This window comes from Sciurus carolinensis, chromosome 5 (assembly GCF_902686445.1).
Source record: "Sciurus carolinensis chromosome 5, mSciCar1.2, whole genome shotgun sequence".
Taxonomy (NCBI): Eukaryota; Metazoa; Chordata; class Mammalia; order Rodentia; family Sciuridae; genus Sciurus; species Sciurus carolinensis.
In genome coordinates this window covers 128,538,634-128,824,691 of record NC_062217.1, presented here as the reverse complement: position 1 = coordinate 128,824,691, position 286,058 = coordinate 128,538,634, and the positions used below count along the sequence as shown (strand labels likewise).

At 47.8% G+C, this 286,058-nt stretch overlaps 3 protein-coding genes and 1 pseudogene across 9 annotated transcripts; 3 read left to right on the top strand and 1 right to left on the bottom strand.

The window, feature by feature from the left end:
• Positions 1-65,314: 65,314 nt before the first annotated feature.
• Positions 65,315-71,421, bottom strand: Rps24 (ribosomal protein S24). Of its 5 annotated transcripts, XM_047554487.1 has the most exons (8): positions 71,343-71,421; positions 69,789-69,854; positions 69,503-69,712; positions 68,342-68,452; positions 68,221-68,223; positions 67,704-67,721; positions 65,761-65,782; positions 65,315-65,398 (listed from the first exon to the last, which is right to left on the bottom strand). In XM_047554487.1, exons 1-6 carry the CDS (start codon positions 71,343-71,345, stop codon positions 67,716-67,718), a joined length of 399 nt encoding a protein of 132 aa, XP_047410443.1. In that variant the 5' UTR covers positions 71,346-71,421; the 3' UTR covers positions 65,315-65,398; positions 65,761-65,782; positions 67,704-67,715. The 5 variants fall into 5 exon arrangements, with proteins under 5 accessions (XP_047410443.1, XP_047410445.1, XP_047410444.1 ...); XM_047554489.1 differs by lacking the exon at positions 67,704-67,721; XM_047554488.1 differs by lacking the exon at positions 68,221-68,223.
• A 2,269-nt stretch (positions 71,422-73,690) lies between these two features.
• Polr3a (RNA polymerase III subunit A) lies at positions 73,691-117,070 on the top strand. The gene is made up of 32 exons (XM_047554368.1): positions 73,691-73,840; positions 76,835-76,970; positions 77,243-77,380; positions 77,826-77,997; positions 78,232-78,386; positions 79,149-79,152; positions 80,845-81,083; positions 81,204-81,366; positions 81,543-81,679; positions 82,708-82,811; positions 83,482-83,623; positions 85,974-86,114; positions 87,761-87,830; positions 88,247-88,374; positions 88,765-88,903; positions 90,307-90,471; positions 92,653-92,825; positions 94,580-94,691; positions 95,553-95,671; positions 96,320-96,457; positions 98,759-98,929; positions 100,293-100,406; positions 104,980-105,066; positions 105,144-105,226; positions 106,023-106,193; positions 107,698-107,791; positions 107,953-108,045; positions 109,427-109,591; positions 109,982-110,146; positions 110,361-110,492; positions 113,748-113,880; positions 116,466-117,070. The coding sequence occupies exons 1-32, from the start codon at positions 73,797-73,799 to the stop codon at positions 116,612-116,614; spliced, it is 4,176 nt and encodes a 1,391-aa protein (XP_047410324.1). The 5' UTR covers positions 73,691-73,796; the 3' UTR covers positions 116,615-117,070.
• Positions 117,071-135,794: 18,724 nt separating this feature from the next.
• LOC124985738 (mitochondrial pyruvate carrier 2-like) lies at positions 135,795-136,371 on the top strand (annotated as a pseudogene).
• Positions 136,372-153,580: 17,209 nt separating this feature from the next.
• Dlg5 (discs large MAGUK scaffold protein 5) lies at positions 153,581-255,305 on the top strand. Of its 3 annotated transcripts, none has more exons than XM_047553017.1 (32): positions 153,581-154,370; positions 195,046-195,114; positions 198,340-198,502; positions 200,250-200,393; positions 201,057-201,240; positions 213,980-214,239; positions 215,365-215,677; positions 220,257-220,441; positions 221,840-221,965; positions 223,633-223,765; positions 224,129-224,256; positions 224,880-225,055; positions 225,372-225,475; positions 226,964-227,056; positions 228,729-229,715; positions 230,429-230,552; positions 230,951-231,095; positions 232,743-232,855; positions 233,421-233,510; positions 233,752-233,902; positions 236,332-236,497; positions 236,603-236,736; positions 237,387-237,533; positions 238,877-239,060; positions 239,630-239,778; positions 240,512-240,682; positions 242,603-242,799; positions 249,981-250,124; positions 250,347-250,474; positions 251,311-251,420; positions 251,842-251,951; positions 253,284-255,305. In XM_047553017.1, exons 1-32 carry the CDS (start codon positions 154,067-154,069, stop codon positions 253,385-253,387), a joined length of 5,736 nt encoding a protein of 1,911 aa, XP_047408973.1. In that variant the 5' UTR covers positions 153,581-154,066; the 3' UTR covers positions 253,388-255,305. The 3 variants fall into 3 exon arrangements, with proteins under 3 accessions (XP_047408973.1, XP_047408971.1, XP_047408974.1); XM_047553015.1 differs by having other exon boundaries at positions 153,582-154,370; positions 228,729-229,742; positions 253,284-255,303; XM_047553018.1 differs by lacking the exons at positions 153,581-154,370; positions 195,046-195,114 and adding an exon at positions 197,116-197,430 and having other exon boundaries at positions 228,729-229,742; positions 253,284-255,298.
• Positions 255,306-286,058: the final 30,753 nt, after the last annotated feature.

Sequence of the window (286,058 nt, the reverse complement as noted above, 5' to 3'; positions counted from 1 at the left end):
ATACTGTGATACTGCCACATCTAATACCTCCGCCACTCTCCAAAGTTACACTTGAATCCACTAGTAAATTCTAATCTCCCAGAGAAAAATATTTCCCCCTCTCTGTCGGAAAAGCAGCACTATAAATCCACGTACAGTGGTTCATTTTCAAATGCGAACCTCCTTTCCCAGGTCCCCAAAGAGCCCTTACTGGGCTAATGTTAGTGCCTGCCTGAGAGCAGTAGATATTCTCTGTTTACTTGACAGAAGCATAGATGTGGCGTGGCAAGCCTGAGATGGGGTCTTTTGCAGAGAAATGCACAAGGTTCCTTTGGGCCAACTTACCCTCTTCCCCCCTCTCATGTCCCCATACTCTGCTTTGGTGATGTTTTGTCCCAGTAATGGGAAGAGACCCAGCACTGTCTGCTGAGGTAGGAAGGTAAGAGGAGCCCCAGCCTCCCCTCCCTGTTTCTCTGTTTTCACTCTCTTGATGAAAAGGTTTGAGGATAGATCGATCCAGATCAATTTGAAGCTGTAAATAAAAAACGAGCTTTCAGTGGAATGAAGCAGTGCAAGGGTTGGTTCGTGTGGACTGAAAAATGCAACCTGTCACCTCAAACCTCAAACCTACTAAAAGCAGTAATAGCCATCCTTCCCGAGTCAGAGCCTTGCCCAGTTTACAAAGAAATAGTTAAAGAGGGCAGAATCTCTGCCAAGCTATCTTTGCTGCAGCAGAGATAGCAAACACAGTCCTCGCCTAAATCACCTTTATGGTAGCCCTGGATGCTAATGTATTATTTTTCCATTTTACAGATAGCAAACTGAGGCTCAGAGAGGGTAATTCTTTCTTCAGGATTCACTGTGATATACAGATATCAGATTTGAACTTGGCTTATGGGATTTACCTGCAGGTCCAGTTCTTTTGTTACAAGGATTATGATATGACTATGGGAGTTTTGTGAATTTCTGTCCCCTCCCTCACTCCCTCCCCAGTGCCCTCCTGCTGTCTCTGGTCCCAGCTCTCCCACTCAGTACCACAACTTCCCAACCTCCCACACAAGAGGCCTTGAAATACTTGAATAAGGTTATCATAGCTTCCTGGAGGCTTTCCTTGTTCATGCAAAATATAATCATTTTCTTCAGACATTCCCCAAAGGCATGACCTGAATTCCAGACCAGGGTTTCTCAAGTAAGAACAGGGATCATCTGAGGAACTTGCTGAAATACAAATTCTGACTCAGGGAGCCTGAGTGGAGCCTGAGACTCTGCTTCCCTAATCAGCATCCCTAATACAGACGTTGCTGGTCCATGGACCACACTTTGAGTAGCAAGGGCGTAGACCCAAACCATTCAACATTGGTAGCCACTTGTTATATGTGCCTACTGAGCACTTGAAGTGGTGTTAGTCTCGCCAAGACATCAATTTCTTATTGGATGAATTTCAATTATTTTAAAATTTAAATTAAAAAAAGAGCAGTATGAAATATTTTCCCACTAAAAACAATTTAAACAACTTATTGTTTTGGTAGAGCTATATTTCATTTTAACCATTGAAAATTTAACATCTGAATCAAGAGAGGTTGCTAGAAGAATAGAATATGCACTAGACTCCAAACACTTAGTAAAATACTGATCACAGAGGGAGGCTGGATAATGAAAACCAAAATACAGTTACATAGGGAGTATAAGGTCCAGTGTTTACACAGTAGAAACTATCAATCTCAGGAATTTATTATATATTTTATAAAGATCTGAAAAAGAGGAGTTAGAAGTTTCCCAGCACAAAGAAATGGTAAATGTTTAAGGAGATGAAAATGCTAATTACCCCAATTTGATCATTGCACATTGAGAACATGTCTCAAATTATCACTGCACCACGTAACTACATACAATTATGACATATCAATTTAAAAATACTTAGAGAAAAATGAATATCTTGATAATAATGTGTTTATATGGATTACATGCAGAAATTATAATGTTTTGGATGTGTTGACTTGTCTAAAGTATATCGTTGGCAGCTTGAACCTTTTACATTATGTATCATTGTGATGTTGTGAAGTATGTGACTGTTTGGTCTTGGCCTACCACTCCTAAAATCCCTGTAATCTTGAAGTGGTAAGTGTCCTTTTGTAGACTACAAAGTCGACTACTGGCTGGCCACCTGTACATGGCATCAGGATTGGGCTGGTCCCCTGAAAGAGAAAGTTGGATTAAAGGGTTGGGACTTTCAACTCTACTCCCCAACCTCCAGGGAAGTTTAAGTTGACTGCCAGTGGCCGATGATTTAATCAATCATGCCTACATAGTGAAGCCTCCATGAAAACCCAAAGGACAGCATTCAGAGAGCTCTGACAGCCAAACACAGGAAGGTTCCTGGAAGGTGGAGGAACATGGAAGCTGCATGCTCCTTCCCCTATACCCTGCCCTCTCCACCTATCTCAGTCCATTTTATGTTACTATACAAAATACTTGAGAAAAGATACTTATTTAGCTTACAGTTTTGGAGACTGAGTTCAAACAGCATGCCACAGGGTCTGGGAATGGCCCCTCTGGCTCTATTGCATTATGGTAGATAACATCATGATGGGAGTATGTGGGAGGCGAGATCACATGGAGAGAGATCACATGGCAGGAGATGAGAAGCATGCACACGCACACACACACACACACACACACACTTGCACATGCTGGTCTCTCTCCATCTTCTAATAAAGCCACCAGGATTCCATCATGGGGAGTTCACCCTGCTCCCTTACCTAACCCTAGTCACCTCCCAAGTGCCCCACCTCTAAGCCCTATAGTCAGATTGTTTCCACCCTTCTGATATTCCACAACAGGGATTAAGTTCGAACATGAGTTTTCAAAAGGATCTATCCATATTTGAACCACAGTATCATCCCCTTTATAATAAACAAGTAAAATAAGTAAGTATTCCCCTGAGTTCAGTGAGCCACTCCAGCAAATTAGTGGGCTCTGAGGAGGAGGTATGAGAATTCTGATTGATAGCCTATGGGTCAGAAGCAAGGGTAAAACCACCTGGGGCTTGCAACTGCCATCTGAAGGGGTAGTCTTGGGGACTGAACCCTTGGCCACTGAGATCTGACGCTGTCTCCAGGCAGATGATGTCAGAATTGCATTGAATTAGATGGCACCCAGCTGGTATCCCCTGCAGAACTGATTGCTTGCTCGGTGTGTAGAAAACACACACATGCACACACACACACATACACACACACACACACACACACACACACACACACACATATCCAGGCACAGAAATCTTTGGTAATGACTGTTGAGTGCGCATATAGGAAAAACTGAGTTTGGTTTTCCCACGTTCTCAGACGTATGTATGTATCTGGCTTGTTGTTGAATTTAACTCAAGCAGTAAGGGTTTAGATCCCACAAGAGTCTGATCACCAGCTTCACTTTATCAACACTTTACAGACACGTGGTCTCAACTACACTCAGATTGACACAACCGGAAGTTGTATCACCTTGCACCAAACCCTGTATCTTTCCGGATGACCTGGTGTCCATCCAGGTCTCCCCTAGATGGCTTAGATTTCAGAAACATTTTCACTGTGAGCACATTACAGTTTCCCTTTTCAATTTATCCTGTCTGTTCTCGCCCTTTCTCCCTGCCAGTGAGGGTCTTCTGGCATCTTGATCATGTCGTTCAACATGTCCCTCTCAACCTCAAGGCTCCCTCATGTTTGACAAGCTTGTCTTCATGTGTTCGACCAGGGTAGCAATTAAATTATTGGAGGCGATAGACGCATCTAGATTATCTCTTGCCCCCAGAGTCCTGCATCCGGGAAAACAGCAACCCGTGTACCAGCAGCCTTTTTGTACCTTTGCCTCTGTTCACTTGCCTCTCTGCCATTGCCCCAAATCCACCCCTTCTTGTCTCTGAGGCAGTGAAAGAGCTTATCCACATCTCAGCTGAAATGTCATTGCTACAAATGGAATTTTCCAAGGGAAATAGCCATGGATGTACATAAAAATATAGCCAGAAAGAAGTTCATAAGAGTGCTATTTATAGTAGAAAATAGTAAGCAACAACTTACACAATGTCTAAAATAGGAATTGGCTAAAACGGACGACAAGTCCACCTACTGGAATGATCTGCATACATCTTTTTTTAAATGATGTTATAGAAAGACGTATAATGCCATGGAAATTTGTCCTTAATATATTTTAAGTGCTAAAAGCATGTTATGGAACTATACATGAAGGACACTATTTTTAAGTATTTATTTCTATATTGGGGGAAAAGACTGGCACAAAAAGCACATGGAAATGGTAACCATGGTTGTCTCCGTAGTGAAATCACTTTCATTTTCCGTGCCCAGGGTTCTGCCTGAATTCTCTCATTGAACATTTGCTGTGACTGGGCAGAAGAGAAGGTGTCATCTGGATTTTATCGGAGATCAAAACTGAAGCCCAAAGAGGTCACTCAGCCCATCTCAGGTCCCTCATTGGGAAGCACAGGGCCACCAGAGATCCAGTCTTCCTGTGGAGAAGGATAGAGGGCCCCTCCCGGAGGTTGCTGCCTCCCTCGTAGCAGGTGGAACCTGGAGGGTCCCATAAGTTCAAGATAGTCAGATTCCCACAAAACGTCTAATTACAGCCACCTTCCACCTGTGCATTAGACCCCTCTTACCTACTCAAGGACGTGGCTGAAGCCACATCTCCTGTCTTCTCCCTCTCCCACATCATTACATGCCCCCTCTCTACAGGATCATTCCTTTCAGCATACATACAAGCTTTTATTAATTTTTTTAGTTAAAGAAAACAACTGCAGGCAGGGGATGTAGCTCAGTGGTAGAGTGCTTGCCTAGCATGCACTAGGCCCTGGGTTCGATTCCCAGCATTGAAAAAAAAAACACCTGCCTCTCCTAACCCCAACTTTCCCCCCAGCTGCCACTCCATTTCTCTCCTTCCCCTTTCAGCAAACCTCCTTGAAAGAAGAGCACAGAGGTGTATCCAACAAATGGTGGCAATTACTAGGAACCCATCGAACAAGGAAATGAGATGATAAGGTAACCAACTTTGCAGGACACTTCCTGACAATTCTCCCAGTGGTGCTCAGAGCCAATGTAGCAGGACACAGAACACTCCACCATTTTACAGCCTACCCTCTTGGAGGGTGGGAGGTGAACTTGGAAGTAGCAAGAGCACCCTCAGAGCCAGTGTCCGCTGATCCCAGCGGTATCTACAGAAGGAATATGATGGACCTCCTGGGAGCCAAGCCCAGACCATAGCCAGCTACCAGCATCAGCAATGGCTCCTCCCAAGGATGAGTAGTAACCCTATGCTAGCCAGCCTTCTGTGTAGATCATAAGGTCATCAACACCATTTTCTGTGTTCCAAGCACTTGTCATCTTGACTAGTGGAAAGTGCATGGCCTCTGAGGTCAGACAGAACTGTTTTTGAACCCTAGCTCTGCTGCTTACTGGCTGTGTGACCTTGGGAAAGTTATCAAACCTCACTGAACCTCCATTCCCTTCATGGTAAGTGAATTTCCATAAAGACCAAGTGTATTGTTAGAAAATGTGACGCCTAGCACACAGATGCTAGAACGGGGATCAATTAACAGTAGCCGCTGACCTTCACAACAGCACTGAGAGGTAGCATGGTGGTAGGGGGCCCTTTTTAGGAGGACTGGCCCTCCAAACAAATGTCACCTTATGAGATGTTTCTCTTGTGGTCACCAGCCTGTCCCCTGCACCAGCCTCTTGTCTCAAGGCATAGGAGGAGCCTACAACTCAGCTTGCAGTGGGTTTTACTCATGTAAAAACTGCTGGCGACTGATTATAAGAGCTACTAGCAGGGTGATGACATAGTTCATAGTAATGTAGGGGTTTACGCCTGGGTGCGCTAGCTCATGAAGACCTGGCCTCCATAACAGCACTGTCACTCCCAGGTGGCCCCACACAAAAGAACAGCCTCACCACCCCACCAAGTTTCCTCTGCAGGGCAGCCTGGGCTGCTGCTGTGACAGCTTGGGTGGAATGTCCCTTCTTCCCCTGCTACTCACGGAGGACGTAGCACTTCCTCTGCAGACACCTTCCTGATTCCCAGACGACAGGCCCCAGGTGGTCACCACCAGTAAGCACCACACCATCCGTGTGCACCACAGGCCTGACAACCCTCTACTGTCCCCAGTGATGGGGTTCCCCATTCCCTCCTCAGCTGCCCCTCAGAAGCAGGAGGCAGAATCACTCCCTGTGTTGCTTTACTGTCCCCCGGGGAGGGTGTGTTCTCTGGGTGAGAGTCAAGTTGGTTCAAAAGGGGAAAAGTCAGCCCTCACTCTTTGGAACTAAGGAGGGGTTCCCTAATTCAGCTCTGACAGTGAGTAAAGCAGATGTCTGTAACTTTAGATCCTCAATACAATTTACGTACTGTCACCTAGTAATAATAATGGTGCCTCAGTGCTATGGACTAAATTATGTCCCCCAAAACTTATATGTTGAAGCCTTAACCCTTAATTTGATGCTATTTGGAGATGAGGCCTTTGGGAGGTAATTGGGCTTCCATGAGGTCATGAGGGTGGGGCTCTCATAATGGGATTAGTGCTCATCTAAGAAAAGACTCCAGAGAGCTTTTGAACCAAGGAAAGGCCATGTGAGGAAACAGCAAGAAGACAGCCATCCGCAACCCAGTGAAAGCCCGCTCCAGACACCAAGCCCACTTCCAGTCTCCAGAACTATGAGAAGTAAGCCTCTGTTGTTTAAGCCACTTTGTCAATGGAATATTGTTATGGCAATCCAAGTTAAGACAGTCATTGATCTGATATTTTTTAATGATATTTTTGGAATACTTATCAAAACGAGAATCATTACTTAAACAGTTACCCTTATAAGTCAACCAAACTTTGGGTTCAAAAATGATGTTTATAAATACTTTGTAAAGAAAATGATTCTGATTCTGAGATAATTCAGTGCTACTTTCATGCATCCTGGATCTTTGCATTATCCCCACCTCTGATCTTGGGTGGAAGGCAAGAATTTTCTTTTTTTTTTTTGGTACCAGGGATTGAACCCAGGGGCACTTAACCACTGAACCACATCCCCAGCCCTTTATATTTTTTATTTAGAGACAGGGTATCACTAAGTTGCTAAGACTGACTCTGAACTTGCAATCCTCCTGAATAGGCAAGAGTTTTTCTTAAAGATTTCCAAAGAAATCAAAATGAACATGAACTCTCTGAAAAGACCAATGCAGAGCTAAAGTGAACAACCAAAAATCAAGAGTGCAGGAGAGAAATAGAAAAAACAAGAAAAATAAATACAGAAATACAAACTGCTTAGAAGGAACCCAAAAAAGTAGGAACAGGAAAGATACTGTTAGAAAGATATATAGAACAAACAAGCCAAGAGATAATCTCAGATACTGAGGATAGATACATGACACCAGTAAGCACTTACTAGGACTTCCTGAAGAAGAGAACAGAATGGGTAAAGCAGAAAAGTAGTCAAAGATATAACAGAAGACATTCTAAAATAAAGGAAGACCTGAAACTTCAGGCCAAATTTGCAAATCTGAGATTTGTGATCTCAGACCAATTTACTGAAAAAGTAAAATCATCAATGGTCATTCCAGCCAAAAGGACAACTCAGCGATGCAGGTCACAATGAGATTTCCTCAGTGTTCCTTTCTGCAAGAGTCACTGTGCAAAATAAAAAAGCAACTCCTGCAGAAATCACAGGTTGGGGTGTGCAGGATGTGACTCAAAACTTTTATAAACACAGCCAAAGTGTCAACAAGTACAAAGACAACTAGGAAATTCTCTAGAAATACAATACCAGTCAAATGCTTCCTCATGAAAAAGATCTAGCCAACCAATACATGAATGCAAAAGCAGTCTGACCAGGATCATTGGATCACTGATGGGCTGGGGACACCAGCCAGATCAATAAGAAGCAACTCCCAGACCTCTGCTGGAGCATCCAGGAAGAAGGTGCTCTGCCTTCGGCTAGCATTGCTCAGCTGGTAGGACGGAAGCTTAGAGCTCCTGGTGGCTATTTTTTGGAAACTTTGTCTGAGAAGTAGGCCAACAAGGAAAACAAAATCTCAAGACATCCAGGATATTAATGGACTCAGCCATGGCTGGATTCACATACTTTTCACTGATGAATCAATGAATCCCTCCTTTTTCCTTATAATTGTGCTGGGGTTTTCTTTGGCTTCCTCTACAATGCTGAACAACAGTGGAAAGAGCAGACATCCTTGTCTTGCTCCTGATCTAGAAGAGAAACAGTCTTTCATATCACGTGTGATGTTAACTGTGGGTTTTCCTTGGGTGACTCTTATTAGGTTGAGGAAGTCACCCCTCTGCCTCAGTTTCTTAGGGTTGCTGCAGCAGATTGCTGTAAAACAACAGAAATGCTTTCCCACACAATTCCAGAGAAAGGGTTTTAAAATCAAGGCAGTGATGTCCCTCCAATAGCTCTAGAGAATCCGTTCCTGCCTCTTCTGGCTGCTGATGACTCTAGGTATTTCTCAGCTTCTGGGGGCATTACTCCAACTTCTGCCTCCATCTTCACATAGTCTCCTTCCCAGCTTCTCTGTACCTCTTCTGTCTCTTATAAAGATTCTTGTCATTAGATTTAGGGCACAAATAATCCAGGTCTGATCTCATCTCTAGACAATTATGTCTGAAAGACCCCTTTTCCACAAAAGGTCAGAATCACAGGTTCGGGGATATGGACAAATTTGGGGGAACCACCATTCAATCTACCTCATCTTCTATCCCTAGTCTGTTCACTGGTTTTCATTTGAAAGAGTGTTGGTGTTTTGTCAAATATATTTTCTGTGTCAATGATATGTTACCTTGATAGTCATATGATATGTTACATTGATGGATTTTCAGATGTAAAACCAACCTTGCATTTCTGGGATAAAGGCCACTTGATCTTGATATATAGTCAATCCTCATTATGTGTTGCTGGATTCTATTTACTAGGATTTTGCTCCCGATTTTGATATCTAGAGCCAGGTGTGATGGTGCACACCTCTAAGCCCAAATACTTGGGAGGCTGAGGCAGGAAGTTCACAGGCCAGCCTGGGTAACTTTGCCAAACACTCTCAAAATTGAAAAAATTGGAAAAAAAAAAAAAAGGCTGGTAATATAGCTCAGTGGTAGTGCACCCCTAGATTCAATCCCTAGTACCAAAAGTTTTTTTTATCTATATTTATAAAGAATATTGACCTGCAGATTTATTTTCATGTGATGTCTTTGTATGATTCTGGTGTTTGGGTAATATGGTAATTGACTTCATAAAATGTGTTAGAAAGCATTCCTTCCTCTTCTTTTATTTGCAAGAGTTTGTGATCATTTTTTATTTTTCTCTAAATCTTTGAGGGAACTCAGCAGTGAATTCTAGATGTCATCTCTACCTGGTATTTGCATTTGTGTGTGAGCACACAGGAAATTTAATAGCTAACTTATTCTCTTTACTTGTCATAGGTCTATTCAGATTTTCTATTACTCTTGAGTCACTTTATATCTTTCTAGAAATTTGTCCATTTCATCAAAGTTATCTGATTTGTCATCATACAGTTAATCCAAGTATCCCCTCTAATCTGTTCTGTAACATCAGTTCAGTAGTGACATCCTCTTTTTAACTCCTGATTTCAGTTACTTGATTTTTCTCTTTTTCTCTTGATCAGTCTAGCTAAAGATTTGTCAAGTTTGTTGATCTTCTAGGAATGGAACCACCATTTGACCCAGCTATCCCACTCCTCAGTTTATACCCAAAGGACTTAAAATCAGCATACTCAGTAATGCAGCCACATCAATGTTTATAGCAGCTCACAATAGCTAAACTATGGAACCAACCTAGATGCCCTTCAGCAAATGAGTGGATAAATAGTCGTATATATACAGAATGAAATATTACTCAGCCTTAAAGAAGAATGAAATTATGGCATTTGCTGGTAAATAGATAGAGCTGGAGAATATCATGCTAAGTAGAATAAGCCAATCCCAAAACATGTTTTCTCTGATATACAGATGCTAATTCACAATGGGGGAGGATAAGGAAGAATAGAGGTACTTTGGGTTAAGCAGAGGGGAGTGAAGGGAAGGAAGTGGGTGAGGGTAGGAAGGATAGTAGAGTAAATCAGACATTACTACCCTATGTGCATGTATGACTACACGGCTGTGATGCTACATCATATACAACCAGAAGAATGAGAAGCAATACTCCATTTATCTATAATGTATCAGAATGCATTCTACTGTCATGTGTAAGTAATTAGAACAAATAAAAACTTTTGGCATTCATCAGCCTTCTCTGTCATTTTCTATCTTCTATTTTAAGTTTATTGAAACTTGCTTTATGACCTAGTTTAGGGTCTAACCTGAGGAATGTTCCATGTGTCCTTAAGAAGAATGTGCTTTTTGACTTTTTGGAGTAAAGTGTTCTTTAGATATTCTAAAGATATTCTAGGTCTGTTTGGTTTAGAGCATTGTTCACACCTTATTTTTATTTGTTGATCTTCTACTTTGCTGTTCCATAGATTATTGAAAGTGAGGTATTGAAGTCTCCAGTGATTATTGTTGAATTGTTTATTTCTCCCCTCAGTTATGTCAGATTTTTCTTCATGTATGCAGGCTCTCTTGGTAGGTCCGCATATTTTTATAATTGTTATGTCTTCCTGATGTACTGGTCCTTTATTGTTATAAATGTCTTCCTTTGCCTCTAGTAACAAGTTGTCTCTTTATTACACACATGGTGTATCTCTTTTCATCCTTTTGTTTAACATCTGTATCCTTTAATCGAATCGACACTACGCCTATGTCCTCAGAGCCCTCAAGCCCCTCTCTCGTACACAAATGGACAGCTAAGGATCTGCAGACATTTGAAGCAAGCTCCCACCATGAAAGCAAGAGAACAAGAGATAGAGAAAAGTAGACCCATGAAGAAGTGTGTTAAAAAAAAAAAAATGAAGAGAGCCAGACAGCAGCTAAGTGGGTGAATGAAAGCAAATTTTATTTGGAACTAATTCAATGGGGCAAAGAGACCCCGGCATGGAATTGTGCTCCACTCTGAATAGAGCAGGGCTAAGAGGGTATTTATAGCCAGGAAGCAGGAGGGAAGAAGATGGAATACTACTAAGATGAGATATCAAGTCTGGGAGGAACTCTGGCTACATCAACCTAACAGGATATTTGCTGAAGGTAAGCAGATACCAAGAGGGTGGAATGAGGAATTTCGGTCGGATTTAAAGGTGATCAAGTATCAAGAGAGAGGGATTCTTCCTAAACTGACTGAAGGGGTTTCTTTTAAAACTGGATTTTACAAGGAAATACACAGATGGGTCGAGGACAAAGTCCAGAAACGTGACTAAAGTTTGGTCAAGCAAAGAATCTTTGTCAGAACCAATGATTGTTCAGCAAACAGAAAAGCAGAGAGATTCAAGAAGGTATTTCACTCATGAAACAAGAACTACAGGACATGAAGCAAGTTCAATGTTTGACAAAAAGCAGAACCAAAAAAAAAGTTGCTGGGAATGTGAAACAAGATGATCAAAATAAAGTTTTCCACACAGTGGCCAAACTCTGGAGCCAGCCTAGGTGTCCATTGGCAGATAAATGGATAAAGAAAATGTGGCATATGTACACAATGGAGTTTTAAACAACCATAAAGAAAAATGCAATTGTGTCCTTTGCAGAAAAATGGATGGAACTTGAGACCTTATATTAATGAAATAAGCCAGATTCAGAAAGTCAAGGGTAGTATGTTTTCTCTCATATGCAGAAGCTAGGGAGGAACAAGGAAAAGAAAGATGGCGGTGATCGCATGAAAAGCAAAGGGAGATCAGTAGAAAAGAGGAACGGGTCTAGGGGAACAGAGGAGGGAGGGACGGTGAAGAGCTGGGGAGGGATATTGGCCAAATTACATTGTTACATCATGTGCAGATACTAATGCATAACGACAAATCCCATCAATATGTACAACTTTAATGCACCAATAAAAAGTGTGAAGGAAAACATATAATAAAGTTTTCCATGAGCTCAAAAGATAAAATCAAGAAAAATCCTCCACAAAATGAAACAAAGAAAATATATAAAAATAGCCAAAAGGGAGAATACTGTAATTGATCTAAGAGATCTAAAATTTGACAGCTAGGAGTTCGAGAAACAGAAAAAAGAGAGCTGTGGCTTCACCACAGAGGGGTCACCTGAAGGGAAAGGACAGGCAGTCTAGACAAAGGGGACAGCATGCGTGAACACAGAGGCCTGAAGAGCACCTGCTGCCTGAAGAGTCGTAGGCAGGACAGGGTTCCTGGGAGGAATGACCAGGAGATAGCAGGGGTAGAACCAGAACCTTCTTGAATACCGCATGAAGTCGTTGGTTTCTTACCTGCAGTCTTTTTTTCTTTTTTAAAAGCAGGTAATTGTTTTTTGGTGGGTTTTTTTTTTTTTTCAAGACTGCATTTTGATCCATTGTACACAAGTGGGGTTTCTATGGTTGTGCACGATGTAGATTCACACCATTCATGTAATCATATATGTACGTAGGATAATGATGTCTGTCTCATTCCACCATCTTTCTTCCCCCACCCCCTCCCTTTCTCATTTCCCTCTACATAATCCAAAGTTCCTCCATTCTTCTCTTACCCCCACCCCCATTATGTATCATCATCCACTTATCAGGGAAAACATTCAACCTTTGGTTTTCCTGGGATTGACTTATTTCACTTAGCATAATATTCTCCAATTTCATCCATTTACCAGCAAATTCCAGAATTTTATTCTTCCTTAAGGCTGAATAATATTCCATTGTGTGTGTGTATATATATATATATATATATATATATATATATATACAGTTTATATATATATATATATATCAGTTTCTTTATCCATGTATCTATTGAAGGGCATCTACATTGGTTCCACAACCTAGCTATTGTGAATTGAGCAACTATGAACATTGATGTGGCTGTGTCTCTGTAGTATGCTGATTTTAAGTCCTTTGGGTATAAATCGAGAAGTGGGATAGCTGGGTCAAAATGTGGGTCCATTCCAAGTTTTCTGAGGAATCTCCATACTGCTTTCCAGAGTGGCTGCACCCAATCAATAAATGGGTTAAGGACCTGGACAGATGCTTTACAGAAGAAAATATACAGGTGATTAACAAATATATGAAAAAGTGCTCATCATTCCTAGTAATTAGAGAAACACAAATTAAAACCATTCTAAGATTTCAACTTACTCTAGTTAGAATGGCTATTATCAAGAACACAACACAATAAGTGTTGGCAGGGATGTGGGGGGAAAAGGCACACTTGCACATTGCTGATGGAGTTACCTGCAGTCTTATGAGGACTTTTTTACATTTTTTTTTTTTTAAGAGAGAGAGAGTGTTTCACCACATTGCCCAGGCTGGCCTTGGACTTCTGGGCTCAAACCATCCTGTCTCAGCCTCCTGAGTAGCTAAGACAACAGACCTGCACCACCATGTTCAGCTTGTGAGAATTAAGATGATGAACAATGAAGAAAGATTAGTCTAGACTCTAAACTGTGGGAATTAAACCGTCCCAGTTACCAGTTGCTGTGTAACAAATCACCACAGATGTGATGCCTTTAAACAATAGTCTTATTTTACCTACAAATCTACAATTTTGACAGGTCTCACTGGGGACAGTTGTCTGTGTTCCACGGGGTACCAGTTGGGGAGGTTCAAAGACTAGGATTCACTCCATTGATGGCTTAGGAACTGGATTGACAAAATGCAGCCGGGGACAGTTGCCCACAACTGCATTCCCAGCTACTCAGAAAGCTGATGCAGGAAGATCCCTTGAGTCCACAAGTTTGAGACCTGCCTGGACAATGCCTGGGCAACACAGCAGAGACCCCCACCCCCACCTCAAAACCAACAAAACCAAAAAGGCCGCAGTAGCTTCTGCCTCACATTCTCTTCAGGAAAAGTGAAAGAATGGCTTTCCCTAAACTCCCAGCAAATGTCTCAATGAACCTCAAGGTGAACCACTGGGCCACACATCCACATTCCTGAACCCACCGCTGGCCCAGGCAATGCAGTGTCCTGATTGGCCCAGCCGTGGTCACATGGTCTTCCACCACACTGGAGCTGGAGAGGAGCTCCAGTCTAGCAAGGACTGGCAAATGCAAAGGGGCATCCCCAGATGTTAAGCAGAAGAGGAAGTGGGTGGATGCTGGGAAAGCAAGGACCTACGCCTCTGTCGCCTCTGTCCTCTCTCCCCACTGCCTGCTCTTCCATGGAAGGAAGCTCCCTGCCCTTGCGTCTTGCTAATTCCTCTGACTGGAGAGCTGTGTACTCAGAAGAGCCATTTACACTCTGCTCAATACGACTGACGGAGCATAAACTAATTAATTCTCAGAGTGAGAGCATCCCTATCAGGTTTTTCCCAAATAGTAATGAATCATTACCAGCCAAAACCTTAACATCTGCTTACTCAATCAATCCACTGCTGGTCACATGTTATTAATGTCATCTGCACTGTTTCCCTAGCACCAGGCAGCCTGCATCCCCAGGCCCCAGAGTCTCATTATTCTGAGCAGCCAGTGGACCTCAGGCCGATGAGAGGAGGAGGATTTTCTTGTGAGCACAAGGATGCAGCTTGTTGAGGGACGGCTGTGGGCACAATGAGAAAAATGACCTAGTTCCAACGTACATTATCAGAACATCTGAGAGCCAAAAAGATCTTAAAGACAAATGGTCCTTCAACCTCTTCTTACACACCTCTGGTGACAGGGAGCTCATGACTTCACATGGCAACACATTGTGCTGTTTTGTTTTGATCTGACTCTTAGAATTTTTTAGTCTGTGCCCAATTATATTCAAATGTGAAGGCAACCCGAATGAATCTGTCTAACAGAAAGGGATAAAATGAACAGGAAAGGGATAAGAGGGAAGGAAAAAAAATAAAACAAGAGGTATGATTAGCATGCAGAAAGCCACCTATCTGTTCTACAGAGCTACAGATTCAGCTTCCTTCTGGGCAAAAGGAAGAGGAAACCATGATCGATTATAAATTCATGGCATCAACAAGAAATAAGCAGAATCTAGATGACTAGAGAGTTAGATACATACATGCAGGCAGGCACAGGCAAATAGACCACAGTTCTATAATTTGGATATGGTTTGAGTGTGTCCCTCAAAGGTTCATATGCTGGGAGCTTCGTTCCTAGTGTGATGGGACTGAGAGGTGGGAGGTCCTTAGGTCTTTGGGGACACACCCTCAAAAAGAGAATGCTGGTTTCCTGGAGTGAGTTCTTGTGAGAGCAAGCTGCAATAAAAATGAGCCTGACCCTTGAGTTACTCACTGGCTTTTTGTTCTGAATGTTCTCCTAGTCATATTTCCACTGTTCCACCATTAGACCTCACCTGAGGCTGAATCAATGGAGCTGTCCCATCTTGTACTTTGAACCTCTAGAAATGTAAGCTAAACAAACCTCTTTTGTCAATAAGTTATCCTGCCTCAGGTACTTCATTATAGTAATGAAAAATGTACTAATACACATAGACTCATAGATGTATACCTGCATAGATACAAAGACAGATGCATAACAAAAAAAAGTCAACAAAATAATTGGCCTTGGTTTTGCATATGCTGAGCTAAAAATCCATCTCCCTCTAATTTATATACATCTATTCAACTCAATAGACATTCAAGAATGCCCCTGGACTCTATTCCACAGACTTCAAGTGATCTCCTGTGATGGGCAAGGCCTCTTATGTGCTCTTTGTGGTTCATGTTTCTCAACTTCTCCCACTTCATCCCCATGTGACCTTAAGCAAACCCCTCAAGTTGTGAACCTCAGTTTCCTCTTCATAACATGGCAACACATGCCCCTGAAGCCCCACTTTACATCATGGGGCGGGACAAATAGCATGGGGTCCTACTTCACTCCCCAAGGGTTCTGTTTCCCTCCACCCTTCCATCAGCCGCTCCTTTCACACACTCTCTGTCTCCCTCCAGAGGACTGTAGCTTCCTGGTGCAACCCAGATTTCCCCTTCTCAGTCTTTCTTCATTCAAACTGTGCCTTCTGCTTGGAATTCCCTCTCCCTATTCTCATCCCCACCTACAGTCCATAAATCCTACTTGCCCTTCACAGCCCAGCTCAAATGCCAGCCGCTGCAGGAAGCTTACCATGATTTCCACAACCACCACTTGCATTTATCCTCCCCAAATCCTCCAACTTACATCGAGACCTCCCTTCATACTAGTAAGCCCACTCAGAAATTCCTAAATTTCAATTTCCTTTCTAAACTTAAATTTCTCAGGAAGTTCTAAACATTTTTCCAAATTACAATTCCTAAGAGGGGAAAAAAAAAAAACAATCAAGAAAGAGCATCTTAATTTTCCTGTGGGAATTCCAGCTTATCAATAGAGGGACTTTGCTGGTTCAGGGACTCCCCTGTGTCAAGTCAAAACCAAGAGCAGGAAGTGCTGACATCTAGAGTTGAAGGTCAGGCTGACATCAGTGTGTCTTGTGGTTTTGTCATGTTATTTGTGTGTTTGTTGCCCTTTTGACTGTGAACGGTGAGTTATTCTTGCAAATAAAATAAATATTGATGGGTTCATATGCATAGTATACTTTGCACAAATTCTGTGAGTGGTGTTCCTGAAAATAACAAGTTTTGAAAATCAAAAGAAGTCCTTAAATTGGCAATTTTGACATGTGATTCTGAAAGGGGCTGTTAACCTTGCTAGGAAATCTCAAGGTTATATGATTCAAACACTGCTCCAGTGATGTTCACTGGCATTATCCCATGTTTTAATATCCACTATAGTACAATTCTGCTCTACTAACTTAATATTTCTTACTTCCTAAACACAACAAAAAAATAAGGGTACAGAATAATGAGTAGAGAAAGGAGAACATGGGAATCGTAACAATAAGTTAGGACTCAGAATTCTCAAGACTCCCATGGAATTCTGATTTTTTTGTTCCAGAATCCAAAGACTAGTATCATTGCATTAAGATACTCCTGCTTTCTACCTTGTGTTACAGTCATTCACTCACTGTCTCATCTCCTCTAATAGACTGCGAGGGCTCGATGACAAGATTCACAGTTGGTCCCTTCAAGTTCTCTCACCTCTCCTCTGCACTGCTTAGCATGGACTTGGCACACGGGAAACCAAGACCATCTCAAAATAGAAAGCGTGAACACTGGGGTCCAGACGTCTCAGGTCTGGACTTATAAATGGCTTAAACTCTCTCAGTTTCTGCTTCCTCATCTGTAAAATAGGGTAATCACATTGTCCATCTCAAAGGAATGCAAATGGGAATCATGAGATGATACATATAAAATTCACCTAATATTTCTTCCCAATAAAATCTCAGCACTAATAAGATGAAAGGTTGAACAAATGGATGGCTAAATGGTATTGGAGAAAATGGCATATGTTTTCCATACACACATTCCCCACTCCTACCCCTCATCCTTCCCCACATCAGAAGGAAAGTCTCAACTAAAAGAATTTAACAAGAGGCAGTGATCTACCCTAGGTTGTAGAGCAAGTGTACGTTTTGTGATGTCATAGACCCCAAGAGAAGTGACAGTGTTTCTTACATTCCTCAAAAAATTGCAGAGAGCTGTTGTGTACCAGGGGACCAAAACCACCGTCCATCTAATAGAGATAGTTTTTTTCTTCAGTTTAAGTTCAGACTGTGCGTCTTTTTAAAAAAAGAAGGAAGAAAGGCTGCTTTTGAGTAATGGATTCACTGAACAGGTTATATATTATTAGTCTGCCATAAAAATATTTATTACATAGTTTTGCTGTAACAACGTAATACAGATTGGGTGACTTAACAGAATTTCTTTTCTCATGGTTCTGGAAGTTGAAAGTCTGAGATGAGGGCACTGGCAAGGTCAGTTTCTGGTCAGGACTCTCTTCCTGGCTTGCAGACAGCCACTTTCTTCCTGCAAGTTCACATGGCCTTTCCTCAGTGCTTGGCCATGGAGAGAGGGAAGGAGCAATTTCTCTGGTATGTCTTCTTATAAGAGCACTAATCCCATCATGAGGGCCCCATTCTCTTGACCTCCTCTGACCCTAAGACCCTGTCTCCAAATATCATCACATTGAGGGTTAAGTCTCCAAAATATGAATTTTGAAGAGATACAAACTGTCAGTCCATAGCAATCACCTGGATTAGGAATCAGCAGACCCACAACTCTCATTCATGGAAAAACAGAGTAGGAATTGGTGAGCTATTTTCTCCTTCCTCATTGCCATAAAACCCATCTACACACTAGTTTTCAAAGCAGAGCCAAGTCAGATGTGGGCTTAGTCGTGACTCTCAGCTGCAAGCCACAGGAATCCAGCTCAAAACAAGCTTCAGCAGACCAAGTGAATTTACTGTCTTCAGCTCAGTGTAGACCTGTCTCTACTCAAAATTCATTAAAGAAGCTCAAATGCTTTCTTCAAGTCTCTCTCTCTCTCTCGCCCCCCATCTCTCTATCTCTTTCTCTCCATCTTTTAGCTCTGCTCTCTTCTTTCATTCTAGGCAGACAGTCTCCCCATGGTGGCCCTTGCTCATTTTCCTCCCACCAGTTTAGCAAATCCATCAAGAGAACTTCCACACTAGCTATAAAACAATTGGAAAACTAAATTTCTTTAAAAGCCTTTTTACCATAGCATCAAAAAATATAAAATATTTGGGAATAAACATAATGAAAGACCTCTACACTGAAAACAATGAATCATTGCTGAGAGAACTAAATAAATAAAGAACTAATGAAGATATAGCTAAATAAATGAAGATATTTATTAACTAAATAAATGAAGAACTAAATAAATGAAGATATATATACCATATTCATGGACTGGAGGATTTAATAGAGATATCAATTTTATCCAATGGATCTATATATTCAGTGATATCCCAATCAATATTTCAGCATGTTTTTTAAAGAATCAAAAGGGTGATTCTAAAATGTATATGAAAATCCAAAGGACCTACATAACAAAAATAATCTTTTTTAAAAAAAATTAGGCTGGGGATGTAGCTCAGTTGGTAGAGTGCTTGCCTGGAATGCATAAGGCCCTGGGTTCAATCCCCAGCACCGCGAAAAATTAATTAATTAATTAATTAATTAATTAAATTAGGAAATGCATAATGCCTGGATTCAAAATATACTATAAGTAATGGGAAAGTAGCGAACTTGCCTAGCATGCACTAATCCCTAGATACAATATCCATCATTGAAGAAAAAAAATAAAACTATTATTACAAAATTACAGTGCTCAAGCCAATATGATACTAGGTTAAGAACAGACAAATAGATAATGGAGCAGAGTAAAATGTGAATGAAAATCCTACAACAGGAAAATAATCTGCAGAGATAAATGTCAGCATAGCAACTGCCTCTGGTGTTTGTGTTAGGGAAATGGTAGCATCAACTGGGCAGCCACAAGAAGGAGCTTTCTGGAATTGGCTAGGGAAAAAGGCTTTGGGGCTGATGGATGGTGAAAATGATCTCTATCTTGATTTGGGTGTTAGTTACACAACTATGTATACATTTGTCAAAACCCTTCAAAATCAACACTAAAGATCTATACATTTGCACTTTATGTCAATTACATTGCAATTCATAATGAGAGAGCTCCTCTGTCATAAAGCTACAATAAGTTCTCAGAGCTCTCTCACTACACAGATATGGGTCACATGTCCATCTCTGAACCAATGATTGGCCAGTCCTAACTTAGTTATTTATCCCTAAAACTGATACAGGGAATCAGCTCCACTGAACGTGGTCTGGGGTAGGGTTTTCTCCAAAGTAAAGCCAGGGCAATCTTCTCTTCATGGTCAAAGGATTTTATGAAAGAAAAAATGGAGGGAGGGAGGGAAAGCTTATTGGTGAGGCTAATGTGTTCTACCTTTCCTCTCACCTCAAAGAGATACATCAGCTAGGCACAGTGGCCCAAACCTGTAATTCCAGCAACTTGGGAGACTGAGGCAGGAGGATAGCAAGTTCAAAGCCAGCCTTAGCAACTTAGTGAGGCCTTAAGAAACTTAGTGAGACCCTGTCTCTAAATAAAATAGTAAAAGTTCTGGATGTGTAGTTCAGTGGTTAAGAGTCCTGGGTTCAATCCCCAGTACTGGGGGGGGAAAAAAAAGAAGGAAAAAGAGAGAGAGAAGCGGGGGGGAAAGGAAGGGGAAAAGAAAGGAGAGAGAGATACAGTAGACAAGTTGAAGGGGAAACCAAGGCCAAGCAAAGAACTAAAAGTTCACTTCCCATGTCTACTAGCAGGAATCCCAAGCCTCTAGTAAAAGCCACTCACCCAGGCATTTCAACATGGCAGAGGGTGAGGGCACAGCAGGGAGTGCAGGAAATGACCTGTGAGCCCCCATCTCTCCTCAAGAAGGGAACCCAAAGGGGTCACTCACAGGGAGTGAGAAGCAGAAGCCTCAGAGCAAGAGACAAGAAGGTGTGACCTGAGGTCAAATGGCCAACACCACGACTCCAGCAGCTTATCTCCTGGAAGGCTAGAATTGGCCTACTGTACCTCAGTGGACACTAGTAAGGGATCAGACCAGATTAGCCCCTCAATATGGAGGATGCCATGCATATCTGAGGTCCCCTCTCTCTGCTGCTTTGAGAATGAAGTTAACTCCTCAGATGCCCAGGCGCCATCTTGGAGAGGGGAAGAGGAAGGAGGGCAATTCCCAAGACTGAACTTTACTTAAAGAGTCATAGGAGAATCCCAAAAGGACTCTTTAAACCAGTCTTCATGAGAAGGTAAACGTGAAGAGCAGGAACATTATAACTGAAAGTACAATGAATAGACTGGTGGATACCATCAGTTAGTATGTCAAGTTTTCCGGTTCCTATAGGAAAGGTCTTAGAATGAAGGTCAGACGAACCAAAAGGGCTACATGTTGGAACATTGGAACATGCTAAAGTATGGCATGTGGAAATTTGCAGGTTTTAGAGCTCAATCTCATAGGTTTTTTTTTTTTTTTTTTTTTTTGGGGGTTGGTTGGTTTGGTTTTGGTTTGTCAGAAAAGCAAAATTATGTGTCTAGAGTCACACAGATGGTGAAAGAGTAGTCTGAGATCTGAACAAGGTCCACCACGTATAAAAGACACATTCTCCCTCCTGCCCTGTGCCACTTCCCTACCTCGGGGCAGTGGTGTGATCCCTACAACTCCTGAAACCTTTCCGCGTTGTCTCCCTCAACCCTGATCACGCATTTCTTTTGAGGGATATTTCTGCCTAAACTAGGCCTTTCCTGTTTTCCACCTGCTAAGGGGGATAATAACTCTCTGGGAAGAAACCCCCAGCTAGTGTTCGGAGGTATCCCAAGTAACCCCAGACTCCCGGGCTTCCTGCGGCTCCTCCTTCAGCATGCCAGAGCTCACTCCAAATGGTCTCCCAGGCCCGAGGGAACAAAGCCAAACTTCTCAGCCTGGCATTCCAAACGACTCCCCATCTGGCTCCAACCTGCCTTCCTCTCACCCGCCCCCCACTCTTACACACTCTCAGTGCCAATCAGACCTGCCTATCTTTGTCCCCAGACTCCTGTGTGCTCTCTCACCTTCACCTGTCACCCTCCTGGCTTCCATCTCCTCACCCTGAGGGCCCTCAAGATGATTCCACACAACAATGGTCTCTCCTTTCTCCAATATTCATTCACTGGGAAATTGTTGTTGGTTGGAGTTTAGAAAAACTCTCGAATTAAGGTTAAAATCTTGTTTACTGGTTGTTTTATATTGGGCACATCACTTTATCTCCTGCTGCCTTCATTTGGGTTATTTGCAAAACTGGCACGTAATTGCTTGCTTTGTAGAGTTGCCCTTGGAGTTCAATGAGATGATGTATATCAAGTCTTTAGTAGATCCCAGCTCTTAGTGGGTAGCCCAGAAACATAGGTCCCCTTTTGCTACATCCTGAGGATTTTTCTAATGTCACCCTGTTACCCACTCTAGACATGTCTCTCCTTGTCTACTCCAAAAGGTCACTTATCTCAGTAAAGCAAGCATGGCTTTTTAAAGTGCACACTTGGAGTCGGACACCCAAGTCCTAGCTAGCTGTTTGATCTGTCTGCCATTGAACATATTGCTTAACCTCTCTGAGCCTCAGCTTTTTCATATGTTCAATGAAGGTAATAGTAGTGATGACTTCAAAGGATCATTTTGAGGATTAAGTGCATGGGTAGTTAGTTTGATAGAGTCCAAAATTAGTGGACCACACATTAAAAAAAAAAAAAAACAGCTTTATGTCCTTCTAAGTACTGCTTTCATCCACGCCCTGATGAATCTCCACTTTTGTAATCACATTGCAGGAAGAGTCCCCAGCCTCCTTTCATTTTCAATATTTAAATCATAATTGGCTGAAAATCATAATTGCATATCTAATTTGGTACTCACATCCTCCCCTTCCTCCCTTGCTAACTAGTCACCAATCTTACTATGAGAGCCAAGCACGATGATACACACCTGTAATCCCAGCTACTTGGGAGGCCAAGGCAGGAGGATCACCAGTTAGAGGCCAGCCTGGGAAACTCACCAAGACCCTGTCTCAAAATAAATATGGGTGGGGATGTAGCTCAGCACTACAGTGCTGCCTAGCATGTGCAAGGTGCTGGGTTCAATCCTCCACACTACCCAGAAAAAGAAACAGAATCTTGCCATGTGGCTGTGTTAGTCAGCTTTTTGTCACTATGACTAAAATATCTGACAAAAAAATGACTTGGGGGAGTAAGTTTATTTTGGGCTCACAGTTTCAGAGGTTCTGTTCGTGGTCAGCCAGTTCCTTTGCTCTGGGCCCCGGGTGAGACAGAACATCATGGTGGAAGGGCATGGCACAGGAAAACTACTCAACTCATGACAGCCAGAAAATAAAGAGCAATACAAGGAGCCAGGGAAAAAATGTATAATCCCCAAGGCCCCAGTGACACTTCCTCCAGCCATGCCACAGCTGCCTGCAGTTTCCACCCCCCAGTAATCCACTCAAACTCTTAACCCATCAAACGAATTAATCCACTGATTAGGTTATTGCTCTCATAATCTAATCAGCACCTCCAGCATTAACACAGGACCTTTGGAGGGACGCCTCATATCCAAACCATAACACCACAAGAGAAGGGGATGTGGCCTCCTCTTTTGCCCTCCTTTTCTTCCTTTTCTGGGGCCCTTTCTCCTCAAGTGCTTTTGGGCCTGGAAACAAGATAGAAAATAGAGATAGAAAGGGGGATTGATAGACATTGGTGCTGGTGGATAATTATACTCAGTACTAGCCTCTTTCAGGCATGTGGTGGGACTATATTCTTCTGTCCCCCTGAAGTTATTGCAGAGCCATAACTTAGTAAATGCCACTGGAATATGGATTCCACCAGGAGGAATAGCGACAGACATGGAGAATGAATAGTGACTCTATCTGCATTGTCATAGGCGCTGCGATTAGGAACTGTTACTTCACATAACCTAGCCTTTCTGATTGCTACTGGTGGCCAAGGACTCTTACATGGCCCTCTCCTCACCATCACTGGTAATAATCTCTAGGTGGTAGCTCTCAGACTCATCTTGGAACACGCTTGGAGCTTCTCAGAAGACCCCACAGGAAGGGGGCTCTGAACTACACATCCCCAGGAACTGCCCAACCAGCCCTCCTCTGATCCCCCTCCACTCTCACAGGTGGTGGGCCATCCCAAAGCCTCTTCCTGTTAAGCTTCCTTCTCCTGCAGCCAGCGGCTTGGATGGGTCTTGGCAGATTGACTCAAGTCTGGTTACTTTCCAAAATGTCCTCTCAACTCATAAGCAACTCATGCAGTTTTACTGGACCAGACTGCATGCTCTCTCCCCAACCCAATGTCTCTGAATATATTAGTTTCCTATTGCTTCTATGACAAATTACCACAAATACTGTGGCTTAAAACAACACAAATGTATTACGTTGCAGTTTTATAGGTCAGAAGTCCAGCATGTCCTGTGAGGAGGCTGCAGGAAACAACCTATTTCTTTGCTGTTCTCAGCCTCCAGAGGCCATCTGCATTCCTTGGCTCATGGCCCCTTCCCTCTATCTTCAAAGTCCACGATGACAAGTCAACTCTCTTTAATGCTTCTAATTCCTCCTGCCTCTTCTTCATCCCCAGTCATCCCATTTCCAACGGCAGCCACGAAAGGGTCTCAGATTTTAAGGACTTCTGATTAGATTAGACCCACTTAGAAAATCCAAGATAATCTCCCTATATCAAGGCCCTTAACTTAATCAGATCTGCAAAGTCTCTTTTGATGCTTAAGGTAACAGGCCAGAATGAGCAGATAGACATCTTCGAGGGAACATTATTCTACTTTACCAACTCTCCAATTATTTTTCAGCTCTGTTCAAATAAGTACAAAAAGCAGATCAGCAATGTCCCTGCCTGAGAAATTAAATAAGAAATAAGATACCAATCTTCCTTCATCCAAAATCTATTCCCCATCTTTCTAAATCTCTTAGAATCCTCTTCATATGGGGTCAGGGCGGTGGCTCAGTGGTAGAGCTCTCAACTAGCATGTGTGAGGCCCTGGGCTCAATCCTCAGCACCATGGAAATATAAAATAAAGGTATTTTATTTTACAATCAAAAACAAAAATAATCTTAAAAAAAATTTTTTTAAGGGCTGGGGAGATAGCTCAGTCGGTAGAGTTCTTGCCTTGCAAGCACAAGGCCCTGGGTTTGATCCCCAGCACCGCAAAAAAAAAAAAAAAAAAGTCCTCTAGCCTCCCCCATGAGAAGAGGGAGGAGAAAGTCACACGATACCCTCCCAAGGCTCCCAACTCCCATGAGGTAAATTCCTTGAATATCTAAACCAGCACTGTCCAATAGAAATGCAATGCAAGACACATATATATAATTTTAAATTTTCTAGTAGTCACAGAAACAGGAAAAAAGAAACAGCTAAAATTAATTTTAGTACAGTATTTTAGTTAACTCAATAAGCCCCAAATTTTATTTTAACACAATCAATATAAAATATTATAAATGCAACACTTGTCATTCTTTTGTGGTACTAAATCTTTGCAATCCAGCGTGTGATTTATATTTACAGCACATCTCAATCTGGGGTAGCCACATTTCAAATGGTCGATAGCCACCTTGAACTAGTGGCTACCATAGGGGGCAGTACCAGATCTAGAGTTTCATCTGTTAGTCTGGGATTGTGTGTGGCCACAGCCCAGCCTGCAATGATGGCTGGAAGTGGAAGAGCCCATTCAGTAGCTTTTGAAGGGGTGTCAGTACCTCGTTTTGGATGTTCTTTAAGACTCAGGTGATCTTTCCTCATTCTCTACCTTTAACTTATGATGGTTCATTCCCAGGGAATAGGAGAGCTTCCTTCACCATGCTTTTAGACACATGGAGTGCTTAGCTCAGTGCACAGTATGTAGTCCCTATTCAATAAATGTTACTATGACCCCACCTAATGCCAAGTATAAGAAAAGACACACAGAGGGTACCCAAATGAATCTGCTAAATGAATTGGTGCTCACTTAGTCCCCAAGTAGAACTTTCCAGGTTCCATCAAATTGGCCAACACCAGGCCAAGATCAAACACAAAGCAGAACTCAGTAAACATGTCCTTCCTCCAGGGCCCAGTCCTAGGGAATGACCACAGCAGCTGCTCAACAGTATATGTTTCCATTTCACCAGGAAGTAGAAGGGAGGGTTACAGTCTGGAAACAGACACGAGACTATTCCTCAAAACCCAAAGTGATAGCCAATTGAACTTCTAGATGACAGCATGGGATTGTGAAAGCTAGGCTAAGAAGCCTCTGAAAGGCCAAGTCCTCCAACCTCTTTGTCATACTGATAGGGAAATTGAGACTGGGAAATGAAAAGGATGCGCAGGTCCGGGAAGAACAACCCCAGCCCCTGACACCAACTCAAGGGCTCAGTTTGAAACAGACTCATAAATGCTTCCTGTGACTTTCTGTGCAGAGGAAAGCAATGCCCTGCCCCAGGGCAGAGGCTCTGGGAGAAGGGGATCCAGAAGTGTTCATCTTGAGTCTGCCTCCTATTTCCCTTGAAGTCCTGAGAGATCCCTTCCCTCTGGGGTCCATGCTGCCAACCTTCCACCAAGATGTCATAAAACCACCCACTCTAAGGCCCAGGTGGCAAAACTAAGACCCCGGAATGGAAAGGGTGAGCTCACCCTGTAAAACTGGGTCAAAGCCTCACTTAGAACTAAGTTCCGGGGCCCCTTCCTCTCCACCAGGAGGCATCTCCCCAGGTATCAGCACTTGCTTCCCATCCACCCTACCTCTTTGCTACTGCTGAGCTACTGGGCAAGGTTGGCATCACCCCTTCTTCAGAAGGCAGAAGAGGAGGAAGAGGCATCCAGAGGAATGATGGGCAATCCACTACTTTTTAAGGGAGGGCTCTAACCCTGGGGGGAAGTGAGAGTTCAGGGAGAGGCTTAGGTAAGAGCTGGCAGCCAACAAACAGGCCAGAGAGAAAAATGCAAATGAAATGCTGCTAAGGAGAAATGCAGAGACCTGAAGCTGATTCCATCAAGCCGGAGCCAACGCATACTCAGACACACACACACACACACACACACACACACACACACACACACAGGTAGCCGCAGCCTCGCATCCCACGTCATTCAATTCCCCTGCGTGTTCTAAACCCAGATGATCAGATAATAAGAGGTTGAGTGGTATGCATAACATCAAGTTGATTAAATTTGTTTACTGATAATTCTTTCAGGTTCCCATGAAGATGGTGTAATTTCCTTGCCGTATTTCAAACAGATTTGGGCTAATGCATTATTGACGGCACCCTCGCAGACCATCCCGCAATGTCATTCAGGATAATTATTTCACAACAGATTTCCAGGGCCTCTGGTTCCTGTTGGGATTCACTTGGGCATAAATTACAGAGCCGAATATTTAATCAGTGTCCCCATTAGAACCCTGTGGCTTATTTTTAGGAGTTGAGGAGGGAGAGCGGGTGGGGAAGAGGGTATTTGTATTATTACGGCATGAATACATTTCTCTGGAGCTGGGTGGGTTGTTGTTTTTTTCTGAGGTTTTTTTTTTTTTTTTTCCCAAAGCTCAACCAAGCTGAAAAAGCAGCCTGAAGCATCCTTGCCTTTTTTAGAAATAAACACAAGCATTAATCTTTTGACTGCATTAAATTAAATATTAATGTTAACGGATCACATAATGCGAAGTTAAAAAAACGATTAACATTTACACCACATTCTCTCTCCGTGACTTTTCCATTACACAAATTAGTCCCTTTCTTAACTAATAAGACCTGAGCATCCTCACATTGGAAAGGTGGGACCAGGGGGTAGGGGCGGGGTGATTGTTTGGGGCATTTCTGCAGAAGAACTAGGGGAAAGGTATCCATGGACAGCCACTGACCAGGCCACCTCCCCATGCAGGTCGACCAGCAGTCGCACAGGTGACTCCCTTGCAAGTTGCTCCCTTGCAAGGAATGATCGCAGGGCTAATTAGTAATGCCATTGGGTGCCGCGCTTGGATGCCGTGGTGTTTGCATTTCCGGCTATTTGTGTCATGCAAGCAGCAGAATCAAAGAAGCAGCAGGCCTGCGTCTGGCGCCCTCTTTGCGGTCCACAATGCCCGCGCTGCCTGTCTCCCTCTGCGGTCCAGCTGTGCTACCATCACGCCCCAGAAAACCATCACCCTGAGACGCCAGGGAGCTCCTCACTGCTGCACCAACTTCCTCCTCTGTAGCCTGTGAAGTGGGCTGTTGTCCCCACCACCACCTTTTTAAACAACAGTGTGTCCCTTCAGCTTCTGAGGCTTTTTTTTTCCTGGAGCCATAATTTATTTCTCCTGTTTTACTGAGACAGATCAACCGTCAGTGTCACTTGGTATAATTTCAAGTTCGATGAGCTTGGATCTTACCCCACTTCTACAACCTCATGAATTCCAAACAGCACACAGCATTAACTGACTTTCATTGTCATTTGTGAGGCTTCCTCCGACCCTTCCTTTCACTCGAGGTCCTGTATTACTTTCAATTCAACCCATCAGAGGCCATCAGGAAACATCAGTGAACTCTTTCTGACTCCTCCTCCTCCTCTTCTCTGACTGTTAATTACATTTCTGTTCTCCCCTGCTCTAGGTTTCTGGATGCCTCATCCAGACTCAGCAAGCATCCCTAAGACTGCCAGTTCCTCTGGTTGTCCCCATCTAGGTTTTACCTGCAGTCCAATCTTCCTACCTTACCACTGCCAGAGAGCCCACTTCACAAAACAGGGTTCTCAAGCCTCCAGGAGAGTCTTTTTTAACCAGTCCCAACTCTGAGCCCTGCGTCCCATCTCTGGCCACACACTGCCCTAGACTCCCTGTTCTAAACATAGGAGGTACCTCACCATAAAGTATTTCCAGTTACAGTAAGAAATGAGATCAGGAGACCTTTCAGCCTTCAAAAACCATTTTGTTGCTGCGCACCTGTAATTTGCTATGGGATGAAGAATGTTAAAGAATGCTAATCTTGGCCCTGTTCTCCAGGAGGGAGTTAATCTCTCTCTCTCTCTCTCTCTCTCTCTCTCTCTCTCTCTCTCTCTCTCTCTCTCTCTTTCTCTCTCTCTCTCTCTCTCTCTGCCTGGGGTTCTAGTTGTGTAAGAACAAAGAGATCAGGCAACTGGGCCTGACCAGGGAATCTGCTTGGGGAAGGGGGCATTTGAACTAAGCCTAAAGGAATACCGGGCTCTCAAGAGGCAGAAAATGTTCATTTTAGTCCTCTGTCTGACCTGATTGGCACTTGGTAATGAGAAGAGGGAAATGGGACCAGGCTGTGGGAGATGGTCTCCCAGCATTCCAGAGCATCTTTCTTAAGTTTCTGAGAATTATCTGCTCTTACAAATCCGTATCTTTGACCCTGAACTCTTTCAGCCTGAGCAAGGAAAGGAAAGCTCTCTGGGCCATAGAGGGTAACACCCCTTCCCTTTCCAGGTAATTAGCAACCAACGAACTCATTCCACCACTCATGTCCCACAGAAAGGGAATCAGCAAACCCAGTTCTATAATCATAGCGTAGACACTTTGCAGAGATGAGATTTTGGGCAGGTCTTGGAGGAAACAAGCCCTCATCTCTTCATGTGCAGAAAAGGGGTTAACATATCCCCCCTCACGGGCACGCAACAGATCATGAAGGGAGAAGGGGCCATGATGGGAAGCCCTGTCAGTGAGGTTGACACTCAGCACAGCCCCTCCCACCCAGGCACCTCATGGCAATGCCCAGCTGGAGCCCACCTGCCGCCAATGCCCCACTGCCAGGCAAGCACAGCTGAACCCTCCAGGGTACCAGCAGAATCCATGGTCTCAGAGCTGGAGCCCTCTACACCTCCAAGGTTCCCCTTCCTTTGCAAGGTGCAGAGAGAGGTGAGGAAAGCTGGACCGGCTGTGAGGGTGTCATGGGGAACTGCCAAGAGTAGATGCCACTCCTTTCTTCTATCTCACAGCATGCATACCTGGCTCATCCTTGACTTGCAGCTTGGCCACCAGGACTCCAAGGATCAGCAGGTGAGAGTATCAGACTGGACTTTGGTTCTCTCTGGTGGGTTTTTTGTTTTGTTTTGTTTTCAGTACCAGGCACTTAACCACTGAGCCCCATCCCCAGCCCTTCTTTGTATTTTATTTGGAGACAGGGTCTTGCTAAGTTGCTTAGGGCCTCACTAAGTTGCTAAGGCTGGCTTTGAACTCACAAGCCTCCTGCCTCAGCCTCCTGAGCCACTGGGATTACAGGTGTGCACCACCACACTCAGAATATTTTGGTGTTTTTTGAACAATACATGTGTATCCTTTAAAAACTCAAATCATACATGCATAGCCATGTTTCCTTGTTTATAGGAGAACAATTAACAATAGCCAAATATGGAACCAGCCTAGGTGTTCACCAACAGATGAATGAATAAAGAAAATGTGAGATAGATATATAGATACACAGACACACACACACACACACACACACACACACACACAATGGAGTTTTATTCAGCCATAAGGAAAAAATGAAATTATGTCACTTGCAGAAAAATGGATGGAAATCAAAGGGAGATCAGTAGAGGAAAAGGACCAGGAGGTGGAAAGCAAAGAGGGAGCAGGGAAGTGCTGGAGATTGACATTGGCCAGATCATATTGTTATGTTGTGTATTCTGTGCATGTACAACATGTAACAACAAATCCCATCAGTATGTGCAACTATAATGCACCAATAAAAAATGGGGAAAAAAAATAAAAATAAGAACCCAAATCATGCCCAAGGGGAGACAGAAAAATAGGGCTCACTCCCACCAACATCCATCCTTGTCTAAGGAACGCGTCCGTGGAGGCGTCAGTATACTGAGATCCCTTACACACAAACAGATTTAGGTATACATCTTGTTTAACACAAAAGCTCGTCTAGTGAACATACTGGTCTCTACCTTGATATTTTTCCCCTTGATGCATCTGAGAGATTGGCCCAAATCTGTACATACAGATTCTCCTCATTCTTTTTGATGGTGCGGAATACTTTGTTGTTTAGATGTAACCACAATTTATTTAGCCAGTGTCCTATTTGCAGATGCGGAGCTGTGATCCAATGTGGTGCTGTAACAGCCGGTGCTGCAGCAAGCCACCTTGCAAACCCGACAGGGCACACACAGGGTTCACTGAGGCCACCAAGGTGGGCATGTGCCAAGAAGTTATTTGAACACCTCTACTTTGAGGAATAAGGGAACTATGCTGGGAAGGGATGGGCAACATATCCAGTGATGCTGAGGTAATCAAGAACAGGGCAGAAAAAGAAACTCAGGTTTTCCCGCCCCTGAATTTTTTTAATTTAGTTAAAAAATAATTCCAATGCTCCATTTTACAGATAGAAAAACCGAGGTCCTTGGAGAAAGAGCATAGCCCCTCGGACCCTGCAGGTAGTGGTTCTCAGGCCTGAGCAGGCTTCAATATCGCCTGGAGGGCTTGCTCAAACACAGTGCTGGACCCACCCGGAGCTCCGGGCTCCATGCATCTGGGCTGGGACCTGAGAATTTTAACACATACCCGATGATACTGTGACTGCTGGTACATTTTAAGGACCACTGTCCTAAAATGGTCCTAAATTGTTGTTTCAGGTGATACGAGGGAGGCCACCTCCCCTCCCCTCCACCCACCCAAGATTATGACGGAGTGGCTCTAGTGTTTTCTGTCACATGGACAAGATTAGCTTTCATTTTTGTATTGGTGTTGAACTGCTTAAGTGTTGTTTGCTGGAGTCAGGCACGTGCCTGTAGTCCCAGCTACCCAGAAGGCTGAGGTAGAAGGACCCCCTAAACCCAGAAGTTCAAGATCAGCCTCCACAACATAGCAAGGTCCTTCTCAAAAAAAAAAAAAAAAAAAAAAAAAGATAGATGATAGACTAAAAAGAAAGATATAAATAAATAAATAGTGGGGACAGAGGATGGAGGGTCAACCTGTCTCCTCACCACTAGACACACACATCATACAGAGTGAGGCCCAGTGAGGAGGGCTGTCACTCGACCCAGCGTGTCACCGGACAGGCGGCATGGCAGTTCTCCAACAGGACCTGACTGCCAGCTCCCCCGTCTCCCCTAGACCTTAGCTGACTCCCAGGCTCCTCGATAGCTGGACTCCACCTTTGTTGCCTTCAAAGGGAGGGCTGGGTCCAGCCATCTCTATTCCCTTGCCTCCCTCCCCTCACCCCAGAGCTCCAGGGAAGCCCATCGTCACCCATCCCAAGATCTGGGCCTCAGTCCTCAGGAGTCCAGGTCCCTTTTTCAGTGCAACAGGAGTCACAGAAGCACCGGGCAGCTCAGAAATATGCCCGGTGAGGTTTCAACATCATCAGGACGCAAGGGGGTTGCAGGGCGTTGCTCGGTGTTCTCGCTCTCCCCCTCTCCCTGTCTTTTGTCCTTGCCTCACATCCCTCTCCGACTGCCCCACATCTGAGTCCTCACCAGGGACGACAGTACGGCTTGAGTCCTCAGGGGACAGAGCCCTCCCCGCTTTGGAAAAGCAACAAAGGCCTGACACTTTTTAAATTTTCCTTACTCCTCTTTGCAGCTAGAGCCGAGCACATCACCAAGGAAGAGCCAGTCAGAGATCCAGGACTTCTTGGTGACAGAGAGTCAGGGTGAGGAGAGAACACATCCCAGAGGAAGAGGCGGGGCGCATGTTCCCAGGGCTTGCAGGTGGGGTCCCAGGCACACAGCCAGCCAGGATGGAGGTGACATGAGCTACACCGAGCCCTGCTGTGGCACAGCCCAGGCTCTGGTCCTGCTGCCCAGCCACCCTCTTCCTGGTTCCTGGTTCCTCCTTCCTGCTCTAAGGACCGCTGCTGCTCTCAGCCGTCATCTTTTCCTTCAACGAATTCCTTTGCTATTTAAGTCAGCCGGAGTCCATGTCTGTACTTTCTCCCCTGTGCCATCAGAGAAATGGAGCCATCCGCTATGATTTGAATAGGGCTTGTCCCCACCCAGACTCATGTTAAGGCTAGGTCCCCACTGGAAGTGTCAAGAGTGGGTGGAGTCTTTAAGAGGTGGTTGGGTCTGGAGGCTCCGCCCTCATGAAGGGAAGAGTTAGTTCCTGAGAAAAAGATGTTATAGAGTCATCTCGTTTGTCCCCTCCCTCTCTTCCCCTTCCACTTTTCCACCATGTGTGGAGCAGCATGTGGCCCTCAACAGAAGCCAAGCAAATGTCTGTACCAGCTTCCAGAACCATAGTCAAAATAAACCTCTTTTCTTTATAAATTACCCAGTCTAAAGTACTCTGTTACAGCAATAGCACTAAACACTTAATATATATCATGCAAATGTAGATATTCTGATCTCAATGATAATAATTAGAAAGCAAGTTAGGAAAGGTTATCAAATGTGCCCAAGGGCATCAATCTGCCAAGTACAGAGAAAGGATTTCAATCCAGGTTTGTCTGACTTCAAAGCCTGAATTCTTATTTATATTAAATAGGCTCCTACTCTTGTCCCTTGCCTCACTCTAGACAAGCCCTGTAAGCCCCTTGAGGCTCCAGGGTGATGGTTCTAACTGCAACACTACCCTTGAGATCCTCCAGGTTCTGGATACTGAGTTCCTTGGACACAGGTCCTCTTGGGCCATGTTCTCTCATGGGTAAAGGAATTTGACTAGAAGGTCTCCAGCACCCAGGCCAACTGAGCAGACAGAGCCCTGATCTGCATCCTCATTTCTAGTCACTCCTCTCTCCTGTTCTCTGGGCTGGGTACCTTGGAGGCAGAGTGGGTGCCTGGACAGGTGGATATTGCCATATTAATAACGTGGATGCAGATTCACTTCACATCCTGACTGGGAAGGATTCTAATCACAGAGCCCCATTATGGTGCCTTCCCTTGCCTTGCCCTGGGGGCTGCGCTAAGCAAAGGTGTGGCTGGCCAGAGAAAGGGAGTACTTCAGCCAGCCAGGAGAGGCTGGCAGCCCTGAGAGGCAGCAAGGGGGTGGGGCTGGATTCTGGGTGGCTCGGTCAGGGGACCAAATTGCTGACTCTGCCCTTCCGCGGTGCTCTAAGGAGGCGGAGCCACACCCACCCCCAGCCCAGTGGGACCAATTAGAGCATTTACAACCCAACATAGGAGGGGCTGTGCCTGCCGGACTCCATCTTGCCGTTTGCTAAAGGAGCGCCTTTGACATTACACAGATTAATACTCCGCTGAGCAAATTAATCCTTGGGATTTCACTCACTACCTGTGGCTTATAAATTTTAATTGGCTCTAAACTGCCACCTGAATTGATGGGAGAATGTGTCCATTCAAGGGAAAACATCAGAGAGGACGCCAGCCGCACACACGTGTAGCTTCTAAAGGGAGGCGGGGTGTAGTCCAGGTGTCAGAGGAAAAAGAGGACATCCTTTGGGTGACCATCCCCAGTATGTCATGTGTATTCAAGGGGATGAGAGAAGAATGAAAAGGCAGCCTTTGGCCGCCTGGTCCCTCTACTTGCCCCTCTACTTGTCCATCATCCCAGTCCCACCTTCATTGGACTAGCTGATTGGGCATGTGCTAGATTCCCTGTTCTGTGCTGGGTGATGAGAGTCCATGTGTTTAGAGATCACTGTGCAAGAGACAGAAACCCTCCGAAACTAACTTGTGTAAGAGGCAGCACCTTTGGGGCATCACCCAGGCGTCCTGGAGAGAGGACTTCATGGGGATGGGAAGGAGATCAGGGCCTGAATCCTTTGGCCACTGGCACTTTCAGGGACAGAACTCACAGTCAGGCTTACGCAGTCACTGTGGTCACACAAATATGGCAGCCTGTGCTCCATCCTGGGAGTTTCTTAACTTGGCTCAGCCTGTGCACTGTCCTTGAACTTGGAATGCTCCTCCCTGGTCCTCCTCTGGGCATACCCTCTCTCCCTGAGGTGAGGCATCCATGCGTGGGATGTGCCCACGTAGACAGCATGGTTTCCTTGTAGATCTGCGCTACCCAGAACTTTCTACACTGACGGAAAAGCCTGAAATTTGCACCCAATACCAGTGATTTCCTACAAGTGGCAACACAATCCTTGAAATGTTACCACTACTTCTGAAAAACTAAATTGTTTTATTTTCATTCATGTCACCTTCAGCTGGTCTCCTACCCCGCCACACTTCCCCTGAAACCTCATCCCCACCCATCAGCAGTCTTGAGTCCTCTCTCCCCACGATGCAGTATCAAGTGATAGAGTCTGGGGATGTAGCTCAGTGGTAGAGTGCTTACCTAGCATGCGCCAGGCCCTGAGTTTGATCCTTGGCACTAGAAGAAAAAAAAATTCAGTGATCCTCTCTCGCCTATGTTTCAGAATGAAGTCTGACTGTTCAGCTGGTGGTCAGGGTTCCTGTCACACAGCTACATCTTCGCCATTCCTCCTTCCTGTGCCTGCACACAGTCACACTGCAACATCCACAGTCACCGTGCACCTTGTGAAGCCTGTCCCCTCTGCCCAAAATGTTCTCCACCCCACCAACACCCTGCGCTTGAAACCTATTATCCTTCAAGTCCAAGACAAGTTTCAGAACCCACCCCATGACTTTGTGACCCCTTTCTTCTCTCTTCCAATTGGCCACACTTTCATCATTGTCCAGACACCAAACCCAGACTTGGCCATGTGCAGAATTATCACCGAGCTGACTGCTCTTCCACATGGTAATCCCACCAGTGTCCCATGCACGTGAGCATCCCTGGAGGCCTCTGAAAAGGACGCGTCTGTCATTTTGCAGAGGTGTGGGTTTGACTTTGATTCTGGAAGACTGGTACGCAGAGGGAGCAGCGACTCCTGATTCCTGAGCCCAGCCACCTGCACAGCACCACGTCTCAACACCGATGCATTGTTCTCTAGTCATTTGTGAAATAAAGTGATCTTTTTCCAGTGGGAAAACAACTTTCGGGAAGGTGGGCTTCCATCATATGCCAGCCAAGAAGAGCTCTATGGCAGAAGCATATGTGAATTTAGGTACAAATTAAGATGCAACACAACCTCCAAAATTCCAGGAACCTGGTACAGTGGTTCTCAGACTGTGGTCCCTAGATTGGAGCAGTGGTTATCCCCTGGAGATCTGTCACATGGACCAATTGTCAACCCTTCCCAGACCTGCTGAGTTAGAAACTGTGGGAGCAGCCAAGACACAGTGGCATGCTCCTGTAATCCCAGTGATATGGGAGACAGAGGCAGGAGGATGAAAAGTTTGAGTCCAGTCTCAGCAACTTAGCAAGACCCTCAGAAACTTAGTGAGATCTTGTCTCAAAATAAATAAATATATATATAGGGATATAGGTCAGTGGTAAAGCAGCCCTGGGTTCAATCCCCAGGAAAGAACGAAAGAGCAAGAAAAGGAGGGGGAGGGAGGGAGGAACGGTGGAGAGGGGAGAGGAAGGGAAGAGAGGGGAGGGAAAGAAACTGGGGCAGCACCCTGTGTTCTAACAACCCCCTCAGGTGGTTCTGATGCGCTGGTGCACATTCTGTATCCAAGGATTCAACCAACCCTGAATAGAAAATATGTTTTTTTTAAGTGTCCTGACCACGGGCTGACGTCTTTTTCTTCTTATTCCATACATAATACAGCATAACAGCTATTTATACAGCATCTACACAGTATTTGGTATCATAAGTAATCTAGGAATTATTTCAAGTCTATGGGAGGATATGTGCAGGTTATAGGCTAATTGTACACCATTTTATACGAGGGACGTGAGCATTTTGGTATCCAAGGAACAACAGTGGTCAAGCACTGTGAGAGCCCTCATCAGCAGGGACCCTTCCCCACCCCTAGCTTCCATGGCCAGGCCCTGGCCCAGTGCACTGAGCCTTCCAAAGTTCCATACGTGCGCACTGAGTGAGCAAAGAAACACTCGTGTGAATGAGTGAACAGAAAGGTCAAACCAGAGAGGACTTGAGCATCAGATCCAAAAGGGGCTCAGAGGGCTCCCAAGGTTCATTCAGATCCCTGATTCAATGGGGAAGAAGAATGTGAAAGGACAGTGCAGGTGATGTACATGCCCCTCCCCCACTCAGACCTCCACTCCCACCCCCGCAATCCCCCTACCCTGAGACCCTGGTGGCAACCTTTTGCCACTTAGTCACTCTGACCTGAGTCCCAGGTGAAAACTCCTGTCCAAATGACCCCAGAAGCCAGGGAGTACTTGGTCCTAAATGGTCTGTGAAGGACCCATAAATTAATTACTTAATATCATTTATAGAAGGCCAGTTGGTCTCGAGTTGAATAGGGCTAATGCTGTTCTTGGCATCCAACTTAAAGATTCAAGGCGCCAGAAATACAAAGGAAGGCTTCTTTCAACTTCCAGACTAGGCGGCTGAATAAAACTGGAAGGATGGGGGATGGGGGGGCTATTCAAAGAAAGAATAAAGGTTTCTTCGGTGAAGAAATATTAATCTCAATATTCACATGGCGTTAAAATATATGTTTGAGATCTCGAGAATGAGATGTTCATAAATAGATAAGCTCTAAGTGGATGATTTTTTAGCCTTGATTTTCCTTTACTGAAATATAATTAACACTTCCTGAAACCAGCTAGCTTGGGATAATTTAGTTCAATTGTAAGTATGCAAAACACTTAACAATTAGCTCCATGAAATGAGACCAGCAAGCACTGAGCTGACTTCATTAATGCCCTAAGTGCATATGCCCTATTATAAGAGCTTTCAGAAATATTGTATAAATCTGAAATGCCCCCATAGAATGGAACGGGGAGGGAGTTTCCGATTATTTCCATTCATTTGAAAGCTACATCTCATAAACGCAGCAGTCTGAAAGATGACGGCAATTGGTTTTAATATTTTTACAGCCACTTCAGAGGTGGTAAAGAGAAAAGAAACCGAGGTATTGTGATGGGGTCTTTTAGGCCAACGTGATTTAATTTGCCATAAAGAAGGGCAGCCTGGACAGAGAAAAAGCTCATGGGTTTTCAGAGTCCGGGGCCCAGGGTTCGGCTGGACGGTTTGCACATGGGTTTGAGTTTCCTTCATCTATAGAATGGGGATAAGCGGGAGTACTGTTCGAACAAGTACCCATCCGTGCAGCAAGGGCCCTGACCAATCCCAAAGGATACTGGCAATAAATGACCCTCCTTGCATCCCGGTTGAACATTCTAGAGCCACAAACGACGATACCTCCCTGAGAGTCCCTGTTGAGAGTATTACCTGGAATGAGACAGAGCCTCAAAAGGGGGGTGCCTGTAATCCGATGCAAGAGATTTGGTTCAAAGTGAAGTCAGGGGGCAAGGCCCTCATGAGATTAAGGTTAATTCTGACTGCTTCCATTTCTCGAAACTCTGAACAAAGTGGAAAATGAAGAATTGTCAAAGCCAGGATGCACGTGACATTATGTACATTTACCAAAATGTTGTTTCAATCCACCTACCCCAAATCAAAGTGCCCATCTGGAGCCCTTTACAGTGCAAGGCCTGAGCCAAATGCGAAACCTATGCCACAGGGGGACAGGCCTGGATGAGCAGTCATAACACCAGAGTCCACCCCAAACAAGGTTCAAATTCTGGTACCGCCTCTGGAAATCCCATGCCAAAAGAAATTTCTTTCACACTATCTGCCTCTAATTCTGTCCTTGAGACTGTAAAATAAGCTGGCTGCACCCAGGAGAGCCTCAGGAACAGGAAGCCCTGAGAATGACCCTGAACATCTGTTCCCACCAGACAAAAGAGTTCTCCTAAGATAGAGAGGTGTGGCATCTATGGCAAGAAGGAGGTGGCAACATCAACTGGGTTGGAACCCACTGAGTGCCAAACCGATGTCAAGTACTTTTCACATGTTGAACTGTCCACTTTAGAGATCAGGAAACTAAATCTCAAAGAGATCCAATGACTAGGCCAAGATCACACTGCCAATAAGCAGCAGAGCTGGGATTCCTGCTCAGGTTTTCTAGAACAAAACCCACCTTGTCTGCATCCACTTACTGAATTGCTTATAGAAGCACACTTAGGGCATGCACGATGGCCTAACCTCAGGAGGCTGAGGCAGGAGGATCACAAGTTCCAGGCACGTGCCTTGGGGTTCAATCCCCACTACCAAAAAAAAGAGAAAGGAAGAAAAAGAAAAGGAAGAAAGAAACACATTCAGGAGGAAATACCTATCACAGGGACTGTCTGGGCAGAGGTGCATATAAATGCCTGTGAAATATGAATAGAAAATGTTCATAAGGATCTTGTATTAATGCCCCATGCTGCTATAATGAATTACCACAAACTCAGTGTCTTAGAACATCACACATTTATTACCTTACAGCTCTGGAAGAGAGACATCAGAATGGGTTGAAAGGCTGCATTCATTCCTTGGAAACTTCAGGAAGGAATCTGTACCCTTCCTTCTGTCTTCTAGAGGCTGCCCACAGTTGCTGGCCTGGACCCTTCCTCCATCTTCAAAGTCAACAGTAAATGACCTTCAAGTGCCTTTCTCTCTCTCTCTCTCTCTCTCTCTCTCTCTCTCTCTCTCTTTCTCTCTCTCTGACCTTTGTTCTATATCTCCTTCACCATCACAAACTCTCTTTCTCTTTCTTTCTTTCTTTTTTTTTTTTTTCATGGAAACAGGGGTGCTCTAACCCTGAGTTAGGTCCCCAGCTCTCACTAAGTTGCTGACCTTGAACTGAGGTTGACCCTCCTGCCTGTCTCCCAAGTAGCTGGGATCACAGACGTGCACCATGGCGCCTGACTCACATCTCCTTCTCCAAATCTCCTTCTCCAGCTTCCCTCTTGCCAGGACCCTTGTGAGTACCTGGGACCCACTCAGACATCCTGCAATTTCTCATCACAGGATCCTCCATTGTAGGATCCTCCTCACAGTGCAAGGCCTGAGCCAAATGTGAAACCTACACCTGCAAAGTTCCTCTTGCTAGGTAACAGAGGGTTCAGAATTAGGACTGCAACATTCCAGGTGGGGGGGTGGTCAACCACAGACCTTAATAAATCTTCAACCTTAATAAATGAGATCTTAATGCCTTGCCATCTTTATAAATTAGCCAAAACCTATAGCATATAGTTAGAATAAACACAATTTAAGATTTTTAGAATTAGACTCACTATCAAATAGAGGCACTTCTTATCAATAATAATTATTTAGGGGCTACCATTTACCCATTTGGTATCATTACAATTGTCTTTCAAGGACTGTGTCATTTTGTCCTTAAAATTGCCCTGCAATTCTGACATTATTATCTTCGATTTACAAAGTAGAAACTGAGGTTTCCAAAACTGAGTGACCTGCATGACCTGCTCAAGGTGACACTCAGTAAAGAGGGGTGGTCTCAAATTGAACCTGCGCTGCCCGAGGTTGAACTGGCCATCTAGCGAGGAACTGTAGGTTCAGGAACTAATGTCACCAGACAGAAAACCTTAGGCATGAAGGAAAAGTGCTCTGGATCAGACACAAATGATCCTCATATTAAAAGGAAGAGCAAAGAAGCATCTGGAACCAAATCCCAGCTCTGCCACTTGGGCCTCACTTCCGTCTTCTGTAAAATGGATTTAATATCAGTCACCTCCCTGGGTTAGTGTGGAGATTAAAAGGAAACAATGCATGTGATACACTGTAAGTAACCATGTGCCAAGAATCCCAGCCCTGGCTGACCTTTAACTACCCACTTCTTTTGTGCTGAACCAAGTCTCCTCCCGTGTAGCGAAAAAAGATGAACTCTGGACATTTTCCAAAGCCTCCGCTTGTGACTTCCAGCATCCCCTGACTCCAGACCAGACGCTTCCAGAGCATGGCTTCCTGGCGCTGCCAGCCTTTTCTTTCCTCAGGTCCGGGCTGTCCCAGGGCAGCGGAGGATGGATGGGAGGTGTGAAAAGGTCTTCCAGGATCTTGCTCAAAACCACTTTCCACAGATGCCCTTCAAGCCTCTGCAGCAGAATCGTTTATCAGGCACATGAAAACATGGCAGTGATTACAGGGCCTGGAGCCCGGTCCCAAACTGTGCTCACGTGTGGATTAATGACTGGTGTGATCAAGCTGGAAAGGCTGGCTGGGGCAACGTGGTGCGGGAGTCATCTGGACCGCTCCTTTGTCCCTGGGAAGAGAAATTCCACCCATCGCTGCCTCACACCCTTCAGAGAGGCTTACAGCCTGACTGCAGACCCCAAACAGGGCAGGACAGGCAGGCAGGCACGGAGAGAGCAGCTACTGTGGCCTGGGTCACACTGCAGGGCAGCCTGCAGGTGCAGCATGTAACTGTCTGCCCTGACACTGCCTCTGTGACCTTAGGCAAGTCACTACCTTCTCTGGGCCTCAACTGTATTGACTCTAAGATGGAGGAAATCATGCATCTCTTTCACAGGGTTGTTGTGAACATGAGATGAATTAAAATACGCAAAGTACTTAGGAGAACGTCTAGCCCATTCTAAGAGCTGCATATGTCTAGCTAATATCTTACTAGAACTTGACCCCACATTCTTCATTATTTGAGTCCACTGGCATGGAGCTCAGTAGCACACTGTCATTCCATCAACTCAGGAGGCCAAGGCAGGAGGATTGCAACTTTGAGTCCAGCTTCACCACCTTGGTCTAAGCTACTCAACAAGACCCTGTCTTAAAATAAAAAATAAAAATGACAGGGATGTGGCTCAGTGGTTAAGCACCCCTGGGTTCAATCCCCAGTACCAAGAAAAAAAGAGTCTGCTAACTCCTATATTAGTGCTCTTCCCACAACATCAGACCCACTTCCTGCTGCCAGGTTAGTGATCTGACTTTGATGTCTTCCCTCCTCAGCTAAAATGGGAGTCCCCAGCAAATTGCTCATGGTGGGGAGGGAGTTCAGGATGGGTTCTGATCCTTAGGGAAGCAATATAGGAATCACTGTCACAGAGCTAGCCAAGCCAGTGGTGGCTGCCAGCGTGCAGACTCCTGGGTTTGAAGGGTCAGGGGAAAGGCTGTCCTTTGCCCTCCAGCTGCCTGATGTCTCTGAGTGCTAAGAAGTGACCCACATGTTCCCCAAAATATGCCTTCTGAAGAAGCAGGAGACTTGTATGGACACAGCGGAACTCAGTTGGCCGTTGTGAGTCAGTTAGGGACAGTCACCTTGGCCCTTTTGCTATGAAAAGCGCTAAAGATAAGCATCCTGCTCGCTCTCTCTCTCTCTCTCTCTCTCTCTCACACACACACACACACACACACACACACACTCACACACTCAGAGCTTTTTTTTAGTGAAGACAACCCCACCATCTAGAGAGCCCACGGGAGCACGGGGGAGTGGCAGGGGCAGCCACACACCATCATGGCTCTGCTCCAGCTGGGCCAGCAGAGCAGACACTGCATCCATGTGGAGGACATGGGGAGCACCGTGCCAAGAGGAGAGGAGACCAGAAAGCAAAAGAGAAGCCCTGGATGTGAAGGAGGAGCCCACCCCAGAGCCCACTCCCCACCCCCTGCAGGTCCATAAGCAACCAACTGAGGCAGAAGCCAGGAGAATGTTACTTCCCAGGCCACCTTTCAGCCATTAAAGATGCATCTTTAGCTCCATGCAGTGGCAGATGCCTGTAATTCCAGTTGCCCAAGAGGTTGAGCCGAGAGAGTTTGAGTCCAAGAGTTCAAGGCCAGCCTTGAACAAAGCAAACTCTGTCTCAAAAAAAAATAAATAAATAAATAAAATAAAATAGATGCATCTTTACCCAGAATTTTCATATTGCATAAGGAGCCATTAGACCTGAGCTCGGATTCAGATTGTGCCACTTACCAGCTGTGTTACCTTCTACAAGAACTTATCCTCTCTGACATCAGTTTCCTTATCTATGAAATGGGTTTAAAGTGCAAATTCCTTCACAGAGTTGTTCTGAAGATTAAAAGGGGTAACCCACGTATACCCCTATATCCAGGACAGCTGTGGTACCAGTAAGCACTCAATAAAGATGGCACTTTGTGAATGGATGGATACTTCCTCCTTTGTGTGATGGCAGTAATCAGCCCCATTTTTCCTGGCAGTTTTCTGAGAATTAAATGAGATTCCATGTGTCAAATGTTGGGCACAGAGCCTGGCATGCAGAGATGCTTCGGAGACAGTGTGATGAGATTCTCGATCCCACAGTGCTTTCCTGCCCTTGTGGGCTCACCATGACTCTAAGGTAGATGGAACCCCTCCAGGTAAGGCTGGTCTGCAGTCCTCCATTCCTACACTCAGACCCTCAGAGGCATCTGCCAATATGAGAAAATCAAAATACAGGGAACTGAATCTGGGAAGCTTTGCAGGGGGTCTGCAAATAGCCTTGGCCCATCCTGGGTCTGCAGTAGACCAGGTAAGGCATCCTCGCCTGCCCACAGCCCCAGCTGAGGGCAGCCCTCAGCAGCCACGATTGTGTCGCATGCTCTCTCCTGATTGGACCAAAGAGGAGAACCTACCTAAGGCATCAGAGCAGGTTAAGAACATCCAAGAGGACGAAGGGTCCTCTATAGCAATGCCACCCAGTCTGTCATGGCCAATAGCAAGGCCAAGGGCAACCTGCAAACTGATTCTGCTGACCCTCCACCACCACAGGGACCGCCAGGCAGCTGTTTGCTCTATCCTGCACCAAGAGCCAGGTGTGCTCCTGAGGGCCCACCTGACACCACCAGAGGCTCTGGGATGACCAGAGTTTCCTGACAACTCAGTCTCCCGAGAGCATGACCTGGAGCACATGGCACGGAGTGATCACACCCTCCTGAGCTGGTCAGGCTGTCAGCACAGGAAGGCCACGGGCATTGTGCAGGCACCTTCGCCTCCGGGACCCACACTTCCAGATGTTTGAGTGAGTGGTCAGCGGAGCAAGGAGAAGTGGACCCATTGCTTTGAGGGCACCATATCATCTCCTGCCCAGCCTTGAGGGGCCCCGTGCTGGCCAAGGAGGAGATGAACCACGTGCCTGAGAGCATGGAGCTTTCTGACGGCATTTACGTCAAGAGGTCACACACATGTCATCCTCCTCAGCAAGGAGGACCTGTTTAGGAGAAGATGGCACACAGCACCTGACCATCTGCTTCCCCAAGTGAACAGGAACCAACAAGCCCTATGAGGCCACCGGCTCCATCCAGAGGAAGCTTGAGAATTTGAATTCACTCCAAGACACCAAGGATAGGGCACTCACCCGCATTGCCGCCACACTAAGAACAGAATGGGCAGCTCGTGGTTAACAATGCCATCATCAAGAACAACAGGAAGAAGCCAGGCATGGTGGTGCACACCTGTAATCCCAGCAGCTCTGAAGGCTGAGGCAGGAGGATTGCAAGTTCAAAGCCAGCCTCAGCAAAAGTGGGGCACTAAGCAACTCAGTGAGACCCTGTCTATAAATTAAAAATATACAAAATATGGCTGTGGATGTGACTCAGTAGCCAAGTGCCCCTGAGTTCAATCCATGGAACCCAGAAAACAAAACAAAACAAAAGAACAGGAAGGACTGCAGCCTCTCGGACAGGCAGGAGTCCTGGTGAGATGGGGCAAGAGGATCACATCCTGCCCTGACCACTTTTCCCCTTTCCTCTCCCTGTTTGTGGCTCCTCTGTCCCCTCCCTCAGCTCCAGAGACTTGGGGAAGCAATGGCCACAGGCCTCACTTGTCCAAGCCATCTTTGTTAGTCAGTTTTTTCACCACTGTGACCAAAAGTCCTGACAAGAACGATCTGAAGAAGAAAAATTTATTTTGGGACTCGCAGTTTCAGAGGGCTTAGTCCTTAGAGGGCCAGCTCCATTCTTCAGGGCTCCAGGTGAGGCAGAAGAGTATGGCAAAGGAAAGTGACTCAGGACATGGTACCAGGAAGCAGAGAGAGAGAGAGAGAGAGAGGGGTGGGGGGAGAGACAGAAAGCGATTTCCACTTTTCAGGACAAAATATAAACCCCAAAGGCATGCCTCCATTGACCTACGCCCTCCAGCCACACCCTACCTGCCTACAGTTACCACCCAGTGAATCACCATCAAGCGATTAATGCACTGATAGGTCAAGGTTCTCACTTCCCTCTGAACCTTCTTGCATTGTCTCACACATGAGCTTCTGGGGGACACCTCATATCTAAACCACAACCCCAGCCCTTGTCTGAGGAGCCAGGAATGGCCCAGTACCCCCTTCCCGGGCATCTCTTCTGGTTTTCAATCATTGTCCTGTGGCAGGAGAGGGGAGCACATGCCAAGTCTCCCAAGGCCTGTGTATGGAGGGAAACCCACTTCCTTCCTCAGCCCAGGACTTCAGGCTTTGTCCAGGGTAGCCGCTGAACCAGTCCAAGTCCAAATATTTGTAGGGAGCTTCCTGCCTTCCCCACTGCTTAGGAGGCCCCATAGTTAAAGAGCCCTGAGATGCCATCATTCCGGGAGACCACAGTTTACCTAATGAGTCCTATAGATTTTTTTTCAAAAATAAAAGGTAATGGTCTTAGGGAAGTAGCTCAGTGGTAGAGCACTTGCCTAGCATGTTGAGGCCCTGGGTTCAACCCCAGAACTGCAAAAAAAGAAAAAAGTTAGGCAATTGCAAACCTAGAAAACTTACTCAAGAAAAAAAATATTTAAAACTTCCAGATCCACTGGAGACTCTCATTCTAAGTAAAATAAACCAACTCCAAAAAAACAAAGACCAATGTTCTCTCTGATACACAGAAGCTAACACACAATGGTGGTGCTGGGGAGAGAAGTTCACTGGGTTAGATGAAGGAGAATGAAAGGAAGTGGGGGATGGGATGGGAAAGACAGTGGAATGAATCGGACATCACTTTCCCATGTTCATGCCACATCATGTCCAACCACAAGAATGGGAAGTTATACTCCACATATGTATGGTACGTCAAAATGTACTCTACTGTCGTGTATATCTAAAAAGAACAACAACAAAAAAAAAAACTAAAAAATTAAAAATAAATTAAAACAAAGCTGCCAGATCCTGACAACCACTCACCCTCCAGAAACTGAGTATGTATACGCGTTTACCCCCTCTCTCTGCTGGCCAAGCCCTGTTGGATGGGACCCCTGCACTCTCCTCCACAGAACTGAGAATTCCCAGGGCCATTCAGATGGTGGCAATGTCGCTGAGTCCCCATTCCCGCAGCCCTGGGTGCAGACTCCAGTAGCCTACGTGTGGGTTCATAGTGCTCCCATGTTTTATGGAATCGTTCACCTGCTTTGGAATTGTAAAATATAGAAAGAGAAAAAGAATTTGAACCAAGTAAGATGACGGCAGACCTTTGGGGTTGTATGGAATCATGACCACAGCAAACCAAGCCAGACTGAAGCTGGAGCCGGGGGTGCAAGCAGAGCACACCTGCCTGCAGACAGGAAGACAGACAGAGGCAACGAAAGAAGGCCACCCAGCCCAAGAAAGATGAGAGACTGAGTCAGACCCAGAGTAAAGCTGTCTTGCTATCTGGTGACCTCTAAGGGCTGGTGGCCTGACTCCCAGGCCCCAGTGGGTTGTGTTTCCATGAAACCGATGATCTCTGCCAACAACAAAGGGCCTGGTTCTTTCCATGGAGCATCTGCCTGGAGCAGGGATGTATCTTCCAAAGCCTCCTGGCCATGGTGTAAGGGGGATGACCCCATGCTCTCCAAATATCTTTCCCAAGAGTCCAAGCCCCACATGCCTGTAAAGTTCTCTCCAAATCCCAAGGATAAATCCACATATTATGCTGCCACAGAGCTCAGGGCATTGTGGTGCAGCTGTCTTGGAGAGGAGAGAAAGGAGCTGTACTATATTCCTGCAGTTACTGACCTTCACTAGGGACGCTTCCGCCAGTCATGACCTAAAGACTTGTTTGTTTTGATTGCCTAGAACTGAAAGTCTCCTTCACCAAATAAAAATACAACCCTTCAAGGCCACTGCACCCTTAACCAGCAGGCTATTTGGAGTCAAAAGACTTGGGTTAAAGTTATGGCTCTGCTCCTGACTGGTTCTGTGGCTTCGGGAAAATTACTTAACCTCTCTGTTGCTCAAATCTTAGGCTGGGGATGTAGCTCAGTGATAGAGCATGTACATAGCATGAACAAAGTCCTGGACTTGATTCCCAGCCACACACACACACAGACCTCTCCTGTGGAGATGAGATAGGACCTGACTAGTATGGTTTAGAAAATATAGAGCAAAATATTGCACCTAAAGTTCATCTGCCTGTCTTTCATTATAAATGGCCAGGAAGAAGTAGGTACTGAGTATAAAGCACCGTGATGGGGTAAGGAGTAGATGGAGCTGCTAGACTCGTTGGTTGGTTGGTTGGTTTTAAGAATCTCATTCATGATTGGGGGAAATCCACTGAAACAAGAGAAATTGAGGTAGCCTGTAAGTCAGGTGTTACTTCATCACAGGAATCCATCTTTTCCCACTGCTGTAACACGTAACATCACCTGGGTTCACCACAGCCACGGTGGGGGAGCAGAACTGTTCTCCCATCTCGTAGATAAAGCATCTGACTCTCAGTCGCCTTTTCCACCCCTCACCTGTGTGATCCAATTCTCCTTGGCAGGAGGTACGGGAGGAGCCCCTAGCACTCTTTAAAGGTTTCAGGGCCAGGGGAGGTCTCAGGCCTCAGAACTACCTCCTTTTGCCCCTGGGTAATAAGAAGGGCTCCAGGATACGTCCAGGGTCAGGCAGATTCTGTAGATCTCAGGAGGTCAGCCTTAGGTTATTCTACCCAGTGAAATAACAGGCCACATCTACCAACCCAGAACCACTCTGTAGTGGACAGAATACAGAGACTTCCCCACACTGTCTGCATCACACAATATGAAATTACGCCCCAAAGTCTAATGTACTCTAATTATGTCTGGAGCTCAGACTTCCCTACACAGAGCCTATAGGCACCCAGGAATTGAGGGGATCCCCAGAGTTTTTCCACATTCAAAGCCTGTCCCTGTTGCCCTATGCTGTGTCACAGGGAACACTTTGCTTACCTTCCTGAGCAGGCTTCCTCTGCTGGAACAGTACTGATCCCATCAGACAGTTGTAAGAATGACGCCAAATAATTCAGGAGGCACGTTCAACCCCAAGGTGGGCGCACAGCAGAGGATCCACAAGCACTAGCCCTCCTCACCCCAGGCTGGCTATTACACCAACGCCATTAAAGGCTCACATCACAGAACACGCTCTCAGCTTCCACTAGCCACAGACCCCTTGAGAACAGCAGCCAAATCTTATTCATTCTGTTGTCCCCCAATTCCCAGTGCAGAGTCAGTGCAGATTGGAAGAATGAAGAAACAAATGAATGGCTTCCTTACATCGTGTTCAGCTCCAGAATTGTCTGACTCTGGTTAGTGTGAAAATGCATTCTGCAAGCCAGGTACAGTGGCACATGCCTGAAATCCCAGCAGCTTGAGAGACTGAGGCAGGAGGTTTGAGAGTTCAAAGCCAGCCTCAGCAACAATGAGGCCCTAAGCAACTTAGTGAGACCCTGTCTCAAAATAAAAAATAAAAAAGGGCTGAAGGTGTAGCTCAGTAATTTAGCACCCCTCACGCACACTCGTACAAAAGCATTCTGTGAATCCCACCAGTTACCCGGGAGAGTCAGAGGCCTAGGCACATACTTGCAACTGGGCCTTCTATCAAGCTGGGCTCTAGAGTATTCACTGTGGATAATGCATGTGCAGATAGATGACCAGGAGCCAAGGTCAGTGGGGAGGGATGCCCAGCTTCCTCTAATCCCTTAGAACAGATTCTCAGCTAGGACACTGCCACACACATACACACACATGCACACCCACCCAAGTCAGGAAAAAAGTCACCAAGTTGACCAAACCTCTTGGTCAGTTGGGTAGAAGCCAGGAGCTGAGCAGTAGAACCAGGCAGAACCTACCAGGATACTTTAACATCCTTTTTCCCCAAGGGTGTGTCCTGCCACATGCAAAATGTCATTGCCGAAAGAGAGGGAGCCAGCTGGGCTGCCTATTCAAGGGACCAGATGGAATCTGGGAGCCAGATTATGGAGCAAATGCAGAAAGCAATGAGAAGTCGAGGATCAAGGAGATTCAGAATTCGAATCAATCAAGAGCTAAGCTTTCTGGGTCAGGGTCAGGGTCAGGGATCAGCCTTGGGGTAGCTGCCTTACCTCAACTAGGCTCCCTTCAAATGTCTCCTGCAGGCCACCTCCTAGGACAGAGACATCTCCTACCCACCTACTGATAAGACAAGGTAAAGGGGGAAGACACGCCCTGGGGCAGAAGAGCTGGCAGGTACAAAGATCGGCTGAACAGGAGTCAGCCCCATCTGCACATAGAGGAACAAAAGACAGTACAGGAACAGGGACAGGAAAGCAGACTATCACTGACCACTGCCTACTCTGCACTTGAGACCCAGGAACATGGGACAGCCCCAGCTCTGAGCACACCCGTGCCATCCCACGTCTCCACATCTCTGTTCTTGGTGGCTCCCTTTCCCCAGATGCCCCTCCTACATATCATACCTTGCAAATTATTACGATTCAATTGTAATTCAATTATTGAGCTCAGAAGAAAGGCTGAATGTTCACCCCCTGTGCTTACCACTGTGTACAAAGAGCCTCTCCTTGGGTTCCTGGCTCCACTGGGATAAGAGCTCATTAAAAGAAGGAACCATTCTTGGCTGTCCTGAGATCCCCAGCACCTATCACAGGACTTAGTGTGTGGTTGCTCAACCAACGCTTGTGGGCATGTTCTTTCTGTAGAGAAAAACACCTGCTCGTACTGGAGGAGAGGGACAGTCAGGAGAAATGTGGTTGGATGCGAACAGACTAAAATTGGAAATCTGGTAGGACGTTCAAGAGGAGAAAGAGTCACAGAGAGCTCAAGCTTGTAACAGAGGCTTGGGGTCCCCTGTGGAGCTGATAATCAGAGGCATGGGAGCCCCTTGAGTTCTTTGGGTTAGGAGGTAACCAGCGATAGGAAAGATGGGGAAGAGAGCGACTTCCTTGGTGAAGTTCCTGAAATTGTTCCAAGCATAGGAAAACCCTCCCTCTAAATGTCTGCAAGAAGATGCCAGCTGGAATCTTTACTTTTGTCCCAGAATTGGACACTGGGGTACAAGCTAAGGACAAAGAGGTGCTCACTATCACACATCCAAAGAGAGCTACCAGCAACAGACATCTCCCCAAGGATTTCCTCAAGAAACTAAACCACACACACAAACACACACACACACACACACACACACACACACACACAGAGCATTATGTAAAGGACTGGAGAGAAAAGAGGAAGACAGACAGGAGAAATAGCCTTAGAGGGAACACACTTTCAGTGAGAGTGCCTCTAGGAGAACCATTCACTGAAGTGGGGGGTACCCCAGAGATGGGCAGGCTGCCATTTCTCTCCCCAGCTGAACTGCAGAATCTGCAGCCCCACTCTGATACTGCAGAGAAAGAGGAACGAGTCCAGGGAGGGAGAACCGGGGTGAGGTTGATGGTGGAGTAGAGCCCCCACTTTCCCCAGGGATCTCTGATGGTGGAAGGTATGTTGGAGGGGATACCAGGTACAGAGGGCCCAGGAAGAACGGGTGGGACCTCTATGCCTCTGATCCCACGGCCCTGCCTGTGTAGGCACCTGGAGGTACAGAGGCCCAGCAGAACCCAAAAGAAACAATACCCCACCCAGAAAGATTGTGGGCACCATTCATGAAGCCCAAAGGAGACCCATTGCTTTTGAGGGAAGAGACAGCACGGGAATGAGCTGGACCCTGCCCCAAGGACACCAGTCCCAGCATCTACAGGAAGACCAACGTGTCAGCCATTGAGGAGATGGGACCAGAGCAAAGACGCCTTTGACCTCCCAGGACAAACACTTTTCCCACTCACAGGAACCCTGCCTCCACCCCAGAGGAGATCCAAGGCTCTGGAGAGCGGGAGGAGTGACAGAACAACATCATCCCCTCCACACTTCCATCCTTTGAGTCCAAGTCTGACCTCCAATAGGGAAAGAGGACATTTCAATCCAAGATGAGCCTGTCGTTTTAAACCACACTGGACTCTAAAAGGCCATACCACCAGGGGCTCCACTCCAGCTGGTGTTAAGGGTAATTTGACAGAGTTCAGCAGAGAGAAGTGGCTGGAGGAAAATGAAACATTCCACTTCTCTACACCACCCAGTTGACACTCGACGGTAAACCAGTTGTGCGGAGGCCAGTGGAGACTCCTCTCTGGGCTGATGGGCAAAGAGCAAAGAGGTAGCCCGGTCTCCACTGCCCACCTCTGTTTCCCAATAAAAGAGAACTTAAGTCAAAACCTCCTCAGTCTTAATTACCAAACAAAAAAATAACCAGACAAGCCTCTCACTATATGTCTTTATTTATACTGTCATCTGCTCCGGCATTTTAATATCCAACTTTCGGTTGGAAGACAGATGCCTGGATGTTCACACCCCGTTCTAATGGCTTAATACCCTGGGTACTGGAGCGGGGAGGGGGCTCCGAGGAAGGGGGGCATGAAAGCCGCCGCCACATTGAGCACAACTTTGGAGCAAATGGGTTTGAATATTCATTAAACAACATTTAATTTAAACACCCAAACTCTGAAAGCAGCAGCATATGGCCTGTTTTATTTTACATAAACTGAATAGGAGGTTGGGCCATTAGTTTCTGCAGACATAATGTTCATTACCAATGAAGAATGCTTTCCTCTGAGGACACCCCAACACTGTACTGGGCCCACAGGCCCTCTGCCCCCACAGAGTCAGACAGGCCCAAGTGGAGAGTTCCCTGGAAGCCTATTCACTGTGACACAGAAATGTCAGCCATCAGGTGGCAAATTAGGACTTTGCTGGCTCCTTGGTGTGTGCCTCAGGAGAACAGATTGGATAGCATTCATACCCCCCAGGACTGAGCCTTCTTGGTGTTTGGGGTCATCGTCCCAGGGGCATGACTCTGATCTCTTCTGTCCATAGTAGCTACTGCATAGCAGCAATGATGAGCCCAAGGGCTCTGTCCACCTTGCCTGTGACCTAGGATCACACGCACATGTGTACAGGAAGCTCTGGGTACAGGGCCAGGCGTGCACGTCCACACTTGGTTGTGAGAGCACACAACCCTGCAGCTCTGTGGGTAAAGTATTGGCTGTGTGTATACTTCTATGGGGGATGTGTACATTTGGCCTCAGGTCTGGATTTCTGTGTGTGTGTGTGTGTGTGTACACATGCAATATCCCTTGGGGCATACCCATGGAGTATATGCATGCGCATGCACACACAGCAGGTCACCAAGGGAGGTAAGAGGTGTCCTCTGCAGATCTGTGTGGGGGTGGGTAGGAGGATCTTGATATGGAGGTGCATACATCTACCTAAGTTCACACATATAATATGTGGACGTATTTAACTACCTGTCACTCAGGGACCCACCAACACCCCCCATGTCATCCATGGATAGAATACAAGGAACCCAGGAACATGGATGGGAAAAAAAATTCCATCCCTATTTTCATCACCCTCGAATATTTTTTAGTTGAAAACATAGACAACAAATCCCTTATAGTCTGAGCAGTTCCAATAACTCTGGCCAATAGCAATCGCAAATATTTTCATAAACCACAGCTGCTACAGATGTCTCAAAATGTTGCTCTGCTCTCCCTCATGACTTGGAGTTATCCTAGTGATCAGACCTGCCACAAGCTGTGGCCATTGTTGCATTAATAAAGAAGTGTTTGTGTCATTCCATGACAAGTGCTTAGATAGTTTGCTAAGTATACTTAAGCAGACTTGATTTTCTTTATAAGTTCATGTTTTCTTTACATTTATAAATATTCCAGGAAGTACCCATTGGTCACCCCCCACCAAGGGACAAAGAGAAATAAAGGAACCCACATGTGGGATGGCACAAAGCCACCGATGGCTCCAGGAAGTGCTCACCACCCATAAGTACCCACGTGGATGTGTGCAGGGACCTCTGGCAGAAGTGTGGCAGGTGCTATTCTCTTTGAGTGGGATCCTTCCAAGAGAGCATGTGCTCACATAGAGAAGGGGAAGGGAGATTTTAAAAACTCAGCTCAGTGGTAGGGTGCTTGCCTAGCATGTATAAGGCCCTGGGTTCTATTCCCAGCACAGAGGGGAAAAAAAAAAACCTTTCTCCATTCCAAAATGTCAACTTTGTCCTCAGGAGGCAGGCTTCTGTAAAGTACCGACTACTATGTCTCTGCAGGAAGACGGATTCCTCCCCTGTCCCGAGAGTGCTAGGAACCATGCTGGCGGCTCAAGCTGGCCTACTTTCAGGAATGAACCATTCAGAGCATTTCTTGGCACTAACCCTGAGGCCTGGTGGGAGACAAGGCTGCTCTGAGGAGCAAGGGCTTGGGTGGGGCTTTCGAGCACTTTCCAAGCAAAAGTCACATCTGGCTCTGGCCAACCTCCTCATCACTGACGACCACCCCAAAACCAGTTAGCATTTCTTCATTGGCAATGCTCAGATCACACAGGGGCTGCCCAGGGACTAGTCACTAGTCACTCCCCTTGACAGAGATGGGCACCATCCCTGCCCTCTGCGGCACCATCTCTTTGTCACAGAAAGGTGAGAATCTTCCAGAAGCCCTGGGATGCATGAGTAGCATGGAAAAAAATGACATGAATGCAGATCTTTGGGGCAGAGTCTAGGCAAATGATCTTTATCTGATCTGTGATCCACCCGAGAGACTGTTTTGCTTTGTTTTTACTGAACTTGGCTGTGTGTCTATAATTACACGTGGAATCTGTTTCTCCTTCCATAGCCTCTAAACTATATGTACTCAGAAGATAAGGATAACATAGGTCTTATTCCCATTGTTACAGAAATCTGCACATCAAAAGTCTTTTTACTTATTTTTATAACTGTCAATGGACCTTTATTTTATTTATTTATATGCAGTGCTGAGAATTAAACCCAGTCCCCTCACGCATGCTAGGCTACTACTACTACTGAGCTACAACCCCAGTCCCATAAGTCTTTAATACAAATGCTACTAATTTTTTTTTAATAACAAGTAACAGATAACCAACTCAAACTACCTTAAACAATGTACTTGACAATTATTTACCTTAAACATTTACTAGCCCCCAGAACTAGAACCCATGGCACATTTGATCCAGGCTCTGGCTGCTTCCCTGCTATCCTCTCAGCCCTGCCCTGCTCAGGCAGGCTTCCCTCACGATAGCAAATGTCTGGGGTGGTTCCAGATCTCAGATCTGCACATCACACCAAGAAAAATCACTTACCAGCCATCAAATGGAGCCTTCTCACCAACTCTGATTGGGCCAACCTCAATCAGTCACTTTGGCCCAGGGCAATTCCATGCTCTGGTTGGTTTAAGGCTGGATCACTCCTCTTTCCTAAGGTATGGATGGCTTAGGCCAATCAAGACACACCCCTAGCAAGATATGCAAATAGTGAGGAACAGTAGGGCCAGAGAACAGAGTCCTGGAAACACATCCAGAAGATCCTGCAAGATCTGTCTTTCATGAAATGCTATGATAGCATCTCAGCTTCCGACCTAATTTGCAGTGCCCTGGGACAGGAACCACCCTATGACCCCTATTCACCAACCCTAAGGTGACCACCAAGAAAGCAATATTTTTTAAAATTTATTTTTATTGTAAACAAATGGGATGCTTGTTTCTGTTTGTACATGAAGTAAAGGCATACCATTTGTGTAATCATAGAGTAATGGTGTTTGATTCATTGTTGTTTTTTCCTCCCTCCCACCCCTCCCACCCCTCTTTTCCCTCTATACAGTCCCTCCTTCCTCCATTCTTGCCCCCCTCCCATCCCCCATTATGTGTCATCATCCGCTTATCAGCGAGATCATTTGTCCTTTGGTTATTTGAGATTGGCTTATCTCACTTAGCATGATATTCTCCAATTTCATCCATTTGCCTGCAAATGCCATAATTTTATTATTCTGTATGGCTAATATTCCATTTTGTATATATATATATATATATATATATATATATATATATATATATATATACCACAGTTTCTTTATCCATTCGTCAATTGAAGGACATCTAGTTTGGTTCCACAATCTGGCTATTGTTAATTAAGTAGCTATGAACATTGACATGGCTGCATCTCTGTAGTATGCTGATTTTAAGTCCTTTGGGTATAGGCCAAGGAGTGGGATAGCTGGGTCAAATGGTGCTTCCATTCCAAGCTTCAAGAAAACAATATTTATATGTCCCAGATGCCATGACATAACTTCAACCTGCCTGTCAACTTGACTGTTTGTCTGTCTCTAATTACATGTGGCATTTGTTTCTCCTTTCTAGACTGAGTGTTCTCAGAGGGTAAGGATAACAACGACCTAAGGAAAACACAGGTCTTATTCCCTACTCTTAAAGACTGGTAGGGAGTACTGTGAATAGGGAGCCATGGGGCTATGCTTCTGACACCCTGCTAATGGCACCACACCTCTGATTTATTTCTTCCCTCCTGTAAAAACCCGCAACAGCCCAGGCCCCGCACAGTGGGCCCTGACCCTGCCTCCAGTTCCATTTCCATACGCTCCCGAGTCCTGGCACATCTCCTCCATAAACCCACCAGTCTTCTCTTGCCTCCAGGTCTAGGCACCAGCACGTCTTTTCCTGGAAAATTTTTTCCCATGCTTGCAACTCCAAACCCCAATTCCCTCGTTGGCAAACAGGAGAAGGGAATGTAGTACCAGGTGATTTTCAAGGTACTTTTCTGCTGCCACATGCCACAGTTTGTGATCCTGGCTTTCTGCGCCCTTCTTGCCTGATGCCAGGGAAGATGAGTAGCAGACAGAGCCCCGCTAAGAGGTTCCCCGCTGTAGGCTGGAGAACCTTCCCCACCCAAGGCCAGATGCCAAATCCAGATGCCAAAGCTTGAAGAGAAGGAGCCTGGGATGGATGTAAAGGTCAGATATATCTGAGAGCATCAGTAGAGGTAAAAGTGACGACAGCGTGACCTCGAATAAACATGTGCCCCAAAGTCCTCCACCAGGTTCCCTTTCTTTGCGGTCTTGCTCTAGCCAGTTCCAGTAGCCCCTTCCCCCAGCGAGTCCACGGTGCCTCCTGCGCAAGCTCGGGCTCTCCATCCACCAGTCCGACAGCTTCTAACCAGGGGCTCAGCATTGTGAATGCCCTAGGTAACCCTTGCCTGGAGAAAGTGGGCCACTGCACGGACGTCGCCCACATCATGTGACTAGGAGATGGGAAACTAGTCTGGAACTGAGCACCAGATTGCCAATCCAGAGTTCACTCCAATGTGCTTTCCGAACTGGATTCAAATCCTTCCTCCCCACAGGAAGTCATCCTGCTGCCTCTAGACCCTCCCCTCTGCCAGCTGATATGGTAGGAACCGGGGTCCTTCCCCTGGACCGAAAGACTCAGGCTTCATCTCGCTCACCTTCACATCCACCCACCACAGCTCTACCTGAAGACTTATGAACAATGGGTGTGTCACACCTTTGCTGGTGTGACAAGGTACGAGCACCCAGTGGGGAGGTGTACCCTTTATCCAGCGGGCAGCCTGCTCTTCATGAGGGACAGGTGGTGGGGGGGGCTGTGGTGCCCCCAGGGTGCCCCTATGCCAGCCATCTCTCACCTTCAGGATGTGAAGAAGCCAGGAAGCTTTCTTCTCCTCTCTCACCCTCCCTCACCTTCCGCCCAGGGACGTTATGAGAATTAATGGGATAACAGATGAAGTGCCTCCAAGGAAACAGGCTACATAAATCCAAAGTGTTGTTATTAAATTCCAAATTTAGCCCTCGGGATCGGTGAGACATGACAGATCTGGGCTGGGAGCAATCCCAGCTGCATGGACAGGAAGTTCCTATAAAACTAGAAGCCACGATGTGTAGGCTTTGGGGACTAAAGGAGACTCTTTAAAACACCCCCAGGCCTCTGCCTTACCAAATACCCAAGAGGCTCAATGGCTATCCCACCCAGGAAGCAGACTGTCCACCAGCAGCAACAGGAAGCTCGCTGCCCCCAAGGTAGCCTCTGCCTTCTTCCATTAGCTGAGTTTTAAAAAAGTCCTCTTGTCCAGCCAAAGCCATTCCCCAATGTCTCCTGCACTCCAGGACAAATCTCAACTCTCCCCGACAGGACAGCCTTGAGAGAACCACTAAATGCCCCCAGCCCCTGAAGGCAGGTCACACACGCCACCATCAGAAGGTAGGCCCCACCTACCCTTTTCTAAATGGCTCCTGTTCATGGCTTCCAGAAGTCACATAACTCCTAATAGGTCCCAAAGACAGGCACCCTTCACTCCAGGTGTCCACCTCCTAGAGGCCAATGTGGCGATGCAATTTCAAAGCTACCACATCACACTGTGATGGTTTTGTGAATGACATGATCAACATTTAAGTTTTAGACCATAATCCTGCAACTGATACAGCTGGCTGGTTCTTTGTCATGGGACCAAAGAACCCCAGGAAGAAGATCAAGCAAGGCCAGAGGAGAACCACCGCACAGGGAGGGGCCCAGTCAGTGAAGCAACACAACCTATGTTTAAGGCCCAGCTCTGCTGATTATTGAGGGACTCTGCCAACAGCTTAAATTCAGTTTGCTTATCTCTGAAATGGGGACAATTATCCCCACCTTGCAGAACTGTTGTAGAGACAAGATATAATATATACAATGAGAGTAGCACATTGAACAGTAGGTGCTCAATAAAAGGAAGGCATTATTGTTACATTGTGGGAACCCTGGTAATGGTTTCCAAGAACAGGTAACCCAGGAGGTAGCAACAGAGTCCATTGATTTTTTTCAACAAGGTGCCAGTCAGTATAAGAACAGACTAATCCCTTCAACAAACAGTGGTAGGAAAAGTGGGTATACACACACAGAAAAATAGTCAGACCCTTCTTCAGACCACCTACTATAATTAACACAAAATGAGTCAGACTTAAAAGTAAAAGCAAAAAGTATAAAATTCACTAAGGAAAACAAGGGTAAAACTTTATGACCCTGGATTATGCAATGGTTTCTTTGATATAATAGGGAAAAAATAAGAAAAATAGTTTGAATCCATCAAAATTTTAAATATAACTGAGGGCAGTGGTGTACACCTGTAATACCAGTGACAGGGGAGGCTGAAGTTGGAGGATCACAGGTTCCAGGCCAATCTCAGCAACCCAGCAAGACTGTTTTAAAATAAAAAACGAAGGGCTGGGATGTAGCGCAATGGTAAAGTGCCCTCGAGTTCAATCCCCAGTACCAAAAAAATGATTTTTTTTAATGTTTGCCTTTGAAAGGATGCCATCAGGAAAGTAAACAACCCACAGAATGGGAGGAAATATTTGCAGGCCATATATCTGATAAGAGATTTGTATCCAGGATATATAAACAACACTCACAACTCAACAATAAAAAGACAAAAAAAAAAAAAAAAGTTTTAAAATGGGCAAAGGAATCAAATAGACATTTTTCTAAAGACTTGTGACCAGTCCAATAGCACATGAAAATATGCTCAAAACCATTAATTATTATGAAATGCAAATCAAAACCATAAGGAGGACTGCGGTATAGCCCAAGGGTGTCCACTTCACAAGCACAAGGTCCTGGGTTTCATCTCCAGCACCAAAAAAAGGAAAAATGAAGCTCAGTGGCAGAGCACCAGCCCCGAGTGTGATCCCCAGCACACACACAGATCACAGATGCTGACAGGTGTTGGAGAGGACAGAAAGAAAGGAATCTTGCTGGTAGGAATATAAAGCTCATTTGTTCTGGAATGATTTTCCACACCAATCCTAGCAAGGCAACTCCCCACGGCCCACCTTGTGTTTGTTAGACATTCCAGCTTTCCATGAAGTCCTCCCTTATGATAATGGAGCTTCTGTTCAAAGGGTCCCTGGGAAGCATCCATTCTCTTCCTCCTGCCATGGAGAAGACTGGTAGTTGTCCCCACATTTGCCTGGGCTAGAGCCAACCTACCCTGCCCCGCCTCCCTCGAGTAGTGAGGTACACCAAGAGGCCAAGTCTGGGCCAATGGCATGGGGGCAGAGATCAGAGAATGGGTGGCCTCTTCCAGGCTGCAGGACTAAGGTGGGGCCCTCTTGGGGCCAAGAAAGTGTTGACCCTGTGCATGTGCCTCCTTAGATTTTACATACTGAACACTTGCTTGCCTCACCCAGTCCGAACACCATTGGCCCAACTCTGATTGGCACATCCTGCAGAACGGCACCCACACTGGACAACAAAGCCAGGAGAGAGAATGGTTAGGTTTGCTGACACTAGTGAACAGCTGCATCCACCAGCCCTGAAGACCCTGGACAGCAAAGGAGCTTCCTTTGTGAGCTGGGAGGCAGAGGGCCTTCAATTGCAAGGCAGTTTATGCTGAGGTCTCTGCTCCCTGCAGTTGAAGACCTCCTACCCAACACCACTGAAGCTAAGGACAAAGCCAGCTCAGGGAGCATCTAGGTAGATGTAAACTCTTGGCCTCCCAGGGAACACCTCTATATTGGTGGCAGACTGCAGGATGGCACAGTGAGCCGGGTGAAAAGGAAGAGGTCCCCCAGACAACACCGCAGGGCCTTGTAATCTTAAAACATAAAGTAGTAGTCTTGAGGGTGTAGCTCAGGGGTAGAGCACTTGCCCAGCACGCACACAGCCTGAGGCTCCATCCCTAACACTGCAAATGTGGGGGGCACACGGGGAAGGGGGAGGTGGTAGCTGAGCAGCAAATGGCTCACCTGCTGTCAGAAGGGAAGTGTGCTCCAGGTGAAGCGGCCTGAAACCCAGTTCTCTTTCTGCCGTTAATGAGCTCCTGGACTTGGGCAAGCCACCTATCCTCTCTCTGTGACCTCATCTGTAAACAAAAAATGCAGCCACACCAGCAGGCTACACGGAGCTGCCTGAGCAGCCGAAGGGCTTTCCTTTGCCTCTCCAAGACGGCCTGATGGAAAGAGGCATCTTGTTTAACACGTTTCCTCCAACGAGGAGAGCAGCGGCTCAATGGCATTGCCTTTGGGTTAAGCAATTTCCATCCAAACTCTAAAGATCACCGGAGGCAGTGGGAGTCAGCCGAGGGCAGGACGGGCACTCTCTTGAATCCCCTGGTGGCTCTGGACACACACATCTACGGCGCTGAGAAAAGTCAATGAAAACCAGAGACCTACTGCCCAGACAGGGTGGGGTGCCAATCCCTGTACTGAAAAGGTAAATACGGAAGCCCTCTGAGGAAAACATTTTAGGATGAAGTACACATTGCAGCTGAGAGGAGAGCGTGGGATCAATCTTTCCTTCTTCCAAACAACGCAGGACTCAGATCTATAGAGGCAAATCCTGTATGTCTAAAGATCTGGACTTTTTAAGAAATCCAATTTGATAGGTTCCACCTTACTGCCTTGCAGCAAGTCCCTGGAAACGCTTACTTAAATGAATACAGGAGATGGATGTCATACAGCAGGGCTTACAGCTCCCCTGCCATCCCAGGCCTGAACGTAGCACCAGCCCCTCTCCCTCCACTCCCCAGGGCAGGACTGTAGACTTGGGAAAGCGCCTCGCCCCAGATCACAAAGTGGTGGAGCAGAGCAAGGCCTGAAGACAGGTCTTGGACAGCACTTGGCCCCACCCCCGCCTGTGGAAGAACAGGACGGAGGCACAGTCCTGCAGAGAGCCGAACACTAAACCGTAATCAGCTGCTGGGTTCTGGCATTCTACCCGCCCCCCAACCCCAAAGAAAACGCAAGCTGCCTGGCCAGGCAGCTATCAAAGGGGAACGCTGTTTGTACAGGATCTGTGGAGACCTTGCCACACGGACGGGTAGACACGGTCGTGCACGTGAGAACAGCAGAAAGCCCTCCAGGTTCAGCTTCCCTACGAGGGCTGAATCCTATAAACAAGATTACCACCCCCATTAGACCTTCTTGGAGAAGAAAGAGTGACCTCTCCAGTTGATCTGGCATCAGGCTTTCTTCACGCTTGCACAAGGGTAGTGGCCTTGACAACAAAGCGGGCAGCTTCCAAGCCTGTGCCCACAGTGCCCCCTTGTGGGAGTCTGCAGAGAGACCTCTTCATTCCACCAAAGGCAAGGCCAGTGACGGGGTGTCAGTAGTGTAGGCCTTCCTGGTCTCCACGGCTGCCCGCCTCTACAGTGTCCTCCCCTCCCCTTAGATCAGTGGTTCGAACTTTTAGCTGCATCAGAATCACATGCAAGGGCCTGTTAAAGCAGGTTGCTGGGCCTCCCGCTCCATTTCTGATTAAGTCACTCTGGGGTGGTGCCTGAGAATGTGCATTTCTAACAAGTTCCCAGGTGGTGCTTGCTGCACATGTGGAAAACCAAGGCTCAGCACAAATTCTGGCTCCTTGTGAGATGTCAGTCCCCCAGCTTTCTCAGGGAACATCAGAGCTATAAAACTTTGACCAGGTTCCTTAACCTCTTTGAAACTCGATTTTCTCCTGTTAGACAGGGATAAGCCAGGGGTAGTGGTGCACGTCTGTAATCCCATCTCAGGAGGCTGAGGCAGGAGAATCACAAGTTCACGGACAACCTAGGTAACCTAGCAAGACCCTACCTCAAAATAAAAAATAAAAGGATTAGGGATATAGCTCAGAGGTAAAGTGCCCCTGGGCTCAATCCCCAATAACACAAAAGGGGGGGATGGGAATAGCTTCCTCAGTTTGTAGAAGGCTAATTCATGCAACAAATTTATTTAGCTCAGTACTTGGCACAGAGTATACACTAGTAAATGTTCTCATTTCTATCAGTAGTGTTACCATTCATTCACCAGCTTTTTGAGGACAGGGACACTGATCTACTGGAGACAGAATTCTGAGAGGAAGAATGGAACCAGAAGAAACTTTAATCCAAACGTTAGTAATTTTTTATAGTCCAAAATTTCCCAAACTTGTCTGCTCAGAAGCATCACCTGGGAAGTTGTTAAATCTCAGTTACTAGGTTACTAGACCTATTAACCCCAAAGTGGGGCAAGATACTGGGCATTTGTATTTTTAACAAGCCCCCAGGTGCCAAGCTTGGGAGCTACTCATGTAGCCCTTGCCCTGATGCAGAGACAGTGAAATGGAAGACCAAGTCCCCTGTCTATTCATGGCCCCTTCTGGCTAGAGGCTTAGTGAAGATCAGGAGCTGTTTCCTGATTCCTAGTCTGGTCCCTTTTCCAAGCTATACTGGATACCTTTTCCTCAACTCCTATCCTGCACAAATCTCTCAGACACGCATGATGAGCAAACAATTAGTTTTCAGTATTTCCTGTGTGAAGAAACTTGGCATGTTACAAGGACACTCACTCAATCTACTGCTGAACGTCTAACTCGACCAAAATATTTAACAAAAGAAGTCCTTAGACTGGCACACAAGGTCCTCCTTGATCTGTTTCCCAGCTTTCTCACCAGGACCTCATTTGTACCCTCCTACCCAGCCTATGGCTACTGGGATGCAGGTCTCACATCTGGCATACAGAAGTTCGAGGGCAAACAGATAGGGAAGGACCGGCAAGTTTGTTCATTCCCCAGACCCTACTAGAGAGCTCTGGAACTCTGCTTTGCCAGCGCCGATGAATCAAGTGTCATACTTTACTCTTGCAGTCAACCTGAAGTCTATTTCTGAAATGGAATTTCTCTACCCGAAATTGTGCAAAACTCTGCTGGAAGCCACCAAAGTCCCACAGGACCTTCCATCTCCATTCAGGAAGAAAATACCCACAGGCACTCTGCTCCCGCCCTGTCTCCCCATCTCCTCTACCTGCAGAATGGCTGTCTCACAGCTGCCTGCTTTTTCCCATCTTTCATGGCCTCATAAGACTCCTGCTTCTGTCTAAATGAGATTGTCTCATACTGTTGGTTATTACTTCTCCCAGAAGCCTCCAGGACCCAGCATCCCTACACTAGGCTCTGGATTCCTCTCATGTCACCATCTTGCACTGTCTGCTACTCCAGGGTAAGAAACAGAAGCCAAGCCACGAGATCATTGAGTTGTTTAACCTCTAAGCTTTGAGAGCAAGGACAGTTTATCTCCCCAGAACAGGGACTGGCACGCACAACTCAGTAAATAGGGAATTTGGACAGTCATCTAATCTTGTTCAGTATCCCCATGACAATGGTACCTTACTGAGTATACAGTATTTAATGAGTCTTATACGCCATAATATGCTCAACAGAAAGCAGCAGCTCAATATTTGGGTACCTGAACAAATAACACAGAGCCAGGATTTGGCGTCACACAACTGCACTTGAACCCTAGCCCCACCACTTTGTGGCTGAGACTTTGGTAACTGTCCAGTCTAACATGTGTCCAGTGAGACCTATGGTGCAAGATGCTGTCTTTTAAGTGAAGACATGTCTTTTAAGTGCAGCGTTAAGTAATCAACTTGCCAGGAAAGAAAGAGGGCAGAGGATAGTTGAAAACTGTATGATCACTTGTGCACACCCAACTACACACAGATCTCAAGGGGGCCAAAGCTAGGGCAAACCAACAGCAGCACCCAAATATCCAGATACTGCAACTTCCAGAACCACCTATAGTTTCTCTTCTTGCCACTCTTCAAAGACGACAGGACTGAGGCCACAGCTCAGTGGTAGAACACTACACTGCTCCCACAGATTAAGCCACAGGTTCCCTCCAGTGCCAAGTGTTTATTCTGCTTAGTAAAGTCAAATTTGCATGCTTAGTCTCTTCCAAAGTGTTGACAGCAGACCAGTCAGTGACTGTCAGGGCCAACAAAGTGCTAAATCTCCAAGAATCTTCAAGTTCAATAGCACAACTGTCCACAATTTAAAGCAAGTTCCCACAAAATCTTGCTTTCTGTCACACAGTTGCTTAGCACTTTAATTCCAAAACTATTCTCAGATACATTCTTTAAGCCTCATGACAGTCTAAGTCAGAGCTACCAAGCAGATACCCCAGCTTAAAAGTTAATTCAAGCCCAGCTCAGCTGCACACACCTGTAAACCCAGGCTGAGATGGCAGTATCTCCAGTTCAACGGCAGCCTCAGCAACCTAGAGAGGCCCTAACCAACCTAGTGAGATCCTGTCTCTAAATAAAATATTAAAAGGTATAGGGGTGTAGCTCAGGGGTTAAGAACCCCCGGGTTCAATTTCCAGTTTAAAAAAAAAAGTTAAAACCCAACAAGGTACCTTGCGATTTCCTGAAAAATACCAAGATGAACAAAATGGAAGAATTTGTGCAGAGGGGAGTCCAGAGGGGGACACAGGCTACAGTGGCCTGGAGAACAAATATCCATCCCAAGAGATGCAGGCAAACCTGACTACACCATCATGACCCAGGCAATGGGTCATACTGGCTTATGTATTTCAGAAAGCTGAAAATTTGGATCTCTATGTAAATCGTTTCAAATGCTAAGAAAGTTCACAGGTACAACAGTCTGACTTCAATATTGCTGGAATCCCAGTTCCAGAAATTTCCCTGAAAAAGACCTAGCCCAAATAAAACTCAATTCCCTTTCTCCAGAAACTGGCCCGTATGACTGCACGTGTTCCTCCCTGAGCAGTCCCAAAAGAAAAGCCTTTGATGCCCCGAGCCTGATACCCAACTCACCCATTGCTTCCACTACCCTTGCTCCTGAACTTGCTCCTTAACCATGGTCACCTACCAGCCAACCCCAAGGTAATCGCTCCCTGCAACATCCCCAAGGACCTCATCCCATCACGCACCCACAGGCTACCCGGCACTTCCCTTCTCCACTCCTGCTCTCAGCCTAACAGGAAACTGCATCTCCCACTGCAACCTTTGCTTCATCCAGGCATGATTTGGCCTCCATGAACTGCTCATTTAAAAATGCCAGTCATCTCAAGTCCTACTCAGTACCCCTTAGCTGTGGGAGAACTGAAGCCCACAGACCTAAATGCCCCACTCTTCCACACCTGTTCTATCAGCAGGGTCTCTGATCTCATTTCCTGGTCCTAGCAAGGAGACAGATTCCCTAAGAGAACCCACAGGTTCCACAAATCCCCCAAGTCAGCAGCCTCAGAGCCATAAATGGTACAACCCCAAGCACACTGAAGATAGCAGGTTCAGCCCAATTCACCATAGTGTCCAGGCCGTCAACATGCTCTCTCCAAAACACTCCTCCCTTCCAGTGACCCTTATAAGCCTTTCAGCTTCCATGAATAATGCTTCTTCCTGCCTAACCAACTAGGTCTTGCCCACTGGTTCCTGAAGCATTTATACACAACTTCCAGGCAGGCCCACCTAAGGTACAAAATCAACAAACATGACCTCCAGGAAAAATAAGCACCAAAACCTCATAAGTCACAAATGAACTTGTCCCTTGCCCAAACATACAAGCTCTGACTCATCCCTACCCTCCAAAAAGGCACCTCTCCCCACTGGGGTAACCCTAGAAACGCCATCTCACCTCGCCAAATCTCCCAACCACATGCTGCTGACCTATAACCCATGTTTCAGGCCTTGTCTACCAAGCAAAGTACACACCATGCCCAATATTCATTAGCTACAGCTGCCCTCAAATTCTCCACTCAGATCACTCATCCCATAAGCAACAAAGACATGATCTAGTTTAACTTCTACTGAGGAAAGGAAATATTTAGTAAGAATTAAGTTGGGGTCAAGGAATACTTAAACGATTCAGATTTCAAGCATTGTTATTTATTTTGGTACCAGGGATTGAACCCAGGGGTGCTTAACCACTGAGCTACACCCCCAGCCTTTTCTTTTCTAAATTTGAAGACAGAGTCTCACTATGTTGCTGAGGCTCCCTTCATCTGTGATCCTCCTCCCCCCACCCAGTCGCCGTGATTACAAGCATGCTGCACCACATCTAGCATCAACGCACCACAATAAAGACAAACTCTGACAGGAGAGCAGACAGGTCCCACATGTGCCCAGGGTACGCATGCTGCACTTGTCATCCTGCTGCTGCAGGGAAAGGAAGGACAAGCACTGCCCCCACAGCACCCTGTTTTCACCAGATGCTTAATGAAACGTGAACACAGGCAGAAATTCAAACCTGCCTTATAAAAACCACCACCATTAAGCTTCAAATATATTTCAAATAATCAGACACATGAAAGTTTTTACAATTTATTAATCCTCATGAAAAAGTCTCATAATCACCGCAGATAACGTCATTGCAGAATCTTTACTCCTTCGGCTGTGAATCAAGAGAAAGAAATTTAGTCAGCAACTGCCCCAAAAGTACTTAAAAACTAAAAATCCAAAGTCTTTAAATTAACAACACTCATGCAGAACAAGTATTAGTAACCTAGAATGGTTGGTTGTGATGTAACACAAGGTTAAGTACCAAAAAAAAAAAAACAACATTCAAGTTAGGAATCAAACAAAAATGAATTAATTACTGTTTTAAAAACAAACCATTTCAGTTAGTATTTTAAGAGATTACAACTCTTCAGAGAGCATTCACAAATCTACTCAAACATATTTCGTGTGATCCTTTAAACTACTCATCAGTAAACTAAGGAGTCTAGTGAACTACATTAAGAGTTTGAATTATACCTGTTATCCAATCTCCAGCTCACTGAATCAGTGGCAGGAAAGGGGGAAAGGAAGAGGAAAGAGGGAAAAGAAACAATTCATTAATGGTCCCTTTTTAAACTAAAATAATCTGCATTTAAGTACATGCAATCAGATACTTAAATATAACCATTTTCTTCTTTGTAACAGAATCCTCCTCCTTAGACACAACCACTAATTTCATTCCTCCCAATTCTGATTACTGTAGTTCTAACATTTACAAGGTAACATAACTTCATAATGAAGAGATCATTATTCCAACACAGTACCAAGTCCAGGCTGCCACTGCCAGTATGTGGATGAAGTAAGCATACCTGAGCCTTGATCCCTCTGCTCTGCCGAAGATCATGCTGGGCACACCAACATCATCCACAAACCTGGGACTCAATAGACTTAAATCTAATTTAACTCCAATGGGGCTCTCCATGATCAGGCAAGGGGTTTTTCTTCTCTCTTGGTACTCCTGGTACTGGAAACTGAACCCTGGGGTACTCTGTATCACTCAGTTACATCCCAAACCCTTTTTATTTCTGACACAGGATCCCACAAAGTTGCCAAGGCTGGCCTCCCATGTGATTCTTCTACCTCAATTTCCTACGTAGCTGGGATTACAGGTGTGCATTATCACACCCAGTCAGGCAAGTCATACTAAAGCTGTCTCATTTCAATACTCTAAAAGGCACCATTCACAGTCATAAAATACAAAGTAATACTGAAAAAGAGGCAGAGTTTAGCTGAAGTAAAAATGCCAGCATTGCTCTTCAAGTAAGACAACTCATGCTTCAGTTTAAAACAACTCTATTGCACCCAAAAGGTTAAGAGTAAACACCAATTCTAACACTGAACAAAAATGAATTAAAAGGAACTTTACGTCTGACTTCTTTTTTAAGCAAGAGTATAAGTGTTCATTTATGCATTCATCTTCCAGCTGGCTTTTCAGAGCAGTGCCACTAGCAGGGCAATCTGAAGCAGGAAGTGGCGGATCAAGTCCCCACAGAAAACCCCCTCCACACTCGAGGGACCCAAAGACTGAGCACTAACTACAAGGCTGAATGTAGAGGGGGAAAAAAGGTCAAGGACAAATTTTGACTACCTTTTTGCAGCTTCTATGAACAGATATGATCAACAGGGAAAGGCCAAGTAGTGAGCTGTGCAATTCCTGGGCAAGTGCTATTCGTCACTAAGTCCACAGTGCTGGGAAGTCAACGACTACAATACGAGGATTCCAGCCTTGCCTGGCAGGGAGTTGTAAAAAGCCACACAGGCAGTGGCCACCACCATTTCAAAGTCATACTGCCCCTCACCCCATGCTTAGACTGCTTCATGTTATAAAATTTAGGTTATTCAAATGTGTCTGAAATGGAGTAGTGTACCATTCTGACCAATGTTTATGGGAAGTGTTATCAGACTTTGATGTCAATATAATAATCTCATAAAGTTCTATATTTAAAAGGGAACAACAGACAGAAAGTTGGAGATTAAGTAGTAAGCAATGGAAATGGTAAACAGTGGCTTTGAGTGACTGCTACCAGGCTTTCTCAGATTCTACAGACCAGCCAAAGAATCCACTGGTCTCGGCTCCAGAAGGGAAGACCCCAGATGAGGGCCTTTCCCAGGCCATGTTAACAAAGCCAGTTCCTGACTATGTGAGTCTCTGTGACAGAGCATTTCTCAAGCACAATTTAAAAGGACCTCGCCGGGCAAGGCACCTACCTTCCACCAGTGAGTCACTTTAACTTGTAACATGCATATTTTAGTGTCTAAAATAAACATAATTAGTTTTTCCCCCTTACTACCTCAAAACATAGCACTGGCATTATCATAGACCATACTATAAAACTGTCACCCAAAAGCCAACATGCAAAGCATCAAAGCAAACTCAGTGAAGGTGATGCATCCCCACACCGTGCTCACAATCTCAGTACCTGCTAGACACTTCATTTCTGATGAACAAGAAATCCAAGAAAGTAGAGGGAAAAGGCGAAAAAAAAAAAAAAGTTCACAGAACACTGATTATTTAACAACCCAACACCTTAATTCCAATCGACTATTTACAACTAGCTAGCAAAGCTGGTAAAAAAGCTGCTACCATTAATCACTTAGATCTTGGCTAACTGGAGAGGAAAACATTCCTGAGATCCAGGATCCCTTTCCAGCATGCCAGGAAAATATGGGCCACATTGTTCCAACTATTCTTAAACCAGTGTCCTTGTTGAGAAATTAAGTTAAATTCCACAGAATAAGATCTGCTTCCTAATGATTCAAATCAATCAGCAATAAAAGGAAAACTCCATGATAGGGCTTGGAAGGTGCCCATCAGGATCACTGGACCAATGTGGCCCTCATATTGTACTAATCTATGAGCTGACAAGGGGTGGGCCAAGCTATTCTAACAAAGGATTAAGACACTACTATTCTAGGTAGGTTCTCAAAACACATTACCTTCTGTAATCCAGAAGAAGAGGAAAAAAGAAGAACATTAAAAAAGATTATTAAGAAAACAAAACCCTCCTTTCTAGAAACTAAAAACCTACAGCTGACATTTGTTTTCCTTGAACTATACCTTTTTGCCAGCACCAACATTGGCCTTTGCAGTCCCCCTGACTTTCTTCATTCTGTTCTTCCGTTCCTTTCGCTGTTTTCTTGAGGTCTTCTTCTTTTCATACAGGCCGTGCTAAAGGAGAAAGGAGCACATCTAGGTAATTCATAAACATTAACTAACTAATTATCTACTAGTCTTGCATGGAAACCAACTAGGTCAGAGGTTATGAAATGCATCTTTCCAAATCAATTTTCTTTATTCTTTTTGCACTACCAAGACACCTCCCAACTGGCTTCCCTTTCAGGGTCTCTTGAGCCATTTCAACCTCTATTTCTGAGGACCACAAAGCTTTTTACCAAGAGCTCTATCCTCACTACCATGGAGATTGCAACCTTCTCATCTTCACTCGACATCTTTTACTTGCTGTTTCTGCTGCCTAAAAAATGTTTCCAAATTTTCATAAAGCTTTTAGCTTCAATTCACCTCAATAAGGCCTTCCCAGAACACCCAAGTAAATACAGTGCAGCATCTATATACCACACATCACAATTTCCCTTAGATGTATGAGAGGATTTATCTAGTAGCAGGGAGTATAAGGCCTAAAAACAAACAGACAAAAAAAAGAAATGAGGGACTGGGGAGATAGCTCAGTTGGTAGAGTGCTCGCCTCGCAAGCACAAGGCCCTGGGTTCAATCCCCAGCACCGCAAAAAAAAAAAAAAAAAAAAAAAAAAAAAAAGAAAAAAAGAAATGAGGTAATGCCTGTTTACCAGACTGTAAACTAGGTAGTTCATCCAGTTCATTGTTGTAGTGCTTGGTGTTCAGTAAATAATCAAAAGCTTTTGGAGATTCCTGGCTACCCATGAGATTAAGTCCAAACTCAACATCGGTATTAAAAGATCCCACAGAATTTGGTTCCAGGATACCACTCCAAAACCATCCCTTCTTACCATTTGCCCATCTCATGAGCAGTATTTTACCTGCCCTTTTTCTCAAGTGCCAGACTCCAAATCTGAACCCCTACACTCTGCCCATTAACCAGAACCTTTTCTCTTAACCCTTTTAGAGCTTTTAAGACAGATGTTCCTTCCCAGACTTTGGTCTTGCTCATTCTACTAAACCCATAACACAATGCTATTGAAAACCTAGTCTTCAATAGCTATCAAACAAACAAGACACCTACTCTTGCCAGTCTATGTTTGGGTTCATTTTTCTTTGCATAATCCAATGAATCATAGATCATGCCAAAGCCAGTTGTCTTGCCACCTCCAAAATGGGTTCTGAATCCAAACACAAAGATGACATCTGGTGTGGTCTTGTACATTTTGGCTAATTTTTCTCGAATTTCTGTCTTAGGTACTGTTGCTTTCCCAGGGTGAAGAACATCAATGACCTAAAAGAAGATACTGAGTTTAGCATTCACCGTAATTAATGAACAATTAGCCAAAATTCAATGTGCCCTTCCTTACCATTTGTTTCCTCTGAAGTAGTCGGTTGGTCATGAACTTCCTGGTCCGGATAGTTACTGTGTCATTCTGAAAATATAACACACAAGTCAACAGAACTACAACTTTTTCTTGACATTGCTATAACTTTCCAGTACCTAGAACTATATTAATTTGGTAGCGACAAGACCTGTAGTTAAGTATTTACAATCAATTAATATTTAAGACAATTTCTTAGTTGCAATACTGCAAATGTTCCAGAGCCACATGGACAGTGGCAGGAAAAGTACAATTGAAAAAAAAAAAAAAAAAAAAGCAAATTACCATCTGTACTGTGTCAAACTCACAGGGCACATATAACCTATGGAAAAAAGTACCAACAAAAGGCATTCCACAGATTTCTGTCAATCTGTAAATTTTATACCATTTTCAAAGTTAAGGATATCACTCTGGAGCCGTTTCTCAACCTCAGCACTATCAATTTTTTGGTATGGATAAGTCTTTGTGAACTGCCCTATATATTAGGTTAAGAATCTAATCATTAGCAATCCCTTTGAGCCACCTCCCCCCATTGTGACAATCAAAAATGTTCTACCCAGATTTTGTCAGCTGTTTCCTCTATTAGTGGAAAAAAAAAAATCACCCTCAGATGAAAAATCACTTCACAGTGCTTCAAAGAACCCTGTTTACATCATCCTGAACAAATGTGAGATACAAAATGTTCCATGCACTAGCTGACGGAATCTTCCCTTCTAGAGAGGAAACAGAGCTCATAAGGAAACCATATTCCTTTCTGAACGACAGTTCTTATATTTAGCAAATAACTGCCAAGGAACGTGGACATTCAGCAAGATTAAACATTCAGCTGACTGAAGAGTAACAATTCTACCAAAAAGAGGAGAGCACTTTCCGGTCAGCAACTGACTTTATAGACTTTTCACTTCAGTTTGAGAAAAGACACTAAATTCATCTCAATGGTATTTGAGAATTGGGGGATGGGGGAAAGAGTTTCCAGGTGGAGCTAAAATCAGGTTCTGAGCCTTTAATGATGGAGATAACTAGTGAAGAATTTGGGCAAGCCCAAAGCCCACCTTTTTTGGTGGCATCGCTTTCCAATGCCTGTTTCCCTATCAAAAAGCAGGAGGATCCCTTCGACCGAAAAAGTTTTGTATACGCGTATAAACGATTTCAACTCGCCCAGGCGCCGGCAGTACCTTATTCACCTTGCAAGCAGATCCCACCTGTAAGCTGCCTACCCGGATTCAAAACGGCGAGATGTGCCTCCCGAGTCTACTTCCCACCCATCCATTGTACTCAAGGTCGACAAGCGCAGCAGTGGCTTCGGCAGTCCCCAGGCCGCGCAGCTCTAAACCCGGCATGTCCTGGACAGCAGCGCAATCCACCAGCCAGCCCCAACTCCGCGCCACAGCTCCGAGGCCCTAGGCAGCCAGTCTCCAAAAGACACCACCAGAGAAGAGCAACAGGACTTCGGGGTGCTGTAGCTCCGACCGCAGGACTCGGGGACGAAGGATGGCTCAGATTTGGTGTGGATGACAGTACAAGTCTGGGGAGACTCACCATGATGGCGGTAGATCCTCAGACACCCAGGGAGGAAAAGAGGACCACTTTCTGCCGGCCAATCATATCTAGCGCATGGAAGGACCCGGGACGGGACCGACGTGGGGGCGTGGCCAGAGCTACGGGGCCGACTGCTTCAATGCCTGTTTGAAATTGCCTAAAGCTCCGCCTTGCTGACCTTTGGCCACACCTCTAGGCTTCTGAACTGGCCAATCCGAAGGCGGAACAGCTCAACCCGATAGGTTCACGCAAGCGTGTGTTCCGTTTCGGTTCAATTGGTTTTGTTGAATTGTCAGTGATGAGCCTCTCCAAACCCAATTAATGAAGTTTTAAATTGCTTCCGTACGAATTGGAGGAGGGTAAACCTGGAAGGCATCTGAGGAGACCCTCCGGGAAGCTCTTCATTTTAGAGCCAGGGAAACAGCAGAAACCTTGACTCAAAAGTCTTTGTTAGAACGCAATACAGCGTTTTGGTATAACTCAGAATTATTTTTTGAGAATTTCATGGAGATTCTCTGATTAAAAAAAAAAATTTTTAACTTTATCCTTTTCCTTCAACCTTAGTCCTTGCACGGAATGAACTTTTAATAAGTATTTGCTTGATCCAGAAATTTGTTCTGCTTAAAGTGTAACAGATGGGTAAAGAGGAAGAATATAAGTGTGCATGTTCCGAGGAAGCATTACGAAGAATTTCCCAAAGCTTAGTTTGGACGAGAGTTTAAGATTTCGAAGGCAGCCTGTGTTCTTAGGAATAGTAAAATTAGTTAATATTTTAGTTACTATGTGCCTCAATTCTAGTTACTTAACCTTCATTTCTCCACTTGACGTCACCAAATCTTAAGAGATAAAGTACTCACCCTTTTTATAGATGGAAAAACCAGAATGCAATGAAGTTAAAATCACACAGCTCTTAAAAGGTGATACCTAGATGTCCATGGTGGCACTATGAATCCAGTACCTTTGCTCTTAATCTCTAAATGATAAAGTAACTCATTACCCAAATTTTGGTATAGTTGTCCCTTGGTATTCTTAGGGCAGTTCCCTGAACTTCTTCCTCTCTCCTCCCAGGATACCAAAATCCATGGATGCTCAAGTCCCATATATAAAAAGTGGCATAGTATTTGCATTAGCATATAACCCATGCACATCCTCCAAATGTATAGGGTTTTTGTTTGTTTTAAGACAAGGTCTCACGCTGTTGCCTAGGTTGGCCTTGAACTCCTGGGCTCAGGGAACCTTCTCTCCTTGGCCTCTGGAGTAGCTAGGACTGTAGGGATGTACAAACACACCTGACTTCCCTTTGCTTTATTTATTCATTTAATTACTTATTCATGTGTGTGATGCTGGGGATGCAATTCAGAGCCTTGTGCATTCTAGGATTCCCTACCTCCCAACTTTTCTATGTGCAGATTCTTTAAGTCATCTCTAGGTTACCTACAACACCCACTACAATGTGAACTCTATTAAATAATTGTATCATATAGTGAATAATGATAAGAAAAAAAACTATACATGTTCAGTGTGCAATTTTTTTCTGAATATTTTCAATCTGCACCACCACAGATGTGGAACCCAAGGATGCATTTGTCAACATTAGTGCAAGGGTAAATTGGGTACTTGACTACTGAAATAGGTAAAAAAAAATTCTGATTTGCTTTTTTATCTGTGATATTTGAGTTTTACTAGTGGGGCTCTTTGGCATCTGAAAATTAAAACAACCCTTCTTCAAATTCAGAGGTGTTGGGTTCTGTTTAGTTTCTCGCAAATAGTAAGGAATTGCTCACAAGCCCTGGCAGTGTGATTTCCTTGTCTGTCTCCTGAACTAAGATAACACAGTCAGCTTGCATTCCCCGGGTTGTCACAGACAATTACTTTTTTCAATATATAAATGATCTTTACTTTCCTTTCTCCTCTAGTTTCATGGCTCAGTTTTCCCTCAAATTGCCGGATTTTAACTAGGCGTAGCCATGCATGCCTGTGATCCCAGACCTCAGGAGGCTGAGGCAGAAGGATTATAAATTGGAGGCCAGCCTCATCAATTTAGAGAGAGCTTGTCTCAAAAATAAAGGGATGTAAAGGTCTTAGAAACTTTGCATAGCACGTGCTAGGGTTCCATCCTCAGTATCTCAAAAATAAAAAGTTGTACATTGCCTATGTTTGAAAACCTGAATAGATGGACCTGAAATAAGAATTTTTAAAATAACTTTGAAATCATGGTGAAATTTCAAGGAGGGGCCGCAAGGTGGCGGTGTAGGAATCGGGTAAAAAGCCGTGTGTAAGAGGCCTCTCTTGTCAGACACGTGGCGGAAGAGGAAGTGAGCACGTGGGGCGCTCTACGGTGGCCCAGGGGTGTCACGGTTGCTGTAGCCCTGTGTTCAGCAACAGTCCGGGAGGTGCAAGGAACATCATTTCTCTAATCCGCGTCCCGAGGAGGGCTCCCGGACTGCCGGCACCATGGTGAAGGAACAGTTCCGGGAGACGGATGTGGCGAAGAAAATGTAAGATGGAATAAAAACAGCCAAAGGGTAGAGGAAAGAGGGGCAGAGGGAGCCGAAGTTAGGGGTTCCTGGTCTCGAAGGGTCACAGGTGAGGGACTGTAGGAGAGTCAGGGGTGATCAGGTGTGACAAAAGCTCCGAAGTACCAATAAGAGGCAAAGTGCACTGTGAAGGCCAAGGGAATTTCACACCTGGGGGTCCCTGGATTTGGGCGGAGAAGGCAGAATGACCTGAGTCCGAGCTAAGGGGGCAACATGGGCCGAAGCGCGAGTCTCCCAGAGTCATACGGTGATACTCGCCCCCCCCCACTTTTTTTTCTCCTGCGAAATCTTTCCCCAACTGTAGCGAGGGGAGCAGTCCGGGGCGGAGACTAGGTCTAATTTGAGTTTTGCCGCAGAGCGTATGACAAAGAGGCGGTATTTGCTGACCCGAAGGATGGGGTTGCCAGCTAGAAAGCTGTGTCACAGGCAAATGGGTGACAGTCTCAGCAATAAAGCCGCTAAATGAAGCTCTCCTTTAGAGCTTTTTTTTTTTTTTTTTTTTTTTTTTTTTTTTTTTTTTTTTTTGGCAATGACCCCTGATTAGAGTTCTCAGTTTAAATGTGAATCCATCATTTTTGCAGCAGATACTGAGGAGGATATTGTGTCCTAGGTCCAGTGTTGAGCATTAGAGATGAGGCATGATAAGAGCTGGGTGCAGTGGTGCACACCTGTAAACTCAGTGATTTCGGAGGCAGAGGTAGGAGGATTCCAGGTTCAAGACCAACCTCAGCAATTTAGCAAGGCCCTAAGCAACTTAATGAGACCCTGTATCAAAATAAAAAGGACCAGGATGTAGCTCAGTGATAGAGCATGCTTAGGTTCAATTTCCCAGTACTAAAAGAAAAAAGATAGGATGTGAATGTGACCTTTGTTGTGCAGCCTAGCTGGAGAAAGTAGACAGGTCAGCAGGGTGGACAGAGGGGATTTTGAGAGCACATAATGGGTCCTGTCAGAAAAAGGCAAACCAAACAGTCACTCTAAGGAGCGTACTGAAGAGAAGGAAGGTGGGTGATGAGAAGGAGGCAGGAGACTGGAAGCTGTGTGACGGAGTCACCTTGCAGGCTATGAGGAGACTTTCAAGGGCTTTAAACAGGGGATAAGGGTTCTCCTTCTGGAAGATTTCTTTTGATTTACCAAGGAAAGAATTAAGGTAGGCATATCTCAGAGGCCATGGCATGAATCCAGGCAAGGGATGATGATGGTGTACACTAGTGGGGGAAAGTTGTTAGGTGGAACTAGACTTCAGAAAGGCTTAGAATGTAAAATGGAAAAGATTAATAGGGATGAAGGTGAGGGAGAAAAGATATTGACCTAGAAATCCTTGCTGTGGTAGTCGTGTGGATTGTTGCCATTAATTGGAACAGGTATCTTACCTGGATGACCTCTCAGTTTGACCTCTCCAAAACCAGCTCCTGTTCAAATAGAATACATTCTCACAAGGCAGCCGAAATGATTCTGTTCAAAATGCAAGTTAGATCTGTGTCACTGTGAGCTTAAGATCCTCTAGCAGCTTTCCATTTCACTACCATTTAAATTCTCTCCAAGTTCCCCAGGTTTTAGCTCCTGCACTAACTTCATTTTGTACCATTAGCTTCCTGTGCTCCACATTCTGCTTTCATTTGGTTCCTTAAAAATGCCAAGCTTGTGCCAGCCCCGGGACCTAGCCCTAACATTCACTCTACTTCAAATGTTCATCCTCCTGGTCCTCGTACAGGTGGCTCCATATTTAGAATTCAGCTGAAATGTCAGTTTTACAAAGAGGCTTTCTGATCATACAACATCAAGTAGTTTCCTCAAGACTCTCCCAGTTCACATGACTTTAATTCTCTGAATGTATTCACTTTTATGTACAATCATTACTTCATAAGGTATTAGTTTCAGGACACCCCCACCCAACCATGAGCACTAAAATCTGAGGATGCTTGAGTCCCTTATTTGAAATAGAATGGTATCTGCATATAATCTACACACATGCTCTTATAAACTTGAAGTCATCTCTAGATTACTTACAACACCTGATATCATGTAAATGCCATTCATGTTGTACTGTTTAGTGAATAATGACAAGGGGGGGAAAGTACATGTTCAGTGTAGACTCACAAAATTTTTTAATTGTTTTCTGGTCAGCCTTGAATCCAGGATGCAGAACCCATAGCCGTAGAAAGCTGTATCTATTTGTTTATTATTTGTCTTCACCACCCTGAACTGTGAAACTGTGAACTTCATGTTGGCAGGGACCTTATTTGTCTTACCTAATCTGAATCTTTAGCACCTAGAGTGGTGTCTGGCCCATAGCCAAAAAAAAAAAAAAAAAAAACCCAACAGAATGAATGAAGGGGAAGATGTGAGAGGGAAAGTATTGAGGCCTTAGATGTGTCAAGTTTGAGATATCTGTGAGATATCCAAGTGGAAATGTCCATAGTAGGTATCCAATTGAATAGAAGTGGCTGACCTACAGAGATCTGACAAATATTGATACATAGCCAAGTTATGTAATAACTTAAGAGGACTATATAGAATGAAAAGAGGACAAGGACTGTAATCCTTGGTGGGGCAGGGCACTAAAAGAAGGCGTAATCAGACAGGGGAGGAAAACTCAAGAGTATGGTATCCCTAGAACCCAGAGAAAGAAGTACTTCAAGCTTAGGTAGGAGGAGGGAGATGAACTGCTAATGCCACAAAGCAGTAAAATGAGAAAGTTCTTACTAGATTGAGCAGCAAGCAGGTCACCTCTGGACCTTGATGAGAACCATGCATTTGATAGGGAGGGTAGAAACAGTCTGGTAGGTTGAAGAGATGTTTTGAAGGAAAAACAGGAAAAGTTTGAATATATTTAATATTGATGAGGAGGAGTCTACAGAGAGAGTTGGAAGGACAGGTTGGTTACAGTGTGCTGCATGAACACACTTTTGGTTAGAAGCTTTGATGTAGTGACTCAATTGCTTTCCATTTCAGAAGCCACATCTGTTTTGGGATGAAGTCACCTGAGGAGATGCGCCAGCAGGCACACATCCAGGTTGTGAGTAAGAACCTGTACAGCCAGGACAACAACCATGCCCCCTTACTGTATGGGGTGCTTGACCACAGGATGGTAAGACTCTTCCTCCTCCTCCAAATGCCTGAGTCTTGACCTACTGAGAAATCTGCTGACTTACAAAATTGGGACGAACCAGGGCTTCTTTCCTTCTTCGCTCCCCCTGCACATCTGAGACGCATTTTGGACCTCCAGCCATCCCTCAGCCAGATGTGAATACACTGTAGCTTCCCATTTGATTCTGATGCTGAGTCACCCACCAGATGTCAGGACTGAGCCCCCGTCCTATCCAGTGATCTCTGTTGATTGTTGACTATTTTCTTCCACAGGGCACCAGTGAAAAGGACCGTCCTTGTGAAACCTGTGGGAAAAATTTAGCTGACTGTCTAGGCCACTATGGTTACATAGACCTGGAGTTGCCATGTTTTCATGTGGGGTACTTCCGAGCTGTCATCGGCATCTTACAGGTAAGCACACAGGTCCTGATTTCCAAGAAATAAGTCCTAGAGTGATTGGTCAGGGTCAGTGGAGTGAACTTTGGAATTATGAGCAATGAGGGATGCATCTGGGGAAATTTATATACTAAATATGTCATATTTTCATCTTGTACTACATTAAGTTCCTTAGGAATTTTTTTCTCCCCTTGGGAAGGTGGTAACTGTATGTTATAAAAAATATCAATTATAATCATCAAAGCAATACAGAGCAGCACAAAGAAAAAGAAGTTAGTAGTAATCTTAGCACCTTGCCATGAGTCCTGCTAACACTTTGGGAATACAGGCTGCCCCTCTGCAGATCTATGTGCAGATATGTGTATGTGGTCACCCAGTTCCACCTATAGGGCGATGGCTTTTTATAAAGGGAAGAATTCATCTTCTCATCCTTTTATCTGTTCTGCTTAATTTTTAAAAGATGATCTGCAAAACCTGCTGCCACATCATGCTGTCCCAGGAGGAGAAGCAGCAGTTTCTGGATTACCTAAAGAGGCCTGGACTGACCTACCTTCAGAAGCGAGGCCTCAAGAAGAAAATCTCTGACAAGTGCCGGAAGAAAAGCATTTGCCACCACTGCGGTGCCTTTAATGGTAAGTGGAATACACAGGAATCTTGGTGACAGATTCTCACTCACTTTCTTTATCTTATTAGCTTTATGTACAGTTTTGGAGTTAGTTTTTTTCCCTAGCAACTGATGTACTCTTAGGAAATGCATTTCTCACCTTTCATTGCTATAACAATTTCAGTAATTTCATTAACTAGGCTCTGTTCAGACTGAAAACTTAATTTTTTTTTATCTTTGGTAAATGAATGAACTCTTACAGGCACTGTAAAGAAGTGTGGCCTACTGAAGATAATTCATGAGAAATACAAGACCAACAAAAAAGTGGTGGATCCCATTGTGTCAAGTTTCCTTCAATCCTTCGAAACAGCCATTGAGCATAACAAAGAAGTCGAGCCCCTGCTGGGAAGGGCACAGGTGAGCCTGAAAATGCATGCTTGCCTCCGCCTGCGCCTGCTCTGTCACTTGTCACTTGCCACCCCTCCCTCTCCCACCTCCCCCTACCCTCCATATGCCCACTTTTCTCTCAAAAGAAATGAGAATTTCAACTAATTGCCCCAGAACAGTCATCACATTACTGTGGTAAGTGTTTATCTGGCATTAAGTTTATATGAACTGGCCCTGTAGCCTCATTTGTTTTTGTTTTTCCCTTAGTTCTTTTTTAACAGTAAACAAATTTTAATTATTTAATTTTTATTGTAAAATATTTAAAAATCTTAGCTATGTGGGCCATAAGTGGAAAGACCCTGCTGCTCACATGGATAATGAAGTACAGGAAAATCACAGCAGGCCAGGCATGGTGGCCTTCCTGTGCTGCTCACCAGCAGCTCCTGGTTTCTTTTTCCTGATGCAGAACAAAATAAGTCAGAGGTTTCTTCCCTGTGCCTCTTAGGAAGCTGTTGTCACAGCCCTCTTTTTTGCTCTTTTGTTTATTGTAACACTGGGGACTGAATCCGGGGTGCTCTGCCACTGAGCACCAAGTCTCAAAATAAAAAATAAAGGTGCTCAGGCTGGCCTCAACGTTGTGATCCTACTACTTCAGCCGCTGTCAGGGGGATTACAGGTGCACGCAACGCAACCAGCGCTCACATCGTACTTGAGGACTGCTCTTGGTAAGAAGGGACTTCCAGACTTGCCAGTTCTCCTACCCTTCTGGTCTGTGATTTTTCTGGTTTCTAGACTGGTACTGTCTGGTACTCCAGGTAAGGTCTGGCCTTTGTCCCGTTCTTAGAGTTCTGTTAATTTCCTACCTGACTGCCGCAGGTGGTAATGAAATGCCTGTGGCTGAGGAACAGGGAAGCTAAGGAAGGGAATCTACTTTGGGTAGGGCCTGGGATTCTCTTGGGATTCTTCCCCTCTCCCCAGCTACAGCCTGCAGTCCTCCAGAGTAGGACCACTGTACCTTTCTCTTACTGCAGTCCTACTCAAATGCTCCTTTCTTTGTTCTCCTCTCATTGAGTTATGTATAGCAATTCTATTTGTAACATATACTCTTAGCCACTCAATTTTAAGTTCCCCCCTAATTTATTTATTTTAACATAAGGAATTTTTTAGAAATGGTTTTTCCTTTTCCTTTTCCTTTTCTTTTTTCCTGGATACTGGGGATTGAACCCAGGGGTGCTTTTACCACTGAAGTACTTCCTCCACCCCCAGCCCTTTTTAATTTTCAGACAGGGTCTTGCTGAGTACTGAGGTTGCTCAGGCTGACCTCAAACTTGTGATCCTCCTACTTGCTTCAGCCTCCCTAGTCGCTGGAGTATAAGCATGCACCCCCATACCCCTCCAGAAAATTTAATGAGTAGACAACAAGGCACAGGATCTCTGATAATCTACATAGTTCCTATGAGTAAGGTTTTAACAGCATAATGCTTTTATTAATAAAGTTAATCCAAAGGCAATTTAATCTCATTTAAAATTTTTTAAGTGTCAAAACACAGCAAAAAAATTATAATTCCATTCACAGATACCTGTTAGCAACTCAGCACCTCAATAAACACTTCCATTTCCTCATCTCTGCAAAGATGTACATTTTTCTTTAAAATGAGGCCACACATACACATGCTTATTTCATTTGCCAATATTTTTATGAATTTTTTTTCATGTCAATAACTATTTCACTAAGTTGCTGAGACTGGCCTCAAACTTTTGATTCTCCTATTTCAGCCTCCAGAATCGCTGGACTTATAGTCATGAACCATTGCCTATAATCATTTTTTTTATCTAGTTTTCCATATGTGGGTATACTAAGATCTTATCTAGCCAGTAACCTGTCAGGCTCTTTGCACTTTTCACAACTTAGAACAGGTTTTAGCCAGGGATAGTGGTATACGTCTATAATCCCAGCTACTTTAAGAGAGTGACACAAGAGAATCACAAGTTCAAGCTATCCTGGGCAACTGAGGAGCCCTGTTTCAAAATTAAAAAAGGATTGGTGGTGGAACTCAGTGGTAAAATTCTCCTGGGTTCAATCCCAAGTACAAAAAACTAAGTAAAATAATAAAAAGGACTGGGGAAGTAACTGGTAGAATGCATGTCTCGCATGTGAGAGGGGGCCCTGGGCTCAGTCCCCAATACTGCCAAAAGAAAACAACTTTAAAAACATCCTTGTGGCTGACTCTTCATGTTCATTTCTGAAATCATACCTTTGACCACAATCATGAAGAGCATAATAGTTGGCTTAAATAATTGAAATAGGAGAACTGCTCATTTTTAAGACTCTCACAGCTTAGCCATGTCAACTGAAATTTGTGGCATTACTTACACTTACCCTAAATAAAGTGGTGAACAGGTTAGAAAGAATGGAGACTGAAGAGCGTGCCTTACCTATTGGAAACTAACCTTCTCTCTCCATTCCTTCCTTTCCTCCTTCCCTTAGGAAAACTGAATCCCTTAATAGTTCTGAATTTGTTTAAACGAATCCCTGCTGAAGACGTCCCTCTACTCCTCATGAACCCGGAAGCTGGAAAGCCCTCCGATTTGATTCTCACACGACTTTTAGTGCCTCCTTTGTGTATTAGACCCTCCGTCGTGAGCGATTTGAAGTCTGGCACCAATGAAGATGATCTGACAATGAAATTGACAGAAATCATTTTCCTAAATGATGTTATTAAAAAGGTCAGTGCTTCCCATTAGTTTGTACATTTTGTAGTGTATCTCTCCAAAACCCGTAGTCAAGAAAACACAAGAAAAATCAAATGATCAGTCTTGTTTCTGATATTGCACTGCTCGTTTTAGCACCGGATCTCTGGAGCCAAGACCCAGATGATCATGGAGGACTGGGATTTCCTACAGTTGCAGTGCGCCCTCTACATTAACAGCGAGCTCTCGGGCATTCCCCTCAACATGGCACCCAAAAAATGGACCAGAGGTTTTGTCCAGCGCCTGAAGGGGAAACAGGGTACGTTTCTGACAAAATGTGTAGAAGATAGCCTACTGTCTCTGGTATCCTTGTGTAGAGTGTACGTCTGGCTTACTAGTTGGAGATCACTGGTTTTCCTAGTGTCGAGGTTCATATTACTCCCAAACAGTGCACAACACACCATGAGGACCTATGACATGCTTCTATGTATTTAGGTCGATTTAGAGGCAATCTCTCAGGAAAAAGAGTGGATTTTTCTGGCAGGACAGTCATCTCGCCTGACCCCAACCTCCGGATTGATGAAGTAGCTGTGCCAGTGCACGTGGCCAAAATCCTAACTTTTCCTGAAAAGGTAAGTACCAATTAGTTTCCCAGTTCTAGCTTTTCACATTATATTTTGCTATTCCAAACTACAGAGGAAATTCCCCAGTCAACACCCCCACGGTTTCATTTATATGTATCTATGTATCTTCCCAGTTTGTTTTATACACATACAACCGTTATATAGTGTCCTTGACATATACAACCACAGTAATATTTGGTATTATGCATATTGTTCTGCATCTTTCATCATGTTGCAATATTGTGCACACCTCTCTATGTTGATTTATGTCTCATTTTAGATAATCAATGGTAAACATCACCTCTAGTTAATTTCCTTGGGATATTATTATTTTTAAACTTCTGGAATAACTGAGTCAAGGAGTGTGAACATTTTAAGCCTGTTGATGTATACTGTTAAAGGTGGAGCTATCTATACTCAGCTCACAGTCACAGTGAATGTATCATGGTGTTTACAGTCCTTTCTTTTTATGAAAGTTTACTTGGCTAGAGCCTGATGACAAGAGCATATCGATGGGCTGTGCCCTTATTATTCAGTTAGCCCAGATCATAGGTGCTTCTGGTGATATTTGTGCTAAGTGTCCTCAGTTGAGTTATAAATGATGCCAGGGTTTCTTTCTCTGACATGCTCTTCCACAGACAACTACCCAAGAGCTATAGAATGTGAATAAGACAGGCATTTCTGCTGTCACAACTGTTAGACCTTAGAAACTTCTTGTAAGTAATTACAGACAAAATTGCCACCTGTTTCTAGGACCACAGAATGTCCCAACAGGTCTCTGTACCAGTCCACCTTGTTCGTTTTACTAATGGGGAAACTAAAGGCCAGAAAAGGAGTTGACAGGTCTCAGTAAGTGAATGACTGCGTAGAGACTGGACCTGGATCTCAAGACTGTTAAACTCAAGGCCACAGACAGCAGGCTGCCCAAGGGAGCTTCTCTTTCTTCTAGAATCTACTCAAAGAATGATTAGGACACTATAGTTTGCAGCTTATAGAAACCTGAGAATATCTTACTGTGTTTTCTTATTGTCTTTCAGGTAAACAAAGCAAACATCAATTTTCTGAGGAAACTGGTTCGAAATGGCCCTGAAATTCACCCAGGAGCTAATTTCATCCAGCAGAGACATACACAGATGAAAAGGTAATGAGTGCTCCCCCACCCTAGTTTGATTTAACTGTGTTCTCGTGACCAAGTTCACTGTCCCCATACAGCCACAGCACGGAGTCCAGAATACAATGTGTGATACTTTCATATGTGGGAAGTATCTTTAAATTTCAGGGGGTCCTATGTGTGTGTCACTTGGCTCTGTTTGATCTTTGATATATTTGAAGTGCTCATGTGCTTCCTACATGTAACACTATGGACCAAGATGACAGAGTACTCGGATTGTGGAAGTGGATCACCTCCTGTGTCACTGGTCTCTCAAGGCTTCCTTCAGTGCACTCCTAACCCAGTGCCCTTACATTGCCAATTCTGGCTCACACAGCAAGACGAACTGACCACTAGTGCATTTTATCTCGTGAGAGGATTTGATCCTCCAGGCCTGTGGGAGAAGCTGATTTATTACTGTATTTCTGTGATTGAGACATTTTTTTTTCATACTGTAACATTTCTGAAATTAGGAAATATCTTACATCATCTTGTCATAGTTTAATAGACAGCTTTTTGGTGACACAGAAATTAATGTTATGAGTTCAAAATGGAGGTGTCTTTGATTTAATGGAATGTTATAGAGATTGAATTCTTAAGTGGCATAAATCTAGTGAGAGAACTTTGATGTTATATGACACCTTTATCACTGCACATTCAGGTTTTTGAAATATGGAAATCGTGAAAAGATGGCTCAGGAACTCAAGTTTGGTGACATTGTGGAGAGACACCTCATAGATGGAGACGTGGTGCTATTTAATCGGCAGCCCTCACTGCACAAATTGAGCATAATGGCTCATCTGGTGAGTGCAGGATTGCTGTTTTTATTTTTATCAAGTAGAAATTGCTGTGTGTATTCAGTGCTTAATTCTGGACTCCTAAAATTGCCCATAATCTCAAATTTTTGTAATGTGACCTCCCTCTTTTCACTGTTTAGCTTGAGTGAAACGTTTGTAATTTCAAGTTTCCTTTAGCTATTTTTAAGATGTATAATGTAAAATTTGTACACAATACACAAGATCTAATTGAAAGTGTAAAAGTGACTAGTTTCACTTAGAAATAAAAATGTGTGTGTTGAGTGCCCCAGACTTGGGTAAAAATTGATATGGCAGAAAATTGACTTTTGATTTAACTTTGCATATTAACTAAGGAGCTAAAATGCTGAAGAGATTTTTATTTTTTGGTACCAGGGTTTGAACACAGGGGCGCTTAACCACTGAGCCATAACTCAGCTGGTCTTTATATTTTACTTTTAAACAGGGTCTTGCTAAGTTGTTTAGCACCTAAGTTGCTGAGGCTGGCTTTATGATCCTCCTGCCTCATCCTTCCAAGTCACTGGAATTACTGGCATGTGCTACCATGCCTGAAGTATTTTATGAACTCATCAATCTCATTACTTAGTAGAAATAACAAAGAAGCCATTTGTGATTATGGGGATTTAGAAAGTTAACAAAAGCCTTCTCTTTCTGGAAAGTTGCTTGCCTCTGGGGCATTTTAAGTAGAAATTTGTTTGAAAGCTTTCAAAAATATTCACAGAAATGGAAAGAATAGCGTGATGAACTTGCATATTCCTGTCCTTCTGTATGCAGTAGATTTCACAATTTCATACCCTTGTTTATCTTTCCCCTTTGTCTTTGACAAACCCACGTCCTGTCTTTTTACATGTGTATTCAGTTTACGCTTGTAAGAACTTATGTAACCACGGTGCCCGGATCACACCTAACAAAATTAACAGCCATTTATTGGTATCCTTTAGTACCCAGTCCATATTCAGATTTCCCCTTTTATCTCAAAAATGCCTTTTGGCAGCTACTTTATTCAGTGTGCAGAGTGTACACGTTACATTTAGTTGCTACATGTCTCCATCTCAGTTGCTCTAGTCCTGCTCCAGTTCCTTTTTTTTAAATCTCCATTTTAAATGGGTCATTTGTTCTGAAAATGTCCCATCTTCTCAGTTTGCCTATAGATGTGTGGCATTGCTTCTTCATTCTTCCTTTTATTCCTATAAACTAAAAATTAGTTTGAGCGCATGACCAGATTCAGGTTCAACTTTCTGGTGAGAGTAACTTATAAATGATTCTAGTTACTTCCTCTTGACTCGAAGAGGCACATAGTCTGACTGCATATAAGAAGACTTTTACTTATGCTAAGGTTGGGGATTCAGATGTATCAGGTCTGTAAAACTGAGCTCCAATTTCTTTTTTCTTTTTTTTTTTGAGATGGGGATCTTGCTAAGTTGCTATGTCTGGGTTCAGACTCTTAAATCTCCTGCCTCAAGCTCCAAGCCACTGGGATTACAAGCATGCACCACCATCCCTGTCTACCATTAATCTTTTTGGTACTTGAAACCATGACACCCCTGGACAATGGGAGCTGTTCACATTGACTCTCATGATGGTGTTTGCTTGGTAGTGTTAAATCTACTGCTTTGTTTTGCGGTACTGGGGATTGAACCCAGGGCCTGTGTGCTTGCAAGGCAAGCACTCTACCAACTGAGCTGTGTCCCCAGCCCAAATCTACTGTTTTGGCTTGACCAATAGAGCTGCTTGAATAAGTCCACAAAGATATATGTATATCTCAGCAAAACATACCAAAAATGTATTTCCTTAAAGTGTTCAGTTTTCCAGGAAGCCATTTTTTAATGTTTTGAAACAGAAGCTTTTGAATACTTGCTGTTTTAGTTAGCTTTTTCACTGCTGTGACTAAAGAACCCGACCATAACAATTATAAAGAAGGAAAAGTTTATTTGAGGGCTCATGGTTTCAGAGGTCTCAATCCATAAACTGCAGGCTCCATTCCTCAGGGCTTGAGGTGAGGTTGAACATCATGGCAGAGTATGTGGCAGAGGAAAGCAGCTCACGTGATGATCAGGAAGCAGCAGATCAGAGAGAGACTACACTCTTCAGATACAAAATATATACCCCATAAGCCACACCCCCAATGAACCACTTCCTCCAGCCACACCCCACCTGCCTCCAGTTACCACTCAGTTAATCCCATCAGGTATAAATTCACTGATTAGGTTAAGCCTATAAACCAGTTGTTTCTCCTCCAAACCTTGCATTGTCTCACATGTGAGCTTTTGGGGGACCCTCACATCCAAACCATGACGCATGCCAAAGTCCTTTTCTCATTTTGTTTTGTATTCCTCAGGCCAGAGTCAAGCCCCACCGGACCTTCAGATTTAACGAGTGTGTCTGTACTCCTTACAATGCAGACTTCGATGGGGATGAAATGAACCTTCATCTTCCTCAGACAGAAGAAGCCAAAGCAGAGGCCCTTGTTCTGATGGGGGTACGTAGGGTGGTGTGGCCAGCCCAGCTCTGCTTCTGCGAAGGAGGGGAAGGGGAACATGCCCCGTATGAAAACACCACCACAACTAGCAGTGCCACCAATGCCTATATTGTTTTATCTGGCTTTTCATAGATTTCTTTTTCTTTTTTATCTTTTTTATCTTTTCCCTTTTTTACAGGGTGCGGTAGCAGGGATTTAACTCAGGGACACTCAACTAAGCCACATCAGCCCTATTTTGTATTTTATTTAGAGACAGGGTCTCACTGAGTTGTTTAGTGCCTTGCTTTTGCTGAGGCTGACTTTGAACTTGCAATCCTCCTGACTCAGCTTCCAGAGTCTCTGGGATTACAGACATGCGCTACCACGGCTGGCCTTGTTCCCATTTTTGATGGGATACTTCTAACCTATTTTAGTTTAGATTTAGTATTCCCTGGAAAGGCTTTGGGTTTTAGCTGCTATTTTTGTAGATTTTTTTCCTAAAATAAACATGTTTTTGTAGCAAAAGGGAATGTTTAGAATGTTACTGGGAGTGATAGCCAATAGTAGTAATAGTAGTCAGCCAGTTAGACTTTACCATTGACTTTGCCTTTCAGAATCTATACCATGGGCATTTTTTACAAAGTAGTTAGAAATGAAAACAGTAAGACACAGGCTTCTTGGATACTAGGATGGAAGAATCCTTGGTTACATGTGAACAATTCCCCTTGGTTTCATGGAAGAAAGTAGTTATCTTCCTTTCTGACTCAGCAGTTCTCAGTTAAATGTGAACAGGGTTTAGCTTGGATATTGACCCAAATTACCCAGGAGAGTTTTCCAAAATATACCAAACTCCACCCCGGGCCCTCTCAGAGGTGTTCTGAAACAGGGGTGAGGGAGTAAGCAAGTGTGTCCTGTCTCCCACCCCAATGGAAGGAGCACTGCTGTGAGTAGTGATTCAGAAGTAGGCAGTAAAGGCCTTGCCATAAAGGACCTTTGACTCTGGATGACAAAGCCCAGGATGATGTCCACAGCACTTGAGCCCGTGTACATCAAGAGTAAAGCAATTGGCCCCAGTACCACACACACAAAAAAACCCCACACTCTGATACATGAAGCTGTCTTTTTTTTTAAGCTGGGGGTTGAAGCAAGGGCCTCACAAATGCTAGACAAGTGCTCTACCACTGAGGTACATTCCCAGTTCCACAGAATTAAATTTTGTTTTAGGACTTAATGTCTCAAAAAAGAGAAATCAAGCAGTTCTGCAGTCATTGTGGAGATACATGGACTTGGTTTACTTCAGAGGTAACAGTGCTACTGAGCCTTCCCAGAAGTGAATTTGCTCTGGAGAAGTGTACTTCTTAATAATAGGTAAAGTCTTACATGTGTAGAACTCTATAGAATTCCAAAACGACCTCTGCAGATTTCACTTTAGTGTCAGTATAAACCTCCAAGGCCAATCTTTCTGGTACTTTATTCTCTCTCCATAAGAGCAGAAGGAACTGGAAGTGAGTGAGAAAGCAAGGCTTGAGACTCCTGGCTCCCATTCCTTAGTTTCCCTTTTCTGCTCTTTCTTCATTCGCAACAGTTGGAAAGCCTCGTGCTGCAGATCTCTGGACTGCATCGTGCAGCCCGGAATTCCTAACTTACTGTGCTTATTTTTCCTTCAGACTAAAGCAAATCTGGTAACTCCAAGGAATGGGGAGCCACTCATTGCTGCTATTCAGGATTTTTTAACAGGTGCGATTATGAAATTCATGAGAAAGGAAACTTCTGACTGGAATACAGTGACTCTCATTCACAATGATTGATGTGATGACTTAAAAAGCTATTTAATTGCCTATGTTTAATTATTTTTGTTTGCTAAGTTTGCTCATGAGTCTTAAGGTATTTTTAATTGGCTATTCATTGGTTTGATGAATGCTCAGAGCTCCCACCATGGATGGCATTTTCTAGGCCTAGTGCTTAATGGCCCAGAATCTGTCCCCGTATCAAAGGACTCAGCATTGAGTAAAACAAACACTTCACTGAGCTTAGATTTTGTATAAATAATTCACTCTGTAAGTAGTATAACTGAATTTTAAAAAATTGAAAGCTTATGGGTCTCTCTAATTTGAATCCTGTTCTTTGTTTTGTGCTGGTTCTAACACTCTTAGGTGCCTATCTCCTCACTCTCAAGGACACCTTCTTCGACAGAGCCAAGGCTTGCCAAATCATTGCTTCAATATTGGTTGGCAAGGATGAGAAAATTAAAGTTCGTCTCCCACATCCTACGATACTAAAGGTACGTGCAGGCTGGGCACAGTGGCCCATACTTGTAATCCCAGCAACTTGGAAGATTGAGGCAGGAGATCGCAAGTTTGAGGCCAGCCTGGGCAGCTTAATGAGCCCCTGTCTCAAAATAAAATAAAAAGGGGTGGGGTTGTAGCTCAGCAGAGGACCTCTAGATTCAATCCCCAATACCTCCAGAAAATTAAAAATAAATAAAGGTGCTTATAGGAGATGTGTGTCCACACACAAGTATATGTGTGTGTCTGTGTAGACCATCTGGTAGAGTAAGTGTAACCATGTTGGTGCCAGGCTTGGAGCGGACTCATTAAACCATCTTGCCTTATGTGAAAGGTGGTTGAGACCAGGCTCAGCCCCTCATCTCTGGTTTCCTTTTTATCCCTAGCCTGTCACCCTGTGGACTGGAAAACAGATCTTCAGTGTCATCCTCAGACCTAGTGATGACAATCCAGTAAGGGCCAACCTCCGAACCAAGGGCAAGCAGTACTCTGGCAAAGGGGAAGACCTCTGTGTCAATGATTCCTGTGAGTTGAAGGAACTGGGGATGGCAGGGGGGAGCAGACACATGGCAGAAAAGCAAGTGGCCAGAAATTAACTTTAGTAGATCCTTTCACTTAGCCAGCAAATCCAGTGTTTCTCCAAGACCTCTAGCAAGAAGTTGATGCTTCCAGAGGAAACTGGTCCTTCTTCCCTCACATGTAATTCCCTATTCTCTAGAAGGTAGAGATCATGTAGATGTGTGATCGAGTGGTTAGTTTTCTTCTCTAAATTAATAGGTTTTGTCAGTTAGTGCAATCTGTCTCTTATTTTGCCTTCCTTTGAGCTGGGGAGACATAAACAAGGCTCCATTATTGTGGTAGTTTTATGGTTCTGGAGATTGAACCTACTCTACTACTGAGCTACAATCCCTAGCCTTTTTTGGGTTTTCATTTTGAGACAGGGTTTTGCTGAGTTGCCTCAAACTTGCAATCCCCCTCTCTCAACCTCCCGAGTAGCTAGGATTACAAGCAGGGTCTCATTATTTAAGGTATATAATTTATTATTTTGTGTCCAAAAGTACAACTAATAAGTGTAAGATTTTTTTACTTATGTATTTAGTGCTGAGAATCTAACCCAGGGCCTCACATATGATGCTAGGCAAATACTTGACCACTGAGCTATACCCCAAGACTAAATTTTTTTTAACCTGACTCATCTTATCAGCAAAGTGTTCTGATAACATGAAGATCAGATATATCAGGATTTAATTGCAAGTTGCCAGAGTCTTTCTAAACTGCTACATCCCAAAGTGTGGTGCATGGACCAGTGTCATAAAACCAGCAGCCTGCTTTGCTCACCCCAGATCACTCCAAAACATCTCTCCAGCAGACTACTTAGAGTTACACTGATTTAGAATGGATTTTGCTAACAGGGCCTCTTGTCTAAAAATAATTCTCTAGGATTCTGAACTGAAGAACTTGATTGTAAAGGTTCTCTGAAGGTCAAGATTTGTACTGTATGTTGAAGGACACTGATTTTCCTCTGGTTTATTCCCTTGAGAATATACTTTGTGGGAGTGTGGTGCAGTGGTAAAGTGGGTTTAATCCCAGATGCCAAAAAGAAGAAAATGTACACACACATAGAGCTCTTTAAGATACTTTAGCTTCTTGTTTTATTTTTAAATTTTTTTCCAGTTCTAATGATCAAACAAAGTACATCATGCATGCTAAGCCCCTCCTCTACCACTGAGCTACACCCGCAGCCTCACTTCTTATTTTAGATTGTGTTTTGTTGCTTCCTAGATATAAATTTCATTTTTTGTAGTGTGAGTTCTTTACCATGATACTACTGTTAATTTTCAGTAGCAACTGCCTGAAATTCATTTTGAAATGTGGCAAGGTGATAAATAATCATTTGTCTAAATGCATAATCAGTATTATTGTTCCAGATGTCACCATTCAGAACAGCGAGTTGATGAGTGGCAGCATGGACAAAGGAACGCTGGGATCAGGATCCAAGAATAATATCTTCTACATTTTGCTCCGAGATTGGGGACAGAATGAAGCTGCTGATGCGATGTCCCGGCTTGCCAGGCTGGCACCCGTGTACCTATGTGAGTGTCTCAGCATCCTCTTGTTATTGCTGTAGTCGTTAAGAGTTTTAGGACTTGTGATAGTTTGTTCTTTTGCAGTTGGTTCATCACACGCACATGCGCCACACAGAGAAAATGATACTTGTTCCACACTAGATAGAGCATGTGTGCATTTATTAATCTGATTAACTCAGTATTGACTAGTTTGTAGATTTCGATCCACTTTCTCTCTGCAAAATCTGCAACCACTCCTTGCCTACAGATAGGTTTGTATTATATAAAAGGCCTTCACAGGCTTCTTCCAGGCACCTTGGAAGCACTGACAGCCCTCAAGGCCTCCCAGGAATCAGCTGAGCCGTGACTTGGTATTGCCCTTGCACTCATCAGTACCTTTGTTGCTCATGCTTTGAGCATGGCCTGTGTCAAATAATTTTTTTCATGCCCCCCAAAAATCTTTATGCTGCTCATCTAATCAAGTCTTTGCCTGGATATCAAATTACAGGTTGAAAATTAGTTTCCCTTAATTTTTTTATTTTTTTTTTTTATTGTAAACAAATAGGATACACGTTGTTTCTCTGTTTGTACATGGAGTAAAGGCATACCATTTGTGTAATCATAAATTTACATAGGGTAATGTTGTTTGATTCATTCTGTTATTTTTTTCCCTTCCCCCCACCCCTCCCCACCCCTCTTTTCCCCTCTATACAGTCCTTCCTTCCTCCATTCTTGCCCCCCTCCCTAACCCTAACTCTAACCCTAACACTAACCCCTCCCACCCCCCATTATGTGTCATCATCCACTTATTAGCGATATCATTTGTCCTATGGTTTTTTGAGATTGGCTTATCTCACTTAGCATGATATTCTCCAGTTTCATCCATTTGCCTGCAAATGCCATAATTTTATCATTCTTTATGGCTGAGTAATATTCCATTGTATATATATATATATACCACAGTTTCTTTATCCATCCCTTAATTTTTAAGGTATTGCTCCACCCTTTTTTTTTTTTTTTTTTTTTGAGACAGGGTCTCACAAAGTTGCAGTGTCTGGCTTTGAATTTGCAATCCTCCTGCCTCAGCCTCCTGAGTTGTTATTGGCATTACACCTGAACTCATTTTATTCTCTGTTTTTGAGTGATTTCTGAAAATAGAAGGGCAGACAACAGGTTTCTTCCATGCCATCTTAGAGCCTGAAATCAGATGACTCTTTCCATAGGTTATATTGCAGGTGGCCTTTAGTATTTAAGGTCACTCTGCTTTATGTTATAGTGGAGAACATTATGTTCCCCAAGGGATCATAAGGTCTAAGAGAGGAGTCGGCGAATATTTGTCATTTTGTGTAACTCTCTAGGGACTGAGATAGGAAGCTCTTCTTTAATTGAATTGTGATAAATGTTGTGAAGTTTGTTTGTTTGTTTGTTTGTTTTGGTACCAGGGATCAAACTCAGGGGCACTCTACCCCTTAGTAATCCTCAGTCTTTTTTGATTTTGAGATAGGGTCACACTGAATTTCCCAGATTGGCCTCAACTTGGGATCCTCCTGACTCAGCCTCCTGAGTATAAAAGCACTTTTCATACTTCAATTTGTGTATGATAGTCTATTTTGAGAGAAAGAGACCACTTTCACATAACTTTTATTACAATGTTATAATAATTATTCTTTTATTATAGTATGCTGTGATGAATTATTTTGTTCCTTATTGTTAATCTCTTATAGTGCCTAACTTATAAATCGGACTTAACTGGACATTGTTAATCGGCATTACAGATGCATGCCTGTAGTCCCAGTGACTCAGGAGGCTGAGGCAGGAGGATCGCAAGTTCAAAACCAGCCTCAGCAATTTAGTGAGGCATTTAACAACTCAGTGAGACCCTGTCTCTAAGTAAAATTTTAAAAAAGCCCTAGGGATGTGACTTAGTGGTTAAATACCCCTGGATTCAATCCTAGTCTTAAATAAATAAATAAAAGATAAATCAAACTTTATCATAGGTATGTATGTGTAGGAAAAAGCACAGTATTACATATAGGGTTTAGTACTCTGCAGTTCAGGTACCCCACAGTGCTCTTGGAACATATTCCCTGCAGATAGGGGGGACTGCTCCACAGTACAGAGTGTACGTGGTGGTTATAAATTATACCTAGTAGCTTTTCTGAATAACATTTATGGCTCTGTTTGTGATTTGCCTGCCAACTCCTGCAGCTAACCGTGGATTCTCAATTGGGATTGGTGATGTCACGCCTGGCCAAGGACTGCTGAAGGCCAAGTATGAGTTGCTGAATGCTGGCTATAAGAAATGTGATGAGTACATCGAAGCCCTGAACACAGGCAAGCTGCAGCAGCAGCCTGGCTGCACTGCCGAGGAGACGCTGGAGGTAAGAGTGGCCCTTTGGTTTGGATCGGCCACAGCACGCTCACTGCAGCTGAAAGGGTGTCTGCTGTCATAGGCAGGAAACCACCCAGAGAAGGTAACGAAGGAGCAGAAAGTAAGGATACGGCCTCCTGTGTCTCGGCCCTATGCTAGCCATGTGTTTACCAAGGGCGTGACCTCTGACCAGGTCCTTCACATCCCTTCCAGCTCCCACGTTCCAGGTGGTGAGAACACAGCCATCTGTTCATTCTGCCACATGGGGCTGCTCTTGTCTCAAGCTCACACTCACACCCCTGTGACTGTCCATTAGTGCTTCTGCCCTCTCTGTTTCCAGCACACTTCTGTAGCACCACAGCTCTGCGAATGGAAGGTATTCAAAGAGACTTGGATACAGGATGGAAAGTTCATATCTGATAGTCACACACCCAACCTGCTGCCCCTATCACATTTAAAGCCAGCTTAGCTGAGGGACTCGGTCAGTGTGGCTCACTCCCTGGGACCCTGAAACTCTCACAAGCAACCAGGTCAGCAAGGCAGAGGGTACCAAAGTTTTGCCTGACCCGCTTCTACCCTCTGCCATGGCCCGTGGTTCTGAGCTTTAATTTACCTCAGTGAGGAAGAAAGGCTCTTTAAGCATGAAGAAGCTTTTTGATGAAATTTATTTTCTGAAGCAGGGAGAAACTACATTGTGTGAGGTATTCACACAAATCATTCTTAATCTCACCAAGTCTTAGAAAAAGCAATAAGTGTATATTTCTCACGGGTACCTACCTAAAAAATGACTTGAGGCCTCAGTAGGACCAATTTTAACAGAATCATGACTCCTAGCTGATTCAGCATCCTATGTTGTGAGTTGAAAAGTGGCAACCTAGATGTGTTCATGGGCGAGTACATTCAGCAGTCACCTCATCCTAGGCTTAGCTCATGCAAATTCAAATGGTGCATGGCATGAAAAAGTCGACAAATCGTATAAATAGTACAAGCAGTCCTCTTTTTTTTTTAATTTTTATTTTTACAGACAGCATTTTGATTCACTGTACACAAATGAGGTATAACTTTTCATACTTGTGTATGATTGTACACAAGGTAGTTTCACACCATTCATGTCATCAGACATGTACGTAGAGTAATAATATCTGTCTCAGTCTACTGTCTTTCCTTCCCTCACCTCCTCCCAACCCATTTTCCTCTATACCATCCAAAGTTCCTCCGTTCTTCTCTTGCCACTCCCCATCCCCACCCCCCACACCCCCTTTATGTATCAGCATCCATTTATCAGAGAAAGCACTCAGCCTTTGGTTTTTTGGGCTTGGCTTATTTCACTTGGCATGATATTCGCCAACTCCATGCATTTACCAACAAACGCCATAACAAGCAGTCTTCTTTTACAGACTGCCTATTACACACTCATATGGGAATATGTGTGTACACATCGTTGTCTATGTACACAGGTATTTTGTTGTATGGGTACTATATCCAAAGCCATGTGTATTCTATTTTGTAAGCCATTTAAAGAATTTTTTAAATTCTTGTTACTTATTTTTTGGGCCATATATCCTGATTCAAGAACCTCAAGAAAGATGTAGGTATTCGTAAAGCTAGGGCGTTTTGATCCTCCAAGGCACTGAAACCTTTATTAATTGGCAGTCTGACATCTTGCCTAAGTATTCCCAAATTTCTTTAAATATCACAATGAACATGTGTAATCCACAAAGCCAATGGGGACAACACCCCACAGATCTCCTTTTCTCCCTCCAGGCACTGATCCTGAAGGAGCTGTCTGTGATCCGAGATCATGCTGGAAGTGCCTGCCTCCGGGAGCTGGACAAGAGCAACAGCCCTCTCACCATGGCACTGTGTGGCTCCAAAGGTGCGCAGGCCCCTCCCCAGGGCCTAATCTACTGCCATTGTGTTCTCCATGCAGGTGGCTGGCTGGATTCTGGAAAAGATGACAGTTTGAAGCTTGCTGTACCTTCAGATGGGCTCTTCATTTCTTTAAGGGCATATGTTTTTAGATCATAGAGAGCTCCTTGATTCTATGCATTTTAGGAAGTTTAAATCTAATCTTTTGGAGGAACTGGTTGGTGACATGGGTATATTTCTGGGTACAAAGAGGTACTTTGGGGAAACTTGATGCTTAAACGAGAGCTGGGAATTTTTAATAGTGCATTTAATGATGTAACAAAATGTTTTAATTTCGTAGTTACCCAGGTCCCTAAAACATTAAGTTTCATGACACTTCATTCAAACTCACAACTTCCAGGCTTCTTTTTTTATGTTTTTTGTTTGTTTGTTTTAACAAATAAAGTCTAGTTTCATTTCTCTTTAATTTTGCTTCCTCTTACCCCATATTCTCCTTCTTCGTGCTCCTGGCATATACCTAACACTTTCCCATTCTGGCTTCTCCATTCTTCCTCCCCATTCTCTTTTGTATCCAACCTTAAAGTCCTCAAAAGTCCCACCCCATGGCTGCTACCTTCTTAAAGTCTTGCCTGGCTCTCCCCAGACTTCTCTCCAATACAGGCATGCACCTGAGTCCCTCTCACCCTCCTGTCTGAGAGTTCCACCCTGTCTTAGTGTGGTTCTGTCCTTTACTACCCCCAGGCTCTGACTTGTTGAGCATAGGGACCTGTGTGCTGGGTCATATTCCTATCTTACCCCACCACGCTGCCCGCTCTTTGGTTAGTATTATTTCAATAAGTGATGGTATATTTCTGATGTGGTTCCCCAGGTTCCTTCATTAACATATCACAGATGATTGCCTGTGTGGGACAGCAAGCCATCAGTGGCTCTCGAGTGCCAGATGGCTTTGAAAACAGGTCCTTGCCTCACTTTGAAAAACACTCAAAGGTAAGCCATAGTGGGTCAAGTAGAACTTTGAAGTTCCATTCATCTAGATCATCTGAGGAACACAGACCTATCTATATAAAAGTCCATTGGCCATTTTATGCAGTGTTTTGTATAAGTATATATATTTTTGCCATTGTGTTCAGATGTACTTCATGTATCATAATATTTGCCATTTTAAATTGTACAATTCACCAACAGTATATTTACAAGTCGTGCACTCATGCTCATAGTGTACTTTTGGAATATTTTCATTGCTGCAAAATGAAACTGCATCAACATGAGCAACATGTGGTTATGTTTGGAGGTGGGCAGGTCTGGCCCTCAGGAAGGATGTCTCAAGGTCCTCAACTGCTTGCCTGCCTTCAGGTAGCAGCCTAAGCCAAAGCCTCCCTTTCCTGAGCCTCTTGCCTGCCACCGGCATCTGCACCAGCCCCAGCTGGGATCTCACCCTCCTTGTGTCTAGTAAGGATGGTCTGTCCAAATTATTCCTCCTTTAGGCAAGGGCATATAAAACCTGCCATTTCATGAAGTGCATTGGCCATGTAGTTAATAAAGCTGGGACATTTTCTGATTTGAATGGATTTTTAGAATTGTGAATCTTGAATTTTTTTTTGTTTGCTTTTTTTCTTTTTTCCTACCTCTCTTTAGCTCCCAGCTGCCAAAGGCTTTGTGGCTAATAGCTTTTATTCTGGATTAACACCCACCGAGTTTTTCTTCCACACAATGGCCGGCCGGGAAGGTCTAGTGGACACAGCTGTAAAGACAGCTGAAACAGGATACATGCAGGTAACTTGAAGAGAGGTAGGCCATTAGCAGCAGAACAGAACAAGGCTCTGCAGATCTTACCTGATGATTGTGAATATGCTTTGCCCATGAGCTATAACTTATCCAGTTTTAGTAGTAAAGGGAAAATTTTAGAAATGTAGGAGCTCTGGAAATAAAGAACAAAGAAAAGGTCGTACATTCCAAATTCTCATGTTTATCTTGAGTGATCAAGACTAGGTTGGAGCCACACATGCCAAAGCTGCACTAGAAGAGAATATGCTCAAGTGTTTTCCAGGACATGTCACTTAACCTCCCAAGACGCTGTTTCCTGGCACATGAAGATGGGGATACGTGCCTCCCACACAAAGGGTTCTCCCACTTGGCAATTATTTATGTCATTTTTTTTTTGTTTTCTTTTGTTGCAGTGCTAGGGATTGAACCCAGGGATGCTCTACTACTGAGCTACATCCCCAGGCCTTTTTTTAAATTTTTATTTTGAGACAGGTTTTCCACCAAGTTGCCAAAACTGACGTCCAGGTTATGATCCGCCCGCCCCCCTCATCCTCCCAAGCTGATGGGATGACAGGCATATCATTAATTATTAATATCATGGTAATTGGCCCCAGTACCTGTTCCAGAGCCCACCAGAGGTTTCAGATACCTAACTGCTTACCCAGTGATGTAAAGCTCCAGGATAGCAGGCTCTGGGCCACAGAGTAAAACTAGAAATTATTTGTGCTTGGCATCGCATGCTTTGCCACAGACATATCCTAAAATGGCAGAGGAGTAAAAGTTCGTCCCTTCTGTATTCTTCCAGAAGACCACAACAGAGTATTGCTTTTCAGTGTCCAGTGATCATTTTTGTTCTCTACGCCATAATTTAATGATATTTGTTGGGGAAAAAAAATTTTTTTGCAGTGCTGGGGATCAAATTCAGGGCTTTGGGTGTACTTGGCAAGGACTCCTTTGCTGAGCTACAGCCTTAGTCCCCCAAAAATTTTAAATATTTTTAACTACTTAAAACACAATACCAGCAAGAGTTAACACTCCAAACCTGGCATGGTGGTGCACACCTGTAATCCCAGCAGTTCAGGAAACTGATGCAGAAAGATCACAAGTTCAAGGCCAGCCTCAATTTATCGAAGCCCTAAGCAACTTAGCTGGGGCTGGGGATGTGACTCAGTGTCCCCTGGGTTCAGTTCCCAGTAGCCCTCTCCCCGCAAAAAAAGCCTTAACACTCCAACTTGCTGAGCCAGGAGCTTGCTTTAGCTTTCTGTCCTCTGTCCCCACTGTGGAATGGCCCTCACAAGCTGGGAAACCAGGATCAATGAACTAGAGATTTCCGTAGCCTCTTCTGTACCTGTTTGGCATTATCTGATACTCTTGACCTTCTGGTGGGAAGTTGTCCTTCGGTTGGGGTGTATGCTCTTTTTGTCAAAAGCCCAGCAGGCTCTGAAATGCTTTTGCACTCGCCATAGCATGTTTTGACTCTGTTTTTTGTCTTTACCTTTTTGAAGTAAACAGTATGACGTTCCCAGAGCCGTGTGTTAACCTAGAAGAAATTAGTTCTGGCACAAGGAAGTTTTGTTTTTTAAGTTGCCTGGAGGAGAATTTCTCTTTCTCTGATTCACAGAGCCACCCTTACACTTCTGTCTGGAGTGGTTCTGCTGGTGGAAGGTTCTCTCTAAGCAGATTTTAAGAAATGGTTGCTGCCTGCTGGTTCAGACACAATGCTATCCCTGTTCTCTCCTCTTTCCCCTCTGTCCCAGAAGAGGGCCTGAGCCTGGTCCTCTGTAATTCATATTGAAGTTTGCAGGGGTCCTGGCTTAAACTTGTGTTTAGAAATGCAAAGCCATGGCATTGATTTATACCTTAGGGAGGAGGAGGGGAAAGGCAAAACAGCCTAAGAAAACAGCTTTCACAGAGTTCTTTGGTGTGATACAGTTTAAATCACAGGTGTTCTAAAATACAGACTGACCAGAGGCTGAAGTGTATTCTGAATCTCACCCCACAGGCCAGTGAGACCTTCTTGGTCTTATTCTTGGAGTAAGAGGATGCTTTTAAGGGGTTTCTAATAATGGTGTTTTTATGGGATTAAAGTAATTATGACCTTGAACTGGACATGTGGCTCAGTGGCAGAGTACTTGCCTATTGTGCACAAGACCTTGGATTCAGTCTCCAGCACTGCAAAAAAAAATAAAAGTAAAAAAATAAAATAAAATAAAGACCTTGTGACCTTGAAACTTGGAGTTGCAGCTCTCATCCTCTGCACAAGTGACTGGTCTCTCAGAGTAGCTGAGCACTTCCTTCCTTTTCCTTCAGAGAAGGCTTGTCAAATCCCTTGAAGATCTTTGCTCCCAGTATGATTTGACAGTCCGAAGCTCCACCGGTGATATCATCCAGTTCATTTATGGGGGAGACGGCTTAGATCCTGCAGCTATGGAAGGGAAAGATGAACCTTTGGAGTTTAAAAGGGTTCTGGACAACATCAAAGTAAGCTTTAGCATTATTTTGGGGGCTAGAATGTTTCTGAGAACTTTTTTTTTTTAAAAGAATATAGTTACTGTTTAGAATATCACATTTCATGCTTTAGTCATGTCTCCCTAAGCACTAGATTGGTCTTTTCTCTTTGTGTTCTGCTGCCTAATTTTCCAGTATTAAAAGAAAAAAAAAAACATGTTTTCATTTGAACATCTAGTATTGGTAGTACTCAAATGCCAACAGAAGAGGCTTTGGTTTCTATGTGTCCAGTAGAGCATATAGAGACAAATTTTGTAAGTCAGAGCCATGGAAAAGCAGGCTTATTTCACATACATAACTGAGGTAGAATTCTGAACCAACCTCTGAAAAGTAGTTTGACATACTGATCTGGATTTAAATATTTGTGCCTTTTGACCCAACAGTTCCACTTGTAGAAATTTGCCCTACAGAAATAGCCTAAATGTTCCAAGAATGTCTTTTCTAGGTTGTTTACAGGACAGACAAGCCATCAATAGAGGATGAGTCAAATACATAGTGCTCTAGCTGTCCACACACTAGAATAATATGCAGCCATTGAAGAGTTGGGGAAAATCCCATGAGCTTGGGGACGTTAGAGTATTTTCACTCTTGTAATGTTTGGTGTTTGATTTTTGTTTTTTTGTTTTTTGTTTTTTTTTTATTTTTTTGCAGTGCTGGGGATCGAACCCAGGGCCTGTGCTTGCAAGGCAAGCACTCTACCAACTGAGCTATCTCCTCAGCCCAAATTTTTTTTTTTTTTTTTTTTTTTTTTTTTTTTTTAGTTGTAGATGGACACAATATCTTTATTTTTATGTGCCTCACATGTGAGAGGCAAGGCTACAGCCCATATTAGTTAATTTTTTTTTTTTTTTTTTTTTGGTGGTGGTGCTAGGAATTGAACTCAGCATCTTATGCATGCAAGGTAAGCACCCTACCAAGGGAGCTATATCCCTAGTCAAGGTTTGTTGTTTTGTTTTTTATTTTCCCCAGCTTAAGGGGCCAGGGATTCGAACCGCAGTCCTTGCGCATTCTAGGCGAGCTCTCTCCAAAGGGAGCTATTTCTTCAGCTCCTGGTTTTTGTTTTTAAGAACAGTATACATTTTTAATGCAAACCTAGGCTATGTTGAAGGTTGGGAAGAAATAGAACAGTAACCCCTGAATAGTGTGAAATTCTTTGTGTAAGATGGAGTACTTGTTTATCTGGTCCTCACCTTCTTCTGAAAGGTAGAGGCCACAATTTGTTTCAGAAGAAAAATCACAGCTTTGGATAAAGTTTTTTTATCTCCTAAATTCCTTCGCCTAATATTGCCCCACTCCTCACTCCTGCAATGTAATGCCATTTCATTCTGATATTCAGGCAGTTTTCCCATGTCAGAGTGAGCCTGCGCTCAGCAAAAACGAACTGATCCTGACCACAGAGTCCATCATGAAGAAAAGCGAGTTCCTCTGCTGCCAGGAGAGCTTCTTGCAGGTACGCTGTGCCTCGTGCTGCCGTCACACCCAGCTTGCTGGCATCAAGAACTCTTGCCACCCTTACTGGCCAGTGAATTGCATAAGCTAGCGTTTTTGTTTGGTTTTTAACATGATTGTTCCATTACTAAGAATCTCAAAAATGGCCTGGGCAAAAGTCTCACTAGCCATCATGAAGAGCTTATCTCCTGTCTTTCACAAAAACAGTTCCCCATTAGAGAAAAATCAGTTAAAGTACTGATTTTGAGCCCCGTTTCTGCCACCATTCTGCTGCCCACCTTCTTATCCTATGGGCCATTCCTTTCCCCAGGCATCTGAATCCCAGTCATCCTTAGTGGCACTCGAGTTCTCTTCCTGTCATGTCTTTTAAATTGTTCTTTCTCTTACTAGTATGAATCAGAAATCCATTGAGCTGGCCTTCCTCATTCTTCCCAGAGCTGGGACCTTGATACCCTCCTGGGGTTTTGATTGGTTGGTTGGTTTTCAATTGCACTGACCTGCTCCAGCAGTTCCTTCATGTTTATAATCATGGTTAGAATCAAAAGCAAAGGATACAGAAATCAGTAAGTGGTTGCCTTTGCGTGCCGATTGTAATTCAAACAGCACAGCATCAGCAGGCCAAGGAAGTGCGTATCTTTTTGTCAAAGGGAAAGCAGAACTCAAAGAAGAATGCTTTAATAAAGGGAGCTCTGCACTTCTTCCCTCCCCCGGAGGAGTGCCCAGGCTAAAAAGTGCCTCTTCCTGGTTTTCTTGTGTTTAACATCAAATTCGTAGCTGTGTATCTTTGTTTGGGGATTTATTTTTCCCCCCTCCAGAAGGTTACTTACTTCCTTTTTTTTTTTTTTTTTTTTTAATTAGAATTGTAACTTGGGTTTTCTACATGCTTATATTTACTTGTTTATTTTTCTGTTTGCCTTTGAAGACCTTTACTGAGACAGGCTATGAAAAATATAAGGAGGTAACGTGCTAGCATGGTGTGAATGCTGAGCGTTAGGGTTTAACTCTGGCTCTTTGCCAGCATCTGAGAGGACACATTTGAGTCCCAGTTCTGGCAAACATGGGCTTCTCTCTGGACCTGTTCCTTTCTTGCCTTCAACCAGGTGATCTGACCAGCAGTATTTGTCTATTCAAATGAGCACTGGGTTAGCCTGCACCAAACATCAGATACACCACGGATCTGGGGATGCAAACATGACTAAACATGTCCTTGCCCTCCAGTACCTCTCGGTCTGATGAACTGAGATTTGCTGAGGGTCTAAAATCCTTTGGCCAGAACAGATTTGCTTGAGTCAAATTGTTCTCCAGCCCTAGCCTGTGCCAGAGCTGAGGCAGCAGAGCTGCTCCAGAGTGGCATGGGCCCTGTCCCTGCAGTGGCCCAGGCCTGCACTCACCGCACCCTGTGGAGGGAGGGTGAGCTCTAACGACTTGTTGTCTGTGATTAATTGCCTGCCCGTTGCCATGTTGTGGCTCCCTCTAGCATGCTCAGGTTGACTCAGCTGATTCTTGGTAGCTTCCTTCAGTTTTCATTCCCACCAAGTGAGCATTTGTCCTTTGTTTAACTAACTTCCCAAATACCAGCCCTAACTCTGGTGTAAGGAAAATCCTTTGTTTCAGCAGAGCCACTGGAGCACATCCCTGTGGGTGGCAGCTGAAAGTTGTCATTCTAGTGCCTGCCGGGTGGTGGTTTCTGGCGTGTGCTCTTTCACTCCTTATGCGTGTGCAGAGCTCCACACCTTGCCAGCATCGTGGCACATGCCTGTAATCCCAGCAGCTTGGGAGGCAGAGGCAGCAGGATCATGAGTTCAAAGCCAACCTCAGCAATGGGGCGAGGTGCCAAGCAACTCAGTGAGACCCCCCTAATAAAATACAAAGTCAGGCTGGGGATGTGGCTCAGTGGTTGAGTGCCCCCGAGTTTAATCCATAGTACCAAAAAAAAAAAAAATTTCCAAAGCTCTACATCATTGAAAACCCGAGTTTGTGTAGCCTTGGGTCTTGCTCCTATTTCCTTGTGCCAACAGTTGAGACAGGTTTTCACTCTTGGTGATGGTGTGGCTACATCTGGAGCAATAGGTCTCAGCCACAACCAGGCAAGTGGCAGGGTTGAAAACACTAATATGGAAGAAGCTCTATCCACTGAATGCTGTGGAAGGGAAATTCAGTTTAGCCAGTGAAATATCTTGACTATTCCCATGTTAGGCAGCACCCCACCAAGAAAAAATGTCCTGTCGCCCCAGCTGTTTTCCACCTCTGACTTGCAGTAACTGACACTACCTGAAAAGGTGGTCCCAGGCTCCTGATTAATGAATCTGAAGTTTCTCTTTTAAAATTCTCTTGAGGATTTTCCAAACTCTTGCTAATTAGTAAGCATCCTTTCTTCAATAAAAGTTTTGTCTGCGCAGAAGGATGGCAGAGTTGCTGGGTCACCCTTCATGTGTCTCCTCACATTCCTGATGGGAAGAAAGAGAGTTGACCAGTACAGACAGTCATGAAAAAGCTGTGACCATAGGAAAGGGGCAGCCTGGGTGCACCCCCTTGGCAACCTGGGCTGCTGGAAGACAGACTGACTTTCTCATAGTGAGCAAAAGCAACGTCACAGAAACCACCACCCAGACAGCAGACCTTGGAGAAAGCATCTGGCCTCATTCTGCCCCTTAGTGCCCTCTGCTCTAGGGTGGTAGGGCTAGTGCCATGCTGCAGGCCTGGCAGCAGCTGGTTAACTAATTAGGAAAGGCATATAAGCCATGGACCAATAGACACAGATGCTCACCTGTTTAAAGTTAAGAACCTGGCCAGAAAAAAAATACAAGACTCTGGCCAGGTACAATGGAGTGTGCCTGTAGTGTCAACTTCTAGAAGCCTGAGGCAGAAGGATCCCTGGAGCTCAGGAGATCAAAGCTGGGCTGGACAATATAGCAAGACCCTGTCTCAAAAGAAAAAAGAACATGAAGTAGAGTCTAGTGTTCTACTTTCAGAAAAGGTAGTAACTAGAAATTAGTAGGTAGTCCATAGAAAGCTAAAAAGAGATTTATCATTGCAGCGTTAAGTTAGAGTGAGGCTAAGAAATAGTAAGCCCTCTATGGGTGCTTTATAAGATTTTATTTTTGCAAAAACAGTCTTCTAATTCAGTGTGCTGTAAAACATTTGTTTCAGGCTTACATATTTTAGCTCTACTGAATAGACTTTGGGCAGGGAGTGCTGGCCTTTCCCCAGGGTCAAAAAATAAGACCTCGTGAGACTTTTTTGCTACCACACTATAGTCTGCTCTCATGCCCACCCCACTCATCTGTCCATGTATGTGTGTCTGTCGTTGGCCAGCCATACACAACAGATGCCATTCAAACTCATTGCTACTGTGATTTGTCTGAAATCATTGAGGGGAGTTTTTTTCTCGAAGCTGCTGAAGGGAAAGTGCCATCTCTCTGCTCGACCTCATATTCTAAAAGACATCCCCCAATCGAGGTGGGGTAGCCATTACTGGCTTTCAAGGCTGAGACATAATCGCCTGCAGGATTCTTGTTACTTGCTACTGTGTCTCTCAGCCTGGAAATGCCCTAAGAACTTGTCCCCTAGATTTGGTAATTAGCCTATAGTGAGCAGGATGCTAACTGCTCCTCTGGTGACCTAAGAGAAATGCTGGCCACCCTGGTTTTTAGGGGAAATGATGGGCTGAGATTCTCTCCCACCTAATAGACAGAGAGGTGGGCTGGAGATATTGCTCAGTGCTAGAGGGATTGCCTTGTGTACACGAGGGCCTGGGTTCAATCTCCAGTAGCACAAAAAAATAAACAGATAGGTTTTCCCCTTTGAGGTTGCTAGAAAACAGAGAGTGAGATCTGCGGTCTCCAGTCCTGCCCTGTCAGCCACCCCCTGTACTTTTAACCTTCCTCCTTGCCCTGTTGTGTCATTCTGAGGCTTTGAGTGGTGGTCCAGAGTGTAGGGGGACAGCTCTTAGGTTTCATGTCTGGCTGAGAGTAGCTTCCAGGAGTTCTCATGGAGTTCTGATTATGTGTGGAAAAGGAGCGGGGCTGTGATGCAGAGGGGAGGGTCAGAGGGAGAGAGAAGTAGGGAGTGTTCTGGGAAATGAAGGTGAGCTTGATGCATGCGTTGAAATGCATGTGCTGCCTACAAAGCTGTGTTTTAGCTGGTCGTATTTAAATTGATCAGTGGAGCTTCAGAAGAAACCCTCAAGAACCAACCAGTCTAGAGATGAAAAGTATAAATGGTGCAGTTTTTCCTCTTCTGAGGGTGTGGATGTAGGCCCTGTGGGGTTGCAAGAGAGTGTAGGAGTCAGCTCCCACGTGCCGTGTGGATGAGCTGCAGGCCACAGATGGCAGCTGGAGTAAAGAGACCTGAGAAACACCTTAACCAGTGGAATCTGTCCCGGGCGTGGATGGTATTGTGTGCTCCTTGGAAAAACACTTTACAGTAGAACCAGTATCCATTTTGTATCCTTTATATGGTATATTTAGCTAATACTGAAGCATGGTAGACTTATCATATATGAAGTTTTTGAAATGAGTAATGTCCAGATTATTGAGAAACGTACAACTGATGTTTGCTGTGTAATTTTTCAGGAAATTAAAAAATTCATTAAGGGGGTTTCTGAGAGGATCAAGAAAACCAGAGATAAATATGGCATCAATGATAACGGCACAACAGAGGTAATGGCCTTCTCTGACAAGTTAGGGCACAGGTTTTTGCGGATGTACTGACCCTAACTGTGGTTTTGTTCTTCCAGCCCCGTGTACTATACCAGTTGGACCGGATCACCCCCACCCAGATAGAAAAGTTTCTGGAGACCTGTAGGGACAAGTACATGAGGTAGGCAGGCTAATTGTCTTAGGCTGCTGGCATTCATGTACATTGCTCTTGTCCCGTATGCTCCCCTTGGGCACAAAATCCTGCACCAGCACCACTTGCTCCCTGCTAGGGTTAGAGCAGATTTGTCACCTGTGATCTAGGAATTCTAGTGAGTCACTAGGCTGGAAGCTCTCTGACCTGGAAGTAATTACAAAGAAATTTCCCAAGTGTCTTCTCCCCATGGAGAAACTTCAAGAAACAGGCAGATGCTAGCTGCTCTGTCTACCTTCAGTGCCTTTGTTAGGAGACTGCTGAGATCTTCTCTAGGCAGTGGGTGTTGGACCTATTCATCCTGTGCTGACCATAGAATTCCATTGCTTTTGTAGACACCCCTGTGACCAATGCATTTCCCTGTCTGTACCTGTTCCTACTCTGTGCTAGGTTCTTCCTCTGTCACACACAGCCTGGCCCTTTGCCAATTCTTCCCTCACTCCAGTGGCATCTTTGTTTTCTGTTGAAAAGCAATAACTATGGGCATGGTGGCACACACCTGTAATCCCAGTGACTCAGAAGACTGAGGCAGGAGGATTGCAAGTTCAAAGCCAGCCTCAGCATCTTAGCGAGACCCTATCTCTAGATAAAATATTTTAAAAAGGGCTGGGGATGTGACTCAGTGGTTAAGGGCCCTGGATTCAATCCCCAGTACCAAAAGAAAAAAAGGAAAAAAAAAAAAGGTCGTAACTAGAAGCCTGTCCCTAGCATTTAGCCAGACTTTTCTTTATCACATTGTGTTTTCATTCATGCCTTTTCCTTCTAGGGCACAGATGGAGCCAGGCTCTGCAGTGGGTGCACTCTGTGCCCAGAGCATTGGTGAGCCAGGCACCCAGATGACCCTGAAGACTTTCCACTTTGCAGGTGTGGCCTCCATGAATATCACTCTGGGCGTGCCCCGCATCAAAGAGATCATCAATGCATCCAAGGCCATCAGGTACCAGCTCCCTGCCTTGTCTTTTTTTTTTTTTTTTTTTTCCTGCTCTGTCTTGAGGAACAGTGATCCTTGTTCCCATGCATACCTGTGATGCTCTAATGGGACAGTGTCTCACACTCTGGAGCATGCTTACTGTGTTGATCGTATTCTGGTGTTTTAAAAAGTCACTTAGATAAGCCAATCTCAGAAATCCAAAAGACGAATGATCTCACTGATCAGCGGATGATGACACATAATGGGAGGTGGAAGGGGGGCAAGAATGGAGGAAGGAGGGACTGTATAGAGGGAAAAGAGGGGTGGGAGGGGTGGGGGGGAGGAAAAAATAACAATGAATCAAACATCATTACTCTATGTAAATGTATGATTACGCAAATGGTATGCTGTTACTCCATGTACAAAAAAAAACAACATGTATCCCATTTGTTTACAATAAAAATAAATTTAAAAAAATAAAATAAAATAAAAAGTCACTTAGAAAAAACAAACAAGCTAAAATTGGAGACAGCCAGATGCAGTAGCACACACCTGTAATCCCAGCTACTTGGGAGGCTGAGGCAGGTAGATTGCTAGTTCAAGACCAGACTGGGCAACTTTAGCAAACTATCAAAAAATAAAAAAGGGCTGGGCATTTAGTTCAGTGGTAGAGTGTCCCTAGTTTTAATCCCCAGTAACCAAAAAAAAAAAACAAAATAAAACAAAACAAAAAAAACCTGGATGCAGTCAAGATGGAAGCAATGTGTTTTTATAGTCACAAGTCATAAGAAAGAGAAGATGAAAATGACTGGACAAATGAGAGATTTCACCCCTCTGATGTCATTCACAGCCTAAATAGGGCTGATGCTGTGTTCTGTGATGCCCCTCGTGATTTTACAATAAGATCATAGGTAGTCTGAGACTAAAAGAAAGAGAAATACATAATATTGCATTTGATGACAAAAATCACAGTTTCATCTATAATCTAAATCTAACAAAACAGCAATAGCAATAAGTGAAAAATAGCTGCTCCTGGTTCTAGAACAGGGACCATGGACATCCATAGTGGTCGGAGCCTCCCCCTGGGAGCTGGTCGAATCAGTCCTAGGAGTGTGTGTTCAGGGGGACACCATGGAGAACAGTAAGGACAGAAACTGATAGCTAGCGGTTGGAGAAGCAGATGTGGGGGGATGGAGGAAAGTAAAATACCTGAAGGGTCAGTGTACTCATGGAGGAACTAAAGTGACCACTTCTCAGGACCAAGGAGGAGAAGGGGCAGGGCTCTCTGTCCAGAAAAATTTTCTGAAAGTCATGGCATTCACTGATGGAGTGGATTGCCTGGGGAACTCCAAAAATAATAAACCTAAACAGGAGTTCGTTCAACCTTTAAATGAATGTCTGACACCCAGAAAATGCTCCATAAATGGCAGGTACAATCACAAGACGACTATAAACAGCACTCAGATTTAGCAGAGCAGCGCCCTTCAAGCAGGCCTGGTCCTTGTGCACTGATTGTGTTTCCTTCTCCCAGCACGCCAATTATCACAGCACAGCTGGACAAGGATGACGATGCCGATTACGCCCGCCTAGTGAAGGGCAGAATTGAGAAGACCCTCCTGGGGGAGGTAAGAGATGCCTCTGGATAGCAAGAAAAGGAGCTGAGCGGCACTGTGGAGGAGACGCCAGCTGCAGGCCACGCTGCTCCTGCTCTGCCTGAGGAGCCAGGCATGTGTGCTCCGGGCGGAGGGGAGTGATTGATGAAAGTTCTGCTCTCTCAACACTACAGATTTCAGAGTATATCGAAGAAGTGTTTCTTCCTGATGACTGCTTTATTCTCGTCAAGCTCTCCCTGGAACGGATCAGGCTTCTGAGACTGGAAGTGAGTCACCTAATTAAATGCGTGGAGGAAGTCATGCTGTCAGCCCCAACACAGGTGTTGACAACCTAGGGCAAGGGCTAAGCAAGACAGGAGGCAGTACAGGGACTTCAGATTGGCTTCTGTTGTTGGAGACCCCGTTGTACCATCCCACTCAGTCTTTCCAAACTGACCCTGACACAGACATGGCCATCTGAAGACAAAAGAAAACTAGTTGAGACTTTGTTTAGGCCCCAGTAGCAGTTCACCATGACAGTGTGTTAGTCAACCTTCTGTTACTGTAACAAATGTCTGAGATAATCAACTTATAAGGAGAAAAGCTGGCTCCTAATTTTGGAGGCTTCAATCCATGGTCAGTTGGACCTTGGCAAGTAGCAAAGCAGCCTGCCCACCTCTTGTCTAGAATGCAAAAAGAGGAGAAAAGGAAGGGGCTGGGAAAAAAGGGCAGTGACCGGAGGACCTCCCACTAGGTCCCTCTCCTCACAGTGTCTACCACCTCCCGGTAGCACCAAGCTGGGTCCAAGCCTGGACACATGGCCCTTTGGGTGACCTTAAGATCCAAACTGTAGCATGTGGCCTTATGATAACTGGTCTCTGTGTCTTCCCCCTGTCTGGAAGGACTCCGGGGCCAGCTTTGCCTTATTCACCTGTGTACCCAGCACAGAGCCTGGCTGCATTGGTAGATGTTTTTAAATGGCTGGATGAACCTGGCTTCTCATACTGGCATTTGCATGCAGATAATAGAAAAACCATCAGCCTTGTTTAGGGACAGATGAAGGCAGGCAGGGTGTACACAGCAGACTGAGTAACTCCCTGGCACCGTCTCCTTTCCCTCAAGTAGAAAAGCATTTAAAACATTCTTTCAGTCCAGTGTTAAGTATCAGTTTCATGTGTTGCCCATATGACAGTTAAGTATGAATTTCACAGCCAGTCCCCTATTTGGGAACTTCTGCCCATCTTTTGTTGCCTGTCTTGTGTCTCTTGTACCAGAAGAGCCAAGTTACTTCCAGCACATGCTACCCTCCTGTGAGATAAAGGGGAGGTTCCACTGAAGCTTTGAAGTCTCCTGGCCCCCAACCTGCAACCTCCCCAGAACAGCCCACAGGGGCTGCTTGTGTTGCCATGAATTGAGCTTGAATTTTCAGTGGTGTAAATGTTGGTTCTTGAGGTGAAAAATATTTCTTTTTATGAGTAAAACAAATAGACTCGTGTACGTAGCAGATATGCAGCGTATCTGTGGTGTTAAAATTTTATGGTGCAAAGTGATAAGGGGGAAAAAATGACTAAAAAGTCTTCTTGAAGGGCAGTAATGAACCAAGGGTGGAGAACACCGGAATGGAAGGTCCTAAACTCCATTAGTAAGGCGCACACCCGGGCCTTGCAGGTGAACGCGGAGACAGTGCGGTATTCCATCTGCACATCCAAGCTCCGTGTGAAGCCTGGTGACGTGGCTGTTCACGGCGAGGCTGTGGTGTGTGTCACCCCCAGAGAGAACAGCAAGAGCTCCATGTACTACGTGCTGCAGTTCCTCAAGGAGGACCTTCCCAAGGTGAGGCCAAGTCGCTGCTCATGGAGAGAGAGTTGGCTGCAGTGTGAACACCCAGGACTGGGACCCCAGGCAGGAGAGTCTCCATTTTCTCCTTAACATTGCCACACCAGTGCCACAAGTGAGATTCCTTTCTGTTCTGTCGTAACACTGGTTATGGAAAGGGACGCAGTTCCCTGAACTTGTGTTTTTCTCCCTGACCTTGGCAAGTAGCAAAGCAACCTGCCCACCTCGTGTCCAGGCAGCACACGGACACTTGGATTTAGCGTTACTAGTGATGACTGCTGGGAACTGGGGACAGGCGAGGAAGACCAGCCCCCTGGTTTCTGAGGTTCTCAGGTTGGCCAGGCCATGGAGCTGTGGGATCTACAGCCTCTGTGTCTCTGAATGCAGGTGGTGGTTCAGGGCATCCCAGAGGTGTCCAGAGCGGTCATCCACATCGACGAGCAGAGCGGGAAGGAGAAGTACAAGCTTCTGGTGGAGGGCGACAACCTGCGCGCGGTCATGGCCACCCATGGTGTGAAAGGCACCCGGACCACCTCCAATAACACCTATGAGGTACCGCTCAGCCCACAGTCTCCTCAGGGCCAAGCTGTCTCCCTTGTGCTGCCTCACAGTCTGCTCTGGGTCTACCACTAAGAATTGCCCAATAGTCCATTTTTGGGAAACAGAGCAGGGTTTACTTTGAATTTTCTGGGCAGAGGAAGAAACAGACAGATGTTTCAGTAGCATCCAGAAGGGGCCTTCTCCACTCATCCCTTGCTGTCCCTAGGTGGAGAAAACTCTGGGCATTGAGGCAGCCCGGACAACCATCATCAACGAAATTCAGTACACGATGGTCAACCACGGCATGAGCATCGATAGGAGGCACGTGATGCTGCTCAGCGATCTGATGACCTACAAGGTTCGTGGGAAGGGAAGCTCCAGGGCTGCCAGGGCATCTTGAAAGCCACTTACAGTACAACAGGGCTGTGAAGCTTCCAAGGCCTATAGCTATACTGCTGTGAGCACCATCCTAGAAAGAAAATAAGATACCACTGTCGCTCAAAAACCAGGGCTTAGAGATGGGGCCAGGTGTTCTGGTAAAATCCCAACATGAGAATTGCAGTCTCATGGCAAACACACCCCATGGTAGAATAAGAGTCAGAGCATACTTTTTGTTTTGAGTTTTATCTTAAAGCAAAACTAGCCATTGCCCAAAGCCCTGAGATTCCCATGCAAGCTGGACTGTTGACTCTTTATTAAACCCATTCACTGCATTTCTATAGCCACTTCCTGGCAGAGGGTAAGTTAGGTGATCTAAAGAGAATACTGCAGCAACATGGTGAGGCCTGTTGGTTGGTTGTTTTTTTGGTTTTTTTTTGTTTTGTTTTGTTTTGTTTTTTGAGTGGGGGGTTGTTGTTTTCTCTTTCTCAAAAAATGTATTCCACTAGCAGTGCTATAGGGCAGCAGGTGTTTGTGACCTCCCCAAACAATCCTATACTGTATTGCAAGCCCTTTGACACCAAGTGAGAAACAGGGCCACCATGAAGGAAAGGCCACCAGTTTTAAGTCTTCCTTTCCATTTGTATCATATGTACGATTTTACTGTATGTGGTTGGAGTAGACAATGTGCGTGCAACTTTTTTTATTATTAAAATCTTTTTTATTTTTACAGACTGCATTTTGATTCATTGTACACAAATGGGGTACAACTTTTCATTTCTATGGTTGTACACGATGTAGATTCACACCATTCATGTAATCATACATATGCATAATACACTCTGTTTCATTCTACTATCTTTCTGTCCCCCACCCCCTCCCATCCCTTTTTCCTCTACACCATCCAAAGTTCCTTCATTCTTCTCTTCCCCCTGCACCCCCCCCCCCATTATATATTGGGATGCACTTACAGAGAAGACATTCGGCTTTGGTTTTTGGGGCTTGACCTATTTCACTTAGCATATTTTCCAGCTTCATCCATTTACCAGCAAATGCCATAATTTTGTTCTTCTTTATGGCTGAATAGTATTCCATTGTGTATATTGTTTCTTTATCCATTCATCAGTTGAAGGACATCTAGGTTGGTTTCACAATCTAGCTATTGTAAATTGAGCTGCTGTGAACATTGACATGGCTGCATCTCTGTAGTATGCCGATTTTAAGTCCGTTGGTTATAAACCGAGGAGTGGGATAGCTGGGTCAAATGATGGGTGTGTTCCAAGTTTTCTGAGGAATCTCCATACTGCTTTCCAGAGTGGCTGCACCAATTTGCAACTCCACCAGCAATGTATGAGTGTGCCTTTTTCCCCACATCCTCACCAACACTTTTTATTGCTTGTGTTCTTGATAATAGCCATTCTAATTGGAGTTAGATGAAATCTTAGGTTGGTTTTAATTTACATTTCACTAATTACTGGGGATGATGAGCACTTTTTCATATATTTGTTGATCACCTTTATATCTTCTTCTGTGAAGTGTCTGCCCAGTTCCTTAGCCCATTTATTGATGGGGTTCTTTGCATTTTTGGTGTAAAGTTTTTTAAGTTCTTTATAAATTTTGGATATTAGTGCTCTGTCTGAAGTGTGTGTGGAAAAAATTTTCTCCCACTCTGTAGGCTCTCTTTTCATATTATTGTTTCCTGTGCTGAAAAAAAATTTTTTTTAGTTTGAATCTATCCCATTTATTGATTCTTGCTTTTATTTCTTGCGCTATGGGGGTCTTGTTAAGGAAGTCTGGTCCTAAGCCAATGTGATAGAGATTCAGGCCTACTTTTTCTTCTATTTTGTGAAGGGTCTCGGGCCTAATTCCTAGATCCTTGATCCATTTTGAGTTGAGTTTTGTACAGGGCAAGAGATAGGGGTTAATTTCATTTTACTGCACATGTATTTCTAGTTTTCCCAGCACCATTTGTTGAAGAGGCGATCTTTTCTTCATTGTAAGTTTTTGGCATCTTTGCCTAGTATGAGATAACTATATTTATGTGGGTATGTCTCCATGTCTTCTATCCTGTACCATTGGTCTACCTTCTATTTTGGTGCCAATACCTTGCCGTTTTTGTTACTATTGCTCTATAGTAGAGTTTAAAGTTTGGTATTGTAATACCTCCTGCATCACTCTTCCTGCCCAGGATTGCTTTGGCTATTCTGGGTCTTTTGTTCTTCTAGATAGATTTCATGATTACTTTCTCTATTTAGAAGTGTCATTGGGATTTTAATTGGAATTGCGTTAAATCTGTATAGTATAGCACCTTTGGAAGTATGGCCATTTTGATAATATTAATTCCTTTTTCTTTTCTTTTTTTTTTTTTTTTTTTTTTTTTTTTTTTTTTTGTGGTGCTGGGGATTGAACCTAGGGCTTTGTACTTGAGAAGCAAACACTCTACCAACCGAGCTATCTCCCCAGCCCCTGATAATGTTAATTCTGCCTATCCAAGAACATGGGAGATATTTCCATCCTCTAAGGTGAACCTCAGGCGGTGGGTGCTGGGTAGGTGAAAGGCAGGTGATAGATAGGCAAGAGACAGACAAATGGCGGATAATAGGCGCCAGTGAGCAATCTGCACTCAAAAAGTAGTGGATATGCTGGCAGACTGCAGGTGATCGCAGTAGACAAATGGGGTAAACAGCATGGGATTGATAAGCCGCAAAAACTGCCTCACAGAGAAAGATATCCTCTGCTTGAAACCCAAGTTATGGAGCGACAAGGAACACAACCTCCTTCTAGCCCGCCATCTTGGATCTCCCCGAGTGCAACTTTTATTCTGACTTTAGCAGAAACATTTTCCATATAGTTTAATGGTTTTTGTAAACATTCTTTTTCAATGGTGGCACAGCATTCCTTTCATGGAAGGAATTAACCTTTTTCCTACTTAAATCTTTTAAATTCATTCTGTTTTTAGTTCTTTAGGCCATAATAAAAAAGCACCACTCCCTTTTTTAAGTTAGAGTCTTAATTCTTTGTTACACAGCATCTAGGTGGAGTGTAAGCCTCCATGTCACCAGTGACCAGTTGCCTCCTGTGACAGCAAGGCTTGATTGACAACCTCAGGCCTACGGTTATGACGTGAATGGCTGTTTGACTGATTTTTGTCAATGCTGTTGAGGGGATGCACAGTGCTTTGGTGTGGTGCTTTTGTGGGCAGCTTGAGAGCCCTCCGAATGTGTCCACAATACAGGGTGAAGTTCTGGGCATCACCAGGTTTGGCCTGGCCAAGATGAAGGAGAGTGTGCTGATGCTGGCCTCCTTTGAGAAGACAGCTGACCATCTCTTTGACGCTGCCTACTTTGGACAGAAAGATTCCGTGTGCGGTAGGTTTGATGTTTCTAGAAGCAGAATCAAAGGCCTTTATAGAGGCAGGCTCGGGAACTCAAGCCCGTGATCCCAGCAACTCAGGAGACCAAGGGAGGCCGAGGCTAGAGGATCACTCTTGTCAGGGAGGGGTGTTACTGGAGATTTAACCCAAGGGCACTTTACCACTGAGCTGCATCCCCTAGTCCTTTTTGCTTTTGTATATTGAGACAGGATCTCACTAAGTTGCTTGGGTCCTTGCTAAGTTGCTGGGGCTGGCCCCAAACTTGAAATCCTCCTGCTTCAGACTCCCGAGTCACTGGGATTACAGGTTTGCACCACTGTGCCCAGTGAGGATCACATCTTTGAAGCCAGCTTGGACAACTTAGCAAGACCTTGTGTCAAAGTAAAATTAAAGGGGCTGGGGCTATAACTCAGAGGTAAAGTGCTAGCCTGTCATGCACAGGACCCTGGGCTCCCTCCCCATTACTATCAAAACAAAAAGTATTTACTGCTTACAGCTTAGCCCATGGCTAGGACTTCTTAAGGGTTGAACACACTGAGCAGGCAGAGCCTTTATTTTTTTAGAATAAAGGCACAGTTCACAGAATTAGAACTGGTCCATCTTTTGTCTCCAAAGCCCCACTATAGCACCCTTTTCTCTCCCACACCATCTGTGGGAGAAGTCTATTCTCTAATGGTTACAGGTAGTTTTGAGTCCAGGAAGAAATGATTAACCCTAAGCGGATGGGAATTTTTCTAGCTATTGAAATAGTCTGTCACATTGATCCTGTACCCTGTGTGTTGACAAGGCAGTAACATGGCCACCTCAGCACCAGCAGGGTAATCCTACTGTTGTATCTTCTTGGAAAGGCAGCTGGCTTGCCATTTACATTGTGGATGTACCTTGTACCAGGCACCTAGTATGCTGAGCGTCTTAGCCCACTGGGAGGTGCAGGCATTCACCTTTCATAGTGAGACCAAGGGCATCCCAACTCGCTTCCAGCTCATCCTGTACTGCACTGAGCCTTGTCCTTCCCACACTACAAAGTGTCTCAGCCAGAACACCTGTCTCTGCCAGGTGTCCTGGCCACGGACCAAGGGAGTAGTCCACAGCATTTGGCAGGCCACCTCTTTCCCCAAGTCAGCACTGAGTCCTGGGCCTTTCCATAGCCTTCCTTAGTCCATAGCAAGTCTCCTTAGGCCCAGCAGGGGAGTTGGTGCAGGGCTGGGGCTTGGAATGTTCAGCAACCTTCCCTGAGCCCCCCGCCAATTAGATCCAAGCAGATTGCAAGCCTGGCTGCCATGCCCAAGCCAGAGCTCTGCTTCCTGATAGCCATTTCCTGTCACAGTTCCTATTCTTGCACACGTTTGTCAAGTAGAGAATGGCTGGGTGAGGCTTCATTCAGAGCATTCACTTATTTTTTACCCTTTTCTACTTTCAAAAGCTACACAGAGTCTAGGGGTGTGGCTCAGAGGTAAAGCACTTGCCTAACATACGAGAAACCCTGAGTTTGATCCCCAGCACCAATAAGGGGTCTGGGGGACAGATTGGTGATGAAGAGGAGAAAAGAAATAGCATAATTCTTCAAGTTGAAGAAGGGTGAGAGGAAAGGAAAAGAAGCAGTGATTGGAGTGTGGGGAGAGGAGGGGGCAGAGAACAGGAGGCAGCCAAGGCCAAGGTGAAAGAAGAGCAGCTCTGCTGAATGGCCTGTGACAGGCAACCTGCCCCTGACCCCAGGAGGCTGGGCTTTGGCTGTGCCCACCTCCTACTGCTGTCTCTCTACCGCCACCGCTTTGTGATTTAGTGCAGCCACTCCACCCCACCTTGAGACGTTTCCCCTCCTCCTGGTCCTTTAGCACATTGAAACCCAGGGTTAGCCCTCAGTATGTTTTGGGTTTTGTTTGGTTATTTGCCTGTCAGGTTCCTTGATAGCATGAAGCGTGGAACAGAGTAGCCACTTACTTCCTTTAGAAGCCTGATGCAAAGCCAGCATTTGCATCCTCTAAAATCCAAACTGGAGCTTGTACAGAGAATCTGCACCACCCTCACTGCCTTTTGAGTGTCTTGCTTCCAAACTTGGGAGGCTGGTAAGCCTCGCCCAGCTCTCCCTCTGAGCACAGCCGACAGATGCCTGCTGCAGTTTCCAAGGGCATTGTCATCTGCTCCCTGCCATCCCAGTTGTTTACTTCTCTTCCAGGACCTGCAGAAGCTCTGGCTGGCAAACTCGGTTTCCCGAGCGTTATTCGGTGTCCTGGCTGTCTAGGTTGTGTTCTCAAAGGCGGAGGCTACAGGATGCCCTTGGCTCAGATGGGAGAGAACTGGCTAAGTGTCTTTTAGTCTCCAGTGTCTGCTGGGCCATGAGCAGACAGTGTCCCTCCCTGAGGGTGCAGAAGTCCCTCCACCTTCCCAGGAGCCCAGTACCAGGCCACTGCTTCACAGCAACCCCTCTTTTATAGATTGAAAGGAAAGCAACTTGCCAAGTTTTCAACCAATTGATGAACTCACATTCTAGTTTTCTAGTGCCTAAGTTAGTAGACTTTCCCTCTTAAAAACCCGCCTGTGTGTTGGAAGTTTTCTGATCTCAATTCTGCTTGGTTCCAGGGGTGTCCGAGTGCATCATCATGGGAATCCCGATGAACATTGGGACTGGGCTCTTCAAGCTGCTCCACAAAGCCGACGGAGACCCCAGTCCTCCTCGGCGGCCTCTGATCTTCGACACAAATGAATTCCATATTCCTCTTGTCACATAGTCTGGGAAAGAGGGGAACTTTCCAGACTTCAGCTCCTTGTCCTGTTTGCAGGTGGTCTAAAGAGATTTGTGTTCCCTGGGACAGAACGCTGAAGGCGCCACCTGTGCCAATGGCCAGAGATGGCCCTGGCATCCCCAGGAGCAGCTCACCCTCTCATACAGAACGCCCCACGCCTGACCCTGACTGTGCCACACTGAGGGCTAGATTGTTGGTTTTCTAACCTGTGGACATCTCAGCGCCTCCTGCCACCCTCCTTCCCTGGACTTAAGAGGAGTCATGTCCATCCCACCTCACTCCATCCCCTCCACTGACTCCAAGTGTCTTCACACCTGACCCTAAGCCAGGTCTAAGCCCACACAGGCCAGGGCATGTTCCTGTTTCTTCCACTTGGTCACGCTGGATTCTCTCAATGTGACATACACATGTAAATATCGTTGCTATTATTTATTTGTTCCATTTGAAAAATTTGGAACTTTTGTTTTGGTTTTGTTTTACTTTTGAAACCAAGAAGCCATAGAAACCAAGGAAACCAGCATCCAAGTGTCACTGGAAAAGCTGGTTAAGCAAATAGGACCACCTCGATTGGTAACTGATCTGAGACTGTCGTGAGGCTAAGCTCCTCTGAAGTGTCATCTCTTGCTCTGTTTACCCCATGGTGGGGCCCTAGCTTGTGACAAGAGTCAAAGCTATTCTTCATGACCTGCATGTAGAAGCCGCCCTAAAGCTTTGCGCCTCCTGAGGTGGGGATGAGGTAGCTTAGAACCTGGCCTTATTCATGGAGATGACATACAGCTAGTCCAGGCTGTCAGCACTGCCTGCTGCTGGCATCCACACCCCTCCTGAGGTGTCTCCGTTTCTGTCGCGCCTCCTAGAACTGAAGAGTTCAGGGCTGGTGCAGACCTGATGGCCTAAAAAGTGTCCCAGGGGCAGTGGTGGAGAGGAGTGCTCCTGGGCACAGGCAGGCCCCAGCTGTGAGGGGGAGAAGGGACACTAGGACAGGAGAAGAGGAGGCCCTTGCAGGGGGTGAGCATCAGCTAGAGCTGGGAATGTGCCCCAGCTGGCAACACAGGTCCCTTGAAGAGTATAAATCTGTGACAATAGAAAGCAGACACTGAGGCTGTCAGAAGAAAACCAGCCTGGTGTCCTGGGCTTGCTCAGGCTGCTGCCCGGTGCCAGCACCATTGCTGGGGGTCTGTCGGGGATTTGGAGGAGGTTTCATGCAACACAGAAGAAGTGCAAGTAGCTCATCTTCTAGGAGGGGGTTTGCTCCTGGGGACAATGTGTTCTTTGTGCTGAATTTGCTCATTGGGATTGGCACAGGGCCAGGGATAAGTAGCAATGGCTGCAGCCTCCCTCCCTCTGAAGAGCATTCTGTGGGGCCTGTCCCCACTTCCCTGCCCAGATGGGTCCCCTTGTCCTGGCTCTTCCTGCCTGCCTGGGGAGGGAGGTGACCAGAAAGTGGGGGTTTGATGCTGCTTTCTGACTCCAGTCACTCCTGGAGGTCTACCACCGCAGCGACAGTGGGTCTGTGGTCTCACCTCTCTAAGAGATGACCACCCAAACTCAAGAGAGGATATTGTTGAGCAGGGTGGGTTTGAGGGATTAAAGAGATGGATGTGGTAAAAGAGGACACCAAAAGAATTGAAGTATTTTCTAGAACTGTGCTTAAGTGCTTTGGTTGTCCCTTTGTTGATTTCCCAAGTTCTGAGTTAATGCTGCTAAGGGATTTAGTGTGGCTGTTAGTTCTTGGATCGAAGGTAGAATGCGTGATTTCTCTTCCATACTGATGAGGTTCTAAGTTAGCAGTTCTTGACCTGAGTTGTTTTGGTCAAGACTCAGTTTTAAAATTCTATTAAATTTGTAGTTTGGCCCTATGTTCTGTTTGTATCCACCAGGCTGACTTACAACCTTCTCTCAAGGTATCAGTGACGTGAAAAGTGCCGTTTTTTTCTTAATATGCACCCCCACCCCCCGAGTTTACAACAATTAAGGCTGTTAGCAGTTGCTGACTCAGGGTTTCCACTTAGCACCTCACTGAGGATGCTGCTCCTCACGCAGCACAGGGAGAGCCACAGGGACCCCACACGTACATGCAACTGCCTTCCTGAAAACTCGCCTGGGCAGTAAGCCACAGGCCTGATCAGATCCAGGAGCACTGGAGGACATACCATGGCAAGGGAGGGAACACCAGGCCTATTCTGTGTGTGACACATTTGGGAAAGAGGCAAGGTCCTGGAGTAACATACTGCTGGGGGCCCACACATTAATTGGGGGAGCACTGACCGGTCCATGTGAGATGCATGTGACTGACAGGTGCAGACTGGCCTGCAGCACCCTGGGGTCTGGCCAGGTGTGGGGCAGTCACCCAGTGAGAAGCCACACGTCCAGAGGACGCTGCCCCCTTCTGGTGCCACCATTCTCAGCTCCCCACTGTTTCGTGGCTGAGTGTTGAACTTGGCCCTCATGATCATCTGCCCTGCCCTGGCATGGGCTTTATGCCAGCAGACTCTGAAGACATGGCAGCAGTGGATTCTCAATCGTGAGCTCAGGGAAGAGTTTGGCTGTTACTCTCTGGACCTCTGTGGAAGAAGTAAGAAAACGTGTTAGGTTTCAACTCATCCTTGAGCAGTTCCTCTTTCAGACTAGATCTGCCTGGCCCTTTCCTTTTACATCTTGTGGACCAGGGGGATTAAGATCGCTCTTGACTTGATTACAGCCTCCTGCTTTGTCAGCACTTCGTGGGTAGGAGAGACATTCTGGAGTCTTTCCGTGTCTGTGTCAGTTAAATTATGGTGCCTTGTTTCTATTTAAGGATGTATCCATGTGTATTCACATTGATTCATGTCTGATTGAACCTGACACTGTATAATGATTATTTTTCTTGAATTTTTGCTGTCTCTTGGCAGACCTTTTTATTTTTCTACCAAAACGCACGAGGAGAACCTTGCTGTATGTGAAACTATAGCAGAGTTATCCTTGTGGGTTATGCTAGTTGAGACTAGTATGAGCTCGGACTCCTGAAATAGGAAACATCCCCTGCCACAAGCGCACCTCTCCAAGTGCTCCAATACAACCATGAGTTTCCCACCCGCCTCCACCCCTGAGATTTAGGAAGGTGAGGAATATGTCAGCCTTGTGCTGGAGCTCATTGCAGCAGGAGGCAGTGAAAGGTCTCCAAAACTGGTCCCAGGTTCCTGACTTACCTGTTCTTTCATTCATTCAATGAAGATTTAGGACCTGCAATACCCAAGGCACCCATATAGGGTTGCAGCAGTAAACAAAACAGGCCAATCTTTTTTTTTTTTTTTTTTTTTTTTTTTGAAACAGTGTCTCTAAGTTTCCCAAACTGGCATTGAACCTGGGATGCTCCTACTTCAGTCTGCCGAGTCACTGGTCTTAAATGTGTGCACCACCTCGCCCAGCTCCAGATATTAATGCATCTATAAAGAATCCTTCAACAGAGGGGACAGAGCAGAGGTTTAGGATCAAATTTGGCCAGTGTATCCAGCACTCTTGGGGCAAGCAGCAGCACCCAGGACCTGCCACAGACCGGCTCAACACATGAGCAAGTGAAGAGAAAGCCTGCTGAGACTGACTGGTCTCCGGTTCCAATCCCCCTCCTTACGAGGCCTTCCATGCCTCTACTGGGCCTCCTCTAGGAGGAATTCTGTGGATCCCAGAAGCTGTGCCCTGAGCAGAGGACACACGGCTGCCATAGCTGGGAAGAACATTGCCATCCTCCCCAGACCCCAGTCTGCTTAGAGTATGAATGTGTGAATGTTTCGGTCCAAGGAAACAAGTTTCTGCTCTGAACCCTCAGGGGAGGTCCCTGCATGAATGGAATTCACCATCTGTCAGGGTCTTCTCATGAAGAGCCTGGCTTCCATAATCAGAGTGTCAGGATTCAAATGTACATCCCCCATTTTCTACCTGGTGACCTTGGACAAATGACTTAACCTCTGCCTCACTTTACTCATTTATGAGACAGGGATGCCATTTAGTGTTGTCTAACTAAGGTCACCGTGAGGGTCATTTAAGTGATTATGCACCTGAAGCTCAGTACAGGGCCTTGCACATAATACACAGGTAAGTGTTTGCAGTTATGGTAACCATTATTATTTTACTAAAAAAAAAAAAAATGAATTTGTAGCTAAGTACCAACTCTGGCCCTTTCATTTTGTGTGTTTTGCAGTGCGGGGGATTGAAACCAGGGGTGCACTACTGCTGAGCTACATCACCAGCCCTTTTTAAAATTGTTTTTATTTTGACATAGAGTCTTAAGTTGCCATGGCTGGCCTCAAACTTATGGTCCTCCTGTCTCAGCCTCTTGAGGATTAGCTGGGATTACAGGTGTGTGCCACCGAGCCTGGTTCCTCTGGCTTTTCTTAATTTACCCAGATGGAGCTCTTTGCAGCCTTGAAAATCTGGCTCCCTAGACATAATGTCTGCCCCACTATTCAATCAGTAGATCTAGCAACTATTTTACTGGTCTTTCTAGGAAAGGGGACTGACCAGCAGTCATGTGGCCAAGGGCTTAAACAATTTAATTTGGGCCACAAAATTGATTGTGATCTCATTTTGGAGCATGGGTGATAACAGCAGAATAATCCAGACATTTTATAGGGAGATACGGGTGTGATTATTAGATACATGATATAGCAGGGTGTCTTCTGAGCTACAATTTGATCTTTTTTCCATTCAAAATAGGTTGCTATTTGAAAGTCATCAGCAGAGAATATAGTAAATGGGTAATGCTGGATGCCTGTGGGGACAGAAATTAGGTAACTGAAGGACAGAGGTAGGAGGTGACTTTTTCAGTCTGCATTCTATTGTACCTTTCTGATTTTGTAGCTTCTGAAGGTCTTGCTTTTTTTTTTTTTTTTTTTTTTCCTTTTAACATCAGTACCTAATGGTAAAGAAATGGAGTCATTTTGGAGTAGCTCTTGTTCTGGAAAGTCCTTGAGTGTCCTGCTCTGAAAGTGACCAAGTGGTCCCTTCCAGGAAGAACAAGAGAAAGCAGGAGGCATCAACCAGGTGTGGTGGTACACAACTGTAATCCTAGCCACTTGGGAGGCTGAGGCAGAAGGATCTCAAGTTCAAAGCCAGCCTCAGCAAAGAGTCCTGTCTCTGAATAAAATACAAAATAGGGTTGGGGATGTGACTCAGTGGTTGAGTACCCCTGAGTTCAATCCCCAGTACCCCACTCCCCAAAAAAAGAAAAATCAGGAAACATCATTGGTTAGGACAAGGTGACCAAAACTGGAAGTTGACACAACCCTGCATGCTAAGATTTTCTTTTCTGACAAAGATTCCCAAGTGAGTGAGGCATAGTGGCAAACACTTGTAATCCTAGCCACTTGGGAGGCTGAAGCAGGAGAATCACTAGTTCAAGACCAGCCTCAGAAACAGAGAGGCTCTAAGTAACTTAGTGAGACCCTGCCTCGAAATAAACAAATAATTTTTAAAAGCCTGGGAATGAAGCTCAGTGGTTAAGTGCCTCTGGGTTTAAATCCCAATTTCAAAAAAATAAAACTCCCAAGTGAGCATTTTGGTGCTGACACAGTGGTTTCAGAACTGCTGAGGAGGGTCCCTGGGCCCCTCGGCCTTCCATTCCACAGTGCTGTGGCCCCATCCTCACTTCTCTCAGGTGCCTGCTCAAGCTCCAGGCGCTCCAGCCAGAAGAAATAGGGAAAGAGGCCTGGCACTGCCCTTTAAGGAAAGTTCCCCAAAGTCACTTGACACTTGTTTACATCCCCTCAGCCAGAACCTAGCCAAACCCAGCTGGAGGGAGGCTGGAAAACGTTTGGACTCTGGGTAGCCATGTGCCTAGCTAAAAATAGGGGCCTCTGTTAGCAAAGGAACAGGAGGGACGGGAAGTGGGAGAGGATCATATCTCTGCCTGTGGTGCATCAGGAACTTCTTCCCATTTGGGCTCAACACTGGTCAGAATATTCTCCTAAACTCCTCAGAATGGAGTGCTGCTGGGGTCGGGCGAGACCAGGGACTTCTCAAAAAAAAAAAAAAAAGGAGGAACTGAGACTGTGACCCCTTCACTCTCCCTTTTATTTTCTTGTTATGCCTGAGTTATGTTCATATATATAAACATTGACATTTAAATCAGATCACCTTCCCTTAGCAGTATCAGGCAGTTCAAAATAGTCATGGGCTGAAGGAAAATGTGACTGTCAAACATTCATTCAAAAATAACATGATTGGGCTGGGGAGATAGCTCAGTCAGTAGAGTGTTTGCCTTGCATGCACAAGGCCCTGGGTTCGATCCCCAGCACTGCAAAAAATAAAAAAATAACATGATTGTCAACTACTACATCTGAGCCCCAGTGCCGGGTCACAGGCATAGAGTGATACGTAAAATTTCATGGTTGCTTTCCTTATGGAATTAAATCTAGTATTAAATTAAATTAGTCAATAATCACCCACCAGTAATATAGAACCAACCACATACATAATTTAAGATCTAGTATCCACATTAAACTGGAAGCCAGATGCAGTGGTGCACATCTGTAATCCCAGCAGCTCAGGAGGCTGAGGCAGGAGGATCACAAGTTCAAAGCCACCCTCAGCAACTTGGCAACACCCTATCTCGAAATAAAAAATTAGAACAGACTAGGATGTGGCTCAGTGCTTAAGCACCCCTGGGTTCAATCCCTGGGATCAAAAAAGAAAAAAATAAATAAACTTGAGAAATTAATTTTGACTTTTTTATTTAAAACCAACATGTCCAAAATATTTCAGCATGTCATCCGTATAAAACTTAAAATTGAGAAATTGTACACACTTCATACAAAATTCTGGAAATCCAGCGTGTTGACACCTAACAGCACATCTCAAGTTTCAAGCGTTCAATATCGTACAGCCTGAGGTTGGCCATTCAGTTCCTCCACTTGCCACCCTAGTAAATTTCCAGCAAGTGCTTTGGAGCTTAAACTGGCCAGAAACCTTTTTCTGTTGCATGTTAACCTGGCCCAAAACTCAAGTTCTATTTGAAGGTGGGTAATCCACACTCAGAAAAGGCAAAGAGAGCCCAGTGTGGAAAGACCCAAACCTTACCACCTCCTTAGAAAGCTTTTTCAGCACCCAAGCCTTGAGGCCCATGCTCCCAACCTCTACTTCCTGGAGGAGCCCTGATGGGCTGGGGAAGTCAGGAGTAGGAAGAATCATGTCCCTGCACCCTTCTGTCTGTCCTCCCACTGAACAGGTCTGACCAATTCTTTCATCACACATGTCAGGCACTAGTGGACTATGCTAAAGTTCCAAGTCTAGGGAGCATGACATAATCACCTGAGGTCAACATTAAAAATAACAGCAACCAAACTCCCCCCAGGTAGACTATACTGGCCTCCCAGGCATACAAGTGACTCACTCAGCCTTCTATGAGATTGTGCCTAGGGTAGGCCCGAATTTGCAGACTGGGTGATAAATCCACAGGTCTGGCAGAAATGGATCTAAGAAGTACAAGACTAAAGTTCTAGTCATCCCTGGGCCAGCCATTAGCAGCACTGCCTCCATCCTCCTGGGACTCAGTTTCCCAGGCTGTAAACGGAGATGAAACTCGAAGCTGTGTCTGCCGCCTTCAGGCATCTTGTGAGGCATCCTTCCCGGAAGGGATTTGTGTGTGGCTTAGCTGTGCTGCCAGAGCAAGTGGATGGAACTGGTCACTGCTAATAGAGCCTCGAGTCTCAGCCAGGTCCTCTCTCACACTTCACACTCCTCCCTTTCAGGAATTGTCCTGAGACCTGGAGCTGAGCTCAGTGACTATGCCCAGGGACCCCCGGCCTGGTGTCAGCAGGGGCTGCAGCTAATCCTGGCATTCTCTCGATGCTCTCCATGACACCAAAACCCACCATCTTAACTGGATGTTATCCACCATCGTCTCTCTTCCCTGGTAAGAGTGTGAGCTCGGTGGGCACAAGAGTTTTTGTTTTATTCTCTGCTTATCCCCAAGGCTTAGCACAGTGCCTGGCACACAGCAGGTGCTCTAAAAGTAGTGGTCAGACTAGAGGCTCAGTGGTCAAGGGTGTGCTCAGCATGTGCAAGGGCCTGGGTTCAATCCCAAGCACCAAAGAAAAATTTTAAAAAAATATATTGGTCAAATAAATGGATATGTGAACGATTGGACTCAACCAAAAATTCCCCCTTAGAATGTAGCATCAAGAAGGAATTGAAGGTCCTGGGACCTGGTGGGCCTGGATAGAATCCCTGCCCACTTTACAGTTCCTTTGAAGGAGTTCCTCATTCTGAACCCACAGTTCAGTTCAGGTGTCCTGGCTGCAAAATGTCCCTATTCAAGGACTATACAAGCCTGATGCCTCTTGTCCTCACTCGGCTTCACAAATTTCAATTCCAACTTTGCCCAGAGAGGGCCCCTCCCAGGGTTGAAACCAGGGCCACAGGCCCCAACTCCTGCTTCCCTCTTCCCCCCTTTCCTGCCTCTGGGCCTGGGCCCCAAACCTGGCCCCAAATACAAGAGCCAAAGCCAAACACTTCTAGTATATACCACCATGGGTGATTTATTTAAGGGTCTCCAAATAATCACTTAAGTGTCACCATGGCAACCTGAAGAGTTGCCATGGAAACTGGAGCAGAAACTGTCCCCATGGAGACACCTGGGAGACTCCATAGGAAATCATTACCAGGTGGAGGAAGCTGGGGAGGGAGGAGTTGGGTAAATAACAGAGCCCCACGGCCTATGTGCTGGTGGGAAAAAGAGGACTGGAGGGGCACAAAGTGGGAAAAGATCAGCTTAGACAGGCAGCCTGGTTCATGATCCCCTCCAGCTCCAGCCCCCGTCACTGCACAGAAGAGGTCTGAAAGGAAAGACAAGACGCCCCTAGCAGTGGTGGCCCCCAGGAAGGACGTGAGAAGGAGCTTTATTTTTCACTGTAGGCTCCTCGGGACTGTTTGAATCTCATTTATCATAGGTATGTAAATATTAACTATTCCAAAATTAAATAATTCATTTAGTGAACACTTACTATGTTAAATATTTCAAATCCTCAAACCAAACCCACGGTAGGTCTCCACTATCAACTAAAGAAACTGCTATTCTGAAAGGTTCAGAAAGTGGCCCATAGTGACACAGATCAATGAGACTCCAACCCAGGACTCTTGTGCTCCCTTAAGCAAGTCTGGATTCTCTGCCAATAACACACTGACATGACAAACACCTTTAGGCAACCATCATCCCTCCAGGCCTTGGTTTCCTCACCTATAAGATCGGCAGTTTGGATAGAATGAAAGCCAAGTTCCCTCTGGCTTGACATTCTGAGCTCATTGAGGTTTTTCCTCAGAACCTGAAGAGTCACCACTGTGGGTGGGCATTAGGGAATGTGGTGAGGGAGAGGAAAAGGAATGGGTGACAGCAGCCCTCAGGGACCTCAGAGGCCAGGCACAGTGGTACACGCCTCTAATCCCAGCCAATCAGGAGGTTAAGGTGGGAGGATCCCAAGTTCCAGGCCAGCCCAGCAACTTAGCAAGACCCTGTCTCACAAAGGAAGGAAGGAAGGAAGGAAGGAAGGAAGGAAGGAAGGAAGGAAGGAAGGAAGGAAGGAAGGAAGGAAGGAAGGAAGGAAGGAAGGAAGGAAGGAAGGAAGGGAGGGAGGAAGGGAGGGAGGGAGGGAGGGAGGGAGAACACCTGGATTCTGAGCATGGGAGAAGGAAGGAGAGTGAACCATCAGAAAAAAAGCAAACCATAAGCACTTGGATGGCCAAAATAAAGACAAGCAATCAGAAGTGTTGCAAGAATGTTGAGAAATCAGAACTCTTATATGCCCCTGGTGGGAATGTCAAATGACTCTTTAGGACATTGTTTGGCAATTCCTTAAAAGATTAAACTCACTACTAGGTGCCCTGGTGCCCACCTGTAATCCTAGTGATTCAGGAGGCTGAGGCAGGAGGATCCCAAGTTTGAGGCCAGCCTAGGACACTTATTTTGGACTCTAGTTCAAAATAATATAAAAAGGTCTGGGGGTGTAGCCCAATGGTAGACTTGCCTAGCATGCCTGAAGCACTGAGTTCTATCCCAAGCAATACAAAAAAGAAAAACCAATTTTTACAAGCCTCAGTGGCATACAACCATAATCCCAGCTACTGGGAAGGCAGAGGCAAGAGAATCACAAGTACAAGATCAGGCTCAGCAACTTAGTGAGACCCTGTCTCAAAATAAAAATATTTTAAAACTTTTTAGAAGTGGGGTAGGTTTATAGCTCAGAGTTAGAGCAATGCCCAGTGTATTCTAGGTTTAATCCCTAGCACCACACACACACACACACAAATAAAGACTAAACACACAGTTACTACATGACACAGCCATTTCACTCTTGTCAAATAGAAATGAATATATACCTCCACATAAAACTATTTAAAAATGTTCATAACAGCATTATTTGTAAGACTCTACGTGTGATATAGTGGAACACTTTGGTCTCTCATCAATGCCAGCTATTACATGCTCATATACACACATTTTTTTTTTTTTTTTTTTTTTTTTGGTACCAGGGATTGAATTTAGGGACACTTAACCACTGAGCCACATCCCAGCCCTTTTTTATATTTTATTTAGAGACAGGGTCTCACTGAGTTGCTTAGCGCCTTGCTAAGTTACTGAGGCTGGCTTTGAATTTGCAATCCTCCTGCCTCAGCCTCCTGAGCCATTGGGATTACAAGTGTGTGCCATTGTGCCTGGCTACATGCACAAATAAACATGTATGAATATACATTTGCTAATGTAATAGAGCAAAGTGTTATCTCACTATTTTATTCATTCTTTGTTTACTCCTGAAGTTCAACTTGTTGTTGACTATTTTTCTTTTTTCCACAAGTCACCTGCTCTTACAGCTAAGAATGACCAGCAAAACAAGTCACTGGGTCACCTCAGTCCCACCAGTGTTTCATGGTCCTATTTTGATAACTTGCATCATCGTTGACACTAAGTATATTAATCAGAGTTCCTGGTAACAAGAAATAGAAACCAAATCTGGCTAATGAAGCAGGAAAGTTTCATTTGGTTTTGTTTTTTGAAACATGTCAGGCAACTCATAGATCATGAGAGTTGGAAACCCAGGATGAGAAAATGGACAAAAACCAAGAGTGACTGGCAGCAGAGAACTCGGCTGGTCACACCCCAGGTTTGGTCTGATCGGGACACTGACCACAGTGCCAGAGGATCTGGAGCTGCCTCAGCTCCCACTGCCAAAATAGGATTCTCCTTTCTCCCTTGGCAGGATCATTCAGTTGGCCACCTAGTCACCAGGGAGCAGAGAACACAGATAGTGAGTACCCGTCATTCCAGTCCTGGGGCTAAAATGTGGATTTTAAAAGACATTTTTAGCTGGGCACAGTGGTGCATGCCTATAAATAATCCCAGCATCTCAGGAGGATGGCAAGTTCAAGGCCAGCCTCAGCAATTTAGTAAGACCCTTAGTGAGACTCTGCCTCAAAAAAAAAAAAAAAAAAAAAAGGACTGGGGATGTAACTCAGTGGTAAAGCGCCCTGGGTTCAATTCCTAGTACTTCCCCCAAGAAAAGATATTTTAAAACTTCTGTTGCCAGGTGTGATGAATAACTGGCATCAGATTTATCCTTTCTTAACCTCTGCCATAAACAACTATAAAGGCTGGATAAACTATCTCAACGCATTCTTTACAGATCTGGGACATCTATCCATGTAGAGCTATGATCACTAAGAGAGTTCTCTTTGGCTTCCGCCTGTGGACATATTCTGAACCACGGGAAATAGTGCCCAGGGCAAGAAGAATTCCACCAGGTGGAGAAGACAGACTAGAGTACAAGGTCATGAGGGGCAACTAGGGTGGGGGGCAGAGGGAGATGCAGAGAAGGAACCCCAAAATCTACATGAATATCCCTCTTTAAGGGCACGAGGATGTTCTTCCTTCCTTCCGTTTTTTCTTTTTTTTTATGCACTGGGGAGCAAACCCAGGGACAAAGAAGCTTTTCAAAGGGATGGAAATGTTCTATGTTTTGACTGTAATTACATATGTGTTGACAATTTTCAAAAGTTATTGAACTGGGCTCTTGAAATGAGTGAATTTTATTGTAAATAAATTGATACATTGTATTTTCTGTATTTACTTTTATTCAGTTTTTATTCTTGAAGAATATCTTTCTTAGGCTCACCAATCATCTCCAACCATCTGAAAGAACACACACACACACACACAAAAAAAAACCACAAAAAAAAGAACACACAAAATTGCCCTAGACTATTTCCTAATAATTTCTCCAGTACTGTGATGATTTACATATGCTAAAATATTTTGAGATTGGCACTACTCATTTTAAGTCCCTAAATCTTATGTTTTAAATCAGTAAAGTTGATTTAAAAAAAAAAAAATACCCTCTCAGCATGTATAAGGCCCCTGGGTTTAATTCCCAGCACCAAAACTTAAAATAAAAATAGAATGCAATAAAAATTATCTTTCTTGAGGCACAGGTGACTTTTAATACCACTCCCCATCACAGGGCAAGAAAACAGATGCAACCATGTGTAACGTTGTGTGCCTGTGGTCCAGCTACCCAAGAAGCTGAGGCAGGAAGGATCACTTGAGCCCAGGAGTTTGAGGACAGCCTGGGCAAGGTAGCAAGACCCCAAACTCAAAAAAAAAAGTGTGGGGGGACAGATGCTGTATACAGCAGGATCAAGGTTTCAGAGGGTTTTCGGAGCTGGGAGAGCTGCACGTTGACCCAGCCAAAGTGGAGAAACCTTGGCAAAGACCCAGGGCTTTCAGGGGAGGCCAGACATCTAAAAGTTGAGGGCCACAGTTTATTAATGAGAGTGGAATCAGTAACCACCCAATGTCAGAAGCTGGAAAATGAATGAGTAACTACTAATTTAGTAGCTATGAGGGAGCTGAATCCTAAGATGGTAGGGAGAGAAAACTGAAAGCAACTAGGTTTTACTCTGTGGTAGGTCAAAAGGCTCCAAAATTGATGGCACAAGAATTAGGGGTGAAGGTGCAGCTGAGAATAAAAGAACTGTTTGAAAATAGAAGAGATCTGATATCCTAATTGGTGAAAAGACTAAAATTTTATTCTCAGGAAAAAGTAAATTAGAAGGTCACTAGATTGGGATATATTGGATTCAGCTGGTAAGAGGGTTCTGTATTTAGAGCAGGGGATATCTGGGTGTAGAGACTCATGTCTACAATCCCAGCTACTCAGGAGGCTGAGGCAGGAGGATCACAAGCTCAAGGGTAGCCTGGGAAATTTAGCAAGACCCTGTCTCAAAATAAAATTTAAAAGGGGAGATGGGCTGGGAATGGAGCTCAGAAGTAGAGCACCCCTGGGTTCAATTAGTATCAAAAGAGAGAGAGGATGAGAGAGAGAGAGAGAGAGAGAGAGAGAGAGAGAGAGAGAGAGAGAGAGAGAGAGAGAGAGAAAGCTGGGGAAGAAAGCTCAGTGGTAGACTGCTTGCCTACCAGTACCAGGCCCTGAGTTCAATCCCTAGTATCGAAAGAAAAAAGATAAAACAGAGGATGAAGTAAACATTCACAGGTAAGTGCTCTACCCCTGAGCTACATTCCCCAGCCCTAGAAGCAAACATTTGCAGACAGGGTGGAACCCTAGTTTTCTTCATTCAGTCAGTCCTCAGGACATGTAATACCAGGTGACTGATAAAAGAGTCTACTTTGAAAAATCAAACTAGCCCAAAAAAGAAAAGATCTAAAGGCCTGGGATGTAACACACTGTTAGAGTACTTGTCTACCACATACTAAACCCTGAATCCCCAATAACACAAAAGAAGAAGTGAGTGGAGGAAGAGAAGGAGAAAAAGAAAGAAAAAGATCTAAAAATGTCAAATGTCAGGTACAGCGGCACATGCTTGTAATCCCAGCAATGGGAGACTAAGGCAGGAGAATTGCAAGTTCAAGGCAAGCCTTGGCAACATAGCAAGATTTTTTCTCAAAATAAATAAAAAGTGCTGGGATATAGCTCAGTAATACAGAGCACCCTTGGGTTCAATCTCTAGAAGGAAATTTTTTTCCAAAAGGAAAAAGAAAGAAAGAAAAAGAAATACCCAAAGGATGAAATGAAGCTCTTAAATATTAAAAATACAAAGGAATGATGGAAAGTACCTGTAGTCTCAGCACTTGAAAGGTTGGACTGGGAGAATCCCTTGAGTCCAGGAGTTCAAGATCAACGAGGGCAACATAGCAAGTGCCTGTCTCAAAACATAGTTAAAAATATAACATCACTGGGGCTGGGGTTATGGCTCAGTGATAGATGCTTGCCTAGCATACATGAGGAACTAGGTTCAACACTCAGCACCACATAAAAATAAAAAATAAAGATTCATCTACAACTAAAAATATATATATATATGCATATATATGCAAAAAATATATAACATCACAAATCAAATAAATCAATAGAAGGATTGGAAAATACAGTGGAGAAAATCTCACTAAAGCTAGTGCAAAAACATAGACCTGGAAAATACTAATTGGGTAAGAAAATTAGGGCTCATCTAGAAGGTTCAACTTCTGAATAATAGAATTTCCAGAAAAAAAGAAGAAAAGAAAATGAAGTGGATAAAATGATCAAGGAAACACTTGAAGAAAATTTTTCTAATATCAAAGGACATTTTTCTAGATTTAAAGGGTTCACTGTGTGCCCAACACAATGGATGAAATAGACCTACATCCAAGTAAATCATTACAATTCAGGACCTTGAAGATGAAGTGAAGATGTTACAAGTCTCTAAAGGGAAGGAGGAATAGATCAGAAATTAGAATGGTTAGAATTTCTCAATGGACACATTGGCAGTTAGAAGACTAGCTAGCAAGGCTTTCAAAATTCAAAGTTTTATACCCAACTAAACTATCAGTTAAGTTTGAAGGTAGAAAAAACATTTTAGTCACTTATGACTCAAATTTTTTTTTCACATATGCATGAGGCTTCTGAAGGATGTGTTTCACCAAAATTATGTAGTAAACCAAGAAAAAGACAACAGGAAACAGGAATCTGACACAAGAATGACAAAGAGAATCCCCAGGGTAATAGTGAAGAGAGGTAGTCCATGAAAACAATGCAATGATTAGGCCAGAAAACCCCAAGAGAGATTTCCTCAAGAAAATACAATTGGTGGAATATCATCAGAACTTATTGAGGGGAGATTTTAACAACTGAAAGCTATGGCATTTGAAAACATAGAAAAATATTATTCCAGGACAAATAAAACATTGTACATAAAGGGCTGGGGTTGTGGCACAATGGTAGAGTGCTCGCCTAGCACATGTGAGGCACTGGGTTTGATTCCCAGCACCACATAAAAAACGAATAAATAAAAAGGCATTGTGTCCATCTACAACTAAAAAAAAATTTTTGAATTGCACATAAAATGATAAATAGAGCCCATTACTTGACTTATAGCATAAATACATGGAGCGCTGAAGGTGTAGCTCAGTGGAAGAGTGCCTTCCTAGCATGTACAAGATACTGGATTTGATCCCCTGCACCATACACACACACACACACAAGTAGTTTTTACACAGTAGGAATAATGTGGCTGGGGAGATAGCTCAGTTGGTAAAGTGCTTGTCTTGCAAGCATAAGGCCCTGGGTTCAATCCCCAGCACGGCAAAAAAAAAAAAAAAAAAAAAAGGAATAAGGTGAATAGTGACTGTTGCTCTAACCAAATTATTATATGACTATTAGGAGGAATGGGGCTGGGAAGGGTGATTGGCTTTTTAAAATGAAGACCATAAATGATACCCCAAATTGAAAAATCATGGGTTAGTAATAAATCTGTATTGTTGAGAGAAATAGAGATAAATACCAAAAGATCAAATTATAAAAATTGAAGGCATATCTCTGATGAGGGAGAAGAGGTCTCTTTTTCACAAATCTTACACTCTTGGACTCCTTCACTTCAAGCTATGTCAATGAAACTTTAATAAAAACTAAAACTTTGATATGATTTCAGAATGCATAAGCTGAGGCAGGCAAATATAGGAAGGAAGCAATTCAAGGGATATGCAGACAATGGATCCCATATCCTAAGAGAGCATTTAGGGCTGGGTATGTAGCTCAGTGGTAGCATGCTTGCTTAGCATACTCAAAGTCCTAAGTTCATTCCCAGCATTGGAAAAAAAAAAAAAAGGAAAATTTAGTGATATTCAGAGGAAAGGAAAGAGGACTTAAAGGTAAGAGTAATGGGGCACTTCCAGAAATAGGCAAGCAGAAAATAACAGTGAGACTGTTGCAAGTTCCGTCCTTGTCCCCAATGCCAATCCAATAATGAGGACACGGTTTTGAGAAAAAGGAAAAAGATTTATTGCTTTGCTAACAAGGGAGAGACACAGGGGATTTCTGTCCCAAAGGCTGTGATTCTGCCCTTCAGCAGGAACAGGGGGTTTTTAAAGAGATGACTCAAAGTCTACACTCCACGTGTTCTCTGTTGGAGTTGTAATTCACTCGTTAATTTGTGAGGTAGTTATTTCTGAGATCTTCTGGTACCATCCCCAAAGTCTGGATTACTTCATTCCTTCCTATGGTGGGTGTGTGCTCAAGGACAGATAAATCTACCTAAAACAGGGAAGAAAGGTAATCCTGCTTCCCCTGAGATTAGGGAAGGGGAGAGATTAGGAGAGCTGAAGAGAAACGTGTCTGTTTTAAAAATAAGTTGTAAATTCAAAGCCAGCCTCAGCAAGCAACTCAGTGAGACCTTGTCTCCAAATAAAATACAAAATAGAACTGGGGATGTGGCTCAGTGGTTGAGTGCCCCTGAGTTCAATCTCCAGTATCCCCTAAATAAATAAATAAATAAAGGTATTGTGTCCATCTATAACTAAAAATTAAAAGAAAGAAAATAAGGTGTATATACAGAACGAAGCATTATTCACCCATAAAGAAGAATGAACTCATGTCATTTGCAGGTAAATAGATAAACTGGGGGACATCACGTTAAGTAAAATAAGTCAAACTCAAAGGCAAGCATAGCATATTACCTCTTGTAGGTGAAAACTAAAAAAATAAACAAGACAACCTGAAGGCAAAAGAGGGACTGTCAGGGAAAGGGGATGGAGTGGGGGGTAAAGAGAGGGCAGAAGGGAAAGTGGACATGATTAAGGCACAATGCATGCGTGTAAGCGAATGTTCAGTGAAACCCATTGATTTGTAGTAAGTAGCAGAGCAGCAGGGGCTATATTCAAAGCATAAAGTGAACCACTGTTACAGAATCTCCTTACACTGATCCAGGAAACCATCTGTCCGATAACAAAGTTGCTATAACAAAACGCCTGAGACTGGGTAATTCATTAAGAAGAGAAGTTTATTTGCCCCACAAATAAACCTGACATGGACATCTGCTCAACATCTGATGAGGGCCTCATGCTGCATCATAACATGATGGAGAGCATTACGTGTGGCACCAGAGGAGCATGGTAGCCACGCTGTCTTTTTCGGTTCTTAACAGGCACTGCCATCAGGGGGCCCCACCCTCATGACCTCATCTAACCTAATCATCTCCTAAAGGACCCACTTTCCTTTTTTTCTTCCCCCCATGGTTTAAATTTATTCTGATTTTCTCAATTAACATGCGTAAGTACTTGCCACTATTATTTCAAGGTTTATATAAACATTATTTCAAAATAACATATGTTCATATGATACTTGGCCATTGCACAGAGGGTAGAAAATGCAAAAACAAACACAACTCCATAATGATTGGTATTAACATAATGGTGGACCCCTTTCAGCATCGTGTGTGTGTGTGTGTGTGTGTGTGTGTGTGTGTGTGTGTTTTCAGTACTGGGGACTGAACTCAAGGGTGCTCTATCACTGAGTTACATCCCCAGACCCAAAGGACCCACTTTCAAATATCATTAACATACAAATTCAGGGATTAAGTTTCTAACACATGAACTTTGGGGATAGACATTCAACCCATAGCACCATCATATATAGCATAACCTTGAACCTGACCTTTCAGGATGCTGTCCTTTTCTCCTAGGAATGGAAGGTGGGAATTTCTCTAGGGAAGGTGGAAGGGGTTGGAAGTCTCTGGAACCCAGACTAGCCATTGCCTCCCCTTTCCTGTTCCTCTTCATCCTCTGTTCCATCCTCCACCAGCCCCCTGCTCTCTGTGCCCCCAGGGACTCTTCCTTAGAAGTACTGACCTGTGCTCAGGTTTGCAGAGGGCGTTGCAGAGCCAGTAAACAAACCGGGTTTTACTTTTACCCCCACATCCTCTACCCCCAGCCCTGTTTGAAATATCAACCCAGACAGCTCAGATGACCCACCTGCACAGCTTCCCCAGACGCTCCACACCCAGACAGTGGTGCCGGAGTAAAGCTGCAGAGAAAGGGAAGGTATTAGGGGAGAATTAAGGTGAGGAAATGACTCAGCCCAGCATAAGCCTGCAGGCATCTGGCTGAGTTCTCAGGAGGCAATGGCAGCCATTCGGTTCAGTTTTCAAGTTGGCCTGGGAGTGTCACTCGACTGTGACTCTGTTCACTGCACACAGCGGGTGGGAGGGGAGCACGGGCCAGGCTCCTGTCCCCACACCTGACCCTGAGCCTCTCTGGTGGGCTGGTGGGGCTCCAAGTCCTTGGATTGTGCATGCCAATGTGTTTCACAGTCCTGGATTCATTTCCCTTGTGTGTGGGGTGGAACCAGATTGGGGAGGTGACTTTAAGCAGGAGATGACTTCACCCCTCAGAGAAGCTGCTCAGCAGAGGATAGAGAGTTCTGAGCCCTTAGGGCCCCCACGGTTGGGAACAAACCTCTCAAGGCTCAGAAGAAAGTCACTGCTCCTTAAGAGACTATGTGACCTTGCAGTCAGACAATTCAAGTTTTTAACTTTGGACAAGATACAAGCCTCCCAGAGACTGTGTCTTCACTGAACAAACTCTGCAAAACAAAACTACCTCAACTGTTGAATTGTTCCTTTTTTTGAGGCGGGGCACCAGGGATTGAACTCAGGGGCACTCCGCCACTGAGCCACATCCCCAGCCCTATTTTGTATTTTATTTAGAGACAGGGTCTCATCGAGTTCCTTAGTGCCTCACTTTTGCTGAGGCTGGCTTTGAACTCATGATCCTCCTGCCTCAGCTTCCCACGTGAGGATTATAGATGCGCGCTACCATGCCAGAAAGAATTTTAAAGAGTAAGCCACCTCGGCCCGCGATCACTGAGCGCTCGAGATGGCAGCCACCAGAACCTGCAGCCTGCGGGCCAGCTACCACCGGTTCCTGGATAAGGTGGAGCTGATGCTGCCGGAGAAGCTGTGGCTGCTGTACAACCACCTGGCAGGCCCCAGAACAGTTTTTTTCTGGATTCCAATTATGAAATGGGGGTTGGTGTGTACTGGGTTGGCTGATATGGTCAGACCTGCAGAAAAACTCAGCACAGCTCAATCTGCTGTTTTGATGGCCACAGGGTTTATTTGGTTAAGATACTGACTTGTAATTATACCAAAAAATTGGAGTCTGTTTGCTGTTAATTTCTTCATGGGGGCAGCAGGAGCCTCTCAGTTCTTGCATATTTGGAGGTATAACCAAGAACTAAAAGCTAAAGCAATCAAATAAGAGTTCCTGATCACCTAAATCTCGATGTGGACATAACCACTGGGACCTAGCTTATTATTTGATTATTTTAAGGCATTGCTAGCTGTGCTAACATTTGGAAGGCACACACACAAAAAAATCTTGCTGAAACTGGTAGCTAGTGCTTGATTCCATAGAAAATAAAGTGAATTTTAATAATAGTTTCTCTTTACACATGACTTAGGGAACTTATCTGTGGATACTAGTGATATTTTTTCTACCATCTGTCCATAATAAACCATACTTGGTCATACCAAATTAAAAAAAAAAAAAAAAAAAGAGTAAACCACCTCATTGCCATTAACATGACTACTAGGAAAACAAACAAAAAACCCCAGAAGCGTTGGTGAGAATGTGCAGAAAGTGGAACCGTTGTGCACTGTTGGAATGAAGGCCAAATGGGGTCGCCTCCGTGGCCAGCAGTGTGGAGGGTCTTCAGAAAGTCAGACATAGCATTAGTAGGTTATGCAGCAATTCCACTTCAGGGCATGTATCCAAAAGAATGAAAGCTGGGTCTCAAAGAGTTGTTCAGACATCCATGTTCATGGTAGCACTGTTCACAATAGTCAAAAGGGGGAAGCAACCCCGGGCTCCATCAGTGAGTGATTGGAGAACAATTGTGGGGTACACAGGCAATACAAAACTATTTGGCCTGAAGAAGGAAGGAAATTCAGACCCATGCTACAACATGTGTGAACCTTGGGGACATTAGGCTAAGTGAACTAAGTCATTCACAAAAAGACAAATACTCTGAGTCCATTTATATGAGGCACCTAGTCAAATTCATAGAAACAAAGCAGAATGATGGGTGCCAGGGTCAGGGGCAAGGTGGAGAAGAGAATTATCACTTAGTGGGTACAGGAGTTTCAGCTCTGCACAGTGGAAAGTGTTCTGGAGATGGGTTGCACAACAAGGCAAATGTACTTAACATTTCTGAACTGTACACGTAAAACTGGTGAAGAGGGCAAATTTGATGTTATGTATACTTCACATCAAATTTTGATGTATTATACATGTTATATGTAATAATAAGGGCAATGGTATAATTTTTAAAATTTTTCTATGAAAGACAGACTTAGCTACTTTCCAACATACACAAATCCTCCTGGGTAGAAAAAAAGGGACGCAGCCATACATACATAACACCTGGACATAATGTGTGTCCAGTGACAATTTGTTGAAGATTGATTGGAAAGTGCTGTGAATCAGAATGAATGTGGTACAGGAGCAGAGAACCATCTGCTTTGGTTGGGAGTGGGAGAGTGGGTTATGGAGGGAAGAAATCGAGCTCTATTTCTGAAGGGCGAGAAGATTAGCAGACCAGAAAATTCTGGTTCTCACACCAGTTTTATGACTTTGGGAAAACTTCCCCAACCTCTTTCTTTGAGCCTCAGTTTTTTAAATCTGTAAAGTGAATTAAAATAAAAATTTAAAACCCAACACTGTAGGGGCATGGGGAGGACAGATTACTCTAACCCAACACAGAAACTGGAGCAAAATGGACATACTTTTGGTGGTGACTTCCGGGATTATTAAAATAGTTGTTCTTGTGAGTATATGTCCGTTCGTGTGGGGCAGGGGTCACAGCTAAAGTTCAAATGGGATCCAATTACAAAGTGCTTTGCATGAACCAGCCCAGAATTTGGTCACATTTTTCCAGCAGTTAGGAGCCATAGAAGGCTTTTGAGGCAGGGAATTCTGGAACATTAGAAATGGATTTGCTAGCAGTTCAGTGTACACAGGCACCTGGGCTGGTTTCAGTGCCATATTTATGTGTCAAGAGGGCAGTGGGAGGAGTTCCTTGGGAAGGTCCTGGGAGAAAAGCCCTGGCCTTAGAAAAATCAGAAGAGGCCCCGGAGGGGAGTACAGCAAGCATGCGAAGGGAGAAAGTTAGCTTTAGCCACAAGGCCCCATATTTCCTAGGTAAATAGATGTGCTATCTTGTAATATTTAGAGAGATGGACTTGCTGAATATGTCTTACTCACCAGCATCTTAAGTTGTCAGATAGGAATCTGCCGATGTTTGTCTGCTTGTCAGACCTACTTAGAAGTGCTCTTCTGAGCACGGACATCTATGGCAGAGATTGTTCACGGTCCCACAAATCCATCTTCCCTCTTCCTTAATGATGTGAACTCCCGGATTTTAGTTGAGCACAAAGCCACAAGGGTAAGATGTCATTTCCCACCCACACTCCAAAAATGGCATCTCCCAGTATCACTTTTTAGTTTATTGTGTCTGTGAGATGAAGTTCTGGATCCTGCAATCTTAAGTGACTTTCTGAAATTGTATTCAAAGAAGAGGGGCAAAACATTTTTTTTTTTCCTTCTTCTTGTTGGCTAGAATACAGATGAGATGGCTGGAGCTCAAGCAGCTCAAACCATGTGCAGAGACAGTAGAATAAGATCAAAGGACCCTGCACTATGGAGCGCTCTACCAGTCTGGAGAGCCGACTTCTGACCTTCATTTATGTGAGAAAGGAACCTACCTTTTTTTTTTTTTTTTTAAATCTTTATTCATTTTTTTTAATGTGGTACTGAGGATCAAACCCTGTCTTGCCTCACATGTGCCGGGCAAGCACTCTACCACTGAGCTACAGCCCCAGTCCAGGAAACTAGTTCTGTCTTGTTTAATCAGCTGTTATTTGGGGATTTCTGTCACTCACAGTAAAATATAATTTAAATTGTTGAAGTAGCCAATCAACTTTGGGTTTACTTTCTTTGTGGTCTCTGCACCATTTTTTACCTTTAGCTTCCCCGGGAGTCTTACCCTGAAGAAACCAAGGGAGTTCAGTTAGTGTTACCGAGCTGCTAAGAGAGAGGAGCACTGGGTAAGATGAGCTCCAGGTGACAGCGCCTAGGTGCAGGCGCCACCCCTCCAGAAAACAGGAGTCACTTGGTGCAGCTGGAAAACACAGAGCCCATGACCCACCACTACCTCTTAAGTGTATTAGAGACCCTTGCATCAGGGGCCCCAGATAGCAGCATCGTTAGGCATCGCCTGAGACTGGACACAGTCCAAACGGCCATCATCTCGAGAGCGGCTAAGTCAATGCTGGTGTGTTTACACAACAGATTGGCCCGTGCGGCAGTGAGAACGAACGAGCCTCCAGCACAAGTAGCGACAGGCCAGAGGCCAAAAAAATCACGTTGCACAAAGGAAGCCACAGAAGGAAGGGTGCCGTCACAGAAAATTCAAAACCGGGCAACACAAGACAATGTTTTGTCTAGTGACACGGACCCTCATGGCCCATCAATGGAGAGAAGCAAGAAAACAGTCCCCTCTGCCTCCAGAGTCGGGAAGGAGGTTGGAAGAGGGCGAGAGGGTCAACCGTGCTGCCACAGGAGATTCTGATGTTCTGGAGGGGTCTGCTTCTTACCCTGAGGGATGACGGCGGGGCGTGTGCTTTGAACCCATACTTGAAACGATGCTTCTGCTGTCTTCCGAAGACAAGGAAGACAAGAAGAGAGAGCCAGGAAGGGAGGAAGCCCTAAGACCCTGCGGTGACAGTGGAGAGGACAATGACTCCCTTTCTCCCTCTTCTTTCCCTGCCTGCGTTGATGACTCATCCTACCACCACTTAGCACTTACTCCCTTCTGCTTGAATTACGGCTAGCTGTTGGCACGTCTGTCTGTCACCCTCTGCCATTCATTTATTCATTCACTAAGGACAAGTGTCAGCAGGAGGGAGGGGTCCACTGAAGAGAGCAAATCAATAAAGAAAAACTTGGCCTTGAAGTTTACTGGGGGCAATGGAGAGGTCTGCAGCAATGTGACCCGGTTTGTCCTAACAAGCTCTGGAGCTTAAGGGAAAGTTCCGCCTAAGACCTGGCAGGCTTCCTGCAGCTCTGTAGCCCTCACTGCCTAGCACAGCTGTGGCTTGGCCAGTGGTCCTCAGGTGCCATCACTGGACACTCACTGAGCTCAGAATGGGAGTGGAAACTGCGAGCATCGGTAACTCTCCCTGGGAGAGGGCTTCCGAGGGTCCTGCTCACTGTTTCCCAGATTCTGACAAGAAGCTAGTTACAAACTCAGGTTCTCTAGTCCCCTCCAGGACAGCCTGGTCAGTGGGCCTGGGCTCATGCCCAGGAACCGCGAAGTTTAAGTTGCCCTTCCAGTGTCACAAGTCTTGTCTAGTGACACTTGGTGCTCTTTTCCCAAGGCAAGCGTATTCCACCATTTGGGAAGCGATGAGGCTGCTAGTGGAGTTAACAGGGTCCTTGTCATTCCTCGGAAAGTGCGAGGACTGCAATAGAGAAAGCCCGCCCTTCTCTGTCCTCCTGGTGCCACTCTTGGGGGTCAATGAGTGTCTGAGGGACCAAAATGAGCTAAGAATACATCAGAGGGAAGCCAGCATTTTTCTGAAATGTAAACAAATCTTGCTCCTAGCTTTGGGACATCCCCGAGATTCTCCTATGAGTGTTTGTGTTCATTTGGAAACATTCTGAGGAGCTACACTGGGAGCTGCAAGGAGCTCATCTCTGAACCTGGGTGGTTTTGTTTTTTGCAATGCTGGGGATCAGACCCAGGGCTTTGAGTGTGGACCAGGGTTTAAATCCCCGTTCTTCTCCTTGCCAGTTGTATGACTTTGGGCACATCCATTGACTTCTCCGTGAAGTTTTGCCATTCGCTTGATGGACGTGTTAATAACGGTACATACTCAGAAGACTGTTCTAATAGGGATTCCGAGTTGATACATTTAAAGTTAATAAGATAGCGGATGGTGCAGTGTTACAAAGAAAGGTAAGTACTGTGATTCGTATTCCCCTTTTGCTTTGGTCTGGCAGTAAGAAGGTGGGGCCAGTTCTGGGTGGAGCCAGCACCAGGGAAGAAGGGACTCTTCCAGAAGCAGGCAGCCTCCCTGAATAAAAGAGGCTCAGAGAGGCCGGGTGGGGCTTGTGCTCCCTGCAACCCAGGAGGAAGAACTCCCTGTGGATGGCAGAGCTCTGTGCCCAGGACAGGACGGGCCTTTCCTGGTTGAGACGCTTCCGTGGCTCCTGGGCACTCACTCCTGTGCGCACTTCTGCTCTCCATAGATCTAAGCTGAAACCTGTGGGGTTCCTGAAAAGGCGCCTGAGCTTGCTTTCCTGGGAAGTCAGGAGGGAGGAAACCTGAGACCAAGGCTGGTTTCTTAGAGACCTCCAGAGGAGACTACCTTGGGTAAGTAAACATTTTTTCAGCCTGGATGTGAGGCTCCTCCCTGGAAAAAATGAAGGATCTGGACCTGCGGCTATCCCCAGGAATGCTCAGAACAAGAGGGAAGTGAGTTATGTGGCTGCGGCACTGATCAAAGGTGGCCCAGGGTGTGGGCCACCATCCTAGGCATTCTTTTCCTAAAAGACTTATGCACGGGGTTATTTTCCCATTTCGCAGATAAGACAACTAAGTCACAAAATGCCAAAAGATGAAGATCACCCAAAGGAGGACAAACAGAAGCTATATATCCTTAGCTTGCTCCATCAAGGGAGTCAACCACTGTCACTTGCCTTTGGCAGGGACAAAGGGAATAAGGGTACGCTCAAGAGTAGAAAGGGGAATCTTTAGGTGCACCACTGTGGGAGGCTGTTGGCACAGGGAAGCTGGAGGTTGGCCAACTAGACACAAAACCCCTATGTGATTGGTTAGGGAAGCAGATTTGGCTTTTTCCAATTCGTCCTAAATTGTGGGAGGGGGCAAAAACTAAGGAAATGGTCAGTTATCGATCAAGTCCTGGTCGTTAGTGGCTGATTGCTACAGGCAATGTTGTTTGGCTTCCTGGACTGGTTGCAGTAGATAGTGGTTGGCTTTCTGGTTTCTGGGTCAGAGTCTCATTTTTATGTATAGTTTGACCATTGTCCACGTGCATATTCAGTCTTTCGGGGGACTTCACGGCCCTGCACCCAGGCAGCCACCTCAGGGCCTGCCAGGTGTTGCTGTCTTACTGCTGCAGAAACACCTTGTGTCACTGTTTGCCTAAACATGGCTCCCCAGGGAGGAGCTTTCCCTCCAAGGAACGCCCCCAGTAAAGCTGCACACGGTAGATGGCTCCCAGCTGGAAGCTGTCAGCAGTGTTCATCTGGCAGCTGTTTTCCAGCTGCTGCTGCTACACAAAGGAGGTTTGCTTAGGGGCAGCCTGGCCCACCCTGCGGGGAGCTCCAGAGGTGGTTGATTCCATGTTTCCAGCTTCATTCCTGGGCAAGCTGTCCTGCCTGCTGAGCCTCAGTGTGGAGCAGGGTCGCTGTTGCCTCGAGGTGGAGGGAGGGATGACTGAGGTAGGATCTGGAAGGTTTGGGGTCAAGGTGGTTTTCTGATTTACCCAAACCGGAGTCCCCAAGCGGCATGGGTCATTCTAGCAAGCTACTTCTGGCTTTGGGGCACTCTCCTCAGCTCTAAGAGTTTGAATGGGCTGATGGGCTCATTTGCATCTGATTTACATATGTCAGCACTGACAGGCCAGTTGTTGATTTCTAGTTGTGCCCCAGGAGCTGTATTTCATTCCTTTGAAGACAGGGGGTGTAGCGTAGTGGGAGAGTACTTGTCTAGCATACTGAAAATCCTGGGTTTCATCCTTCATACGGCAAAATAAGTAAGTAAATAAATAAAAATTTAAAAATCCTCTGAAGGCAGGGGCAATTTCCATGCAATTTCAACAGCTCTTCTGGGACTTCAGCAATGCCTGGTTAGAGATTTTCTCCCCTGCAAGACAAGAGTCATGCACAGCCTGACGGGTTGGGAGGAGTAGGATGCTGAGCCCTATGTCCCTCATCTGTGCGATGGAGCCTGTCCTGGTGTCTCCTGCCTCAGGTGTAGTGAGGAGTCACTGAGGCTGCAGGTGAGGCCGCTGTACAGTGCCTGCCACACACCTTAGGATGCAAGAAAGGGTTCTAACTTGCTCTGTGGCCAGGGTCCTATTTACCCTGGAAACATTGCTCCAGGGACTCCAGTCCTGGTCTAGACTGGAGAAGAGGAAATGTTGAGAGTTTCCGAGTGCACTCACCAGCAACCAGAACAGGGCATCTCATCCCTCCCCAGTTCATTCTTTCCAACAAACAGTTCTGAGCCCCCCTCAGGCTAGACACTGGGTCACACAGGAGAACCTGACAGGTATTCCATGGAGCCTCCAATGGGAGGCAGTCACTAAACACAGCCACATCAAAAAGAGGATCAAATGAGATTGAGATGAGTGACAGGAAGGAGAATGGCTGCTCCCGATGCAGGGCAAGTGGGGATCATTTGGGGGAGGCAGGAACTAAGTGGGCCTCAGTGGAAATGACCTCTATGTCCCTTGTTCACTTTCCCTCTCTTTGGTTCTTTCAACCCTCAATTTTTTTTTTTTTTTTTGTGCTACTGGGGATTGAACCCAGGGTTGCTTTACCACTGAGCTACATCCTCAGTCTTTTAAATTAATTTATTTTATTTGAGAGAGGGTCTCCTTAAGCTGCAAGCATCTTGCTAAGGTTGTTGAGGCTGGCCTCGAGCTTGTGATCCTCCTGCCTCAGCCTCCCAAGTTGTTAGGATTAGCCACTGCACCTGCCATCAACCCTCAAGCATTTCTGAAGCATGTACTCCAGGTTTCCACTAGCAGAGGCACCGTGAAGGATCTGAGGGAGATAACAGCACAGGCTCCTGGCCTCCAGTGTGTCTGGAAGGCAGAGCGCATCCCAGGAAAAACTCACAAACAATGCACAGCAACAGATAATGGCAGAAAGGGGAAGAAAAATGATTTGTAGCAAAAGCACATTGGGACTTCTGAGGAGGGAAAGCAGGGGCAGCAGGGGGTTTTCCTGGCCTGAAGGAATGACAGGAGTTTGGACAGGCAAAGAGGAGGCAGAGAAGTGGGCAAGAAGGGGGAAAGGGGCACATCATATTGGTGGCGGCAGAGTGGGTCAGTTGCTGGAGGATGGGGGAATGACAGGAGGTGGAGATGGAAGGCAGCCAGCCTCGAATGTCCCACAAGGGAGCTCCACTGTGTCCTGACGCAGTGGGGAACCTGCGAAGATTCCAGCAGAAGTGAGAACAAGATAGTGTTCTCAAGGGGCCGGCCCTGCAGTGCACAGGGCATGGACGGAAGGCCAGCTGGCCAGGAGGCATCTGCTTGACCCACAGGATTCCTGGAGAAAACTGCCCAGAACTGAAGTCCAGCTCCGTTGTTAAATGGCAGGTCCTCTGGGAAGATGTTATCACATACCGTCAGATCCTTTTCAAGTGTGACTTCAAAGTGGTTTCTGTAGGACACACCTTAGGAGTGTTTTCACAGGAAGGCAGGATAAAGAATGAGGAGCTGGGACATAGGCCTGGTCGGGTTGCTGCAGAAAGTTTGTGGTGCGGGGTGGGGGGCTAAAAACTGATATTGGTGACTCCAGTGAACAGCATGGGCTCCAGGGGAGAGAGCAGCGGATTTAGGTGATGAACAGTAACTGACTTGGGGTTTGGGGCCAGCATTTTCTCAGCAATCTGTTTGCAAAGTGAGGTGGGTAGACTTAGGGTTAGCCTCGCACCTGGCACGCAGTAGACCCTCAGTAAATAATTATTTATTTAGTCATTGGTTAATCCTTCCTTAGAATTAATCTAAGGTTCTGCAATGCTTTGAACCTCTGATCCCAGAATTTTGCCTTGCCCTACATACTCTGCAAGGGCAAGATGCATTACTGGTAATGGGCCTCTTCCAGACTCCCTTTTAAAATCCTCTGAGCCATTCCTGAACTAAGAACAAAAGCAGTCTGGAAAGAAAATGTCTTCAGTATTTGAGAAACTACCAAGAGCCAAGTTTAAGGTCATTTTTTTCCTAACCTGTCTAGTTCATTTCATAGTTGTAGTATTCCTAAAAAGTTGTGTGAAATTATGCATTTTCACAAATAGAATTCCATTTTCAGCATTCTGGAGTAGCTCATTCTTTTGAGGAAATTTTCAAGAAACCCTTTTAAGTGCCACCTCTCAGATGCTGGGCCACCTGTGATTTCCCGGGTGGGACAGGGCACCCATCCTAGGAAGGACTGCTCCTCTGGGCACACACGCCCATGGCTCCACACTCTCACAGGCCTGAGATTTGCACTCGCAGCTGCCCACACTCACATGGAAATGGTCCCAGGCCTGCGCAGGATGCCCCCGCATTCTTGCGTAGCCACTCTGGCTGGCAGCCTTGCTTACTTCCAAAGGAGCCACACGCGTGGAGCTTAGCTCCAGGAACTGTTCCTCCAGCAACAGCTGTTGCTCATTCATTGGAACATACAATCCAGGGTCTGGGGCCCCTGGGGCCTTAGCTCGCTCAGCCTGCAGACCAGGCCCAGTGTCTAGGTGTCTTCACTTGAAAGCTTCACCTCCAATCACTAGTGGAACAGTGGATTCTACCACAAATAATACTCCAAAGTAAGTCCTGGTGGGAGGGTAGCTTCCATTCATCCAGGCAATGCACTGTTTTGAGTGCCTGTCAAGTGCTAGGAACTATAGTAGGTCTGTGGGGTGTGGCAATGAACAAATCAGTGTCACTCCTGCCCCAGCGGAGCTCCTGTTCCATTGGAAACTGTTAGTCATTTATTGCTGCTATACCGAAATTTCCAGTACTTTATAGTACTGGAAATCAGAGGTCCAGGTGAGCTTGGCTGGTTTTTCTGTTCAGAGTCTCTCTCACAAGGCTGAAAACAAGAAGAGGCCTATCTGGGATCTTATGGGAGATGTTGGGAAAAATTCACTTCCAAGTTCATTCAGGTGGTTAACTGAGTCCAATTTCTTGCAGCCCTAGGACTGAGGTCCCCATTTCTGACTGACTGTCAGCTGGGGAACACACTGGGTTCCCAGAGCCTCTCTGGTCTTTGCATCTGAACCCTCACATTTCACAGCCAGCAGCCACTAATCAAACCCTTCTCAGGCTTGGAATCTTTCTGCCTTCCCCGTCTGCCTCTGGCCTGAGAAAATGCTGTTTTTAAGAGCTCATGTGATTAGTTTGGGCCCACCTGGGTAATCCAGAATACTCTCCCGATTTTAAATCCATAATCTTAATCACATCTGCAAAGCCCCTTTAGCTATGTAACAAAACCTATTCACAGATCCCAGGAATTTAGGGCATGGGTGTCTGTGCCCCGGGGGTGGGGGTTCTGCCTACCGTGGGCAGATAGAGAAATAAATTGGTAAATATAACAATACAAGTTGACAAATGTTAATAAAAGGGAGGTAGAAAGTTACAAGGAGAGCAAGTAGCAGGGACGTCAAAACCTTTTGCCAGGAGGTGGGTAAGACTCAGATGACTCCCTAAAGCAGGTTAACATCTAAGTGGAAATGTGAAGAACTGGCTCTGAATGACAAGGTTCACGCTCTCAGGCAGGACTGTGCTTGCAGAAACCCTGAAGGACTGTGCCCTTAGGGCCACGTTTGCCTTGCTGCTATAGCACTGGTCTGGATTTCTGAGCAGGGACATCTTTAGTAGAATCTACTGAGCTTTTGTACAGGGCTAGGCAGGAAAGGGTGGGGTTCCTGGTGCCTGGCACCCTAGAGGTGGCCGCTCCGCAGTGGGCAGAGTTCCTAGTGCTGCTTCCCGCTCCCACTTGTCACCCACTTCCTGGGGCACTGGAGAGTTTGAGAGCCTCCTTTATGTTGCTTCTGATGCTTCTTTTGAGGTGCCCGCCTTCCCCAAATTCTTGTTTTTAAGCTAATACTTCGTGTGTGTGTGTGTGTGTGTGTGTGTGTGTGTGGTGGTGGTTGTTGTTGTTCAGGGGATTGAACCTAGGACCAGGCACCTGCAAAGTATGAGCTCCACCACTGAGCTATATCCCCAGACAGTTGATACTGTTTTTTTTTTTGTTTGTTTTTGCAGTACTGGGAATTGAACCCAGGAATGCTCGACCACTGAGCTACAACCCTACATCACCAACATTTTTTGGGGGACAGGGGTACCGAGGATTGAATTTGGGGGCACCCAACCCCTGAGCCACATCCCCAGCCCTATTTTGTATTTTATTTAGAGACAGGGTCTCACTGAATTGCTTAGTGCCTCACTTTTGCTGAGGTGGCTTTGAACTTTCGATCCTCCTGCCTCAGCCTCCCGAGCCACTGGGATTACAGATGTGCGCCACTGTGCCCAGCTCCCAACCTCCTTTATTTATTTATTTATTTATTTTTTTTGAGAAAAGATCTCACTAAGTTGCTAAGGCTGACCTTGAACTTGCAATCTTCCTGCCTCAACCTCCTGAGTGGCTGGAATTATAGGTGTGTGATCCCATACCCAGCCCCTCAACAGATATTTTTAAATTAATAGATGAACATATAAATGAATGAACTATGAACGAACAAGAGTTTTGCATTAAGAGACCCTCCTTCAAAGTGGTATCAGTCAATTAACCCAGCTATTTTTTTTTTAATCTCAGCTATTCATGACAGTGAGGCAAGAAGATTGTGAGTTCAAGTCCAACCTTGGCAATTTAGTGAGACCCTGTATCAAATGTATCAAAAAGAAAAAAAAAAAAAAGGTCGGGGGGCGGGGAGTGACTGGGGATATAGCCCAGTGGTTAAGTGCCCCTAGATTCAATCCCCTATTATTGTCAATAATAGTGACAATAATAAAAAAATTATTGACACCTATACCTGGTGTGGTATTAAGGAGATACAGCAGAGAATAAAGTCCAAGGGGCCCCTAAGTTCACCATCTAAACACAAGCTAAATGGAATTTTTGAGCCACAATCCAAACCATTCATTCAGGAAACTGAGAACATCTGTGCAAAACCTGTTGCTACACACTGCAGATTCCATCTTCCTACAGGGATGCCAGAAACAGCAGCAACTACCCTGGAGGGAGCACTGCTCTCATACTATTATCAACATCTGTATTTTTTGTGGGCATACTGGAATTGAACCCGGGGTACTTTACCACTGAGTTACATCCCCAGTTCTTTTTATTTTTGAGACAGGGTCTTGATAAATTGCTGAGGCTAGCTTCAAACTTGCAATCCTCCTGCCTCAGCCTACCAAGTCTCTGGGATTACAAGCATGTGCCATTGCATGTAATACATCTGTATTTCACACATGAGGAAACTGAGGCACAGAGAAGTTTATCTAACTTTATCCAGCTAGTAAGTTGCCAAGCGAACCTTCCATGCGGGCCTTCTGACAGTAGAAGAGGTTAGCATGAGTGCCACATTAGGCGATTCACAGGCCCGCCCGTGCCAGGCACGGTCAAGGGCTTGTGTAAGTGCCATTATTTAATTCTCCCAAAACCCTAATGATGGGTGATGCTTGTTCCCAATTTAAAGATGCAGAAATGGAGACTCCAGAAAGGTAGGTAGCCAGCCTCAGGACAATGCCAGTTTTTTTTTGTAGTACCAGGGATCGAACTCAGGGCCTTGTGCTCGCCTCGCAAGCTTGCGAGGCGAGCACTCTACCAGTTGAGCTAGCTCCCCAGGCCGACAATGCCAGTTAGTGTCACAAAGAGCTTTCCCTTTAGAGGAGGGACAGGGCATGGGAATAGAAGAGGATTGGAGTCAGCCTAGAGAGAAAGGAGCCAGAGAAAGGAGAGAGGGAGCCCCAGGAGAATGATCTAGAAGGGAAGATGCCTCATGGGACGGGGCTGGTGGAGGTGGCATCAGAATGTTCATGGGGACCACAGTCGTCTGTGGGGAGTGGTGGTGGAAGCAGGATTGCAAAGCACCAACCAGAGTGCTGACATGGGAGTCTCTCTCCTCCTTCCTGAGGAAAGGAGAGCGAATGGGGAGGATCTTTGAGAAAGGGGAGACTGGAGCCTGTTTTGCCAAAGGGGAAGGAGGCCTGCAGAGCACAGGTAGACAGTGAGGCAGGGAGTGTGCAGGGATGGTCCAGAGCAAGGTGGGGCTCTGCTCAGGGAGGAAGGAGCCTCTTCTTCTAACATCAGAAGAAGGTAGGGAGGTGGGTAAGTCTGCCGAGAAGTACCCAGCAGTGGAAGAATGAGGTGATGGGGTCAACGTGCCAAGTGGGGACACCATCTTTCCTTCACACTCCTGTCATGGTGGAGCATGCATGAGCCTCCTAGAGCTGCTGTGATGAATGACCACCCACTGGGGGGCTTAAAAGAAGAATTTTTTTTTTTTAGCCGGGCGTGGTGGTACACGCCTGTAATCTCTGTGATCCCAGCAGCTTGGGAGGCTGAGGTAGGAGGATCACGAGTTCAAAGCCAGCCTCAGCAAAAGTGAGGCGCTAAGCAACTCAGTGAGACCCTGTCTCTAAATAAAATAGAAAATAGGCCTGGGGATGTGGCTTGGTGGTCAAGTGTCCCTGAGCTCAACCTCCAGTACCCACCCTACCGCCAAAAAAAGAACTGTTTGGTTTATAGTTATTGCAATTAAAAATCTAAAAGGAGTTGGTGAGGTTGGTTTCTTCTGGAGGCTGTCAGGGAAAATCTGCTCCAGGCTCTCTCCTGGCTTCTGGTGGCCTCTCCTGTTCTCTCCTGGGCTTGCAGATAACATCTCTGCCTCCTCCTAACCCAGTATTCTTCCCTTTGGGTGTGTCTCTATGACTGAATTTTTGCTCTTAAAAGAAAATCAGTCATTGAATCAGGGCCCACCCTAATCCAGTATGACCTTGTTTTTTAAAATATAAAAATCATTAGTATTTTTATTCACATGCAATAAACAACTTGAAAATGAAATTAAGAAAAAAATTTATAATGGTCTCAAAAAGAATAAAATACTGGGGCTGGAGTTGTGACTCAGTGGTTGAGCCCGGCATGTGTGAGACCTTGGGTTTGATCCTCAGAACCACATGAAGTACATAAAATAAAATAAAATAAAAAGAATACAACACTTACTCAACAAAAGAAGTGTAAAACTTGTCTCTGGAAAACTACAAACATTGTTGCAAAATATTAAAGAACACCATTGAGTATAGTGACACACATCTGTACTCCCTGCAACTCTAGATGCTGAGGCAGGAGGATTGCAGGTTTGAGGCCAGTCTCAGCAACTCAGTGAGATCTTGTCTCAAAATTAAAAATAAAAAGGACTAGAGTTGTAGCTCAGTGATACAGTGTCCTGGGTTCAGTCCCCAGTATAAACACAAACAAACAAAAACCCCCCAAACAATGTACTAAATAAATGTTCATGGATTTGGAGGATTTAATATCATTTAGATGGCAAAAATCTCCAAATTATTCATTGCAATGAATCTATCAGAATTACGGCTGAGTTCTCTGTAAAAACTAACAAGCTGATGCTAAAATTCCTACTGAATTGCAAGAAACCAGAATAGTGTTGGTATCTTGAGGAAAAGAAAAAACCAAAACCCAAAACAAATTAGAAGGACTCTCACTTCCTGATTTCAAAAATTGTTACAAAGCAACAGTAATCAAAACTGGTATTAAAAGGACGAATGATCTTGCTGATAAGCAGATGATGACACATAACGGGGGGTGGTAGGGAGGCAAGAATGGAGGAAGGAGGGACTGTATAGAGGGAAAAGAGGGGTGGGTGGGGTGGGGGGAGGAAAAAAATAACAGAATGAATCAAAAACTATTACCCTAGGTAAATGTATGATTACAAAAATGGTATGCCTCTACTTCATGTACAAACAGAGAAACAAGATGTATCCCATTTGTTTACAATAAAAATGAATTAAAAAAAAAGCTCTAGGACTAGCGCTTTAACATGTTGATAACTGCTAATGTTCTTTATTCTTAAAGAACTGTTTCACTGGGTAGAAAATACTTAATTCACACTTTCTATCCTTGAGTGTATTAAATAAATTGCTCTATTTTCTTCTGACACAAAAGACTGATGATAATGTACTTTTATACTGCTTTATAAACCATGTGTTATCTTCCTTAAACAATAAATTTTTATAGCTATCAATTAAAAAAAAACTGGTATTAGTTAAAGGGATAGAAAGGCAATTTTTTTTTTTTTTGCAGTGCTGGGGATTGAACCCAAGGCCTTATGCTTGTAAGGCAAGTACTCTACCAACTGAGTTATATCCCCAGCAGTTAAAGGGATAGATACATAGCGCATTGATATAGAATGACCCCATTTTAACTTGATTACATCTGTAAAGACCCTATTTCCAGATAAGGTCACTTTCATAGGTACTAGCAGTTAGGACTTGAGCATATCTTTTGGTGGTGGTGGTGGTGCAGTGGGGGGGGGGCACAATTCCACCCAGTGTTAGGCACAAAGGAGATTGTGTATGGGAGGTACGCCAAAGAATATAAAAGTAAGCCATACAAATAGGGCTAGGTACAATACCATATGCAAGGTCCTGGGTTTGAGCCCCAATAATGAAACAAACAAAACCTACTGAAGTAAAGTCCATAAAACGGTCATTGGTTAAAGCAATCCCAAAACTTAATATATGTACAAACCAAATGATCTCCTCTAGGTTTCATGTTTTGCACAAACCCCAAGAGTTTGCTAAAAGCAAAGGATTTACGAAAAGTAAGTGTTCATCACTGTCCAGCTACTGGGAAAAAGCATTCTTAGCAACTGGGCTTCCTCACTGTTTCTTGGGAAGGCTTCCAGCAAAGAAACACACATTCTCCTCCCAGAGCTTCTGGGAAACTATGTCTCCTGTCCCCTCCTGTTTCAGAAACCCTTTGGAACTGGGACGTACAATTGGTTCTAACCATAAACCAAATTAGTCTCTAACTTTGCTTCTCCTGCCCTCTCTCCACTTCTACCTTTCTCCCATCATCTAGATTTCTATTCATCCAGCTAAGAACAGATGTTCCACACGTTCCCTGGAAAGTGGATACCTTGAGGATGATTTAGGAAGTGTGGTGTTTTAAGGGAAGTGGTTGCCAGAAAGGTGCTCACCATGTCTTAGGGGAAGGAGAGGGAGGGAGGAGCCTAGGACCCTTGCAGAACTTTGTCACGATATCAGCCTTCACACCCCTAAAACCTTGTTCAGCTGTAGAAGCCCAGACTAGCAGAGCAGGAAGGTATTTTTAAATAGTTCCACTATACTGGGGTCCACGGTGAGTCACATTGGCTTTAAATAATTCAGTACAGCTATGGATCCTCATCCCAGAAAAATACAAAAAGCTTCATTAACCCCCTTGATTTTATTCAAGGTCAAGACTTAGAACCCCTGATCTAATACTTTTCCCATCCCCCGTCTCCTGAGTAAAGAACAAATGAACAAGGGTGATTGATTTGCTCCAACATTGTGCAGCTCTTTAGAGAGGTGTGTTAAGACTAAAGTGCAAATTTTTTTTTTTTTTTTTGCACTAGGAATTGAACCCAGGGACACTTTTCCTCTGAGCTACATCCCCAGCACTTTTATTTTTTACTTTGAGATAGGGTCTCACTAAGTTGCTTAGGGCCTTGCTGACTGCTGAGGCTGGTCTTGAACTCCAGATCCCATCCTCCTACCTTAGCCTCTCTCAGTTGCTGGGATTACAGATTTGAGGCACTTCACCCAGCTCCTGAGGTGCAAATTCTGGTACTCCTGTCCTAAATCTTATCTGGAGACCATGTGTACATTAAACAGGTGACTTCTCCCATCAAAGAAGCAGAACATGTGAGAAGATTGCTTTTACAGTGAAGAAAAGAAGCATGGGAATGGAAGTGATGGATGGTCAGCAGAAAAAGTCACAGGCTGCCCAATATTTGTAAATGAGATTCTGTAGTTATAAGCCAACGTTCGAGGTGGCCCTGGGGTGGCACTCTCCACCAGGTGTAGAGTAGGTGGGGTTACTTAGAGCAGTCCTTTGATATTCGAGCTTTGAAGGACCTTGTCATCCAGTCAGGGGCATAGTGGTCTGTGAAGGGTAATGAAAGGCAGAAATTCTTGGTTTCAGAGTCTGGCCGTGGATGCTCTGGTGGTCGGAGGGGAAGCAAGGTAGCTCATCATTTTGACACCTCCTGAGACGAGCTGCAACTTGGGGGATATCTGGAGGAAAAGCACCTCTCTTACTACCAAGATCAGGGACTCCACAGCCAACCCTGACCACACTTCCTCATCCAGCATCCAAACCCCTTTACACTTTGGGACCAACTGGGTTCAGATGCGGAAGAGGGGAAGATAAACTGTTAACGGCGTCTCAGCGGAGGGGCTTTTACTGGGAAAATTTCAATATAAGAGCTCCGTGGAATGGGGAAACCTCACAGTTTCGAGGGAGGTCTTAAATTAGAGATGTCCAAGTTTAGGGGATCCCCTCTCCATTGGGTCCGAGCTTGATTTTGGAGTTCTTTATTTTGGAAACCCCGAATTAGGGGCAGGATTTGCACAGGAGGGTCTCCAATCGCTTGGGGGTCTGGCCGCGTCCCCGACCCGGGTTGAGCCTGGGCCTCGGGGGACCAGAAGAGCAAGCCCGCGCAGAGTCCTAGCCTCGAAGGCCGGCCGGGGGCGGGACCCCTCCCCTAGGTCCATCCCTTGACTCTCCGCCGCCTCCGGAGGCCGGCAGGGGGAGGGGAGGGCCCGGAGGGGCGGGCCGGCCGCGGCGCGGGGCGCGGGCCATGGCGGCGCGGGCGGCGGCTGCGGGGCCCCGGTGAGCCGGGCCGGGCGCACGGGCTGAGGCGGTCACTGAGCGGGGCCGGAGCCGTCGGGGCCCGGCGACTTTCCCCGGAGTTGTAGTGTGTTGGGGGGCGGCGCAGGCGGGCGGCGCGCCAAGTCGAGGGGGAGGGGGCATGCCCGGCTGGAGCCGGGCCTCGGGGCGCGCCCCGGCCGCCGTCCCCACCTCCGCCTCCTCCTTCTCCTCCTCCGTCTCCTCCTCCTCCTCCTCTTCCAGTCCCGCCGCCGCTGCAGCCAACATGGCTGCGCTCAGGAGCCCGGGAGGCGGCCGCTGCTGAGCCGCCGCTGCCTCGGGCCCCAGCCCGCCCGGCACCGGCCCATGGCCCCCGCCGCCTCGCGGCTCCCGGCGCGCTAAGGCTGCCGCCCGGGCGCTCGCCAGCCTTGGGGAGCCCGGGCGCCGTCCGGCGGGGCGGGGCGGCTCGGCCCGCCACCATGGAGCCCCAGCGCCGGGAGCTGCTCGCCCAGTGTCAGCAGAGCCTGGCCCAGGCCATGACGGAGGTGGAAGCCGTGCTTGGGCTGCTCGAGGCCGCGGGAGCGCTCAGCCCCGGCGAGCGGCGGCAGCTGGACGAGGAGGCGGGAGGCGCCAAGGCGGAGCTGCTGCTCAAGCTGCTCTTGGCCAAGGAGCGGGACCACTTCCAGGACCTGCGCGCGGCGCTGGAGAAGACGCAGCCTCACCTGCTGCCCATTCTCTACCTGAACGGCGTCGTCGGGCCGCCGCAGCCCGCCGAGGGCGCCGGTGAGTGTCAGACCCCCGCCGCGGCCGCCTGGACTCGACCTCTATCCCTTCCCTCCGCAGCTTGCCGAGACGGATCTAGCCAGGGCCCCTGCGCTACGCGGCGATTGCCCCGGGTGACACCTTCCCTCCTTTAACCCCTGCAGGGAGGGGGTGATGCCTGGACCCCGCATTCACACCTCCTCCTCCAGTCCCGCCGGTCTCTGTGAACAATGCTGCCCCTCCCCCAGGCCTTCTCCCTCCCAGGTGCCACGGCTGCAGGGTCCTCCAGAGGCTACCAGGTCCAGTCGCGGGGTGGGGGGGTTGAGGGCTGCCTCGGAGGGATGTTCAGTTTCTTTTCTAAGACTTCAACGTTCGCTAGTCCTTTGGCAGCCTGTGCTAGTATTTAACTAGTGGCACAATCAAGAAGCAGGGAGGGAGCCCGAGCCCGGACCTGTGCAACTGCATTTTGGTCCCTGCTACCCACTTTCAGGACCAGCGGCACCTTTCACTTTCTGACCCAGCTCCCTTCCCTCTGACCGTAGTTCAATCTCTTAACTCATCCAGACTTGTGGTTGATTATGCATAATGCCTGCCCAGGTTTCTTTGGAAACTGGGTCGGGAAAAGTTGGGGAAGTTGCATTGCAACATGGGAAAATCTTAGTAGTGGTTGTTGGAGCTCAGTTCCCTCCCGAGATCGCTGAGCTGCCTGCGGAGGAAGGCTGGTGGCTGGTACCCTTTGGAACCCCTTCTTGCCCTTGGAGGTGAATGATTTTTAAGTGTGCCTGTAGGGGAGGGGTACTGCTGGAAGTTCGTGAGGAGTGGTAGTCTGTCCTGGACGGATCTGAGAGTGTGAATGCCAGTCTTTTGGACAAGGAAGAAGACTTTGCACTGAGGAAGGAGTAGAACTAACATTTATTGTACACCATGGGAGCTGGCACTATTATTCCTGCTTCCCAGGTTGGACTGGCTGGAATGCTCAGAAAGTATTGAGTGCCACAACTTCTGAATTATGATATATTGTTTTAACACATTCGGAGCCCGGGAAGAGCAAACATCTTTTCTAGGTCTTGTCCTTAAGAGTCAACTGATGTATAAAATAAAAATAAATGAAGACACATATGTAAAAGAAAAAAAAGTGAGCTGAGAGAGCTGAAAAACTGTCCTTAGCAACTTGTAGGGCAAAGGCTAAAGAGTAAAGAGACCTGTTTATGTGGTTGTTAAAGGCCTCAGTTATTAAAGGAGTGATTTTATAAGGTGTTCCTCGTAATAGCTCTCACCTACATGGGCCATCTCCACTCAGTTTTTATAGCTGAAAGGAAACTGACGTAGAGGTCTAAATTGTTGGCCAATTGTTGGCTAAATTGTTAGCAGAGCTTGCCCATCAGTGGTCCCCTGTTTCCACCTTGGGTTTCCAAATCCCTTGCACCTCTGTCCCTCAAAGCTGCATTCTGGGCAAATGCAGTGCTTTCCTGGTATAGTGCTTTGAAAGAGGCTAAGAAGGGTCTGTCACATGTGGCCAGGAGGATAGGAATGGGGGGAAGGGAAAGTTTTTTTTTCTTTTTAATTACTTCTGTTTGTATTTGTGAAGGAGGAAGTTTGTTAAAGATTGTTTCCAGAAGGCTTTCTGAGGGAGAAAGCGCAGAATTTGGAGCAACGGCTAGAAGTCTTCACTGGGATGTATGTGAATCGGTGCTAGCTTCAGTCTCTGGTCTAGGTAACTTAATGGATGAATTACTGTTCATTAGGTTCCACCCTTACCAGGCCTCTGGGAGAAGGTGGGGCCTCAGGCAGAAGTTCTAGAAGCTAGTCCTGACCGCCAAGGAAGGAATAGAGTAGGGTTTGGATTTTATCCCCAAGGGCAGTGATTTCAGATCTGTTTTCCCACAATGCAGAGTTCTGTGGCTTCATGAAATCCTTAGAAAAATAACTTTCAAGGGGAAGTTAAGTTCATTTTATTTGATGCATTAGGAAAAAATTAGGATAGCATTTGGTTTGGCAAGATGCCACCTGAAGCCTCTTGGGGAGAGGAGTGACATGGTGAGTAAACAGTGGGGTTCTGGGGTCTTCATGAGGAATGGATTGCCCTGGGTGGTGTCCCCACACTTTTTTTCTGTAAAGTAGGGAGCCCTCCTGTGGGATAATGCTCAGGGTGTAAGAGGTACTCTGGCTGACGGGATGGGGGCCTTGGTCTTATCCCTAAGGGGCTGCGATCGGGGAAGCCCAGCACTGTGCCCTTCGTGCTTCCACTCCCCAACAATTTCCCCTGTGGCTCTGCCAGTGAGTCAGCCTCACTGTGTGGCCCTGTGGAGCCTGAGGGAGAAGCTGGCCAGCTTCCCTAGGACCCACAGTATCTACGGGAGGCTGTTTGTCACCATCTCTCTACATTGGAAGTGGTGCCATCACCCACTTAAGGGCTTCCACGTTGGATTCCACACTGAGTGGGCCCTTGTACACTATGGGAGTCTGTGGTGCCAAAGGTAAAGGGTGCCCAGCAGTCCATTGCTTGGGGCCTGAAACCTGAAGGATCCTGGGGAGGTGGGTCAATTGGATCCACCTGGCAACTCATGCTCAGGTAGCTGACATTTATAACCCACCAGGCTGAGGCCTGTGGGCGCAGAAGTGACTAAGAAATATAGAGTTTTGAATTTTGGGGCAAGAAGGGGTTCCATTGCCAGAATTGGTAGTGCAACGCAGTTTTAGCATTTTGTATCTTGCTTTCCTATTCACTGATTCTCTGGCAACCCCAGTGCAAAGCATGGTGCCTTTGTTACTCTGGTTCCAGGCTCCTGTCTGTCACTGAGGAAGAAGTCCCAGGGCTGGCTGGTATCAGAGGTGAAGCCGAGCTCCTTGCTCCTGACCTCTTGTCCGGGGGCAGTTTTTCCTGTTACCTGATCAGGCCTTCCCTCTATTAATTTCAGGACATTTCCTGTCACTGGGGAACTCTGGAATTCTGAAGAGTTTTCTTGTCCTTGACACATCGATCATAGGGAAAAAAGGAACACCTAGGTCTAGCTGGTGGGGACAGGGAGATAACAGCTGTTCTCTTCTGAGAGCTCTCATGTTTTTAGTTTTTTTCCTCTCTGCATTGTACCAGAATCTGGTGAATCTAATTTGGACTTTCACAACTCAGGCAGTCCTTTTCTCTTTGATGCAGTTATAAAATTAGGGTTTTCTCCCTTGAGGATCTCAGCTTCCTGCTTGATGTCTTCATCTGCAAGGTGGAGCTGTGGGTGCTTTGTCACCTGCCTCAGTTCCTGGAGGGCAGGAGTGTTGGGGGAAGATTGAGGCACTGGTCCTGTGCTTGGCCCTGGACAGGGCTGGGGTGTGTAGTATCATTCCTTCAGCTTGCTGCCTCTTTGGGGGAATGGGGTATTTAGGAGAGTGACATCATAAGTCAGAACTATTGAGTAATTGGCATACCCAAGCAGGGTTTCTCCTCTTTTTATAACTGTACTTCTGTGGCACATGACTATGATCCACTACTTGGGATACTGAGATGGGAGGATTGCAGATTGGAGGCTGGTCTGGGCAACTTAGTGAGTTACTGTCTCAAAAAGTAAAAAGGGCTGGAGATGAAGTTCAGAGATAAAGGGAGGACCTGTGTTCGGTCCCCATACAGTACTGCAAAAAAAAAAAAAACCCAAAAAACTACATGTGACACACTTTCTGCAAATACTTTTCATCTATCCCTAGTGACTCTAATTGCCACCTAAATGTAGAGGCCTCCCCAAATTAATTTACCCAAGTCTCTCTTGGGGAACAAAAGTGTCAGAAATCGGTGGTCACCTGCTAAACATCTCACAAAAATGGAAGGTGAGAAGCTAGAAGCCCATAAGCTAGGTTGAATCCTTTCTAGTATTTCTAAAAGCTCCAGAACAGGCAGAACAATTCAAAGGGAATAATTAAAACAATAACTGGAGCCAGAGATAGAAAGGCCCGGGCAACCTCTACTGAACATGTAGAGTCCCAGTGCTAGGCAGCTAGGATCAAATCCATATCCCCCCAGTGTCTGATACCCTAGAGGTTCCAATCCTGTCAATCCTCACATTCCACTGCACTTCTTGCCCACTCCTCAGGGTTCCTGGGGGAAATCCAAATTTCCCCAGGTATGTCCCTCATCCTGTGCCACAGCCAGGGTCTTAAGGATGCCAGCCCTCCAATCCCTGCCCTCCTCTGTACCCATCACCTGCACTTGGCATGCATCCTGTGAGTCCTTTGGATCCATCGTAGTAGACCTAGGAGTGATGATGGACAAGCAGATGCAGAAGTACATGAAGAAAACTGAGAAAAAGATGTACAAACACTGCAGACTGGCAAGCATCACTCTTCCTTCCAGCAGTGAAGGACTGAATCAGGGCCTGGATCCTCTCCTCCAGTCTCATCAGTTCTGCAGTCCTGTTAAGTTTCAGCTGCTGTGTTGTACTGGGGGAAGTTATTCCACCCCACCTCACCCTGCTGTTCAGCCCTGACAGGCTGAGTTAAAGGGGAAGAAAATTGCCACGGACTAGCAAAGACTGTCTGCTCACTGCTTGGCTAGATCTCATAGCTGAAGAGGTTAGCAGGGATGCTGTGTTTTTGGAGATGGTGAGACCTCTGAGCCAAAGGCAGAGGACAAGTTTAGCTGTGTAAAATGTGATCATTATTGTTATTTTTCCTTTTGTAGTACTTGTAGCTGGGAGGTTTTGTGGAAATCTAATGAGGGAACAAAACCTGTACCTTTCTGTAGTGGTGGCACTCTTGGGTGGTTTGGTGGCACATGTGTTTTGCAGCAAGCCTTTGGCTGATGGGAACCCTGGCCCGGCTGCTGGGAAGCAGAGTCCGTTTGGTGGATGAGCTCTGACTGCCATTTTGGAACCGAATCTCTGCGCTTATCTCAGCGATCTCAGATCCCACTCATTTCTCTAGCTTTTAGTTCACATAAAGCTATTTCTCCTGGAAAAAGAAAATAAAACATAGCAACCATTAACTGCTTCATGATGCCATTTGACAGTCATTGGTGAGAACAAAGGAGGAGCATTTTGTTATCGCGGAGGGGCGTGCAGCATCACAGTGGCACAGGAGACGGGAAACCAGCCTTACAGCCAGAAAACCAAGAACCCCGGTACTTCTGAGGGTTCTGTGGGAGCCCGTTGTAAACATGCCACGCAGGTGTCAAGGTTGCTCTAACTGTGGCTGTGGCTCTCGAGAGCAGACTGTGCTCCTGCTCTCCTGGGCCCTGGTGCTGGGTGCGCCGCTGTACCTGCAATGCCGAGAATACAGCTTGGCCTGAGATCCGTGTTGAACACTTTTTGTTAAGTGGATGTCGGCTGTGCAGAGAGTGAATGTGTGTCCCCATGCAGACCCTCTGCAAATGCACATACAGATTCCTAAGTGGTGAGTTCACAGAGGCAGAAGGCTGTGGGAGAGGAAGAAGACTTGAGCCAATCCCAGATGCACACACAGACGTCACCACCCACAGCATGTCTGTGATGGAAGCAGGTGGTGTGACATTGGTGTCCCACGTCCCCAAGGTCAGCCATCAGGTACCAGCAGTGTGGTGCTGGTTGCCAAGAGCCGTGTGGAGCACCCACATTGCCTGTCGTAGGATTGGAGAGTTCTTCTCTTCACACTTGGAATTTGAATGTCAGCTTTGGTGTCCTCAAAAGAGCCCTGAGTGGTGGTCTCCTGAGTGCGACGTCTTGACCTTGGCTGAGCCTCTTAGCTCCCTGGGGCTTGGGTTTTTTGTTTGTTTGTTTTAGTTCAGTAATAAAACCAGAAGAGGTGGAGTGTTAATTGGGAGTTTGCTCGGTCCTGTGGGGTTCCGAGTCCTTCCCAGGGAGCTGGACTAAATCTCTGTGGCCCCCCTCTACACCAAGATTGCTATTAATCTGATTTAACATTTTTGTTAATTGGTTTTGCTACGCTGGCTTTCTATTTCCTGAAAAAGTGTGCAGACTAGGAGAAATATTTTGTCTTCGTTTTTTTGTTCTACCTCCTATCACTTGTATATTCTGCAGCCCTAGAGTGAGGGGCCCTGTATGCTTTCCTGCAGCCCTGGGAAGATGTGCTTCAGAGAAGCCGTGTAGAGTCAGAGTGTGGAGCTGCAGCTCAGTCTGCATGGCAGGGATGTGGAGGATGTTCAGCAGGGAATTTTAAAGGAGATGGAACTGGAGGGAAATTGAATTTTTTTTTTTTATCATTTGCCTGGGTCAGATTGTATGACTATAAATTTTGTGTGTCTATTTTTTTTTTTTTTTTGAGGCAAAATTCCACAAAATGGGCTGCAGCAACATTTTTAAATAAACAGATATTTGGTGATCCATCCCTTTAAACCTTTGGTGGATAATTACTCTTTATTGACCTTGACATTCATTTCACACCAAAGGTCATAATCTATTAGCTTTACTTTTTATTTGCTTTTATTTTATTTTATTTTTTTCAATTCTGGTAAGACTTATATAACATAAGATTTATCATTTGAACCATTGTTTCATTTCCTCATTGTAGATATGCGTAACATGAAAATTGCTGTTTCAGCTATTTTTAAGTGTACACTTCTGCGGTATTAAGAATATTTGCAGCCTGGCACAGTGGCACACCCTGTAATGCCAGTGGCTCAGGAAGCCGAGGCAGGAGGATCACAAATTTAAAGCCAGCCTCAGCAACTTAGCAAGGTCCTGAGCAAGACCCTCCTCCAAAATAAAAAATAAAATTGGAATTGGTTGAGGATGTGGCTCAGTGGTTAAGCACCCCCTGAGTTTAATCCCTGGTACAAAAAAAAAAGAAAGAAAGAAAAGAAAAATACACGCACACACACACACACACACACACACACACATATACTCCCATCATTGTTGGGCAACCATCACTGCCTTGTGTCTCTGGAACTTTTTCATCTTGCAAAACTGAAACTCTGTAACCATTAAACAATTAATTCCTACTGCTCCCTCCCTTCAACTGGAGAACCACCTTGCTACTTTCTGTCTCTGTGAATTCCACTGCTTTAGATATGTTTTATAAGTGGAGTTGATACAGTGTTTGTCTCTTGGTGACTATTTCACTTGGCATAATGTCCTGAAGCTTCATCTGTGTTGTAGCCTGTGCTAGAATTTCCTTTTCAAGGCTAACTAATGTTCCATTTTATGTATACACCACATTTTGTTTCTCCCTTGACTGTTGATGGACACCTAGGTTGCTTCTACCTTTTGGTTATTGTGAACCAGGCTTTTCTGAGCATGGATATACAAATATCTTTGAGTCACTACTTTCACTCACTCCTTTGGGGCATATATCCAGAAGTAGAATTACATATGGTAATTCTTCATTTAACTTTTTTAAGGACCCACTCTATTGTTTGCTTTTAGTTTATTTATTTTTTGTGGTGCTCAGAGTTGAACCCAGGGTCTTGTGCATACTAGGCAAGTGCTCTACTCCTGACCCACACCTTCTCCAGCCCTGGCTTTTAGTTTCTTTTTTGGTAGTGCGGATTGAACTAAGGGTCACTTGACCCCAGAGCCACATGCCCAGCCTCTTTTTATTTATTTTTTTTTTAGAGACAGGGTCTTACCGAGTAGCTCAGGGCCTCACTAAATTCTTGAGGCTGACTTCGAACTCGCGATCCTGCCTTGGCCTCCCAGCCATGTGCCACCAGGTTCAGCTGTTGTGTTTAGTTTTACTTATGGAAGTCCATACCATCCATGACACCTTGACTAGAGTGTGCGTAGAATCTTAGTTCCAACATTTTCTTCCATTGTTTTCTTCTAAAACGTGCATATGTTTTATTTTCCCAATGTGTTTTGGAAAGCCTCAGGACAGTTCCTTTAGGCTTCAGAGAAAGGTTTCTGGTTTAGCAGGCTTCTGTGTCTCCCCGAGACAGAAGTTAACCACACGGTACCCGCAGCACCCACGTCCGGCAGCCAAGAGGGGTTCACACTTTCCATCGTGTTTCTAGAACTAGTGTCTTTGTCCCCAAAGGCCTTGAAGTATGTCAGTTATTTCATTTTGTAGACATTCCTTTATCCCATTCGGAGTTGGTTTGGTTTCTCATCTGGAACCCAGGGTAGCAAGGCTATCAAGATTTTTTTTTTTAAAGGCCTAGATCAGCACTTCCCCAGGAAACCTGTTCTGAATGCTGGTTTGGTGGGACGGTGATGGTGCTGCTGCTCTCTGACTGGGTTCTGTGGTCAAGGGCATTTGTGCAGTGCCCGATTAAGTAGTTCCAGTCCCCTTGCTGCAGCCTCTGGAAAGCACTCCCCAGCCACTATGCTTTGGGGCTTCATCAGAATGATCCCAAGCTGATTTGACCACAGAATCCTTTTCAGTGGGGCATTTTGCAACATCAGTGTTCAGAGGAATGTACTTTTGAGAAACATCTGCATTAGTGCATGGATCCGGAACATCAGCCCGTGTGCTATCATTTTTTGCATTTCCCTTTCATTTGGAGCACCCAAACTTTAAACTTCGCTGTTCTTTTAGGTTCTGTTACCAGCTGAAATAGTCACACGTGGTTCCAGGGCTAGTAGCAGTCATTTTTAATTTCCCTGATTTGGCTCAACAAGAATGAAGTCTGATTTCTTTATCATTATTCTTTGGGCTGGTTAAATCTCTTGTGGTCTTCTCTAAGACTGAGTGAGCAGGACTGGGTCACCGTTAAGGCTTTGAGGACATCTTGGAAGGATGTGTGGAGACCATTCTGATGGTTTGGCTGCTTTGGGTCTGAGATGAGTTAAATGTTGGGCATGTCTTTCCTGCACCCTTAGGAGGCACTGGCCTGGGGAGTAGGAAAGATGGTTTCTACCCTGAGAGTGTCATGTTGCTTATGGGAGGTTGGATGAGTGACCCAGGTGCCGGGACATTGTTGTGGGTTTAGAACTTGGGAGTGAGGGCCTGGGACTAGAGATAAGTGAGTGTCATGAGCCCACCTGGAGACGTCCAGAGACTGGGGTTTAAATCTCAGCTCTTCTCTCCAGAGCTGTGTGACTCCCGTGGTTGCTTAATATTCTGGGCCTCCTTTTCCCTGACTGTTAAAGAGGGGCTAGTGGTCCCCTTTTCCTAGGACCTTGGTGAGGCTGGAGGTGGTTTATTGAGACAGGCTGCTGCCGCCATTTCAGCTGCTGGAACAGCCTGCCCTTGAGTGGAGAGGCAGCCCTGGCCTGTGTGTGGACTTGGGAAGCATCACAGGCACAGGCCGGGCTTGTCCCAAGGGAGAGGTCGATGCCTCTCGTACTTCTTAGAACACGCTTTCATGAGGCTTGGGTCCTGGAGCCCTCACTTGAAGGAGGTTTCACCATGCCCTGTGAGGAGTTCTGTTCCAAAAGGACTTGGGAAGAGTCTATTCAGAGGGGCTTCAAAGACATCCATTTCCAGATAGACACAGGACAGAGGAGGAGGCCTGTTTCTCTTTGACCCCAGAGAGCTGGACATGGGCTGCCTGTACCTGGAGAGAGTTGAGCTCAGTGCAAGCAATCACTCCCCCCGCCTTCCTTCCTTTCAAGCCTTTCAAACATAGGAGACAACGTTCAGTTTTCCTTGTGTCAAAAATGTCCTTTCATAAGTGGCTTTTTCAATCAGCATTGGAGCGAGCTCTGCCCATTGCATTTGGTGGGCGTCTTTTGAGTCTCCTTTCTATCCCTGGAGTCCCCGTGCCTGGGCCTGTGGTTTCAGGAAGAGCTCCTATTGGGGCCATCCAGCTGTGGAATGGGTCTTTTAAGAGGCACTGGCTTCCTTGAAGGCGTTCACATAGAGCCTGGGGGAGCGCACTGTGCTGTCCAACCCTAAGCTGTTTAGCCTCAGTTTCCTCACAGGGTTGCTTTGGACGACTGAATGACATGATACCTGAGAAGTGTAAATGTCCTTTATGACTTAATTAAAAAAAAAATAGCTATAGGATCCTTTTTGTTAACTGGAAGGGGAAAGTCAGCTGTGTAAATAGACAAAAGAGGCACTCTAGAGCAATCAGGAGTAGGGACCTGGAGCTTGTCCCTTTTTGTGGCCTCTGTGAGTCCCCGCCACAGGGTCCCCCAGGATCCTCCAGGGGTTCCCTGGAACACAGTTTGAAAACCACTGACCGGGCTGCTTTTGTTTAAGATGCCCCCCCATCCTGGGAGGGAGAAGAGCCACCTGAAGGCCCTTCCTATGTCTGAGCCCAGCTGGCAGGTGAGTCATAGCTGGTCCCAGCGTGCCTTTGGTGGCAGTGATGTTTTCACAGGGTGCTTTTGTTTCTACCTGCTTCCTCTATTTGCCTTTGTAGATTTCTTTTTGGGATGAACCATACTTTTAAAAATGGCAAATGACCACATGGTGGTTAATAAAAAAGCCAGTCTGTTACTCAAGACAGTGGCGTGGGAGGAGTAAAGTGAAACCCCATCAGATGTCAGTTGCTCTGGGAAGTGTTTACCTTTTTTTTTTTTTTTTTTTTTTTTAATGGTATTTGTACTTTTAAAAAAATATTGTCATTAATCGACCCTACCCTGCATGGTCTAAGTGCCATGCATAAATGATGCATAAATGGCCCTTGCTTACATGTAGCCTGCCTTAGGGTCCTATGCCGCCTATGTGGGCTGCAGCCCTGGTGACCAGCTCCAACCAGGGAGCATTCTTTCTGCCTTGTCTCTCTGTCTCAAAGTCGACTTCAGTTTACTGCTCTGGATGGTACCTGTCTGCTCCTCAAGATGGCCCTGGACCTTCAAATAGATTCATATCACACACACACACACACACACACACACACACACATTACATACACACACACATTTGTTGTGGTGGTGCTTCTGCTGGGGTTGAACTCAGGACCTTGTGTGTGCTAGGCAAGAACTCTACACTGAGCTGCACTCTGGTCCTGAATTATTTTCCAAATGTGGTGAAAATCTGGCCAGCCAATATTCAGTGAAGAGATAGCAAAACAAATGGAAAGGAACTTTATTCACATCTTTTAACGTAAAAACCAGTAGTTTGGGATATTTTAATTCCTTAAAAATAATATAATGAAGCCTGGTGTGGTGGCGCCTACCTGTAATCCAAACGGTTTGGGAGGCTGAGGCAGGAGGATTATGAGTTCAAAGCCAGCCTCAGCAATAATGTGGTGCTAAGCAACTCACTGAGATCCTGCCTCTAAATAAAATACAAAACAGGGCTGGGGATGTGCCTCAGTGGTCGAGTACCCCTGAGTTCAAACCCCGGTAACCCCCTAAAAAAAAAAAAAAAAAAAAATATATATATATATATAATTTTATATAAATTTTATATATAAATATATAAATGTATATTTTATATATTTATATGTAAATATATATAAAAACTTTAAATATATATATATAAAATGACCTTTTCAGTACATGTGATCCTCTCTGTTCCCCAATTCACCTCTCTCTTCTCTGGCCAAGACACTTGCTTTTCCTATTTTTTTCTTTTCTTTCCTCCTTCCTTTCTTTTTCTTTTTTCATAGTGCAGGGCCTTGCAAGTGCTCTACCGCTGAGCTGTACCCCCAGCCTCTTCTGATGTAATTTTCTTAAGCAGCCTATGGCTGATGAGTACACTGGCTGGGAGGGATCTTAGAGACTACTTTGTCCAAATCCTTGTTTTATAAATGAGAAGCAGCAAGGACACAGAGTGTCTTATTTGACTCAGATCTCGCAGCCTGCCGTTGGCAGAGCCAGACAGAGAATCCAGCTCCCTTCCCAGGGCGGTAGTAAGCTTGGAGAAGGCTTGGATCCTGGGCTGGTTTTTCCTGATCTGGGCCTGGCTTAGCAGACATCAGACTTTATAGTGAGGATGGGCAGGTAACAGGGCATCCTAGTTCATGGAGTTGTGAGCTCTTATTTCTGAGCAGGGAGCAAAATCTTTTATCAGCTCATGCCTTGACATTTGCCTGCTATAGATGGGCAAACTAGGGGACTTTTGAGAGTCCTGCAGCTTGCTCAGGTCAGCAGCTGCTCAGAGGCGAGGCAAGCTCCGAGTCCTGTCAGTTTTTTTGTGAAGGTGCAGTGCCCCTCTCCAGGCGGTCCTGTGGAAGGGCAGGTGGAGATACCTGTGTCCCGATCATGGGCCGCCCCGCCCTGTCTCAGCACCCATTCATTCAGTAGCCATGCTGTGAGCACCTGTCACACCGCAGGACTTTTTGGAGGCAAACTTAGGACATGACATCTAAATTTAGTGCTGAGTCAGAGGATGGGTCTGACATTGGCAGGAAGGACCTCCGTGTTTCTTTTTGTGACACAGCAAAAACTCTGGGTGCCAGCTCCTGTGACTTCTTAGTGCTTAGTCACAGGACAAAGTTCAAGCAGGAAAATGATGCCCCGGGCCTCTGGCCCCAGGAAAGAAAAGCCTTCCATAAAGATAAGAGGATAAAGTCCCTATGGACATTGAGATGGGGCCTCCCTGATGGCTAGTCTCCGTAGGAAATAAATCTAGGAAAAAACAAGAAAGTAAACAAAACCCAAACGTGCTGGATCTGCTCCCACCCCCCAAAACAACAGCTGAATCTGTGGCAGCTCAGAGTTCAGGGTCTGTGTGTAGGAATGTGTTTATCTCTGTGTGTTTTCCTTCTCATTTCTGATAGAAAATGGCAGATGACCTTTATATATCTTGTCCTGTGCCCCCACCCTCCTTCTCCCCATTTTATGGGCCCAGGGAGAGGGAACAAAACAGTGACCAGCTGCCCTGGCTTTCCGTGGGAAGTTGTGAAATCACATGTAACCTTGTTCTGTCCCCAGCCTCCCTCATATCAAGGCTTCTCAGGAAAACTCATGGAACTGGTCACAGCATCGTCTTCTTGCAGAGGATCCCATGGCTGTAGAGTAGAGCCCAACCAGATTCAGACCCATATTTCATCTGTCTGTCCATTCATCTGTCTGTCTGTTCCTGGTCAGTGCTGCATACCTGGCTCTACTAAGTACCGAGCCTGCAGAGGTCAGGAGGACACTAGTATCATCTGTGGACAGCACTGTGGACCCACACGGAACATGGATTTGTTCTTTTAGTTGGAATATTCATCCTGTCTTTTCCCTAAAGCTTTTCCTTGTGAATTGTTCCTTTTGAATTATTCCCTTTGAATTGTTCTGCCTGTTCTGGAGCTTTTAGAAATACTAGAAAGGATTCAACCTAGCTTATGGGCTTCTAGCTTCTCACCTTCCATTTTTGTGGTTGATAGTACACAGCCAAGAAGCTTTGAGTGTCAACATCTGTAAGGGTCTCAGAAGATCAATGAAAAGAAGATGGTTCCTGTTTTCCCCCCTCACTGTCTTGCTGAGTTTTTCTTTTTCCCCACTGGAAAGTCCAAACTTGAATGAGCAGGTGTCCAGCAATACAGGTGAAGCTGCTTGGACTTATGGGTGCCTAAAGAGGGAGAGTGTTCAGGGAGCTGGGCTGGGTGCATGGGAGGGTGCTGGAGAGGAGGAGGGAGGGAGGCAGGCCTGATGCAAGCAGGACCCAGGGCCTAGGCCTGGAGGTGAGGGAGGGAATCCTTTTTGTGATAGGGGTCTGTAAGGGACTTGGGGCTTTGAGTGGGTACATCTCCTCAGCCAGTGCCGGGGAGTGAGGCCAGGCTCAGCCGCCTGTGCCGCAGCTTTGGGAAAGCTGCTTCCAGTTGTCCTCTCTGGGGCTGGAGAGGGGATGGAGTTGACCGTGGTCTGTGTCCTGTGGAGGAGGACCTTGTGGCCAGAGCCATGTGGGTAAGGATGTGACAGCTGGCCTTTCCAGATCCCCGAGGGATCTGACCGACTCTTTGTGCGTTGTTGGATGGTTTGGAATGCCGACTTTTTTCTAAGTTTCAAGTCTGAGAATGATAGCTGGGAAGTTCGGGCGTGAGAGTCTGTGAGTCCTCTGGGGAGGTTAAGATGCATTCCCACGAGGTGACCCTTTCTCTGGGGAGGAGGAGGGAACGATCGAGGAGTGAAGTGACTGAGGGGAAGTGAGTGACTGCAACTCTCCAACTGCCTCCTCCCTGCCACCTCCTGTAACCTGCCCAGGCCTTGGTGTCCTCACCTCTTAAATAGGATCCATGATACCAGGTCTTTTCACAGCTGGCAGGAAAGGCAGGTTGGTGTTGCAGGTGAATGGTCATGTGCTCCCAGTGGGTCACACGCTGGGCAGGTGGCAGGCATTGATATTTCACAGGTCCTTTGTCAGTTATTTTTGCATTACTTTTTCTCACTTGGTCCTTACCTGGTCTTACAAGTGAGGGTACAGATGAAAAAGGCCAGGTTCCTTAGGAATCGATTTCATAGAATGGCAAAGAGCCTAGCCTAGACTTAACCAAGGTGCTAGTTCAAGGGCAAGCTGCTTTCAAATTCTCTGCATCAGTATTCTCTTGTATGAAATGAGGGTGATAATAGGACCTGGTGTTGTGAAGATGAAAGGAGTTACTGTTTGTAGTGTGCGAGCAGCACCTGGCACAGGTAAGCACTAGGTAAGCATAGTCTGTTATCTTTATTATTGTTGCCTTAGCCCCATGGGTAAGTTCCACAGTGGGGCTGGAACCCAGCTGTGACTTGCAGGGGACTTACACCATAAGGCCAGACTTGCAACAAGTGCTTGTCACCTTTGCTTCCATGATCAACTGGATGATTTTTTAAGACACCTGTGTTCCTACTAGACATGTGCTCTTTCCCACTTGGTCCCACACTCGGGGTCTGGCCTACATGCCAGTGCGAGCTTGCAAACTCTTGGTTCCTGGACTGAAATGTGGTGAGCACAGAGATTGAGAGGAAGTGTCAGCAACCTTTCAAGCAGTTTGACCTTGTGGGGACTCACAGCCCAGGTGTAGACTGTTTCAGGCGCTCACATGACAAGTGACATGAACTGTACCTCATGGGCATCGGTAGCAGGACCAGATGTTTGCAAATAAGAGAGTGGAGCTCTGTGCCCTTCCTGCCCACCCCCAAACAGTCAGCCTCTGTGGGAGGAGCCTCAGCCAGTGAGAGTGGTTGGGATCGATGGCAGTTTGTGGGCCAGTGTGTGATGTCTGCACTCCAGCAGCCCATGACAACTGAAGGCGGTGCAGTTTCATGGCAGAGGCTTTTATTAATGAGCAGCTGTTTTTATTTTATGCCCCTGAAGCTTCCCAAGGCACATGCCTTTCTTGCTGCTCCCCTAGCAGGCCTGGTTCTAGCAGGATTGGTAAGAGGCCACACCAGAACACTGCCTTGGGCTCCAACCCTTCCGACCTCTGAGGCAGGCAGGAACTAGAAAGCAGGATAAGGTCAATCGATGGTGGGGGTGGGGGGTGCAGACACTCCCACCTCTGCTGGTGCAGCTGTCCTAGAGCCTCTGGCAGGACTCCAGCAGAGCCCCGCCCTGGCAGCCCCTCTCCTGGGTGTGACTCCCCAGGTTCTCAAGTAGGTCCCAAGGGAAAGGGCCAGGATGCTCGGCATTCTGTGTGTGATAGAGAGGAGGTGGGGCTGGGAGTCCCTCACTGGAGAGCAGATGTGTGCTGATGGGGGTGAGCCTGCAGCCCTGCAGCAGTTCCAAGTTACTGATGAGACCCAGACATGGCAGGCACCGTGATGCCTCCAAAAGCACACTGCCCCGTGAAAGCAGTCGAGTACAGCAGTGCTGTGGGTAAGCTAAGAATACAGAATGCCCCATGGCAAAAACCTGCAGGCACACATAAGCAAATGAGTGCCGGTGGGTGTGGGAAGGGAAATGGGCGTAAAAGGAATTAAATAAAACATGAGGGGGTGGGGAGAGAGAGAGAAAGAGAAAACAAATATTGCTTTCCTGTCCCACTTGGCTGTTCTTCATCCCCAACTTCTGGCGCTGTGGATCTTGACTGAGCTGACATCCTCAGGCAGATATCATCCCAAAATGGCCTTGGTAGAGTTATCCTGGCTGCTGGGCAAGGTGGCACATGCCTGTAATCCCAGCAACACAGGAGGCTGAAGCAGGAGGATCACATGTTTGAGGCTAGCCTCAACACTGTAGTGAGGCCCTGTCTTAAAATAAAAATAAATAAATAAAATTTTAAAATAAGGGTAGGGGGCTGGGGATGTGGATGTGCCTCAGTGGTTAAGTGCCCCTGGGTTCAATCCCTGATACCAAAAAAAAAAAAAAAAAAAAAATAGTTCTGTGCTGCAACAGGTTCTTCTGAGTCACCTGGAGTTGGGGAGGGGAGCCTTGGTTCATGGGACAGTTGATGCAGTAGGAACTGGGAGCTTGGATTTGTAGGAGCAAGAGGTGAAGAAGCACTTGTTTTAAATGAGGCATTTGAGTGTGTCAGCAATGCTTGCGGAAACCCACATTCTCATCTTGGCCATAATGGGAAAGTATGGCTGGCCGTCCTTTAGATATTTAAGTTTAACAAGAGCTGCTCAGTTTCATGTGTCTATCCAGTGTATGATACCGTACTGCAAACCACAGTACAGGGAGACAGGAGATTTTTGGCTTCAAGAAGGTAAAAAAAATTCCTTCTCAGGATCAGGAGCAACTTTTTTTTTTTTTTTTTTTTTTTAAATTGGGGATTTGACCTAGACGTAACCACTGACTGTTTTTAATTTTTTATTTTGAGATAGAATCTGGCCAAGTTGCTAAGGCTGGCTTTGAACTTGCAGTCCTCCTGCTTTAGCCTCCTGAGTCACTGGGGTTACAGGTGTGTGCCACTGTACCCACCTGAAAGGAATTTTTTAAAAACGTTTTTTTATTGATTGCTTTTAATTATACATAACGTTAGGATTCACTTTGATATAATTATAAAGGCACAGAATATAATTTGCTCTAATTTAGTCCCTAGTATTTTCCTTTTCCCTCCCCTTCTCCCTCCCCCGCTTTCCTTCCTTCTACTCTACTGATCTTTTGCTATTTATTTTATTTTATTTTTTTAATTAGTGCCTTGTGGAGGTACATAGTGGTGAGGTTCACTGTGGTATATTCATATAGATACATGAGAAAGTGAGGTCAGATTCATTACACTGAAAAAATAGGATCATTTTTAATGAATGCAGCATTGCTCTGTCAAGATTTTATGTCATCAGTAGAACAGAGGAAAGGGACCGAGGTGGGAGGGAGGAGGGGAGGGAAAGGAAACTTTCTGGGAAATGAACTTGACCAAATTATATTGTTTACTACACAAATCTAAAACAGTGAATTCCACTGTTACGTATAATAATAATGCACTAATCAAAAAAAAAAAAAAAAGCTTTACGTCACCAGTTTTCCTTGACTGGAGCACTAGTGTGTTCCCCTCTTGCAGGTCAGTGCAGGTGTGGTGCGCCTCCTGTGCTCCGCTCTTTGTGTATCTTTTCATTTCTTCAGGGTAAGTTCCCAGAAGTGGAGCTGCTGGTCTGCAGGGTGTGGATGTTTTTAGGGCTGTTGATAGGAATTGCCAGGCCAGCCCTGCATTGACTCTGGGCCACCCCCAGGTTTCTCCAGGTGCAGTGTTTGGACCCGCCCCCTCAGAACCACCTGGGAAGCTTCTGACAAGTGAGCACTGAGCCACACCCCAGGTTTCCTGGATCAACCTTTTGTGGGCTGGTCCCCAGGATGTCCTTTTACTCATGGCTCTGTGTATGTGTTGGGGGTGGTGGTGGTGGTGGTTGGGGTGTGCTGTGCTGGAACCCAGGGTCCTGTGCACACCAGGGCAGCTCTCTGGGGTTTGGCGAATGGTGTCTGGTGTCTATTCAGTATCCCTGCCTAGCCGGCAAGGAAAGTGGAGGCCATATTTGTTCAGCTTATCTCAGAGAGAGTTGTGATGTGAGCGTAGATCGGGGACAGTCGGGTGAGGACAGCACAGCCCGGGGACCTAGCTCTGGGAGCTACTTTCCTTATCTCGGAGGTGGGAGCTGCAGGGTGGCTTTGGTGATTCTGAGTGCTCTCTAACATGAAGGCGCAGGTGTGTCTCTTACTAATGTCGCTAGGTGAGAAGGATTTCATGGTTGACTGTGGTGCTGGGCTGGGCTGCCCTGGGCTGGCGTGGGAAGGAGACTCTGGGAGAAGTGGGTCAGGACAGAGAGCTCATCTTACCGTCTCTTCCCCAAGGGGACCTCTCTGAGGCCGACATGTCATTGAAGCTGGGTGCTTTGGCCCAGGCTCTGAAGTCTTCCTGTCCAGGTCAGCAAAGAGGAGCTGCTTCTGCCCCTGTGCTAGGACTGTTGCCCCCTGTGCCTAGGAATGAGCTTGCCAGGCGGCCTGACGCTAAGCCTCAGTGGGCCTGTCCGCCAGTGTCAGGAGGATGAGGAGGTCCTGAGCGCCCCCATCAGTGTGGGCCCCAGATGTCGCTGACACTGCCTTTCCATGACTGTGCAGCAGTCTCCCTTGGAGGCCGTGGCTTTCCCGGCAGATGTGCTAGCTCCTCACACTGGTGCTGGCGTCCACCAGGCTTGCTCAGGTGTAGCCAGCCGAGGGTGAACTCTCAGCCAGGGGAACCTCCAGGGGACCATCTAGATAGGCTGTTTACTACTCGTCTCTGTGAAGGTCAGGTCCACTCTGCCTGCCCTCTGTTCCGCGGTAAATCTAGAAGGAAACTTGTGTGTGCACTTGTTGAAGCCAAGGCACTGAGCTCTGGTGGCACCAAGATGAATGATCCACACTAGGGAGCAGATTGCAGTGCGGCTGACGTGGGGACTGGTAGGTCATGCTGCTGTGTAGGAAGGGACGTGGCATGTGGGGCGCAGGTCCAAGGAAGGGACTGATTTCTGTCTTATGGAAGAGATAGTTGGAGTGAGGGTCAGTTTCAGGAAGGAGGTTGGTAACTTGAGGACAGGACTTTGAGGGAAGAGTAGGAGTCTGCCAGGCAGAGGAGCACATGTCTGAGGAGGCACAACTGGGCAGGAAGGAACTGGGAATCCTGGGTGATCATGGGCCCTGGGGTGATTGGACAAAGGCCTGGTCAGAGAGGGGCTGGAGCAGATGACCCAGAGAAGGAGGCAAGGGCCGTATTATGGATCCAGCCTAAAGACTTTGCAACCCAGCCTCCAAATCTGCTCCTGCAGCTTCTGAGCTCATGGTTTAGACAGTTTCCTGACATCTCGGAGTTTCGGCTTCCTTGCCTGTAAGATGCAGGTAGTGTGACCGACTTCAGAGGGAGTTATTAAGTGATATCACACTTGTAAGGTAGATGGCAAAGAGCTTGGTACATAGTCAAGTGCTCAATAAATGTTTTTTTCCCTTCCTTTAAATGCTTGGGTGAAACTTGTTGACTTTGTCCTAATAAGCCCAAGGGAGCTGGGAAAGGTTGTGGAGCATAGACTTGATCAGATTGTACCCCTTCACTGTTGTGCTGCTTTTAAGACAACTGTGGTGTCTGATGGGGTACCTTAGGGTGTAGGGCAGTGGGGCAGGAAACGCAGGTCAAGACCAGGCTTGGGGCGGAGAGCCCTCCCATCATGTTCTGATGTGTTCCTCACCTGCCAGCTCTGGTGGGCTGCTGGCAGGCACGGCAGAACTGTCTCCGAAAGGCGAGACCAGGTCTGGAGTGTGTTCCTGGAGAGCCAGCTTCTCTGGAGACAGCCTGCAGAACTGGACACTTGCTCAAGTAGGAGTCTGGCCCTGAAGAAGTGGGATGACTGTCAGGAGAGGGGCAGAAAGCGGGACTGGAGCCTGTGGACTCAGACCGTGCCATGTCAGCATTTATTAATCGCTTCTGTGTATGCCAGAGCTTACATGGACTGAACCCGTGATCCTTGCAGCAGCGCTAGATGAAAGTATTATTGTCCAGTTTCACCGATGAGGGGACTGAGGCATTGAGAGGTAAAGTCACTTGCTCAGAGTCCTCAGCCACTGAGTCAGGATCTCCCCCTTGGCTGCAGGAATCCTGAGGGCATGTCCACTGGATGAGAGTGGGAAATTGGAGCAACCTTCTGGGCTGTGAGGTTTGGAAGTTTGGGGCACAGTTTCTGCTGGCAGATCTAGTTGCCTTTAAGGCAGGGTGCCGCAGTACTGAGTATTGGTCAGTGATGGAACAATTGCCTTTGGATGCTCTTGAGCATCCCCAGCCTAGAAGGGGCTGGAATGTAACCTGTCCCCCTGCCAACCTCAAGACTTCCCAGTGGAACTCCCCCTCCCGCCCCTTTCGAAATTCTGCTGTGGGATAGTGGTGGGTTTTTGCCCCCCAGTACTGGACTTGAACCTAGGGCCTCTCACATGCTAGGTGCTCCATCACTGAACTACATCCTCCACCTACCCTACTCGCCTGCTCCACCATTGTTTCCCCCCAGTACTGGGGATTGAACTTGCATGCTAAGCAAGGATTCCACCACTGAGCTACAGCCTTAGTCCTTTTTCTTTTTCATTTTGAGACAGGGTCTGGCTAAATTATCCAAACTGGCCTTGAATTTGCAGTCTTCCTGCCTCAGCCTCTCTAGTATCTGGATTACAGGTGTGTACCACCTCACCCAGCTGGGACAGTGGCTTTGAGCCCTTTGCATGAAGTCAGGAATAATCTTACTGAACCTTAGAGAGTGTTGCAGCTCCAACCTGGCTGACTACAGGGATTGGAAATTCAGCCCTGCAGGTAGGCACGAGTCTGGAATTCAGGGGCAACCTCACTCCAGGCTTGTGTCGGGCAGTGGGAGTGGGTGGGTAATGCGACTCTCTCCCCTCGCCATGCAGTCAGGATGCTCTTGTCCCCTGAGTTTGCCCAGTGCTCAGCCTCGGCCTGTTGAGAACAGCTGTTGTGGAGCTACAGATTGGCTCACCACTTCTGGGTCAGAGTAAGATCCTAGGATTGTTGCTCTGTCCCTTCATGGGGTCTCCCTTCTCAGGTCCTTGTAGATTTTGGTGACCCTAGACAGACAGCCCAGCTGCTTTCTCTACTTCCTTACCTCCCACCTGTCCTTCCCGGGCATGCAGAGGCCTATCAGGAGGGAGGCCTTAGAGGGACAGGGGCCACTTCCTCAGGAGCACAGGGCAAGCCCTGGCCTGAAGGAACAGACCTGGGGCTCAGCCTTGTGACTCATGTGCCCTTGGGAGCTGCTCCTGCACTGGTGCCAGGTGGTGTCATCTGGGGGTTGGATTAAAAGATAACTTCTTTGGCAGGAGAACAGGCCTTTGCTGGCTCTCTTAAGCAAGCCCTGGCCAGCTCTGCGCCTTGGTGCCCCTCTGTTTGCTCCCCTCTGTCCTTTCCCTCCCCTCCTGTGCCCCCACGTCCTGGAACCTAGTCAGGTCAGCCCCTCTTTCAGATGGTGCCACCATTTATGTCCCCTCCCCTTGTCACTCGCCTCTCCTCTGCAGAGGGTCTTAAATTCTATGGAGCAAATTGGGAACATTTGCTTTCCTCTTCCTTCCTCTTCTTCCAAGCAAGACAAAGCCCCAGGAAACTACAGGGTTGAAGTATGGTGTGGGGTGGAGATGCAGAGAGGGAATCGGGCCTTTGGGGAGGTCAGCGGAGCACAGGACTACCTCGGCCTGTGCCTGGTGGTACTTGGACAGCACTGTCTGATGGTGGAGACTGTTTTGGTGCCAGGACAAAGGTGCTCATCCCAGCAAGAGCTGCCCTGAGGCCAGAGCTTCCTTGCAGCTGCTTTGGGTGGCTCTGCCTGGACTCTGAAGAGGCAGTCAGGACTTTGGTGGGTGTCTGGGGAGGCCCATGGGGCCGTACTATCTGTGTGCAGTGGAGATGGAGGAGAAGGCCTTGCCTGGAAGTTCCACCATCAGCAGGTGCCCAAAGGCAAAGGAACCAGAATATTTTGATAGAATATATTTATTTTATTAGTTATTCATATTAATATTTTGTGGTACTGAGGATTGAACCTAGGGGCATTCTACCTCTGTGCTATATGCCCAGCCCTTTTTATTATTTTTTTGAGACAGGCTCTCGCCAAGTTGCCCAGACTGACCTTGACCTTGTGATCCTCCTGCCTCAGCCTCCTGAGTCGCTAGGATTACAGTGTATGCCACCATACCTGGCTTTAAACTTCCTCCCTGTGTCTCTTAACCTGTGTTCAGGCCCTCGTTTTGGGAATCACGTGCTTGTGGTTTATTTTTTATTCTACCACTTCAAAAGAAATGACACACCAGTTGCGCATGGTGGTGCACTCCTGTAATCCCAGTGGCTTGGGAGGGTGAGGCAGGGGGATCCAAGTTCAAGGTCAGCCTCAGCAATTTGGTGAGATCCTGTCTCAAAATAAAAAATAAAACAGGCTGGGGATGTGGCTCAGTGGTTAAGTACCCCTGAGTTCAATCCTCCGTTCCAAAAGAGAAAAAAAGATACGCTAGATTTTTCCTCAGGTATCGTTCTTTATGCATTTGCCTAAATCTGTGTTTGTTAACAGATTCTTTTATGATATTTCCCTTTTTGGGTGTATCATACGATATTACTCGCCTATTTTCAAGTCCCTAGTTAAATGGCAACACTAATTCTAAAGATTTATCTGGGCAGTAGGATTGTTTTATTTCAGACTTTTCTATTTTAGACAGATTTTTAGCAGTGCTGTCTCTCATCTCGACTCTTTGTTTTAGGGATGTTCAGACCTTGGGAGGTGGGAGGGTGCAGTGCGCTCCGTGGTCTTTGCGGGATCTGCCAGGGCTCATACCTACATCGCCTTTTCACTTTGTTGCTTTCTCCATGCATTGAGTGATGCGTTACCATTGTTAGACCCAAGGAAGTCTGCGTGGGTCCGATAGTGACCTGTAAACTGTAGTCCTTTTTTTGGTGCTGAGGATTGAACCGAGGGTCTCATGCATGCAAGGCAAGCTAAACATGACTTTTATAGGATTTTTTAAAAAAATAGTGCTCAAATAAACATGTTTTGCTTGGTGGTTATGCTGGTGTTATTTTTTTAAAAAGCATGGAGTATGAAGTCGATCGTTGGTGTCTTTGTGAGAACATGGTGTTGTGATAGACACAGGCGTACACACTGTTGACTCTTGACGTCCCTCCGGGCAGTCTTAGGATTCTTGAAACTTGGTAGGGGCTTAGGGGATCTGCTCTCCATTCTTTTCAAAATTGTGGTCAGAACAGTTGAGACACTTTTCCAGTATCCTTGTGCTGAGGTTGGCTTGTGTGTTCTGAGTTTCTTTGGTTTACGAAATCTGACACTTTCAAGTCTGGACAATTTAAACTGTCCCGCTAAATTCTTTTAAGTGTTCAGGGCTCCAAAGTACCGTTGCTCGGAGGGTTGTAGGTCATTTGACATAAAACAGAGAAAAGCCAGTAGCATCTTCTACAGACACAAACCTCCTCGCCTCCTCCATTTGGTGTGGGGTCACTGTCCTCCTTGCCTCTGGATACCTTCAGAAGGGCAAGGAGGAGGGCAATGGTCCTGCCAGGGCCATTGTAGGACCAGAGCACCAGCTGGAGAGGAGGAAGGAGAGCCTGTGAGTGGTGGGAGGGCAGTGGAGGTGGGGGAAGAGCCTGCAGGGGCCAGTGCAGGTCTGGGTGGGGTCAGCTGGCTGGCGGGGTCTGCAGTGTGCAGCCCTGGGAGGAGCAGCGTAGGGCCTTGGAAGGAGCCTCTGGGGCTCAGTCAGGCTGACTTCAGTCCATCTGTTGGACTGGCTCGCCGCTTCCCTGAACCCAGGCCCACGTCTCAAAGGGCTGTGTTGCGAACCCAAGGAAAGAAGTGGAAGGAGTGCCCTGGAAGTACAGAGCAGGGGGCGTGGCCCAGCCCTCCTGCCCGCCAGCTGGGGTTGGTGAGCCCCTCATCCCCAGAAAGGCAGAGCTGGTGCCTGTGCGGGGGAGGGGTGGTGACAGGTAAGGAAAGGTCATGTTCCCAAGGAGGAAGAGAGGCTCTGGCCAGCAGGGGGCCTCCTTGGAGGAGGTCACATGGGAATCTTCCCTGATGGACGGGAGAGAAGAAGGTACTGGAAGTCAGCAAAAAAGGTCACACTGCCTTGGGCTGTAGAACTCCCTGTCCAAAAGGCCAGTCCCCAAAGGAACCTGCAGTGAGAGGGTCGCTTCAGGCCTGTGTGTTTCGAGGAAAGGGCTCTCAGTTGTTCTTCTTATTGCATCTCAAATAAACAAACAACTTTATTCTTTGCTGACAATAGAATATGCACATTCGTGTAGATAATTCAATTAATAATGAAGAAAAAAAGCACACATAGTCCCAGAGGCAACCCTATTAATATAGTGCTGGCAGGGAATGGAGCTTCTACCGGCATACCAAGCACGGAGCTAAGTGTTATTTTGTTTTGGCCTCTTTACCAGCAGCCCTAGGAGGGGGCTACTCCATCATGCCTGTGTTAGGAGTGAGGAGGATTAGGCACAGAGTGGTTAGGGAATGTGCTTATAGTCACACAGCTGGTGGCCACGTGAGCTGGGTCTCCCAGCCAGCCTCCAGGGTCCTGACCACCCTTGCAGGCACCACACTGTTGTTTCCGCATGTGCGTGCCTGGCCACACACACCGGAGCCTGGGATCCAGATTCCAGGTAGGTGATGGAGACCCTGGACCATCAGGCAGCATACATGGTGGGCCTGGCAGTTCTGTACCATCTTCTGTACGAGGCCTTTGGTGGCCTGGGATTTAGGAACTAAGGTTTTGAGTACTCACTCTGGTTGCCTGAGGGACGGAGAGATCGGCTCATCTGTGGGAAGGACCCATGATGGCCACTTTGGGGGAAGGTAGGACAGTGGAAAGGAGTGGGTCTCAGTCTGAGGTAAGGGGTTCAGGCTGGCCCCCTCCCCACATCCCCTGTTAGTTGTATTTCCTCCAGGGAAAATTAGAAAGCCAGGTGATGGATGGAGTCTGCAGACTTCCAGGCTGCAGGGCATGATTGCCTTTTGTTTCTTTGTACTGGGCCATCTGAACTTCTTTGGACTTCTGTCCTGCCCCAAAGCCTAGGAAAGTCCACAGTCGATGCTTTCCTGTGACCTCCAAGGAATGGCTGTGGATGTCACAGCAGGTATTACTGTTCAGCGAGACACAGGTTAGCAGGTCTGCTGTCTGGGAGGCAGGGACTCCTGGACCCTTTTGCTGTGCCCCGGATTCAAGCAGGAGCTAGCACCTGGGTTTCCAGGGGCACTCACAGCAGTCCCTGCTGATGGCCTCTTGGGACCTGCTTTCCCATTGGTAAAGTGGGGCTGGCAGTTTCTGTTCTCACCGCTTAGCAGGGTTCTGGAGGAATGAGTGAGCTGCTGTCAAGGGAGATGCAGCAGCTTCTCTGGGGGCTCCCTGAGGGACTACCTTTGCCCTCCAGCAATGCCACTGCAGTGTGCTGGTTAGATCGATGTGCACATGCACATTTGCACTCTCTTTTCTGGTCCTGATACTAGCAACTAGGCAAGGCGAGGGTATCTTCCAACCAAGAATGAAGGAAACTGAGTCCCAGAGAGGCACAGCCCAGGTGGTCACAGGACCACGTCCCACTGTCAGAGGCAGGGCTTCCGCAGGTCTGGTCTGCCAGCCAGTTCCCGCCCCGCACCGTACTGCATACTGTCTTGCTCATTCTGAGTTTTCTGTTGCTTCACCCAGTCCAGCGCCTACTGTGTCTAGTCTAAGAGGAAAGCAGGAAGCCGTGGCTTTGGACCCAGCTTTGTTCTCCCTTGGCCGAGTGGCTGCCATTCAGAGACTTCCATTCATTCATCAACCCTTTGCTTTTATCATTTACTTTTTTGGTGCTGGGGATCAAGCTCAGGGTCTCATGCAGGTTAAGCACATGTTCTGTCACTGAGCTGTACCCCTGGCCTTTGTTTTTTAAATTAATTAATTTTTTAAAATGGCAAATAAAAAATTGTGTATGTTTATTGTGAACAACATGTTGCTTTGAGGTGCAGCAGCGCTTTGCTGAGTACTGGCTCATTGCACGGCCCTTCGAGGGGTGCTGTGGCCATAGAGCTGAGTAAGGAAATACCTGGTACCTAGGAACTCACAGCTGGAGCATGTGGAAGCTTGCACACAGTCATGGAGTACAGTGCACAGGTGCAGCGTCCACAGGAGCTTGCTGGGTCTAGGAGTCGAGGGACGCAGTGGCTGACCCTGCTGGAGCCTTGTTTTCCTGTCTGTCAGATACATGCATTAGACCACTTAATCTTTGGAGTCCTTTCTGTCCTGTGTTCTGTGACTCTCTATGGTAACAGTGTTCCATTGAAGGTTGGAACATGTCTAAAGTCAGCCAACATTTTGTGTTGAAAGTCCTGCCGAGTCACGTGAAGGAGGAGGCTGTTGTGTCCTATATATTTATCTTTTCACAAGCAGTTCCTTATTCTGTGATGGGCCAACTACATTTGTTCTGCATGGCGAAGGAGTGTTTTCCCACAAGTTTGCTTGGCTTATGGCTGTGGGCTGGTGCCAGCGGGCTGCTTATGGGTCACGGGGTAGGGAGAGATTGAGGGCACGTGTCAGATGTGCTGCTGCCACCAAAGCCAGAACTGGGTGTGATTTCATCAGCTGGGATGTCACCGGAAAGCTCTCACCATCCCTGGTTCCTTGTCTGGACTGTGGATGTGTCTGTCTGAGACTTGTGGGCACCATGGATACAGACTGGGGGGTGGGACGGGGTGGTCACTGTGGGCCCATGTCATGGTGAGCCTGTGTCATGCAGAAAGAGGTATGGCTGGGCCTGAAGGAGGGGCCTGGCATGGAGAGGGCTGTCCAAGAAGATTCCTTCTCTCTAGACCCCATGCTAGAGGACTAGAGCCAGCAAGTGGCAGAGACAGGATGCTGGAGCAGGCTTTCCTGCATACTGGAGCTCTGTGAAAAGCACCATCCACAAAGCAGCTGGCAGCCACCCTGTGGGAAACCCCTGCAGGGTGTGGGACCTCAAGGAGACACTGCGCTTCCACAGGGTCCTGGTGCGCTCATGGTGTCTTGTGGGAGTGATGTGTAGCAGGACTGGAGGGCTGGAGGGGCCGTGGGTTTGGGGAATGGCCTGAGCTGCATTGTTGCTCTCCTGTCTCTCCTCTCTCTCTCTCTCTCTCTCTCTCTCTCTCTCTCTCTCTCTCTCTCTCACACACACACACACGCACGCACTATGTAGGACAGAAGTGAACACCTCGGCTTATGAACAACTGCCCAAGGTGGCTGCTCACAGACCTGGAGGCTCGCCTCCTTTCCTTCTTCCTTGAGTCCCACTGTGTCACAAGTACTGCCGTGGGACATGGACGTGAACCACAGCCTCCATCCTGGAGGAGTTCTTAGCAGAACCGGATCCACAGTCTGCACTTCCAGAGCCCAATGAAAATATGGGCTCCTTGCTCAAGGAGGATTTCAAGACAGTAACAGCAGAGTGTGAGGCCTCGTGAGACTGCATACGTCACTTGCCCCTGAGGCTGGGTTGGTCCCCAAATTTAGGTGAAGTCAGGACTGGTAGAGGTCTGCTGGAGACGCACCCAGGGAGAGAGTGGAGCGGACTCTTGGACAAGTCCCGTCTGAGCAGGGCCTGGGAGGCTGGCTAGGGTGGCGGTAGAGGTGGTGGTGGTGGGAATAGAGACCAAGGTGAGGACACCTGGACATGGGCAAGGGCAGAGGCGGGGGGTGAGCAAGCGGCACCTTTCCCTGGCTGGAGGCTGGGGTGGTTGGAGGGCGGCCTTGGGAGGGCTTGAGTTCCACTGTGAAGGCAATCTTCAGCCTGCAGCTGGAGGGGAGAGCAGGGGCTCTGGGAAGCTCAGAGATGGCACAGTGCTGGGTTCCGGGAAGTACCCTCTGGAGAGGGTGCTCGCCAGTTGTCCAGTAGCTCAGAATGACCGGGCCAGAGCTCCCTGAAGAGTGGATGTTCACTGCATCCTGAGCCTGAGGATGCGGCAGTGGAGGTGCCGAGGGGAGGTGCTGCTCATGTTGGTGGGTGGCAGAACTGGGACCCTAGAGACCCAAGGTGAATCTGGAGGGGGGCGAAATAGTTGAACTGGGAGGGTGCTTGCCAGATGGTGACAATGCAGTACTGGTGCATGGGATGGCATGGAGGTAGGACAGGTGGACGTTGGAGCTGGTGGGTCTAGCCAGGAGTTCCGCCAGCTGAAGACGTTCTGTGATCCTTCCCTTAGTGTCACACAGTGATGTGCTCTGTGGTCACTGTCGCTCAGTGTGAGAAGCCACTTGTTATTCTCATTGGTGTACATACAGCCTGCCAGCTGTCCATTGCTTCTTTGGCCCCCGTCCACCTCTGAGTTTCCCCTTTACCTCAGCATCGCCTTTGGGCTGGTAGACAGTAGTATGTCTTCCTGACTTTTTTTCTTCTTCTTTTTGTAGCTCTTGGTTCCTTCCTACCGCTGCGTCTGCTGCGGCTTTATGCTGAATTCGGTGGTTCAGGTGTGTTTAGGACAGCTGGGATGATGGAACTACCTCTGGGGTGTCATAGTAGACCTTGGGCTTTTGAGTCCTCTGCACTTTTAGGATGCTCGTTGTCTCTGGTTGCTCCCCAGTTCCTACTCATGGGAGCCGGTAATCTCCTACCCCATCATCACGTCTACCAGAACCAGGTCCCCACGTATTTTCAAATACCCACTAGGATGATGGTGCTTCATTCTAGGACATGCCCAAGTTACTCATGTGGCAAGTTCTAGCTGCCTGTTCTCCTGCCCCCCTGGTGTCGGAGGGTGTTAGCGCACAGAGGCAGGGTCAGAGGTGGAGGTGGCCAGTAACTGACTCTTGCCACCCCCTTCTTGGGTTCCAGAAGCAGAATCCTGCCCAGTCTTCCAGCCTGGCAGGGGACCTGCTGGAGCTTGGTAACTCAACACCACCTTGCTAATTATCTGTTGAGGTCACAGTGTGCCCTTGTCACCACCCATCCACAGGACCACAGTCCTGGACTGGGCCGACTGGTTCCGCCACTGTTCTGGGCACTCGTGGGAAACAAGTGGCCTTTGTGGTGAGTGTGGTTGGAGGGTGCTGTCAGCCCTGGGCGAGGTGGCTGGCACACAGGGCAGCCAGCTTGGAGCTGGGGACCTGGAACAGATGCCATTTTTCTTGATGCCGGGGGCACAGAGTTACAGGGACTGTTGTCCTTTTCTGTTGCTCGTGACAACTATTTTTTAGCATTTTTCTAGTGACTCGTGTGGAGATACTTCTTTGGTTCCTATGCTTGGCCCGGGCCTTGGGAGGCTGTGTGTGTGGCCTGTAGATCTTCTTCCTGGCCATGTGTTTACCTTGACCCCTTGAGATGCAAACATAGAAGCTTTTGAAGACTTGAATGTTTCAATTTTGGCAGTTTTTCCTCAGTGTTCTTAAAGGGGTCTCTTGCCCTCCCCTCTCCCCTAGCACATCACACATTGCAAAATGCCAACGTGGCACGTTTAACATACGAAGCTGAGAAGAAATTTTTTTTTTAATTGTTTAATTTTTTTTTTTTCTGGCAGCACTGGGGACTGAACCCTGGGCCTCGTACGTGCTGGGCAAGTGCTCTACCAGCGAGCTCCACTCCCAGCCTGAGGAGGATGTTATTTATTAATAGGTCGAACGGTCCTTACAGACGTCCTTGCCTCTGAATTCCATTTGCTTGACGTGCAGTGATGGTGTGGAAGTAGATGAGGGCACATTTCTCTCTGTCTTTGGAGACTGTTTTAGGAGGACCCAGTGAATGGATGATCTTAGAATGAAAATGTGGCTGGCCCTTTAAAATGGTTCCAGAAGGTCAGTCATTAACTCTGTCCGAAAGCTCTGCCTGATGAACATCAGTGATGCTTTAAACCCCCGCCTTCTGTAACCCTGTTCCCATGGGACTTCGGCTGTCCTCTGCCAGAGTTTTGCACATTTTTTGGTACCATTCCCCTCATTAAGACCTCCAGGGCATCTGAACGGAGGGCTTGCTAACACAGAGGCCCTGTGGGAGCAGGGGGCTCTCCTCCCCTGTGGACCTCCAGGTCTGAGAACTGAGGAGCAGCCCCCTGCTGTGTTTTGCGTCCTTCTGCAGCTCATTGGGTCCTTCCTGCACTTTTCATTGACCCTGTTCCGGTGCTCCTAATGCCCCTCCCCACAGCCTGTCTCATCTTTGATGTAGTCACCAGGGACGCAAAGCTCTCGGAAAGCCAAAGAACAAGTTGTAGGCTCAGAATGTTTGCCTCCGAGGAAAATGCATGTTGGCACGAAATCCCGACTGTTTCCATTTCAACTAAGAAGTCAGGAGCCCAGCAGGCCCCAGGAAATAGGAAAATTGGCACTTTGTCGGACGCGTGCTGATGGTCGCTCCGTGTCCGGACCCCGTCTGCCACTAGAGATCTGCATTTTTCAGATGAAAATTGCTGGCTGGCTGGGGGCGACTGCTGTTGCCACAAGCACACATGCCGCAGGTTGCTGCAATGTCTGTTTTTCTGCTCCTCAAGGTCTCCTCTTTGTTTTTCTGAAATGTGATGAAATGGAACGTGCTTTTAAAAATAGATATTTTCTAGAGATGGCCTGGCTGGGATTACTGGCCGCAGCAGCCTTACTTCTGCCCCGGGAGTCCCTTATCTCATCTGAACTGATGAGACATTGGCAAGGGCAGCTTGGTTTTTTTTGTTGTTGTTGTTCTTCATAGTAGTCTTTCTAAATAGATTCCTTCTGATCACTTGTTTCTTTGCATACAAGCTGAGGATTCAATAGACTCCATTAACTGAGTTACCTTCTTTTCCCTCAATGATTTTTTCCCCTGATTACCAAAGCAATGTAGTGCTTATTTAAAGGAAGAATCTATGCACGTAGAAAGCCTGGGTTCCCCTTAAGTATCTGCTGGGGGCTGTGACCGGAAGAGAAGGCAAGTGACCTCAGCCAGCCCTCATCCAGGCAGGAGCCCACTGGCAGCTTAGTGGGAGGGACAGGCAGGGGAGAAAGGGTGTAGGACACAGAGGTAGCTCAGAGTTGTAAAGGGCACAGGGCTTAGAGGTGGGTGCATCTGGTCATTCCCCATCTAGCTGAAGGATCTTGGTCTAGTTCTTTAACCCCTGAGAGCCTCTGGGTTCTTGTCTGTAAGAGGGGCTAGCAGCTAATAGCAGTACCTCCCACCTGAGTTTCAAGTAAGATAATGTCTGCAGATGATGATTTTCATGGCTGTTGCCATGGTTGGTAGGAGCTCACGGAGAGACTGAGCACTGGGCAGGTGGTCCTAACTACTGGCTTGCCAGGGTTGCCATAATAGCACTGCAGAAAGGGCAGCTCACATAACACACATCTATCGTCTCACAGTTCCGGAGACTTGAAGTCCAAGATCTAGCTGTTGGCAGGGTTGATGTCTCTCACTGGCTTACTGGTGGTCTGCTGCTTCCTGTGTCTCTGATGAATGATCTTCCCTGTCTTAATCTCCTTTCTTTACAAGGACACCAGGCATGTTGGGCTAGGGCCCACCTCATTTTAATTTAATCATATCTTTAAAGACCCTCTCTCCAAATACACTTGTATTCTGAGGCACTGGGGATTAGGGCTGAAGCCTTCAACATGAGAACTTGTCAGGAGGGGACACAGTTTAGCCCATGACAGTCACTGTTACTATTCTCACATGGTTCTGTGATGATGAGGGCCCTGAGGTTGGTCTTGGGGTCCTGAACTCTTCTAGCTAGGGTCAGTGTTAGGATTCAGGGAGCTCAGTGCTGCATGCGCAGGCCCTGATGGGACCCCCAGACTGACCCGCTCATTAGCATCACCAACCGCAGCTTAAAAATCTGCATTGCTGCAGGTGCTGGCCAGTCTGAAGGGAGGAAGAGGTCCTGAAACTCGGCATTTCTAATGAGCAGCTGGGCGATTCTGATAAATGGCCAGGTTTGGGAGCCTATTCCTCCCCTGTGGCTCCCACGGCTAGTGGAGGGTTTCCGGGTGCTCATGGAGTAGGTTCTTTTCTTAGAGGTACCAGCAGGCTGCAGGCTGCCTCCCTTACCCCTTCATCTCCACGTGCTACCCATCAGAGTCATAGGTTGGCTTGAGTTAACTTCTGTCCCTGACCCCAGCTCAATGTGGGTCCTGGATTCATTTGTTCCCCTCTGGACATCTGTGGAAGGTCAAGTCTGGGTGGTTTAGGGGCCTCTTAGGGCCTGAAAGACTGAAGTCTGCCTGGAAACATGGATCCACTCCTGACTCTTCAAACCTCTACTTGCATTTGTCTTGCACAGGGGCTGGGGACCAGGCACTGTGCTGCAAATCTGGGGTCCTAGACTCTAGGGAACATGCTTGGCCTGTTTGTCATCAGGGTTACAACAGGTGGCCAGTGGGCCAGGAGCAGTGCAACACTCGAGTCTTAGGGCCTGGGGCACTTTGGTTGCATTTACTGTCCTCTGTGGTTGTGGATGTGGATTTTTTTTTTTTTTTTTTTTTTTTTCTTTACACAAAATAAGGACATTTTTTCTCTTGTTACACAAGATCGACATTTTCTCCTCAGGGCTGCCCAAGTGTGAAAGAACCCACATCCTTTTGTGCATTTGAAATGCTTCTCTGGTCTTTTCCCCCATTTCCTGTGGTTGAGTTGTGGCAATCTGAAGACATTGTGTGAACAGATTTTGCCCAGGAAGCGGGGAGCTCAGTTGAGGGAAGAGCGACCGGGGCCTGTTTTCTGAGCATTGGAGGGTAAGGCTGGTCATGCACTCCAACTGGATGTACATGTTTGCTGAAATAACAGGTGTGAAGCTGGAACATGATGGAAGCCTTTGGGGTTTCGGGGAGAAGGATGCTTGAGATGCATATCTTGATTTGATGGGTTTGGGGGTGGCCGGCACAAGGAGCTGTCCCTGCCTGCGTCTGTGGGTGGTGGGCCTGTAGCTCAGGTCAGATGTGGAGTGTATCAGAGGAGAATCGTGGTACTTGTGTGGATTTCTGAAACGCCCTGAAGTTTCAGGAATGGACTCTTTCCACTTGCTTTGAAGGATCACTGTGTAAATGTGGCCGACTCTTCTGCATGGTGTCTGTCACCTTATCTGAGAAGAGCCTTTGCTTTGGGCGGAGCCTCCCAGAGTTCCTCTGATGGGCCAGGCTCTTCTTAGACTGTTTCTCAGGACCTCAAAAAGAGATCCATGGAGAAAGACAGTAGTCCTTTGATTTTTTCCCTGAGGGCCCCTTTAGTCCCAGTCAGTTGGAGTATTTTGGAGAAACAGATTGGATCTTGGAGATTAATTCCAATTAGCAATTAATTAAAGTAAACCTGCCAAATGCCATGCTCTGTGCAATCCTATTTCTGGAAGTGAACTGGCTCTGGAAACCACCCTGTTCAGGGGCACTGCCGACTTCCCCGTCTTGTCCATGTCGGACAGCACAGGGATTTTCTTTAGTTCCATCTGACAAGCCTTAGCAACCTCCTTGTTTCTTTGACTCCATCTTCTTCAGCTCTCTGCCTTTCTTGTTTTTTTTTTTTTTTTTTTTTTTTTTTTTTTTGGCGGTACTGGGGATCGAACTCAGGGCCTTGTGCTTGCAAGGCAAGCACTCTACCAGCTGAGCTATCTCCCCAGCCCATCTCTGCCTTTCTTAATGGCGTCATCTTCCCAGACACCCCATCCAAACACCCCAGAACCCATGTCTGTCCACTCTTCCCCCTACCCTGTTTCCCTCATCCCCCCACCTCTGCACAGGCTCTTGTGCCCCCTCCTGGCTGTACCCCATGGCCAGTGGTTCAGAGGGACTTCATGAGAACACCCTGAGCGCTCTCCCTGCTCTCAGGCCTCCCTCTTCCTCGCTTTCTTGCTTGTGGCTGCTGGAGATGGCACCCTGGAGCTCACCCCTGCCGGCCTCTGTCTACGCTCACAAACCTCAGGCATTGTAGAATTCCAAGGCTGAGCATCGGGAGCTTTTGCCTGTAGGGACGAGAGTGAGTGTGGATTGTGTGAAGCTGGGTGTCGTTTGGACCACTTGAGGCCTGAAGAGTTGGGCCAAGTGGAATGGAGAGAGATGCAGGTGAAGCTCCTGTGGTTTTTTGTTTTTTTGTTTTTTTTTTATTCATTTTCCTTGGATCCGTGTCTGTGTGGTGTTTTTGTTTTGAGTTTTAAATAAGAGTAGAAGGAAAGAGAAGTAGTTCCTGGAAGAGAAGCAGCTAGTAGTAAAGAGGATGAGGAGGGGGAGACTGGACCCCAGAGCAGGTGAGATGCGTCATCTGTCAGCAGTTGCTTGGTTGTCACAGAACACTTGCAGCCTCTGGCACCCCCTTTGCTCGGCACAACCACTTGGCCATTCAGACCGTGTAAAGACTTTGAGCCCCAGTGGATGGATCAGGAAACAGGCTCAGAAAAAGTATTTGCCCTAGGGTGTAACCACACCCGGGAGAGCCCAGGTCCATGCCGCAGTGACCCCACGCCCCTTCCATTGTGCTGTCTCTGTGAGCTTCCCGTCCCTGTGGCAGCCCTGTGGCAGCCATTTGGTGCATTCAGACTCAGCGGGCATATCTTGGTGGGCAGGGGATTCTCCAGGAGTGCAGAGCCCAGGCTGCTACTCCCGGGGCCTGGGGCCGAGCTGCCTTGGTGGGCAGTGATTGTCAAGGCACGCCACAAAGCAGACAAGGAGGGTGACGGCGAGGGTGTCGGAGGAGGAGGCAGAAACAGCACTAGTTGCTGATGAGCACGAGCCATTTCCTTGGTGATTGCCCTGGGTGGCCTTTGTGGATGGAATGTCCCTGACCTGTCCAGCCTGGGTGTCTGTCATATCCACCTTCCTGATCACACCGCCCGGCTTAAGCTGTTCCCAGAGCTGTCATTTCCTCAGCTGACTCCTCAGCTTACCTTGAACTGAGATTAGTGGAACATGGCCATTTGGGGATGACGTGGCCTTAAGGGGACAGTGGGGGAGGGACAGTGTTTGAAGTACTTTTGCATTTGGTCTAAACAACAGAATTGTGAACAGCTTCTGGAAACTTCATCGGCTCATTTAGTTTCCTGCTGCCTTCTGAAAAACCAGGATAGGGTTTTTCTTTAGACCGTTGTAGCAAATGTACTGGTCTTTCCAGAGGTGACCTGAGAAAGTCAATGACTAGAGGAGAGACAAAGTCAGAGAGACTGAAGCCAGGGCCAGAGGACGAGGCTGACCCCTGAGGCACACAGAGGTGACTGGAACCATCTCTCTCATGTTGGCCTTTCTTCCTTCCCCCTGCTGGGAAGGGCTAAGTGCTGTAGTGCTGAGTGCTGGACACATCTCCTCGGGCTCAGTGACTTCACTGAGCCTTCAGATGCCTTTTGTGCCCTGAGCATTGTCACTGGGCCAGGGGTTGGTTGTTCACATCATCTACTGTCCACTGGGAGAAGGATCTGGTGAATTCCGATTTTTTTGTTCTTCTTGGAAACGAAGTAGGTGTTCCAGGTCAGTGGATGAGAGTCATGTTTGGAACGAGACCTACTGCTTGCTAGCTTTGTGGCCTTCAGTGAGTTATGTGGCCTCTCTGGGCCTACGGAAAGATGAGCTGGTCATTGTCTGTCTTGTAGGGTTCTCAGGGGGATTACATGAAATGATGCATACAAATAGTATCTTTCCTGCAACAAGCACCCCTTTCACATCACCTGCTTTCGAGAATCAGGGTGTGGTGGTACATTCAGGAGGAACCCCAGTGTGCGAGGTACCTCCTGTACATTGGAGGCCTTTGGACTCATTTACATATGCCCACTTGATACCCAGGGAGGCTCCAAGAGGGCGTGGAGCACAGCCACAGTTTGTCAGAGGGGCAGGGGGAGCAGGAGTCATGCCCACTCTCGGGGAGTCAGTTGGGGAACCCCAAGCGGGGCCAGCCCTGCTCTGAGGCTTCTCACCTGCATGGGGAGATGGCGTGCTGCTGTCTCCCTCAGCAGCCCTGGCTTTTGCGTGCTTGTCCCCCATCCTCCTGGGCCGACTCGGGCCCTTCCTTCATGCTGTCTTCCCTGACTGCTTCCCGCCATGGAGCCGGGCAGCAGCAGCAGCATGTGTGGATTGGGGCCAGGGTTCTGGAGTTGACTGCCTAGGGTTCTGTACTAAGTGGCTCTACCATGATCTCAAGCAAGTGGCTTAATTTTTGTAACCTGAGTTTTCTCCTCTGTAAAAGGACCTAATGACAACCTCAGGGTTAGTATGGGAGTTAACTGAGGCAATGCATACAAGGTGCTTAGCACAGTCCCACCACTGAAGTGCTCAGTACCTATTAGCTGCTGTTACTATTATTAGAGAGTGCCATACAGTCTGGCAGTTTGCCTCTCTGACCCGTGACCTCATCATTATGTCATGGCTTTCCGTTTAGGCAATCCAGGAATCACGAAGGGCAAGGTGGGAGGGGCCTCTGCAGGCCTGGTTTGCCATGATCACAACAGCTAACACCCAGGACACTGGCAGTGCCAGGTGTGTTTTAAGCACTTTTCATCTACTGACTTGGCTCCATGAGGTAAGCATTCCTACATCCCATTTTACAGGTGGACATATGGAGGTACAGAGAGACTGAGCTACTTGCCTAAGGGCACGCAGCTGATGAGGGGCAGAGTTGGAGTTGAATTCAGGCCAGCTGACATGTGCTAGTTGTTCTGAGTTCTAGTTGCTCACATCTCTTTTGGCCTTGAGGCTCACAGAGACGAAGGGCACGCCCCTAAGTCTCACAGGCATTGAGCAGCCTTTGGACTCCTGAGCCCCTTGCTTGTCTCCTTCAAAATCTTGCCCAGGGCCACGGAGCACTCAGGGCACCTGGAGGCGGGCTTGCGGGACACATGCTAGTCAGGGAGCTGGGGTGTGGGCTCCTCGGGTGTGAGCTGGAAGAGGCAGCAGGGTGGGGCAGGCACCTGTGTAACTCCAGCTCTGTCTTTCCCCCTGGAACCTGCAGGGAATAGCAACTTTCCTTCTCCCACCCCTTCCCCCGGTGATTGAGCTGGAGGGGAGCCTCCCTGTGATCCTGGCTCTCAGGTGGGCCACCTTCATCCTGCTGGCCCCGGGCCTTTCTGCAGGTGGGGGACTCTGTGCTGGTCAAGACTGGAGCAAGCCCCTCCAGCGTTGCAGGGTGGTTTAGACTCCAGGTGATCCCAGGGTGCGTGAGGGACACACTCTCATCTCTTCTGGGCCTGGCAGGCTGCCCCAGGGGCCTGGGAGGCTGGGGTGTTCCCTTATCGCTGGGGTGATTTTACTGGAAGTTCTTTTTGAAGTGGTCTCCATGACCCAATGGGGCTGAGTCACAGAGTAAACAGAATAAGCAGGGCCTGGGCTCTTGCGAAGGATGCAGACAATGCCTGGGGCTGGGTCAGCCCCACAGGGCCACCAGGCCGGCTCCCTTCCAAAGGCTTCCGCCTCCCCCAGGGCTCAGAGGAGGCTTGGATTTGATGGGCTGCGGGCCATGTGCCCTGGGGGCTCTAGTAGTGCAGCGTCTCAGGCTCCTCCCAAACCCGCCCTTCGTCCAGGTCCCTTGGCAATCGCTCTGACAGTAAAGATTCCCCACAGATGACCTCTGTCCCACACGTCCATCTGAAGCTGGCCCCCAGCTCCTGTCTTCTAGAAATGTTTCCACCACACTTCACTTTCTCTGGGCAGCAAGTGGGAGTTGGGGGCCAGAACCCTGTAGCCCTGCAGGTGTCTGTGTGGTGGGGGAGCCGGACTGATCCTGTAGTCAGTCCTCAGTGACCGGGGCCTTTCTATGAGGTGGACCCTGTCTAGGGGCCCAGCATTTCACTTGGGTGGGTGAGGAGGTGGAGGTGGAGGGGACTTAGGGGACCCAGGGGTATTGTCACCGCCCCCCCCCCCCCCCATTGGGCCAGGGCAGAGCGAGGGGCTGAGCAGGGAGGGCATCTGTGGATGCTTGGCCGCTATGGGACTCCTGTTGGCCTCTGAATGCGATTGTGAAACCCCAAAGGTCGATGACGCCTGACACCCACCCCTCAGCCTCAGGAAGCGAAGCCTCTGACTTTGAAAGGACACCCGTGACCGGGGACGAGGGGAGAGTCTCTCCTTTTGCTTTTTCCAGACAGTCTTGACCACACAGGCCTGGAAGACAACAATAGCTGCAGAGACAAAGCATTACCAAGACAATGTCGTCCCTGGGCCTTTCCCCACTTTGTGACGTCCAAGGCTCTGGGAACATTGTGATAACTGGACCCTGTCCAATGTTAATCACGACCCCCACTGGCCCCAGGGAACCCTGCCAGCTGCCTGGGGTGGGGTGGGGCGATGCCCAGAGATGCAGATAAAGATGTCATGCTGCCCTGGGTCAGGCCCCAGAGCCCAGTCGGGGCTTTGGGGACAGGGAAGAGGAACAGAATGTATTGGTTGGCCCGTGGACTCCCCCAGCTAGGGAGGGAGGTGGGCGGAGAGAAGAAAGGGCGCCTGCCAAGTTTAATTAACAGTGGAAACTCGCCATGGGGAGGAGAGAGACGATCTGAAGAGGAGGGCGGTTTACTGGAAGATGGGGCACTGCTGGTGCCAGTAACGAGAAAGGAGCAAGGCGTTCCGTTCCTGCAGTGCAGGGACCAGGGCGCTGGCTGCCCGTGTCCCAGGCAGGGTTGAGTTGAACACAGGGGTTTCTGGAGGTGTGAGTGGGAGAGTTTATTTGAACCTGCTTTCCTGAGTAGGCATCTTATGAAAACAGCCCACCACGCGTGTGCCAGCCTTCCTTGCCCCCACAGAGAAAAAGAAGATCGAATTTAAAAGATGACGGTTGAGGTTAGATAGTAGACATGGTGTCAGTGGGTGGCTTGAAGTACATTGAACTTATCGTGATGGGAAGAGAGATGATTTGGAAAATTTGTGAATCTCCTTGTTTTAATGAGAACAAAAATGTAGGGATGTTAAACGCACATCAAACCGAATAGCAGCGAACCGGGTGTGGTGGCGCACACCTGTAATCCCAGCGACTTGGGAGACTGAGGCAGGAGGATTGCAAGGTCAAGGCCAGCCTCAGCAGCTTAGCAAGACCCTGCCTCAAAATAAAAATGTAAAGGGCTGAGGGTGTAGCTCAGTGGTCGAGCACCCCGGGTTTAGTCCCCAGAACTGCAAACAAAAACAACTAAACAGCCAGCTAATAGTGTGGGTTGGGCCTGAAAAACAGGAGGCTGAACATGGCTTATTCGCTCTTAGTAGGATCATGTAATTTCAGGGTGGAATGGGGTATTTTGGTTCCATCTCTCTTCACCTGCCCCAGGTGAGTGCTGGCCCCACATCTTCAGCCCTGTTCCCATCTCTGCCCTGGATACCATGGGGAGCACACTTAATCCCTCTGACAGTGCCATTGGAAGACAAGGCACCTTCCCGTTCCCTTCAGTCCCTGCTAAACCCTCAGGTTCTTAGAGATTCACAGGAAACTTGATAACGAGGCTGCTGGTCCTTCCTGGCCACTGGCCTAGTTCTTGCCCTTCCTAAAGTCCCTTTTTTCTGGTTTTCTTTCCCCTTTTTCTCTTTCTGACCGGCATGCTTGTGAGCTCACTGGCATGCCTCCATTCCAAGATTGTCTCTCTACCCTTCATATATATGGTCCTCGCCCTCCATACAAAGTGTCCCTGTCCCTTGGGGGTCTCCTCCCTCAGCCTCAGAGCCTCTTCCTCCAGGGAGCCCCCCTGCCTCCTCTCCCCCTCCCCATTTGACCCATCCCTTCACCCCTTTCCCTTCTGAGGGTGTGCGGTTACCAGTGGAGATGGAAGAGAACCCTTAAATCTGGCCTCACATTTCTGCTTCTGGAGCCCAAGATCTCATTAGTTCTTGCAGCCTTCTGACCCAAAGCCCTGAGACTTGTTGCCCTAATCCTTTCCTGCAAAATCCCGTCTGGCTCACCCACCCTGCTCAGTCTGTACCCTTCTTCATGTGTGGTTCTTTGGTCCCAAGAATAAGACATTGTATTCCTCCCCCCCTTTTTTTTTTGTTTTGTGGGACCTGCCATCTCTTCTTGTTGTGCTTTTTGCGACTCCCAGTCTGGCCTCCCAGTGGACCCAGCTTGCCCTCTTTTAAAATTTTACCTTAAGCTGTGGCCGTGAGGAGCAAAGCTCACTCTTCGTTTGCACTCCCCAATGGGAAACTGGTGGAATGGGACAGGGCAGGACCTTGTGAAGGGTGGGACTGAACCTGTCCATCATACAGACTGAGGGCGGGAAGACTAGAGCGATTTGCTCAGTACCACCCGCTTCTGTCTGGTTCTTTTTTTTTTTTTTTTTTTTTTTTTTGTGGTGCTGGGGATCGAACCCAGGGACTTGTGCTTGCAACACAAGAACTCTACCGCCTGAGCTATCGCCCCAGCCCCTGTCTGGTGTCTGGTTCTTAAACAGAACCAGCTCAGAAGCTGAGCTTCCTGATCCAGAGGTTTTCCCTGATGCCAGGCAGGTCATATCTGGTTTTGAAAAGATTGGAATTGAAACCAAACCCCCTGGAATGAACAATAGCAAATGTGAATGCTCCCCTCCCCCCACTCCATGCACTACTCACTGGCTTTGGTGATAGTATAATTGCTGAGAATTTTTTGAGTGATTTTTTGTGTGTGTGTGTGCTGGAGATTCGACTCAGGCCTCAGGCATGCTAAGCACATGCTCTGCCACTGAGCTACACTGCCGGTGAACAACTTTTATTAAGGGGACAGACACTGACTAAATCACTGAGGACTGAACTTGCATACGGCTAGGACATAAGAGCAGGACAGCCAGGGAAGGAGTAGCGTTGGCTGGTGTTGAATGCATGCTGCTGCCCTCTGCGTGGAAGCCAGCCATGTTGACAAAGCTCTGGAGGAAAGCCCACACCCGACTGTGACTAGTGTGTGCTTCCCGACTAAGCTTTCCCCAGGTGTCCTAACAGGAGGCCAGTTGGACGACTCCAGTTCCCTCTGCCCATCAGTTTCTAGAGCAGGCACATGTGGGCAAAGTGAGGCAGAAGGCTGGCTGGAAACCCCAGAGTCCAGCTGCTGCCAGCTGCACCTCCGGTCCTATCTTGAGTGCAGGTCTCTGGTCCCTGGTGTGGTACCGGCTCAGAGCCTCACGTTGACTGCAGGTTGGCTGCTCTGCCAGGGGTTGGGGTATGGACAAGTGGCCCCTGTGGGGTGGTTAACAAATGGTCTCCCTTCTGTCCCCAGGCTCCACCTACAGTGTCCTGTCCATCATGCCCTCCGACTCAGAGAGCAGCAGTTCCCTCAGCAGTGTGGGTGAGTACCACTGCCTCCGCCCTCCTTCCTGCAGGGCAGCAGACGGTCGGGTCTGGGTGTGAGCGGCAGCCCTGAACGGTTCCTGGCCTGGGAAGTCGGCCCTCCTTGCCAGTCATTCTTGGGGTGGTCTCTGTTGGTGCTGTTCACGTTCTCGCTTTGCGGCAAAAATCCAGCCCTTGTTGTAGGAGGGGTGGGCGTGGAGGGGGCATGTGTTTTGCCTTTTCATTTTGTTAGGGCATCTGCTTTCTCAGTGAGCCTGTCCTCACCCTGTCACACACTTCAAAGGCCTCATAGTGCTTTAGTGACCACTGTCTGTGAGACCAACCCCTTTTGGGGCTTCCCTCTGTAAGAAGGGCCAAGGGCCCTGGGGACAGGGACAGCCAATCCGAGCTTAATTGGATGCTTCCCTGAGCCTGGGTTCCAGAAGTCTGAAGAGTGAGGCCAGCCCTGCCTCAGTTCTCTAGGGACGTGCCAGCAGAAGGTCATGAGGTACTCACAGCCTTCCAGCACCTCAGGCCTGTTCCCTGTGTTGAGCTCCGGGGTGGTCTCTGTTGTTCCCTCTGACTGTGATGGATGAATACATTTTTAGCACTGAGTCTCGAGGTTTTGAACTGGAAGGGCTCACAGAGGTCCTCTGGTCCAGTTATTTTACTTTCTCACTGTATTAAGAGTGAGAAAACTAACCCAGGGGGATGTTTCATGCCTGAGATTCTAGAACTGGCCAGGGGCGTTGTCCTATTATCAGTTCACTTCCTCAACTCCTCTCTTATGCCCGGGGTGGACATGGGACGGGGGGCAGATATGTTCCCTTCACTCCTGGATCTTAGGGCCTGCAGGGGACAGTGACTGTTAGGGTACAGGAGGTGGGTGTGCTGAGAGGGGCTGACAGGTACCAGCATGAGTCTGGTCTGCATGAGTTCTCCGGGACTGACATAGGAAGGTGCCCCAGACCAGATGCTTCACCAACAGAAACACCATCTCACGGGTCTGGAGGCCAGAAGTCTAGGATCAGAGTGGGGCAGGCCATGCTCTCTGAAGGTGCCGGGAAGGATCTGTTCCAGGCCCCTCCCCTGGCTCCTCGTGATTTGCCCATGGTCCTCGGCATGTTGGCTTTGGATGTATTGTCCTTATTTCTTCCTGCTCATGCATGCATGTGTGTGTGTGTGTGTGTGTCTGCACATGTGTGTTTCTGCACATTTCACCTTCTAACAAGGACACTGGTCCTATTGGTTTAGAGGCCCACCTAGCTGCAATGTGACCTCACTTTAACTTGCTTATCTGTAAAAGACCCTATTTCCAAATAAGGTGCCCCTTCATGTTTGCTGGATTAGTACTTAAACATCTTTTGGGGACCATGATTCAACCCATAACCCTCTCTCTAGGGTTCAGGGAGGAGTCTGTGGGAACCAGAACCCAGAGCTCCCCACAGGGTCCCACACCGCAGACTGACGGTCCTTCGAGATGTTGTCACATCTGGTAGGGGAGGTAGGGAGGTGTGGGGGTAGCGCCTGTGCTCTGGGTCCAGTGCCGGGGCTCTCCTCTTGTCCTGGCTAATCGTGGGAGTTTGTCACTTATCTCACCTCGCTGGGCCTCATTTCTTTACCTGTAAGGTGGGGAGCGTGCTATGGCTCCCACCTGTGGGGTGGTTGTGGTGGTTAAATTAAAGCCTGGGAGGTCAGCCTTGGCTGCTGCTGTGTGGGTGGGAGTGACTGAGCTCTGGAACCGGCTCTGCTGGGTGCTCACGGGGTGTTTTCAGCCCACGGTCTGGGTTGGTAGGTGCTCTGTAGGTAATTTTCCTTTGGAATCGATGAGTGAGTGAGTGAGTGGTAGGCATGCCCAGAAGGGGCATCAGGTGTGTCCAAAGGAAGCCTCACCTGTCATAGTCAGGTAAATTACTGTGAAGCAGGTGATTCGGAGCCTCACCAGCCCGACCTCCAGAGCTGCTGGGGGCAGGAGTGAGGCAAGGGGAAGGAAGGCTTCCGAAGCTGGGAATAGAGCTGCTTCAAGGAGCAGGGATACTCCCGGGTAACGCTGGCCCCCGGCCCACTTCCTGAGAACGTTCTGACCCTGCATGCTGGCCCGCAGCACAGGCATCCTGGCTGTTGTGGTGGCTTTTAAATAAGAGCACTTCAGGGGTTCTAGAACCAGATGGCTGTCACCACCACCGGAGACACTGGCTGACACTGGCCAGGTTTAGGGCTTGAGACACCTGTGCTCTTGGACTTCCCGGCACTCCTCGAAGGAGCCAAGCCCTGGCTCTTGTCCTGGGGGACGCTTGGTTCACACAAGCAGTCATCCTCCAGGGATCTGCAGGAGGTGGGTGAGTAGGATGCACGGAGGGGCAGAAGCTGTGTGGCCTGCTGTCTCCACACCCCGGGGTTAGTCGGCCTCCCTGATCCCATGCGGGGGCTGCTGTGAGCTCGTCTCTGAGGGTTAGAGGACGCATTAGGCGGAGGTATCAGTAGTGCCGACCGTAAAGCGCCACCGATTCGCCTTTTCCTGGATATCTGAGTGGAGTGCTTTCTCTCTAGAGGGATGGGCTGTGTTTTTCCTAGAGATGGATTTGGACCTTGTCAGAGGTGGCGGCGGCATCGTCCTTAGTAGGCATGTAGGCATGGCAGTCCCTTCAGATGCTTTTGGTCCAGGGACCGGCGGTGAGGGTGTGGTTTGGGCTGGGCAGTCGCCGGCCCCAGGGCTTATCTGCATCCCATGGTATCAGGCTCAGCTGTGAGCTAGCTGCCTCCTCCAAGCCGGCGCTCCAGGACTGGCGAGGGCAGGTCCAGCTGAGGTAGGGGACAGCTGTGGTGGGGAGGACAGGAACGTGGCCATGGGCCCCTGCCTCGGGGCAGCTGCCCTGCTCCTTGGGAGCTTTGCTGGGTTCCAGGCATGCCCTCCTCCTCAGCTCTTTGTTCAGGGCTCAGAGTTGTCTCTCCTGCCCCTTGTGCCATGCCCGGGGCTGGGGGATAGCTAGCATTTCTAGACTAGGCAGAGCAGCAAGAATTGGGGCCACAGAGTTCCATCCTGGAGGTGTCAAAGCTGGTTGAGGAGAGGGTGGGTGTCCTCAGCCAAGGCCAGACAGCCTGGCCTCAGCTGTCTGTGCTGTGTTCTCTCCTGGGAAGGGGGAGATGCTGCAGGAGCCACCTTGTGGGGCCGTGAGCAGCTAACACAAGCCACAAGCTCCTGAGTGCTGTCCAAGTGCAAGTTCACTGGTGTAACTGCCCACAGGCACCACCGGGAAGGCGCCGTCCCCACCGCCCCTCCTCACCGACCGGCAGGCAAACGAGAAGGTGGAGAACCTGTCCATTCAGCTGCGGCTGATGACCCGCGAGAGGAACGAGCTGCGCAAACGCCTGGCCTTTGCGACCCATGGGACGACCTTTGATAAGAGGTACTAATCGCACCTGCCCAGCCTCATGGGCAGGGGTCACTGTGCTGACGTCGGTGCCGTCCCCTCAACGCACTTATCCTTAGCTCCCAGGGCCCGGGCTGCACTGCCAGGGTGTCTGAACCCCCATCCCTAAGTGCTCCCTAGAGGCTGGAGGCTGCGGCGGGGGAGCCGGTAGACAGGCTTGTCCTGCTCTGTCCAGTTAAAAACAGAGCCTGTGGCCTGAATCCCACTGTTCAGAGATTGAGAAGGCAGTGTGTGTCCTCATCAGGCCTTTGGAGAGGCTTCCCTGGTCCGAGAGGTGGGCTCTGTGTGTGAGTGTGGTGGATGTCCCTGCCTCTGTCTCTTAGAAGACCCCAGCCTGCCTCGTTTTTGGATGGAACTTTCTGTGGTTTGTAAAGACTTTAACTCTTCTCTGCCACCTGTGTCTTAGGAAGGGTATAATCCACCTGGTGTTTTTGTTATTTTGAAGAAAATTTTGCTTCTTGTGTTGGGATTCAGAAGTAAATGCCAGGGCCACCACCGAGTGGGACACAGAGAGTTTTTATGTACCTGCGTGATCCAGGAGGACTTCCTGAAGGAGGAGGGATAGAGAGCCATTTATCCTTTAGCTCTCAGGCTGGGGTAGGAGGGGGGTTCTTGGGGCAGAGAATTGGTTTGTAGAGAATTGGTTTGAACACTTTGATTTAACCTCTTTTAGGAAAGGGTCTGTGCTTCTGGTATATGTTAGGGCCGCAAAACCTGGTTCTTGAGGTGGTTTTTAGGAAGATACGCCCCTTAGTCAGAGACAAAAAGACAGGATGAGGGAACCGTGGACCTCCTCACATGAGTGGGCACGCTGTGGCTCAAGGGCCAAATGCAGCCCGCTTGTTTCACAAAGTTCATTGGGACGTAGCCGGGTTCATTTGTTTACAAGCATCTGAAGCTGCTTGTGTGCTGTAAGGCAGAGTCTAGTGGTTATAACAGGTACTATAGCCCACAAAGCATAAAGTGTTTGCTATCTGGCCCTTTACGAAAAAATGTTTGCTGATCTCTCTCTCTATGGAAGGGATTCTCAAACTTAAGCATGTACAGAATTCCCCGGAGGCCTGGTTAAAGCACACTTTGCTAGTTAACCTTCCCTCTCTCTCTAGCCTGTGATTCAGGAGGTCTGAGACTAGGCCTGAGAATTTGCATTTCTGACAAGTTCCCAGGTGATACCAATGCTATAAGTTTGGGAGCTCCACTTTGAGAACCAGTGTTCTTGGCCAGTGTTCTCAACCTTGGTTGCACGTTAGAATCCCCTGGGGAATTTAAAAAGAAATTTGGGCCAGGGTATGTGTCTCAGTGGTAGAGCACTTCCCTGGCATGTGTGAGGCCCGGGGTTCAATTCCTAGCACTGGGGGAAGAAAAAAGTCCTGATGTCTAGGTCCTGCCCCCAGGGGTGCTAACATAACGGGGTTTGTCGTTGTTTTGACCTGTACCCAAGATTGAGAATCAGTGTTCTGAATACAGGAGAGACTTCATCACAGGTTGCTGGTACACCCAGACTTCTGGAACCTCCTGGAAAACAGGGCAGCCCCTTCTTGGCTCTCCAAGAGAGACAAGCTCAGGCAGCCAAGGCTACTTCCATCTGAGGGATCCTGCTTCTGCTGGTCTGGGGAGCTGGGATAGTTGAGTTTAGCAAGCGCCAGGAGGTGGGAGGCACTGGCCCTAGGTCAGTGTGACTCTTGGGGCCTGTGTTCATGGGGCTGTTTGCTCTTGGGGCCAGGCCCTACCACAGACTGAATCCTGACTATGAGAGGCTGAAGATCCAGTGTGTGCGGGCCATGTCGGACCTGCAGAGTCTGCAGAACCAGCACACCAATGCCTTGAAGAGGTGCGAGGAGGTGGCCAAGGAGACCGACTTCTACCAGTGAGTGCACCTGTGCCATGGAGCCCAGCACCCGCAGAACAGCTGCTTTCTGCCCTTCTTTATCTCTGGACCTGCGCCAGGGGCTCTGGTTGTATTCCTGCCTTCTGCAAGAGGAATTATACCTTCGGGTTTCCATTTTCCTAAGTGTAAAGGGAGAATGTTAACCCTTCACATCATCTTGCCAGCTGCAGAAGTTGGGTAGATTAGGAGAGCAATGTGAACATGAGGCAGGAGGCCAGGCAGATCGCTGGGACTCTGGGTTTCTGTCCAGGGGCCTCGCTGCACCTCGTTCCTGTGGGACAGGCCTGCTCTCCTTGGGTCTTCTGGCCCCCTCACAGGATATTTGCCTTCTGATGTTTTCCGAGGCCCCAGTACCTGGAGGAAACCAGGTCTGTGCCAGGTGGGGGCTTGTATCTTTTCCCTGTGACACGTATGCCCCTTTTCATGCCAGGTTTTTTAAAAAGTGGTTTGAGTCTTTTTGAAATTTGGAAGTTCCCAGGCTTTGACCTGTGTCTTGAGTGCAGCTGGCCTGGTTGCTGTGGGCTCCTATCTGGGGTCTTTACTGGGGACTTGGTTGGGGTCCTGGAGGGGCTGGCAGTGCCTGAAGGTGGGGGTGTTAGATTCTGCATGGAGCTCACTGTGTATGTGTGTGGGGGGGTCCAGCACACTCCACAGCCGGCTCCTGAGTGACCAGACTCAGCTGAAGGATGATGTGGACATGCTGAGGCGGGAGAATGGGCAGCTGCTGCGGGAGCGGAACCTGCTGCAGCAGTCCTGGGAAGACATGAAGCGGCTCCACGAGGAGGACCAGAAGGAGATTGGAGACCTCCGGGCACAGCAGCAGCAGGTAGGGCTGGGCGCCTGGGGGCAGACCCAGGTCAACCATCCACCTGTTCTCCCACCCACTCGTTCACCCAGTTTTTCATTCACATGATCATTCAGCAAGTGTTTCTGGGTTGTCCACCTCGTGCAAGACTCTGGGATGTTCGTGAACGCTCGGCCCTTGCTCTCCTGGAAGCTGCAGCCCAGGAGGGAGACCAGTGTTAACCACACGTATTGCATGTCATTGTGAACATTGCAGGGGCTACCCGCAATGGAGGGCGTACTGTTTGGAACGCCACACAAGGGGGCAGGTAGCAGAGGCATTGGATTGAGTCTGAGGTTGGGCAATCTGTAGCTTATTTCCCAGTGTGGATCTTGTGAGATTTATAGATGGAAAGAAGTTTGGAAATATTAGAGTCCTGTGCAAATGAGAAGTGGAGTGGTCCACTTAACACTTTTCGGTGGGAGTGTGGCCTCTTGCTCTTGATGCTCCCTGTATTCCGAGAAAGTTTCCTCCTTTACCTGGGCCAGCCCATGGTTCACATGCACAGAGGTATGAGCAGTGGACTGCTCAGCACTGACTTCTGTGAGTGATGTGGGCCAAGTTCTTCCCCTCCTGTGGCTTGCAGTCTGGAATAGCTCCACTGCTCAGGGACGTGGAAAGAGCTTATACAGGCTCCCTCTGAGGTTGGTGGGGGATATGGGGTTGGGAGAAATTCCCGAGGAGAGATGGTTCCTCTAAGCACTGCAGCAGTCTGACAGAGCAGAGAACTCCCCAGCTTAAGTAAGCTGTTATGTCATAATTGAAACTTACCTGTTAATTTAGCATGTTGCTTTTCCTGCTTTCTTTTCATTTACAATTAGAAAATTTTAAATGCAAAGAGCTGTTATAAAGTTGTAGACAGTTTGTACGTATAGTACAGGGTCCCCCCACTGCCTCATCATTCAAGAGTCATTTGCCAGCCTCTGCCTCTTCACGCCCAGATGCGCTCCTGTGTGGTTTCTTAAGGACTTTCTTCCATACCACAGAAATGTTGACACACGATTGCCAGCTAATCATCAGACCCTGTGGAGCTTTGCCAGTCTCAGGAGTGTCTTTTATAGGGAAAGGATCCAGTTCAGAATAGCGCATTGCCTACAGCGGTCATGTCTCTGCTCTCCTTCCGTTGGGAGCAATTTCCCAAACCTTTCTTGATTTTCATGACCTTGATTCTTTTGAAGGTTACAGGCCAGTTATTTTGTGGGATGTCCCTCGACTTAGATCTGTCTGATCCTCGTGATTTGATTCAATCTCTGCCTTTTTAATGGGACTATCCAAGAAGTGATGCTGTGGGCTTCTCGTTGCATTCTCTCGATTGGGACTTGGTTTGTTTAGACCCAGTACTGATGGTGTTCTCTTTGGTCACTGGACCAAGATGGTGTCTCCTCCAGGCTTCTTCACTACAGAGTTCTTTCTTTTGTTCTTCCTACCCTCCCTCCTTTCTTGCTTCTGTTCCTTTGTTTCCTGTTTCACTTGAGTGGATTGTAATCTATTATGGCCAGGGGTAGCTTCTAAAAGCTGCTTCTCGGGATGTAGCTCAGTGGTAGTGCGCTTGCTTAGCATGTGCAAGGTCCTGGGTTGATCCTCCGCACACCACACACAATTAAAGTTTAAAATAAATACATAAAAAATAAATAAAAAGTAAAAACTTGCTTCTCCATTCTTTCAACATGCCCCCTCGTTCTCTTAGCACTTTCTTGCTCTCTGCAAAAGAGCTATTCCAGTCTCGTTTTACAGTTTCCCTGCCCTACCCCCTAGTACTAGCCATTTATTTCTCCAGAGAGTCCTTATTCTTTTTAGTGGAGACTAATATTAAGAAGTAAGATGCGAATGCTGGGTGTGCTTGTAGCTTTTGGAGTATCACCACTCCCAGACTCTTGCAAAGGACAGAGTAGGAAATACCTGGGTTCACACACAGTTCACATCTGTTTCTGTATTTAGGTATGGATTTTGAGAACCATGAGTTGGACTCAGTGGTGCTTGCCCAAAATCCAGCAACTCAGGAGGTTGAGGCAGGAGGATCACAAGTTGCCTGTGCAACTTAGTGAGACCCTGTCTCAAAAAAGGACTGGGGTTGTAGCTTAGATGCAGAACACTCCTGCATTCAGTCCCCAGTACTACACACACAAAAAAACCCCAACAAAAACAGGAGTTCATACTGATGCTTCCAGGTTCATTCTAGTTTTCTCCCTTTTCTTTTTTGTAACTCCCCTTTAAAACAACAGTGGGAAACCTGATTCCTGTATTATTATTATTATTTTTTGGTACTGGGGATTGAACTCAGGGGCACTTAACCACTAAACCACATCCCCTGCCCTATTTCATATTTTGTTTAGAGACAAGGTCTCCCTGAGTTGCTGAGTGACTTACCAAGTTGCTGAGACTGGCTTTGAACTTGAGATCCTCCTGCCTCAGCCTCCCGAGCCTCTGGGACTACAGGCATGTGCCTCCGTGCCTGGCTGATCCCTGTTATTCTTAATCTATTTACTTACATGATCAGTCCCCGCTGTATGTACCAACAACCTCCCTTTCCCTCTTCAGTCTTCCCCATACCAATTTCTTCTTGCCCTTCTGAGTCCTCATACCCCACACCTTGCCTCCATTAGTCCTTGGCTCAATAGGGCCCCTGCAGACTTTGACACCCTGTCAGAAGGCATCCCTCCCTCCCTCAAGTGTTGCTTCCTGTCTCACCTAATGACTTTAAGGTTAAATCTTTCAGAAAGAAGAAAGGACATGGCTTTCTTTTCATTTTTATGTTTTTGATTTTTATAAAATTAATATGTATTTTGGCAACAAATAACAAAAGAATCAATACAGAAATTTATTTATTTTTTTAAAATAGTTTTTTAGTTCTAGATGGACACAATACCTTTTTAAATTTTCATGTGGTGCTGAGGTTCGAACCCAGTGCATCATGTGCTAGGTGAGTGCTCTACCACTGAGCTGTAGCCCCAGCCCCAGAAATTTAAAAAATAAGAAGTACACTTTCTGCAAAGTCTCACTTTGCAGAAATAACTATGATGAGTGTACTGCCAGGGTAAAGTTTAAGATTTTTATCTGTACCTGTAGAACCCTTTATATCTTATTATTTTATTTCATAAAATGAATCATATAGTACATTTTTTTTGCAAACTTTTTTCTTTTTTTTTTTTTTTGCTTAATGTATCATGTTTGTCATTCTTAGTACAAATTCTACTTCATTGTTTTGCAAAGTACCGAGTCACATAAAAGTGCTGTAATTGGTTTAACTGTTCTCCTATTGACTGAGCCTTGGGCCGTTTTCAGTATTTTTCACTTTATTCTATTGGAAAAACTTGCTTCCATCCTTTATTTTCTTTCTCTGGTATTTACTGAGGTTGTTTGTGGCGTACCCAGGGCAGACTCAGTCAGGGACATGACACAGATGTACTTGGAGCTGTCCATAGTCTTTTTCATGGGTCCTTGATCCGGGGAATGGGTTATATTGGTCCAGCATAGAGGCTGGGGCAGGGATATTTACCCTAAGCCTTGCAGGAGTCTTGGGGATGGAAAAAGTTCCCGAAGGGAAAATAAGTGCAGGCTAGGGCAGCAGAGTTTACCCCGGGCCCAAGAGCCCTGCAGACCCCCAGGAGACTCCATCCATGCCTGCACCTGTGCTGGGGCCTCAACTGGGGACTGCAGACTCCACCGTCTTCCCTGTCCACTTAGGGTTCAGGAGGTGTGTGGAGGGTGCTCTAGGAGCACTGCTTAAGGACAAAATGAGAAAGCCAGGAAGGAGAAGGTACTGCCGCGGGTCTAGTCGTACCACCTTGAATCCACTGAATTCCTTCTGAGGAGACCCTCCCTCCTGTGTCCACAGAGCTTCCTAAGGCTTTCATTTTTTTCAGAGACAGAAAACATTAAAGAATCCTTTGGAGTGTTCTGAGGCAGATAAAGAGGGAATTAGTTACTGTGGTGAATCAAAGTGCCCAAGGGACAGGAACAGCCAGCTCGAGCGTCTTCCCTGCTCTGGATGGTGACTGCCCACCAGAGAGGTGGGCGGCCCCTCCCCGTCTTCCCCTGCTCCCTGCTCTTGTTCCTTCACTTATTGCCTGCTGGTTTTCTTTACCCCTCCTCCAGTATAAACTTGGCTCAGTTAACCTTTGCCTTGGGGCTTAGTTTGGATTTTACTCTTCTTTGAAAGATTCATAATTGCAAATGCGTTTGTGGCTCTTAGTCCAGGGGAAGTCCCACAGCCATGCTAGGATGTGTGAGAGTGGGGCTTTCTCGGTGTAGCAGAACTGGTCTCACGTGGTTGTCCTGGAGGCAAAATGATCCCACACATAAAGAACTGGCACCTTGTGCCCGCGTGTTAAACACTCGACCAACTGCTATCGTTATTGTTGTTCTAGACTTGTCAAGTCTGGAGTAAAATCTGCCTCATTGAGAATGTGGGGAAATTGAAGCCCTTGTGCATTACTGGCGGGAAAGTAAAATAGTATAGTCACTGTGAAAATGGTGTTGAAGTTCCTCAAAAAACTCAAACAGTATTTACCACATGATCGGTTCCTAGGTGTGTACCCAAGAGAACAGAACATTTATGTCCACACAGAAACTAGGAGATATCAGTGTTTGTAGCAGCATTATTCAGCAGCCCCAAATTGGGGGGAAAAAAAAAACCCAAATGTTCACCCACTAATGAATGGTTTACTTATGTAAAATGTGGTTTATCTCCTGAATGGAAAATTATTTACCATAAAAATAATATATATGATAATACAGATGAACCTTGAAAGCATGGCAAATGTGTTAGCTTTCTGTTACTATAACCAGTATCTGAGATAGTCAGTTCATTTGGAAGAAAGGTTTGTTTTTGCTCAGTTTTGAAGGTTTTAGTCCATAGTTGCTTGGCCCCATTGCTTTTGGGCCTGAGGCAAAGCAATACGTCATGGTGGGAGTACATGGTGGAAGATGTTGCTCACTTCAGGGCAGCCAGGAAGCAAAGAGAGGGAGGAAGGGTGGGTTCCTAATGTCCCCTTGAGGTCATGTCCCCAGTGACCCTAAATCTTTCCACCACCTCTTAGTGGCATTACAGTCTGGGGACAGACCCTTTTAACATCACATGGGCCTTTGGGGGACATTTCAGATCCAAACTACGGTAGCAAATGAAAGAAAATTGTCCCAAAGTACCACATGTTGTGATTTCAAGCATATGGAATATCTAGAACGGGGAAGTCCATAGAGGTGGTAGATTTGTGATCGTCTTGGGTTGAGGTAGGAGGATGGGGAGTGATTGCTGATGGGGACAGTTTTTTGGGGGGATGGTGGAAATGCTCTGGAATTAGTGGGAACCTTGTGGATTCATATCCCTGTGTATATTTGACAACTGCCGAGTTGCACACCAAAAAGGGAGACTGTGACAAAGAAGGCTGAGTTTCCACCTTCTCTTTAAAAGGAATATTTTCCTTTAAGTTTTCTCGTTTCCCATTCTCTGACTTCCTGAGGACCAACATGCTTTTTATACACATTCAGACTGCAATTGTCCCTTCCCCATCCCTCTCCTCTCTCCCCCTTTCATATTTACCCTACAATTGATGTGGGAGCGTTTTTCTTCCTGCCCACCATCCCATTTTCTGCTGTCCTTTCTTCTTCTGTATCCGTGGCCCTTGGTGGCAGGGTATGTGTGGGTACGGTTCTGGATGAGCCCTGGTCATTGAGTTTCATCATATTAGTTCAGCCAGACTGGTGACCTTCAGCAAGTGCCACCCACAGACCCCACCAGGGGAGGAGGCTTGGGAGCGATGGATGGGTTCTGTGAACTGTCAGGCTCTGGGGTAAGTGCCTGGCTTTGGAGTTACCAGGTGGTGGGTAGGCTAGCGGCAGAGGAAGCAGGGGACGCCCTAGATGGCCGCAGCTTGCTCCCCACTGGGCCTGAGGGCAAAGGTTGGCCTCCCTGGACAAGGCTGGTTTTGTTGCCTGGTTCCTCCTACGCCTTGTAAACTTGAAGAGGCCCTTGCAGGGTAAATGGTACTATTTGACTTGCATGTTTGCTTGAGGGATTTGTGGGGCCTCCTATTCCTCTGCATGATTTATCTCGGAGGAAATGAAGCAGCCCTGGGCCAGGGCCTGGGCCTGGGCCCCTCTCCCACTTGAAAGCAGCAGACAGGTGCTTTGTTCTGTGTATGTTTGTGAGAGGGGAGGGGCCTGAGAGCTGCAGCCTGGCTCTGGTTCCATTTCTGTTCATGGGTGAGAATGTGCCATCTTGGATTCTTCCAGGCTTCATCAGGCATACCCCAGGAGATCCTGGGTGGAGGGTGATAGGCCCTGGTTGGGGAAGCAAAGTAGAGGATGTTTTTGTATCAGTCTTTCTTTACTAAACTAATGCATATTCTTTGGTTAAAAAAGAAAAAAAAAAAAAAAAAAAAAAAAAAAAAAAAACTTCAAAAATAAAGGTACTTACCCTTACCTCAGTCTTACTCTGTAGAAATGACCAACCTCTATGTAAACCACTTTGGAAATATCCTTATAGACACTGGGCTGTTTGTTCATTTGTTGTTATTGTTTTATTGTATTTAACACGTACATAAGATTTCCTGAAATTTGCCTTTAAAATTTTTTGTTTTAACCTTATAATGGATTCTCTTAGTTTTTCTGTTAATTTGAACATCCAACAAGGAGTTTCTGTTTTGTTGTTAGTAGTGTATGACCCCCGTTCTGTGTGTATGGAGCATTTTGATTGTCAACACTTTTTCCTTATTACAGTTTTTAAGAGGTCACACCTACTTTTTTTGTATTGGGGCTCAAACCCAGGGCCTCTCACATGCTTGACAAGTGTTCCACCACTGAGCTACACCTCCAGCCCTTTTTATTTTTTACTTTGAGACAGGGTCTTGTTAAGTTGCACAGGCTGGCCTCAAACTTGCACTTCTCCTGTCTTAGTCTCCCACTCACCTGGGATTACAGGTCACACATACATCTATCTTTATGCTCTTTAGTATTTCTATTTTCAAATATGATTCTTAGAGGTAAAATTGCTGGGTTCAAGGCAATGCACATTTTCCTTTTTATAGGTTCTGCCGATTTATTTGGGAAACTTATAAAGTCTTAAGAGTTTCCCCTCTCTTCCTCCTTTCTCTGTCTTTAAAAATGTACATTTTTTGCTGGATGTGGTGGCCCACATCTGTAATCCCAGAGACTTGGGAGGCTGAGGGAAGAAGATCACAAGTTCGAGGTCAGCCTCAGCCACTTGGTAAGACCTTCAGCAACTTAGCTAGACTTTGTCTTAAAATAAAAACAAAAAAGGCTGTAACTCAGTGGTAGAGTGCCCCTGAATTCAGGCCTCAGTACTGCAAATAAATAAAAATAAAAGGTCTGGGGATGTAGCTCAGTGGTAAAGCACCTACAAGTTCAGTCCTCAGCACCAAAATAAATAAATAAATAAGCAAGCAAACTAAAGCCAGGCATAGTGGTGCACGGCTGTAATCCCATTAGCCCAGGAGGCTGAGGCCGGAGAATCACAAATTCAAAGCCAGCCTCAGTAACTTAGTGAGGCCCCTAAGCAATTTAGTGAGACCCTGTCTCAAAAAATAAAAAGGACTGGAGATGTAGCTCAGTGGTTAAGCCCCCCTGGGTTAAATCCTTGGTACCAAAAATAAATACACAAAAAGGCTAAAATAAAATGTTCTTTTTTTTTTTTTCTTTAATAATTCATGAAAGTTGACTTTCCAAGTATTCCAGATGTTCTCTTCCGTTATCTCTAGCTGGGGAGCTAGACATTTGACCACTGTTGTGTGTGCGTCTGAGCATGCGCAGGCACACGTGTGTGGGCATGTGTGTGGAACTATTTACTAAGAACATGAAGAAAAAAGATGCAAAGGAAACCTGTAGACTAATGGGACTGTCTCTCACCTCTTTAGAGTCAGCTGTGACTTTGGCTTCCCCGTATTTCTTAGGAGGCCTGGTGTGACTCCACAGGCGTGATTCTGAGCTCTGCCTGTGAGAGCAGTTGAGAAATGTTGGGGGGATCGTGAGCCTCTTCAGCTGCCGTGCTGTGCCGTGGGAAGGATGGAGGGAGAATCAGAGGTAGAGGGCGCAGAGAGGTGGAGTTCAGCTCACAGTAAGCAAGACTTCGGAGGTAATAAGTGGTGGAAACTGGCCAGGGCCTGATCGCTCCCTGCGGTTTCTTCTGACCCTAGGATCCCTCCACATTGCCAGGTTAAGCATCAGAAAGGATTCCTGGTTCTGCTCTGGGATTTTCCCTGTCCTGCCTGTTTTACCAGGAACTTGTGGCGCACCCTGGCAGCCCTGAATTGTCTCTGGATTATCACGCAGGCCTGGACCTAAGCTCCTCAAGGGTAGGGCTTTTACGGAACCATTTTCCAAGGAAGGAAGGACAAACTTGCCCTGGTTGTAGACTTCCTAGTTAGTTGGCCCCTGCTGAGCTCAGACACAGAAGGAGGTCTCTGCTCTGCCTTCTTTCAAGGCCACCTTAAAAATGAGTTTCTTACTGAAGCTTGGTACAGGGCTGGGGAGATAGCTCAGTTGGTAGAGTGCTTGCCTCACAAGCACAAGGCCCTGAGTTTGATCCTCAGTACCGCAAAAAAAAAAAAAAAAAAAAAAAAAAATTCAGAGATCATGAAGCTTGGTACAACTGCAGGACAGCATCTGGCTGTCCACCCAGGGCTGCCACCTGGTGGGAAACTCTGACAATGGCAGCAGGTTCTTTGTTCTGCAGTAAACCAGACCCGCTTCCAGCCACAAATTAGGGCAACCCGTGTAGAGGCTGACCTTTCCAGACACGGACGGGAGGCATGGTGATTGAGCAGATGTCAGGAGAGCTCTCCATCAACCCTGGGTGATTTAGGTAGCCCCTGCCTTCTCAGCTCGTCGTGGTGGGCACTGTCAGGTGAGGCCCTGGGTGTCCTCCAGATTGCACTCTCTGCACCTGGGCAGATTCCCGGGCAGTTTGTCACTCTCGGGGCCTGTTCTGGTTGCTCAGGTGATTTATGGAAGAGAGTAATGTATCTTCATCTCACACCACACGCAGAAATATATTCCAAGTACTTTAAAGATTTAAATGAGAAAAATGAAACTTGACTACTTTTTAGAAATAACAAGCGGGAGAATCCCTTTATGACTTCAAGGTAGGAAGAACTTGTTAAACACCCAAAGCACAGAATTAACAGATTTTGGCATATTAAAATGTGTAACCGTAGCACAACAAAAGACGCTGCAAGCCAACTGAAGACATATAGTGAAGATATTTGTATTAAATATACCTAGGAAAGGGTCAGTGCCTGGAATTTAAAAATAACTCCAGAGACAGGAGAGGGAGAGAGAGGCAAAGAGAGGGAATGAAGCCGGAAATCAAAGGATAGGAACATACAATTCATAGAAGAGAAAATATGTGTGATCCATAAACATAAAGAAAAGCTGCCTAATCTCTCTAGAAGTCAGGACTGTAAGTTTAAAAAGGAGAGCATGTTTTTGTTTAGGAGATTGGCAGTACTTTTAAAAAACCTCCCCGTTTTGACAGTAGCCAAGAGGTGGCAGGACAAACCAAGTCTCTCTTGGGGAAATGGATGGAATAAACAAAATGTGTTTCAGGATATATAGTGAAATATCATTCAGGAAAAGGAAACGGGGGTCCAACCCATGCTCCAACATGGGTGAACCTTGAGGATACAACACCGAATGAGAGAAACCAGCCACAAAAAGACAAAATACTGCTTGATTGCACGAATGTGAGGGATCTGAAGTGGTCAGTTTCAGAGAGACAAAGTGGAGTCGTGGTTCGGGGGCTCGGAGGGGGCTTGTGGAAATGTTTAATGGGTACCCAGTTTCAGTTTTGCAAGATGAGAAAAGTCCCGGAGATGGGTTGCACAACAGTGTGAATGTACGTAAAACTACTGAACTGCACGCTTGGAAATGTTTAACGTGGTCAGGAGGGTCAATTTTATGTTGTTGTATTTTACCACAAATAACATTTTAAAAAAATCTGCATGTACTGTACCTTGGAAGGGTGTGCTGGTGACAGTCATGCTGAACTCCTGCCACAGCTGGTGGGGGTGTAAATCCGTATAGTCACATTGGAGAGCAGTTTGGTGGTGTCCAGTCAGTGTGGAAAATCCATGTCCCAACACTTAGCCACTCCACTCCCAGAGAAAAGGAGACGTGTGCACGACCGTGTTCAGGGCAGTATTATTTATATTAACAAATATGCTGAGACAACGTGACCGTCTCTGGATCAGAGGAGGGAGGGTGACCTTGTGATGTGGTGCAGTGCTACCTGCCTGCATCCTCTGGACTGAATCTCCAAAGCAGCAGACTACCAAGCACCTCCAGCAGCCTGAAACCCCGGGGAGGTGTCCGCCTAGGTGGTGGTATGGCCTTGTGCACTGAGGTGGTCAGCAGCAGGCTTGGGGTGGGGGGCGAGTAATTCTGGAAGGGATGGGATAAATGGGGAACCAGGTAAGAAGGGTGCGCTGGGGGCTTTAGCAACCCCTATAATGGTCTACTTCTCTGAGAACAATTAGGGACGCAGTTAGATATTAAGATTAGAGTTAAACTGTTGGGTATGTAACATTGGTTACATTAATTGCTATACTCTATGTTTGGAAGATATTCCTTTTTATTTAAAGAAAGATTTTAGATGACAGTGTGGGACTCAATACATGGTTTCCCAGCCGTGTCTCAGGGCATATTCCATTTTGGCCACTGTGGGTGAAACTTTTTTCTAGAATAACAAATGTCTTAACTGCTGAGGAACCCACCTGCCACTTTTTTAAAACATTTTTGTTGTTGTTGTTTTTGTTTTGTAGTTGAGGATGGACAGCATGCCTTTCTTTTATTTGTTTTTATGTGGTGCTAAGGATCAGACCCAGTGCCTCACACATGCCAGGCCAGCACTCTGCCACTGGGCTACAGCCCCAGCCACACACCTGCCACTTTTTAAAATAAGTTTTGTATCCTGGAGTCCTCATAAGATTGCCTTTGAAGGGGAGAGTTCCACTTAAAAAATAAATAAGGACGAGCAAGACTGAGCCAATTCCTGAGGCAGGCCTCCCTTCTGACCGTCTGCAGTCCTGGGGTCTGATCCTAGGTCTTGGGGAGTGAGCTCCTTCCCTTGTCTCGGTGATTCTGATTTTTTTAAATCACATCCCGTTTTGTGTTTTGAGATACGTCTGTTTTTGAGGCTGACTCTACCTCTGAAGGGAATATTCCATGCTCGCAGGTCCTGGTTCTCTGGGCTGCAAAGATCTTGTGATAACTTAGCCCACGCACAACCAGCCAGGTGATTCCGGGGCTGTTGAGCTGTAGGCACTAAGCAAGCCTTTCCGGTTCTCTCCTGTCATTTGAGAAATAAGGAAACTGAAACCCACAGAGTTGGTGACTCACCAAGGGCTCGGGTCCCCTGAGGTACTCAGCAGAAGTCAGCAGGCCCCCCAACAGCCTCTTAACTCATCTCCCCCCGCCCTCTTGAATAGCATCCCAAGTGAACTTTAGCTTCTGTAATTCAGAGCACTATGCTCTCTTGCATTAAATTCCTCCATGGCTTCCCATTTTTTTCAGGCTGCGATCCTCATTGTGGGTCCTTCTCCAAGGCTCTGATTGAACCCACTCCCTGTTGTGAACTGGGTGACTGCAGCTATACTGCCCATTCCTTTTTGCTGTTCTTAGCACACATTTGCAGGTTCTGCCCCAGGGCCTTTGCATTTGCTCTCCCAGCAGCCAGGTGTGCTCTTGGCTGCTCTCCATTTGCGTCTGGACAGATGTCACCCTCTTAGAGAGGCATCTCCGGGCCTTAGCCCTCCTCACAGTCTTCTACTCTGCTGCTCAGAAGGCTCTTCATCCTGTTATCCTATTTTTTAAAAATTTTCTTAATAGCCCTTATCATGCTCAGAAGTTAATTTATTTGGTGTATGTGTCTATATCCTTGCATTAGGAGCAAAGGTCCATGGAGTACAGTCTCTTTCCGTCCTGCCTGGTGTCACCAGCACTTAGAACAGTACTGGACATTTTAGGTGTTGTTTTTTGGAGACCCCAACATGATCTCTGGATTCTGCGATTTGTGAGGAGGTCTCACAAGTGTGTAATCACGGTGGTAAAAATTCACAACCGTGGGACACAAAGCAAAATCAGCAAGGGGAGGAAAAGCTACGTGGGGCAAAGTCCAAAGGACGCAAGGTGCAAGTTTCCAAGAGTCCTCCCCAGTGCAGTGGCACCAGACACACTTCATTCCTCCAGCACAGAGTCGTGACAGCCCACGTCAAGAGGGGCCTCCGGGGCAGTCCACTGGACACCTAGGGCCTGGACTTTTCACTGGGGGCTGGTCACAAGTCTACCCACCGCTTAGCATGTACCAAAATGCTAGACTCCTGGAAGAAAGTAGGTGTTTAGCCCGAGCCACGTTGTTTGTGTAGTCTGGGCACCACAAGCCGCTCTTATCACGCAGGGAAAGATTTATATCAGCCTAGAGAAATGTTGCTGCTGTGGGTTCCCAGACGCCAGCCTGGAAGGAGCTAACCTTGCAGTAAGCCTTCCCGAGGTTGAGAGTCTCTGGACGGCTATGTTAACTTTTCTCTGCGTAACACTTAATAAATATCTGAGAACGAGGGAATCCGGATGAATCAGCCTAGCGTGGCTGCAGGGCCCGTAGGATCAGACGCCTCCAGCCTCCCGAAGGCCCCCCGTCCGAGCCTGACCCTCCCCGGGGAGATCTGTCCTGTCCACCCCGCCTCTCACGAGCACAACTCCCTCTGGCCAGGTGCTGAAGCACAACGGGTCATCGGAGATCCTCAACAAGCTGTACGACACGGCCATGGACAAGCTGGAGGGGGTCAAGAAGGACTATGACGCCCTGCGGAAGCGGTACAGTGAGAAAGTCGCCATCCACAACTCAGACCTGAGCCGCCTGGAGCAGCTGGGGGAGGAGAACCAGCGCCTGCTGAAGCAGACGGAGATGCTGACCCAGCAGAGGGACACTGCCATCCAGCTGCAGCACCAGTGTGCCCTCTCCCTGCGGAGGTAGGACCCAGCCAGAGGACCGACAGGGAAGAGAGCGGCCTGAGAGCCAGATGCATCTTCTCTGCCAGGCTCCCAGCCACGACCAGGGGGACGGCAGCTCAGGCTGGGGTGTCTTTTCAATCAACAAGTATTTCTGTCTAGGAAACTTTTTTTTTCTTTTTTTTGACCCTTACTGTGTCTTGGGAGTTATATTGTCTTCCTCCCAGCGGAACCACCTGGTGTGTTCTGAGCATCTGCCTCTTAGGTCTCCCCACAACCCTCTCCTTCTGTCAGTCTCTCACTTAACAAATGGGAAAGTTGATTTTTCAGGGCATTGTGTCTTCTAAAAATTTCATTTTCTGTTAAAGAATATCATCTTTAGAGATGAGACTCCCCTCCCAGGATTGCATAAAGCACATTCCTGTAGAACACTAGCTCTCTGGAGCACGCCTCGGTTTCACGCGGGTATAAGTGGGTTGGGGAGTTGCCGGGTTGAACGCAGACAGGTTTCTCTGCTGCAGGACTGGTCGGAGCTTTCGTTCTCCCAGGGAGGACCAAGGCGTAGAGGTCATCAGGGAACACGCCCAGGTGGTTTCTGATGGAGCCCCTTGCAGGATCACTGTTCTTTAAGAACACACTTTGGGAAATGCTACTCTAGGGCAGCAACTCTAATTCTCAGGCTGCCCGCATGGGAGGTGCACCCTGGCCTAGGTGGACTGAGCAAACCTCACGACCTTGGCCCCTTGCTTACAGTGCCAGGCCATATTATCCTTCTCTGTAAAATGAGGGGGTTGGAGCAAATCTTCATCAAGGCTTTTCTGTGTCCTTTGTTGGGATTCTGCCATTGTTTTGTTGTCGTTATTTTTTCAAAATAAGGTTGTTTGTGGAAGAATGCTCAGTTATTTGTAGTAAAGCCGAGGGCACACTGTCCTCAGTTCAACTTCCGGCATTCGTAAAATTTCCAGACCCATGGCACTGGTGCTCTGTGGCCATTCTCCCTTGGGGTGCAGAGAATGACCTGACCTCACCCCAAACTTCATGCTTGACTGTCCAGCACAGCGGAGCCGGCGGGAGGTAGCAGAGCAGCCTGACAGCTGACCAGGCAGGTGCCCGCCCCTCCCACACCCTGCCGCCTTCCTCCCCCAGGTTCGAGGCAATCCACCACGAGCTGAACAAGGCCACGGCCCAGAACAAGGACCTGCAGTGGGAGATGGAGCTGCTGCAGTCAGAGCTGACAGAGCTGAGGACCACGCAGGTCAGAACCGCCAAGGAGTCGGAGAAGTACAAGGAGGAGCGGGATGCCGTGTACAGCGAGTACAAGCTCATCATGAGCGAGCGCGACCAGGTCATCTCTGAGCTGGACAAGCTGCAGACCGAGGTGGAGCTGGCCGAATCCAAGCTCAAGAGCAGCACCTCTGAGAAGAAGGCGGCCAACGAGGAGATGGAGGCGCTGCGGCAGGTAGGCTGTTACTTGGCAAGAGAAGTGGGGCTGCGCGGCGCTCAGGGGACTGGATAGATGGGCTTCTGAGTGACAGTGGAGAGTTCTCACCATGGGCCTAAGTGCTGGTGGGGTTGTCAGACATGGCCTGGGTCCCTGCTGGGCTCAGGCTCAGTGTTCAGCTCTGATCTGGGATGCAGGGGAGAAATGGGAAGGGAGGTCCAACCACTGTCCTAGACATCGTGGAATAAAATCAGATGACACAGATGCCATCACACCCAAACCCGGTTTTGTGCTGAAAGTTAGAGAGATCTCAGACTTGCTTATTATGATGCAAAATCCCAAGCCCAAGTTCTTAGAACCATAGATCTGTTGGTCTCAGGGGTCAGAAGAGCACCCTGTGGGCACTGCTGACCAACACTACTCTTTCCCAGGTTGCTCCCGGCCGGGATGTGCTAGTAGGCTGAGCCCGGCCTCCTTCTAAAGCTCGCTCCCTGGGGGTGGTTCCTCTGGGGTTGGGGCACTGGAGTGTTCACTGGCACTGGGTCACTCAGCTCATCTCCTGAGTGAATGCCGTGGATTCTCCTCATCCTTCCCACCTGGCCGCCTCCATCCCCACCTCCACCTCAGCACTGATGCCCCTCCCCCTGAGGTCCGTTAAGCTCTGCCGGGGCGAGGACACCATTGGAGATTCCCTTCCCATTTTGTGAGTCAGTGTCGTGGCTCCGATTGATCTGGCCTGGTTATAACAGATCATGCCCCCTCACCCCAGGCTTCCTTACTGCCCTGATTAGGACCAGGGTGAATGCTGTGACACTGTTTTTGCAGGTAAAAATGGGCCAAATAGCAGTGGTTTCATACAAGGGGGCTGGGACCTGTGCAGACCATTAAGGTGAGAGCCAGTGTGAAGAGGAGTAGTTTATTTTTTATTTTTATTTTTTTGTGTGTGCTGGGGATGGAAACCAGGGCCTTATACCCTCTACCACTGAGTTACACTCTCAGCCGCTACTTTGATGACATTTTTGTAAAGAACATTATGCAAAGGAATTTTAATAAGCCTCAGATAATGCACTAGAACTCAGCAAGTGTCCTAGATAAGGACTCCTTTTCACATACTGGTATCTGAGCACCTAATTTTGAGTGAAATGTTGATATCAGATAAGAAAACCAAAATGGTGCAGAAGAAAAATCTGAAAAGACCTAGTCAGTTACCAGACGAGAAGGTCACAGAAGGTTGTTTACATACAACCTGTGATGGGACCCAAAGCCCACTTGAGTGGGCTTTTGGGATCATAGGAATGGCCTCTGAAGATCGTGGCAATGGAGGAGCTTGGTGAAGTATGAAGAGCACCCAAATCCAGCCCCGCCACCAGCACTCAGGTGTGCCCTTCAGCCGGTGCCTGCCCTGCACAGGAGGTGTTGGCTGGGCCTCAAGCCTGCCTGTCAGCTGAGGCAGGAATCCTTTCCAGGCATTGTTCCGAGTCAGCAGGCAGGAGATGACCAGAACCCCCTCCCCCTTCCAGAGCTGAAATCTCCAGTTCCATCTCCCCTTGCTGCTCTGGTTCCATGTACAGTATGGCTCCCTGCCACTCAGGGGAGGCCAGGTCTGTGGCCCCTGCCTTCCTGGCTTGGAGTGTGGATGGTAAGACGGCCTGGGGTCAGACCCCACCCTCCTCAGCAGCCCAACTGCTCTGGCTCTGTTTGCAAGATGTCTTGATTCTGCCCAGCCCAAGGAGTGGTGCTTTGTGTTTCTGGAATTGTGCTTTCCTTCACTCTGTCCCCCTCTCTCTTGGTGCTTCCCTCTCTGTTGTCCATGAGCACCGACAGGTCTGGGGGCCTCTGTTCTCTCCCAGTGCCCAGAGTGGGTCCGTCCTCAGGAGCTACTCTTACGAGGTCGCCCTCCCTGCCCTCAGCTGGCCGGGTCTAGTGAAGGCCATTGATTTTAGGAGGATGGAGGAACCACTGAGGTGCTGTGTGGCATCCTGTTGCCTCTGCAGAAGTTCCCCCCGGGTTTTAACACCCCCGCGCTCCACTGATAGAACACTGCCTCATAGAAGGGCCAGCACAGCCACTGTGGCTCACAGTTGCTTTTCTGTCCCTTGTAGCCCCCTCCTAATTCTGTTGTATATCCACCCACAAGTCCAGTTTGAGGAGCTGAGCTAGGCTCTGGAGGCTGAGCAGCATGATGGAGCTTCAGAAACTTGGGTGGGAAGCTCAAGAGACTGCCAGAATAAGAGCCAGCTGCCCACCTGGAGCTGTTTGTTCAAGGAGCAAAGCCACCACACCTACATCCCACCTTCTCTCTGGGACCTTTGAGTGGGCTCTGCCCCTGCTGTGGCTGGGGTGCAGCCTATGATTTTCCTCAGTGACTTCCTGCCTGGGCTGGCAAGTGTCTTGTGAAAAACAGCCCATCTCTTCTCCAAGTCCACTTAGTCCTAGGCAGTGCCTGTGAGGACTAAGGCCTGATGTTGGGGGCACAGGGTGGAGGAAGAAGCACTGGACTGAGACTGGGACCACTGTGCTGGGACCTGGAGCAGGTCATTGTCAGGATCCTGGGGTTTGTCATCAGCATCATCAAGAACTTGGACAAAGATCCTTCAGGTCCTTTTGCTCCAAACTCCTCTGTCCCTTTTAAGACGCCTCATTTCTCCCCACCCACTCTCTAAAACTCCTAAGGAAACTGGTGGGGAGTTCATTTTGGAGACCAGCAGTGCCGAGGGGCCTGTGGGAAGGAAGGGAGATGGGGGCGGGGGTGGGAAAAACCAAGCATAGTTTCCAGCATGGGCTTCTCTGTGTGTCGCCACCTCTGGTGCTCAGTTGAGATTACCATCCAGCACAAAATGGAAAAACTTACCAGGGAAAACAAATATTAATGTGAATCAAATATAAAACCATGCATACATTACCAAATTTTAAAACATGATTGTTAGATGTATTATTTATTATAAAAAATTCTTGACAGACTTAGTACAAATAGTTCCTTAATTTTTTAAGAGTTACATTTTTTTTTTTTTGCGGTACTGGGGATCGAACTCAGGGCCTTGTGCTTGCGAGGCGAGCACTCTACCAGCTGAGCTGTCTCCCCAGCCCAAGAGTTACATTTTTTTAATAGTAAACACTCGATACAGCACAAAAGTAGGGAAATAATGAAACTAAACTAATTTGCATTGATCTTGGGCCACGAGAGGTCTGAGCAGCGCATGCCACTGTGTTGCTCTTGAGTTACAACACACTTTTTGTCTAAACTTCCCTCCAGTTCCTGCTGGCTGTACATGAGCAATAAGGGTTAGTTGTGAACTGACTCCAGGCTTATGACCGGTTTCCATGGTCTCCTTCCTCCCTTAGCCTCCTGGTGAGAACCTCTGAGATCTTTCTAAACTTGTTTTGAGCAGGGGCTACATGGGTCCATGTGGAAGTGTCCTCCCTGTTCACCTTCCTAACATCCTGTCTCCGGGCAGAGAGCCCCCAGGAGCAGTGCCTCGAGGGACATGGTCCTGCTGCGCTTGTACAGAGAGCTGGAGTGCAGCCGTCCCTGCAGTAGACACTGCCTGCCTTGTCATTTGTCATCTCCCGCATTTTCTCTGGCTTATAGAGACACAGAGGGAGTGTCTGTGTGCAAACTTCGAAGAGTCTGATCTGAAATTTTATGGAGACTATAACTCTCTAGAGAGGTGTCAAGATACAAACACTCCATAGTTCTGCTTTTTAAAAGAACTTAGGTGCAGCCAGGCACAGTGGTGCACGCCTCTGATTCTAGTTACTTGGGAGGCTGAGGCAGGAGGATCACAAATTCGAAGCTAACTTTGGCAACTTAGACCCTGTCTCACCATAAAAAGCAGTAGAGGGCTGGGGATGGAGCTCAGTTGCCTCGCAAGCACACGGCCCCGAGTTCAATCCCCAGTACCACAAAAAAAAAAAAAAAAAAAAGCAGTAGAGATGTAGTTCAGCGTAGAGCACCCCTGGGTTCCATCCCCAGTACTAAAAAAAGCAAAAACCCAAAACTTAGATGCACAGTATTCACAAGCAAAAATGCTGGAATATTTCATTTTTTAAAAAAACTCAGCATGTACATTGTAGAAAGCAGCATTGCAGACATGGGGGCAGTGTGGAAGGAGAAGTTAAGACCAATCTCTGTCCCCTTCACTGCCTCACATCATCACACTTTGTCCCCAAAGCTCCCTTTTTAAAAATTTATTTTTTAATGGATGCACTGTATTTGTACATAAAAGTGGGACTCATTGTGACATATTCACACATGCACATGTTTTGAAATCTTGCGCGCTCTTTAGCATGTGGCAGTGGGCTGTTACATATAAGCCACAGGAATGGCAAAAGCACGCACGGGAGACATTCCACCCAGACTGCTGAGGCCACACCTGAGTAGGGTTCAGGCTTTTGTGGGGCTGTGAGTGTCTGGGTTGGCCCCCACCTAGTGTCACTTGCAGTCTAATCAGGTCCAGTGTAGGAGGGGAGTGTGCTGGACTTAGTCTTCCTTCCACCTGGCTGTCTAGAGGAGCAGTCCCACCCTGCACTCGGAGGAGGGGGCTTCCATTCCAGGAGTCTGAGCAGTCTCCCCCTGTGCCTGTCCCTCGTCCTCTAGATCAAAGACACAGTGACAATGGATGCTGGGAGAGCCAACAAGGAGGTGGAAATCCTTCGAAAGCAGTGCAAGGCTCTGTGCCAGGAGCTGAAGGAAGCCCTCCAGGAGGCAGATGTGGCCAAGTGCCGCCGGGATTGGGCCTTCCAGGAGCGGGACAAGATTGTGGCAGAGCGAGACAGCATCCGGTATGGGGCAGGCATGAGCTTGTGTTTCCCCAGAGCACACTAAGGTCTGTTGGGAAGGTCAGAATTGTACACCATATGTTCACGTAGGGTGACAGGAACCTGGGCTCCTCCCTTCTCACCCCTAGATGACATTCAGACCTTGCTCTTGGCGTCAGAGTTTTGCATTATGTCCCTCCTTCCTGTTTAACGTTACCCCAGACATCCTGAGTGTGTGCTGTGTCCAGGTAAGACGCCTGTGAAATGGCACAGGGCTGGCCACTCTGAGGGCTTCTCATGACAGTAGTGCATCAGAATGCATTCTTCCAGCATATTTACTGGACACCGCCTGTATGCCAGATCTTAGATGCTTGAGCATAGTGACCTTGAGGGAGGCTCCCAGGTGCATGTGATGCTCGTGAGGGGTTGAGCAGCCTGGAAGGGGAGCATCAGGGGAGGATGATGCATGGGTATGATGTCCCGGGCCTCAGCCAGGGCTGTTCTCAGGCATGCAGGGCACTTGTGGTATGAGGAGGTCTCTGAGAAAGTATGGCATTTGAGCTAGAACTTGAAGCTTGAGTGGGGTTCTTCCAGGTGATGAAGAGGGATGGATACTGGGGAGGGAGGACATCGAGGGTTTTCTGGAAGATCCCCTGAGGCTGTTTTGGCAAAGACCCATGGCCCTGGGGTCTGGTCAGAGGCCCTACCAGTGGAGAGCAGCCAGGTGCTCTGTGGGACAGAGAGGGAGTACTGAGGCCCAGTGGGGGTTCCCATCTGCTCCTTTTCTTACCTGAACCGCAGGTTTCTCCAGAGTACAGTTCTGAACTGGGGAAGGTTTGTCTCTGTGGAGAGGTGGGGCTCAGCCCTCTGGGCACATCCAGTTCTAGAGGTGGCCCCCCTGCTGACTGACTTGGGCTGTGGTCCCCTTTCCCAGAGTCCCACCGAGCTCACACTTTGCACCTGTGCAGAGCTCAGCTTCACAGAGATGTGTGAGGACCAAGTTCTGACCGAGTGGGCTCTCAGCCTGGGTGCAGGGTTGGGGTGGGTCTAGAAAGCTGGGCGTGCAGGTGGTTAAGGGATATGGGGTAAGTGCTGGAGACCAGGGAGCCTTCCAGGCAGCTGGCGTGCTTCACTGCAGAGTCCCTCCCCTCCCCAAGCCCGAGTTAGAATAAGTGAGCACCTGCAGACAGCGTTTCTTAGCCTCAGGCTCACCAAGCGGGGAGCAGAAGGAGCATAGGACACTGGGAACCCTGTGCCTGGTGACTGTGGCACTCTCCCCCCAGGTTCCTGAGCACTTCTGGGGTGAGGCATGTGCCCGTAGGTGTTTGGGAAGGGGGCTGCCAGGCTGTTTTCTGCTGACATAAGCCCTGCCTCCATCCCCCTGCCCCTCAAGGTCACCTTGCCCTCTGCCTTCCCTGCCAGGACACTGTGCGACAATCTTCGGCGGGAGCGGGACCGGGCAGTGAGTGAGCTGGCTGAGGCCCTGCGCAGCCTGGACGACACTCGGAAACAGAAGAATGACGTCAGCCGGGAGCTTAAGGAGCTCAAGTAGGCTTGGGTGGGCACGTTCTGTGACCATGACATCCCTGCTCCCTGCAGAGCACTGAACCCAGAGTACACTGGGCGGAGCTTGCCCCTGTGTGCAGGCTTTGCCGTCTGTTCCTTCACTCTGCCTCCCTTCGTCAATCTGTGAAATGGGTATTGGTGCCATCTCCCTCTTAGCAGTTATTGAGAATTCTAAGACCAGCACAGAAAGCCCAGCAGCCATGATAAGACCATGAAGATGGGTCAGCCTGTTTTTGTGATCTGTGGATGCATATTCGTAAGACTGGGGTGTCAGACACTCTCTCCTTGGCCACAGTACCCTCCCAGAGGGTCATTTAAACACTTGGTGGCTGCTAGCAGAGGATCGAAAATACCAAGTTCAGAGTTTAAAAATAGAAATTGACAGAGTCCAGTAACCAACATGCAATCTAGGACCAGACTCTTGTCTGGTGTGCCCTCATGGTGGCAGATAGAACAGTGTGCTGAGCCCTCAGTGCAGAGCCTTGGCTACACTGGCCTGGAAAGAGGCACTGGAGGCTGAGAAACCTTCTAGAACTTGCCAGTGAGAGCCCAGCCCAGCCATCCATGCAGACCTGGGAGCCCGCAGGACACAAAAACTGTTCACACGTACGCCAGGAGCTCAGTGGGTATCATGGATAAGCTGGAAAGATAGCCTGGGCCCAGATTTTAGAAAGGGCATCACTTGTAAGTCCCTGGGGGGACTTGATGAGGTTTCTGAGTCTTTTTTTCCCATTCTCTTTGCTAGGACTTCCTTAGAGCTAAAGTTTAAAATTTTGATGGGCTAATTTATTAATTTTTTTAAAACACTTACAATGATTTATGTCTAAGAACCCCTCATGCAGCCCTAGATCTCAAAAGTTATTCTCCTCTATCTTCCTTCTAAAAGTTTTATAGTTTTATGTTATACTTTGAATTTGTGATGTGTTTTGTGTTCATTTGTGTGTGAGGCAAAGGATTTAGTTGAAGTCCCTGTTTTCCGTCATGTCCTACTCTCTAGCTCCATTGATTCAGGACTGTCTTTTTTTTTTCCAAACCTTTATTTATTTTTATGTGATGCTGAGAATCGAACCCAGTGCCTCTGTTTTGCTAGCAAGTGCTCTACCGCTGAGCCACAACCCCAGTCCCCAGGACTGTCCTCTTCGTGAATTACTTCTACACTTTTGTATTTGTGTGGTGCCATTTCCATGTCCCTTGTTCTGGTCCGTTTATCTGTGTGTCTGTCTCCCTGTAGTACCATGTAGTCTTCGTCAGAGTTGGTTTACAGTGAATCTTAAGACCAGGTAGGGTGACTCCTCCCACTTGATTCTCCCATTTTCTCAAAGTGGCTTTAGCTGTTCTCATTCCTTTTCATGTGCATTTGAGAATAGTTTTTGTCTGTATCTACAAAAAGTCTTGATGGCGTTTTGACCTGAATTGCCTTAAACCTCTGGGTAAATTTTGGGAGAATCTGTCTTTTTAAGAAAGTCCCTGCGAAAGCCCTCTGATGACCCAGGAAGCCTTTATTGGACCTCCAGACTTGGAAGCTGGCGTGTAGTACAAGAAAGGATCCCCGGAGGCTTTCGTGACTGGCAGCCCTGGCTTGGAGTTGTGATGCAGGGGGCTGTTTTTGCCCTCCAACAGGCCATCGCCACCGCTCTCTCTGTTCACAGGGAGCAGATGGAATCCCAGCTGGAAAAGGAGGCCCGGTTCCGGCAACTGATGGCCCACAGCTCCCACGACTCGGCCATCGATACGGATTCCATGGAGTGGGAAACAGAAGTGGTGGAGTTTGAAAGGGAGACGGTGAGCCGCCTTGGGTGGCTCTTCTCCTCTGTTCTTCTTGTCGTGAAGACCAGGGATGGCCCTCTGGCAGTGTCTCCATTTTGCTGCTGCCATTTCGGAGGACCCGCTTTTTTTTCCTGGGGTGGGAATACATCCTTCCTTGGCAGCGGTCCAACCTGGGCTGCAGCAGTTAGTGTCCTTGTCTCATGGTGGTGCTGTCCCAGCACAGCAGAAGGAAAAGTGGAGCATGGGGAGGTGCTGGCAGGGTGCAGCTCCTCCTTGCCTTCCTCCTGGGGACAGAGTGAGTGTGGCTTGGGGTTGAAGAGCCAAATGTTTCTGCTCACTGCTTGGTAAAGTGTACTGCTGTTGCTGCTGTTCCTACAGGAGGATATTGACTTGAAGGCACTTGGGTTTGACATGGCAGAAGGTGTGAATGAGCCTTGTTTCCCGGGGGACTGTGGCATATTTGTCACTAAAGTGGACAAAGGAAGCATTGCTGATGGCCGCTTAAGGTAAGAGTCGAGTGGGTCTGGGCCCAACGCAAAGGACTCCCAGAGAGCCAGGTAACCCTGAAATGCATGGATCCCAGCTTCTGGGGATTCAGAGTCTCTCTGAGGCCTCGGGCTCAGCTGCTAAGATTGGGCTAAAAGGAAACTCTGCCTCTCAGTTGCCTCTGAATCTGGTTTCTCTCCAGTTACCAAGTGTCGTCTTTTGCTTCTCTGGGAGGCAAAGGGCTCAGGTGGGACGTGTTGAAGCCTAGGACTTGTGCCACATGCTCATTCCATGAGTTGTATTTACTAAGTACTGGTTTAAGCACTTGATGTAAATTAGCTGATTAATCTTTACAATCCTATGAAGTCGGTGCAATTGTTGTCCCTATTTTACAGATGAGGACACTGAGACACAGAGGAGCTAGGTCCCCCAGCTAGTAAGTGGCAGAGCCAGGATTTGAACTCAGGTTGTCTAGCTCCAGCATCTGCAAGTTACCCACTGTATGCTCCAGGAGGAGGAGCTCTTTCTGAATGTGAACACAGGGCAACTGCTTTTTGGCATTTGACGCCTGAATGGGAGTGGTGGGGTTACCCACAGGTCCCTGGGTCCACACGAGTGCTAATCTGCCTGTGCCCCTCCTCAGGGTCAATGACTGGCTGCTGAGAATCAACGATGTGGACCTCATCAACAAGGACAAGAAGCAGGCCATCAAGGCCCTCCTCCATGGAGAGGGGGCCATCAACATGGTCGTGCGGCGGAGGAAGTCCCTGGGTGGGAAAGTGGTCACACCCCTGCACATCAACCTCAGTGGACAGAAAGGTAGGGAGCCTGCAGACGAGGCCGGTGTCCTTTCTGATGGGTGGGGATTGCACGTTGCAGGAGCACATGATTTGCAGACTTGAGTTGATGCCATTTAAATGTAGCCTGTGTGCTTTCCTGGCAGGAGGTTGTCCGGGTCCTGAGTGTCTGATTCACCAGACTGGGCATGACTGAGTCCCCTTATGGGTGTGACCAGTTGGAGCTCTGTGTTGGGCAGGGTGCAGTCTGCTGACATCCCCTTTTATAAGTTTAGTTGACCAAGATGGGGTAGGGCACCCAGACCAGGGGTTGCCCACTGCTGTCCTGTGGCTTGCAGACAGTGGCATCAGTCTGGAGAGTGGAGTGTATGCTGCTGCTGTGGTACCTGGAAGCCCTGCTGCCAAAGAAGGGTCCCTCGCCGTGGGAGACAGGATTGTGGCGGTGAGTCTCTAGGATAGAGCCAGGCTATCTGCTGCTCCTAAACAGCTAGATTACGTATGGGCTGTTGGAGCAAGAAGTCATGAGCAGAGTATTTATATGTCCCTTATTCTTGGGCATTGCACTGTATAAAAATTAAAAAAAAAAAAAAATTATTCCACCTGATGGTGTCAAAATAGAACTACAGTAAATACTAGAAAATTATGAAATACAGAAAATGTCTAGGAAGGAAATAACAAATGTTTGTATTGCTACCACGTATAGATAATATCCGCTCCCCGCCCCCTTCCTGTGGTACTGGGGATTGAACCCAGGGACCCTTAACCACTGAGTTACATCCCTAGTCCTTTTTAATTTTTATTTTGAAAATAAAAGTTTCTCAGTAAGTTGAACATACGGGCCTTAGAACTTGGAATCCTCCTGCTTTAACCTCTCCTTCTCAGAAGTGGTTACAATTAACTTACCACTCCAGGATCATCACTCAGTTAAACTTTGGACTTTGAAATAGTTGTAGATTCATAAGAAGTTACCATGGGAATCCAGGGAGGTCTGGCCTGCCCTTACCCAGCTTCCCCTCCATCATAGCCAGTAAGTGGACTGTGGCACAGCAGGTGTGCCTGGTTTGTGGTTTTCTGATACGTCATTTTGTGTAACCACTGCCATCTTCAGATGCAGACTGGGGTCGTCACCCCAGAAGCCTCCCTTCTGTCACCCCTGTGCAGTCACGCCCCCCTCCGCCCCCGTATTCCTTTCCTCTGGCACCTGATTTGTCCTTCACTATAATTTTGTCATTTTGACGTCGTGTACGTGGAACCGATTAGGGAGTGACTTTGGGATGGCTTTTCTCACTCGACTTCGGGACTGTGAGGACCGTCAGGTGGTTGCACGTGCCAACAGTTTGTTCCTTGTCATTGCCGAGCAGGGGTTTCGCAGTTCGGCCATCTCCGGTCACATGTATACTTTGAGAAAAGGTTTGCGTGTGTCTCAGGGATGTGGACGGGCTCACGAGGGGGTCGAGGGCCGTTGATCACTGAGCAGTGGCAGTGCTTCATTGCACCTGGTGCTCTCTGACTTATGCTGGCTTTTCACGGCCTTGGTCTCAATTTTTGCCCCCACCCCCACCCCAGACATACGTGTGTCCGCTATTTCACACATGAAGGATGGAGCTGGGACGTTCTGAGACAGTGATCTGCCATCGCGTGGCGGGATGTTCCCCCGGGGTCTCTGGTGTTTTGGTCCCGGGAGGAAGGCGCCTTCCCTTGGAATGATGTGAAAGCGCGTGTTTCATTCGCTCAGAAGCCCCTTACCGACTCTGGGCCTCACTGGGAGGGGCTTTCACTCCTCCACCAGCTCCTGACTTTGGCACTTTGCAGAACCAGGCCTGCTGTCCACCACGGGTGGCACGTGGCTGACCCCTTGTCCTGGCAGCCCAAATTAGCAGGGCTGAGGCCTCCCTGCCAGGCGGCCTAACCAGCTCTCTGTTGGCCCTAGATCAACGGCATCGCACTGGACAACAAGTCCCTGAATGAATGTGAATCTCTGCTACGCAGTTGCCAGGACTCCTTGACCCTCTCCCTCCTGAAGGTAAGGGTCTTACAGCCAGTTCTGCTCTCACCACTGGGACGCTGGGCAAAGCCTTGGCTCCACACACTCAGCATAGTGCTCAGCATCATGGGGATCCTTGGAAAAAAGGCACCGACGTACAAAATACAGGGTGCGAATGAAGCCCGGCTGGATCCTGGTTGAAAAACAAAAACCATTTTGAGAACAGTGGGTACATTTGAATCTGGCTGGTTAATTAGATGACCTTACAGAATTATTACTTAGGTCTGATAATAGCATTGGAGTTATATAGGGAAATGACTTTATTTGAGGAGGTACAAACTGAAGTTGTTAGGAGGGAAATGTCAGGATATTCGAAGCTTATCTTTTCCAGTATTCTGCAACATCACCATAGTTAGAGACCTTAAAGACAACTTGGTAAAATATTGTTGAGTCCAGTTGGTGGGTTTGTGCTTATTTGTTATACTTCACTGTCAGTTTTTCTACTTGATTAAAGAGATTAGTCATAGAAAGTTAGGGAAAAAAATAGGCCTATTCATTTCATTAAGAGAAGTTTTCTAAATTACTCAATTATTTTCAAGTAATAGATGCTTTGGGTGACTGTTTTAGGTTGGTGCAGTGTCTCACTCAGTCAGTCAACCCCCACCCGAAGCACCTCCTGCTATTGGCATCTTGCATTAGTGTGGTACACTTGTTCTCATTGAGGGGCCGATGCTGATGCATTAGTGGAAACTTAATTGTGTAGTTTACATGAGGATTCACTTTTTTCCCCACCTTTGTGTGGTACGGGGGATTGGGCCCTGGCAATTGCACGTTAGGAAAACACTGCTGCTGAGCTCCCCCACAGCCTGAGGGTTCACTCTTGATGCAGTATATCATGTGGCTTTTGACAAATGTGTCCTACTGTGTATCCACTATGACAGTGTTATGCAGGATAGTTTCATTGGCCCTGCAAATCCCTGTGCTCTGCCTATTCGTGTCTCCCTTCTCAGTCCTCTGACAGGGATCCCTGTTCTGTCTCCAGACTCTTGCCCTTCCCAGAAGGTCATGTGGTTGGAGGCCTGCAGCAGGCAGCCTTTCCCCATGACCTTCTCCAATTAGTATATGCATTTTAGGTTCCTTCATGTCTTTTTTTTTTTTTTTTTACCCCCATATTAGGGATTGAACCAGGGTTACTCGGCCACTGAACAACATCCCCAGTGCTTTTTTGTATTTTACTTACAGACAGGATCTCCCTGAGTTGCTTAGGGCCTCACTGAGTTGCTGAGGCTGGCTTTGAACTCAAGATCCTCCTGCCTCAGCCTCCTGAGCTGCTGGGATTATAGGCATGCACCGCTGTACCCAGCCCCTTTATGTCTTCATGGCTCGACAGCTCACGTCCTTTTAGCGCTGATCAATATTCCATTGCCTGTGTTTTTCACGAGAGGTTTTTAGTTTGTGGAATATTGTGCGTCTGATCCAAGAAAGTGCTCAAAGTTGAGAGAACTCGATAGTTCTGTGTGTTTGAAGCGATGAGGGCCGTGAGAAAACTTCACCATTAAGGGCGACTTGCACATGTGTGTGCACCTGCGTGTGCCTGTGCGTCTCATCTGGGAGTGGGTGGCCCATCTGCTGTGCCCTGGGGGCGGTCATCAGTGGCAGCTGCAGGCCCTGCTGCCTCTCCTTTTTCTCACCCCTCCTCAACCCTGTTTAGGTTTTCCCTCAGAGCGCCTCGTGGAGCGGCCAGAACATCTTCGAAAACATCAAGGACTCTGATAAGATGCTGAGTCTTCGGACCCATGGCCTGGAGGTCCAGGCACATCACAAGCGCGGCTTGATGCAGCACCACAGCTCCACGCAGACGGAGCTCTTCTGTGTCGGGCTGGAAGACCGGAAGGAGCCGGGTCCCCCCGGAGGCAGCACCTCCTTTTTGCACAAACCGTTCCCTGGGGGTCCCTTTCCAGTCTCCCCCCAGACCTGTCCCAGCGCCTCCGAGCGCAGCCTGAGCTCCTTCCACTCCGATGCCTCTGGGGAGCGTAGCTACGGACTGGTGGACATGCGGAGCAGGCGGCCCCTGCTGTCCTTTGAGACTGAGGGGGGCCCCTGCGGGGTAGAGGCCCCTCTGGACACGGTGGATGCTGAGGGCGCCAACAGTGGTGGGACCTGGCCCAAGGCCGTGCTCGGCCCCACGGCAGGGCCGGAGAAGCTCTCCGTTTACAAGAAGCCAAAGCAAAGAAAGTCTATCTTTGACCCAAACACTTTCAAACGTCCCCAGACACCCCCCAAAATAGACTATTTACTCCCAGGCCCTGGGCCTGCTCACTCCCCCCAGCCCTCCAAGAGGATGGGGCCTCTGACACCCCCAAAGCCCCCCAGGAGAAGTGACTCCATCAAGTTCCAGCACAGACTGGAAACCAGTTCTGAGTCGGAGGCCACACTGGTGGGCAGCTCGCCATCTACCAGCCCACCAGGCGCCCCTGCCCCGGACTCTGGCCTCGGGGAACCCATGCATGCATCACCCCCTCGCAAGGCCAGGGTCCGCATTGCCTCCAGCTACCACCCCGAAGGGGACGGGGACTCCTCCTACCTGCCAGCCAAGAAGTCCTGTGACGAGGACCTCACTTCCCAGAAGGCGGAAGAGCTGGGGCAGAAGCGCCGCCGGCCTAAGTCTGCGCCCAGTTTTCGGCCCAAGCTTGCTCCGGTAGTGATCCCTGCTCAGTTCCTGGAGGTAGAGCTCAGCCCTGGGGGTGGGCGGGGAGTGGCCCAGCACTGGTGTCCCCGTGGTGTTGGACTGGCTCTTTCACTGTTGTCACCCGGGGGAGTGGGCTGGGGTGGAGGGCAGCAGGCCCCGCTGGGAAGGGGACGTGGGGAGCGCGCTCTAATGGAACCGTGAGGCCACAGAGAACACTCGCGTAGACGTAGCATTTGGTGTACCTTTTTAGTAAGACGTCTTTGCGCTTGTACCACAAAGTCGGGTGACACAGACTTGCCCGTGAAGGGTTTGAAGAAATGAGCGGCACATGTGAGACTGTTAACAGGCAGCAGGGTGGTCTCGTTGTGCGTGCTGTAGTTGTTTCTAGAAGGGAGGATTGCTGGAAGCCAGGACCGCCGGAGGCACCAGTGCCTGCTGAGTTACGCAGTTGCTGAAGCCGGGTGCCTGCCCACCCACTCACTTTCCACTCCCAGATTCTTTTTACTGGAAAGGACAGAGATTCTTCCTTTGCAGTTGTCTCCAGAGATAGTGAAGGAAGCCCTTCCCTTCTGGGCGTGTGAGGCAAAGTGAGTGGGTGGTGACTTTGTCCTACTGCTGACCTTCTGGGCCGGAGTGGAAGGAGCTTGTGCCTGGGGGACAGAGGTTGGCTTGCGAACATACCCACCGTCTCCAGAAAATACAGCTTGTACTTTGTTCTACAGGAGCAGAAGTGCATCCCAGCTAGTGGAGAGCTGTCCCCAGAGGTCCAGGAGTGGTCCCCTTACTCACCAGGGCATTCCAGCCGGCACGGAAACCCCCCACTCTACCCCAACAGGCCGTCTGTGGGTGAGTGGGCCGGACAGGGGCTGGGAAGAGGGTCAGTGTGGACTCAGATGCATGGCCTCCAGGGAGAGGGGAGGCCCAGAGACTCAGGAGTTGCTGCCCTGTCTCGATAGGTGGGTCTCGCCTCCACGTCATAGCCTAGTCGTCAGTGCACTTTTCCCTGTGGCAGCCTGGGCATTGTGCAAGAGGGCTCTCCCTTCTTACAGGTGGGGCAAGTCCAGTTGCCACAGCCACTTAGCAAATTGGTGGTTTCCCTATAATACTGTTCTTTTCCCAAACAGGAGTGTGACCACCACACTGGTGGACAGGATAGGGCTTGGGCAAGCCTAGGGCTGTCCAGGCAGGTGCTTTGAGGGGGCCGGCACTTTGGGGGCCATTGTTCTTACTCAGCTCATTTCTAGGCACTGTTCCCCGGAGCATGACCCCCAGCACTGCTGTGAGCTCCATCCTGCGGAACCCCATCTATACTGTGCGTAGCCACAGGGTTGGCCCTTGCAGCTCTCCGCCTGTGTCCCAAGATGCCGGCCCCCAGGGCTTGCCTCCCAGGTATGCAAAGGCACCTGACCCTTCCCTTGCCCTAGCTCACTGGTGCCACAGATGCAGAGAGGCTTCCTGGGCTAGCTGGGAGCTAGGAACAGGCCGTGTGGAGCAGCACTAGCACTAAGGGAGAGGGAACTAGGAGCTCCTCTGTGAGTTCACCAGCGTGGATTCTCAAAAGGCAATAGTGACAGTACTTCACGTCCCAGTTGCTATGCTCGGACCTTCAGCCACACCTTCCCTCACCACACAGCAGCCTTCTGAGCTCAGTGCTATTATATTGCCTCCACTGTAGAGATGAGCGCTTTTAAAAGTGGAGGGGGGGAAGATTGTCAGGGATCATTTTGGTATTTCGGTGTTAGAAAACTTTCTTGGGTTATGTAAAGCACTGATGAATTTGTTATTAACAGGAAATAGTTTTTTTAAAGAGTGAGTGGGCCGAGTCAAGATCACTCTTATTCATTTGGCACATTTTTATTGAGTACCTTTTATGTTCTGAGAACTGAACTGGTTCTGAGGGGAGACCATTGGTGGACCATGGAGATGAGCTTCCTACTTGTGGGGTGCTTTTGTTCAAGTGTGGGAGGCAGATAAAACTGTATGCAGTACGTTGAACTGGTGCTGAGTGGCTCTGAAGACAGTAAGACGGGGGACAGGTTGGAGTATGACTGAGAAGATGCTGGCCCGTACATTGAGTGGTCAGGGAGGGCCCCTTGGCAGAAGGGCAGCTCCTGTGACCAGAAGGATGAAAAGAAGCCAGCTGCACAAAATAGGTGGGGCATCCGGGCAGAAGAGTCCTGGATGCTGAGGCCCCAACTCCTGGAAGCAGTAGGGTGGGAACTTGGCCTGTGGGCAGTGACTCAGGAGGGGACCCCAGGTTGTCCAGCACAGAACCTGTAGGACCTGCAGCCATAATAAAGGGTTGGAGTTTCTTTTCCCTCATATTTTTTTTTTTTAATCCCTTCAGTACCAGGGATTGAACCCAGGACCTTGCGCAGGCAGGAAGTGCTCTAACCGAGCTACATCTCAAAGCCCTTTTTATTTGTTATTTTGAGACGTGGTCTCACTAAGCTGCCCAGGCTGCCCTCAAACTAGTGATCCCCCCATCTCAGCCTCCTAAGTAACTGGGAGCATACACAGCCATCGCAGCCTGGCTAAGAGCTGGGGTTTTATTCGGAGTACGGTGGAGACCACAGGAGGATTTTAAGCAGGAAGGTGGTATCTCTGCACATAGTCAGGAAAGACACTGTGGGAAGCTGACTGCAGGGCCTGATGTGGGCGAGCCTGGACTCTCTGCCACCCACCCGCTGTGAGCGAGGCTTGCAGTGCCCTCCCCGAGGTACTTGGTGCCCGTGCAGCCTCTCCCTGCCCGTCTTTCTGGGCTGGCCTGGGCTGCAGAGCCTGTTCTCCTTCTAGCAGTCCCTTCCTTCCAGTGAGCCAGATCTGTCCCTGCTGTTGACCTGGATGTGACTCTGGCTTGCCCTGTGCCTGTGGTGCCCCCTCCTGCTTGAAGGCCCTCTTGGATGCCACCTCTGAGAAGTGGGGCAGTCGGCTGTCCTGGGTCTGTGGTGAGAGAGGCCTAGGCAGTCGCTGTTTATCCCCAGTGACCACCTGTGGTCCTGGTCCTCACAAACCTCCGCTCTGGTTCTCTCCCAGTGTCCAGCACCAGGGCCGCCTGAGCCTAGACCTCAGCCACAGGGCCAGCGGTGACTACGCTGAGATGAGAGCGTCCCACGGGTCCAACTCGCTGCCCTCCAGCGCCCGCCTCGGTAACTGCTGCTTGGACCCTGGTTTGCAGTGGGCACCTGCATCGTAATGCCCGGATCTCCTGGCGGTCTGCCCACAGGAGCTCCTCTCTCTCCTAAGGCGGAGCGTGGCTCCTCCTTCCTTGGAGGGCCGAGGCCCTTTGCCCGCAGCCTGCCTTGGTGGCCTCTTGGATCCTTGTTTCCTCCTCCTGAGCTTGTTGGCTGTCCTGGGGTGTTTGTATGGCTCCTCACTTAAGAACAGTATCACCCAGAGGAGAGGCTCATATGGCCTTTTAGGAGACCATGGGGGAATCTTTGGTGTTGGGGGAGCAGACAGAGCAGCTGCCTGTATCACAGGGGGTACTGTTGAAGCTTGGGTGCTCCTGTTCTGGAGACTCCAGGCCTGCCCGGTTCTGCCAGTACTATAGACCCCAGTGTCTGTTTCTTGAGACTGCTCCACATCCAGGCTCCCTCAGGGTGGCGAGGCAGGCCTGACTTTGCGTGCTACCATCCTGACTGCCAAGCCACATGAGGGCGTGGGGGTGGTGTCAAATCACAAGGCCTGATGGCCTGTCTGCTTTTGGAACAGGGTCTTCGAGTAACTTGCAGTTCAAGGCAGAACGCATTAAGATCCCATTAACGCCCAGGTACCCTCGCTCTGTCATGGGCTCTGACAGAGGTAAGAACTTGTGGGCTCACCGTCCCCCTGCTCATCCCACTGCCTGGCTTTGTCCTCACCGGGGTTCCCTGGGTGAAGCTGGTAGTTTGCTGGTCCCTTTAGTCTGTGGGTGGAGGCGTCCTGAGCCCAGGCCAGGCCTGGTGCTGTGGGTGGTAGGCAGCTGCAGCCCAGCATCTGACCAGGAATGTGCCCTGCAATTGACATGGGGCCCCGTGTCCTTGCTTCTCTCCCCTCTTGTCAGGTTCATTGTCACATTCCGAATGCAGCACTCCTCCTCAGTCACCCCTCAACATCGACACCCTGTCCACCTGTAGCCAGTCCCAGACCTCAGCCTCCACGTTGCCCAGAATTGCTGTCAACCCCGCATCCCTCGGGGAGCGGAGAAAGGACAGGTGAGTGTGCATGGGCACCCGTGGCCTGGGTGAAGCAGTGGGTGATGGCACGCGTGGATAGCGAGCCAGGGCTGGGCTGCAGGGCAGGGCGGGGCTTGCTGGCAGAAGTAGCAGGTGTTGGCAAGTTCTGCTTTGATCTGATCCAGGTCTCGGCCAATCTAGTTTCGGTCACCTGTGTGCCTTGTTCCAGTGAGTCACTACTATTTTCTGTGGGGCACTCGTGCAAGAACTGTGGCCCAGCCTGGCCCCAGCTGGGAGGTGGTGCATGTGTCACCTGCAGCCAAGCATTCCCTCAGCACCCTCCTGCTCACAGGAGCCAGGGACTGCCCCAGGAGAGGGGAAAGTATGCGTGTTCCTGCCCTCCGGTGCTGTCGTGTAATTAACGAGCTTTAACACACGTGTGCTGGCTGAGCAACATACTAATTAAACATCTTCTCTCTTTCCTGATTCTGAAGTTCACAGTCATAGACTCAGTATTGAAACTCAAGAGTTAGAAAAGTAGAAGAAAAATATTACATGTAGTCTCTCCAAACAGAAATTCACTCACGTCACTCAACACACACACACACACACACACACACACACACACACTCTTTTAATGCATGTTTTATTATTTGTCATTTTATATACATGATAATATCTCTTAGTATTATTTTTGTTTCTTCTTTTTGTGTGGTGCTGGGGCTCGGACCAGGGCCTGCCTTGTGCTAGGCCCGTACTCTACCACTGAGCTACATCCCCAGCCCTGACATTATATTTTAAGTGATTTATAGTATCATAAGTATAATTTAACCTGTTTTAAGAAGCAACTTTGTGGTTCCAAGAAAACCTGTGTGCATAGAATGTAAAATTTAAACCGTTCAGAAAATGAAGAAATAAAGATCACCTCAGATCGCCACACTCATTCTTTGGCAAGGCCCTCCATAGAAATCTGCGTACGTGTAGACGTAAACGTGTGGGGGCGGCTCCCCATGGCATTGTCCCATCTGCCTTTGCACTCCATGGTGCGTCCCTGCTGCTTTGGGCAGGGTCATTTGTAGGGGCTTTTACATGGCCCACATGAGTCGGGTACCTGCCCTTCTATGCAGATACATGTTTTGTGTGGAGGTATAGCAGAGGACAGGGTAGTCACAGTGAGGAACCAGCAACCATGGACAGAAGCCAGCTGCACTGCCCCTGTGGGCTGGCGCAAGAGGGAAGCCTTGGCCCACTCTGTGGGAAGGTGTCGGGGCAGCTGCTGGCTACGGGTTCTTGCAGCTCTAAACCACTTGGCTCTCTTAGTGCAAGTTGGGTAGCACAGGTGACAGTCGTAGGCCAGGTCGGACTGTCTGAGTTGGAGGGCCAAGGGAAGAATTACAAAACAGGCAAGTTTGGAAGGTAGGGGTGAGCCAAGAACTGTAAGCATTTCAATTTGTGCTATTCTGAGAGGGCCAGGCCCTGAGTAGTGGGACTCAGGCCAAGGCCTGCCGAACTTGTGGGCTGCTGCACTTCTGAGACCCTACTCATCCCTTGCCACACAGATCCATCCACAGGCTCTAGAGGGGACTCTTGGTTTTTGGTCTCACTTTCTTTTTCCCACCTCAAAGGAGGAAGGCTGAGGACTGGTGAAACTCGGGTGACTGGGGGAGGGCTTTGTGTTGCTCGCTGTCTTTTTTCTGTGCGTTGTAGGTGTCTGGGTTGTCTTCCTTCTCTGAGTGTCCCTTCTCTCCTTTCCAACCTTGGTGCCATCCAGATGTCTCTTCCGCCACAGATCTCTTCTGAGGCTCCCTGTGGCCACCAGGCCCAGGTCTTCCTCGCTGAGGAGTCTGAGGTTGGCCTGACGTGAGGCTCCCCTGAGCCCCTGCCTCCTGGTGCCCTTGGGCAGCAGGTGCATGGTCACAGCCTTGCTCTCTGCCTCCCTCTCCTCCTCCTCCATGGCTTGGGTTTGCAGCAGCTTAGTTTCCATGATCAGTTTGCATCACCTTCTGTAGCCAGTTCATATGAAGACTGATACTTTCTATCATTTCTTCCTGGAGGGAGCCTCATCCCAGGAGCCATCTCTTTTCCCGGGGTAGGGGGGAATCATGAGAACCCCTCCCCCAAGGGTTCTCAAGTGCATGCTGTGAGGCAGCTTCTGTCATAAAATGGAGATTGGTGTGTTTTCTCCCATGTGCATTTCAGTGTTTTTGGTTCCCACGGGCCGTTCTGTCTTTGGGGCGGTGCATTTCCTTGTCCATTTGGGTGTGCTGCGTTTGTATCGCATGGACTTTTGGGAATGTGTATCCTTTGTCATTCTGAAGCTGGTTCATCGTGTCCCCATCCAACCGTGTCATCACAGCAGCAGCAGCTGGCTCCAGGGCCTTTTCTCTACACCTGAGCGCATGCCTGATCTGCCTCCCCGCTCCTGTCCTTTGTGTCTGAGTCCTCAACACCTTTGGCTCTTTTCCAAGGCCTTATGTGGAGGAACCACCGCGCCACGTGAAGGTACAGAAGGGCTCAGAGCCGTTGGGCATCTCCATTGTGAGTGGAGAGAAGGGCGGGATCTACGTCTCCAAGGTGACCACTGGAAGCATCGCCCACCAGGCTGGCCTTGAGTATGGGGACCAGTTACTTGAGGTAAGAGGGCATGACAATTCTCCTCCTCCCCTGAGAAAGCAGTGCTTGAAGTCCACGTCCCCAGCTCCCGCCCCATCCCTGAGCCCACCCCGGGTGTCTCTCCAGTTCAATGGTATAAACCTGCGGAGTGCCACAGAGCAGCAGGCCCGGCTCATCATAGGGCAGCAGTGTGACACCATCACCATCCTGGCCCAGTACAACCCGCACATGCACCAGCTGGGCAGCCACTCCCGCTCCAGGTGAGTGCTGGGGCGCAGAGGTGGGTGCAGGGGTGTGCTGGGGAGACCTGGCATGTGCACTGCAAATTCTGGAGCTTCTGTTGCTGGTGAGGGGAGCTGACCAGCCTTGGGCTTTGGAAAAAGGGTACATATGGAGAGGATCTCTTCCTGCTGTGGGGTGTGGGAATGGGTAGCGGGGGGCCCACTGCCCAGTAGGGGCCTGTGGTAACCAGGAGCGGAGGCTCTGGGGCAGGATTCACACACAGTGCTTGGCTCTTTCCACGAGCAGATGTCAGATACCTGCCTCTATGTGTCCCTGTGCTGTGGGTCACAGGGTAGAAGATAGGAGGGGCAGTGTGGCCTGCAGGGTCCTACTGCACGGCTCAGAGACAGGATGCAGAAGCTGGGAAAAGGGACAGTGACCTCATGTGTCCCCTAGGCTGGATGCCTTTGGAGAGGACTCCTGAGTTGGAGACTGGCAGTCCTGTGGGGCAGGTGACACAACCCAAGCTCCTGATGTATCTGCCCTTCCAGGGCCCAGAGCTGGGTGACCTGTTACTTATTCACAGTGCAAACCCAGTTGCCCCTGGAGAGGGCACATCCCTGGGTGGTGCCTGCTGTGTTTTGTGTGCCGTGTGCTCCTGCTTACTCCTTTTGTCTTCCTTCCCCAGCTCCCACCTGGACCCTGCCGGTGCCCACTCCACTCTCCAGGGCAGTGGTAGCACCACCCCCGAGCATCCCTCTGTCATTGATCCGCTCATGGAACAGGATGAGGGCCCTGGCACACCCCCGGCCAAGCAGAGCACCCCCTGCTCCAGGTCAGCACATGCATGTTATGGGCTTGTCATCTGTCCCCCTAGCCCAAGTGGGACGGAACACATCCCTTAGGGTTGTGGGTGCTGGGCAGTGGGTCTCACACTGTGCTGCTGACCACATACCCAGGTGTCCAGGGCTTAGGGTGGGAGACGCTTCCTTTTTCCTTCTTCCCTTCCTTCTTCTCCTCTTTCTCTTATTTTCTCACTCATTTGTCACCCTCCCTCTTCTCTCTCTCTTCCTTTTCTCATTCACTCTTTTTTCCCATACCTTTATTTAATTAATTTATTTTTATGTGGTGCTGAGGATCAAACCCAGTGCCTCACACATGCCAGGCAAGTGCTCTACCACTGGGCCACCACCCCAGCCTCTCTCAGTCACTTTTTCTGATTCTTTCTCTAGACACAATCCCATAGTCATTACCCAGCCAGGCCCTAGGTTTCTGGCCATCAGCAGCATCATTGTTCCCAAGGAGGTGACAGGCCAGGGCCCAGATATGTGTAGCCAGTTACAGTGCTGTGAGGGCCATAGCTGGCTGCTGTGGGGAAACACAGCAACCATGGAGCAAGGAGAAGCTAGGTGCAGAGGTTCAGGGTGAGCAGGAGGAGGCAGGTGCTCTCCTGAGAGCTACATGCCCATCAGCCTGGCCTGGGCCTGGAGGAGCCTGGGGAGGGCCACCCAGTCCAGGTGCAGGACAGTCACTCAGGCCTGCTGGGGGACACTTTTCCAGCAAAGCCTCAGGATCACACAGAATGAGACTGGCTCTGTATTCTTTACTACGTCCCATTGGAACTTATCTGCAACAAAATTTTAATCATCAGCTGGTTTCCCTCCTGAGAGTCCTTTCACCGGTCCCCACTGCTGTCCTGCTCCCTCCTCTTGGTTTCTCTGCTCGCCTGTTTCCAGCTGCCCTCACTGCTCTAAGTTCTCCTTGACAACTTGGTGCAGCTCCTGTCTGCAGACATTGCCCAATGAGCTGCTGTGCTCTGGACAGTGAGACCAAAGTTACCTTTCTTTAGGCAGCACCGAGGCAGGTGAGCACAGTGCAGGTGGGGGACGCCTCCCAAGGCAGGAAAGCGATGACTGGATCTGGAAGCAGGGGCGCTGGCTTGACCTCCATCTCCAGCTGGCTTTGTGACCTAAACCACGCTTTCACCCTCACTGCCCCTCGGTCTCCTGCCCTGTGCTTTGCATCAGTAGGACTGGAGCCTGTGGCGAGACTACCCCTGGGCAACCTGGGTTCTGAGACCTGTGAAGCAAGCAGAAGCAGTCTGGGCACTAGCCACTTATTTCCATGTCCTCCTCCCACCTTGTGCCTGATTGAGAATTTCATTTTCCTTCCCAAAAGGATCATGGGAGATGCCAACAAGAAGACCCTGGAACCACGCATTGTCCTCATCAAGAAGTCCCAGCTGGACCTTGGGGTGCACTTGTGTGGTGGGAACCTGCACGGGGTGTTTGTGGCCGAAGTGGAGGATGACAGTCCCGCCAGGGGTCCTGATGGCCTGGTGCCAGGGGACTTGATCCTTGAGGTGAGTACTGTTGAATGGGCTAGGCCACTGTCCCTGTGGTTGGGCTGGTGTCATCCCAGGTGGTACAGAAAACAGAGGAGCATGCCCCTCATCTGATGACCTGGCAGGGCTGATTATTCATCTTTGTGAACCTGCAATGCTACTACACCCCTCTGGGATGTCATTGGGCAGTAAGGCAGGCCACCCAGAGAAGGTGAGGGCTCAACCCTGACTCTGGCCTTGGGTGCTGAAAGGAGATGCTCCTCTTGCCAGCAGCAGGTCTCTGAGCTGGGGGAGGCTGCTGTGTCCTCGGTGGCACTCCTATCTTCTGGGGAGATGGCTCACAGATAGTAAAGGTAGTTTCATAAGCAAGAGGCAGGGTCGTAATTTGAAAAACCTTACTTGAGGGTTTTCCTGGGAGAAGCTGTAAAGGGCAGAGCAAACTCTCTGCAGGGGACCAGGGAGTGTGTGCAGATCTCAGGCTCTGGGAAGATCACAAGGGCAGAGTCTCTGATCAGATCAGGGGTTGAATTTCCACTTTGCCTATTGGCCACTGCCCTTCTGAACCCAGCTTCTCTGTCCCTGGACAGTATGGCAACCTGGATGTGCGCAGTAAGACGGTGGAGGAGGTGTACGTGGAGATGCTGAAGCCCAAAGACACTGTCCGCCTGAAGGTGCAGTACCGCCCTGAGGAGTTCACCAGGGTCAAGGGCCTGCCTGGCGACAGCTTCTACATCAGGTACCAGTAGCTGGGGATTCAGGGCCAGGGCAGGGGCTCTTAATGGAGACTGCTCCTGGCGAATGGGTACCTCTCTGCTCTGTACCCAAGGCTGGGGCTGTGACTGGCACTACTTGTGCCCAAGGTTGGATACTTTTGAGTTAGAAAAGTCCTTGAGAGCCTAAGGAAACATTTGGGCTCCCTCTGTATGGTTAAGGGCCTGGCACATTTCGAGGCTGCAGAACCCCATTTTCCTTTGATCTCCCCCTGACCAAGATCTGCAGAGCCCTCTCAGTGCATGCAGTCTTCAGGTGTCTGTGGTGCCTTTAAATGCTATTTGGAACTTGGCCCGTGGGGATAGCATCAAGCGTTTTCTGGGAGGAGTTGGAGCTTTCTTTGCATTTCCTGAGATTGAGACCACAAGAAGTATAAGAGTACTGATGAGTGCTACGTCCTATCCCGAGGGCAGGAGATGTGTGGTTCCCTCTAGGAGGTTTCCTCTAAGAGCCAGGGGCTGTGACTCCTGGGAAAGACCTGTTTGGAAGGGGAAGATACAGCGTGTTCCTGGGCTAAAGTTCCCTCAGTATTGGGGAGGACAGCGGAAGGTGTCCTGCCTGGGAGCCACCGGCGATGGGATCCTGCTCCTGACAGAGTCGGGAGCAGAGCAGAGAGTGGACCCGGGAGTCTGGCAGCCAAGTCTTGTGGTGCGCTGCTGGCTGCATCCTGATGGAGCTCCCTCCATCCCTTGGTCCAGGGCCCTGTACGACCGGCTGGCAGAGGTGGAGCATGAGCTGAGCTTTAGGAAAGACGACATCCTCTATGTGGACGACACTTTGCCTCAGGGCACATTTGGGTCCTGGATGGCGTGGCAGCTGGACGAGAATGCCCAGAAGATCCAGCGTGGGCAGATTCCCAGCAAATACGTGTGAGTGTCTCTCCCTGTCTGGGGCCACAGGGTCCACAGCCACAGATCTGTCCCCTAGGGTGAGGCCAGGCTCGGGCCACTGGAGGACGGAGTCTGTTGCTCATGTCAGCTTCTGGGCTGTCCCTGTTGCCAATGTCATGTATCCAAAAATCTGCTGGTAGCACAAATCAGAGTGCAGGAGCCCAGTTGTCAGTCAGGAGGCATTATTTTTATTTTTTTTTAGTTGCCAGTGGACCTTTATTTATATGTGGTGCTGACAATTGAACCCAGTGCCTCACATATGCCAGGCAAGCACTCTACCACTGAGCCACAACCCCAGCCCCATAAAAAGGCATCACTTTTTTTCAAAGAGATTTATGGAACTATAATTCACATACCATACAACTCCCCAAGTGCACAATTCAATGGTCTTCAGTACGTCCACAGATATTTACAGTTAATTTTAGGGTAATTCCATAACCATTTGCCTTACCTGTTTGTTTCCTGTTGCTGTTACTAAATACCTGAAACAAGGTGATTTACAAAGATGAGAGGTTTATTTAGCTTTCATTTGTGAAAGCTAGAAAAGATTAGGGTGCCCCATCTGTTCGGCCTCTGGAGAGGGTCCCCAGGCTATATCACAGTGTGGGAGGGAAACACAGGGGACCAGCCTTGTGCACAAGGAGAGGTCACATGGCGAGATAGGAAGGAGGGGGCTCAGGGGCCAGGCTTGACCTTGAGATAACCCATTCTTACAGAAACTGTGGTCCCATGAGAACTACCTTAATCCCTCCCAAGGGTGGAGCCCCAAGGGACCTAACCACCTTCCACTAAACCCTCTCTTTTTTTGAGGCATGGTGCAGGGGAGGTAGTACTAGGAATCGAACCCAAGCGTGCTCTACAACTGAGCTGATCCTTAGCCCCTTTTATTTTTTTAATCTTTTTTTGCTGGCATGGATGCATTTTTTTCCCCACATTTTTTGTTGGTGCATTATAGTTGCACGTAGCAATGGGATTTGTTTTTGCATATTCTCACATGCACACAGTGTAACAATTTGGCCAGTATGACTCCCCAGCACGTCCCGCCTCCCTCCCTGCCTTCCACCCCTTGGTCCCTTTCCTCTGCTGACCTGCCTTTGATTTCTCTGAGATCTGCCCCCACCTTTCCTTTTTCCTCTCTAGCTTCCCCATATGAGAGAACACATGATCCATGACCTGAGTTTGGCTTATTTCACTTACCATAATGGTCTCTAGTTCCATTCATTTTTCTGAAAGGGACATAATTTTAGTTTTCTTTGGGGTTGAATACACTCTGTGGTGTGTTATTCTATCCATTCATTCATCCGTTGATGGATACCTTGTCTAGCCCCTTTTATTTTTGTGATGGGGTCTTGGTAAGTTGCTGAGGCTGTCCTTGAACTTGGTGATCCTCCTGCCCCGGCCTCCCAAGTCACTGGGTTACAGGCGTCTACTACCCACGCCCCTACCTCAACATGGCCACACTGGGGACCTGGACCCTTGGGGGACACACTCAAACCACAGCATACCCTCTCCCTCCGACCCTCAGCCCTGAGCAGCCACCAATCACATTTGGACTCTGTGGTGTCCCTGTTGTGGACCTGGAGGGACTGGAATTGCACCGTGTGGGGCCTTTGGTGTCCGACTTTCCCTGTGCACCCTGCAGCCTGTGGCCCTGCATCAGTCCGTTCCCAGGCAGGAAGCGTAACTTGTAAGGGCACCGGTGAAGCTGCCCTAGCTGCTCCTTCCGACACTGAGATGGGCTCATCCTAGTGGCCGTCCCTCTGCTCTGAGAGTCTGCCCCGGTGCCACCGTGGTACCCAGGGTCCTTGTAGTGTGGGCAGGCCTGGCTCCCCTCACTGGGAGCGGGCAGGGCTCTGTCCCCACGGTTCTCCCCAGCATTGCCATTCCCTGTGACTGCAGGATGGACCAAGAATTCTCCAGGAGGCTCAGCATGTCCGAGGTCAAAGACGAGAGTAGTGCTGCAAAGGCGCCATCGGCCGCTGCTCGCCGGTCCTTCTTTCGAAGGAAGCACAAGCATAGACGCAGTGGGTCCAAAGATGGGAAAGACCTCCTCGCCTTGGACACCTTCTCCAACGACTCCATCCCACTCTTCGAAGGCAAGTCACCTAGTGCATTTCCTAGTGCAGTTTGCTGAAGCTTCACAACAGGGACTTTGACACAATAGAGGTCTCCTTGGCTTTTGTGCACAAGCCTCTCCGTCTTAGCCTCCCCTCCTTCTTTATTTTAAAAATCAAGTGGACACCTGCATAGATGGGGGGTGCTGCTGTCTTCAGAATCTCCCAGCCATGAGGTGTGGTTTCCATCCCCAAGGTCTCGTGGCCACCATCTGTCATTACAGCTCCAGCCATCACATCTGTGCTTCAGGAGGAAAGGCGCAAGTCAAAAGTGTGTCTCAGCTGTGTGTGCCTCTTTAAACAGTGTACCTGAAAACCCTCCCTTTGACTTCCACTTACCTCCCCTTGGCCATTCATATCCGCAAGAGAGACCTAAAGGCATGTTTAGCAGGAGGCTGCCGACCTGGGCAACACAGATTCCTGTAGCAAGGCAGAAAGAAGGGACAGGTATTGGGTAGGCCAAAAGCCATCTCTGCTTGGTGCATTGCTTCTCGGTTGTGCTTGGTAGTGACCTGGGGCTGCAGGTCCTTGGCCTTTCTGGCCTAGCTCCTCTATTCATCAGTGATTCTTACAAGATCCTCCCAAGGCAGGCTGCAGGGCAGGGCTGGAGTTGAGGATTAGGGAATGTCAGACATTCCGGGCACGTGAGCCTGGTGGAAGGGGTGCATTTGTTCTGTGAAGCAGGGGGCCCTCGTGAGTGTGGCTCCCGGGCCCTGCGTGTCCACTGTCTAGAGTGCATGCTCTCCCAGGTGGGCACAGTGCTGAGCACTGCGCACTAGAAGGCAGCAGTCCTAGCCTGATCTCTGTCCTAGCCTCCCCTTCTTCCTTCTTTAAACATCAAGTCTCAGGACTCGTGGGATCATGGTCCACTCTCACCCTCAGACCGTAGCCCCTGGGCCACGTCTGGTCTGCTGCCTGTTTTTGTACAGCTGATGAGCCAGCCGATGAGCCAAGCATGGGGCTCTACATTTTTAGACATAATAGAAACGACCCTTACTTAGCCTTTTAGTGATAACTGGCCCAATCTTGCCTTTTCAACTACAAAGTCTAAAATGTCTGCTGTCTTGCCCGTTATAGACTCAGTCTGCTGACCTGCCAATCAGGGCCAGGTTTCTCTCTCCTTTTTCTTTTCTTTCCTTCGGTCTCTGCTCTCTGAGTCCCCCGACTCTCTTCTCCTGGAGTCGTCACCTGTGGCATGTGGTGGCTTATGTATAGTAGCTGTTTGTATCTTTGAAAAGCACCCATTTTCCTGTTCTTCCTGTAGCTCTTCAGGTTTCAGGCACTGTTTATTTTGAATCGTCGTCGGGTAGAGTTGCACCTTCCTGGCAGGTTGACTCATCGTTGCACGATGTACTTTTTCAAGTATAGTTTCTCACCCCAAAGTTTCTTTTGGTATTTGTATTTTCACACCAGTTTTCTCTATTAGCGTTCTCGAAGTTCCTCTCCTTTTTCTTTTAAACTTTTCCATGGATTTATACTTATATATTTCTTATAAGCAGCGTATGTTTTTTAATGACTGTGGCAGTCTCTTTGTAAAAATTTTTAGCAAAGTGTGACGTGTTCGCAAATCATACGTACATTTCCGAGATAGGGAGCAGGATGGGTTTTCATGATGAACGCACCTGCGATAATCACGGGTTTTGTTTGCTTGCCTTGTGGGACTGGGAATGGGGTGCCCCACCGCTGAACCTCGCCTTTTGAGACAGGGTCTGGCATGGCCTCAGTCTTGCAGTTCCTGCCTTGGCTTCCCAATTAGCCAGGATTGTGCTTGTGTGCCATTGTGCTTGGCATCTTTGTTTAATCAGAGTATTTAGTCTGTGATGGAAATGTAACGTACACTTGCCCTCTTACTCTTTGCTTTTTATTTGTCCAACATGTTTTATGTTTCCTTATCTTTCCCTTCCTGCTATTTTTGGGATCAATCAACTTTTTTTATTCCGTTCGCACCCCATTCGTTATTCTTATTTTTAGCTCTTTTGGGGGGGGGTGCTGCGTTGACTTCCTGCTAAGGTAACATTACTGTGACTGCTTCTCTAATGACACTGGGCCCTCTAAATCCATTGACCACCTTCCTGACTTTTGCATCATCCCCCCCCCCCCCCTTTTTTTTTTTTTTTTTTTTGGCTGCTGGGGATGGAACCCAGGGCCTTGTAAGGCAAGCACTCTACCCACTGAGCTATATCCTCAACTCTCATTTCCATTTTAATTCCACATGCTTTGAACCAAGACAGCATTACGGATTTGCAGCACAGTCATTTTTAGAGCAGTTGCTCTTTTCCCCACCCGTTTCTTCCCACAATTCTGTGCTTCCTTCTGCTCTGTTTTCTTTGTGCTGAAAAATTCCCTTGAGCATTTCTTGCAGTGCAGATTCCTTGGTGATTCGTTTTCTCCCACCATACAAGGCACCCTAACTGGAAGACAGTTTTGTCTCAAAACGTCAATTTTACATTGGAAATGTTCATTGGATGTGGAATGTGTGATTGGTGTGTACTGGGGTCCCTGCTATCTGTGAGTGGTCGGTTCTAGGCCCTGGCTGCAGGTAAAATCTTCAAAGGCTCAAATCCTTTACATAAAATGCCCAGTATTTTCATATAAATACAATGTAAATTGCTGTTAGATTGTATTGCCTGGGAGGAATAATGAGAAAAAGTCGGTAGGTGGTCAGCACACATGTAATTTTCTCCCCAAATGTTTTCCATCTGCAGAAGAATTCATAGGCACAGAACCCAGGGACCTGAGGACTGGCTGTATTTTATTCAGCACTTTAAAGGTGGTCTTCATGGTCTCTGGCTCGCTGTGTTAAGTTTCCTGTGACGGCCATACAGTTAGCCACAGGCTATGTGACTTAACACACGTGTTCTCTCCTTGACTCTGGAGGCCAGAAGTTCAGACTCAGCGTCCTGGACTGAAATCAAGGGGTCAGCAAGGCCGCACCCGCCAAGGTTCCAGTGGAGCCTCAGTCATCTCTGCCTGCTCCTGGTGACTGTCCCCATTTCTCTGCTGGTGGTCACATCACCACCGTATTCAGACCTCTCTGTTCTCACATTACTTTCTCCTTCATGTAGGCCTGTCCCCAAACCCCCTCTGCCTCTCGGGATATACACGAGGGCTTTTAGGGCCCACGCTGCTGATCTAGGACAAGCCCCTCCTCCTGAGCACTTTACCTCTTTATAAAGGCAGCAGCCCCAGGTTCTGGGGCTTAGGAAGTGAGCCAGTCCTGGGGGCACGCGGGGGCTGCCCCACGGTGTTTCTGGGGAGGGTGGGCTTTCTCTGGGTTTGTGTCACTCCCCAGCTCCCCGCTGTTGGAGCACCTTCGGTCCCTCAGCATTCACGGGTGGTGTTTCCGGTGTGCAGTGCTCCTGGCGGTTCATCCTGCTCACACGGTTCTTGGCACTTTTTCCATCTGTAGATTGATGTCGTGGCTGATTCCTGCCATCGTTCCTTTGAATCTGTTTCTGTGCCCCTCGCCTCTCTTGTGCCCTCGTTCTTGGACCAGCCCTGGGACGCCTCTGTCTTCTGCCCTTTGTGCCCCTGTACTTTCCATCTCTGTTTTTCTCTCTCCAAGCTTCAGCCAGCTGGATATCTTCTGCTGACCTTTTTCCTATATGTTATCCCACTTTTCTGTCATATCCAGTATGTTCTGAGTTTCAGAAACTGCCTGTTTAGCTCTGGAGTTTCCATTTGATTCCTTTATAGGAGGCTTTAATTCCTTGCTGAGATTTCCCTCGTGTGTGCTTTCTTTCTCTTTTTTTGTGGGGGTGTGGGGGATTGAACTCGGGGGCATTCAACCGCTGAGCCACGTCCCAGCCCTATTTTGTATTTTATTTAGAGACAGGGTGCTTAGCACCTCACCGTTGCTGAGGCCGGCTTTGAACTCGAGATCCTCCTGCCTCAGCCTCCCAAGCCACAGGAATTATAGGTGTGCGCCATAGCGCCTGGCCTCTTGTGTGCTTTCTTAGAGTGTGTTTGTAATGACTATCTGGTTACTGCCACATCCAGTCATCCCCAAGTCTCTATTGTCTTTTTGTTTGGAATCCTGGACGTTGTTGATTGAAATGTCAGAACTTCCGTCTCAGGGTGTCCAAGCCCTGGGTGATGTTCCCGTCTTCTGGAGCAGGCTGGACCTCTTCTCCAGGGCCAGCACTGGCAGCAACTCACCTGGTCCAGGCAGGGGCTGAGATGGCCTTGGGCTGGCAGCAGCTTCATGTAGTTGGGTTCACCCTGGTCCCAAGGGGCCCTGGGCCAGCCGAGAGCTGAGGTGCTGCAGAGGCCCCTCCTCCTTTACTATTTCCCTTCAGTACTGTGGGCCTGCAGGGCACTCGTGGCTTGCTTAGAGCTGTCGCCTCTTGCTCCTCGTAGGTCCAGAATGTGGCAGCTGGTGTTTGGGGAAAACTGCTCATATCAGACTCAGTTCTGTGCCTCTACCCCTCCCTCTGGAATTATGGCTCCTTGGTTCCAGTTGCCTCAGTGGTCCTAAACTCCATGAGTCTCACCTGTCTTGGAGAGTCCCTGGCCTCTTGGCAGAAGCCCTCTACCTGGGTTGGAAGCACATTCATTCGCAGACTCTTCAAAAGGAGTAGCATGGATCAGGATGGTGCACTCTAAACTACCCAGGGGAGAGGAGGAGTTACAAAACATTTACAGGATCATGTCTTTGTTGTTGTTGTTGTTGAACACAAAACATTTACACACATGCATGCACGCTCACACACACACACACACACACACACACACACACAATGTATTTTCTAGTGTTTTCCAAGCATATAGCAATCCACTTACAGACATAACACACGGAAGGGTAAACTTCAGCTCACAGTAGTTGTGGCTTCTGAGGAGGGGTCTGGGGATGGGCAACAGGAGGGTGCTGTCTTCAGCTGTGAGGGTCTCATTTTTAAAAGAGTAGTTGCATGGGGGCTCCAAGGCAGCAAGTGTACCCACCAAGTCCTCCCCCTGCTTTTAAAACAGCAGGTCGGCTGACTGGTCGGCAAGGGCCACCTAGTAAGCCGGGTGCACGTGGATGATCGTCAGCCTTGGAACTCCCCGTGGTGGGGTGCAGCGAGGGCAGAGAGCCTCGTCCCTTCCTCCCGGGCACTTCCCATGGGCCTGCTGCACCTGTCACAGCATGGCTGCTGCCAGGTTCCTGGCCCCCCTCTTTCCTGGTTAGCCTGTTCTGCAGGGCTACTCAGGTTCTGCCTACCCAGCTGGCCCTCCTCACCACCCACCTCCCGTCCACCCTCACCGTGGCCCAGCTCAGCCTGCTATCCTCGGGGCCTGTCTCTGCTTCCTCCCATCCAGCCTCAGTGCTCTGCACCACGCTGCCCCCAGGCCCCCTCCTCTCTTGCCTAGAATAGGCGGCACTCACCCTGGTGTCTGGTGTTGCCATCTCATGCCTGCGGTCAGAGTGTGAGCTCTTGAATGGCTGGGATTATGCTTTACACCTTCTGTGTCTGAGATGCCAGCACAGGCTGTACTCCAGGTAGATGCCAGGAAGGACTGTGCTCGCTGGTTGTGGACGGTGCTCGCTGGTTGTAGACTATCTCTTCCTGCAAGGATTTTTTTGTGCATGTGGAGGAGAGGAAGCTCACTATGTGTATCAACTAGGATACTGGCTTGACTGCTTTGAGACCAAATGGCCTTGCCTACAGCCAGATGGTGAGCTCATTTCTCTGCCACGTGCAAGTCCAGCTGAAGAGTGGTCTCAGAGGAGGCAGCTCTGCCCCAGGGACCATCTTCGGACCCAGGTCCCTTCAGCTCATGGGTCTGTCATTTCTTCTTCTTGTTTTTCCCCCCACATTTTTTATTGGAGCATCGTAGTTGTGCACAATGATGGGATTTGTTGCTACATATTTGCAGGTGCACAGGAAACAACAATATAGTTTGCCCACTACCATTCCCCAGCACTTGCCTCCTCCCTCCCTGCCTCTCATCCCTGGTTCCTTTCCTCTACTGATCATCTTCTTCTTCTTTTTTTTTTTTTTAATATTTTTGTAGTTGTCAATGAACCTTTATTTATTTATACATGGTACTGAGAATCGAACCCAGTGCCTCACACATGCTAGGCAAGCACTCTACCACTGAGCCACAATTCCAGCCCCTGATTTCCCTTTTTCATGAGATCCCAGCCCCCACCTTTTTTTCCCCTTTGTCCTCTCTAGCTTCTGCAAATGAGAGAAAACATACGACCCTTGACCTTCTCAGTTTGACTTATTTAACATGATGGTTTCTAGTTCCATCCATTTTCCTACAAATGACGTAGCTTCGTCTTTCTTTATGGCTGAATAAAATTCCATTGCATACATACCACATTTTATCTATTCATCTCTCGATGGCCACCTAGGCTGATTCCCTACTTTAGCTATTGTGAATTGTGCTGCTATAAACAGGGGTGTGTGTGCATCTCTGAAGCATGATGACTAATTCTTTAGAATACAGACCAAGGAGTGGTTATGGCTGGGTCGTATGGCGGTTCCATGCCCCGTCCTTTGAGGAGCCTCCATACCGATTTCCATAGTGGTTGTACTCATTTACACTTCCACCAACAGGGTGAAAGTGTTCCTTTTTGTCCACATCCTCTCCAGCATTTTTTATTATTTTTTATTATTTGTGTTCTTGATGACTGCCATTCTGACTGGGGTGAGATGAGGCTTTGTCATTTTAAGGGCTGTCCCCATCTGCATAGTCAGAGCTAGTCCACAATACCCACCCATTCTGGCCCATGGGCAGGGGCTTCAGGGGCCTCCCTCTGTCACCCACTGGGCACCTCTGGGTCACACAGTCACACCTGCCTGTGTCAAGGAGGCTGTGGCCTCACCTCTGACAAGCAAAGAGGAAAGGAGATGCTGGTGGATGCAGCAGCCCTGGGACCCCTAAGAGACAAAGTGCTGAGATGGTCAGCCCCCACTGCCTGCGCATCCTCGGAGGCGGGGGTGTGTGTGCACTTCAGGAGCAACTGTGCCCTGGTGTGCCCGGGAGGTGGGGCTGCTGGTGCCAGCGCCGGGGAAATCCCAGGAACACCAGGGGAGCTTGCCACCCTCCCTGGCTCCGGGTTCATGAAGGGGGCGCGCCTGCCCAGGGTGAGGTCAGCGGGCAGGGGTGCCCAGTCCGACTCCTGCCCTCCGTTCCATGCTGGGCCAGTGACACTGCCATGCTCTCTCCCTCAGATTCAGTGAGTTTGGCCTATCAGCGGGTCCAGAAGGTGGACTGCACCTCCCTGAGGCCTGTTCTGATCCTGGGGCCCCTACTGGACGTAGTGAAGGAGATGCTGGTAAACGAGGCTCCTGGCAAGTTCTGCAGATGCCCACTTGGTAAGGGGTGCCCTCTGTGCCCACTGGGCTGTGTCTGTCCCTGTACACCTGCCTCCCTGGTCAGGCTTGGTGGACAGCACTGGTACCAGACCACGTGTGTGCCAGACCCCTGCTGACTCAGAACCTGCCTGTGACCTCCAGAGAGAGGCCGTGCAGTGTTCTGCCCCTCCATCAGGGCGCTGCAGGCCCTACTGCCCTGACCTCTACGCCTGTGCCTTGCAGAGGTGATGAAGGCCTCCCAGCAGGCCATTGAGCGGGGCGTGAAGGACTGCCTGTTTGTCGACTACAAGCGGAGGAGCGGCCATTTCGACGTGACCACCGTGGCATCAATAAAGGAGATCACAGATAAGGTACCTGTGACCTGAACCGAAGCCCAAGCACCTGGGGAGCCCTGGGGTGCGTGCTCCTGTGGCATGACTAGCACACGAGTCACCTGGGGGTGTTGTTAGAGCTACCCACACCACCTCTGCCCCTTTGAGGGGGTCTGAGAAGACCCTGGGATGCTGGGGAAGGCCTCTCATGGGGCATCCCAGAATAGGGGCCCTGCAAGCAGATGCTGAACTCATGGGCACAGTTTTTAGGGACAGGGAACAACCTCCTCTCAGGTCCTTTGCCCTCAAGAAAGCCAAAAGCATGTTCTGATGCTTCTGATGTCCTGGGGTTCATGCACCAGGCAGCATGAGGAGGGGGACAACTGCAAGGTGTGTGGGTGAAGCAGCCACTCATGAGTCTTGGGGGACCTGTGGGATGTGTTTCAGTCACGCCACACAAAGGCACATATTCCCCGCCTTCCCCACCAGAGTCCCTTCCACAGTCTGGCAGAGTATCTGTGAGACTGGGATGGGACAGGGCTTAAAGAAGGTCCATGCATCGAGGCAGAGGCAGGACAGGAAGTTTGGAGTTGGGCTGGCCAGACCCCACTCAGCCCTGTTCCGGGCCGTGACAGCTGTCAGAATGGCCGATGTGGGGAGATGTCCCTGGGTGAGGTCTCCCTCCAGGTCATCTGTGTGGCCTTCCTGAGAGACTGGTTCTGCTGCCTCTTTGCATCTCGAGGGAGGGAGGTAGAGCTGAATGAGGCCAGGGCAGGGGGTCCCCTTGGTGTCAGAAGAGCAGCCCTGGAGGCATCTGCAGAAGACTGCTCCCCCACCCCCCACCTGCCCTCCACTCACTCTGCACCTACCCCCAGAACCGACACTGTCTCCTGGATGTCGCCCCCCATGCCATCGAGCGCCTGCACCACATGCACATCTACCCCATCGTCATCTTCATCCACTACAAGAGCGCCAAGCACATCAAGTAGGTGCCTGGCCCCTTCGGCTCAACTGGGGCTACGCCAGGGGTGGCTGTGGCCAGCCAGCATGGTTCCTGAGTATGGCTGTCTTTGTTTGCATGACTTCCCTCCTCCCCTCCTCCTCCCTTTCCTCCCAGCATGCTCCTCAGAAGGCCAGAGGAATAGGTAGTGACTGGGGCTGGGTCTGCTTGGTCCTGCCCATGACTGTCCCTCCCCACTTGGCCTTCCTGCACTGCATGCTCCCGCGTGTGCTTGGGGCCGCCCTCCTGTCTGTGCACGTGCTAGGTGCCCGCTTTCCCAGCAACCTACTTTATGGGGGAGGACCTGCCTCTGCCCCTGCCTTGCTGGAGCCCCTGCCACCCAGAACAAAGACAAGGGCCCGAGGGAGACTTGAGGCTCAGCCTGGTTGCCCGACTGTCCCAACAGGGAGCAGAGAGACCCCATCTACCTGAGGGACAAGGTGACACAGAGGCATTCCAAAGAGCAGTTTGAGACAGCTCAGAAGATCGAACAGGAGTACAGCAGGTACTTCACAGGTAGGTGCCCCAGCCTGGCCAGGGGCGTGGACATGGGCTTCCACAGCTGGCTTTGTCAGAACAGGTGACAGCCACCCTCCTGCACAGGTGAGATGTTGGGACTGCAGTGGCAGGCGGTGCCTGGGTTTCCACAGGGAGGAGCGTGAAGCCCACCGACTGGCCTCAGGTGGTGGTCTGGCCTGGCCTGCCCCAGTTTTCCGCATGCAGCGGTGGGTGCCTCACAGCACGGCACCATGCAGCACCGCTGCGGTGTCCTGGGCAGATGGGAAACCTGAAAGCCCCCCTCCCCTGTCTGGGCCAGCAGTGCACATGGCTACTGTCCCCTGCCCCTCCAAGGGAGGCCAGTTTTTGCCCTGGGCTTTGGTGAGGGAAAGCTGCACTCTGGCCATCTCTGCTTTGTAAAGTAAACCAGATCCACAGAAGCGGGGCTCCAGCTTCGCCTTCTGAATCTCAGCCGCTGGTGTAAAAATCAGCCTCCTGTAGGGGGTTAGCATTGCGGCCAGAGAGAGGAGGGGGCAGGGATTTTAATTGTGTTGTGCACGGTCGGGACCTGGAGTGGTGCTTCCTGCCTACAGGAAGTCCAGGCCCCGCAGCCAGCTTGGTTTTATGTGTCTGTGCATGCATGCCTATTTTATTTCCACTTCACCACAGCCTGGTGCTCTAGTCACATACGTAATCAATTCCTAGAAAAATGAAATGTGAAAATGCTAGAACTTATAAAATCCCTTTTTTCTTTTTTTTTTTTTCTAATTGGATTCAACTGACAAAGTTGCACCATCCCATTTCCAGAGCATTCTCAACGCTCACTGCTGCTTTCTGAGTGCTCCTTGTCACAGCCGGGGAGGCTTTGCTAGCCATGCTGTTCTGTGGAGCACGCTGGGAGTAGCCCTGACCTGGTCTCGGTGGTTCCCTGGCACTGGCCCTCACCTTTGCTGGGACTCTCCTCCAGGCCACGGACACCTGGTTCCTTAGACTCCTCCTTGTCTCCCGCAGAGTCCCCCTGCTGAAAGGGCATTGCCACATGCCCCCAGACTGCTTTCCCGTCTGCTGCACTACCCCCGTGTATGGGACCAGACCAGCCCCAGCCAGGGTGCCACTGTAGTGGGGCGGGCAGTTTATCTGGGGGTGGTCAACTCCCTAGGGGGAATTTCTTTTCCTTCTCTTGCCCAGTTTCCCGAGGCGAGAGGAGAGTTGAGTTGGGGTGGGACAGACGCCCTGCCTTGCTCAGTGAAGACAGGCACATAGTAGAGTGGGCACACTATTCATTGGCCTCCAAGCGGGTGTTTCCTCGGAGCTCAATGGCCTGTGTGTGTTCGGGGGGCTCTTCTGCAGGGGTCGTCCAGGGAGGAGCCCTGTCCAGCATTTGCACTCAGATCTTGGCAACGGTCAATCAAGAACAAAGTAAAGTCCTGTGGATTCCCGCCTGCCCGCTCTAGGGGAAGTGGACACCAGGAGGCGACTTGACCAGCCTGCTGGTGGGGAGACTGGCTTGCTCTTCTCCAGCAACTGAAAACAGAAATGGGTCTGTTTATAGACGTGCAGGGGAAGGATCCAGAACCAGGACTCCAGAAACACCTCCTTGGTGGACAGGGGGTGGTGGCGGCACGGATCTGGGCCCAGGCCGGCAGACTGCTCCTCTCACATGTGCTTTAAGACAAAACAAAGCAGAAAACGCAAAAGACTTGATAAGAGGGGTACAACACCCACCTTTCTATAGCCAGCCGATCAGAGATGCTGCACAGAGAGCCTTTCAGATCACAAGTTTACAAGCCTTTTCTAAGTATCTGGTTGTTATGTTTACGTGGACGGCCCCGAGCTGCTGGTGCCCAACCCCACCCCCTCTGCCTCCCTGTCCCTTCAGTTTTGTTCCTGTCTTCAGCAGAAAGACCCTGGAACCTTGCGGGGGCTGCCTTGCCTCAGGAGGTTCTTGTCAGTGGGACCAGAGCTTCAACAGACTTCCTGCTCCTCGGCAGTACCTCTCCTGGAAGGACCTCGAGACTGCAGGTGCTCAGACCGCTGGAGGTGGCAGAACCAGTGCCTGGGTGGGGACAACTTGCCGGGGCAGCGTTTTCCTTCCACACCAGGGGAGGCAACTTCGGCATCCTCACAAGCTCGCCTCTTGGCCTCTCCCTCCCGTTTCCCCTGCCCCCAAACGTCATCGGTCTCCCGGTTCTTCTCCAGTTGCGTTTATTATTTAAGCATTGTGTGTGGTCCATCAGGGCTTCGTGGGGTCTCAGTGACATGGCTGGGACCTGGGCAGGGTGGACACATGCCATGGCTCCCCTCGAGGTTCTGAGAGTCCCGACAGCCCTTTCTCAGTGCAGTGTGGGCCATTTTGGATGTGAAAACACTCGTGTTTCAGATTTTGAATGAGAGCTTTTAGGGGGAGTTTAATGGTCAGCATTGCCACCATTGAAAATCTAAAAATAAAACCTGCAACCTTGTTCATCTTGGTTACAGGGTTCACGGCATGAACCTGACTTTGGTCTTCGTTGGGTTACTTTGGGCTTTGTTGGGTTTCTGTTGTTTTCATTCTTTTGCACTTCTGATGCCGGATAAGTCTGGCTGAAGATTTGATGTGGTTCCTCCTTAAACTGTGTGTCCTGTTAATAGGTACTGTACCGGGCTCCGCGTAAGTGTCATTGGGGTAGGACCTATATTTTAATACTGTTCCTAACATTTCATTTTAATAGCAGGATGTCTTTGATTTGATTTTATTCTTTGTAATTCTAGAAACTAGACTGTAGTTTAGCCATTACTGACATTTTTAAAAAAGGGATATATTTTCTTGCACAGCTGTTCAAAAGAAAAACAAGTTTCAGTCCTCAATGCTGTCCTTTGTTTCCCAGGTACAAGTTTTCTAGCTCAGACGACTGAGAAAAACTGTAGACCATTCTGGAGGCATTGCTTGCACGCTGTTTTTCTATGTTGCAGGCAGGTTGGGTTGTGATGGGCAGTGTGCAGGCAGGTACGGATCTGACAGCCTGGGATGTTCTGTACTAAAATGTTACTTTGTATCAAAAAGTTTTAGTACAACAAATAAAGGTCAATTTCAGTAACGTGTTGCGTGTAGATACCTGCATCCGCTTCTTTCTGTTGTCTCCCAGTATTCCTGAATTGCAGACTGTATTTCCCCTCTGCCACATGTGGCTGGACTGGCTGGTGCCTGAGGTCCTTTCCTGCTCCTGTGGGCAGAGGTCCCTTTTACCTACTGCCATCAGGCTCCCTTCTTCCCCGTCCCATCTGACTGTCAGGTGTTCTGTGGCGTAGTGTCTGCAGTGGGGTGGCTTGCAGGCATGTTCCAAGCCGTGAGCAGCAAAAAGGCAGTGAGCTAAACCCTCCGGGGTCCCTGAATGTTCTCAGGCCGTGGACGGGAAGGGCCCACCTGGCATGGAACCATGTGGGACCTCAAAGCATCATGTTGTGACATCACCCAATACTGTAGGGCCCTTGGTGCCACCTGCTTGGGCTGGAAGTCCATGTTCAGGGTGATGGGAAAGGGAATGGGGGAAAGTTGGGAGGTGTGGCCTGTGGTAGCTAGAGCTCCGGTGTAACTAGAGCTAGAATACTAAGAATACTAAGTAGCCCCTCAGAGAAGAAGATTGGCATGGCGGGTGTGTACGAGGATGTGGCTGGGGAGTAGGCGTGCCTAGGACCATTTGACCCATAGCATTTTTTTTTGATTTGGCGTTATTTTTTTAAAGGCAGTCTAGAGCAGGGAACATCGTAGAAAGAGTATCTTAAATGTGTCTGTTGTTGAGTCAGAGGTGAAGTACTGCTGTGCACCTGCAGGTTGGGATTGGGGGATAAGGGAAGACCCAGCCCTGCAGCTGCAGGAGGGGCGCTGTCCGGCCGCCTGCCTCCATGTTTATGCCGTGTTCTGAGCCTGGCTGGTTGGGGGAGGCCTCGAGATGTGAAGAGAGGAGGCTGGAGGAAGGGATGCTTAGTCTTCAGTGGTCCAGGGAAGCGAGGGCAAGAGCATGTCATGGATGTCCCCAAGAGGAAGGCAGCTGTGGTTTCCACTGAGGACTAGGAGAAGCCTATGGTCTTCCTGCAAACTCACAGTGCCATGAGGTGGCAGCGCTGTCGCTGGGATGCCCTTGTGGGGGAGGTCATGACTGAATGGAACCCAGAAGACAAAAGGGCCACCCCACCCCAGAATCTTGTGCTTTGTGTCCTGCCATGAATGGACTCCAATATTCTTAAGTCACCTACTGTGTGCCAGACACTGTACGTGGTGACTTACGTGCAGTATACATTTTCTCAGTATTTAAGTGCTTTATTAAATTTTTAATGGTATTTTGATTGTGGCATTTTTAAAAATTCAAATTAAAAAGAGTTTTGAGAGCAGTGAACTACCTATCTAAAGATGGCCAAACATTGTCATTTTGAAACCAAAGAACATTCTGTTTTAATATGCTGAGCCAGATATGCAAAACTTGACTTAAACAAGAGGCCTTGGGCCACAACATATACTGTATGACAGATGAAATAGCTGCCCTCACTATTTTCTTGCATTGGATGCATTCTCAGAAAAAGCATGGATTTACCAAATTTTATCGCCCTGTGTTTTGCCATGAGTTGTATTTAGATATTTTATCGCATTTCATCCTGCTTTAGAAAATATGTTTGGATACAATTTCTAATCAAATAGTTTGGGACTGAAGCTCCCAGGGGCAGAATTCTCTGGATGCCAATAACAAAGACAGAGATACCGGTTCACAGTGTGAAAGAACCTGTCTTCCATTTTATCTGATCCTGCTGATCTTGGGATGGAAACATGATGTTGTACCTCAATAAAATCTCTGCAGATGCTCTTGGGAGCTTAATGCGTATCCTAGTTTTGGAGAACACGTGTTTATCTGCTGGGGAAGAAATACAGGCTGATCTGCATCTCCTGGAGATTTTGTCTAGTGTCTTCAAAAGCATTTTGAGGAGGACTTGGGTTACTACCAACACAGCATTATAGATGGAGTAGCTGGAGTCAGACTTGGCATTTCTTGGCATAAACTCTGAGGAAGGATTTGGTGGCCAGAATACAATTTTGCCACATAGTGAACCAGGAGGTGAGCCATCCAAAACGTGGAAGGACAGGTTACTGACATAAAAAGTCTTCTGGGAATTGGGAAGGGTTAACAGACTTGAGAAAGTGCTCGAGGGCAACAGGAGGGGGGGTTGGTAGATATGAGAGACTTCCATGGAAAGAGCACAGCATGTGCTAAACTTCACATTAACAGTGTCCCCCATTCTAGAATAGTCCACACTTCCCTGCCATTTAAAAGAATTTCCTGCAGTGTCCACAACAATAAGCGCCCCTCCCTCCCCCCATCATCATATAGTCTGCACACACTGGCACCCAACACTCGGGTCCTAGTCATGAGAAAGCGCTGATCCATGCCTTTTCTTAGTGGCATGGAGCTTTTCTGTAAAAGGCCACACGGGTTCCTTTCTTTAGCATCTCTGCTTTCAGATCCTGAAGGGACCGTTTTCCTTGCATCAGATACAGAGTCCATGGCCACCCATGTCCAGCCACAGCGAAGCAATATTGTCATCATTCTGTGGTCCAGAGAGCTGTCCTTGGTGGTCACACTGTAAGAGTGATTATCACTTAGCGTCAAAAGGGACCACCTGTGACCTGTGGGTTTTGAAGAGCCCCCGGAGAGTTCAGATCTCTGCTGAGAAGGTCGAAGTGGTTCCTGCAGTGGTTGATGACTGACTGGTTCTGGATCTTGACAGTCGAGATTAGATTAAAAGATACAGTCCCTCAATGCATATCCTACTTCCGGAGGGTGTATCTGCTAGGGAAGAAATTGTTCTACCGTTGTTTTACAATTGTTCACTGCATAGGCCGTATAGAGGTGGACACCCAAGGGCAGGTTGGGGAGCTGCCGAGAGTCCTTGCTGACCTCAGTGGCAAGATGAAAGGCACTGCTCGCTCCCAAGCTAGCCATCACAGTCTTTGTTCTTCTTAAGAGGATTGCTGGTTACCAGTTTTCTGCTCGTATTTGTGGAGTTGATCCATCACCGTTGTCACCAACAAGCAGCTGCACTACCTTCATTTCCTTACGTTTGTGCTGCTTCCTGTTTTCCTCAACCCACGGCTAATCATCTTCACTGCCCTCACGCCCTTTGTGCTTCCTCTGACGTCACTCCCACCTGAGTGGGTTCCGAGTCCTGAACACTCCTACCTCCTTTGCTCCTACTGTTTGATTCACTGCACAGTCTTCTGTTCCGTTGGTAGGCTTCAAGTGAGGGTGTTTCTCAAGAGACTCCTTAACCTGTGCACTTGCTCTATTTTGTCCTCTTTGGTCTGCAGCTCCTGATAAACACCCAACACACTTCCGAGGAAGACTCTCAGAGGTGCTCAGAATCCCCAGGTGATTCTTCCTCTTCCTCTTGTACTAATCCTAATATGGACACCATGTCACTTTTTATTATTCTTCTGTCAACATAATTCAAATTGCCATAATTTGTTCATTCTCATGAAGCACTTTCCATAGTATCAATGCCTTCTTCTTTTCTGGTTGCTGGCCCTATTGCTCCTTCCTGGTTTTTCCAGCAGCTTTCCATAGCTATATAAAATTTACATTTTGTTTTGTTTTTTTAATTTTTTTTTTTTTTTTTTTTGGTACTGGGAATCGAACTCTAGAGGCACTTACCACTGAGCCACATCTCCAGCCCTTTTTTGTAGTTTCTCTTGTGCTAGGCTAGCTCATATGCAGGGTAAGGGCATGAAGTTAAGACCCGGACTCCGGGAGTTGGGTGGAAAGCAGGCTAGTGGCGAGCAGCCTGCAAACTTGTTTATTGTGGGAACAGCTATACGTTTTATAGGTTTCTTGCCCAATCACAATGTGCCACGGGGGATCAGACCACCAGGCTCCTATACGGGTTCCCTTGGTAACACTGAGTCAGTTTGGGGGCAGTTGTTTACTTTCCTAGGTAGCCAAAGCGGAACGCTCCTCCCTGCTAGTTACACACTTACACACTTGAGACGTTCACTGCTGCCAGCCAAGAACTAGGATTTCTCCCAACACTTTTTTAAAAAATTTTTTTTGTTTTTGTTTTTGAGACAGGGTCTCACTAAGTTCCTGAGGCTGATTTTCAACTTGTGATCCTCCTGCCTCAGCCTCCTGAGCGGCTGAATTTTAGGCATGCACCACCACACCTGGCATATAAATTTACTTTGGGGATATTTCCCGGAAGAGCAGCAATAGCAGCCTATAATGCTGGATGTCACCCTCCCTGATGTGTGCAGGGACCTGGCACAGCAAATCTCAGAGATGGTATTCATCACCCAGCAGGGCAGGCTGATGCTCCCACAGGTTGCTGGAAGCTTGGCGGATGCTGAAGACCTGGCTCATGGGCCTGAGCCCACTCTGCAGCTCTCCCTGCTGCTACGAGCTGGGCTCAGGAGATGAACGTTTTTAAATTGGCACAGCTATATGCTATTGTGGCATATTCATACTTGTGCATAACTGAGTTTGATTGGTTTCCCCAGTGCCTCCTCTCGCCCTCCTGGCCGCCACCCCCTTGCTCCCCCCCTTCATTGACCCTACCTGCATTCCCTCTATTTTCATAAGAACCCCCTTTTCCTTTTTTCTCTCTAGCTTCTGCATATGAGAGAAAGCACAGGACTCTTGACTTTATGTTCCAGTAGCTGGGACCAGGTTCCTAATAACTTCCTTGGCATTGTGTTGGATCCAACAGAGAAGACAATTGCCGGTGCTGAGCAACTTCAAAAGTTTGATTAAAGCCTTTAGGATGTCTGTCTGCAAGAAGGAACTGACCTACTCAAGTGTGGTCATCACTGTGCCACCTTTCCAGCTCCTGGGGAAGGAACCAACTGAGCAAGTCAGGGCAGTGGCTGCGTGTACCCAATGGCAAAAGCCAGCACAGCTAGAGGGTGCTCAGAGCAATATATGCATGCGATAGTTGCAGCCCCTGAGGTGAGCCCCAATCTTGACTGCAGTGGAAGAGGTTAAGTTTCTCAGAGACCTTCCCCTGTTGCCAGGCACCAACAGGCCCTCCCCAACAGGGAGTCAAACCTCACAGGGGAAGTTTCCCATCCATTCCAGGGCAGCTAGTTAGTGGGGCAAGAAACACCCCATGTTTGCATGTTGGGTCCAAAGCCCCAGAAAGGACAGCAGGAGCTACAGTCCAATATCCATGTTTGATACTGCTTCAGTTTGCAGGCTTGGGAGTGCAGGCTCTGGCATGGAGACGTTCCTCCCACCCCAGGGTACACTCAGCGGCCTCTAGTTTATTGGCATAGTCAGATTTGACAACTGTACCAATCTACAGGAAAGAACGCAGAAGTGAGAAGGGCCAGACCCCCCAACCCTGCGGGGGGTAGTGCACATCTCCACAGCAGCGAACCCACCCAGCTGTGGGAAGTGGCTGCAGAAAAGACTTCTGGGTTTCCTTGTGGCCTCACCCTCTGCATGCCTCAGAAGGCTCCTAGGATTAGGTGGGGTCCTGTCTGCTCTAGTGCTTGAAAGGACACACATCTCCTGATGGGTTCAGGAGAGGAATGAATAATGAATTTCAGGACTCCAGTGGGCAGAACTGAAAAGCCTTGGCTTAGAAGACCTCTCTCTGGAAGTATTTGGTGATCAGATGATCTAGGAGTTTTTTTTTTTTTTATGTTTCAAAAACTTGTCTTTCTGAATTCCAAAGGCTCACATTGTTGATTTAAGTGTGACTGACTGAATTTTTGACCAAGACCCTCCCAGCTTACAGGAAGTCTCTTTCCCCAGCCAAGCAACTCACGACACTATACAGGTGACTTTCACATGCACTATATTTGACCTTTTCTCATGGTTTCCTCTTCATTTTAATGGTATTTATAATTTTTTTATTCAAATTAAAACTAAACTTATTTTTATGGGATCAGTGTAATTAACTACATAGCTAATGAAAAGAGGGCCAACCCTCGTCATTTTAAAACCACAGCACATTCTGTTTTGATATATTGGGCTGGAAATGCAAAGATGTGATTTCAGTTGCACCATGGGACACACATTAAGACAAATTCTGGATGAAAAAAATGAAACCATTCATTTATTGTAAATCTTAGTATAGGTGCCTGGGTAAAACATCCAGACAGTATGAGTTGAGAAGTCAAGAGTTCAGGGCCACTGACCCTGTGAGGGATCTGGCCATTACCACCTTAACTATGGTGGCTCAGCATCAGCCATACGAGTAGACCACTGAAAGGAGAACAAGCAAAGACTGTCCCTGGATTGCTGTAGCCAGGAGTCAGCCACTGTCACTTGCCTTTGGCAGGGACTCAAAGGCAGGTGGGGTGGTGGGAAGCTCCCTAGTGGGAAGGGGAGTCATCAGGTGTGCCCAATCAGGGGCTGCAGGCATGGAAAAGCTGTAGGTGAGCTACCTAGGCACAAGGTGACCCTATGGTACCAGTTAGGGATGCAGATGTGGCTTCTCTGGTTGGTCCTACCAAACCGGAAGCAGGGGCAAAAACGAGAGAAGTCAGTTATTGATCAAATCCTGGCCACTTGGGTTCAATCGCTGCAGGGATTGTTCGACTTCCTGAATTGGTTGCCACAGGTCATGGCTCATAGTCCCATTTTTGTCTGTGGGCTGACCATTGTCTATTAGTATATTCTAGAGCTCATAATCCATCAGCTGATATTCAACACGAAGAAGTGTGCAGTTCCACCTGTGATGTTGCCAAAAATGTTTGTTTCCCCAAATCTCAAGCTTTTTAAGTCTAACCACGGGTTCACAGGAAGTTTGGAGAATGAAGAAACAATCAAGGAAACCTGAAATGAGGGCTATTCCCGATCTCTTCCATGCTCTAAAGGTGTGGGGAAGGAGGCGGGTGGGGGACTGTCAGATTAAAAGTTTTAAGACACTTATTTAACTAAATAAAAATAGTTTATCTGGGAGAAAATCGAGAGCTGAATATGGAACCAAGTTCTCTGCCATCAGGGAATCACATATTAGGGCGTTCATGGCATTGTGCAGGGTGACATGTCATGGCAATGAGAACTCAACTCTTCAGAGATGAGGTGTCCAGTGTCATTTCCTCTGACGTAGTTCAGTTAGGGAAAAAAAAAAAAAAAAACATGGTTGATGCAATATGGCAATATGTAGTGGGTTTAGACCTAGGTCGTGAGGATATGGGTTTTTATTCCCCAAAGCAGACTGGTCTGCACGCTTGTTATAGTAATGCTTAGAAAGGGGACCATGCTTCCATCCTCTGTCAGATAGTTTTATGTCGATGCATGCACAACAGGCTGGCCTTCTGCCCTCTTATTTACCCCTAACCTAATTCTAATCTACCTACTTGATTTTTCTCCACCAACACACTATGGAGACTTTCCCATATCATGTCTCCTTTTTATGGCCACACACACAGAGAACTTATATGTGGGAGTTTACCACCACTTATTTACTATGGATGACTTGGTTTTTCATTTTTATATAGTCTGTGTGCTGTGAAAAGCATTATGTGATGCTCTTCTCAAAGAAACAGTGAAGGCGGCATTCAAGGAAATAGACTGCTGGCTCGCCCCGAGGCACAGAGTCAAGTAGGAGAGAACCAGGCTTTGAATCCAAGTCCACATTGTCCCTGGAGCCCCGGGGATCTTCCTCTTACACCACATTGTCAAACAGACCTCATAAAACTGATGCTTCTCAGAAAGTGATTTGTCCCCTGGTGGATAGCTCAGGGAGGGGAGGGCACTTCCTCCGGAGTCAAACGCTTGCTCCACTGCTTTGCCTCTGTTCACAGCAGCCGGCTCACTTTAAACACTGAGTCATCTGACTTTTCATTTCCTTTTCTGTACCTGGGGCCGCCATTTCCACACAATCAGTAAGATGATGTCTTTGAAGGAGGAAGAACAAGCAGGAACCATTGCTGGGAAAGTCGAACATCTCTGTCACTGCCATTAATAGAGAGTGCGTCCCACGCAATTCCCTGCCTGCCCCTTTTGTGATTCGTTTCCCACCAACCTGACTGGTAGACTCATGTGTCTTCCCCCATTGCAAGGGACTCAGAGAAAAATTTGGGTGTCTAGCTCAGGGAGACAGGGCCTACTGTTGGCAATATCTCACGTGCAGGAAGGCTATTCAGAAGATGCTGGGCAGCTTCCAACATAACAGATGCAGGACAGGGGCCTAATATAGGAGAAATACATAGCAGGGCATCAATGGCATGTAATGGCGTGAACTCATTTTCTAATGCTATTTTGAAGAACGTTCCATAGGGCCGAAAATCTCAAAACATCATATGAGAAAGAGATTTACAAAACCACTATCTAGGATAGTCTCAAGTCGCTTGCTGGGAAACCTGACATAGGTATCTACCTGGGTCTTCCGTGAAGCAGATGCCAACATGGGAAGAGACACACAAGATGTTTCTTGGGGAAATGCCTGTGGATCAAGGCGGGGATGGGGTAGGGCAGGCAGGGCAGCTCTCAGACTGAAGATAGGTCTGGGTCCTGCGCAGGGAGAGAGGGAAGCAAAGACTGAGTAGGAAGAGCCTCAAACTGCAGTTCAATTCTGAGAAAATCTCATCCAGGCCATGGGAAGGCCCGAGTGAGCACACGCTGCTCCTCCAGAGAGCCCTGTGCTTGGCAGGAACAGGCCAGTGCAGCACCCCTACCTCTGTGGTGTTGGGTAACTGCCTGAAAGTGTCACTAGGCCTGGGGCTCACGGATACTAGCTGGACACTGTGGGGAGCGCGTCCCTGCTGAGGGTCTTTTGTATTGTTCATATTCCATAGTTGCTGAATTTAGGTTTGGTGGATGGCAAAGATCCACAGGAAACTTGGAGACTTTTTAGAATAAGCCAGCTCCTGAAATGTTGCTTAAAAGAAAGGGATTTGGAGATTATCTAGTGCCAGTCTTCCAAATCAGGAATAAAGAAACAGAGATAAAGTGACTTGCCCAAAGTCTCAGAGCCCTCAAGGGGCTGGTTTCTGCTTAAGGAGGCCATTCTGACCTCCAGGGTGGTGGCAGGTTACATGTTTGGCCTGGGAGCCTCTAGAAGCCAGAAGCCTCCTGATCCCTTGCGTAATGCTTCCACCCCAAGATGAAAGGACAGGTAAGAGGTGAGATTCTTGGTCAGGCAAGTCCCTCTGGTCTCTAGGTGTTAAATCAGAGAGTCTCAACTCGATGTGCAGCACAGCCATGGACAACTAACGGAGGTGAAGAGCATTTGCATGATGTCCCCAGGAAGCAGTGCTAATAATGATAGCAGTTACATATGTGCCAGGCACCATCCTAAGTACTTTGTAGATATTAAACTCTTTGACCTGTATTCCAACCCCGATTAGGAGGTATTATCCCCCTTTACAGATGGGAAACTGAGACACACAGAGACTGAGAAACTTGCCTCAGGTCATACAGCTGAGCAGTGGTGAAGCCAGGTCAGCTCTTTTCTGCTCTCCTAGAATGCCTGCCAGGCTGGCTGAGAGGCGGCGGTCCCTGGGTCACTGGGTTAAGTCTGGGAGAGACACCACTGTCTGGAGGAATAGCCAGGCGTGCGGGTTGCCCATGGCCAAGGAAAGTGGGAGCTGGAGGAAAGGGGGAACCCACCAGCCAGAAACCTGTTACAGGAGGGCCGTGGCCTCTGAAGTTCAGCTGTAAGATGTCCTTAGGGCAGGGTAGTGCCTTTCCAGTGTCCTTCTACTCTTCCCAGAAGGCATAGGGGCTCTTGTGGCTGTTTCTCTACTGATGGCCAGTGCCACAGTCAGACACCTGAGATAGCCAGCCTTTCAGATGCCGCCTCCAACACAGAGGCGGCATGGTCTTTCCTCACTGGAACATGTACACGACACTGGAACATGTACACAACACTGTGACCCCATGCACTGGTAATTATGGCCCCAGACAGAGGAATCTGCTCAGTTAGGACAGTGATGTCATCTCACTGGAGACCCCTGCCTTTGGCCACTTGATGAGGATGTTGTGCTCTTCACTCCTTCCCTCCAGCCTGACCCTCAAAGTGCTCTGGAAATGGAGGGACCCATTTCCAAAGTGGATACCTTTGACTCTAGGAGAGGTAGACTCCTTAAAACTCTTCTTAAGGGATTATTTTCCAGGAAAAATTTTTTTAAGAATTCAACCAGAAGAGATGACTACTAACACACACAGGTAGATTGTCTGGTGGCAGTGATGTTCCAAATGTTTTGTCCACAAAGCTGCAGTTTTCAAGCATCCTGCTGCTGCTTTGTGTAGGTGGAACCCAAGTCAGGATTCTCTGCCTGGAGAATTCTGAAGAAGCCCTTCTTAGCTGCATCCACGGGAGATGAGTAGGTCCTGTGTGAAGGTAAAAGGACTTAGACCAAACTCCAGTCCCATCTGCACAGGTGGTTCACTGCACATTCCTCCTGGGAGGCAAGCCTGCCTTGGATTTGCTCGTAGGCCTTTGCAGCCAAGTACCACCACACAGAAAGATTATCTAAGGGAGTGGCATTGTTGTGAGGGCTTCGTTTGGCCCAGGGCTGAGCCTAGAAGACAAGGCATGGCAGCTGGGTATAAAAGAATCACAACCTCGGGGGTGGGATCTGAACCATCAAGAACACCATCCTATTTATGGGCACCAGTGTGTCTCCCTGTTTGGGATCCGTGGTCAGCAGGAACACTGTCTAGAAGCAGCGGAGCAAGGCAGCTGAAATCCGCCACTGCTTCTCAACTCTATGGCTACGAGGAGCCAGAGGTTTGATAATTTTCCCAGGGAAGACAAGGCTGAGCCCTCTCTGGGATTTCTTGGACAACTGAAGGGGGTTAAAGAGTCCCAGAAGCGATGCTGGGCTTGCATACTAGTTGGGGACACAGAGACTGAGCAGGGTTAGATCAAATACAAAGTGCACCATGAGCCTTGAACACACAAAGCAGAGTGTCACTTGCACGTCAGGGGTAGGACATCAGTCAAGGTCCTGGGCTTCGCTAAACTCAACCCCACAGCAAATCTTGAGGACGAATCCAGAAACATGTGAGGGGAATGAGATAACTGGCTGCAAACACCTCAAAGGCCATCAGAACCAAAGCCAAAGAGATATGTTCTAGGAGGGAAATTCCGCTCAGGCTGGGAACAGCCTCGACGCCATCACACAGGCTCTAAACTGGACCCAGTTCCCAAGAGCCAGGCTGGGCGAGGCCGGTCTATGAATTGTCTGGGTCACAGGTCCCAGCACCACCTCCCCCAGCCCCATCCCAGACCAATCTCTAGCTTCGTCAGTCCTCAGGGTTTGTTCACGCACGAACCAGTCTGGGGAAATAACAGAGGACCCCCAGCCTCTTGCTCCATGTTCCTCACTGGCCCTTTTCAGGCGGGCAGCCCGTCAGTGAGCACATGGGGCTCAGCCCCCTGCTCTCTGGGCCTTGCAGCTCTGCTGTCCCATCCCTGCCACCAGGGGCAGGACATAGGACATTCATGTTCTCCTCAGCATTGACCCCTGGGAATATATGTTTGGATCCGTGAGTACGAGCCCTGCTGGGAGGAGGTCGGCAATGCAGCCCAGGATGGCCGACTAATAGCTTGTAAAACATGACAGCTAAAGTGACGAAGATACTCAAAAGTAGGAGAAACAGCAGCAGCAAGGATTGCTGGTGCCTTTCCACTGGAGGCTGCCTTCCTGAGAGACTCCGAGGCTCACACAGAGTCTTGGCTTCCTTACTAAAGCCAACTAAACTACCTCTGTGAAATCAGTGGGGACTCTCATTTGCTTCAGGTGTGTGTGGACAGCTAACCATCCCAATGCCCTTTCACATATGCAATGTTGCACAATTTGCACTGATGACAAAATCCCGTCTAGAGGCCAGAAATTTCCTTCTGTCCAGGGAGTCAGTACCCGAAGTATGCTGCCCGAGCTGCTATGACTTGGATGGGAGCACCCAGTTCTGTGGGCTCACTGCCTTTACTGACTGGAACAAAGAAGCAAAATAGTGAGGTGAAGGAGGAGGAGGCCAGGAGTAGGAGGCCCGCACCTGCCCCTTGACCCTGGCAGGGCTGGGTCAGCAGGCCTCTATTCTGACCATCATTCTCGCCATATATAAGCTTCAGATTGAAGCCAGCGTGGGCGTGACCTATGGGATCACAAGTAGCACAGTTTTAAATACAAAACATGGTCAGGACTAAAGAATGGAGTGACTCCTCTCAAGGAAGAAGTGAACAGGGTACTCTATGGCCACGCATTTCTGAGGGTCTGATTTTGCTCTGTGACAACAGTGGTTATTGTCACAGAGCAGGGGACGCTTGGGGCTGAAGAGAGTAGGCAGAAAACGTAACTGTCTGAGGGGCAGACGGTTTAGGGATACTTCCTCCTGAACACATGCTCCTCCTCTTGAGCAAGGCACTGCCTGTGGGGCTCCTGAGGGGCATGGTTGTGGGTGGGTCTCAGGGAAGCTGCTCCTTGGCTGATGCCAGCTCACCTCGGGATATTATAGGTTCAGAGTCAAATTTATGAATTCCCAAAATATGAGAGTAGTCATAAATTCCAAAATCTCTTGAGAGTCCCAGACGTTCCCTGGGGAAATTTCCCACCCAGAAATTTCTCTCAGCCAGGCTGAGAGAGAGAGTTTCCTTGTCTTCCTGTGTGAACTTGACTGACTCCATGTGACACTATTGCTCTTAGAGAGCTCCACCTCTATGTGCCTGTGTGAGGGGTGTCTTCGAGACCACTCCCCAGCAAGGCCCAAGGCCCAGCGTCCCCGTCCTGGGTGGCCAAGGCTGCACCTCCTAACACAGGGCCACATCCTGCTACCCCACCTCCCTTCCTGCCCCTCCAGCAGGCTGCCAGGGCTTCTGCCTCCTGCCCCAGGGTTCTCCCCATGGGGGCTCTGGCTCTCTGGGCTCCCCTTACCTTCTTGCAAGCTCAGCTATGCATTAAACTTAGGTTTACAAACTACACCCAATATTTTCTAAGAGTTGTTGTGCAGAAAGCTCTGCAGGTGATCCCGTGTCCTGAGGACAGAACAGAAGCCTCACGGGCATCAGGAGCCTTTGACTTTTTCACAAAGAATCTGAACCAGAGAGGCAAACAGTGGGATTCGCCAGAGCCACGTAGGGGGGCACAAGGACAGCCGACCTCAGCATCTCTCAGTGAAATATTTCATCATCAGTAAAAACAAAAACAAGGCGCTGCACACCAAAGGTCCCTCTGTGTCTCCAATGGAGAATGGCTTTAAGCATTTGGGCAGGCGGGTCTCGAGTGGGACAGCTCTTGAGGGGTGTCAAGGCCACACTGATAGTGGGCAATGGCAAGTTACAGGCAAGGTCCTGGGGCTTTCTCCCGCCACCGCAGGCTGGGGCTCGTGTGCTGAGCCAGCTCGTGGCGCAGAGTTCCACTGCAGTGACCCACAAGAAAACCAGCTCTTCTCGCCTGGCTCATCTGCTGTGTGGGGTGGCCATTGAGAGAAGGACTGCAAGTCTTCATCCCACCTCTGGCCTCAGGGTCACCACGTCTGTTGGTGGCACGGTGGGAGTAGGTAGCAAACTCCATTTGATGGCTACCCCTTCCTTTCTTCTGACTCCCTGACACCACTTTATTCCTGGCAGGTAAAGAAAACTCCTACAGGCAGAGGAGACTGAAAGTCACAATAGTTCAGAAGTGGCATCTTTGGAGCTACGACCATCTAAGGTTGTCTTCGCAGGCACGAGAAGACGCTTTTTCTTAAAAGCAAGCGACCCCGCTGCCCCATGTCAACCTATTAAGAGGAAATCAAGTGAAGAAAGAGGAAATCCAACCAAGAAAGCATCTCAAGGTTGGCACGTGGGTTGGGGCCAGTCGAGGATCTCGGGGTCGTCGCCCAGGCCCCTCTCCAGCCCGCCGTCCTCTCCCCACCCGTCTCTCCCGCATCCTCGTTTCCTTACTTTTGCCATGTTTAGTTTGCCATTGTGATGGTCAGAGGTGGTGGTGTTGGGAGAAAGGTCAGCGGAGTGGCCCTGGGGCCACCAGCAGACGAGGGCCCCACCCCTGCCCCGGGAGGGCGGCCTGCTCCTTGGAGCGGCTGAGGTCTGTGGGTTCGTCAGGCTGCCATGTAGCAGACTGAGACGGGCTGTTGCCCCTTAGGCCCCCAGTCCCCTCCACTCAGCAAACTCCTCACTTAGTGTCCAGGTCTGGCCCCGCCTCCTCCAGGACCCAGGGCTTCTCCCTCCACTCCGTGAATTGGCATCACATTTAAAGTCTGTACCCCTCATTTTACTCAAGGATCCTTGATCAGAGGACAGGTGTGGGCGGGGGAGAAGACGGACACCCCCGTGGGGAGGCCAGTGGAGTCGAGGACTCTGTGGAAGACAGGGGGAGGGAGGCCGCGGCCGCCCCTCTCCACCACTTTTGGTCGCTCATTCTTACACCCAGCAGGTCACCTCACGCCACTGGGTTCCACTGTGCTGTCCTGTGGTGAGGGCCTGAGTCTAATTCTTCAGAGGAGGGACCCTTCCTCCTCTATGCCTCCTTGACCCCTCCCCTAGGGCTGCTGTGCCCGCGGTTGCCAACAAATGCATGTTGAATGAATGAATAAATGGAAGCTTCCCAAACCAACGGTCTCCTCTCACCCTGCACTCCCGGGGACCCACTGGCCATCTCAAAGCCCCCAAAGTCCAGCATCCTCCCCTTCCACTTCCCCTTCACCTCTGAAAGGTACAGTTGCTCCCTAATCTCAGCAGAAACCTCCATTATCCTGGAGTCCCTCCATTCTCGGTCCCTAAGTCACCAAATGCCTCTGGGTTGGTCATTCCCACCTGCAGGTGTTTCCCCTCTGCTGGTTTCCCCAACAGGCTCCACTGGGGCCCCTGTCCCCCAAGCCTGGGCTTGGGGACCGCTCCTGCCCGCCCGCCTTTCTAAAGCTGGGCTTCAATTCCCATCTCTGGACTGCAGCCAGGAGATGTCCATGGCTCCTGTGGCCAGAGAGCTGCGCCTCACACTGGCCGGCCCCCGACTCCAGGGACTTCCTCCCCTGCCTGTGCTTGGTTCAGTCTCTGAACTGAGCCAGCGGGACTGGTTGGCTCCAGCTCCCTACTGGTCTCGGACCTTCTGCAGTCTCCTCGCCCCTCTTGCCACGGCTGCCCTTCCTTTTTGTCTGTTCTTCCCCCAATCCTGCCTATTCTTCAAGGCTCGGCCAAGGTCAAGTCGCCTCTCATGAGCCCTTTGCCAGCCACCTGCAAAGACCACTGGCTCTTTGCCCTGGAAGTTCTTGAAGCTTAGCCTCCAGGGCCCTGGGACCTGCTGAGCCAGGCAAGATCTGGCCCTGGGCGTCCAGGCCCACGTTGCTGGCAGGATTCAACACAAGAGACTGGGGAAGGAGCGGGCCACAGGTGCTCGGAGAGGTCCCCACATGGCACTGGTTTAAGGAGAGGGCCTCTCGGCCAGGCGTTCCACCCGTGTCCCCACATTGTAGGAAGTGTCCCCACGTCCCTGGGATGGAGAGAAGAGCTACCAGACCTCAAGAGTGACAGATAGGGATGTGGGACCAGGAGGCTGAGCCTCTAACTGCTGCTGCCTGCCTCCTCCTGCTTGGCCCACCCAAGGCAGCTGATGTGGCATCCCCTGTCCTCAGGTTCTGCCCCAGGTCCTCCCCCACTGCCTACCACCTTGTGGTCTTAACAGAAGTCAAAGTGCCACCCAGTGTAAGACCCCAGCATGCAGTGCTCTGGGAGGCCAGGGCCGGTTGAGCCTCCACTGATACAGCTTTTGTTGTGGGATCCCTGTGTACGTCCAAGCAGAAGTTCAAACGTGACAGAGAAACGGGAGACAGACCAAGGAAGTTCTGCCAATGGTCATGGGTAAGTCTAGTTTCCCTGGCCTGGAGGTCATGGGCTCTGATCAACATTGTCCTTCCTTTTTTCTTTTAAATTTTTAAATTTCTTCTAATTTGTTGTACATGACAGTAGAATGCATTTATATATTTTGGTACATCATAGATAAATGGAGTATAAACCTCTCTTTTATTCTGATTATGCATATTGTAGAATCACATCAGTCATGCAGTCATACATGTACCTGAGGGTAGTAATGTCTCTTTCACTCTACTCTCCTTCCTACCCCGTGCCCTCTCCACTCTCTTCACTACCCTCCACCTAATATAAATTATCTCTATTCTTCCATATTCTCCACACCCTCCCTTCTGAATCAGCATCCGCATATCAGAGAAAATATTCACCCATTTGTTTTTTGGGTTTGGCTCATTTCACATAGCATGGTATTCTCTAACTTCATCCATCTACCAGCAAATGCCATAATTTCATTCCTCTTTAAAGCTGAGTAATATTTCATCATACATATTTATGATCGTCATATATATATATCACATTTTCTTTAGCCATTCATCTGTTGAAGGGCATCTAGGTTGGTTCCATATTTCAGCTACTGTGAATTGAGCAGCTATGAACATTGATGTGGCTGTGTCACTGTAGTCTGCTGATTTTAAGTCCTTTGGGTATAAACCGAGGAGTGGGATAACTGGGTCAAATAGTGGTTCCATTCCAAGTTTTCTGAGGAATCTCCATACTGCTTTCCACAATTCATACTTCCTTTTGAACTAAGCTGCCCTCATCTTCCTGAATTTGGTGCCATCTCTGTCACCCTCAGCACCCAAAGTCCCCTTGGCTTGGAGGCCGAAGCCCTGTTTAAGGTGAGGGAAGTATCAGAGACCCAAGGACACTGCCCTTCAAAGAAGCCAGCAAAGCCTCTTTCCCCCTTGAGCCTGCTGCTGATGCTTCCTTCTCCTGGTCAAAGGGTCTAATGTCTGCATCTCCCCTTTCCCTGCTCTGGTTGCCAAGAAGCCCTGAGTCACATTTTGTGTGCAGTTCCTCCAGCCCTCTGAGCCTAATTCTTGGGGTTGCTTCTCTGTTTTCTCTGCCTTATCTTGTTTTCCCTCCTCCTTTTCCCCTAACACAGTGGTCCTGTTACATCTGGGTATATTGCAATGGATCCGTTTGAAGACATGCAGAATCCCCACATCACCCCTGCCCTGATCCCTTCCTTCTTCCCCTCTTAGAGACACCTGGGCCCAACCAGCTGGGATCTACAGAGGCATGACATTCCTCCCTCCAGGACCACACGGGACTTTCTCCTCCACTTGTTTCTGAGTGTAGCTCCTCTCAGGCCTTGTGGCAGCTCCAAAGCCTCCTTCTGAGCCAGTTCCTGGAGGCCCCTGGCATCCCTGTTGGATTCCCACTCTGTCCTGGTGTCCTAAACCCTTGGAGAGACTGCCCACTCCCTTTCCTGTGCTTCTGCAAAGCCTGTCTCAGTCTCTGGGGGTGGGAGAGAAGCAGCCGTGAGGGCCCCTTTGGCAGCTCTCCCTCCCTGTCCTCCACTGCCCACAGCACCCAGCTGACTGAGCCTAGGAGGCTGGGTCAGCCTCAGCCTCCCTGGTTGCCCTGGTAACATGGGCGGAGCTCAACTACCAACTGCTGACAGTTATTCTAGAACTTTCAGTTGGTGCTCACCTCCCTAGGAAGGCCATGTGTCAGTCACTCTCTAACTGACATTTTCTGTTGAGGGGGTGTGGCTCCTTCAGTGTGCTTTCTGTTCTCCCTTTTGGTGTTGTGTGTTGAACCAAGGGTCCTGCACGGTTGAGGTATATTGCCAGGCCTTTTACATTTTATTTTGTGAGCACGCCTCCCTGAGTTTCCCACACTGTTCTTGACCTTGGGATCCTCCTGTCTTGACTCATGTTCCTGAGTGCCGGGGCCATAGGTGTGGGCCAGGTCCCTGAACTGGGGTCAGTCAGCTTCACTTAAGATGGGATAATGCCCAGGACTCTCTCTGAATCCATCTGTGGTCTTCCAGGTCACACTCTGCCCCCCAGAGCTCCCATGTCACCTCTAGGCCCAAACTGGGAATGCTGGGCATGAGGGCATCTCCTGAGGGCATGAGTGCCCAGCAAAGATGATCAGACATGGTGTGACTCTTACCCGGGAGTCAGATGTGATGCCCAACTCCACTCGGGGGGCTAGTTTTCCAAAGCCTGATCAGAGGGCACCAGGATCATGATCCCATAGGACAAGTGTTGAAGACCTGACCTGCCACCTATGCCTTCTCTAGATGGGCCTGGAAAGATGGATTTGGAGACAGGTTTCCCAGGTGACACTGGTGCCCACTAACATTCCGAGGACCATGGATATGGGAGCCAAGGTTGCAGAAAATGATTGCCGTTACTTTTCAAAAACCAATTTCATGGAGGTATAATTCACATACAATAAAGTATTGCCTATCCAGAAAGTAGAGCTTAAAGGGTTTGAGAAATATGTATGGTTTTGTAGCCATCACCACAATCTAGGTGAAGGTTTCTTCTCATGTCCCTTTGCACTAATGCTCAGCCTTCACCCAGGCCCCAGACCCACTTGTGTCATTTTGTTAGAAGAAATGAGTTTTGTACCAGCTGGGTATATTGGGTTGCTGTTTGTCACCCTGACCACCTTGGCCTCCAGGTGCCAACCCTACCTTAGTGGGTATTAGTGATCTGGATTGTCTACCCTAGTGGGTCCTTCTTGGAACTTTGGGTCCCATCCGATGCTTCTTGAACTGCTGCACATGCCTGGCCTGGGGAACAAAGGTGAGCAGGACATGGTCCATGTTGTGAGGGCCTCACAGTCCCATGGGGCAACAGGCCTGACGGCTGGCATCTAGGAAAAATTATGTCTGTCCAGAAAGACCCTGGGACCACTTACCTTCCCCTTGTGTGACCTCCCCTTCCTGGGTGTGGAAGGTTCCTTTGTGTTTATGGTCAGAGGGCATGGTCAAAGGACAGCAGAAGATGAGCCAGGGGCTCCTGAAACACAGGGCTAATTGGCAGTGGGCACGACGCAGCCCCCCTGTGCACCAAACACTCCCTGCTCGCCAGCCCGCCCCCCGCCCCAGGTGATGTCCACAATAGCAGGGGGAAGGGGCTAATGTCGGGAGCGGCAGTGAGTTGCTTGGCTGTGGAAGATTTCCTGTGAGCTAGTTAAGTCTTGGCCAGAACATAGTCAGCCATACTTAAATCAACTTAAAAAATGTATTCCACACAGCATCTTTATTTAAGAGAACTAAAATATAAAACGTCTTAAGAGTTCAAGGGCCCATGCTTAACCTAGTTGATATTCCCTGCAGAAAGCCGTGGTCAAATTCCTCACCAAAAATGTACTTGTGCTCTTTAGCAGCCTTTTGCTAAAGGGTTTGGAACACATAGTCACAGAGCACCCCCTGCAATGTAGGAAGGTGGCTTAAACTTCGCCAGCATTTGGTATTGGCCTTGGTTTTGTTTTAGTTGGTAAGCAGCACTCCAAGGTCACAAAATTGGATTGACCCTAAGGAAAGATATCCTGCCAGAGATGTGGGGAGATTGTCAACCATCCATGAGTGGGAGTGAGTTTCCTTCCATCCTAGAACTTTAGAGAGGTCCAAACACAGGATGCAGAGAATGCAGTGGTTACATTTCTTGAGCCTCCCCAAACAAACCAGTTGAGACCTAAAATTAAAATGTTCTCTTCAGCCTCCAGAGGGCGCTCCAACTTCAGTGCTATTAGAAAGGATTTCTTTTGCAGGGTTGTGTTGGAAGCAAACCCTTTTATGGCCCTCTGTTGAAGTAATAGAGAATTTCCTACCTGATGCACACACAGCATAGTTTTAAGAACTATTTCCTAAAATAAACAACCAGAAATAGCGTTCACCTAGTATTGTCAGTTTAATCAAACAAAATTTATGAACGAGAAGCGTTGTGTTCCCTGTTACACAGAAATTATCAGCCTTCACAAAGCTTGTGCTCCAAAACAAACTCCTTTGAAGACTGAAAAACATTTTTAAGTTTTAAAAATTAAAAAATATTTGAGAAAGCTTACTTTCAGATTTCGACTTCCCAAAGATTGAACATGCCCCAATAGCTGTGGGTAGGGGGTTGAGAACTGCCCCCATCTCAGTTCTTTCTCTTTCTGCCTCCCACTTGCCTGAACATGACTTGCAGAGCTGAGGAAGCACAGGTTACACTTGGCCAGGGGAACTATGTCCTTTGGGGGCCTGTGGCCTCAGGTCAGACCCTACTGGTGCAGCATCTACCTGACTTTTTGATGGGACTCTGATGGTGTGCCAGAATCTCTTCTGAGGGCTCAGGATGCAGGAGGTCCTGGCCTTGAAGTGCTATGACCAGTTGCTTGAAGGTCCATCGCCTGCATGCTCAGAGCCTGGTGGCTCTGTGGCATTTTTCTCTTGTGACCATGGAATAGTGTCTTCATGTGTAATTTTATTTTATTTTATTTTTTGGTACCAGGGATTGAACCCAGGGGTGCTTCACCAATGTGCAACATCCCCCAACCCTTTTTTACATTTTATGTAGAGACAGGGTCTCGCTGAGTTGCTTAGGGACTTGATAAGTTACTGAGGCTGGCTTTGAACTTTCTATCCTCCTGCCTCAGGCTCCTGAGCTGCTGAGATTATAGCCATGTGCCACGTGGCCTTTCCTGTGTACTTTCAGTTTGGGCTGACCAAGAGTAGGAGGTGTGGCACAAAACAAGCAGGTGCATAGTTGGATGCATCTGATTTTCTCCTGCATCAGGAACTGGATGGAGCCTCAACCCAGACCCAGCTCTGGGGACCTGGGAACCCATCTGGGCAAGATCCATGCAGACAAGGAGAACCATAGGGAAAGGGATCGTCACTTGTTACCAGAGTTCAGATGTCCCACACAGTCTACTTAGGCCCTCAAGAGTGAGTAGCATAAGCTCCAGCTGGCAGAGGGACTGTCTGGGTGCCACAGTAGACAGTAGGGTCTCAGTCCCGTGGAGGGCGGAGGACTTTAGCTGGCCAGTCTCTGAGCTGAGGGCCTTCTAGCTTTTGTTTAGCTTCTTACCAGAAGTCTCTTGGGATACTCAAGGAGCCTTCCTTGAGGGACTCTAGGCACCTAGACTGGGGTGGCAGGATCCAGGAATATGAAGATGAACAAGACAGTTGCTGGCTTCTCCCATCACAAAAGATGTGAAGAATCACTCCTCCAGGGGTACAAACAAAGCCCTGTGAAAGAGGGGAACTTCCAAGGGAAAGTCAATGACAGCCCTAGAGGAAAAGGGACATTTGAGCTACCCCTGAAAGTCTGAGTTCAATCTGGCACTGCAGAGAAGTGGGGATGGGTCAGTGGGACAACAGATAGAGGGACAGATGCAAGGGCGAGGCAGGCTTGAGTGTGCATGAACTACCTGGAGATTGGCCCCCGGGGTAGAAGCACAAGAAGGAGCTAGACCTGGGTGGGATTCTGAAGCACGTCCATAGGAAATCCTTGGGGAAGCCATTGCGGTTCTCAGAAATGAGCATGGCAGGATCAGATCTTTGGAAGTCAATCTATTCCTTCCCAGTGGATTGGAGATGACAGCCTGGGTCAAGGGAGAAACTCGTTGGCCAGATCTGAATGGAAATACTCAGGACTGAATTTGATAGGGAAATGCAGTTTCTTATGGGTCAGAGTGGTTTGGGAACATTACTCTCCTTCCCTAACTTTCCCCATGGCTGTCCTCTTTCTGGTCTTTTGTCTTCCTTTATTTTCTCTAGTTCCTCATACACAAGCATTAAAATCAAAGAATTTGCCTTCGAGAAATCCTGCTTTCATCCTATTTTAAGGTGTTTTACTTTCAAAATAGCTGCTACGGTATTTTTGTTCTCATTCTCGATTTGAGGACAGACGTTCGTCATTCTCATCTCACGTTGCTGTTGTGGAGACTTCCATTGTTTGTGAGTAGGTCTGTGACTCTGGCCTCTCAAGATTTCTGCATTTTGGAATTAGTGATTTTCCTTGTGGTTTTTACATTTGGCTTTTCTTTTTCTTTATTCTTTAAAATTTTTTTTTTTTTTACAGGCTGCATTTTGATTCATTGTATACAAATGGGGTACTTCATTTTGTTTCTATGGTTATGCAGGATGTAGATTCATAGCATTTGTGTTATCATACATGTACATAGAGTAATGATGTCTGTCTCATTCCACCATTTTTCATACCCCCCCATCTCATTTCCCTCTTTGTAGTCTAAAGTTCCTCCATTCTTCTCTCATCCCCCAACCCCCTTACCCACATTATATATCACCATTCACTTATCAGGGAAAACATTTGGCCTTTGGTTTTTTGGGATTGGCTTATTTCACTTAGCATGATATTCTTCAGTTCCATCCATTTATCTGCAAATGCCATAATATTCTTCTTCTTTTAAAAAGCACCGCATGCAGATGGTAACAATGCAAACATGACCCAACATCCAGGTAAGAGTGAGCTTCCCTCCCTTCCCCCCATGACCCAGCTCCCCTCCCAGAGGCCTAGTGAGAGTTGGCTCCATTTGCAGGAAAGAGGACACATGAATTTCAACAAGCAGATGTACACCTGTATTCCTTGGTTTTTAAACTGTGTTGGTTTTTGTTTCTTGATGTGCATCCTGTTTCCACACCTAGGGAAGCCCCGTGGGCATCAGGATCTGGGAGGCTGCGTGAAGGCCAGCTCCTTTCTGTGCAGGTGGATAATGGAGCAGCAACTCAGGGAGGCTGCCCAGGCAAATGGGGGTTTCAAGTAGGCCCAGACCCTTGCTGTTAGTTGATTCTATCCCATGAGCAGCTACATCTTCCAGGCACAGGGGAGCAGAGGTGAGGAAGACATGATTCCTGTCCCAAGGGGGTTACTGTCCTAGTGGCCACAGGCCTGGTAGCTGCACCCAGGCCATCTCAGCCCCGAGAGAGAGCTCCAAGGCCACTCACCTTCTACTTTTACAACCTTTGGTGTAGACTCTACTCCTTAGGATCTGAAGTTTTCTTCCCTTTCCCAGCGAGGATGGAGAAACATTCCAATTCTAGGATTTTTCTGCTGTCATATTTCCTTGGATTTGAGACAAAAAGCCAAGGGTCAAGGTGGCTCATCTTGGGGCTAATCAAGGGGTTCCCTTAAGTGCTTTTATGGGCAGAGGGCATAATCACAGACCAGGAGACGAACATAAGATGGGGCAGGAGCTCCTGGAACAATATGGCCAAGGTGGCAGTGGGCAGGTGATGTAACCCACCTGGGTAGAGCATTTCCTGCTCGCCAGCCCCCGTGAGGTGCTGGGTACTGCAGCAGGCAGGGAGGCGGAGCTGGGTTGGCTGGGGAAGATTTCCTGTGAGTTGGGTAAGTCTTGGTCAGCAGACACCCCTGGGAGTCTGGTTAGTCTGCTTTGCTGCCCTGCAGGAGGGAGAGTCGCAGGGGCTTGCTGGCCTTGTTGTTTTGTGTCTTTTCTTAAAAAAATCAGTTTAAGACCTCAAGGAACAAGGATCCTGGAAAGGGATCCTAGACCACGGTGACAGAATTCTAGGGTCCTTTTAGGTCATTCATAGAGGCCTTCACAGGTGAGCGGATACTTCCTGAGAGAGAAACAGAGTGTGTGGGAAGAGTTTGCCACTCTGACGAGGCCGACTAGAAAGGAGACAGCACAGGTAGGCCCAGGACCCCCCAGAGCAGGGGAGGGAGTCCAGCTATTGAAGGTGGCTGACTGTAGGCAGGAAGACTGAGGATAGACAGACAGAAGAGTGACTCTTCCCCTACAAGTCAAGAAGAGCATGTCAATGGCTTAAGCAGTCAGAATTGTGCCTTCCAAAGCTCATGGTGGGTCAGAGCTCATGCTGAAGCATGAGGAACTATTTCAGAGCTCAGAAACGCCACTCTCCAGGCTCCCCACTGCCCTCCTTCTCTTTCTGGACTTGGAACCCATAAACCTCCTATAGAGGGACCAGAGAGTACTGTCTGGGTCACAGAGACTAAGTCCTGTAGCAAGGGGACAGTCACCTCAGAGGGAGGCAGCGGTGGCCCAAGCAGGATGAACACCAAGGCGATGAGGCTGGTGGGACTCTCCTGGCGTGAGGGGGCAGATCCCTGGCCAACTGCCACCCAGTCACCATCATCCCTTCAAGAATCATCTTTCTTGGGCTTTAATCAGTTCAAAAACATATTGCTCAGATACTTTGCTAAAACATTGTTGCACTCTCAGAGAAATGGGGCTATTTCAAAAATGGCCAGTGTTGCTGCAAGAAAGAGAGAAGCAACATAGTGAGGCCCAAGGGGAGGAGTCCAGGAGGAGGAGGAGGAGGAGGATCACACCCTCATCTTGACCGGGGCGGGACTGAGCTAGCAGGCCTCTATTCTGAGGCCCTGGCACTCAAGCCAGCATTGCCTGCCTACGTGCCGGTCCTGCAGACTGTCTCTCTCCCGCCTCTCCTACACTTGACATCGGCAGCCCGATCCTCACCAAGACTGTGCATACACGCGTGGGCACCTCAGTGGGTCAGGCTGAGTGGGGGGACATTGGTCTCACACAGCACAGAAAACTGGTAGCTAAGAAGTGTTGGGAGCAGGCATAAGCTGAGGGGTGGGAATATGAGATAGTGGCTGCCATCAGTAGGACCCTATCCCCAGGTCTCCCAGGGGACCCAGCCTGGCTGGGGTGGGGCACTCAGAGCCCCTCCTGTATCTCCGCTCTCTCCTCCTCAGCCCAGCTACCTTGATTTGTAGACTTGCAGAGCGGGGGATGCTCAGGGCCAGGGAAGCAGGTGTCACCCCACCACCTCTGTCTGACCCTCCCTGGGTTTCCCAGGCTCTGAAGTGTCCACTGGACCTGTTTCTGGGGATGCTGACGGAGGGTCAGCGCTGTTTGAGCACTCAGGACAGGAGACTCTTGACTCTGCCACGTGCCTTCCCTGAACAGACTGAACAGCCTGGCAATGGGGATGCCAGGAAGGTCCTCTGTCGCCTTCGCTCATTGGGGATGACACTCAGTTTGTGTCAAGAGTGTGGAAAGTGCACCTCATTTAGCAGCAAGTTCCTAGAGAGACACAGAGAGCCCTTTCATTATGCTGTAGTCTCTGCCACCCACCCCTTCTCACTATGCCCACCACCCCAGGCCTTATCAGCGTCAGGTGATGAGAGGGTCCTCGTGGACCACTGGACCATGACTTTTGATCATATGTGACTTCCCAGCCCCTCATGAATGGACTTCAGGATATGATCCCAACACTTTTTCTCCCCACTCCCCACAGGTCCTCTACATAAGCCATGGTCATAACAAGCAGTCAAGCGACAATCATCCCTTCAAGAATCATCTTTCTTGTGCATTAATCAGATAAAAAACATATTGCTCAGATACTTTGCTAAAACATCGTTGCACTCTCAGAGAAATGGGGCTGTTTCTAAAATGGCCAGTGTTGCTGCAAGAAAGAGAGAAGCAACATAGTGAGGCCCAAGGGGAGGAGTCCAGGAGGAGGAGGAGGAGGAGGATCACACCCTCATCTTGACCGGGGCGGGACTGAGCTAGCAGGCCTCTATTCTGACCATCATTCTCACCATCTGTGAGCTTCAGACTGCAGCCAGTGTGGGTGTGACCAATGGGATCACGCGGTTTTAAGTGCAAAACCAGGTTCAGGAACTATACAGAATGCAGTGGCTTCTCTCAATGAGGAAGAGAATAGGGTACTCAATTAGCATGCAGTTCTGAGGGTCTGATTCTGCTCTGAGCGGTGGAAAGACGAGGTGAACTCTCTTGGATGGCTGCCCCATCGTTCTTCTTACCCTCCCTGACCTCCTTTACTTCTGGCAGGTAAAGAAAACTCCTAAAGGCAGAGGAGGATACTGAAAGTCACAAGAGTTCAGATGCGGCATCCCAGGAGCTACGGCCATCAAAGGTGGGCTTTGACACAGAACAGGGGACTCTTGGGGCTGAAGAGAGTAGGCAGAAAACGTAACTGTCTGAGGGGCAGGCGGTTTAGGGATACTTCCTCCTGAACACATGCTCCTCCTCTTGAGCAAGGCACTGCCTGTGGGGCTCCTGAGGGGCATGGTTGTGGGTGGGTCTCAGGGAAGCTGCTCCTTGGCTGATGCCAGCTCACCTCGGGATATTATAGGTTCAGAGTCAAACTTATGAATTCCCAAAATATGAGAGTAGTCATAAATTCCAAAATCTCTTGAGAGTCCCAGACGTTCCCTGGGGAAATTTCCCACCCAGAAATTTCTCTCAGCCAGGCTGAGAGAGAGAGTTTCCTTGTCTTCCTGTGTGAACTTGACTGACTCCATGTGACACTATTGCTCTTAGAGAGCTCCACCTCTATGTGCCTGTGTGAGGGGTGTCTTCGAGACCACTCCCCAGCAAGGCCCAAGGCCCAGCGTCCCCGTCCTGGGTGGCCAAGGCTGCACCTCCTAACACAGGGCCACATCCTGCTACCCCACCTCCCTTCCTGCCCCTCCAGCAGGCTGCCAGGGCTTCTGCCTCCTGCCCCAGGGTTCTCCCCATGGGGGCTCTGGCTCTCTGGGCTCCCCTTACCTTCTTGCAAGCTCAGCTATGCATTAAACTTAGGTTTACAAACTACACCCAATATTTTCTAAGAGTTGTTGTGCAGAAAGCTCTGCAGGTGATCCCGTGTCCTGAGGACAGAACAGAAGCCTCACGGGCATCAGGAGCCTTTGACTTTTTCACAAAGAATCTGAACCAGAGAGGCAAACAGTGGGATTCGCCAGAGCCACGTAGGGGGGCACAAGGACAGCCGACCTCAGCATCTCTCAGTGAAATATTTCATCATCAGTAAAAACAAAAACAAGGCGCTGCACACCAAAGGTCCCTCTGTGTCTCCAATGGAGAATGGCTTTAAGCATTTGGGCAGGCGGGTCTCGAGTGGGACAGCTCTTGAGGGGTGTCAAGGCCAGAAGCCTGGCTTCAGTGATAGTGGGCAATGGCAAGTTACAGGCAAGGTCCTGGGGCTTTCTCCCGCCACCGCAGGCTGGGGCTCGTGTGCTGAGCCAGCTCGTGGCGCAGAGTTCCACTGCAGTGACCCACAAGAAAACCAGCTCTTCTCGCCTGGCTCATCTGCTGTGTGGGGTGGCCATTGAGAGAAAGACTGCAAGTCTTCATCCCACCTCTGGCCTCAGGGTCACCACGTCTGTTGGTGGCACGGTGGGAGTAGGTAGCAAACTCCATTTGATGGCTACCCCTTCCTTTCTTCTGACTCCCTGACACCACTTTATTCCTGGCAGGTAAAGAAAACTCCTACAGGCAGAGGAGACTGAAAGTCACAATAGTTCAGAAGTGGCATCTTTGGAGCTACGACCATCTAAGGTTGTCTTCGCAGGCACGAGAAGACGCTTTTTCTTAAAAGCAAGCGACCCCGCTGCCCCATGTCAACCTATTAAGAGGAAATCAAGTGAAGAAAGAGGAAATCCAACCAAGAAAGCATCTCAAGGTTGGCACGTGGGTTGGGGCCAGTCGAGGATCTCGGGGTCGTCGCCCAGGCCCCTCTCCAGCCCGCCGTCCTCTCCCCACCCGTCTCTCCCGCATCCTCGTTTCCTTACTTTTGCCATGTTTAGTTTGCCATTGTGATGGTCAGAGGTGGTGGTGTTGGGAGAAAGGTCAGCGGAGTGGCCCTGGGGCCACCAGCAGACGAGGGCCCCACCCCTGCCCCGGGAGGGCGGCCTGCTCCTTGGAGCGGCTGAGGTCTGTGGGTTCGTCAGGCTGCCATGTAGCAGACTGAGACGGGCTGTTGCCCCTTAGGCCCCCAGTCCCCTCCACTCAGCAAACTCCTCACTTAGTGTCCAGGTCTGGCCCCGCCTCCTCCAGGACCCAGGGCTTCTCCCTCCACTCCGTGAATTGGCATCACATTTAAAGTCTGTACCCCTCATTTTACTCAAGGATCCTTGATCAGAGGACAGGTGTGGGCGGGGGAGAAGACGGACACCCCCGTGGGGAGGCCAGTGGAGTCGAGGACTCTGTGGAAGACAGGGGGAGGGAGGCCGCGGCCGCCCCTCTCCACCACTTTTGGTCGCTCATTCTTACACCCAGCAGGTCACCTCACGCCACTGGGTTCCACTGTGCTGTCCTGTGGTGAGGGCCTGAGTCTAATTCTTCAGAGGAGGGACCCTTCCTCCTCTATGCCTCCTTGACCCCTCCCCTAGGGCTGCTGTGCCCGCGGTTGCCAACAAATGCATGTTGAATGAATGAATAAATGGAAGCTTCCCAAACCAACGGTCTCCTCTCACCCTGCACTCCTGGGGACCCACTGGCCATCTCAAAGCCCCCAAAGTCCAGCATCCTCCCCTTCCACTTCCCCTTCACCTCTGAAAGGTACAGTTGCTCCCTAATCTCAGCAGAAACCTCCATTATCCTGGAGTCCCTCCATTCTCGGTCCCTAAGTCACCAAATGCCTCTGGGTTGGTCATTCCCACCTGCAGGTGTTTCCCCTCTGCTGGTTTCCCCAACAGGCTCCACTGGGGCCCCTGTCCCCCAAGCCTGGGCTTGGGGACCGCTCCTGCCCGCCCGCCTTTCTAAAGCTGGGCTTCAATTCCCATCTCTGGACTGCAGCCAGGAGATGTCCATGGCTCCTGTGGCCAGAGAGCTGCGCCTCACACTGGCCGGCCCCCGACTCCAGGGACTTCCTCCCCTGCCTGTGCTTGGTTCAGTCTCTGAACTGAGCCAGCGGGACTGGTTGGCTCCAGCTCCCTACTGGTCTCGGACCTTCTGCAGTCTCCTCGCCCCTCTTGCCACGGCTGCCCTTCCTTTTTGTCTGTTCTTCCCCCAATCCTGCCTATTCTTCAAGGCTCGGCCAAGGTCAAGTCGCCTCTCATGAGCCCTTTGCCAGCCACCTGCAAAGACCACTGGCTCTTTGCCCTGGAAGTTCTTGAAGCTTAGCCTCCAGGGCCCTGGGACCTGCTGAGCCAGGCAAGATCTGGCCCTGGGCGTCCAGGCCCACGTTGCTGGCAGGATTCAACACAAGAGACTGGGGAAGGAGCGGGCCACAGGTGCTCGGAGAGGTCCCCACATGGCACTGGTTTAAGGAGAGGGCCTCTCGGCCAGGCGTTCCACCCCGTGTCCCCACATTGTAGGAAGTGTCCCCACGTCCCTGGGATGGAGAGAAGAGCTACCAGACCTCAAGAGTGACAGATAGGGATGTAGGACCAGGAGGCTGAGCCTCTAACTGCTGCTGCCTGCCTCCTCCTGCTTGGCCCACCCAAGGCAGCTGATGTGGCATCCCCTGTCCTCAGGTTCTGCCCCAGGTCCTCCCCCACTGCCTACCACCTTGTGGTCTTAACAGAAGTCAAAGTGCCACCCAGTGTAAGACCCCAGCATGCAGTGCTCTGGGAGGCCAGGGCCGGTTGAGCCTCCACTGATACAGCTTTTGTTGTGGGATCCCTGTGTACGTCCAAGCAGAAGTTCAAACGTGACAGAGAAACGGGAGACAGACCAAGGAAGTTCTGCCAATGGTCATGGGTAAGTCTAGTTTCCCTGGCCTGGAGGTCATGGGCTCTGATCAACATTGTCCTTCCTTTTTTCTTTTAAATTTTTAAATTTCTTCTAATTTGTTGTACATGACAGTAGAATGCATTTATATATTTTGGTACATCATAGATAAATGGAGTATAAACCTCTCTTTTATTCTGATTATGCATATTGTAGAATCACATCAGTCATGCAGTCATACATGTACCTGAGGGTAGTAATGTCTCTTTCACTCTACTCTCCTTCCTACCCCGTGCCCTCTCCACTCTCTTCACTACCCTCCACCTAATATAAATTATCTCTATTCTTCCATATTCTCCACACCCTCCCTTCTGAATCAGCATCCGCATATCAGAGAAAATATTCACCCATTTGTTTTTTGGGTTTGGCTCATTTCACATAGCATGGTATTCTCTAACTTCATCCATCTACCAGCAAATGCCATAATTTCATTCCTCTTTAAAGCTGAGTAATATTTCATCATACATATTTATGATCGTCATATATATATATCACATTTTCTTTAGCCATTCATCTGTTGAAGGGCATCTAGGTTGGTTCCATATTTCAGCTACTGTGAATTGAGCAGCTATGAACATTGATGTGGCTGTGTCACTGTAGTCTGCTGATTTTAAGTCCTTTGGGTATAAACCGAGGAGTGGGATAACTGGGTCAAATAGTGGTTCCATTCCAAGTTTTCTGAGGAATCTCCATACTGCTTTCCACAATTCATACTTCCTTTTGAACTAAGCTGCCCTCATCTTCCTGAATTTGGTGCCATCTCTGTCACCCTCAGCACCCAAAGTCCCCTTGGCTTGGAGGCCGAAGCCCTGTTTAAGGTGAGGGAAGTATCAGAGACCCAAGGACACTGCCCTTCAAAGAAGCCAGCAAAGCCTCTTTCCCCCTTGAGCCTGCTGCTGATGCTTCCTTCTCCTGGTCAAAGGGTCTAATGTCTGCATCTCCCCTTTCCCTGCTCTGGTTGCCAAGAAGCCCTGAGTCACATTTTGTGTGCAGTTCCTCCAGCCCTCTGAGCCTAATTCTTGGGGTTGCTTCTCTGTTTTCTCTGCCTTATCTTGTTTTCCCTCCTCCTTTTCCCCTAACACAGTGGTCCTGTTACATCTGGGTATATTGCAATGGATCCGTTTGAAGACATGCAGAATCCCCACATCACCCCTGCCCTGATCCCTTCCTTCTTCCCCTCTTAGAGACACCTGGGCCCAACCAGCTGGGATCTACAGAGGCATGACATTCCTCCCTCCAGGACCACACGGGACTTTCTCCTCCACTTGTTTCTGAGTGTAGCTCCTCTCAGGCCTTGTGGCAGCTCCAAAGCCTCCTTCTGAGCCAGTTCCTGGAGGCCCCTGGCATCCCTGTTGGATTCCCACTCTGTCCTGGTGTCCTAAACCCTTGGAGAGACTGCCCACTCCCTTTCCTGTGCTTCTGCAAAGCCTGTCTCAGTCTCTGGGGGTGGGAGAGAAGCAGCCGTGAGGGCCCCTTTGGCAGCTCTCCCTCCCTGTCCTCCACTGCCCACAGCACCCAGCTGACTGAGCCTAGGAGGCTGGGTCAGCCTCAGCCTCCCTGGTTGCCCTGGTAACATGGGCGGAGCTCAACTACCAACTGCTGACAGTTATTCTAGAACTTTCAGTTGGTGCTCACCTCCCTAGGAAGGCCATGTGTCAGTCACTCTCTAACTGACATTTTCTGTTGAGGGGGGGTGGCTCCTTCAGTGTGCTTTCTGTTCTCCCTTTTGGTGTTGTGTGTTGAACCAAGGGTCCTGCACGGTTGAGGTATATTGCCAGGCCTTTTACATTTTATTTTGTGAGCACGCCTCCCTGAGTTTCCCACACTGTTCTTGACCTTGGGATCCTCCTGTCTTGACTCATGTTCCTGAGTGCCGGGGCCATAGGT

What these genes read in the sequence shown, in the direction of transcription:
- Polr3a (XM_047554368.1), top strand. Translation starts at nt 73,797, where the DNA reads ATGGTGAAGGAACAGTTCCGGGAGACGGATGTGGCGAAGAAAAT. An exon ending in AGGCCCTTGTTCTGATGGGG is followed by an intron (nt 86,115 to 87,760) that starts GTACGTAGGGTG and finishes TTTTTCCTTCAG; the next exon opens with ACTAAAGCAAATCTGGTAAC. An exon ending in CTGCCGAGGAGACGCTGGAG is followed by an intron (nt 92,826 to 94,579) that starts GTAAGAGTGGCC and finishes TTCTCCCTCCAG; the next exon opens with GCACTGATCCTGAAGGAGCT.
- Dlg5 (XM_047553015.1), top strand. Translation starts at nt 154,067, where the DNA reads ATGGAGCCCCAGCGCCGGGAGCTGCTCGCCCAGTGTCAGCAGAGCCTG. An exon ending in GTTCTGCAGATGCCCACTTG is followed by an intron (nt 250,125 to 250,346) that starts GTAAGGGGTGCC and finishes TGTGCCTTGCAG; the next exon opens with AGGTGATGAAGGCCTCCCAG. An exon ending in AAGAGCGCCAAGCACATCAA is followed by an intron (nt 251,421 to 251,841) that starts GTAGGTGCCTGG and finishes CTGTCCCAACAG; the next exon opens with GGAGCAGAGAGACCCCATCT.
- Rps24 (XM_047554486.1), bottom strand. An exon ending in TACTTCAGAGGAAACAAATG is followed by an intron (nt 69,713 to 69,788) that starts GTAAGGAAGGGC and finishes ATCTTCTTTTAG; the next exon opens with GTCATTGATGTTCTTCACCC. An exon ending in CCAAACATAGACTGGCAAGA is followed by an intron (nt 68,453 to 69,502) that starts GTAGGTGTCTTG and finishes TTTCTCCTTTAG; the next exon opens with CACGGCCTGTATGAAAAGAA.